The sequence below is a fragment of the Phaethon aethereus genome, assembly GCF_964289735.1.
Source record: "Phaethon aethereus genome assembly, chromosome: 1".
NCBI classification, from domain to species: domain Eukaryota; kingdom Metazoa; phylum Chordata; class Aves; order Phaethontiformes; family Phaethontidae; genus Phaethon; species Phaethon aethereus.
This window is the reverse complement of record NC_138575.1, coordinates 67917386-68205743: the sequence shown is the minus strand read 5'-3', so window position 1 is coordinate 68205743 and position 288358 is coordinate 67917386. Positions and strand designations below refer to the sequence as shown.

The window sequence follows — 288358 nt, the reverse complement described above, 5'->3', positions numbered from 1 at the left end:
CTGTCCAGCTGAGGAGGGGAGTGATAGAGTGGCTTTGGTCAGCACCTGGTGTTCAGCCAGAGTCAACCCACCACAGAAGGCAGGTGAGATTCTCCTTTCTTCTGTGAGCCCCTTTTTCGCCTGTCCTGAAATATGCATCCTTGTCGCTGCACGCCTCCTGCTTCTTTGCAACTCCAGAGTCACGTTGAATCTAACTAAAGGGTTTTCTCGAGTAGAAAAGAGCACCAAGAGCAAAATAACACAGCAATGACTAATAGGATAGGCACAGGGTAGGTTCAGATGCTGATGGTGGTTTTTGGCTGTCTGAGTGCAGGGTTCTGAGAGGCAGTAATGGTGCTGTTTTATTAACACTTGCACCTCCTGTCCTGATTGCAACTGCTTTTCAAACAAATGCCACTCACTAACACACTCCTCCTTAAAGGGAGGTTGAGGTCTGAATGCCATCTTGCTTCAAACCCTTTGCCCCTGAAATCCTTGTCAACAGCCCTCTTAATCCCTTACTATTTCCTTTACAAACACCAGGTTGATTCCTTGAAATAAGTTCAGTTTCCACAGCAGTAGAAATGTTAAAGTTGCTGGAGGACACTTGAGCATGACGGGTTTTGGTTTTTTTCCATGTATTTTTTCAGTATCAATATGGTATGTTGTCTCTTAACACATGCAACTCTATCTTGAACTGTGCATGCATAACAGTCATGTGCTTTTAGGAGCCTGTACATGTGATGGAATTTGGATTAGTTGGATTGAGGGGAGTTTAATAATCTTTTTCATAGTTATCTTGCTCAGCATTAATTCCGTAGACTGGTGTGTATTCCTTCTGTATTGTGTGCCTGCATGTGTACCACCTCAGGGGAAGGTTTTCGGCATGTTGGGATTTGGCCTGTTGAATCCTAGAGTAGGAGATCCCAGGAGAAAGTACAGGGTGCCGCAGAGAGGAGCTGTCATGGTTCAAAACACCTGAGCTGGCACTGGACAGCTTCCCCAGCTTGTGCTGGGAGCAGGCGGTCTGCCTGATAGTGTCCTTTTGTGGGTGAATGTAGTCACTCTCGGTTATATTCGGTGGGCAGTAGGGATGGATGAAGTTATAGATGTCTTCCCTCTTTCCTTTCTGGATGCGCCATTACTGTTGCAGCTAGGACACGGTAATTGCCAGTCATGCTCTGTTTTTAGGGATGCTTCCTTTCTAAGAGAGGTTCCAGCCAGCCTTAAATGAGACGTATGCAACGCTGTGGGCTGAGAGGTGCTTTGTTTTCTGTTCTTACCCCGCTGCTGTTTGTGCGCTTCAGGAGGCGTTAGTACTCTGGCACCAAGAAGCACTTTGTAATAGTCCCTGCACTTGTCTGTGTTTGGTGGGGATGTAAAGGGAGTTGTGTTACTGTTCTTCTCCTAAAGCGGGTGTGTTAGAGGGTGAATGTTAAATGTGGAAGTGGTTAAGGGTGAAAGGTAAGGAAAACTGGGGTTCCTCAATAATTCCTTTGCTGCTTTACAGCTAGTAGAAGCGTGTGAGAAGGGAGAGGAAGAGGTGATACCTGGTAGAACAGTGGGGCAGGAGAGGGAGTGAGGGAAGCGTTTGCCTCACTCAACCCGCTCACAATCGTGGAGTGTGAGGGAGGAGAATGGTTATTGGTTTCCAGGCCTGAGCTTGCATAACTCTCTGCTTAATATTTCTTCTGGGAGAGGAACATGTGCTTGGTCAGCCCCTGAGGATTGTGTCTGGAAGTCAGCAGGGTGCTGGCTAAAAGGCCATTGATACCTTCCTTTCACCTGGAGCATCAGGAGGGCTTTGTTGAGCTCTTCTAGGAGTGGTCTACTCACAGGTGAGAGGGGAAAATTGCATCATTGATTTGAGGGAGAGAGGCAAAGCAGAAATAAATGACCAATGTTTTTTTCAGCTTTGAAGGAAGTAAAAATAGTCAGACGCCCCCAGGAGCAGTGCTGGAAATAGTGTCAATCAATACAACTATGAAACATCTAGAACAAGAGGTGAACTGTGAGGTGGGAAAATTTGCTGGAGAGAGCAGTTAGGAAAGACTTAGGTCCTTCAGAGGCATCTCACACTTTAACAAAACAAGGCAATGGGACAGCCCTGTGACACATGAAATTTGCTGCAGACAGGTGCTAGGAAATGCACACTTAAAGACCAACAGAAACTACTCTGAGAACTATCAAGTGTATAAGTGATGTGGACTTACTCCACTGAGACCACTGAGACAGAGGGAGGGTGTGGGAAGGAAATCATGAACGGATTCATACTTCCTGTTGGTACAAAATACAAGCTGTTAGGCTGTATTTAAAATAAAAGGATGGGGAAATGGAGAATAATTCTGAGAGTGAGAATCTCATGAGGTTCAGTTTTGCTCATCTCCCACTCCAAAAAGAATAAAGTAGAAACAAGCTGTGTGCTCTCCTGCCATATGCATAAGGATTTTCATGCCTCCAGAAATTGGGGACCACGGCTATAAACAAACAGAAACACTTCAAGCTGCTTAGAAAAAGAAGTGTGGGTCTTTCAGAACGATATAAGGTGAATAGCCTGCTTGTACTTGCTGTTTTTTCACTAGCTACAGTGGCAGGGCTTTAGTGGAGTCCCATTTCTGTACTGAAATAGGGAATGTGCTGCACAGAGTGAAAATACTTGAAAAGACAGGTTTGGTACAGTTTGAAAATGGGAATCATGGATCACTGCTGATGTCAAATTTGTTACTAAAAGGAATTATACAGAGTGGGGAAAAAAGCATGGGAGCTCTCAAAAGCAAAGAGAGACCTTTGGTGCAATTTAAAGGCAATACTTGAGATTGATTTTTTTACAGGCACAAAATGATCCAATCACTACAAAACATTGCTGAAGTGGAGCGCTATCTCTCCTAGTGAGTTGTATAGCCATAAAAATATTATTTGCTGGTTTCATTAGAGGGGTGAAGATTCAGAACAATTTTCGGCTTGAAGCTAGGGAGATCCTGCTCGTTATGCATGAGGAAGGAAGGTCTCTTCTGAGCAGGTGACTCCATAGTTACTTGTAGCTGATGCCTGGTTCCGATGTCCCTCCTAGCCTCTGCTTGAGCCCATGTGACAGTTCCTGTGGCATGGTAGCGACTGTTTCAGTCACACCTCTGGCTGCAAGGTGTCTGCTATAAGCTTTGTGGGAAAGGAATATGTCTGTGTGGTGAACACAGAGGTACTTAACCAGTGACCGCTATCCCTTGCTGCCACAGAGTGCATTTCACTTCGGTCCTAAAGTATTTTGATGCTGATCTAGTTATGCAAAAAGTATGCAAGTTAGCGTGCTTTATTGCTCCAAATGAGGACCTAACATTGTTTAACCAATGTGGAAACCAAATCACAAAGCTGCAAAGCAACACGGACAAAGTTGTGCAACAAACTGCTGGTATAGTAGAGGACAGGATAAGCCTTGTGAGTCCTGAACTCTGCTCATTAGCATGTGTTGCCTTTCATTTTTAACAAGGCGTTTTTATTAAAAATATGCTGGCAGTTGATAACTGGCTGTGGCTTTCTTGTCAGCAGTACCTGCAGAGAGGCGGGAGGTTTGTGGCACTCTGGTGTCACAAAAAAGCTTGCAGCATTCCATCTTTCTGTGCTGTGCCTCAAACAACTGTGGGAGTGTTGCGCTGTGAGTTACAGACTAGACCCACCTTCATGTCAAAGTACATAAAGCTCTCGGTGGGACTGAGACAGGCATATCTCAACCAGCACTATTTTGCCCTGTGAAACAATTCAGTCCACCGAGATTCATATCCTTCCTTGAGGGCCTGGGCACTGGCTGTTGCCAAAAAATCTCTGGCTCTGGATTCTTCATCTTAAGAAAGGTGCTTGCCTCCTAGGATCTCTCAGCGAGTGGAGGCCAGCCGGGCACAGCTTCAGGCAATCGGTGAGAGAGTCACGCTTGCCCAGGCGAAGATTGAGAAGATAAAAGGCAGCAAGAAGGCTATTAAGGTAGTGACTTCAGTGAAGGCTGCATGGCCTCCCTTCTCTTCCTTCCACCTTCTCTCTTTACTCATGATGTAAGATCTAGAGGAGAACAGATGCTTGGCTGCCGCAGCTGCTGCCCACTCACCTCTCCATGCCTTGCTGCTGAGCAAGGTTGTGATGAGAATCCCCTTCCTGACTCGGCCAGTTGATGATTTGTAGACCCATGAGCCACACAGCTCCTGGCCTTATGATGCCTATGCAAGTTACTGAGCCAGCTTTTCCTGAGAAAGAGAAAAGACATGTGCTGAGCTAAGCCAAACACCCTCTCACATCAGGCTGATAGACTTTGGCTATTTAAATGAAAACTGCTGTTAGAGAGCCTCCCCTTAGTCTGCCTTAATCTTATTGAGCCATGTAAAACTGGTGAAAACTCTTCTTTCCCTGTTCTTCCTCCATTTAATGCAGTGTTTCAGATTCCCTTCTTGCCAGTGGAAGCTTATGTACTCCTAGTACTCACATATAGAGAGAAATTCTGGCACTTTTACTTTCTGAAGTGACAGCCCATGCATGATTGGGTCCATGCAGGTAGCCCTTAGGATCCTGTTGACTCCAACGCTGTCCATTCCCACCAGCAGCACAAATTGTGTGCTTACTCCACTCCATGTGTTTCTGTAGTGTAGGATTGCTTAGTTGTTGGGATTTTTCAATCCCTCCTTGTCTTTCCACAGGTATTTTCCAGTGCCAAGTATCCAGCCCCTGAACGACTGCAGGAGTACAGTTCTATTTTTGCTGGTGCAGAAGACCCAGCTAAACAGAAATGGCCAAGACACAAGATTCAGAGCAAACACAGAGTGCTGGATGAGAAAGCTCTGCAGGTAAGGGGGAGGAGAACAGACCTTGAGATGAACAAGCAAAGAGAAGCTGGGAGGCTGTTAGTCTCTTTGAAGAAGTAGACCAAGGCTTTAGGATATAGGCTGGAAGCAGAACATCTTTTCAGCGTGGACTGTTGGTGGGGGTGCATGAGGTCAGGCTGGGAAGCTTGCAGAGCTTGGTGTGGCGGTTGAGTGCTCTGGGTGGCTGTCAGCTGCCAACTCTCCAGAGCAGTTCCATTTCCTGAAACACCACTGTTCCCTGCAGCGGTGCTGGTGGGTGCTGCTGGCTGGCCTTAAGCCTTTGGCTATGCATAGCAAAACAGCTGGAATCAGGGTCATAATTGTTTGAAAAATAGTTTCTGAAAGCTCTAATATAAGTGATGGTGAGAAGGGAAAGGTAAAAGTGCTTGTGAGTGTGTCAGGATCAAAACAAGTCATTAGAGCATTTTTCTGTCCCAGGAAAGCATCACACTTGGGTATTGTCCCTCCCTGGTTCCCACCTAAGTTTTACATCTTGGAGGAGAAGATCATTTTGCTTCTTTAAATCTTTTGTTTGTGCTTTGCTTTTTCTCTGCCTTGTGTTCAGCTATTGTAGGTTGCAAGCCCTTCAGAGGGAGGCTGAACCTGTCAGTACCCAGCACAGTTGGGTCTTCCAGGTGTTCCCATACCACAGATGTCTGCAACTGGTGGTGCTGAAGGAGATCCTGAAGTATTGAGTTCCCTCTTAGCCTGTGGATGAAGTGGCAGAGAGGGGCTTCTTAGGGAGGTCTGAGAAGTGGTGGGTTTGGTCCGAAATGCTACCAAAGGGATCTCCAATGATTTGGGTCAACATCCCCAGGTTGGAAGGAAGGGAGGAAGAGTTGCTGTGCTTAAAGTTTAAAAGTTTCTGTGTACGCATTGTGCCAGGAGTAGCAGGTGTGCTTTCCCTGGCAGGTTAGGGATCAGCCTGAAAACTTTCCTGCTCTCCACCCCTGAATAGACATCCTTCCTCATCCTTGTGTGCCTTGGCCCAAAAATAAAGCTGCCACTGAATAATTTATCACACTAAACTTGCCTGAGTTTTAATGGAGTTGAGACCTTGCACAGTCAGGTAGTTATGACTATTTCAGCCAGGCTGGGGAAGCAGGGTTCGTGCTTCCATTGAGCCCCAGCAGTAGCGCAGGGCAGAGCTGCGTGGGACCTGCTGCTGGCCAGCCAGGGGAGGCTGATTACCATTGTGCTGTCTGGCTGGTGGCCCCATCCCATCAGAGCATGGTGGGGAGCAGAGATAGGCAGTGCGTGGGCAGGGGAGGTGCTCGCCCACCCTGAAGGCTTGTGCCCGTGTAGATGAGAAGAGCATCAGCTGGTCAAAAGCAGTGTCCTGAAAAGAGCAAATGGTGTGCCCATCCGACTGGCCCGCTGGCTCCAGTAGGTTCTGCGTGCCCTTCCCCGCTGCCCCTGCCATCTGCCTGCGATGCCACCTCTTCCCTGTCCCGGGCGGTCTCAGTACCGTTGCCATGTTCTGCCCTTCATGACCAAGGCTGCTGTCACCAAAGGGACTTCGTTGCAGGCCCCGGCGTGTGTTTGTGTTTGTTCCTCCTCTCCAGTGACCCATCTTTTCATTCTCCCTTGGGGTTGTTGGTCTTTCTCTGGCTTCGCTGACCCTTCCTCACGCAGTAGTCTTGTCACTGGTGCCAAGCTCGCGCACACACCAGCTCCTGCAGCTCTTCCGTGGGGCAGGGGGACGCTGCTGTGCTGGCGAGTGGCTGTCAGCTGATGAAGGATGGAGGGGCCTGCACCAGGAGCAGCTGGTGGGCTGAGCAGGGCTCGGTGCGGCCAAGCTCTGACCACGTTCCGGGGGACAGGCCCTTCTCGGCCGTAGCTGAGCATGGAGCAGTAATGAAATCTGACAGAGGGAAGTCTAATGTTTGCATTTATGCCCTCCTCAATTATTCAGGGCTCTCAGCAGAGGCTCGCTGCCTGTTTTCACTTCTAATGAGGGCCTCTTTGCTGGGAGCAGTTGCAGTGGCCTTTGCTAACTTCACTCACGCATGCACACACACACCCCCACCAGGAAAGCAAGTTCTGCTCGTGTCAGTTTGAGGGTAAGTGGTGGCAGCCTGTGCTCAGCGCTTAGGGTTTGTGCTCTGGGGCAAAAGCAGCTGAGTTGGAAATGTGTGTGGTTCTGCAGTTTTATTTAATGCTTCCCTCCTGGGAGATTTTCCTTTCCCCCTCCATACCCCATGCAAGTGAAAACTCATCTGTTGAGAGGACACTGTGTAGGTTGGTAAGGTAAGCCCTGATAGGTAAGAGTGCCAGAAACAAGGTCCTTGTGGTAAGCCTGGAAAGCCACTGGCTTTGCAGTCACTGTGGTAGCAGCTAGGCAGGGTTTAACAGTGAGCTGGATGCAGCCCTGTGGGGTTTCTCAGGCACTGGGCACTGCCTTTGCGGCAGAAGCTGTGTCTGGGTGCTGCAAGTGCCCCTCCTGAGGCTGGAAAATGGGGTGGGAGGCATGGTCTGCCTGGGTTTGAGAAGAGGTCCAAGCAAAAGTTACAGTCCACTGCTGGAGTAACCTTGCTAGGCTTCAAAAATGTCTGTATCTTGGCATGTCCTTGTGAATTCTGCCTCTGATGGAATCCACCATGGGTGTTGGTGGGCTAAACCAGGTTTTTGGCACTTGCTCATCTTCAAGTTTTTTCAGGCTAGCCTCAGCATTCTGTTGACATGGGAGGAATGGGATTTCTGGTGTATCACACCAATTCTCTTTGTAATAATGTGTGCTTAATGAAATTTAAGAAGCAGGGTGACTTCATGCATTTTTAACTGTAGGCTCTTAGGAAGAAAAATGCCTGGAAATGCAGCATCCCTAGGGATGTGATCCTCCCAGGTGCCAAACCCCAGGTTGGGATGTTTGAGCATTCATGTGCCCCCCATGACTTCAGTATGTCAAGGTTGCTGAACTTTTGGCTTAAGATCTTAATGTCCATATAAGAAAACTAATTTTTAAATGGCATGTTAACTTGTAGAATTCACAGATGCACGCTATTATTGATGGTATGTAGCTGTTCCAAATTTCAAAACATATCTAGGTACTTGAATAAGACTAGCACTTTGGTGGCACTTATAAGGATTATGTAGAGCCTTACATTTCAGAGTAATACTCATGCTTAGTGCTTTTATAACTGCCTTAGATGAGACTTGTAAGTAAACGTAGGTAATGGTTGGTTTCTCACTACACCCTTAAAGTGATGCAGTCTTCCAGTGCTAATTGAAATCTACAAAGAGAGAATTAAAAAAAAATATATATGACTTGAGGGCTAAGTGTGTGTGAACAGTCCTAGCAAAAACGTCAGTACTCCCTCATGCTTAAAAAATTAAACATTGGGAAATGAATATTAATGATCAAAAGAACCTTCATTTTTGAATCTGCTTCTACAGTCTCTAAATAACAATTTATATATTTTTGCCTACTTGCTTCTGTAAAAATTCAAGATGTTTATTTCAGTGTATTTTTCCCAATCAGGAATGTGTTATTTGCTGAGGGGGCAGGGAGAATAAATCAAAACCTCCCAGGTCTTTTCTTATACCATTTTAGACTCAGAGCATCATATAAACTCTTAGTGGATTAACTGAGCTGTGACTAAGCCATTTCCCAGGATTTCTGGCTACCAAATTCAAGACTGAAATTTCAATCAGCAGAAACTGCTTATGTCGCTGAGATGTGGTCTTAAAACAGAACAGTGGTCTCCATGTCCCCCATGCAAGTACAGGGAGGGAAGAAGGACTCGGAGGATGGGTTAGAGCAGGGATGCTGGAAGTAGTGAGGCAGTAGGAAGCTGTGGACAGTATTTGAAGTGGTCATCTCCTGGTGACAGAAGAAAACCACAAGAGTGTGTCCAATTATTTAACCTGACAAACTGTCCTGGTTAGTACTCTGGTTTCTTCTGGTGTGAACACTTGCCACCTCGTAGATGCCAGGCTGCTGCTTGTCCTAGTTTGTGAGGAAAGAACAAGAGCTGTGAAGGGGCTGAGGAAAGGTGTGGGGAGGGGTCTGGGGTGGAGGTTGGTCCATCCCGGGTCTCTGGGTTCAGGAACTAATGCCTTTCTTCCCTCTACAGCAAAGTGTGCTGTGGGCACTGAGCTTCATCCCCCAGAGCATGTGGTGGTAGCAGGCACTGTCATGCTAGCTGAAACACTGGTCTGATCTGGGATGGCAATTCCTGTGCTCTATAAAAGTCAAGCAGTTCAGATGTAATAAGTCTTTTTCTAAAGGGAGCTCTATATATTATGCATGAAGTTTTAGAACCAAGAGAGAGGAGATTTCAGTTCATTAGAGTTGAAAACTCCTGCAAATCCCTCAGGCTTTGCAAAACCATCTGGCACACATTCCACCCTGCGCACTCCCTTCTGCCTGATCTCTTGCCTAGTGTCGGCAGTCTGTTTTTTCCTAACCTCTTTTTTCCGTTGCCTTCCCTGCATACCCCACCAGTGGGATCACATCTCTTAAAACATCAACTGAAGGCAGCAGAGGGGAGGTAATAGAGATGTTTGGGGGACTCTACCTGCATGAAAATGTCTAGCAGTTGGAGACACTATAACAAATGCCTTTTAGACAGCGATGTGTGATCCCCACCTCTGGCTACAGAGCCCGAGTGGTTGTTTTATTTTGGTGGATCCTTGCCACGGGAACACCTGTTCAATATGACACACCCATGGCACCAAAAGCACATGCCATGAGCATGAACTACTGAGATTTGTCATGAATGTGGGGTTGGAATGTTGTTCATGTACTTCCTTGCTCAAAAGGAGGAGGTCAGGGAGCAATAGGGTTCCCACACCATGCAGTGGATCCAGCAGTGTGGGTTGTGGTGGCTGAGGAGAGCTGTTCCAGCAGCTGTGATTTTAGTGTCTTGCTACCTGTTATTTTTCTTCTTGCAGGAGAAGCTCAAGTATTTCCCTGTGTGCGTGAGCACCAAAATTCACCAGGAGGATGATGCAGAAGAAGGCCTTGGCAGCCTCCCCAGGAACATCAGTTCCCTCAGCTCCCTGCTGCTCTTCAACACCACCGAGAACCTGTGAGAGCTGGAGCAGCGCTGTGCTGCTCACCTGCTCCTGCTTGTCCTCAGAGGAGCTCTCCCTGCCCCGGGAGCAGCAGTAGCTGCTTGCTTTCCTGGGGGTCTTATATATCAGGCTTTCGACAGGACAGCGTTTGGTACCTCTCCACTGGTCCAGCTAGCAACCCTTTCTTCCTCACTCTTCCCCTTGAGCTGAAAGAGTTGTTTTGTCTGCACCTGATCCTCCACTCACCTGCTTTCAACCCAACTTTGCACTTCCCTTCCCTGACTTAGTTTTTCTTGTCATACCCCTGTAATAATTTCTCTCCAGCCTTGAGAGGTGCTGTCACTCCTGCCCTTCTCTGCCCCATGTGCCTGCCTAGGTTCTGCTCCTTCTCCTGATGGTTGCTCACAGCAATGCTTTACCGCTCCTGCTGCTTTAATGTCTCCACTGCCTCTTGCTGCAGCTCCCTTTCCCATTGGACTTTACCTCATGGTTCCTCCTTCTGCTTGTATTGAAGAGCTTCTTTAAGCCCTTCTTGAGCTTTCAGCTGCTGGACCTCCTCTTTCTTCTCCCAAGTCATGCATTATTCCCCCTCTTTGTCTTTCCTCCTGGACCTTGAGTGACAAGTCACCAGGAGAGACTGATGTCCTGCTGTAGGATGGTCTCAGGCCCAGTGGTGGGAGGGGGAGAGTTTGACAATGATGGCAGCACAGTGAGGCTTTGCTTTAGGATTCATGTGGAGGCCATGCTGGCAAGGTGAGGAGCTGATTGCCTCCTCGTTGTGGAGGGGCGAGGCAGGAAAATGGGGCTGAAAGAAGGAAACTGGAAGGCTCAACATGTTCCACCTGCATGAGTGAGTCAGGAGGTCTCCACCTTCAAGGCCTTCTTGGGTAAGCTCTTTCTTCTGGCCTTGGCTTTCAAGGTGGCATCACTGAAATACTTATCCTCTGCCCCCAGGTACAAGAAGTATGTTTTCCTGGATCCTCTGGCTGGAGCAGTGACTAAGACCCACGTGGCTCTGGAAACAGAGACGGAAGAGAAGCTCTTTGATGCTCCTCTCTCCATCACCAAAAGGGGACAGCTGGACCGGCAGGTGAGATGTAGCTGTGGAGATGCAGCAGCTTCCCCTTCAGGGGATTGTGCTCAGCTCTCTGAGAGCAGAGGGCTTCTGTAGGCTGGAGAGCAGGTAGGAGAATGGCCCCTCATGGGGCTGCAGGGTGTCTCACCAGAAGGACCTTGCCTGTTTTTGTGCTTGCAGTCCTGGTGTGAGCTTGATGCGTGAGACAGAACCCTCAAATTTGGCAGGTGCTTCTCCCTGCTCAAGCCATTGCTGGGTGGTGTGAGAAGAGTAATGTAATATCAGTTCAACTTGCTACTAGACCTCAGGGCTGTAGAGGAGCTGGAAGATCCATCACTTGATCATCCCCCTTGTGTTAACTCCTGAGCCTTGTAAGGAATGTGAAGTGCCATGGCTCGAAGGTACCTGGGAGTAGGTCTGTGCCCCATCACTCCTGCTGGGAAGAGGCTCCTGCTGGTGCAAACAAAAGAGCCAGCCAGCCTGAGCAAAGGGTTTGTGCTTGGTGTGGGCATGGGGCAGGCAGTGCACCAACCCAGCTGCCCCAGCACGTGACTGACCTTGTCTCCAACACCTTATAGTGGCCATACCTGGAGCTTTACTGGTACATGGTGGTATGTGTGCTTTGGGGCTTGGGAAAGGAGCCTGGGAGCCATTTGCTCATCATATTGGACCAGAGAAGATAGTGTGTATAGCAAACAAAACCCTTTATTCACAGTGCAACTTTGGTACTGTTTTGTCTGTATGTTAAACATAAAACCAAACCTCTGTAACTACTTGGTTAGTAGTTAGATGCTTCTCCTGCATCTTTACCTCAGAAATGCTTCAGGCACCTTTCTCTTCTGGAGGAGAAGGGACTGCCCTATGTAGGCTGCAAAAGTTGATGCATGAGACCTTCAAGGGAGTGTGGAATCCACTTGTAAGAAACTAGGGAGAGTCCTGCATGTCTTCCTCCTCCTGCAGCCTGCCTTTTCCAAGCCCCCAAGCACAGGGAGCTGCTACAGGACAAGAGCACAGAGTTGTAGGGGTAGCTGATAAGCGGCCACTGTACCCAAGGCACACAATCCCAGCTCTGACTGCCGCCCAGGCCGTTTCCTGCAGTTCCGCTGCTTGCTGCAAGGCAAAGCAAGTGCATAGACGCTGCCTTATCTTATTTGTTTTGGGTTTCCTTTAGGTAGCTGAAAATTACTTCTATGTGCCAGATCTGGGCCAGGTCCCCGAGATTGATGTGCCATCCTACCTGCCAGACCTGCCTGGCATTGCTGCAGATCTCATGTACAGTGCCGATCTGGGCCCTGGCATCGCACCATCTGCCCCTAGCAGTGCTATTCCAGAGCTGCCCACGTTCAACACCGAGTCGGTGGAGCCTTTGCAACCAGGTATTTCCAATCCCTACCCCTGGGACTCTGTGAAGGAGGAAGGCAGGGATTGCTAGAGGGTGGAGACAAGGCAGAAAGTCCCTTGGTAGAGATTTTGAGATGGATGTTGGAGGTATGACTTGTGTTTGGGCCTGAGTCAAACCTGCAACCTGCTCAAGTGCTGGCCAGACTCTGGGCCCCTCACCTCCCTCACCCTCTTCATGGCTAGGCAGGAGGGATTGGCCTTCTGGCAGCCTGGTGGGATGTCCTTGGGTGAGCTGGGCAGGCCCAGTGGGATGCAGCTGGGGAGGGCAGAGTAGGGGAATCTCAAACCCTGCCTTGGCCCTGCCTACTGTTAAGAGATGTGGCACAAGGTGGGAGTGCTCTGCTGTACGGTGCGTGCCGAGGACTCTGATCTGTTGCTGCTGAGGCATGCAAAGCTCTGAGCTGGAGCTCTCAGTGTGCTGTCCTCTGGGATTCTTCAGGTGCAACTTTTTTCATCTTTCAGACCTTCAAAATGCTGAGCTATTGCCGCCGCCGCCACCTCCCCCACCACCTCCCCCACCACCTCCTGTTACACCAACTGCTGTGCCTCCTCCGCCGCCCCTGCCCCAGCCCACAGCCCCCTCTGAGCCAGCCCGGACAGTGAGTGAGGAGAGCAGCAATGCAGTGCCTGCAGGTAAGGGCTGGGCATCACCAGCAGAATCTAACTCTGACTCCTTGGCTTCAGCCTGTGTCTTTGGTTGGTTCCCTGTGGCTTCCCAGCCTTCCAGCAGAGGAGGGAAGCTGTAGTGGGAGGAGAACTGCTCTTGCTTGCCTGGGAGCTACAAACCTTCAGTTCCCCCTTGGCAGGGCTCCTCATGGCTGGGCTCCTCATGGTTGGGCTGAGTCTAAGCCCATCACTGTGAGGTGTGTGGGCTGGGCCCACAGCCCTGAGCAGAAGCTGGTGAGGTATTGGAGCAGCCCTTTCCGTGGGAATTTGCTTGGGCCTGTAGCTGGTACGCTGACTCGTGGCTGTTGCCTGTCCTTCCTCTCCCTGCAGCTTCGGTCCAGGGAGCCCCCAAGGAGGTGGTGAACCCCTCTACTGGACGTGCCAGTCTCCTGGAGTCCATCCGTCAGGCCGGTGGCATTGGGAAGGCCAACCTCCGCAGTGTCAAGGAGAGGAAGCTGGAGAAGAAGAAGCAGAAGGAACAAGAACAAGGTGCTGAGGCTTTTTGACAGAACTGATCTTCCCTGCTCTCTGCCCCAGGCTGGGGTGGTGTAGGTCTGGGGGGAGACAGGCAAGCCAGGAGCGCAGAGAACATACAGAGCAGAAAGGTGGTGTCTCTCCTCACAAGCTGGTGTAGGTCTCAGGTGTTTCCCATTCAAAGGTCTGTGGACTTGCTAAACCCCATCTGCCCAAAGGGCATCCGTGTTCTTGATGAAAACCTGCTCAGTCTCAGGGCATGTGTAGAAGTTTCACGTGTGCTGCATGAGGGCAGACACACAAACCCTGGGCCCAAGGGCTGAGCCGGTTTGAGCACGTTGGTTTAGGTAGCTGGGGAGGGTATTGATGGAGCTAGTGTAGCAGAATGAGACTGCAAATGCCCAGCCCCTCTTGCCCCACAAGGAATTCCACTCTTGGATTTCCCCAGATGCCCTGTAGTGCCTGGTGTTTTCCTGACCTGAAACTGGACTAGAGTGGGAGAGATTAGGGCTGTAATACAAGATTAGAGGTTTGGTTTTTGTCTTTAATCTGAATGCAGTATTGCAGGAGAATGATTTTGCTGTAGCGCTAGGTTCAGACTGACACTTCTTGTCTGACTTGTTTTGCTCTTGTTTTCAGTGAGAGCTACAGGACAAGGTGGAGATTTGATGTCAGACCTCTTCAACAAACTGGTGCTGAGGCGCAAAGGTACTGTTCTGCAGGGTGGGCTACTGCTTGGCCCTAGGAAAGAGCAAGAGCTCTTTCTGGCACCTCAGTTGTGTCAGCCACAGCCCTAGAAATGGGAACAGACACCTTCCCCGGTGAGTGTGCCTTCGTGCAGCTAGGAGTGACTTTACAGAAGGTGAGCTCCTCCTCCCCAGAGGAGGTTGTGGGTCCCTGGCAGAGGACAGACTCAGAAAGCTGCTTGTGAAACAGGGCAGCTCAGCCCCGGCTCTTGGAGGCACCTAAGGTGCCCCAAGGCATTGGCAGGTACCTGCGGCATTTAGGGCTGGTGTCACTCCTCAGTGCCTGGTGCAGAGCAGAGGGCATGGACTTGCTCAGGTGGAGCTTTAGTTAAATGAGCCCTCACACAGGGCTGTGGTGGCGTTTAAGTGTAGTGGCTGTTCTGCTTGCCTGGATCACCTGGGTGGGAGCCCTGGTATGAGGTGTGTTTCCCCCTCCCCTTTGCTGACCACCTGTGTTCTCTAGGCCCCAGGTGTCACTCACTGGTGCTTTTTCCTTCCCTCACAGGTATTTCGGGGAAAGGGCCAGGAGCCTCTGGAAATCCTGATGCTCCTGGAAGTCCTGCTGGTGCCTTTGCTCGTATGTCAGACTCAATACCACCCCTCCCACCCCCACAGCAGCCCGGGGGTGAGGAGGATGAGGATGACTGGGAGTCATAGATGGGGTCAGGTAGGCATCAGTGTGAATCCCAGGACTCTTGAACTAGGCACCTTTGAGAGACACCAGCCTATGGAAGTACCTCCTGGAGGGTGGGTATGGCAGGGGACCCTGTTGTTTCTTCTTGAAGAGGAGCAGGAGCAACAGGTGCTAACTGCTGCTGAGGTTACACCTATCAATGAGTTTTTCTTCTGCTGTTCTCCAATGCTGCTGCTCATGCTGGTGCAATAAATCCTGCCTTAGGTGGCAGGTAGTGGGGCAGCCTGTGCTCAGAGGATGAGAACTAGCATTGCTCCTGATTTAAAGGGCCCTCTGTCTTTCCTAATGTGACTGGTGATGACTGCAAAAACATCTCTTGCAGGCAAACAGCCCTTGCCTCATTTGTCTCCCTGCTACTTGCTTGCTGAAGCTCGTGTTTGCTTGGTTGGTGCTAGAAAAGAGAATGAGTGTGTGTGTGCTTCCCTTCTTGGAGGTTTAATTCCTCCTGCCTCTGCACATGATGGTTTCTTTTTCTACCTAGCTTATAGCAATTCTTTGCCTGTTGCTGTCTGAAAAATTTCAATAAAGTTGAAGGAAGCAGGTCCATGCAGCCTTCCCTTGGGCAGAAGAGGGAAGTGTGCTCAATTAAGAATATCTTAAGGGAAAGCCCAGCTGTCCACTCTCAGCTCCAGCAGGGGCTAGCCTTACAACCCAGCACCACCAGCCCCAGGGCTGGGGGATACCAGCTGTGCCCCCCGCTCCCACACTGGGGTGAAGGCAGAGCTTGTACCCACTGAAGGGTACAGAACTTGAAGTACCTGCCCCAGAAGTTTCTCAAAAGCAGCTGTTTCTTTCCCTGTGGGTTCAGTTAGCATACAGGGACTGGGTACCAGCTCTGTGTCTAATTAGAAGTGCTTTCTTCATTGTGAAGAGGCCTGAGAGGTAGCATCCAGCTGCTGAAATTGGCAAGGAGGCAAAAGAAGTTCCTGGAAAGAGACTTGGTCAGGATGACAGAAAGAGCTGGGGCTGGCTGGGGGACTACATAGTTATTGCCACCCTCCAGCACTGACCCCTGAAGATGAGGAAGGTTACACTAAAAAAAAAGGTTTTTAACATTTTCCACAGAACGTTACTTTGAATTCAAGAACCTAGGCAGTAAAAACAGCAGAGCAAGCCTGTACTTAAGCATGATCAAAAGGAGAAGTGCTGTGCTGTATTATGGCTGTATCTTTATTCCTTTTGAAAGACTGAACCACTCCTTGAATCTATTGACTGCTTGAAGCAAGGTAGAAAGAAGGGGATAAAAATGCTACCCCTAGCTGCCCTGTCTTAGTCTGACTATGTAATTCCAACATGACCCAAACTAGTGGCCTGATAGTCTACAATTCTTGTGAAAAGCTCTGTTTCCATTGGTCATCAAGCCCCCTACACTTGGTGACATTGGGAAAAGGCAGATTTGTTCAGTCAAAAAATAATTATACTCCCTACACTTAAGTGGTGGGGTTGAAACTATTTAATCAATTTAAATAAAACCTTAACAGCTATAAACTAATAGGAGCCTGCCACTACTACCTTCACCTGCTTCAGACCTACAACCAGTTTCCCTCCTGGTTATGGTGCTGAAGGCTGTCTCCACAGTGTAGTGCTTAGATCCCAAACAGCAAACACCCACAAAGGCAGGGATGTACAAACTCCTTAGTATAGAAAAGCAGGAACTTGTGTTGCTTCAGGTCTTCTTCAGACATGTAGCTCACAGAGTTGAGCTACAGCCTGTTCTCTGGTCCATATCACAAAGTGTCCGACTTCCCTCGATGGAACTAGAACACACAAAACCAGATAGTTTATCCCTGGCCTTACTCTAAAGCGAAGGTTTGAGAAAAGTACAGATGAGTACAGTTTTGGTAGCAGTACATAAGATAGCAGTTCTGACCTTTCTTAACTCTGCAAACGCTGATCCAAAGGTGGGTTTCACCTGGGTTCTCTCCCTGATCCACTGCGGCAGCTTGTTAAAGATGGCAGGGCGTGCATATCTGTGGTCCAGGAGTAGGATGCTTGCAAAGTCCGTCTGATGGCGAATGGCTCTGCCTGTACAGAGTGTAAAACCACATTAAAATGGCCCGCTCAAGTGTTTGTTCTCAGGCAAGGAAGCTCATGTTCCCGTCGTCTGTACTTAGACTGATTGGTAACACATCCTTTTTCTCACCCTCTTACTTCAGTGCAGTCACATTTCATATCCCCCAGCCTGTCCAAGGAAGGATAAATTACCTATCGACTGGTTTACTGCCTTCATGCACAGGTTTTCAATCAGCACTCTGCTAGGTGCCTGGCCAGCAGCTCTGGGCTGGAAAGGAAAAATAGGTAAGACTGAACATAAGGCAGATGTAGATCAAACCAGGGAGTCTTAATGACAAAGTGAGGCAAATGCTTTTACCCCTGCAGAGTGAGTGGCTGGCCAAGCAGACCTCAAACTGGGAGTAAGGGGCGGGGACAGAAGAAAGGCTGCAGTCAGAAAACTGGCCCCCTTGAAGGGAGAGCACTCCCTCCCCAGCTGCCCAGGAACAGCGTCTCCAGGGGGCAGCGAGAAAGAACACATGAGCCAAGAGAACTGATCCTGGCAAGCTGCTTCTACCACCCTGCCACCTCTTCTCAGGTGAAGGGACCTTGCTCCCCTTGGAACTCAGTGTTCCCACAGAGCCTCAGTGGTGTTTCCCTCCACCAAGCTTCTTCCCAGTCTTTAGGGCCACTGTACACCCATGGTGTGGAGAAGGCTGTGCTCTTGGTACCACAGAGTCCAGTAAACGAGGGTAAGCTCAAAAAAAAAAAAAAAAAAAAAATCACTGAAGGCAGCCCTGGGACTCGTGTGCTGGGAAGAAAGTTAATGCTAAAAAGCCAAAGTGAAAGAGGCAGAGGTGTAAGGGTCTCTGTTACCATTGTTTTGTCAAGCCAAGTCATTTTTTCCTGGAGCTCTGGAGATTTAATGTTGGGGTAAGGCATTCCCACCATAATCACACACCTGCAAGGGAGGACTGCATTATTCGTAATGTCTCATCCTAAAGCACTTTGCCAATAGCCTGATAAATTAGAGGTCACTGCACCCGTGAAAGACAGCCAGCCCTGAAAACCAAAAGCAGCAATAAAGCACAGCAGTCTGACAAGCACGTTCTGAACAGAAAGCTGCAGAGGGATTTAGGGTGCCAGAACAAGGGATTATCTAATCTAGCACAGCAAGCCTAATTGCATTACTCACATGAAAAGTACTCTGGACAAGCGGGTTTTACACCACCCAGCAGACTTGGTCCTAGTTGGTTTAAGCATCAGCCCAAGCCACATACTCTCCAGGATTTTCTATTTATGCAAGTACTGATGTGTCTACCCTGCTTGCAGTCACTGCACCACAAGCCCAGCACTTGCCTCCCAAGGACCAGCTCCTTACCTTCCCAGGTCATCAGAGAAGTTGATCCCTTCGCTCATTTTGCCTCCAACTACAGAAAGCAGCACGGCTCCTGTCATCTGTCCTCCTGCCTGGCTGCAGCGCTGCAGGAGAGAGACCAACAACTTAAAACCAGAGTAAAGACAACTTCTGTGCTTCAGAAACACTCCCATACCTGGGCTAGAGCCCTCTTTCCTTGTTTAAAGCTGCAATTCCCTCTTTAGCGGTGCTCCCATACGCAGTTGGGATGCCACGCTCCCAGCAGCCTGCCAGCTTAGCTTACCTTTATGCACTTGGCATATTCCACCAGCACCTGCTCCACCTGGTTGGCTTTCTTAGGCTCCTGAAAGATCTGTCACAGGCACAGTGCATCAGTCACAGCAACAGGAAGCAAACAGTTTCAAGAAAGCAAATAATTTTACTCCCATGCCATTAAACAGCACATGGAACTAAGATATGGGAAGGGCAAATTGCCTGAAAAAAAAACAACTTAACCAGTACCCTTCCCCTCCACCCTGGAAAAACACTGCATGCTCACTACGGTGCTTTTCAACTGGGCTCTGAAGGGAGCAGCAGCTGCTCCTGCCCCCTCCAAAGCTCTCTTTCAGCTTTGGCAGACTTGTCTAATTCTGCAAGAAGTTACAAGTCACCTGAGAGCTGAAAGGCAGGAGAGCAATGTGCACCTCTTCCATCTGTGAACAAAGATCCACCGGGGTGAGGGGACCCTCCAGCTGCAAGATCTTGGAGGACAGTGACAGGACCAATCAACTCAAATCGCCTGTTAATTCAAAGTAATAGCTCCCCTTTCCCAGTGAATAAATCAGTTTTTTATGCAAAGCATATGTGAAGTAATATTTCTTTATGTTATTCTAGCATGCCTAATTAGTTACTGAAAGCCCCTTGCAGTTAATTAAGCTGCATTTTGATAGATGCGGCACCTTGGCCTAAATCACAAGTTGTTTTCCTAGTAAGCAGGAGATGCAACATCTGTCTTTTCTGTGACAGTAAAAAACCTACAGGATGTGTTTTCTCTTGGTTAACAAGAAGTACTATCAAATTTCACCAGAGAGAATCAGTCTTTCAGTAGAAAAATAACTGGCAATTACAAATACAAGCCAAGACTATTATATTTATTAAACAGTACCTATTTAATACTCCGATTTAAATTAATTTTCCACGTGTAATTTGTGTATAATCTCAGTGTGATCTCACCACAGCCACCTCAGGAAAGACTTTAACCTTCCTCTGCTAGGATATGATCTCGTGTGTGGGCAGCTGAAAGTCACACTTGCTGCACTTCTACCAAATTGCTTTGCTAACGCATATCCAATTTGCTAGAGACTGCAAAGGCCAAACAAGAACAAATCAGAGATGAAAGGCAGAGCAAGCTGCGTGATTGTGGCACAACGCCTTGGAGGTGCCAGGCAGACCATTGGGACTGTGACACAACGCCCCTGAGAAGCACTGTGAACGATAGCTGTACAAACATTGAGCTGCTGGAGCATGTCCAGAGAAGGGCAGCGAAGCTGGTGGGGATTCTGGAAAACAAGTCTTATGAGGAGCAGCTGAGGGGACTGGGGTTGTTCAGTCTGGAGAAGAGGAGGCGGAGGGGAGACCTTATCACTCTCTGCAACTACCTGGAAGGGGGTTGTAGTGAGGTGGGTGTTGGCCTCTTTTCCCAAGTAACTAGGGATAGAATGAGAGGAAATGGCCTGAAGTTGTGCCAGGGGAGATTGGATATTATAAAAAATTTCTTTACTGAAAGAGTGGTCAGGCATTGGAACAGGCTGCCCAGGGAGGTGGTGGAGTCACCATCGCTGGAGGTGTTCAAAAAACATGTAGACATGGCACTTTGGAACATGGTTTAGTGGGCATGGTGGTGTTGTGTTGACTATCTTAGCGGTCTTTTCCAACCTTAATGATTCTATGATACACATGGAAAAGCTGAAGCATAACGCTTCCACCATAAAAACCTACAGGCAGATCCACATGCCAGAATGCCTGCACCAAGGCTGTGAAATATCTGCAACTGTGCTCTCGTAATCCGTGCAGTTATTTGGCTTTTGGTAAACAGAAGTCGCAGCTATGGTGTATGTGATTATTCCCCACCCCCGGCCCCTGGCACACGACCCAAGACCCCTGCCTCACACCCTAAAACAGTCAGACTGCCTGTCCTTCGATACCCAATCTACAAGTACTTGTGACAGTCATTGCAAAGATTTGATATTTGCAGTGATCCCCCTATTTAATGTTTCTCATCGCTTCAACAGGATTCACCACTGCTAGTCTTTCACTTCTCATCTTTGCACTTCTACCAGAAAAAAACACCATTTGTCCTATGAATTGTAGTCTGGTCCCACTCTGCCTAGCCCTTAGCTGTTCTGGTCTGTGTTCAAGGGACACATGGCTGAGCCTGGGAAAAACAAATTCCCTGTAAGAGCTCAAGCTGAAGAGCCCCCCAGCCACACGGGAACAAACTGCTGGTTATGGAAGGTGAAGATTGTCTCCCCGCCATAGCCACTACACAGACGCTGCACTTAAAAGAATCTATAGCTGCATTTAATCTAATTTAGATCCCAGCTCAGTGATCGGCCACCCGGGAAGTATTATTTATTCATTACTGGAGGGACTAGCTAGATAAACATCCGCTCTGCTGTGCAGAGTATGAGAACAACTTGGCAAGAGAGGCCTGTAATGCATAGATAATTGTTTGATTTTTGAAACGTCCGTTTAAAGTACCAACTTTCCCTGGCTGCACAATTACCTTCTTCTTAGCTGCCAGGCGGGTGAGCAGCCCCGTCTTCTCCCAGTGTGCATACACCTGCTTCTCATATTCGTAGGAGGGGAAGAAGCACACCACCCCCCCTGGGACCATGTTGCACAGGTTGCAAAGGATTCGACCTGTCTCATCCATCTGCAAGAGAGACGAGCATATTGCAGCTGACAGGAGCTCCAGCTAACGCCACTCCAATTTTGTGCTCAATCCCAGGATCACACCTCCCCTGTGACATGCCTTAAGGGAAGAAAAATGTGGGAAATAGTCCAGGTCGAAGAGAGCTCTCTAGGGGAGCTGGGAATCACCAAAAAGCTCTTCACTGCTTGGCCTCTCCTCCTAATCCTGGGTTTCTGTTACTGCTGTGGAGCAGCGTCATTGAGGAAAGAAGGGGTTACGTCCATTGTCCCAGTGGATGGGACCTGTCACACTAGAACAGATGCGGAAAGCTAGCTAGCACATCTGGTGGAGATTCAGCAGGGGCAGAGCAGATCTAGCATCTGGCCTTGGGTGCTTACTGGCCCACCAACGGAAGAGGGAAAAACATGCAGAAACATCTGCTGCTGCCTGTATGGTTTGGGCTGCGCTCTGCCGGGCTGCCATGCTCCACTGTCACTGAGCCCTTCAAACTGTGAAGCGCACTCAGAAATTTCCTGATGTCCATCACACAAATGCAGGATCTCGGTACAGCCACACAGGAGTCGCTAGTACTCCTTATCTCCAATAGCCACCTCAAAACCCCTTTTGCTGCTCCTCTTTCCCAATTACTTGGCAACATACCTGCCCCAAATCCCATGGACTTCCCCTGCCATGGCTTTTGATCAGCCCACTTTAAAACAGAGGGCACACTGTCCTATGAAACATAAGCACATGAAGCAAAAACAAGATACCAAGGAAGGGAACAAAGGAAAGACTGACCATCTGGGGCAGGTCTCTCGTCTGGAAGGTGAACTCCAGCTGCTGGTTGGAAGGACCACTGCAGAGGATTATGGGTAAAATGTTTTCCGGAGGAATCACATGTCCTGGAGACAAAAACGAGTAGCGAGAGCCAACATCACTGCTGCGTGCACAAACCCCACTAGCTGACCCTGCGGGCGGTGAGACACACGCACGTTCACACAGCTAAGCCAAAGCCGCCCAGCGGCTCCGACTCCCATTCCCTGAGCCCCTGGGAAGACAGTATGGCACGGGGCCTGCCGATACTGGCAGAAACCACTGGGGAAGCTCAGGGTGGAAGGGTACCAGCACTCTTTTGCTGCCATGATTTCTAGGAAAGATGCTGTGTTGCTCAGAGTACTGCCAAAACAGCACCAAAGGCAAACTACAACGCTCGGGTCTCGCAGAGACAGATCACGACCCCTCCCCACTCACCACAAGAGAACTCCACGACACGCGCAGGGTCCACACCAGCACAGGACAGCAGCTGCTCTCGGAAGTCAGCCACCTACGAACCGCAAGCCAAAGAGAGGTAAAGCACCAGCGAAAGGCCACCCGCGCCAGCAACACCTTGAGCACGGGGGCCGAGGGAGAGCTGCTCAGCCCCGCCTGGTGGGTTGCTGGCACGGAGGGGACGGGCTCCCTTCCGTGACGAAGGGCACGGGAACGCGGGGCACACCAGCCGGCTGGGAGGCGCGCCGCGGGGCGGGGCGCCCAGGAGGGGGCCTGCTTTCGCCCCGCACGCTCAGCCCGGGCCCGGGGCCGCCGCCCAGCCCGGCCCGCTGACCGCGGCCGCGCCGCGCCTCCGCCGGGCGAGGAGCAGCAGCGCCCCCTGCCGGGGCGGACCTTGATTCGAGCTGGCCCAAGAGGGGCCGGCGGCCTGCGGGGAGGTGCGGGACGACGCCCCTTCCAGTGCCTGTGGTGCTGAGCCTTGCTGTGACCCCCAGGGCAGGTCTCCTGCCTGTGAGCCACACAGCCCCTCTTGGCCCAACACGCCCCAGTTTCAGACTTCCCCAGCCCCAAAAACCCGTTACAAGAACTGCCAAGCACTGCACAGAGCGCAGCTCGGACTGCAACGGCATCCTCTCTCCGAGCTGCAGTCTGAAGGGTTCGAAGTGGGAATGGTGGCCTTCCAAAAAGGAGGTCCTGCACTTCACACACGCTGTCCCTCCTTGCCCTTTGTGCTTGTCGAGACAAATTTCAGGATATTCATGTCCAGAAACAGAATAAATGTAACTAACTGGGACATCTGACACACCCCACTACATCTGTACAACACAAACACGCTGCTCTTAGGCACTAAAGCAACGGGAGGAGGGCAGTAAGCTGAAGAGGTGGATCCTGCCACCATAGCAATACCGAAGTCTTGATTTCTCTGAAAGATCCCCTGTGGGATCCCTGTCCCTTTAGTCAGATAGTTTTACAAGGTCTTCTGACCGCTATCCATGCTGGTTCCAACCTACCATGACCTCAGCCTGTACTGCTTTGAGGACAAGAAAGGCTGACAAAGGCAGTCCTGCCCTTACACCTACAACTTTTTGAATAAACAGGCAGTGTGAAGCCTCATGCAGGGAAACTGTACCAGGGGCATAAAAGAATAGGTAGGAGAGGTCTTTTCTCCGCACATGCCAGGGGAAGTGAGAAGAGCACATCCCAGTGGGGCCAAGCTGCTACCTTCCCATGCCTGCTTGCAGATAACACCAGAGACCTCCCAAGAGCTCAGCATAGCATCCTTAGTCCCTCACCGGCTGCATGGTGCCCCCAGCAATGATTACAGCACGGCATTCTTCCACCACCTTGGCAAAGTGGACAGCTGGATTCAGCAAGAGGAATTTGAGGCTGCTCTGACCAACTGTCCCTGGGAAAAGGAAAGAGACAACATCAGGAACTAGTTGTGACACACGCTCAAGGGTACAAGAAATTCTCCTTCTGGTCCTGGGCACTTTGGCAAGTCCCCACCTCTCAAAACAAGGACTTGCTATTCAACACTTCCAGGAGCAGCAGCAGGTAATGCCAGCCTGGAAGGTACGTTCTGCTTCCTAATCTTCCTGGAGCTCTGGAAGGAGGTGCAATACATCGCAAGACAAAAAAAATCGACATCCAGAGTGGGAGCCAAGCTTTGCAAACCCTGGCCCCAATACCCTTGGTTAAGAATTGCTTTGGGCTCATGGGAGTCCTCACACAGACCAAGCCTGCCAGCCTGCATCATAGACAGCACAGATACGTTTTGGTTGGGCTGCAGGCTCCCCCCAAGGCTCAGGATCTCCTCCCTCACTGCCAATGAAGCGCCCTGCTTGTGACTCACGCCACCTCTCCCCAGCTCACCCTTTCCAGTACCTTGCCTGTTGAGAATGACTCGGCCATCTGGGTTTGCATTCGTGAGGGCCGAGAGAAATCCTTCAATCTGCATCAGTGGAGAAACAGTTCGGAGCTGGTCGTTCTCAGCCTCCACAACAGGGCTCTGGGGAGTACCTGCTGGCCAGAAGAGAAGAGGCAGGCAACTTAGGCCACATTTCTGAAGACAGGGACTAAACAGAAAATATGAATGGTCCTTTTCTACAGGAACATGATATCTGGTCTACATATGCAGGCAGAGAACAAAGACTCAATAAAGGAGAGAACGCAAATTCTGTCTCTTTGCGGGGGGCGCGCAGATCTGGCCTTTGTAGCTGGCAGCACTAAAAGAGCTACCCATGGTAGGTCAGGTTCCAGAGCCAGCAGGCCAAAGCTCGAGTGCATGCAGCGTAAACACGGAATTGTATCATTCAGCTCGGAAGGGACCTCAGGAGATCTTCTAATCATATGTATAGTTGCCTAGGTCATCTAGTCATATATATTAAAAAACACCTGCACAGGACAGCTTCAAATCTGCCTCCCTTCTTTCCTCATGCAGACAGATGCAAGTTCCACATCCTCATTTTGTCCGCAGATGCACAAGTGGAAGATGTCTGAACTCACCCTCTTTATCAGCTCCCTGCTGGAGGGTCAGAAGAAAGTTCTGCAAACCAGCCAACTTCTGATTCTCCTTGCTAGTCTTCACAGCTGTGGCAGGGCCTCCGTATCGCTCCACAAACCCAAAAAGCTGCCAAGCAAAAGCCAGAAAGACTAAAAATACGAACAGCAGGAATCAGACAAGATAAAAAGAAGTTTGCTGGCCTGCCACAGCTAAAGTTCCTTGGTAAGTGTTTACAGACAAGCCCAATCAGAATCCATCAGCACACCTCAGGGCTCCCATTGCTTTCTTCCACCCACTGAAACAAAACCAAGTCTCTGATATTTGTTCCTCAGGTGCAGTGCAGCCTACAAGGTGGGCAGGTTTGAGGCCAAGCAGCACAGAATTAGCACCCACTGCAATACCATGGTACACCATGTTTTCTTTGCCATATAAGCAAAAGGTAACCTGCCCATACAGTGCTTTTTGCAGGAACCATTTTGTTTGCAGAGCAGGGTGGAGAAGTTGGGCTCCCACCCCAGTTGCTGCATCTTCCACTTCAAACTCAATGTGTGAAACAGTATTTGAACCATAAAGTCACGTGGACACTACCTTCCTACTGATGAGGCTCTTCTCACAGTAATGCTGAACCTGTTGGAGGAAGACAGAAAAGTGAACTGGCATTCGGCATCCTTTCTCCCATCCTGCTGCCCTTGATCCCTGTCCAGCAGGGATATGACTTGCTGTTCTTGCTGTGCCCTTGGGGAGGGGTGCATAGGTCTTTGTGAGCATTCCCCCAGACAACATTTTATTACAAAAAGCATCGCTTCCAGAGCGGAAACACCCTGTGATAAGGGAGGCTCGAGGGATGGGTTAGGTTACTGGAGTAGTATAGTTTCTTCACCCTCAACTCTTAGAGTTTTGCTTTGCCTATAAACAGCACCTCTACACTTGTAGATGTTTAATTGCTTGCTTCCCCCTACCCCAAGATCACCCATCCAGCTTTAATGGACTGTTATCCACACAGCAGCAGAAGAGATCTATACATCAGGGAATTGAGGAGAATCTGCCAGAAAGCAGACTCTGCAGTGTGGGCCCTGGCTTTACTTCCAGCTCTCACACATGCTTCCTGATAACCTCGAACACGTGACCACCACCTGTGCCTTAGCAGATGACAACATTTGCATTACCTTGAAGAGGTTGATATTGTCAATCTGGCTCTGAAATAGAAAGTCATTGATGGATTTTAGCACTGTCCCTGAAAGAAGAGGGGGGAAAGGAGGGGGAAAAAAAAAAAAAAATTAGCTGCTGGGCCTGCAGCCCCTTACTGCCCACACCCATGTCCCTGACTGATGGCTGCAGAACCCAAGTGTTCACTCCAGTCTTACCCGTTTGGGAAACTGCCTGACAGCTAGGATTTTGGTTCACATTACCTGTAAAACACAAAACTAATTCAGGGAAGGCTTACAACGGGTCTGTCTTAAAATTAAGCAAGAGACTAACAACTGAGCTGAAAAGGATACCACACCAGGACAAAACCCAAGAAATAACTATACATCTGCAAAATGTAGCTACATAGACAAAACACCAGCTCCTGCTCAGTTTTAATTTCCCTTGTAGGGTAGGCCTACATTCTAGGACAATTGTGCTGCTGCATCCTAAGAAACACCTACATTCCTTCTGTAGCAGGAGGCAGCAGGTAGGGTGGGTACATACAAATGCTCACACACGATGTAGTTGTCATGCTGCAAAGATGAAGGGACAGGGACTGCAGTGCATCCCTCACCCCTCCCCAGTGCAGCAGCAGGGAGCTGGGAGGCGCATAGGCTGGCAGGTGATTGGGAAGAAGAGAAAACCTGAGGATAGCTCCAGACCCCGACAGCCAGAACAGGATTAATTGCTGCCACTCACTGTGTTTTATGTCCTAGTGTTTAACACCCACCTCACATCTCAATTCTGTAGCCTCAATCACGAAGCTGTGCACAGGCTGCATTTTCTAATGAAAACACTTAACTAAGTGTGGGGAAGAGACAGGTGGCAGGAACAGAGAGGGAAGAGAAGTATACGTCTGAGAGAAGGGCAGAAAGCACCACCAGCCCCCTGCCCCAAAGAGCTGCATTTGCCCTGGGTAAGGAGATAGTTCTTTATGAACTTATGACAGGCTCTCCTCAAGGCACACTGAGGTCTCACAAACAAATCATTAGAGCAAAGGAGCCCTGCAGATGCCAGTGGATTTAAAAATCACAGCAAAGTAGTATTTTTTCACAAAGGAAAGGCACCACCCAAAAAAGATTCATTCTACAAAGGCACGCCTAACAGGTAGAGGCTGTACCACCAGGTGACCCAAGAGATTTATTCTGTGCAGCGCTCGTGCCGTCCTGATCACTGTCACACATCTGCTGTGTTCCTCACTTAGCACCATACCTCACTCCCACTCAAATCAGATCTGAAAACCACACACAGAGAGAGGGAAATTGCCTCTACCAACTTACGACGTCATCTGCTGCTCCTCAGCTAATCGAAGAGAGGGGTTCAGGCAGACCCCAGCTGACACCCCAGTGTTACAAAACAGCCTGAGAAATAAAATTACTGGCATCTGAACTTATGTATATGAGCAACACTTCTCCACAGTCTCTGCAGAAAGGGAAGGGGAACAGTGCCCTGAGGAAGCACGAACTAGCCCAGAGTCTATCAGCACCCGTGGAGATCAAATAGGTTTGCTTACCTCCCAGCATGGTCACAAACTGCTCCAGCAAATACAGGATCTGCTTAATGTACATCAAGTTCTTTGCCTTCAAACGTTTCCTATGAAAAATGAGACAGGTATTAGGCTCCAGGACATCTCCAGGGACTAAGTCACAGCAGCTGAGCTGCAGAGACAAGTACTCGAACTCCTCTTCGCTTTGGGGAGACCAGAACCAAGAACAATTTCTCCCGGGCTTTCTCTCCCTATTTGTGACAGGGCATAGACCCCTGGATATCCTGCCCAAGGTCACCCCAGAGCACCCACCTGCTCCTGCTATCGCCTTTCTCCTCACACATTAATTACAGTTTGTTTATTACAATGGCAGTGGCACCTCAAGTCCCTGTTGCAATAACCCTCCACAAATTCAAAGTTATTAGCATTGAGCACAATAATCAACCACTGCAGGGATGACAAGATTTGGCCAGAGCCAAAAACCACATATAGCTTCCTCCTCCTCAGAGCTTACAGCCTCTGCCATAATGCCAGTCAGCACATGAAAGACTAAGGTCCAGGAGAGACATGAAAGACTAAATCTTTTGAAACTGCATCACAAAGCATGAGCAATTAGAGGGAAATATTGGGAAAGGAACTGAGAGTATAAGGGAAAGCCAGAATCCTCAGGGTATCCCCCTTCTCACTGCTTAATACCAGTCCCAGGAGCCTGACTTAGACGGATTCTAGACAGAGATAATGAAGCAAGTGGCTTTTCATCTGCAGAAGTATTAATGCAAGTAACTTTCCACCAGGGAAAAGCAAGAAAGACCCTGCAGACATGAGAGAAGCCATAGCATCCACACTGCTTGCCGATGTTGTGCTATTTTCCTCCGAGATCCTCACCTGTATCGCTCCATGTACTGCGACAGCTGGGAGTGGGCACAGCACAGCTACACAAATGAAAAAATGCAGCTGTTATTACGATGGAGTCAAGAAAGGGCGGTCTGCTAGATGCAGAGCTCACTCATCATTAAGAGGCCAGGCTATGACTCACCTGAGAGCCACTGACCTCCACACTATGGATACAGGTGATGGTGTCTATGAGGTTGTGAGCCTCATCAATGATTACGACCTGGTCCTTCAGCTTGATCCCTGCAGCGCTCCTGGTAGGTTCATGTAAAAGCATCTGATAGGGCAGCACCACCAGCTACAGGAGAAGCACACACTGCTCTGATTCTAGTTCTCATCCTTACAAACTTAGGGTAACTCCCCAGCCACTCATTAAAGGCCCATATCAGAATTCAGTCAAGTTATTTACCCTTACTATAGGACAGGTAGGAGGAAAGACAGGAGCATGTGCTTGAGAGGGGTACTGGGATGTAAGCTGAAGAGAAATTATTATGCTATAACTGCCTATCAGCTCAGGTTACCTTCCAAATCTCCTTTGAAGCACTGAAAGCATGTCTTCTGATTGAGAGCCAAGCAAGGAAGAAGAACAGTGGCAAGAGCTAAGATCACACCCATGTGTCAGTATTGCCTCAGAGTTATTGAGCCTTTCAAGTATTTCAGAATGCTGAGACATACTCGCAGCCTCCCTATTAATTTCAAGTGGGTATTCTTAGTTTCCTCTGCTTTCTCAGCAAAACTACAGTGGAGAGAAATACAGCCTATTTACAAACTCCCACAATATTGAGTAAGAGTACTGGAGGAAGCAGCCAGCTGGTTTATTCTTAGAGGCCCTGGCATTAATTCCACTAAAAGTGTGTACACCTTACCTGAGCAGCAGGAATGGCATATCGACTCCCATAATATGGGCAGGCTTTGGTCTCCCTTCCCAAAGCCACCAACTGCTCAATATCCTTCACTTCCACTAGAACTTCATCACGGAGAAACTGCATTTGCTCATAGGAATAAAATGGGCACACGGTGCGACTCACACGTCTCTTCTTCCCTTCCATCTCTTCATCACTCTTCTTGTCTAACAGCAGAAATCAAAAGAAAGCTATAAGCAACACACAATAGCCTAAAACAATCACATTGCAGAACTTCTTGGATTTCAAAGCAGGCTTTGTCATGTGTGTTTTTGACCTATCATCTAATTATTCAGGAGTAACATTTCCATCTCCACAGTGGACACTATTCTTGCCAGTTAGATTTAGCCACGTGTCATTTTCCAACATTTCTAGTACTGAGTTACAAAGACAAGCATCCTTCGTTGCAGAAGTCCCGACCGACTTACGACACTCAGAAAACACACACAGATCTCACCATCCTAGCCTGGAGGTCAAGAAAAGTAAAAGTGATGAGGATCTGTATTCTGCTCCTCCAATCTGCACTTTTCAAGCTCCTACCACTCTCTTGCTAGAACTGATTGGCAGTGCGCACTGTCTCCAGACTCTCATACCAGCTTCATCAGCGATTGCTCCCCAGGCTGGAAGTGATCCTACCATGTTTGTTCTTTTGCATCTCCATGCAGCGGTCATTGATGAGCTGGAGAGCCCCCAAGCGTCGCACCTCCTCATTCACACACAGGTTCTTGGACATGGAAAGAGAGGAAGCGGTAGGGGCTCATTAGGCACCGAGTGCCCCATGTGTACCCTTTGCTGTAAAATAAAAGATTTCTTTAAAGCAATCTCAGGCCAGATTCTGAAATGGAAAAGTCTGTTGGTCAGACGCTGTGCATACTAACTCATACAAATATGCTCAAAACCCATAAAAACTTGGCATAGAGGAAAAAATGAGATAAAGTTGTACTGAGATGGCTCACTGCTACACAGCAGCTTCCAAGAAATGCTGCCAGAAGTAACACTAAGAGGAGCGCCTTCCCAGTGACTCGGGCATCTGTAATATTCCACATCTGAAAAGGTAAACCAGATTTTTGCACTTCCATCAAAGATTAAATGGCCAAAACACAGCTCACAGAAAAGCGTCCATCACACAGATCTGTGTCACGACCCATGACTGCTTTAGTTTTTCAATGGGAGATTCAGTTAATCCCCGAAGATGCCTTCTGTGGTGTCACATCCACACACCTCCTCGCAAAGTCTCTCACATTAAGTTAACAGGTGCTCTGGGTGCCTTGTGAACAATACCACATACCTGCCTGGATCCCAAGGAGACCAGACGTGTGTCTTTGCCAAAAGGACTTTTTTGCACCTCACGCACAAACTGAGATAGCTGGGAGTGAGTGCGGCTGCAGTAGTAAATCTACAATGAGGAAGAACAAAGGGAAGACAAGAACAACATGGAAGCCAATCCCCTACCTACAACCAGTCCTTCAAGGAAGCAGTCAAGCACCTCAACAAGGTTAATCTTTCTCAAGCCTTCAAAAACACAAGGGAAGGCACATGTTTGAGTGTCACCTTACAACTGTTGAGGCCAACAGCCTTATCTTTTGTTTTCTCCTATGCATTTGCCATTGTTTCCATTTAATTTTCCAAGGTCCCTATAAAAACAGGTACTCACCATTGGAGAGTTATAAAAAAAACCTCTTTCTTGCAGCGTGCTGTAGCCACAGCAAAAATTCAGCAGTGATAGCAGCGCAAGCTGCTTAGGCAGTCAGTGTAGTCCAGAAGGAGACGAGCACGGCAGAACTGGTTGCTATTATCAACAAATCTGGCAGTTCTTGGGTCCTAGTTCCTAAATCCTTCTGTACCACATGACTCTGGGAAGGGTGCAAGGAAGCCTTCATTCAGCTCACTCCTACACTGTTCTATGAGGTGTCACTATTTACTTTCCTCATCTCACCTTAGTCACATGCTCCTCTTCCAAATCATCATCATCTTCCTCCAGCCTAGGAAAAGAAAAAGCCCAAGCAGCTTCCTTTCAGCGGATCACTGAGAGTTAGAATCAAATGATGCTCTACCACAACAGAAAGGTCTCAAAAGAAATGGTATTGTCAGCTCAAGAAGAGCCTCAGATCTTAACTCAGGAGGTAAAAGAAAAATCGACTTTTTAAGAATAGTGTAAGGGTGCACAATCAAGTCAAGTCTTGCTCTTTAAAAGAAAAATGTCTATAGGGACATATCTTCAGCAACTTCAAGAAAATTTTTTTTCTTTTAAATCTGGGGCTTCTAAGCCCTGGGCATGAGCTAATCAGTGCTATACTATTCTTTGGTGAGCTTATTTATTTATTTTTGTAAAACTTTCCCTTTAGAGACAATTTACCACCCTCAAGCTATTGCATAAAGAAAAGCTTCAGGAACATATTTATCTGCCATAGAGTTCCTCAAAGGCAACAGCAGTTTAATGTTTGATAGACTCCATATAAACGGAATAGTTAAGTGTTTTGCAATTTTTAAGGCAGGAGGATCAGTCTAGCTACTAATTAGTAAATTTGTACTTTAAATGTGTTTGAATTTTCATGCTGAAGTATGGCTTCTGGCTTTCTGCATAAAGCAAATGCATGGGAGAGAAAAGCATGCACAGGGTTTTCATGGTGAAGCTCAGTCTTTAGAAATGTGAACATCTCTCCCTTTAGAGTATCAAGGGATGCCAGTGCTAATCTGCAGTACTGATAGCTTCCTCTGATGCCCTGAGTTCCACTTTACTTTTCTAATGCGAGGAACTTGAGATCAAGTCATTCACTCAGCATCCAGAGGCATTCCTTGGGAAATCAGGCATGGATGAAGGCAGGACATCACCACACATTTTAAGAAAGATGCATTTTCTCAGAAAACACTTCAGGTCACTCTGATCAACCTAACAAAAGCTTAAAAAACAAAACAAAATAAAATCCCCACAAAATCACCAAATCAACCAAACCAACCCCCAGAACAAGCACTAGTTTACACAGCTTGAATGGGGGAGAAACTCCAGATCTGTACAATCACAGCTGAAATCTCTTTAATCAAGGCAAGCCAAAAATGGTACAGAAAACATTTCCTTGGCACGGAACCCCGTCAGTCCCTGTCCTTACCCAGATACCGCTTTCTTTTCTTCATCACTCTCATATTCAGCAAGAATCAGCTCCTCCTCGTTGTGATCCAGCTGCTCTAGAACATCCACTCCACCTCCCTCTGAAAGAACCTCCTTGCTGAGCTGAAGAAGGCGCTTTGTCTCATCCTCCTCAGATCTCTGAAAGGAAGGCATGATCACAGTATTTCCCATACAGAAAGAGAGGTAGCACGTGCGTGGCTTTATGCCATGGACAGGTCTGAAGACAGCACAGTCCCTCACCCGTAACACAGGGAATGGCTTGCTGAGGAAACCTCCAGGCAGGACAAGCAAAGGCGCCAAGGGTGTCTGAAGCTGTTTTCAGCCCCACAGAATGAAGCTGTTAGCAACTACCAAAGGCTTGCCCACACAGACATATATGAAAGGGGAAACAAGAACCTCCTATGCAAAAGGCCCACTGAACTAACAGAACCTGAAATGACAACATTCATGTAATCCAGTATTAGTTGCTTAAAGTGGCCCATAAAAGACATCTGCCTGAGAAAAAAGTATGCAAATAAACCCAACCAAACAAACATATAAGGACATAATCAAACACTCTGTCCACACTTAACTCAAAGCCAGGATAAACTCAGCACCTGTTCTAGCATGCAGAGCACAAGGCTTCTCTTGCTGTTTTTCCTCCAGTTATGTGGTTTTTATTCTAACACAGGTCTACCCCTCTACAAAAATTCCATTAAACTGTTGAAGAATAGTTTTCTGATTAACTTTGTGTTCTGATAAAGACGACTTTGTTTTTTCAATCCGAAAACAGTATCTTCCAACTTCAGTGAGTGTTCTTTTGCCACAGCACTACGAAGAAGTGCAGTTAGTGAACACTACAGAAGAAATGACTCAGTTGCTTTTCCAAATCTCTTATAATATTTCTCTCGCTTTCTTGCTTTTTATCATGCTTCTCATTTCACATGCTTTTCATTCTCTTAAGAGAGACAAAAGTTCCTTGTTCCACTTCGTTTTTTATTTGCCTTCACCTCTGAACCTTTGCTATTCCTGCCATACCCTTTTGCCAGGAGTTGACCAAAACATAACACTGCCCTTGAGATGAAGCACACTAGAAACTAATAGCCCAGCAGCCTAATAAGTCTGCCTATTTGGGGACCTGAAGTGGGTATTTCTGGGAAGTTTGACTCATACCATCAAAAAGCTCTTAGAGTCAAGTGTACTGAAGCCAGTTCACCCATCTAAATGGCCATAAAATATATCTATGGACTTTTTAGGTGTAGAAAAGAGACATTTCTGAACAATACAATCATGTTTTCTACGAAAATAAACAAATACAATTTTCCCTAGTGGTGAGCAAAGTACAACCAAAGCCTGACCTGGCTTTTTTGGAGGGGCCTTCTGTTCTCACGATCTTAAATTTAATTTCAGTGCTACAGGTATTATTCCAGAGGTACAGTGTTCACACCTGCCCACAAACCAGAGTGTTTAAAAAAAAAAATTAAGCCGAGTATTAAAGCTTTTAAAACCAAAGCAGAAGGCCAGAAGGCCATCAGAACACACACCCTTTCTATCTACACACAGATGGGTTGGAAAATTCGGAGCGAAGTCACAGATATGAGCAAGTATGACCAACACTCAAGGTAACCAAAACAGAAAGTTCTAATCTCTGCGGGATAATTCACCTTTCTCTTTGCTGCGTATTTTAACTGCACATTACGGCGAATTTTCTCAAGACGATCTTCTCGCTTTTTTCTCCTGATCTTCTCTTCCTAAAATAAAGGGAGAGTGAAGGAAGGGTGAAGTGTATTTAGTCCCAAACCTTGGGTATAATTACTTTCCTATTCTCTGGTTATAGAAAAAAAAATTAACTCTGAAAAAAAAGTGTCAGCACGCAGTCCCTTTCTCCTGGAGCGCATGCTTATTATACGTTACTGTGTTCAGAGTCATATAGTTTCCTACCTTATGCAACCCGTGTGGCAATGCCTCACCCCTCATAACGGGTGTTATGCACAACAAAGTCCTGCACAAGACAAGTTTGCCTCGCGTGTTCTTCCCGTCTTCACCCAGGCTACCAGCCTCTCCCACCCTCACCCCTCGTTATTTTACCCATCCTCTACATAGGAGCATTTCTCAACCTGCAGCCTGTCCACCGCGTCCCGCTCTTCTTTCTTCCGCACGTATGCCGTAACCCAATCCGGTTCCCCAGCGGTGTCTCCGCTACCCGAAGCCAGCTCCTGCTTCCCCTCTCGTCCGCTCTCCTCGGGAGCCAGAAGTCGCGCCTCCTCCTCCTGCTTTTTCTCCTCAAAGTCCCGGAGCCAGGAGAGGGCCCCGCAGATAAGACTCAGGGATTTTCCCTGCCACGGACAAGAGACGAGGCGAGGCGGCTCCGCTGGCCGGAGCGCGGCTGTCACACGGCGCTGCCCCCGCCCCAGGCAAGGCCCAACCGGCGACGGTCCCTTCGGAGCAGGATCATGCCCGGCCCCGGCCCCCTTCCCCGGGTACCGCCCTCCCTCCCCGCCCAGAGGGGCCTCCGTCCCAACCCTCCCGGGTGGCGGCTCCCCGCCGCCGTCCCGCCCCGCTGGCTCACCGTGCCCGTGGGGCTCTCGAAGATCCCGACCCGGCCGGCCTCCAGCGCGGCGTACAGCGCCGCCATGAACCGCTCCTGGATGAGGTAGGGCGTGTAAGGGAACGGGAACCGGCCCTCCGCGGGGCCTGACGCCGCGCCGCCCGCCGCCTGCGGACACACAGACGCCGCCGCCCCGCTTTCCATCCCGCCGCTGCCCCGCTTCGAACCGAGCGCCGGAGACAGCCCGCCCCCTTCCCGTGACGCTCCGGTGACAGCCGGAAGGCCCGCCCCTGCCGCCGGCCCGGCTGGGCGGCGGGCCCGGGCCTGACGGGCCGGGCGCTGAGCAGTGCGGGCGCCGCTTGCGCGGGCCGAGCGTGCCCCCCCGGCCCCCGCCGGGCCGTGACTCCCGCCGGCGTGACAGGTGGGGAAACGCGGCTCTTCTGCCTCACGGCCCCGTCGGCCCCGCGCTGTGAGGGAAGGGCGAGCCTCGCCGCGGCGGCCGCCGTCCCTCCTCCCCGTCCCCGCCACACCGGGGTCGGCGTGGGGCTGGCCCTTCTTACGCCCCCGTCATAACGCAAGAACAGAAAACTGGATCATAGAGAGAAAGAAGGGTTTTATTTGGGATGGAACCACACAGCTTGTGATAAAACATAGCAATAGAGAGGAGGTTTATGTAATACACAGTCATTAGCGTGGCCATAAATGCAAATACAGTAATTCCTAACTGTTAACGCTGAACTTTACATGTTAATACTTTACAAACAGTAGTGAGATAAAGAAGACTATCATAAAAAGCACTACAAAATTGCAAACAGTCTCTGGACCACCCGTAGGAATGCATCATGTACCAGTTCAGATGGTATGTCTGGGGAGGGGGGAGAATATTTTTTTTTGGTTAAGTAAGGTAAGGTAAGGCCACATTTTTACCCATGTTTTGTTGATGTCCCAAGTTGGAAGGTATTTTAAACCAGCAAGGACAAATTTGGGAGAAACTGCCACAGACATGGCAGCATTCCAATGGGAAATACGTGCGCATCCATGTTTTCTGGGAACAGCCACAACAGTTTTGCGTTACTCGGCTATTGCATCACTCGGGCTTTGCATGCGAAGGGAGCAATTCTTTGTCCCACGTAAGATTTGGAAAAGAGGAAGACAAGACAAATAGATTGAAGGTCAGCTCCGAAGTCTTAGACTCAAAAGATGTGGAAGCATCTTGTCAAACGCTGGGTAAAGTTACTACACTTGTGAAAAATAAGGGAAGGTAATAAAAAGAGAGTTCCTAAGACTACTACAGTGTCTAACAAGCCAAAGTTTTGAGTCAGAACCAGCCTGGAACTTTTTATTTTGATCTTTGCTTTAGTTGTAAAGAGCATTTTAAAAGCCTGATTCTCCCTGTTATCCTACTGCATATTCACAGTCCCCGATTTACCCAGAAACTAGTGCCCGTTCCTCAGGCTCTCAGCACTCTTCCTACACCACCAGCGCTCGGCTCTGAGGACTAACTCCCTGCCTCCAGACCTCCTCATGGTTTTTGTGCTGCTGGGGTTAAGCACCCAGCCCTGACACCAGAGTTACCGTGTCTCCAGTCAGTCTCTTCCACTGTGGTTCTCATCACCCACCTTTTTCAGGTACCTCCAAACACTGCTTTTGTTTCCTGCTCCGACCATCCGCGCCAGCCCTATGGCAGAAGAGAGCGGGAAGTGAGCATTCTCCTACCCACCGTACATTTATAAGGTTTCTTTGCTGCATGGATTTTCAAATGCACTTTAAGCGTCGAGCTTTTCCGGAAGTTTTTCCCACACTCGCCACACTGGTAGGGCTTGGCTCCTGCATGGATCCTCAGGTGGGCACCAAGGGCCGAGCTGTGCCTGAACGTTTTTCCACACTCCTCGCACTTGTAGGGTCTCTCCCCGCGATGGATCCTCAGGTGCACATTGAGAGCCGAGCTCCGACGGAAGCTGTCCCCGCACTCCACACAGATGTAGGGCCGTTCCTCGGCATGTGTGGTCTGGTGCTTGGCCAGAGTGGAGCGGTCGCTGCATCTCCGGCCGCACTCAGTGCACTGGTAGGGGTTGGGCAGGAGGCCACCATGGTACGTGGGCAAAGCCTTCCCCCCGTGGATCCGGCGATGAGTGGTGAGCGCTGAGCTCTGGCTAAAGCCCTTCCCACACATGGGGCACTTGTAGGGCTTCTCACCCGTGTGCGTTCGCATGTGCGTCACTAGTGAGGAGCTCTGACGGAAGGTTTTCCCACACTCAGTGCACTCATATGGTTTCTCTCCTGTGTGGATCCTCTGATGCCGAATGATAGCCGAGCTGTCCCGGAAACGCTTCCCGCACTCCTGGCACTTGTGGGGCTTCTCTCCGGTATGGACTCTCCGGTGTATGATCAGGGAGGAGCGGTCGCTGAAGCTTTTCTCACACCGGGGGCAGTTAAAGGGTTTCTCACCCTTGTGGCTTCGCTGGTGGACGATGAGATGCGAGTTCTGGCTGAAGCTCTTCCCGCACTCGTTGCACTGGTAGTGTCTCTCTCCCGTGTGGGTCCGCTGGTGCCTGATCACATTGGACCTCTGGCTGAAGGTCTTCTCGCACTCATTGCACTGGTAGGGCTTCTCGCCGGTGTGGATTCGCTGGTGTTTGATCAGGTCCGAGTTGCGGGTGAAACTCTTCCCACATTCGGAGCAACTGAAGGGTTTCTCTGCCAGGTGGATCCTCTGGTGCTGGCTCAGGTATGAGCTCCGGCTGAAGCTCTTCCCACACTCGGGACACTCGTAGGTTTTCTCTCCCACCTGCTGAATCCAAATGGCACCGTTCCCACACATGGGTGGGTCTGGCTTGTCCCCAGCAAGGATAACCTTGCTGAGGTGGTCTCTACCACTGTCCTCATACTCCCAGACTTCCATCCCACAGGGAGTTACCATTCCTCGTCTCTTTCCAAAAGATGTCTCCACCTCACTTTCTGGCTCCAGCTCCTGCCTCCGGTCCTGTCTTTGATCGGTGTCCTGGAGGGTATCTCCGGTGAGCTTTCTGGAGGGGAACAGATGTAGTTCAGCTCTCACAGGACTATCCTGATGAAGCTTCCCCTTCTGCATGTCGCCCACGGTCCTGTCACCTGCTGGAGTGAACAGAGGAACTAGCAATGAATAATCCCCCCTGCTTCTCTGAAGGAGAAGTCCAAACAGGGAAACCGCAGTGACCTGCTGCACATCAGCCACCATTAGCTAACAGCACAGAAGCCAGCCCCTCACTATCTTCTCTGGGCAGAGTGAGGGCGTGGAGACCAAAGAGCACAGGAAGGGAGTGTGACCTGAGGATGGGCGGCCACTGTGGCACAGATTGCAAAAAGGGTCCTCTGTCATAAAGTTACAGCCCTAAAGGACAAAACCTGTCACTTGCTTGTCCTCAGAGTTGCCATGTCTAGTGAGGTTAGAGGAACATGGTCACTGCTCTCAACAATCCCCACTGTAGCTGCTTCTCTTCCTGTTGCCCATGAATCACCACTCTTCTTCCAGCATTCCGATGCTTAATCAAGGAAGGAAGCAGCCAACACCACAGGAACATCCACCCCTGCCAAGTAGACTATTTTCTTTCTTCTTTCCAGTCATAGACCTTTTCCTTAAAAAGAAAGCCCTACATATTCTGCAGCAAATTGTATCTAGATTTTGTCTACGGAATAGATAGGCAAGTGAGTGGAAAGATAAACTTTTATTAATCAAGCATGGAAATGAACATTTAGACTGAAACATTTAGAGGGTCCTGAATTTTTATTAGTTATACTGATACGGAGAACACACCTTCGGAAATGGATGCTGGAGCATGAAGTAAGCCGATTAGCTGGATGGCACTGCTGACAGAGTTAACATCATCCTCTTACATGTGGGAGGTCAGAATATGAGGTGAATGCAGCAGGATAAACCCCTCAGGTTTTGTTTCAGGTGATCTGCAGATTTTCGAAGACACCACCGCACTGCTTATACCATTCCCAAAGTTTTGTTTACAATACTCAGGGCTGAAAAAAAATTGTAGTACAAATAAAGGGATAGTACTGGCCCAAGGCATGCGCCTCAAGGCAGCGAACTGACCAATAAAACATTAAAAATATTGTCAGTGTGAAAGAAAGAAAAAGCCACGCTTTGGTTAGTTATGCTTTCTAACAGTCTGAGTTAGTAGAAGCATAGTCTTTGCTGAAAAATACACAGGGTTTGATTTCATTTTGGATAGGATCTTTTTGAAAGAGTATTAGATAACCCAGGAGTGTGTTTCATCTTTATCATACCCTGCCTATAAATCTTCCTGAAAGCAGAATTCTATATAGTACAGGCGCAAAGAGGCAGGGTAAGTGCGGAGCGTGCAGCACAGTACACACCAAATTTTCAGCATTCAGCTCTTCTCTTCCCTTCCCAGACATGCTCTATTCAATTTCTCACCTTGTGAGCAACTTCTCTACTGTCTTGGTGTTTAGCTGCTTCTGTCCACAAAGCTGTTTCTCTTCACTCCATCCAGGAGGTCAAAGCCAAGTCAAGGAATGCAGATCCTGATCAGAGGAAAGAAAACAGATGTAATAAATACCCATCATAGTAGCAGTGCTGTGGAATGAGATGACAGGAAAATAAGTATATACGAGACAAAAGCAACATAGCCTAGAGGAATATGGCATCCAGAAACATGAGTCAGGGCCACTGTCTGTTATGCCACACACACCGTGACACCGCTGTTTGGGTCCGAATACAAGGGCCAGGTCACGTAGTGAAGATGGGATCAACTACACATGCTGCGGAGGGCTGCCTGCCAGCTTGCTGCCTTCTCACAAGTATCTGGATGTTCCTCCTGCTGCACTTCCAGACCAAAAATGCCTCCTACTGAGCTTTGTATAAGAAAAACGTCGATTCCTCAAACTGTTTTCTCTCCATCACCTTTCTTCCTAGTGAACTAAATGAGGACATAACATAGTTAATGCAGTTCTGTTCTGCAGGCAGAGGAAAAATGCTGCCTTCACAACTGGGCTGCTTTCTGCATGTCTGGTGTCCCATTTATTGCCTTTACTGAAGGAGTGTTTTGCTTGGTTGCTCTCAGTGGCTCAGCCAGGCATGCACAGGTCCGGGTGAGAGAAGAGATTTTGGTCTGCTCACACATTATCAACAGGAGCAGTCCAAAAGCAGAATTTCCTGTTGGTGCTCCAGGAAAGTGGCAGTTTGGCTGCCTCGATCCAGATGGAGTTTACAAGGCTGGCAGTGAGCAGAAAAAAGCATTCACATACACCTGTTGATGCATGAACACGGAGATGATTTAGTCAGCCAACATGCAACCCCACTTCTCAAGGATCTCTTTTCAGAGCAGAAGTACGCTGTGCGGGCGTGGAGTTTGTGGGATAGAAAACCAGGTCACCCATTTGGCTTTAGCACTACGTTTGTGCAGTGGTACTTGTACAGAGGCATTTTAAGATGCTGAGGGTTCGGTGACGTCCTAGAAATGTACAGGTTACAGAAAGAAAATGCTTAAAAACTGCACATGTGAATGCCAGCTCTGCAATGGTGTTGCACCATTTTGGTCATGTGGATTCCCATCGTGCCACTAGGAAGAAGTGTAAAATTATTCATGACGGGGTGTTCATAAGAAAAAGAAATGTAAACCAGCATCTTGTCCTTTCCAAATGAAAAGCAAACTGAACTGGCTGCACAGTGGCATACCACAGGAGGGTATCATGATAAAAGTGGGTTGCCAGGCCCTCCCGAGGGCAGAGGGAAGATTTCTGCATATTGCCACCACAGTAGAAGGCGGCCCCTGATAAAATGGAGAGCTGACATTTTGTTGGCTCTGCCTTAGCCTGGAGTCACATCCTTCCTGCTCCCCGCTGCCTCTTCCACAGTGAATTCGGTGGGCATCACCCCTTGGGGAGAGGGAGTTTCCACCCCTCCTGGCAGCAGGCAACGGCTGCAGGCTCTGATCCCGGGTAAGAGGCAGGGAAGCCGAGCTCTCCCTCCCCAAACAACCCCCATCTACCTACGAGGCAGTGCCGCTCTGCAGGAAAGCCTGACCGTGGGGAACCATCCTTCTGATTTTAGGAGGAGAGAAACGTCCTTCTGGTTCAGATCCCTCCTGCTGCCGTTCAAAAACTGCTGTGAGCACACAGTCAACATGCACCCCAAAATGGTGGGTGAGCACCTACAGAAAGCAGAAAGCGGATGCAGGAGACAGCTGATGCTGTGCAGAGCCAGGCAGGTTGTGGGATACGGCAGAAAAGCACGTTGTGTGGCCTGTAGTAAAGATCTGTCCCTAAACAAGATGGGAAACCTGAAACACCAGTGAACACCAGAGAGGGACAAGCTGCCGGTCTCCAGAGCAGCCATGTTTGGACAAAGCCAAGCCCCTAAGCAGTATCCTGGCTGGTGAGGTAACCCTGTCCTTGCAAGGCCAAACGAGGAACGAGAGAGGTGACCTGTAGCACGGGGAGGCGATGGGCCGCACCGAGCTCCTGTCGCGATGGACAGGCAAGAGGCCCCAAAGGGGCTGCCCCATGTAGGACGTGGCTGGCGGGGGGTGGGCGAGCCACCACTGAGACCACAAGCCTCGGGGAGGCAGGAGAGGCATGGAGAAGAGAAAGCTGCCATGGATGTCAGCCCAGGGAAACCAAACCAAACCGAGTTTGGAGCCGGTGGCACAGCGAGGAGGGCAGACCCTGCTGCCGCAGGAGGTGGGCCGTGTTATGCCGCTGCCTCCCCCAGCACAAGCCTGGCGCTGGGCCTGGGCAGGAGGGGAGGCGGAGGGAGGCGTGGGTGTGAGGAAGCGGGGGTAGCGGAGGGAGGAACGGGGGGAACAGAGGTGTCTGTGACACCATCAGCCGCACGCCTACCCCAGCCCTCCTGGGCGAACCCGGCGGGGCAGGCAGAGGACGTAGGCAGGCGGGCAAAGCTGAGGAGGTGACCCCTCTGGCAGCGCAGGCGGTCCCAGGCCATTACAGGCACCGCTCACGGCATGATGCCAGCCACGTGGGCTTTCCTGGTTTTGTCTGGTGAGTAGGAAACATCTCTCCTTCAAGCCAGGTTGTGAGGAAGGGTGGCCGACCCAGCACCCTTGAATGCCTCAAGTGCAAAGAACCCAGGTGCTTAAAATTTTCCTAGTCTTCACCCATTGGAGCTGGTATTTTATTCATCAAGGAGGGCCAAGGAGTGACCTAGGAGCTGGGGAGGACTCAGAGCTGGACGCAGTGGGCAGAGGCTGGAGCAGAGGTGGAGACTGGAGACGTGATGATGGGGACAGCTGAGCACGTAAACCAGACATGAACACAAAGGCAGAGATCTGGATTTGACACGCAAGGCCAGAAGGCAAGAGCTGGCCCAGTGAAGTGACAGGGGAGGCAGGAGAAAGAGGTCTGAGAGAGAACCTTGGTGAAAGACAAACAGAAAGGGATATAGCTGGAAGAAATGGATGGAAAGGCCAGGCTGCTCTGGCCACATCCTAGCAGGGGACCGTGGAGGGGTCCTGTATCCCCTAGTCTCCTCGTTCCCCTGCTTTCTGCAGAACCCCCCAGTCACCTGGCAAAGCGTGGTGCTCTCGTCTCATACTACCTCACCGAGTGCTGAATAACCCCTGCTGTCCTCATGGAGGGGAAGTTACATGCTTTTTTTTGATTCTGCTGCATCTGCAGACACATAGGTGTTAATAAGATGGCATAGATATTAATACGATATAGGCCATGAGGAAGTTTTAAAGTTAGTTTTTACCAAAAGAAATTAAAAAAAAAAAAGACATCCTAGGTCAAGAGACTATTACAGAGGTTGCAAAGTCAAAATTGGAGCATGCCTGAATCACAGTAATTTGTGATTTGTTTCCCCAGTGCATGGGCATAGTAACCCAGCTCTTTAATTACCTGGCTTCACTGTTCACATGGGTTTTGGCTTCTTTAGTCTCTGGATGGACACTGCCTTTCTAATGAGCAGTTATTCAGTACATTATGTCACTCTTGCTGTTCAGTGTTTGACTCTGATTTATTTACTGAACCCATTTGAACTGTGCTATAGACAGAATGACTCATTTCCTTGTGAACTTTTTACATGCTCTATGTTTTAAAGCTCCACGGCGATTAATTGGTTTATAGTAATTTTGCAAATGGGAAAATGAAGGCAGAGAGTCAAAAACATCCACTACTTTTAGAGTCTCAGTTTGAGATATCTCAGCCCTGGCTTCTCAGAGCACATATGCTAACATAGCACGCACTTCCTTGCCATTCAAAATACACCACATGCAGACTCCAAAACTGCAAGAGAACTCAGCCTTCCTGTAAATGGCAACCCACAAGGTAAGGAAAATGCCATTAATAATACACTAAGAAACCTGGTACTTGCCTAGCATCACACAGGAGCCTCTGTGGTATAGCCAGGAATAAAACCTACTTCTTGGAAGAGTATCCACAAAGCTACCCTTGCCCTTCCAGCATCTTCCTGACTCATTCTTCCATACACCTTCCAAGCTGTGCAAAATGAGGCAGATGTCCTGAATATAGTAATGCCTAAGTATAAGTAAGAATATAAGTAAGTAAGAGGTTTCACCATGTTCTTTACTGGCAGGAATTGGCTTTAAGTTTTGCATAAGGGTTCAGTCAATGCTTAGACCATTTTAAGGGCATACACATGTCCACTGGGACATGCTCCATTAACTCAAGGGGTCTGGACCTTCTCTGGAAGAGAATTTGCAGAGGCTAAAATCTTGAAAGGAAATGGTCTCTTTGCTCCGGTCCCGACAGTCAAGCTACGTTCCCAGTTGCAGCCATGACTTCCAAGACGTTTCTCCCAGTTCAAGATATGAATCTCCAGAGCTTTGGTGAAGGCCCCTTAGCCATGTACTGTCCCCAAAATACTACACCCCTTTCAACATGGGCAGAGCAGGTTTTCCCTAGGTCTCGACCCCCCATCTTGAGCCTGCTACTGCATCTCCCATGTGCTGGACCCTGCACCCAGAGACAGCAAGAGAGATCTGAGTTCAGCCCCCCAGCTCTTCTGAGTGTGCCATGGTTAGCATCTCCTTCTCCCTCTGACTCCCTGCATTTTATTTTTCACCAGTACTCTTGGGTTGGGGCTGCACAGCTGGCCCTTGGAGCGGGAAGGCACAGCAGCCAGGAACGCCACTCTCCAACCAGGAGTACCACCAGTTCTTCAGGTCCCTCCGAGTTGCCCACCGCGCCAGCACTGCCTGCCTCCTTCGTGGGCTGTACGGCTGCCAGAACCCCCTGGTCCAGAGACTGGATGAGTACGAAAACCATGGAGTCATCCCAGAGGGTAAAGCCACCCGTGATTCCCAAGGGCAGGCAGATGGATGGGGGTCCAGCATGGCCAGCACTGGACCTGATCACTGGGAGGGGACAGAGACTCAGGAGCTGGTGGGGGAGAGGGGTGCGTAGCAGTCCTGTGGTGAGGAGAAGACACCTGCTCATGAGCATCTTCTCTCACACTTGATTGCATCCACATGTCCCTAAGACCAGCCTCCTCCCACACCTTGGGTCATGGAGATGACCAAGAAGTGGTGGAGTTTCTCACTGGGGTTCAGGGAGGCACCCAAATGGCACGAGGGTTTTCACGGAGGGATGTCATTCAACAGTGAGGTTATTATTGAGGGCTGGTGGGACCCCAGCACTGGAGTTTATCACTGAGTCTGTGTCTTTATTTGCCTCTTTCTAGGGCCCATATGCTCTGAACTGCCAGGAACCCCTCTCTTTCCCAACTTCTGCGCCTTTTCTTTTTATCGCTGTACTAGGAAAAGATATTTTATTAAGGTGAGTTATTTAGCTATTTCCTGAAGACCATGGCATGCTCTGGTCAATGATCAGGCAGAAGTGAAAGCCCTGAAAATGAGGAAGTGGGAAAACAGGAGGCTGAAAGATAGGGAAGATAGAGGAGAGCCATGGGCAGCCCACCTTCCAGGGGCACTCATACCAAGCTGACTAACTTACACAGATGGCACCTGCAGCCACTTGCCAAAAAGAAGACTTTGCAGCAGATATTCTTGAAAAAAATGAACCTTTGAGGACCACTTCAGCCCTCATCTCCAGCTCTCACTCCCAAGCAAGTTGAGACAATCTAGGTTACTGCAGGAGAAAGGGTGATTCATGCAGGCTAGAAGAGAAGGAAAGGAAAGAGAAAGACAACTGGGAGTCACAAGAACAGACTTACGGGGAGACTTGACAAAGAAAGGAGAAGAAAGTTTCTTTCCTTTCTTTGGCTTATCTTTGTCAGGAGTGGGAAAGATGGGATTGTGCAGTGAGTGCTAACTCCACAGAACAGGGAGGTGGCTAGGTGCCTGCTTCTGAAGCCCATCACCTCTACAGAGGTGTGTTTTCTCCTCCACAGAGGACTGCATGCCCAGGAGAGACCAAAGCTGAGCTGGGTAGCACACGAGCCTTCAATGACATGACCATGAGCAGTGATGCTCTGTTGTCCGGCATCTTCAGTCCCCAGTCCCTTTTTCCCACGTCTCTCACAACTGCCCAGCCAGCCCACTCCATCCCTGACATGGAAGTAGCTGTGATCCCCACCTCCTTACCTCAGTCAAGGAACATGCAACTAAATCCTTCTGACCCACGTGCCACAGAGGGGACAGGCAGTGACCAGCAGCAAGGACAGCTGCCCACCAGTGACATCCAAGATCTCTTCCTGAGGCTACAAGATACTCATGTGCAGAGTTCACTGCAGACACTTCAGCTGCTATTGACCATGGGGAAGGCAGTGGGGGAGGAAGAGCTGCAGGCTGCTGCCCTGAAGGTGCTGCTGGCCCTGAATAATGCAAGTGTGCCTCAGTGGGCAACCAGCACTGATACAGGGCACAGAAGAGAGAAATGAGCGTCACAGGAGAATCAGCCATTGTAGCTTTTCTACATGGTGTCAAGCCAGATATGCTGTCTCAGTGGGGACATATGGAAGATGGAAACAAGAAGAGGAGTCCTTCCTAGGCCTGAGGCATTGTCCAGTTCAACAGTGCTTCCCAAGGACAACAGTGTGGGAAACAAGGGGAAAAGCTGTCTATTCTAAGTGCATGGGAAAACCCAGACATGTGAAATGATATTGCTCAAGATTCAGAGAGAAAGATGTTATCCTCTCGGAAATAAATGTATTGAAGAGATACTGTCCTCTCCCACACAAACTGTTCACCCACTGTTGTTTAATCTGGGAGATGGCTATTCTTGAACAAGGCAAGACAGAAAAATAATTTTTCCTGCTTGGGGTTGTGCCATCACATCTATCTCTCTGTCCCGGGCAGAGAGATGGGGTTTGTTGTGTCAATCCATGAAAGTCATGGGAGAACGCTGGCCTTTCTTCATCAAGTATAGGTGTTTCTGCTCAGAAGCATTAAGGGAAGAATCTTCTCTGGAAGTAGGTGTCTGAATGTACATACATATATACACAGGGGGTGCTTTCTAATTGCAAGAAGGTCTCACCCTGAAAGGCAACTGCTGGTCTAGCCTTCTCCTTGTGTTGGTGTTTGCATGTGGTTGTCATCTATTTCTGAAACAGATGCTACGAAACACACAGGATAAATATTCATATTAAGAAACTCCTCTTGTGTCTCTCAGAAAATCAGTCTGATTTATCGGAACTTTTGCTGAAGTGCTGTTCCTTTTATAAACACTGGACATTCCTGTATGTAAAACTATGTGAAGCCATCTGCAGCCAGCACTTGCTGCTAAAAGCAGAGTGGGAACTCTTCAGGAACCAGGTCCACTTACAGCTACCTCAGATCTACTCTAGACTCCAGCAGTTGGTTTCAGCTTTAGAAAGATCACTGTTAAAGTGAGAATCTCCTATTCACCTTTCCTCCAACAGGCGTTCTTGTAATCTGTTCCAGTGAGGGCTCTGAGGAGAAAGGGGCCAAAGGAGAAAGGGAGTGCATCCCCCACTCTCCCCGGGGGGAGGGTCGGGGATGTCTGTTCCCTTTACACTGTGACACAAACACAGCTGAGAGAAAAACAGGCTCTGCCTCTATCTGCTGAAGGAGGTCCTTATCAGAAGAGCTCTTTAGAAGAAGATCTCAAAATTACAGGTCCTCCATTTGCCCTAGGAAGCATAATCTTTCCCAAGGCTGAAGGCAGGTCACACACGGGGAATGTGCAAGCCCTTGAACAAGAGTGCGTGCTTGCTTCATGGAGGACCGCCCAGTGCATAGTCCGTACAGGGTGGGATCCCTAACGAAACGCAGGCTGCCCCGGTCTCACCCTGGCACACCAGCTCCTGTGCTCCTCCCTAGGAGAGCCCAAAGCTGCCAGATCCCTGCCCAAGGCACCAGGGCTTCGTGCCCCCTCCAGCTGCCTGGGCAGCGACAGCTCTGCCGGCCCCGCAGCGGGGCACCGCCGGGGCCGTTCTTGCAGCAGCCTTGCTTGCCATCGCCACCCTCGGGTCCTGCGGGCTGGCACTCGCCTGGGGTTGCCGGATTTGGCCTCAGGGAGCCGAACGCCAGAGATTTCCTCCTCAGATGGCTTCGGCCAGGCCCTCCGCGATGCGCCGCGGTCCCGGGGCCGCGCTTGGGGCTGCCCTCGCACCGGGACGGTGGGGCAGCGGGGGCTGAAGGCGCGGAGAGTCGCTCGCCCCCGCAGTGGCCGCCGGCTCCTCGCCGGCCCTGCCCGCGGTCCCCCCGCCACCTGCGCGCCCCGCCGGCCCCGCCCGAGCGCCGCAGCCCCGCAGGGCACCCGGCCGCCCCGCTTCCCCGGCCCGGCTTCCCCGGGCGCCTCGACAACGGCACGTCGCTTCCCGCCGCGGCGGCCGCCGCGCTCCCGGCCCGTTACTTCACGGGGCTCCGCTCGCCCGGCCCGGCCTGGCCCGGCCCCCTCCGCCCCCGCCCCGCTTTTGTTGCGGCGAGCGCGGGGCAGCCGCAGTTCCCCCGGAGGACTTACCGGGGCCATGTGCGCGGCGGCGGGCCGAGGCCGAGGCCGGGGCGGCGGGGCCGAGGGGAGGCGGGGGGCAGCGGCGAGGCCGGGCGGCGGCGCTGCGGGGCCGCTGTGCGAGGGGCGGTGCGGCGCGCTCGGCTCCGCTCGCTGGCGTTAACCCTTGTCTACGCCGGGCGCGGCCCCACCGCCTCCGCCGGGGCTGGGGGGCGGTCCCCGGGGCGGCGGGGCGCCGGCCCGTGCAGTGCGCGCGGCCGTCCCGGGAGGGGGGCCGCCGCTCGCCGCGGTGCCAGGGGCAGCGGAGGGAGGAAGCGGAGACCCGTGGCCGGGGGGGTCTGCGGGGCCCGGCCAGGTCAGCCAGGTCACCGTCAACCTCGGCCCTCGGGGGTCCTGCCGGGAGGACCCGGCAAGGCCCGCCATGGGAGGTGTCTGGTCGCGGGTGAAAGGGGGGCCGCGGCGTGGGCACAAGGGGCTCTCTAGGGCTGGGGGCATTGTCAGCTCCCAGGTCCCGTCTCATACCTGTCCCGCCGTACCGCAGCCGAGGAGACGACGCAAGTCCCAGGGAGCCATGGGCCCCCGAGTTTTCCTTCTTGTCCATGTGTCCCAGCACTAGCAGTGTTTTACCGTGCCTGCAGGCTCTGGCAGGTAGGGTAGCACCAACACTAAAGCTAAAGCCCAGAGCTGCTTTCTGTCACAAACTCTTGGTGACAGGGCAGTACTTTGTTCCTTGGGGACACTTTCCTTCAGGTGAGTGTTTGGGGGCTTCCCCTGCTACTGTGCCTGAAGGCTTCCTGAGATGCTGGTCCGCCACAGCATCTGTTGCTATTTGGGTACAGCAGAGTACATCCCAGGGCATACAGGTGTACAGCTTATGCCACAGGAAAGGATCCATCCACCCCAGGCAAAATTTACCTGTCACTGTACAGCTGGCAAGTGCTGCTGAGGCACAGGCACTTAGCTGGGTATTTTTTCCCCAGGAATGGCTATTCCCTTTGAATGAGATACAGTAGTAAGTAAGGGGCTGAGGTATGTGGCAATGAGTTTCCAGCAATGACTGAAATGTTTTCTATGGGCTTTTGAGAGAATGGTGGGAAGGTGTTTACCAAGCCCTTCACATATGCAGATGAAGAGAAAAGTTTATTATTTTTCAGGGGACAACTGACTTCTCAGTGGCCCATGGATGTTTCATAGACTCCTGCAGAAGTCTCCTGATTTTGGGAGATAGAAAAGCACTAATCACACAAGCAGAGGAGAACAACAACATGCCTATAGGTGATTTCAAAAAAAATTAACTTTATGATTCAGGAACTTGGTAAATACTGGGCCGTTCCCTTATTTCTAATTTCCTCAGCAACACTAAAGAGGATTCTCATTTCCACCTTAAAAACAAAAGCCCAACTGCCTTCCTTTCCTAGTTGTGGATATCAACTTTTCCAAAGGCAGAGAGAGTGGGGTTATTCCTAAATACAAAGTCTGGCCTGAGCAATGAGGTTGCTGACTCTAAAGGTATTAGACAGACACGGAGCTTGAGCAAATCTAGACTTTGCAGCCTTCCCTTTGCCGAGGGAAGGACTTTGCACAGACTGCACATTCTTCCTCATGAGCCCTGCCCCAGGGGCTCCTTCCACCTTTCTTTTGAAAAAGACACTCTCCTTTGTAGAATACGCAAGTAAAATTAATACCACTGCTAGCGAAAACCAAACCAGTTGTGCAAAAAGCCCAGCTACCAGAGCGTAGGTCCAAATAGTGAGGGGTAAAGGTGGGAAGGGGAGGCATTTCTGATGGGTGGGCAGAGTGAGATCTCCTCTCCCTTTTATTGTAGAAAGCCCTGTGAAAGGCTACATGCAGCACATCTCCGATAACAAACTCAACGGGACATGAGGAAAATCTGTTTCAACAACAGTTTCTATAAAAAGAAAATTATGAAAGAGCTAAACTGTCACTTATTTTGTGCTAGTTGGTATTCCACATTAAGACCATTGGTATTATCAGAGTTTGCCATGTGATTTATGAGTGCAAGCCCAGTTATCACCTATGGCCTCTGCTGCAATCTTTCACCCTGTCTATGTTTTTGCCTTTCACTGGCATGTTGTTTTCTGCCCCCTGAGAGCATACCTCAGTGAGTATCCTGTACCTGCCTGGCTTGCGTCTTAAGTAGAACGATCAGCTGAATTTCACAAAATAGTACCAGGGCATTAGCTATATGTCCTTGAATAGTTCAAACTCCACTCAGAAAACCTCCATTTTTAAACTCAAAATAAGGACCTGATAGTCCTACTACTTACTGTTTACGTGTTACCCCAGTGTGCCCTGTAAACCTGGTTTCATACTAAATCAGTTGCACCATTTTTTGGCAGCTGTACCTTCAGCAGCCCGGCGTAGCGGGTCCCTTCCACAGACATTATCCATGCAACATGAACAACACTACAGGCATACATGAAAGCAGAAATGGTGAAAATACGAGTCATCCCACTCACTAGCCCCATGAAATCCCACCTCTTTCCCCACAGATGCTGCTGTCTACAAATGAAAGTTAAGACCCACCAAACTCACTCCATAATAAAGGAATTTCACCACCTGTTTGGGCAGAGGATGCCTCCACTTCTTTTCAACACCATTTCCGACAGCAGTCCCACCAGGGCCACATAACTAGAGGTCCCACCAGAATGCAGCCCAACAAAGCAGCTTTCAGGACTCCTTTATCAATCTTGTGCTGTTTGATCCCCTGCCCAGGTAACAGCTGGTTGCACCAGGCAGAGATTTTCTTCACTGGGGATTCAAGAGCAACTACTGTCACGCTTTCTCCACATGCCATTTATGGAACATGAAGCTTTTGTAGGAGTTTAATTATCTTGCTTTCTCTAATTCCTTCTTCTGCACTGTGAGACACCTGTGGCCAAAAAAAGTAGAATTTCTCCACCAGAAAACAGAAAATGGCTTTTCTGAGCTACATTACCTCTCATTCCCCCCACCTTTATCAGAAATCAAGTCTTACAATATTTTCTCTGAAACTGAGGGCAAGGGCTATTAATTCCAGATGAAAGTGTATCACACATCAACCTTCACTGATCTTCTGTCTGCCTGAAGATTAATAGCAACAGCAACTGTATTACACTATATAGTAATGAAAAGAAAGGAGACATTACACATTCCAATTTAAATGTAAAGAAACTGGAATCGATGAAGAATATTAACGAGCCTTACCTTGCTTCTTCGTGACTGTACAAAAATGTCTGGATCAGTTTCCTCCAATTGTATTTCACAGACTCACCATACAAGTCTTCACCCTCATTTTCTTTTTCTTTTATCATCTCAGTGGTAATAGGGCCACTATTTTCTAGCTTCCTTGATGGTTATGATGTTTGGCAGTCTCACACACCTTAAGAGCATTATTCCTTCAGTTAAGGACTCAAGTTCTTAAAAAAAATCTTTGTCAATTAAGAGGTGAAAAAGCCCAGCCCACTATATATTAGAAAGGAATTCCTTAAACAACTCTGAAAACTCAAACATGAAACCAGAATCAACAATTCCTGATTCAGTGAGTCCAATTTAATTTTCTTTTTTTGCCAATATTCTGAAACAACTGTTTTTCAAAGCAGACTAAAGTTGAGTCAATTATTCCAGCTCCCTCTGAAATGAACAGTTTTGTGGCTACAGTTGGCTGGAAATCTTAATTACTTGTTTGCCCATTAGGCACAGCCTTTCAAAGTAAACAAGATCTGACTCTGTAATTACAGGTATGCTACTTGAGATATTTTCAGAAAACCAAGCAATACATGGAAAAAGCAACAAGAAACTAGTTTCTTTGCAGGTAACTTTTAAAGAAACAAAAGCATTAAAACATTCTGAAATACAGAGTAAAAAGTCTCCTAAAGACCTTACTCTGCTCCCAGAGCAATGCTTTGAGGACTGGGAGAAAGTCAGGTTTATTTTTCTGCAGCCTTAAAATAAACAAGCTTATTTTTCCTAACTTCCATTTGTGTAGCTGAGGAGTCACACTACTTTCACGAGTAACAGAAAAGTGAATCTCTGACCTGTCTATGAGGCATTCATATTCTGACGCTCAGTGACCATAGATCCTCGATTATACTGGTGTCAGCAGCCAACCAGGCAGCAGTTCCTCCTAGCGAACACCTACATGCATGGCTCTGAAGTCATACAAGTGGGAAAGGCAACCTGTTGACACAAAAGCAGTAAACTCGAAGACCTGTGATTTATATTCATGTATAACTGTAACCTGCAAAGTTATTTTTGTCATCTTTAATTTTGATAGGGACGAAAAGGCGTGAGTCCAAGTCTCAAATGCAAAGGTCCATCTAGCCAAGCATGTTGTCTCTAGCAGTGGTCAGTAAGCTGTAGGAGGAATATGACACACACAGTTGCATGCTGCAAGTCTCCTGAGAGCATTGCAGAAGAACATTAAGTAGGAGAGGGCAGTAGGGAAGAGGGAAAAGAGATTCTTTCTTTTGGAGTATTCACGTCCGTGAGGTGCAGGTGTCCTAAAAAAGCTTACAAACAACTGACAAGCAGGCAGGGCAGAGTTCCTGAGGCCCAAATGGAGGTGCAATGGGTACCCTCAGCACTGCAACACAACCACTCCAAAGCTAAGGAAGAGAAGCCACAAGATGGAAGGGGGAGTTGAACTGGAGTTTCACATCTAACAGAGTGAAAACCCCATTTATCCCCATATTGCTCTGGTACAACGCAGTGGTCATGGAGTTCACCTCTCAGCACTATCAAACAAAGGTACTCTTTGAGCGTATTTCCCCGAAATACAGTATGGTACAAATGGACATAGTTTCTTTTCTCTGTAGAGGTTCATCCCAAGTGAAATAAGATCAGAGGTGCTGCTGAAGTCTCACCACGTTTAATACACACTTGGCATTCAATTTTCTGACAATGAGAATCCCCGTCAAAGTCCTTCTGCTCCCCTATCCATAAAGACTTATCCTTTTTCACCTGAACATCACCTCTGCATGAGCTGCTTTACTGGTACATGAAAACAGGTGCTATAAACAAAGCCACCATTCAGTCACAGCCAAAGATGAGACAGCAAAATCAGGCTAAATTTAAATGTATTCCCAGCATTACAGTAAACAGACTGTTTACTAAGACTTTTGTACCCTAACACCTTGCCACAGAATCCAAAACATTGGTCCTCTTGCCAAGGTGACACATATGCACTGTACACAACCCAACTCAGTTCCTAGCTGCTTCTTCCAGAGCTTGTCTATCCACCACGTCCACTTGCTTCAGCACCCCCAAGCAGCACCTTGTCTTCCCAGGAGAGCTGGGTTAGTCCTCTGAGCTGCGTGGGCAGAGAGGTGGAAGCCCTGGAGGTGGGAACAGCCAGGGAATGAAAGAGGAGCCAGAGGGGGTGAAACAGGTGATGGCCATGAAGGTGGGGTATGGTTGGGGGTGGCTGAAGGGTTTGCTAGTCAATCACCACCCTCTTCTGGGCAGGAGATCTATGTGGCATGGACTTTCCCTACAACAGGCAGTAGGAGCAGCAGAGGGTACCCAGAGATCCTAAACCAGTGGCTCCCAAAGGTCTGGGGAATTTGCTCATGAGCACGGTGAAACTCCAGCTGGAGAAATGTAGTTTATAGTTGGGTTACACATCCACTGGGACAGACACTTGGGAGCTGTTGTCCCCCACCTGGTAGGGCAGGAGCTCTGATGAGACAGTGCTTATACCAGCCAAAAAGCATACCACATGTTAGTGACATTAACAGAGATGGAAAAATACGGGCTTGAAAACACTTGCAAAGTTACTTTTAGCTGCTCTTTAAATCCTTGAACCACAGTGTCCTGGTTTCAGCCAGGATAGAGCTGGTTTTCTTCACAGAAGCTAGTGTGAGGCTGTGTTTTGGATTTGGGATGAGAAACTGTTGATAATGTGCTGATGTTTTGGGTTGTTGCTGAGCAGTCAAGGACAGTCCAGCTTCTTGTGCTGGCCTGCCAGCGAGCAGGCTGGGGGTGCACGGGGAGCTGGGAGGGGACACAGCCAGGACAGTTGACCCAGGCTGGCCAAAGGGATATTCCCTACCATCTGACGTCATGCCCAGTACATAAACTGGAGTTGGCCGGGGGGTGGAAATCGCTGCTCAGAGACGGGCTGTTGATCGCCGGGTGGTGAGCAATTGCTGTATTGGGCATCACTTGTTCTTGTACATTCCTTTGTTGGTATTATCGTTGTTGTTTCCTTCTCTCTTTCTGTCCTATTAAACCGTGTTTATCTCAACCCAAGAGGGTTGTTTTCTAATTCTCTCCCCATCCCACTGCAGGAGGGGGAGTGAGTGAGCGGCTGCGTGGTGCTTAGTTGCCAACTGGGGCTAAACCACGACACACAGCTTAAAAAAAACAACAAAAAAACTCAGACCCAGAGCACCCAACCACAGGTTCAAAGTGCCGTTTCAGGCAGACCTGAATTTACGTAGGATTTACGGTAGGGAAAGATAATACAAGTGTATAATAGTGTAGGCGAGTATAGGTATCAGAATGGGCCTCTTTGCCCCAGTTTCTCTCAAGTCTGATCCTCTCAGGCCAGTCCTCACTGATCCTCTTAATAATAGCATGTGTTACACCTCCCTCTTCCTTCTTTTTCCCTGCCATGGTTCTTATAAAGAATGAAAAATAAAATGGCATTAGCTGCTCTAACAACATTCTTTCAAGGAGCTCCTACTGATCTCTGCCTGATCTCAGTAGAGTCTTTTCAGATGCTACTTCCCCAGGCTTCATCTCCATATTCTTCTTGTCTCCCAAAAGCCTGTCCTTCAGGCATTTGTACTCTGAAGGAGAAAGAAGCAATCTCCTTGGCAGGCAGAGCACTGTGAGTCCATGAAGGCATGTTTTTGTGTGCAGGCTGCGTCTCCTTGCACTTTAGTATCCTTGTTCCCCATGAAATAGTATGACTTTTGCATATCTTCATCCGTATTTATAAGCAGCTAGATGAGTCCTGTACTAGTAAGCCTGGTTCTCAACCACCTCTTAAAATAAAGGGAGTCTGACTGTGTTGTAAAGGTAGTCTCTCAAGATCATCAGCAGCAGAATCTCTTTCAGATCTGGTAGCTTCTTAAAGAAAACTCAAGTACCTTAATTCCATTTTTCATTAGACCTTTCAATACAGGATATCTGGGACTAGATGTTACATGGTGGAATATCCCCAGTCAGCCCTTGAAAATGGTTGAAAATCCTGTCCTTTGAACCATGGTTCATTATTCAGCCCCCTTCTGTGATCCTCTGCCTGGCAAATACAGATATGATGGGCATTATGAGATGCTCTAATCCTGGAGTCCCTATAGCACAACCACAGGGAAATGCAAATAATGATCCAACACTGCAATGTCATCTCTGCCAGAAAAGCAAAGTATAAGTATATCTATACTTACTTCAAACCATGGCTGTAATGTGTCCTGATCTATCAGCATGAGTTCTATTCTTTTACAGGTTGATATTTTGAACAAATAGCTCATTTTTACAATTTCCTTTATCTCTGAGTTTTTTTGAAGCTGCTACATGTACATAGCTTATGCTTACAATTTACATTCTTCTATACCCATATGAGCATGCTGAATTCTCCAAAGAATATCAGATTTCAATGCACTTTGCACTGCTATTCTGTTACCTCTAAAGATCAGGCCATTCTTTACAGCAAACCTCTGTTTGAATTGGTAATGTGAGCTTGCTGTGTAATTCCCTGACTCCTTTACAGTGACAGCCCTAATGCCTTTTTATAATCTCTCATCTTTTACTGTGCCTCTGCAAATTTATTCCACATTTCTGAGAGCAAGCAATTCCCTTTTCTCATATTTATGTGCATTGTATTTCTGGGTTCCTTTATCTTACATAAGTTATGTTTTCAAACCCAATATTGGCTCTTTGTTTCCAGCAGCTATAATAAACTAAATATATAACAAAGAGTGTAAAAAAGACCAGGGCGAGTATATATATCTGTGCCTAACTTGCTTAGACCTGCTCTCACTGCTCCTCTGAAAGAGGCAATGTCATCTTCTTTACAGCCCTTTTAGGTTCTTCGTCCCCATCACCGGCAGGAAATTAAGGCCCTTCAACACTCCTTCCTCAGTCCCTCTATATACATATACATTGGATAAACCCCATAATTTTCCCTTTCCTAAAGGCTCAGGTTCTTGTGTAAAATCACAGGATTTCAGACACACAGGTCTGAAGGAAAACCTAAGGTCTCACAAGAAAAAAAAATCCCAAAAGACAGCAGCACTGCTGCTCCATCCCACACCACTTGGCTTGTAACACCATCTTTTCCTTCAGCCAGATCTCCCTGCAGCACATTACTTTATATAGGGGAAAGCTGGTCCCCTCAGAGACTTACCATAACTACTCTATGGACTGAAGAAGACCAATATGGGAACATGCAGGACAGGAGAGGAACAGAGGCTGGATCCAGCTGCGAGCCATATTGCTTTTTTTGAGACAAACAACAGCTATGAATAGAGATTTATAATTGCACATTCAAATACTCATTGCTTAATTGTTATGACACAGTAAGACATGCGGCAGGCACCTGTGGCACATTTCTATGAAACCGCAGCATCGATGCTATGGAGGTCACCAGTGTCTGAGAGAAGTTCAGTCCTTGACTTGTGCTGATGGAGAAAACTTTTCTTAAGACTGAAGTCACAGGTTTATATATCCTATATATTCTCATGTGGACCACCTACAACACCTAAGGAACCACACCAGTGTTACAGGAAGGTCTGTTTAAGAGGCCTGTAAAACAACTTTGACTTTTGGACCATTTGTGGTTCCTGCCTCTTGTATATATATTGGTATATATACTGCCTCTTCCTCCAGTATATATACTGGTCACCGTCTAACCAGCCAGGGTTCAAACTAATACTGAGCTGTACCCACCCTTTGGGGTAGGGAGTCGGTATCTCAGGCATGGCTTTTCCCAAACCTTTATCTCAAAAAAACAGTCACTACAGGCCATTGAAGGTCTGTTATATAATATACTATACCTATGCAACAGTTGACATTAATGTAATTATTTGAAAAATAGATATTATTACAGCTGGGTGCAAGATTACAATTTGTGTCGTGGCTGTTTTGAGGACTATCTTAAAAGCTCTTCCTGTTAGAAATTCTATGAATGAGATTTAAGATTGCGTACAACATTTGAAATCTGAGCTTTTATCAAGTTGGATGGTTAAAATAGCAGTTAGGCTCTTACTCTTAAAATAATTAAGTCTCATATATAGCTTGGTAAGACATTAATTATTTCACTGTCTTGGAACTAATCCATAAGTCTAAGGAGTTCACAGGTATATTTGGTAATACACCTCTATAAATTCCCAGGGACAAAGTGGAATTAATAATTTTATTTTCTCATTAACATGTTAGATATGCCTTATAAACAGCATCAAATCTGGGCTGAACAGAGAAATAGAAGTAGAAATACCCAGAACACATCATTAAATGTTTGAAGTCCACTGTATGGTTGGAAAAATGTAGTCAAAATTTGTACAGTAACGTGATTTCTCTGATACAGCCACTCATTGGGAATCTCTCTACAGGCTCCAAACTGATATATTCAGTTAAGTTCATCTATGTAATTAAAACCACTATCACAATTTCATGTTCTAGCTATGGCAAGTTACGCAGCCAGATACACATCTAGTTTTCCTTTCCCATGCCAGCATCAAGTATGAAATCCACCTTTTTTCCTTTGGTTTGGTGTTTCTGATGTAATTTCACACACAAGTCCTGCTTGCACTCCACTCCCAGAATGCATCCCCACTGCTGCCTTTCTAGGGTGAACTTTGGTATAAATCCTTCTGATTGTTGCCAGTCCTGATCCAATTTTTTCCAAGTTATAGGGCGCATCTCTAGTCTTTCACAGTGGTTTATAATCTTAAACCACAACAGAGTGACACATGGACTGAAGCAAAAAATACCATTGCAGGAGTGCAATGCTCTGATTCTTATTCATATATACCAGAGCATTCCCATTTTCTTTTCATGGTTATTCAATGGCCTGTCTTCAGTGGTTTACCACCTGTTGGGTAATGGCTCCTTTCTAATCAATTTTAGATTATTTTTCTCCTTACTTACTCATATCTTCCTTTACAGCCCTTTTAAGCCAAAATCAATTTCACTTTGCCTCAAATAGCCATCCTGGCTGTGCAGGGATAGATTCCTGAAATTCGTTCCTGGAATCCAAATTAGAGTCTGCATCATATTAATCCTGGTCTTAAACAGAGAAGCACACACACATTCAGCTCTTCTGAGATCCCATTGGCCCATTGAGGCCCATCGTAACCATCCACAATTTATTTCACAACTGCTAGGTCTGCACAGAGATTCCAAACAATTCCGGAACTCAGTTTTATGTTTCAAGCATCCTAAGTGTCCATTTGAACCCAACACGATAAGGATTAGCACTCTTCCAGCGCTAACAGCAGCTCTGTACCAGTTAGCACGTGCAGTGCCACGCAAAGCACTGTTGTATGGCAATGTCTTACGATGCTCAAAACACACTTATACCTGCCTTCCTTTTGCATTGCACCAAACAAGAGCTATATACAGCTTTCTGGTGGCTGGCACTTACTCCACAGAAAGAAAACAGTGAAAGAACAATGTCCTGCTACACATCTTCAGTTAAGCTCCTGATTCACAGTCATGTACCATCAGCTTGCTGGCTATCCTCTGCACTCTACTACAACAGTATGGCAGACTGGATCTCTCCGGGTATACAGGCGCCTTGGCCCTGTGACTGCATGGAACTGGTGGCAGGTCCCACGCTACTGCCCCTTCATACCTGAAATGACATGGTTCATCTGCAGTACAGCAAAAAAGAATGGGTCTCAGGAGGGAGGAGAGGGCATCTGGTCTGTGGGGGAGCAGAGCAAGGAGGGGTGAACGCACACATGTACTGCTGGACAGAAGAGGATCTTACACTGCAGGGCAGGAGCAATCCTGAGCCTGCCGTGCCCAGTTGCCTGATGCCCTATGGCAATGCTGTGGAGCCACATGCTTTCCCAGGACACGTCTTCTACAAAAGGTCCCAAGTCCAACATCTCTCACCGCAACACCCAACATGAAGACAAGCCGCAAAAGAGGTGAGCAAAACAAAACACAGGCCATAGGGAAGGGGTCGGCACGGAGGCATCAGCACGCCCAAAGTGCCACACATGTCTTCTGGAGGAGGTGCATGCATGTGTGTCTCTGTCTATTGCTGAAGCCCCGCGAAGGGTTCGCTGTTGGACAACAATTCCAATCTGGGCATCAACAGTCCTCATGCCTCCTCCCCTCTCTCCGTAGTGCCTGTATCCACCCAGCTGTGATTCTTCACAGTATAAGGACACTCAGGCCAGGTGGAAAGCTGTGCAGGGACAAGCTGTTTTGCAGCAGCCAATGACAGCTGGGGATGCTCTGGAGTAAAGCACTGCAGAGCACACATGGACCTTTGGAGCCCTCAGGGAGTCACTGCTCAGAGAAACCAAAAGGAGAGAGGTTATAGATAGTTTGGAAACACCTGCAGAAGTCTGAGGAACTGGAAGTGGGGTCTTCTACTTGAGCAAAGGCTACCATGACAGCTCATAGACCATAATGGTGGGGAAAAGCAGGCCAAGAGACAGTAGTAAGGAAATATACCCAGCAGAAGAGCATATGTGGTATCTTTACAGGGGCTCCGCAGTCCAGAGTTGTTATCCTTTCTTCTCTCCCGAATCTGTGAGGAAGAGAAGGGACCATAACACACCCACCTGCAGCAGTACCTCCTGCACGTGCAACCATTGCTGCGTTGCAGAGAGGCTCCTCTGTTATTCACCGCCAGGGCCCATTCCTCCTCCTGGAAGCACCGTGAGAGGAGGGGTTGTGGGTGCCCCATGCTCCCACAAAGTGGGCAGATTTTTGTGTCAACAAGAGAAGTCAAATTTATCCCTAAAAAACCAACAGAAGCATTATTAAAGACTAATTCACACCCAAGGCAGCACTTCCCAAACAACTCTTACCTTTTTATCTTTATGGCTTTCTCAGTACAAGGTAGTAGATATACGCTAATGCAGTCTCTAACATACCTATAGACTCTCAGTGGTGGGGCGTGGTGATGTATGACATTTGGGTGAGTTGCATTCCCATGTAAGAGCAATGCTTTTTTGGACGGTGCAAATCTTTGGATGAAGCAGGAGAAAAACCTAAAAACCTGGGTTGTAGGTCCTAATGATCAGGAGCTCATGGAGTCTCAGTGCTGGAGTTCCTTCCAAATGAAAGCCGCTTTCTTCTCTGCAGTAGGGAAGTTAAAAGAAATAACCAGTGGGTGAGGCAAAACAACACTGTTGTAGTGAAAGATGAAAGAGAAAGTCTAGACACCAAAGCCAATGCAGACAGAAATAAGGCAGATTTCAGATAAAGGATAGCGAAAGAGAGAGAGAGAGGGAAGAAAGCCAAATCTCCAGAGGTTTGAAAAAGTTAGTAGCAGAAATATTCTTTATGTGCATGCAGGTAAGTCCAGGTTTTTTCCTCCATCAGCAGATTAATTTACTAAATTAGGGGAAATTGCTGATAATGTTTAAAAGTGCAGATAGCTGATATTCCCAGTTCTTTTTCCTGGCTAGGCATAAAGCTGTCTGCAGCTTCAGTCAATGAAGAGGTGAACTGGTTTAAAGGTGAGAAAAGATTTAATGCTGATTTTCCATCTAAGTGCCCTACCTACCACCAGGCCAGCCTGACAGCCTGTAAAACCCGAGAGCTCCTTTTGGGACTCTGATTTTTTCCCATTTGGGTGTGGGAGCAGAAAAAGCTCAAAAGTGTCCTTGCCTGGACCTTTGTGGACCAATGTCCCTGGCCATTGAAACCAGGGACAATGTGAGAGTCCCCAGCTAGCTGAGCTGATGCCTCCCTGGGATGGTGTTTCCCAAACCTTTTAAATGCACCTCTCCACTCACCTTTTTTTGCTTTATCTGTCTTTATGTGATCTCCTTAACTGTTCACACCATGGATGGACTTTCAAGATCAGATTCCACGTAGTTTGAACATGCCCCTTAAATCAGGACTAAATCAGGATCAATTCATTTTATTACTTAAGTTTCATAGATTTTTTTATTTTTGTAATGAAAGTTTAAAAATAATCTGTGGGAAGAATGCTTTGCAGAAGAGAAAAGCATAAGGAAAAACTCTTTTAGAAGTATGATGCAGTAATAAATTTGTGTGTATAAAACCGGAGAGATCATCTCTCTAAGGGGCTGTTCTGTGCTTGTTTAGACAATATCTTTTGAGGCAGCCAGCAGGTTTTCATTAAAAAAGAAGTATGATGTGAGGAGATAAGCCCAGGTTAGTGGTGCTTAAGTGAGGGCCTGTTTGTTTAAGCATTTTTTCATGTTATAGCACCTTGGAGAGGAAGAGGGGCCATATTTAAGAATAAGAACACCTATTTGAGTGCAGTGCCCAGTATGAGAAAAAATCCTGTACAAAATCTTTAAATCTGACTTCTCTGTAGGAGTTCTTTTTTGAATGGCTGGATGTCATCTTACACCTGAGGCAGAGACAAAGAAAATAGAAAAGAACAAAAAAATGAGAAAATGAGAAGTTAGAGAGGGGAATTGTGTAGATGCAGGAGGACAGGACAAAAAAACAGAAATATTTTAAATAGGAAAAAAACAAAAAAATGGAGGCAGAAAATGGGTAAAAGAGGAGAAAAGGAAGATCAGCTTCCCAGGATGAGGAAAGAGGTGGCCAATATCTTTACGAGGCCACTCCATCACCATCAAACGTCTTGGAGATTGGAGAGGTTCCTGGTGACTGAGAAAAGGCAAATTCATCTTCAAGAAGGGCAGGAAGGACAATCCAGAGACAGACAGCTCAGTCAGCCAACTTCCATCCCTGGGAAAACTGCAAAGCAAATCCCAACACAGGGATAAAAAGGTGATTAGAAACAGGCAGCATGGACTTGCCAAAGCTTGGCCATGTCTGTGATTGCTGCATCATCGACTGTGGTTGATGGTGTTTCCTTGACTGTAGTAAAGCTTTCAACATGGTCCTCTGTAGCAGCCTTGCAGCAAAACTGGTGAGATATGGCCTTGATAAGCAGACTGTAAATTGAATGGAAAATCATCTGGGCCACTGTGCTCCACAAAGTAAGATACCTGGTCCAAAATCAAGCTGCTGATCAGTTGCTAGTAGTAGCACAGTCCCTGCAGGAGGGCAGGGCTGCTGCTCAGAGGGACCTGCATAAGCTGAAGAAATGGGCCATCAGGAACAACAAAAGCAAATGCAGGTCCTGCACCTAGGCAGCGGTAACCCAGCACAGCTTGGGGCTGACTGGCTGGGAAGCAGCTCTGCAGAAAAGGCCCTGGGGCTCCTGGTGGACAAGCTAACCATGAGCCAGCAGTGTGTCCTTGGAGCGAAGGCAGCCAACAGACTCCTGGACTGCATTAAGAAAAGCCGTGCCAGCGGGCGTGATCCTTTCCCTCTATAGGATGCTTGTGAGACCACATCTGGGATACTGTGTCCAGTTTTGGTCTCCCCATTGTAAGAAAAACATAGCCATACCTAGCAAGTCCAAGGCAGAGCTACCAAGATGGTCATGGGGCTGGAGCACTTGTGGCATGAGGAGACGCTGAGTGAGACATGTCTGTGCAGCCTGGAGAAAAGAAGGCTTGGGGGTGACTTCAGTGATGACTACAACTGTCTGGTTGGTGGATATAGAGAAATGAGAGCCAGACTCTCCTTGGAGGTGCATGGTGACAGGATGAGAGGCAATGGACAAAGTTGTGACATGGGAAATTCTGCTTAGATGTAAGGAAGAAACATACCACCATGAGTGTGGTCAGATACTGGAGCAGGTTGCCCAGAGATGTTGGAGACTCTCCATCCTTAGAGAAAATCAAAAGCCAGTTTGGTGGCCTGATCAAGTTGGACCTGTCTTTCTAGTTGGTAGGAGAAGAGAAGCATTTCAAAATGGAAATGGCAGATGACAGGAAGACAAGAGGCAGAGAAAAAGGCATGTATGAAATGAAGGAACAACAGACTATAGAAAAGGAGAAGAGAGACAGATAAAAGAAACAAACACACACAAAAAAAACTTGGTGGAAAATGACAGGAGGTAGCACAGATATCAAAAAATGGATACAGTGACATTTCAGAGCAAGGAAGCAGGAGAAAAGCTCCCTGGAAATGAATGACAGCGAGTGAAACGTCCCTGGTACTCTGCAGACCTTCATAAAAGGAAAATGAGGGCAGGAAAAGCAGCCTAAAGCAAAACCTAGATTTGCAGATGCCAGAATGTGGATCAGGACAAATAGAAAATAAATCTAAATTATTTCATCCTCTTCCTTTCTTCTGGAAACATAGCAACTTCTGTCAACTGAAACGGCATGCCAAAGGCCACTGACGCTAGCAACAAGCACCTCCGTGAGAGAACAACTAATGAAATGGGGTTTCCTATTCAGTCGTGTAATTCCCATTCCTTTCTCTTCCCGTATGTTCCTGCTAACCCCTTCATATCTCCTAATGTCCCCCACAGCACCCTTTGCTCCCTCCTCTTTCCTGCTATTCTTCTAGCCTTTCCTTCCTTCCTTGCAGGGCTAGAAACCTCATCCGCTGGGGGTGGTTTGAGCTAGGCTGTACAGCTAATGTATCAGTGTCTAATCACTATCAGCACAAGGTAAGCCTTCCTCTCAATGGTGGCACTCATTTGGATCTGTGATGTCACAGAGCGACTCAGACACCGAAACCTGCAGTGACTTCACATCCTCTGCACCACCCTCCCCCAATCAAATCTAGTTAAACTGGTAAACAAGTTGACAAATGGTGAGGGAATAGCTGGTAAGGTGACAGTGAACATGGACAGACAAAAATGCCGTGCTTGGACAAGCTTTGTTTCCTTTGGAAACCAGACTTAAATCCTCTCTGCGTTGAATGTGGTTCCTTCTCTCTGAGAAATTCTCATGGTCTGGTGGACCATGCAGGACTCCCAGTGCCTAGCTCCGTGTTTTACCCAGGACATGACACCGTTTTCCCACAAAGCCACGCAGCCCTCCAGATGTGGAGGTCACATCTGTCCCATCAACACCCCCCCTACCAGAGTCAGGTTATACAGACACCATCCAGTACCTGGCACTCTTCTTTTGCACCTTAAAGGTAACGCTCTTCAAAAGATCTCTGCTCTTGCTTTCCTAGGAAGACCTAGGTTTCCGTTCCTGTGCCTGGCAGATTTTTGGCTTCTGAGTTGCTGAGTGTTGACTCTCATGCCCCTGAGTGTATCATATGCAGCGGAGTGCTGTTCTTGCCCAGATGAGAAGAGTTCTGGGTAACTAGAGAGTAAAATACTATTGTAAAATATTTGGCCTCCACACATGGTTAATAAATTGTGTTTTATAGGGTGATTTTCACTGTATATTTGAAAAGCACCATATATTTATAATAGCAGTGGTTCTGAGAAAGGTTAAATGTGCCACTGCTAAAGAAAACATATTACAAACCTGATATTGCTGGAAGGGCAAGTGCTCTTTTCCAAGAAACCAAAACCAAACTAAGGTCTTGAAAAATGACAGGCAGGAGCAGGGCTCTCACAGCTTTGTCCCTAGATGGCAGAAATAAATTTGAAGAGAAACAATTACTGTTTCAGATGTGGATGCACAATGGTGGGCTGGGATGGCCAATTCTCAGACCATCACAGAAGCGGTAGCAGCTCTACCTAAATATGCCTAAGCTGAGCTCGTCAGCTAAATGACAAGAGGAAAGACTGCGTTACCACTACTTGGGCAGGCCCCTTTTTTGCGTGTATCAGAATTATGGTTCCATTAGGATTAAAAAAATTGTAAACAAGTCTTCAGACAAAATGCTCAAACACCATTCACCGCTTTGCTACCGGTAATGAAGTAAAAGCTGATGCTAGAAAGCAATTTAAAAGCACTTTAAAATCTAGGATTTTACAGAAGTATTTTACAACCCACAATATTTCTTGCTGCATGGATGTGTTAGCAGTGTTGATGTACCAGAGCTAACTGCAGCTCTCAGAAATGTATAGAGGAGCCTTGAGGGTGTGATACCTCGTACTCCCGGAAGGCTTGGGAAATGATTTATGGGAAGTGTTTGTTTAATTTTGTTTTTTATTAAAAAAAAAAAAAAAAGAAATTATCTGTCTTTTTAAGAAAAGAGACCATCTGAAAGGATCTAAATCCAAGGGAACCATCGAGTAAGTTTATGGATGGTTGTTCACTAATGATGTTTTCACAGTGACTGAAAGCATGAACCTGTCATAGAGAATCAATTCTCAAACAAAGGACTACAAAGGTGGGGTGATCTGTGGTTATTTTTACCCTGAAGAATTACAAAGCACTCATGCCAAACAGCATGTTTGCTGGACTGAAAGAGTTGTACCTCTAGAAACAGAAAGGGGAGAAGGCAGCAGTTACTGCTGAGTTGATTGGAAGGGCTTCCTAAATCCCACACGTGGGAATGTATTTCCCATGTCCACAACAGTTGGATGCGATGCTTTCCAGAACGAACATCTAACAGGAAGGTTTCCATCACTCTTCCCAGCAAAGTCAGCAACTGGGTGTTCCAACAAAACACCAAGTCTGCTTTTCCAGTACAGTTAGTTACACCTTTGGACCTCTTGGGAACCAAGTGTAATGGAAACACATCAGCCCTATGACTGGAAAACCATTTTTCAAAATTTCTTATATGGGCAAGAAATAGTCTCGGCTTTTGTTTAGTCCACCAGGGATTACTTCTCCAGTGTTTAACATGGCAGTCCGTAACTTCTGAGCTCATCATCTTGGGAAGAAACTAACCTGAAAGCTCTGGATAGCACTTGGGCACGTGTCATCCAATGGACACCATTGTATCAAAAAGATCCTTTATATTGATGTTTCCAAAGGATTCAAATTTTTGAAGCCATAAACAGGCACTGCAGAATATCAGTGTTTGAGGGGTTGTCTGCATTGCTGTTGTATTGTATACTTATCCAGGACAAAAAAGCCAACAAATTTGTTACCGCTACTTATGACTATCCACATTATATTCTTGTGAGTAAACATCCTACTGGCACCACTTCGCTGCAATAATTTCAGATCAGAACCAAGATATTTAATTTTTATTTTGGCAAGGTGATGATTGAACTGTGTCCCCACAAACCTCTATAGAAATTTAAAAAAACCCCTCAGACCCACAAGTATTGTGATGCTGAAAATTATGATGTTCCTAAATAATTGTGTAGCCTGGATGGGATGTTCCTCCTTAGTATATGGGATTCTCTGTTATGTATGGAGGCAGGGATATTATCCTTTGAAAAACTGCAGTTTGGGGAGAAGGAGAGGTAGAGACTACTAAGTGCTGTATTAAAATAGTCGTATAAAACACTGCCAGAGGTATCGTAGGTTACATCTTCAAAGCTGTTTTCAATAGTGGGGTGAACCTGCTAAACAGAGGATTTCAAGAAGTCTTATAAGAAATGCATCTTACCACAATACACAGAATACTTCTAAGTCTCAGGTGAAAAGCTGTGAAACATCTAGTCTTCAACAGATGAAAATCTTAGAAGAAGCTGGGAAGAAAGACAAAGAGCTCTCCTGAGGGTGGGAGAGATGGTTAAAGATGGCTTTTCTCACTGTCAGTCTAAAGAGTGTGCTAAATCTAAAGCAGATCTGTTCCAAATAACTCCCATACAGACCAGGAGAGAGAGAAAAAACGATTCATTGAGGTGCCAGTAATCAAAAAGATAGCAAAATGTAACTTTAGTCCAGTATACTTCCCATTATTTCACCAGCTGCTTTAAGAGAATGCCTTTTATTACTCATGCTTTTTATGAGGGTCTTTTTTTTTTAGCAGCCTTGTCAAAAGCATGTTTTCTTTTAAGATGCTGAAGGCTGTTTTTGAAATGGCTGCTACTAAATTGTCTAAGGCAGAACAGAATATAGCTTTCTTCTGTCAGGGGGGTGAGCAGCTTTAAGAGGGTCATATTTCTCTTAATGCAGCTGGACAGGCTTTCTTTCAGCAGGAGCAGACTTTAAAAAGTGTTTGTTGCTATATCATCTCATTTTGTACTCAGAGATTGCTTTTCAGAAAATAGAAACCAGTAGGCAATATAGAAGGAAAAGTCTAAAACTCTGGGGTGTAAAAGCATTCAACACCAGTATTTGCAAGGTTTCCTGTTAGCATCCTCAAAAGCTTCTAGAAAGAACAGGTTGTATTCCAATGAACTGTGATTCTTCTAGTCCAAAAAATGTTTTATCCAGGGTACAAGTATGATACAGATTGCAGAGATGGACACTTCTAGTAAAGGCTGTTGTGTGTTTCCACAATTTATCAATGCATTGCATAGCGAGATCTCAAGATCTGAGGAGAACAGCTAGTGGAAGAGTTCATCAGGATCTCCCACACCAGCTGGTTTAGAAGCTTTATCCTTTGGCCAAATTCTCAGACAGGAAGCAACGGGGCTGTCTGTCACTCAGCAGGCTCCATCCCTGTTGCACAGCTCCATAAATGCACCTCATCACACGTATGGAGTATGCAAACTCATTTTCTTGTCCTTGATCTGTGCACTACATGGGACAACACACAGCTTCTAAAAGAGATTTCCCCCCCGCCCACCTTCAGCTGGAGGCCAGTCCCTAGCAGCAGATCCCAGGGATTGATAGTGGGACCAATACTTTTTAACATCTTCATTAATTACCTGGACAAGGAGACAGAGTGCATCCTCAGATGATCCAAAACTGAGAGGAGTGGTTGATATGCCAGAGAGTCATGCTGCCATCCAGAGGGACCTCAACAGGCTGGAGGAATGGGCTGACAGGAACCTTGTGAAGTTCAACAAGGGGAAGTTCAAAGTCCTCCACCTGAGGAGGAATGACCCCATGCACCATTACAACCTGGAGAAGTGGGATGTTATCCATGTGTCTAAATATCTGATAGGAGGGAGTGAAGAAGACAGAGCCAGGCACTTCTCAGTGGTGCCCACTGGAAGGATGGGAAGCAATAGGCACAAACTGAAACGTAGGAAATTCCAACTAAACATAAGAAAAAACTTTTTTACCATGAGAGTTGTCAGGCTGCCCAGAGGAGTTGTAGAGTCTCCATCCTTGGAGATATTAAAAACCTGACTAGACACAGCCCTTGGCAACCTACTCGAGGTAATCTTGCTCTGAGCAGGGGTTGGACTGGAGACCTACAGAGGTGCCTTTACACCTCAGTGATTCTGCGATTCTGGGGTGCTAATGGTCGGCCTGGCCCCAGGCAGCCAGATGCACCAGGCTCACTCTCAGGGCATTTTCTGTCTAAGGCACCCATGGCCACTGGCCCTTTTAGAGCATTCCTGTGACAGATGCTAGCCCAGGGCTGAAACCAAGGTTAGCCCCAGAACAGCAAGGAAACTTCGGGTAGGTCTTTGATGCACCTATTTTTGTTCACCTTAATTCTATCTTCAAGATGAGTCCGAGCTGGAAGTTTTGCTGAATTTTAAATTAGGATGACTCTGAAGATCAAAAGAAAATTCTGAATGCTTTATGATTTTATTCTGTTGGCCGGTAGAGGGAGGAAAGAGAGAGAAAATGGGAAGAGTCATTCTTGATTCTTTGAGGCTGAATAGCAATTCTCTTTCATATTGGCACCAGGACTTCACAGCCCCAGGGCCAAACTTGCTCTGTCAGAGCTATTGTAATTGATAAAACCACATGAGATTTAGTTATCCTTTTAGATACTGTAACCACACTGAACATCCTGCTATGTGGCTACTATCAAGGACTGAATCCAGCTGTGATCTGTCCTGACAGCTGACATACCACTGTGGACAAGTGGACTCAGCACAGGTTTCCACACACTTAGAACTGTATTTGATGCATTAAAGTCTGCGTCTCATTTAAACTTTCCCCCCCTGCAGCAAGGCTGTAAAGTGATCAAATGAGACCCCTCCAGCCACTCACAAGGATGTTCTCTGACAGAAAACGAGAAGAAGGCAGTCTCAGGTGTTCACGTCCAGCAGCTACGCCTGAACTGCATCCTGGACAGAAATGGGACAGGGGAGAAGATCAGCCCCCCACCCCAACCTACCTATTGCTTTCAACGTTTCATTGCTGAGGTAAAGAGGACTATTCTTTTCCCTTCTGATACCCTATCACTAGGCAAAGTAAGGACTTGCTAAGTGTTTTGCTCATGTGTAATACTGAAACAAGTTGACCTCACAAAAGCTAAGGTTGCAGGACCTACTCCAGCTTAATGCCACAATTGCATTTATCTGCTGCTTTTTTATAGAGCAGCAGATTATAAACAATTTAATGCTGAAGGTTACTGATGGAAATGTATAGGAAAATAAGTTATAGTTTGACCTAAAATTAGATCATCCTTGTCTGTGTCCAATTTCAAATGCAGTTATTCACTTGGCTCTGGCCTGAGTAAGCCCCAAGGTGAACAGGATCCAGGTTGCACTGCTGCATCAATGCTGTTCTGTCATTAAACTGTATGAGCTGCACCAGACATCTTCATTAGTCCCTCTTCTTCTCCAGAACTCCATGTTGGCAGTTTTAATAGAGTTCTGCTCTCAAAATAGTATTTCCAGGAGTGCATAAATGGTGTCGAGTCCCAAGTGCAATTTTCAGAGCTGAATGTATGGCACGTAAAAGCCAGTCAATCAGCCCTCAGTGACACAGATTCTTCTGCATATAATTGCCTCATAAACAGCCCTTTGGAAAAAATTTGATCAGGCTTGAGCCTGGCTCTTGATTGAGATGTCTGTGAAACTCCTGTCTGAGATTTGTAACTTGCTATGCATACTCAGTTACTCAGTACATAACCTTTCCTAGAGTGTGAAAAATGCACACCCTTTGGAAGTCTTTCAACAGAAAAATGGGAAAGAAAAACATGATGGAGATTCTCTCTCCTTGTTTTATTTTAACGTGTCAAATTCTTCCCAGCTGAATTTGATGGCAAACAAAGAAGCTCGTTGTGTACAGTTAAAAAACGCAATACAATCAAGGATGGAGCATATTCTTCTCAAAGATTACCACAAACCTTAAATGAACAGAGACATGTCCACGTGGTGGCAGCAGAGGAGGAAAGTGAGAAAACGTCCACAGGAAGCCCGGAGATAAACATTACTAACCTGAGCTGGAACATTTCTTAGTTAAGTATACACTTAAGTGCATGCATCTTTAAAATTAGGACTGTGACCTAATGCGCCGAGCATCTGTGTCTACCCAAATCCAGCCAGAAGACCGAAGTCTACACACCGTTGCAATGACAAGCATGTTGTCACCTGGCACTATTTGGGGGTGAAGCTGCTCTAAAGAGGGAAAGCAGGTGTCTAAGCTTACAGCACACCATGCCACCTGCTATAAAGACATATTTTCTTTCTTCTCCCTCACAGATTCTCTCAACACCCAGCAGCACCTAAAATCGAGGAGCAGATTTCATCAGCTGGAAACAGAGCAGGAAGAGCAGGTAAAGGGCAGCAATAACTGGCAGAGTTTCCTTCTGTACCCCAGAGGTACAGGCATATTGCGGCGTACAGCCTGCCATGTACGTTAGCAATGTGGCATCCACTCGTAAGGAGTCTCTCGCTATTGCTTGTAACTCTGGGAAATAAAAATCCCAACTTTAAGGAAACCTGCAGCTCACTTGCCTTTGGTCAAGCAGGATGGAAGAGCTGAGGGGAAAAAATAAGAAATGTGGGGACCTGCTTGGTCCTGCTCCTGTGGGAGCCACAGGACAAGGGTGGTCTGTGTTGAACCCAGACTGTACAGCATCCTTCACACAACAAGCTGGCTTGACAGCTATTCCCCGTCTCCTTGCCATGTGCATGCACACACTCATCTTCTCTCTCCCAAGACGACTGTTTCAGCTGTCACAGGTCAAGAATAAGGAAAAATGAACCTAATAAAACCAGAGTCAGACAAGAAAAACTCTCAAGCAACTAAATCATGGTTTTCCGCTCTGAGAAATATCTGATATAATTGAGTCTGTTGCATCTTTTTAGAAGTCAGCCCTGCTTTGCCTCTTGCAAGCCAGATGGGTGCATCTTTCTATCCCACCACTCTGAAAGGGTCCGATAGCTGAACAAGACACTCAGCAATCCCCAGACTCCTAAATGGTACTGGGCTGTGCTGATATTTCCAGCCAGGTCACCTCTAAGTACTAAATCTCATATACAAATGCGAGTTAAATATAGTTTAGGGTTCATGCCGGAAACATTTATCTGAAAACAGTGGAAAGCACTACATCACTTGCCAGGAGCCTGCCATTACAATTTGCTGTAGTGAGCAGACATCTACCCATAACAGGCCAATTTCCATAACAAAATTCAAAGTACTTAAATCTAGCACAACTCCACCTTGCTGATCAGAGGCAGCAACAATGTCCCATCTCAACTGCCATAGCCCATACCTTCCTTGTACATCAATGGGAGTGATATAGGGTGATAGCGTTTCTACAAGATGCCTTAGACAAGGGAGAGGAAGGATGTGGAGCTTCAGACCGTGCTTTGGAACCACCTGGGAGAAGGACAACAAGGCTGAATATAGCTTAGTACAGGACAAGTCAATTAACAACCTTATCACTAAGTGCTGTCCATTTTTAAAGGCATTTTGAACAGAAGAGAAGCCAGTTCCTCCCAGCTCTGCTGAAGCCCCAGCTAATTTCCACTATATATAATCACCTTTTTCAATAGACTGGATACAAGTTAGTATTTATTAAGCCAGAGACCACTATTCTCTCAAAAATCACACACTGAAACTATTTATGTTACCCTTGATACGCATGAATTTCAGGACCTGCTAGTCAGCAGTAGATTTTTGCTGTTTTTTTAACAGAAATATGACATTTAATAGGTTCATTCAGGACTAGCAGCCAAGCAACTGTGACTTCTTCTTGAGCAGGCAAGCCCAGCTAATTCCAAAATGGATTGCTCTGCAAAGGAAGGATAGCACTTCCCAGATCACAGAAATGGTTTACTGGCCCAAGTCTCATATAAAGCAGTCTCTTGGTGAAGAGCTAAACAGTTTTAAAAGGTGTCAGAGAAACCATTAGGCGATAAAAATTCACAGAGCAATTCTTGCCAGAGAAAAAGCGTAAATAAAAAGTGCATCGTTTCTCTCCCAGACTTTCTCGCAAGTCAGCTGCATTCAAAGAGATGTGCCACAGCTAGAGTTCAGCTAAAGGCAATTAAAAAGCATTGGCTGTCTTGTGTCAAACTTTCAGCTTGCATCCACACACTTTAATCAGAAAAGCAGCAATTACATAAACAGTGCTGCTAAATGAAGGGAGAGTGGAGAGTACAGCAAGCATAGATCAAATGCTGTATGTACCTTGAGAACAAAAATAGCAACTGATCCTTATTTGTGGGGGGGTGCATTCATTCTGTATCCAAAGAAAACATACACACAAGGAACAGGCTCTTGCAAGTAGAGATGTAAAAATGTAGATGCTAAAAAGCAACTTCCAGCTAGTTCAGGCTATTTTGGTTCAAGGATATACTGATCTGCTTTTTAGTTTGTAAGTTTTAGTTACAGATTCTTCTTGGAGGTCTTTCAGCCCATGTACAAACATGACAGGCTACTTAGAGCATTAAAAGGAAGAAATCTGAGCCCCAACATCTAGGAAGAGAGTAATGAAAACTTTTTTGTGTGTTTTTTCTTTAAAAAAAAACCCCAAACAAACAACCCTACCATGAAAAAAAACCAAAATATCTCACCATTCATCTTAAACCACCACTTGCTAAAATTAAAAACAAAAAATATTGTTTGCGCAATCAGCAGCTTGTGGTTTCTTGCCAAACTACTTTTAAGCAAAGAGAAAAAAAATCCATGAAGTGAGAACAGTGAACCAAGATAACATTTCCCTTGCAATTAAACAGAACATGCCTCTTTGATAGGACAATCAGCTTCGTGCAGTAACTGCTAATAGAAGGACATTTCTAGAAGCATCAGGACGTGCTGTGTCCCCAGCTACTTGAGACATTTTAATGAGAAGCCTATTTGGGATTTCATAGTCCCATTTCTCGTGCCATAAAAAACTCACATACAGCACTCAAGCACATCCAGCTAGTGCCAGGCAGGAGCCTCCTGCTCCCTCCAGACCTTAGTACACAAACTCCAGAGCCCATGCAATGAGAAAGCCAGGTTAGCTTGAACTGCAGCTTGGGCTGATGGAGGACTTGGTGGTCAGGAGAACTTCCTCCTGACTTTGAATTCCTGTGTTGGCAATAGAGTCAAATGGCACAGAAGAGTTATAACTGGTGCGGTATACACTCGTCCTCCAAGCAGAAAAACATCAGTGCTGTGGGATTTCTTCACGAGGTATTTCTGAAGGGATGAATTGGGAATAACATCTGCAGTGTGGTAAAGCAGCTGTCCTGGAGAGCAAAGCTATTCCCACAAAAAGCAATGCTGTATAGATTAATTTATGAGCTGCTTTTGCTTCAAGCAAGTCTAGAACTAGAGGAAAGAGCTCATTAGAGTTCACACTTTTGGGAACTACTTGATATGCTCTAATTATGCAACTTCACTTTCCCCCATCATCTATGCCTCCTTCTTCAGTATCTCAGTGCCTCTTGCTTCAAAAGGTGCAAATAATTTTTCGTTCTGCCTTTCCCTTTACCCAGGTGAGTATATTTATAATATGAGAGCCAGACTTGCTCATAAAAAGGTGCAGAGGGAAAACTACTCTGTATAAAGTCCTGCACCTCATCCTGGGCCAGGGCTCTTTTCTCTTAGCACACATCTCTGCATCAAACAGATGCTCCAAAAGGAGAGTGTGCAGCAGATCTTGAGGGATGACATAAACAGCAGATACCCTACATGTTAATTTCAATTCTAGCTCTGCATTGGAATTTTTTTTTGCACAAATTATTTTATGTGGTGACACTTCCCTTACCAGGTCAGTAGTTACCCTCCTTAGTACCTGGCTGTCCATTTCTAGGTCAGTAAAGAAAAAAAAGTGCCAATGAATACTAATTGCTTCTCTGCAGCTTTACCAGAAGCTTTACAACACTCTTCTCCCAGGGAAATGTAAGGTATAAAATCCCCTGCGGCAGGCCAGGGCTTTCTGTTGTCACCACAATCATGCCCCAGAGCTGCTTTCACCCTGCAGCTCTGCCAGTCTCCCAGGGCACGGGCAGGACCATGCCTGGGATGAGGCTGTCACTTCACTGGGCAGCACGTCCTCTGTCCAGATGTAAGAAGTGGTTACTGGCATGTCAGAGGTCCTGGGAACAGTTTCCTAGCTCCCTGCCACCAAGAGCAGGTATGGTGGCCCATCCTACTGCCACATCTTCGAAGGTTTCAGTGAGTATGTTATTCACCTAATGCCGCACGCATTTACACAACAGGAAGCCTCCCTGGTCGGTGATACAGCACAAAATTACAAAACCTAAGCTGCTCTATTTGCACAGCTGAAGAGACATTGGGGAAATCACATCTCTGAGCCAAAACCCAACACATTTCCTGTCATGATGGCAGAGCAGTTTTTTAAAGTTAGTTATAACACAACAAGTCAGTCATCAACAGCAGCCTGACAAAATACTGTAATTTACATCCCCGCTAGTTCAGGGGGACTATTATTTTTGTAAAGATTGACTGATGTTTTCTGAATTGTGCTAGAATATGAGGTTTTCTTTCCAAAAGCAGCATGGGATGGGGATAGGAGAGAGAATGATTTCTTTTAAACAACACAGAGACTAGTATTTGGTAAGTCAAAAGATCACGTGCGTAACTTTTGATTTATTAAACTATTGTACCTGAATGGTCTGGTGTAAAGGCAGGCTGTACTTCTTCAGCCATTTTGGCAGCAGATGGTTGCCGAGATCACTTGGCTAGACCACAGCCATCAAGTTGTTCCATCACAAACACTCCTATGTTTGTATTTCCATGTTTAAGTGGACTGCAATATAGAGCACAGAGACGGAAAAGAGCCTGCTGTCTTCTGTTTAAAGGACAGATGCATACATGGTGCTCAATAGTGCTGAAACCAGAGACGGAGGATGCAGGCAGAGGTTTCCTGGCTTGTAATTCACTGATACATGCTGATAGGGATGAGCATTAAAACCCTTCTTCACAAATACACTTCACTTCCAAGTCTAGTTTTTAGCTACCAGCTCACAAGCTAAGTTCATAAGTCAGACACCACCTTTCCCTCCCCCCAAAAAAGTATATTTAAACCCATCTATTTCAAACAAAACCACCAAGCTTCTGCCAAATGGGATCGTGTCAGTATGGCCTTCCTAATATGAGAGAAAAGGCTAAGAGTTTGGCATAGATAAATCTCTCTGAAACCTGAAGGTATATTTACAGTGGATGAGCCATCACACCAAATTCCAGATCGCTTCCTTTTCAACAAAGTAGCACTGCAGCTGAAGCAGCCCATCTTAGGTATCCCTGCTGCTGCAGTGGCTACTTCCCTCTGGTAAATCAGGTTTTCTGAGAGGAACAAGGGTACCAACTTTATTTTGACAGACGAGTACAAGTTGTGTAAAGGACTTGACACTAGACATGCACCCAAACGCTGAAGGATAGTATTTCCTAGGCACCTTTCAGGAACTGAATTTATATCTGTGCTACAGCACCACAAGCTTTGCTGCAGTAAAAAGAGGATTTCTGAAACCAAGTGCTCAAGTCTGAACTTCCCAAGAGGAGGTGTTCGGAGGACAGTGACCTGAATCGCAAACATTTACCCAGTATACATCACAACCTTCTTACTGAGAAAAAATACACAAAAACATGAAAAGCTCCTGTGCAAGTTAATCACACCATTTAGTTTGTGACTGATGAAATCCAGTGTCTGTAGGCAGAAACCCTGGTGTAGACTGTTGGTGACTCTGTATGGCACTTGTCACTGCCCCAGCTTGCAATACCGACCAGCTTGTAATGCCCGACAAACGCATACTCAGCAGCCACCTGGAGTCTCCCTGAAAGAAGGAAAAGAGGAATTGGAAAGAAGGAGAAAGCAAGGAGTCACCTGTCAGCAGCGTCAAAAGCATTCACACCCAAGAACCTCGGAGAGGACATGGCTTCGTGTCCTGGGTGCATGCAGCGCAGCATTCCCACCCCATCGGTTACACACCCTGCAAAAACCTGCCCCTGCAGCTCTCCTGCAGACATCGGTCTCTCCAATGTTTTGTTCCCAGTAGTTTGCACAGGACTGGTGGGAGAGGAGGAGAGAGGTCTGTGCTTGTTGGAGCCTGGCAGCCAGCTCTTCCTCTGGGAAATGCAACAGTGTTAGGGAGGCTGCAGAGGTAGGAGTCAAGGCCCCGTCACTGCTCCAGGTAGCCATTCAATGCACTTTTGGGGGCATATCCCAGCCTGGGGATTACGTCCCTTTGCACGTATGTTATCCAATATTACACAAAAGAGTATTTCATATGCTTCAGGAGAAGGAGTCGTTCCCCAGACAGTTGTGTGGAGCCATCTTGGCTTTTGCAGTCAGCGTAGCCTGGCGCAGGGCCCTCTCAGGCTGGGAGCTGTGCAGCTGGCAGGGCAAACCAAGCCCATCAGCCAGGAGCACTACGCGGGTGGCAGTCACCAGTGGGAAGTGTGCATGATATATGAAGCCCTATAGTCCCCATACCCCTCCCTTGTCTTTCACAGGGATCACCAAAAGACCAGAAGGACTGGGGCAAGCCCCTAAGAGCACGCAAAGCCAGCACACCACCAGGGACGAAAGCCTCTTGCAGGGCACAGATGAGCACCCGCAAGCCTTCTGGCAGCACCCCCAAGTCAGTCATCGCCACAGCAGCTTTCCCAGATCAACTTCCAGCCAGCTAGCAGCGTGCTTCCTTGCCACCATCTGTGCTAGGCTTTGGCTAAGGGCCGGTCAGATGGGACGCAGACAAGCTCTGCGCCGGCTGCATTCAGGCAGACGTACCCCACGTCTCCTGGCAGAGGGGTCTGTGGCTATTTTAAATGAGGAGGTGGTACAGCTCTTTTCAATTTGCAGATGAGGGGGAGAAGTTTCTCCTTCCCAGCCGCTGAGCTGTCCAAGGAGACAGGCACCAGGAGGTATCCGACCACCTGCTGGGCAGCAGGGGTGACATGGGCCAGAGGCCCCAGGCATTGAAACACCATGAGAATGTGATCTCACCTCCTTCAAGTTCGTTCCCCTTCACTCAGCCTCCATCTTGGCTTTGCCTCTGCATATATGTGGCAGCTTTGACAGAAGAGGCAGCCTGGCTCCTATCTGGAAAGGATTTCTCACACCGCAGGCAACATTTGGGGGGCAGGGGAGGCTGGCACTGTCCCCAGTCTGAGCTGTCACTGCGCTCGACAGGTCACAGACGCTCCTTCACGTCAGAGTAACCCGTACTCACTGGAGCTCCCGTCTCTCCCCATCCCGCCGTGAAACACCTTGCGGCAGCGCCCGCTTCCCCCCCGCCGCCTGCTGAGCACGCCGCTGCCACAGAACCGCCCGTGTCAGCTAGCAAATTCCCGTCAACACCAGGTACAGCTTCCCTGCTCTTACTGCTGTCAGACCCCTGTTTTTCCTGCCTCTTAACTCGCTGTCTCCTTTCCCTCTCCTCCCAAATACCCCGCAATCAGCCTGCAGAACAGACGAGGCCGAGCTTTAATAATGCGTGTGTTTCCTCGCTGTACTCACTGGATGCCTGAGGGCGGTTTTAATGAGTCAAATTTGGCTTTCTCCTAATGCCACTGTCTGAGGCCATAGCACAAACTGAACACCTTTTGAAGGCCATTTCTAAGATGAGAGGAGACCCTCCAAAGAGGCACGGATCCAGGGGGTTGAGGGAAGACGCTTTCCTCAGGCCAGTTTGCCCTAGGACCTCCCACCATCAGTGCACATAGTTAGTGCAGTTCCAGTTCTTGGAAAGACTGTGGCCTTTTCTTTGTGGTTACTATTAACAGGACACGGCAAGATCCGTATGCTTATGTAGCCTCCTTATTCACATGCTCCGTTCATGTGCGCTGGCTCTATTTAGATCCCATTTTCCCCACTGCTTAACATCTGTCTTCAGTTCTTCCCCTTCCCTCCCCCCAAGTCCTGCCCCAAGTTGCACATAAACTGGAAGGAGTAACTTCTCTCAGCTCTATCCAAGCTTTGCACTTCATTGTATAAAATCTAAATTATATACTGCAGCAAAATATTCCTCTAACAAGAATATTCTGTGGTTTAGACAAAGGGTACAGGCACCTTAAAAGCTTTTTCTTTAAATTTCAGCCCCTGCTATCTCAGATGTTACTTTGCTACCAGCACAGAAGTGCGTATCATATTATTGCTGTGCATACCAATCTTTAAGGAGAAAAAAAAAAAATAAGAACAGCTCCCCCTGGGACATGCATGCTTATTTTTGGCTCATTAACTTTAATGGTCATAGTACAGCTGTGACAGGTTGGCAAGACAGGTAGAATAGGTGATCTTTGCTGTTCTCTAGATCATGTCTATCTTACACTTATACCTTAAAGTCACAGGCAAGTCTGCTTGGAGGAGCCTTATTCAAAGCCTATTGACAACAAGCAGAAGCATTCTTAACCCCCATGCTGTATTTTAACCAGATAATATGAAGCAAGCCTCCCCGAAGGCTTGCTGTTCATTTCACTTTTAGCATCCCTTAGTGTACAAGATACACAAATGCCCTCCCACCCCATTCCCCACACACATTCTAAACACTGTGCCCCATGTCAGAGTCTTATTACAACCATTAACCCCAGCACAGCTGAGTATGATGGATGGGCTCCAAGCAGTACCTGGCTCAATGGGTATCTGCAGCTCCAGGAGTACCAGGTCATTTCTGAAAGGTAACCCACCAAAGCCATGGTGTGTGTGCACGGCTTTCATAAGCATGGGGGTGTCACATTTGGCAACAAGTATTTTTTCCCCAGAACTGTTCTGTCTGAGCACGAGGCAAGGAAGAAGGAAAACAAATACATTTTTCGGTCTAAAAAAACCGCCATCATTCAGACAACAGGAAGAGTCCAAAGTTTGCTGCCAAGCAACACTCATGCTTCAAGACTTATAACCTTACATCACAGGGGTACATTTGGGAATCCCAGTTGAGGTATGAGTGCTTTTTGTGCTGTGCTGACGAAGAACTTTGACTTGTACCTCCAAAGGTTTGCTGCTGTTACAATTAACACAGGGAGTCCAGAGACGAGTCGGTCGCTCACCTTCTCAGGAGCCAGACCCCAACACGCATGGAGCTTACATCGAAGCTACAGATCTAGGCTGTATAACTAGTTTGGTGAAACATTCGAGACCTGTGCCACCATCATGGGTGTCTACATACAACAGAGATGAAGGTTCAACAGAAGTATGTGGTACCTCAGCCTATTTGAGGCCAGTAAGTACATAATAGGGAGCCAGAGACATAATACAAGTATCAGAGGTCTTGGGGAGGGGGCAGAGGACAAGCTCTCCTACAACTGTATGCATGCAGTAATTACCAGGCACACATCAAAGCCCATACTCCATCTCTACTGCCACTATTGCTAGTAGCACAGAAAGCTACACAGGAACGTTTAAGCTGCTGGAGAACAGTTCTGGATGTATGTAGACATGTGGGAACAGTAAGCCCATCTGTATTTGCCAGGACTGACAAGGTGGCTTAGAAATTGTCCTGTCTAGAGGCTAGCAAACCCTCATTGCTCTGGGATGAGAGGACATTGCCCACCTGAAGTTGCAGCGTGCAGCTTTCAGGACCCATTTTTCATCAATCTGAAAGCCTCCACAGAAGCGTTGACTCTCATACTGCAGGCTGACCAGCCAGGGCACAGCGGTTGACTAGCCACTTTCATCCATCCTGGGCTTCCCGCACGGGTCTACCAGCAATTCTGTACTTGTTGCAGGCCCCAGTAGAGGGAATGGATCCACCAGTAGAAATCTGCATTTCTGTGGAAGTATTTCCTTACTATTAGTATGGATATTTTGTTTTTGTTGGGGGTGTGATGGTGTGTGTTTGCCCTTTTTTTTGTTAAAGAAAATTGGTCACAGCTGGGTGAACTAATATGCTCCAACACCAAACAAGCACCAGACTTGTTCTGGACAGCTATGTCCACCAAAGGTTCCACAGTAGCCCGCTAGTGGGATTGAAACATCTGTATTGGAGAGAGTTGGGAATGCTTTGCTCTAATTTTCCCTTCAAAAGAACAGAAGTTGTCCGTACATACTAATAAAAAAAAAAAAAAGACCTCAACTAATACCAGTTGAGGAAGAACTTGAACCTTGATGTCCCAGATGTGTACAGACTGGCAACATTTCCTGGGTAAGCAGCTCTCCACGGATTTTTCAGGAAGCTACATTCTGCAGGTGACAAGCACTTCCTGACCTCTTTTCTTAGTCAAAACTGATATTTATGAAGTGTTTCCATTACAGTAATGGAAGTCTCTGTTTTCTAAAATTAGTTCACTAAAGTGTTCCCCACCATCTCCAGTAACAGCAAATTAAACAGTGCATAAATAACCCATTTCCCACCACCAGCAGCTTTCACTGATCACAAAGAGGTGTTAGCATGAGAAAAGAAACAAACAAAACTAGAAGTGAACAGTATTTACTTCCCTCAGAAACTGGTAATACAGAAGATGAGTCTTGGGGCCAGGGGGAATGTTTAACAGAAAATAAGCCCATTAAAAGCTTGTCATTGGTAGAGCATGTTTGGAGAAGCCTACTGAGATTTTAAAGTACTGAGGTACAGCACATCTTCTCCTTCCCCTCTTTTGGTGGCACTCTGGATCACGTCATGGGAACTAACCTTTTTAACAGGCTCCCTCTATCCCTTCTGAGTGCCCCAGGAAAAGGCACAACCCTCTAGTAAGAGCAGCCAAGCTGTCGAGCAAAAGTTAGCACAGATGGATTAAACTGTTTGGCATTCTGCTTCCTGTTTATAGTGTCAGGTTCCAGACAGTGGTTATTAATTAATCAGAGGTCACTTACATGCTGAGACTAATCGTTCCTCCCAATAAGCATCTGTTTTAAACAAAAACAAGTCAACCCAAAACCTAATTTAAATAAGCACTCATTCCTCAGGTGTGTTTCTGTATTTGGCTTGGTGACAAAGCCTGAGAACTGCACTTATGAGGACCATTCACCTAGTGGAAGTGGCTGGGGTGAGCACTGAATTAACTCACTTCAGTTTGGGATACATCATAGCACGGAAGACTATCTTGAAGTGATCTCAGACAATAGCTTTAGGGGAAGCACATTCAGCAAATAAACATTACAAATGTCCCTGCCTGTAACATTCAATACTATTTTAACAACAGGATGGCTTTATGGCATAGGCAGGGAAAGACCCAGAGCCTTACTTACCTTGGCTGCTGCCTTCCAGCTCACTTTATGTTGGTTGCTGATACAACTCTCCAAGAAAGGTTTTGAAGCCTCTGTATCCCACAGATTGATCAGGTTTGAAACGCAGGGTCAGGAAGCTACTGCTGGAGAAGATGCTCAAAGACATCTTCTGAACACTTAAGTTTCCTGGTGAGGGGGAAGAAGAAAATACTGCAGTTGTAGCCATTGCCAAGTAGTTTGAGACAGCCCCTACAATTTATTTCCAGAGGCAGACTTTTTAATCCAAGCTTTTTGATACTCAAAGGTATTAGTGGATGCCAGGATTTCTCTGAGGTCTTTCAGGAGGTACATCTCTAGTGGCCTATGCCATACTGTTCCCTACCCAGGCTGAAGAGGTGAAACCTAGTGCAATGGCCAAATCATTCTCATGCTCTATATGAGTGCATCTCTCATACTTTAGTGAGATTACTTCAATAACCAGTTCTCTAAATGCCTGCATATGTGGAAGAAAAAAGGAGGGAGACAGTGGGAGAATGAGGAAGGTATGAAGCCATTCCAGTGAACACTTCTGTACCCAAAGATCCTGATATCCATATGGTACAAGGCAGCTTTGGTACTCACAGCAGCATCTGCTCAAACTATTTCAGTCACAGAGCGAGACAAGCACCAAGATACAAAGGGTTAAGAAAAAAAAAGTTCTAAAAGAAGGATTGATAGAAGTATCCTCTCAGATACAGCCATGATGCTGGAAGTCAAGAACTGCTGAGTCCAGACCACTTCTACTGAAGAAGCCCTGGGTGACAAGGGCAGCTCTCAATGACTCTCAGGAAGTCTACTGCCACTTGGCTCTGCCTTGCAGGCACTAATCAGTGTTGCCGTCCTCCCTGCCTCCCACACCCTACAACTGAAGGAAATTTGGTCACCTTCATTCAATAAAAGGGGTCAGAAAAGGAAGATAGTAAATTACTATGCAGTTCAACCTACCCAGAAGCCTTGAAGAGAGATGTGGTCCATCATAAACACTCAAATGATTCCAAAGAACCTTGTATCCATGAGTGCCTGAATGGTTTAAATTTCCAGTCTATGCTTTCTCCTCCCGATACAGAAGACACTTGCACAGCTTCGATTCCCCAGCAATATCCTACCTAACCAAGCCAATAGCTCCTTAGTCAAGGTAGGTAAGGTACCTCTCCTGGCATAGCAGGGGAGCAGGAAAATCTTCCCTTCTCTTGGTCCCACTGCTTTGACCTGCTGCCTTTGGCACACAGCCTCAAACACACACAGTAAGTTGTCATGCTGCAAATTCAAGCAAATTCAAGAGCAACCCAGAGAGACTCACGTCATTCCAAGGCACAGCCGTGCCATGATTAGGACCTAGCATCCAATACATTTGATTGCAACAGTAGGAAGGGAAAGATACAGAGCTAGCTGAAGGAGCTCCAAGTATTATCACAAATCCCTCCTGGAGCATGGAGGTGCACTATGTAAAACTCCCTGTCTGTCTGCAAAAGAAACTTAGTTCTTCTCCTCTGTTTCTCTCACCCCAGCATTAAGGTGAGCTCTCTCTTGCTTATTAACTCTTTGGTTACTCCAAATCCTTCATACACCATCAGTTGGCCATGACAATTAGACAGATTTCTTTCAGTCTAGAAGTCCAGGACTTCAAGCCTAATAATGGATTTTAATGGGGCTACAATTCTCTAGTGGCAGTTGCAGCACAAAGCAAAGAACAAAGTCACAATGCCATCATATTTTACAATTGGCTCTTATTTCCTAGGGATAGCTATCAAAATGTGAGCAGAGGCAAAAGGGACTGTAATACCCATTAAGAAGAGAAAAGGCGGGGGGGGGGGGAAATCAAAGATGGCATACTGGTCCAAATCTATTTTGGTCATATTATTCATTACTTCTGAAGTTAAGCTTTCAAACAGTTTAGAAGTCTATGCTATTGCCACATGAATGGAAAGTTATTTCTTATCCTAACTAAGCACAATAAGGGAGGAAGAAAAGGGAACGGATGAAAGTGACAAAAGATTCTTAGTGACATGGTTTAGCATTGCCATTGTTAACTCCTCAGTCACAGCACATTCAGGCCTCTAACATGCTTTATGAGACCTTTGCCCAGAAGTGTCAGATTTATCTGCCGTTTGCTGGAAAGAAGGTACTGATACCCCCCAGCCTTCCTAACTCTCTCTGAGGAACTTGCCCAGTTTTCTAACACACACTGAAATACCTATGGATTCACTAAAAACCACATCACAGATATTTGCAGATTTTCATGTCGGAGTTACAAAAGCTGTAAGAACTTGGGTGCTCACCTGGTGGCATTTGTGTATCTCATGGGGCATGCTGGTGACTGGATCATTCCTTCCCAATCTGTAAGTATGACATCTGTGTCTCATGACAAATCTGAGCTCATCTCCTTGGGATTTTTTTGGGGCATTGCCAGGTTTTTGTCCTGGAAAGAATTAGAATGTAGAGCATTAAATTCAGCTTCAATATTAAGTTTTAAAGGGAGATTTACCAGAGACTAAGGGCAATTCCTATATGACGAGTCACCCCCACGGAAAAGCACGGATCATGGGTGAGAGACAATCTGAAGAGCAGAACCTTGAAATACTCATTTAAAAAGTTCATCTGGAAAAAGATGTCTTCAGTTAGAGGACAAACAAATTAGGAAAGCTACTACATTCCTATTCTACCAGGCCAGACCTTGTTCATGATAAACCTACAAACCTCAAACCCACTTTAGCCTTATTTCAAGCTTCAGCATTTTGCAAATCAGGCAATTTTATCCAGGCTAGAGCTTCGGAGAGCTCTGGTTTTCCATATGTTTGGAGAACATCTGTATGTAAAGTCTCCAGAAAGCCCATAAAGGCATCTTGAAAACAAGTGCATTCTTGAAGCTTCAGTCAAAGAGGTCAGTTAATCTTTAGAGAGAAGTGGTTGTACAGCTTGACTGTACCTTGGACCCTGAGCATCAAGTATTCAATGCTGAAAGCAGCAGGGCCAGTGGAGCAGAGCATCACCTTCACCACAGGTCCAGGCTTCTGGAGAACCACAGGAGACTGCACGGTACTGCATAGCGCAGCTAGAAGCAAAACCAAGCACAACACTACCACTAAAAAAACACCATTTGAGAAATGTAGGCAAAAGTCATAGAAGTTACTCTGTGGAAAGGCAGAAAAGTGAGGAACTATCCACATTTGAGAGATGTTCAATGCCCGTAACATGGCTGCCAGACGGGAGGCAGCAGCATCTCCAGTCCCTGTCCTGCAAAAAGTGCCCTACTGCTGGCCAGCAAGGATTTGTCCAGTTCATTGCACAGTACCAGCTGCCCAAAGTCTGCCTATGAGGCTAGGCATTTTGTTTGCTTTATCTATCCCGAAAAATCACTAGACTACTTGCACTTAAATCGAAAATGGGATGGGACAGGGAATTTTTGCCGTTACTCCATCTGCACTGATAGGTACTTTCAGTTGTTAAGCTTGCTAAATTGTTTCCAGATTACTTTCTGGTTCTCCGAATTTTCCAGCCTCTTTCTCCCATTATACCATCATGCTAAAGTTCTAGCTCATGCTGACATTAAAGCCCAAGTCTATATTTTAAGTTCCTCAATAAAAGTAATTTGGTTTAGAGACAGGCACCCATTGACTTCTGTTGCTCACTGGCTCTAGAGGAGGGGAAAAAAAAGAAAACAGGCTGTTCTGATATGATGGCATATAAACAGATGTAGGAATCTCACTTAATATATCCAGCCTTGAAAAACTGCCAGCCATAACAAATGCTATTACATAGCAGCGAGTCTGTGTGCCGGAGGACGCTCCAGGGAGCTATCTGTTAGACTCCTATTTGGGGAAAAGTTTGACTGATGGCCCCATTTCTGATAGTATTTTCCTCTGTCCTGCATATAAATAGTTATGATAGTTAAACCATTATTCTCAGCTGCAACAGACATACTTGTTGAAATTTTTTTGGCGCTTTTATAAATAAGTTCTTGAAGGAAGATGCTATGGAGTGCTCTAACAGCTCCTTAGCACATCCTCTGTCTTTCTCCTCTCCTGTCCTTTTCCTCCCAACTCAAGGGTTAACTGACATGCTAAACTTTAGATTTGGTGGGCGAGTTTTCTTTGTTAATGAAAAAAATATTCCTAGCATGTTCTACTACCCTAAAGGTCTTTGGAAGCATTACTACTGTATTTGGTAACAAAAGGGTGTTCCTGTTCAAGTGTCAGAAAAGAGAGCTTATAAGAGAGCTATGATGATCATGCACATAGTCCTCATCTACACCCACATAGAAGTTAAATAGGTCCTCTTCCCTAGAGCATGAACCATCACCATTGGTGTGATGTAAGAGGATGAAGGTCTACACAAAATAGCTATTATCCAAAAACCTTCTCCAGAGGCATCACTTAATTTCTAAAATATTTGGAGAACACATATGCTAGAATTCACCCACAGGACTCCGAAAAGCTGATGGATTTCTCCACCACACCTTGTCTACCAGGATGCAAGTGTGGATACCCACCCAGGAAAAACACTTCTGTATAAGTAGTTTATAACATCTGGAATCACAACAAATTAAACCTATACAGAGGCAGAATAAAGGGGAATGAGGGAAGGGAAAGAAAAACACACTGAAGGGCTGGGAGGGGATGCTGGGAGAAGGAACACCTTCACAGGTCAGAGATTCTTCAGTACATCCAATAAAACCTCTGCAAAATTAGCCTTCACGAGTTTTCTCCCACTCCTTTCCTATTACTTTACCCCTCCCCATTTACATTTTGTGCCAACAAGTTCCAGTTAATTCCTTTTGCTTTTAACTTGCTGTCCAATATTTCCCTTTGATGTCCCTACTCTTCACCTTGCAAAAAAACAGCGACTAAGCATGCCTTAGTCACCTTCCTGTACCATTCATAGCAGTCTATAAAGTCATTGCCTTTTGCCTCCATTTCCTCTTCCAGCCTGTTGAGTCTGTTTAGTCTCTCCCTGCAGAGAGCCAGGCTGACTCCTGGATACCTGTCATGCTCCTCTGTACTTCTAGATCCTTTTAAGAATGACTGTGTGCAGGAAGGGGAAGAATTAAATCACACACACCCCAGTACTAAAAAAAATTGGTTCATCAGGTTTGTACAGTACAGCATGTTTTATTCTTTACCTCTTCACACATGGACACCTTGTTTTGTATTTTTCATGGCTACACATCTGCTCCAGTGATTCTACAATGTTTCAGTGACAGTAGCTAAATTAAAGCCCATCACTTGTGTACATAAAGGCATGATGGTCCTCCCTTCTGTCCCAAGATTTCAATACAGCGAAGGTAGAGAAATATTTTCTTTATATGTAAAAATGTTTACATACTACACAGCTTGTATAGCAGACAAGAAAGTTGGTATTTGACTTGCCATTCCAAACAGATGTAGGAGTGTGCTACTGTCCATCTTATCTCTTCCGCTTTTTCACCTACTCTGTGTACAGAGCCTTTAAAATAGGCAGCAAAAAGCATTTCCTCCATGCATTTTGAAATAGCCCAACTCACTGGAATAACCTTGATGTATTCCTGTTCCCTGCCACACTGCACTTCAACTAGATTTTACTTAACTGCACAGCATGCAGTACACGAGCAAACCAAACATGTGGACATACAAGCCTCCAGAAATCTAAACTTTCCAGTAAAGATCACTAAAGCTGTTACTTTCATTTTATTTTAGCCTTCTTTTAATGCTGTGGATTTTGTTCATCTAGACTTGTGTCTCAGTGACCAGATTGCACCTCAGCAGGGTCACGGTGAGGAAGACCATAGCCCTCCACACAGGAGAGAATATATTTCCTGGTACAAAGAGCCACACTTCTGTTTCCCAGGTGCTCATGCTTCAGCATCATCCATTCCACCTCCAAGAGGCAAATAAAGCATGCCATCATTGCATCTTACTTCATTGTCTCAGAGGGTATGGAGGAAGAGGAGGGGACTTTCAATAAGACGCTGCCAATACAGGAGGACACAAGTCACTTAGAGACAAGTGTCCATAAGGGATTGTCCAAATACCACAGCTTATTTCCTAGTGTATTAAGAGGGCTGTTCTCCTACTGGGTCCATGACACAGGGATTAAAGTCTCCAGCCGAGTCTACAGCCTGGCTCTGAAGGTTAACTAAAGTTGCCACACATTGGAGCCATGCAGCTGGGACTGGAAACCCTTTCTGAAGTTGGCCCAAGTGAAAGTGAGAAATTTCTAGGACTGAGTGTCCTCAGCTGGATCATTTGTTGTTACCTAGCACTTTTCTTCCTTGCTGGCTCTCTTCATAAATCCCAAGGAACTCCTCTTGGCAGTTCATTGATGATGTTATTGACAGATGCTTTACCATAATCTTTGACATTCCCTTCAGAGGCAGTCAGAGTATCCAAGAGCACTCTGTGCTGCTCATGTATCCTGACAAGGAAGGACCAGAGATAAACCCCCAGGGCTCTTCTAACTCCACTTCTGACACATGTTCTGTGGATAAATGTGCACTTCAGTGATAAAAGCATTAAGAAAAGAGCTTTCTACAAAACCTGCCAGTTCTGCCCATGATTGAAGATAGTCTAGCAGGTCGATAAAGTTAATGGGAAATGGTTTTCCAATATTTAGGAGGGAGGGTTTAAGCCTGTTCCTCCCCTGCCCCAGTATTACCGGGCTTGCTGGAAGTCTGAATATTCTGCTATCACTGGCAAGAGCTCAGCTACTGCAGCTGCTGGAAAGGCCAAAATGAATAGATCTGATAAAAAGCTTAACCCTACATAGGGCATATATACATATAGAGAGAGATATATACACACATTTACAAGTGTGTGTGTGTATATATATGTATATATATAAAACCCCCAACCCTTCCCATCAGTTGGATCATTTCTTAGGGTCCAGCATGCAGGCTGGAGCTCTCAAAGTGTACATGGTCACAAGGCAGTCCTGTTGCCTTAGCCTCAGAGACCCAGGCAGCAGACACAAGCTAGGCAGCATAGAGCTGCCAGGCCTTAGAGGAAAGCAGACTGGCTTGCAAATTTGATCAGAGCAGTGCTTTGATGCCTGGAAATGCCTGGAAAACAGATAAACAGGAAAACAGATAAACAGGTACCAGATTGGTCAAGTACCTGGGCTAACAAACCTACCAACCTCAAATACCCATTTACTACCAAGGAAGGAATATAAGTATTTTTTTAATTGACCTTGTGGCCAGCCCTTGACAAGAGTTATGAAATACTATGCTTTTGTCTATGCTCTCTCTGGTTCTCCAGAAACACAGGAGGAGAGCAGGCTTAGCCTGTAGCTGCATGCACACACAGTGCAGTCAGATTCAACACTTGTTAAATAAGAGACCAAATCAACAGGGAAATATTTGGAAGCATGTGAGCGGTTATAACAGAGCAGGAGGAAAGAAAACAAGATCACTAATGAGAACTGTATGTCCCTTTAGTACCAAGCATAATAGGATTGTTTGCCTCCCAAGGCAGCAATTTTAAAGTCATACTCTCTGTAGAGCAGCTTAAATTCTGTTTAAGTGTGCTTCCTCCCACACCAATGTTTATGCGCTTTCTGCTCAGATTGGATGCTGACACCATGCCATGTCTCTGCGCACCTGCGCGGGATGCTGAGAGCGCAGAGCAGGGACAGCCAAGCCCTTCCGCTGGGTAGAAATCCCTCAAATCCAGAGGGAGCTGAGGAAGCTTTGCCTCCTGAGGAAGGTGCTGTGGTGTGAACAGCACTGCATGGCGACGCTTGTTAGAGGGCACGCACAGGGAAGCATGACTTGGCTTAACTCACAGTGGAAGGGAGCTCAGCCAGGCTGAGTTACGGGGAAGGTACCCTTCCTCCAGGAGAGCTGGCCTGAAAAAAACGAAACCCCTTCCACCACAGTCTAGGTTGAAAAGCAATGAGTTAATGACACAGCTTTGCACAAGGGCAAGGCAAGGGTTCCTGCACGTCCTCAGCACCGTTGGAGGACGTGGGCCGTGTTGCTTGCATCAGGGGACAGCAGGGAACAGCAGTGCCGTGTGGGTGCAGCGGTCTGGAAGGGGGTAAAGCCCAGCAGGCTGAGCCACAAGATCTTGTCTCTAGGTTCAATTTTAAAATCGTTTTTGCATTCAGGGTGATACCCCAATTCAGGCCATTACAGCACCACGCGCTTGCCATGCCTTTCAGCTCACCCAGCGGCGAGTGGCTCAGCCGAGATGAGCCTGCTCCAGCGTGGGCAAGAGCCTCGTGTGTGTTTCCAGCTCCTGCCAACCAGCCCTGGAGCTGCCATGCTAATGACGGCCCCACAGTCGCCAGCTGGGCTGCACTTCCCTGAGGAGAGAAAGCATCCCCACCTCCTGTTGCTTATCACTCTTGGGACCTATTTTTATCGCGGTGGTGTGATGTCTTGGAGCACCAGCAAGGATGCCAGTGGGAAGAGGAAAGCACACACTGCATGCCAACAGACTGGCTACAGCGCAAATCTGCAAGCAGAGCCAGTAGCATCCCCTCCTGAGCAGATTGCTTTTTAAAGTCGTGAGCAACAGCATTCCCCAATTTGTTCCCAGACCTAGTGTCACCAAGTAACTCAGGGGTACTTAAGCCTTTTCATCAGTCTCCCTCCAACACTGTCACAGTAGTGGATGTAGAGAAACATTTAAATGCTTAATAGGCAGGAGGAGGCACATCAGTAGGACAGGGCTATTTGTTGTGCTTTAAAAGCAGCAACAAGTTGACAGAGTGCCTCACCCAAGACCATGGCTCTGTTTAAACAAGGTACACACATAAGAGATTAAGTAATTCTCCCTGACCCGAGAAATTCAGTGGAAAACACAGAAGATAAAAAAACCAATATCTCATTCCAAGGATGGTAAGGGACAGATACAGCAGATTAAGCAGCGTACCCACATGCACAGGAAACCTGCAGCATCAGTGTTTGGTGGACCCCTGGCTCTTCCACACAAGCCCACTGCTTCTAGCTACAACAGTCTTCCCTCCCTTAGGTCTGCTCACCAGCATCCCTCCCTCCCCTCTGCCTGCATGTACCCACACACACACTTCCCAGGACAAAATCCAGAGCACTGCGTCCATTTGCACCCAGGTGTTAGGAGACTCAAGCTTGGGCACTACCCTGAGCTGCTCCCGAACTGAACCAGCTCCACCACCTTCTGCAAACCAAGGGCTGCAGCCTCTGGCACGCAACAGCTCCACGGAGTTCTGCAGTTCCCCCGCACCCACGCCGCCTCCGTCAGCTCTGCGGCAGCTTCGCAGGCTGCGCCGGTGCCGAGGTGTCCGGTGCCCCATCGCTTCTCTGCGGCACGCTCTGCTCAGCATGCGAGGAGAGGCACAGCACGCTTAGAGACAGTTTTGTATTAAACTCGGGAACGGTCAGCACAGCCAAGCGCTCCCCGCAACAGGAAGGCAATTGTATGGAAGTCAGGTAAAGGAGCCAACGGTCAGTATCTGGCTCAAAGAGTCCTCAGGGCTTTGCACCTTTGGTATGAAGCCATATGTAAAAGCTGTATGCAATGCTACAGCCTCAACCTCTGGGAAAGATTTACAGCTTCAGAGCTGAGCAATTCCCTGCATAAACTGCCTGACCTACAGTAAATCCATGAAAGCCATTACATCCTTCAGAGAGCCAGTGGTCAGCAGCCAGCTGTGTCGGATACAAGGGGATAGAAGATCTCCAGCCTTATCTGTAGCGATGGTCTGGCTACCATACAAGTGATGATTTGTTTTGTTAACTGGTTTTAGTTCAGAAGAAAGTTCTCCCTTAGTCAGCACCTGTACTAACATTTCTGAGGTCACTGTGGGACTATGAATGACGCCACAAGGGAGAAAGACCAGCAGCTGCAGCACAAAGCGGAGTGTCCAAGTGCTCATGTGAGCTGAGTGTGGAGCATTATCCACAATGTGCTCTTTTCTTTAATATATACTTTAATTTCCCACTCATAACTGCAGCACACTTTATCCAGGATACAGAAAAAAAATATTCCTGTGAGAAGTCCTCCATTTTACGCTGGCAACAACAGAATAAAATACAGGATAGGCAGAAACATGAAAACTCTGTCCAGAATTAGCTCTTTCCTCTTTCTCAAGAAATGCTGTGGGACAAATCACAGCTATTCCCTAAATGGAGAATTACGTACTTGGCTGTACATAAGCACATACAGGGAAGGAGGAGGGATCTGGAAGACAAATGTTTTGCATCAGCAGTTTCCCAGCGCAACTACTTTGAGCCAAAGTGAAACATTTCTCTAGAATGACAAATCAGTTTGTTTAACATGGAAAAGACTTGAAGCTATCTGGTGGCTCTTTGAAACCTCCCAAATCCCATCAGATCAAACAAGCTGAAGTAGTGGATTTCTCCATTTGCCAATGAAACTATAAAGTCAGATTCATCTTGACCTGAGGAGCCTCAGAAGGAAAGAAACTTCTGGGAAAGAAGAGAGAAGCTGGTGCAAGGGAAGCGGGACAACAACGCTGGGTTCACATGGAGCACCCCAAACAAATTTGCTCTCCTCATTTCTCTGCATGAGACACACACCAGTTTAAGGACAGGGGCCTCTTCCTTTCGTAACCCACCACTTTCATGCAATCAGTCCTTATTCACTAGTATATGCTACTCTTTCTCTAGCACTTTCTGGCAAAATTAATCCTACAGATTTCTGAATGTGGTGCTAATTATACCTGGATACACACACACAAGCTCAGATTACAGTGTTGTCCCAAATTATTCTGCCTAAAGCGTGGGGCTGGTAGGCATTTTCAGCAGCAGTCACTTTTTACTGAGAAAAGCATTTGTCCAAAGATTGTATTCAATTTGAGAGCCAGAAGTGTTAAATACAAGTCTTATGCTTCTGAAATTCCCATTCTAAGTTCCAGGAAGCTTTGTTTAGGTGGAAGGCATGAGGAAGAGGAGGAAGTGAGAACTTTCTGCAGGAAATCACCTGGACTATTTTTTTTTTTTCCTTGCTCTTAAGTTGCCTTAAAAAGTCTACCAGAAAAAAACCTCAATGCACTTGGGATATTTTATACAAAGGGGTTATATTCAGGACTTATCTCAGGCAATGAAAACTCACCTTTTATCAGCAGTCTTATCCGGCCCAGGAAAATCCTCACACTTGAACTGAGTCCTGGGTTTTTTTGGGCTGGCACAGCCAACATCCCAGCTGACAATGCCATAAAAAGTAAATAGTCCATTTTCCTTGCTGCAAACCAAGGGGCCACCAGAGCTACCCTAGGAACCAAGAGAGGACTCATCTCTTTTGGCCTCCGCACTGCTGCAGCTAAGAAGAGCTGTCACAGACCAGATTTGCTCAAGAAAAAGCCTCCGTGCAAGAACAGGGCGTGCAGCTGCTGGCTGAACTCAGCCCTAGCCTGGAATGAAGGAACTGATTTAAAAGGCTTGCTTATCAGCATGGAGTGAAGATTGAGCACAGGCTACAGAAAAAATAGGACTGAATAGTGTTCTTTAGTGCTACACATAATTTATTAGTCTGCCATAAGATTGCGGTATTGATCAGAACCCGCATTTTAACTTGACAGTGCCTCAGTCAGAATTACTTTGCCTTTTATTTACTCAGCTGTTCTTACCTGCTTGCCTCATGATTTCAGGGAGATTAGTTAGTTCTTGAACAGTGCTCTGAATACAAGGGTTTTATGAAACCAATAGAAGTCTTCATAGTTTATCTTGACAAGAGTGCTATGAAATGGTTTCCAAGCAAGCTACAATGGGAAGTGTTTCACTGGGATAAGAGATGAGACTCGGGAAGTGCAAGGGAAAAATATCCTCTCCTCCACAGGTCTCATGGAAATTACTGTCCAGAGAAAAAATTACTAAACTCTGTGGCCCCACTTCCAAGCAACACTGCACACTGCATATATTTGGGCTGGCACAGTCAACAGGCCAGCTGACAACACCGTACAGATCGACTGCATCTATTGCTCTTAAGTACTGTCCACTCCAGGGACAAGAAGTAGATGGAGCTTTTAACTGTCACTTGCTATATGCTGTTCTCCCCTCTGTCCTCCCCCAGTCCCTTCTCCCCAATGGTCTACAGACATCCATATGCAGACACCTTCGAGAGCGCTCACCTTTAGTTTTCCCTCGCCTGACAGGAATCCTGGCTTCCCACAGAAACAAAGCCAGCAGAATGCATCCTGTCTGTGATCCTTCCAGGGTGACTGAAGTAGTAATTTCTCTCACAGATTTCATTCTCAAGTACAGGCACTCGTGTTTGCTGCAATGGTCTAGCTCAGCTCCCAGCTGCTTGGGAAATAAATTTGAGGTTAGGTCTGGGCAGAAGAATGAAACACAAGGTGTGAATGTAAGTTCTGCTCACAACGGGCAAACATGCAAAAACCAAGACCCACCTTCTTCGATGATTCCCCATCCAGATGCAGTGCAGAGGCAAGAGGAGGATAATGTCTCTGTGCTGTTGGGCAGACATGCTGGCCTCACAACAGCGTTGTACTGGAGGGATGTCTAGCTGCATCAGGGCAATTTCAGAGTCATAGCTCAGCATGTCGAAGTGGGGATGCACCACAATGGTTTTCACCCGTCTCATCTGTGACCAGGTCACAGGCGTCAGGGCAGAGAAGGAACAAGCTGCCCTAAATGCATCCTGAAAGCATACTTGTAAAGGAAGAGGACAAAAATCCCACAAGCAGTGACCAAGCTGAAATAGGTCATGAAAAGAAATAAACAAGGTGCAAGGACTTTGAGGATAAATCCTCCACTTCTCTGTTTTTCAGTTGAGAAGATTGCTGGGACAGATTATGTAGACCCCCTGAGCCTAGAGTAAAGGCTGACTGCTTCACTGTGCAAATATACACCACTAAGGTTTTGCAGAAGACTATGTGCTCCTTTTCCACATGTATTTCTTCCTCCTCCCCATTAGGAAGGAAGGCTCAGCAAGCTTTTTATAGACCAATACATTGCTCAGCACCAAGAGAGTAAGATGCTGAGGACAGTCAGTCATCTCTGCTACGTTTTAAGTCTTTTTACTGCTAGTAATAAGAACCAGATATAAAACGTACTTTCACAGGCTGCAAGTTAGCTGAATGAGACCAGAGTTACTGGATCTCCTTCCTCAACCCTGAACCTCTGCTACATATCAGTCATTTTGCCTTGTTGTCAACACTGTTTTATCTGTGCATGTAAATCTGTTTTGAGAAATGTGGTAGAGAGAAATACACCACAGTTAACATTTTTAATAGTATTTCTTGGATTTTTACCTCTTCTGTTGACTCTCTCAGGGCTCTATCATGGTCTCCTACCGCCACAGTCCAGTGCAAGGGTTTATTGGATCTGTATAATGAAAGTAAACATCTTGGAGCTACTTACAGTCATCCATACAACTTCTTTATTCAGCAGTCATACATGCCTTCTGGCTCTTCTCTAATTAGTCACTTGTTCCCAGGACTGCTGAGCAAGACCTTCTCACCACGACAAATGTGCTGCATCAGTTCTGGCTTTGCTACAGTTCTGATAGCACATAGTCCAATTAACTTTAATGGATCTCCTACAAGCAAGACCAAACTGTTGCCATCTCTAAAATCAGTGATCATGGAGGAAAGGCAGAAGGAATGTTTCTTAGAGGATATTAAGGTGTGAATATAATTTATAGCTCTCCAGTTGTTTGGAGGAGCAGGAGGAGTGCACGGCATGAGGAGAGGAGCAGAGGTGGCCCAGGGACATGCTGGTCACACTCAGCTGCACACAGCGGGCAGCTGTAGCAGCCACATAGTCTATCGTGACTACCATTGCACTGGTAGTCTCCAAGGAGCTTCAGGGCGGCATGCTATGGCCAACAGAGAAGACAGGCCTCAGCCCCACTAACACACTTGAATAGCCACCGGCAAGTAACTGGGGGAAAGTCACAGATGTCTGCAAGAGAGCCAGAAAACCAGTCATACTTTCGCAAGCAAGTTTCTTGTTTTCCTAGATAACCTCACACAGTGGATACAGCTAGGTCAAAGATACAGGAGAGACCAAGTTTGGTCTGCCTGGAAGTGATGGGGGAAGGAAGAAGAGTTATGTGAAAGCTTGAATCCTAAGGAGTTTAGCACTTCAGGGAGCAGAAGAGGTTCAGGTACTGAAAGCAGGTCTCTCCCATCCTCTGCCCGTGTTCCCTCTCCCAGTAGGAAGTGCATGCAACCAGAGCGTACTGCACATGGTGAATGAGAGATGAGATGAGGCACTTGCCTATCACTTTCATCCATCCAAGAAGGGCACAAAAGGGGATCTGAGGTCAGAAAGCATCCGTCTCTCTGCATAATCCTCTTACATGTTAGAGGAAAGCTCCTCAGACCAGATCAACTGAGCAGAATTTAATTTCTTTACCTAAGGAGATATCCTTCAGAGCCAACATCAGTGCAGTTGATAATCCTGAATCTTCTCTTCCTGCCTCCTCTGCAAGAAAGGAAATAAGAGTTAGCTCTGACTTGGGTCAGTAGCTCTGGCTTGTCCCCTCAAAAAAAGTCCCCACTCTGTAAGGGGAAAGTTATTCATCCCCTCAAGCAGCAGCTGGCACACATTCATGAAAGTAGAAGACAACAATAGCAGACTAACACTCAGGGTCAAGACTCTTCTCTATAATGAGATTTTCAAGGGGAGTATCAGACAGACAGAATTAACAAGGCTTCTTGTTTCAGAAGTTACTCATCTCATTTCTCAGTGAGAAAAAATAAAACTAGCTTGATTCATCTCCCTTATTCAGGGAAGGGAGCTGCCAAAAGTAGCTATTGTGTTTTAAAGTTACCTTGACAGAATGCAGCAGGATTAGCCTAAAAAATAAGCTCAGGTGTCTAAGAATAGCTGCAGATGACACGGACATTGTTAGACACAGAAAGCATCTCTCTACTAATCTGAATGAACAAAAATGAGATGGGCTCTGAACCCTCTGAAGCCATTCTTCTCATCGCTTTCAAAATATACCAGCATGGTATTCTGGGGACTCAGCACTGGTTTGGGAGTTGAGAATCCACAGAGATTAGCTGTAGGGATGAACAAGAAGCTGTCTTTCTAAGACGAGAATTGTCATCCTGTAAGCACTTGTGGCTTTAGCTAATCTAGGTTTCTAAAAAAACCCAAAGCTCTAGAGTCTTGGTGACTTTCTGATTGAAACATGAACTTTTGCAGAAGAGGTGCCTGCAAAGCAATGTTAATCCGTGACATCAGTAAGCAACAGCAGCCAGAATTAATCTATTACAGTTATGCTACAGGTACACAAAAGTAATCTTAATTTTCTCATAGTGGGATTACAAGTAATCTTCAACAGACAGGGTGAATGCCCTTCACTGCACAAGAAACCCCACACTTGAGAATTGTATTTGCCATTGAGGGGTACAAGCAAAGTCTCTCTTGAATGGTTTACATGCACAGGTTGAGGACCTAGAAAGCAGCTGCTAGACTTTTCCTCCTATTGAGAGCACTCAGTTTGCATAGCATCTGGAAGTCCAATAATTGCAGCTGGATAGGAAGTTTGCATTTTATTCCAGAAGAGCTTTCCTGTAAGAATATGTATTTCTGATGGCAAAGCTGTGCTGGAAAGCATTGAGGGAAACATTCTGGGATGCTGAAAGCTCTCCCCTGAAAGATTCCAGATCCAAATTTGTCAGCCTTCTTCCTCCCACTTAAATACTCCTTTCCAATGGAAACCAGATTTCTTTTCAAGGGAACTGTAGTGTAAATACTTATTCAGCATTTGGTAAACACATGCAACTAAATTACCACCACAATATAGATAGGGAAAAAATAGCAGCAGTTTGCCAAAGATCACTTGTCAATGGCGAACCCAGGACAGTTCAAGCCTCTTACCCAGCTTATTGGGTGTAAAGAAAAGATGACCAGCCCCTCATCACTCTACTCTGTCTTTTGGTTCACATACAGGCCTGTAAAGAGGTAGCCAGAATTCAATTCAAGTATCTTCACTTCTAAGCACCAGATTGCTTTTCACCTTAAAGAATAGATACCAAGCTCTGCTCAATTGACTGTGGTGCCTGAAAGCTGTTTTTTCAAAAAAGGTGGGGATGGTACAATATGCTTTCATTTTGTCCAGGTAGGAGGAATATCTGAAAATGCAGAAGTTAAAAAAAAGAAAAGTTAAGAACATTTATTTCACTAAGGTTAAAGATTTTTATATTGATAAAACTGAAGTAGATTTAAAGTGACAAATTAAAAAATATTTTGTTCTGAAAATGTGGGAAAGCAATGCCTCAGGTTAGCAATTTTTCATTAATGACATTCCAACAGAATTAGTTCAATTCATAAAGAATTCATATCCGTTTCAGTGGAATTAGACATCCATCGACAACCGCTCTTTTGCCCTGCATTACTTTGAACTCTTGTCATCTTTAGTTAATACTTTGATCAAAATTGCTCTTGCTCTCTCCTTTGATAGAGATGAAGAGTGGAGGCCTGATACAGCAGAGCCTCATAGAACATGAGCCATGGTCCTATATCCATCCCTGGAACACCAGCTGGCTCTCCATGAGAAAACACAGCCTGGGAACAAGATGTAAGATCTCCTGTGCCAATGGCACACTTGGCCGCATCATGGTGGGCAAGACAGATGGGCAAACCTCAAAGAGTGCTGCAGAAGCCCTTATATTGCTCTTTCAGTGGTACCACGTACCACATTACCAGAGAGAGAGTATTTTGGTGATAAAACACACCCGTTTCCACAGGGATTTCTAATTTAAGACTGAAACAATTAGTGCTCACCCAACTGGTTTTCTTCATCACCGTAAACAGTAACTGCATCATAAATGCAGCCCGGGCTAAGTTCCACAGCAAAGTGTTCAAGTCCACCTGCAAAGAGGACAAGCAAGAGGGAATCATCAAGACTGAAACACCCTTCTTAACCATGGGCTGGACAAAAGCTAGGTTTCAGAGGAATTTGAGCATGGCATCCAAAGGTAAGTATATCACCTTTTTGCCAACAGATTGTTTTGATGCAATCTTGGCCCGATATCTCCCTTCTGTGCAGGGCTACAGACAGGTCTGCAGAGGATGAGGCTGGCCTAAGCTTTGCCTTAAGGGATTTCAACTGTCATATTTACCGGAACACTCAATGCTTTGTACTTCCCTTAAGGGTCAGTGTCCCATATGAAGTGCCCTTCCAAGAGCTTTTCCTTCAAGCATGGAGAGTGGGTGATTTTTCCTTTGTTTTTAATCCAGACTGCAAGTTCTCTTCTCACACCACCAGAGCAGCAGCAACCCAAGCAATAGGTCTGCATACCCTCAAGCATCCCTAGGTTTAACACTGTTTTTCCACCCCTTAGCCAAGGCAGCAGGGGAGAAGAGATGTTGGTGCTTCAGACAATGTAAGATGGCAACATGACTCATCGTGGGCTGGGATGAACATGGTAGGATGCTGCTGCATAGAAGCAGCAACAGGCAATAGGGAGAGTTGCTGGTAGTATGAGTGGGAACTATTGTCACACAATCCATGCACAATGAGAAACAAACACCTTGGTATGGGTCTAAAGAGTAGCTTGGGGGTCTTGACACTGCCTTGAGGAAGAGGCTGACTATATTATTTGCAATATGATCTCTGCCTTCCCTTTACTCCTAAATGTCTGTGCTAGACTTCAAGACAAAAGCTGTCTTGAGGTGAGATGGGTGCCTACAGACTTCAAGCACTTACAACAGTCACAGCCCCTTCATACCTGGGTTTGGAGGTGATGTCTAACTGACAAAATATGACCTGCAAAGAATCAGTGACCTGGAAACCTTACAATTTACAGTCCTGCGTGTCACAGATGTTTATGGAAGGATTTTATTGAATTGCTCCCCTGAACAGTTTGTAGTGCAGAGGTTTAAGTGCAATTTTTCCTTTTATTACCTTTACGACATACTCTGCTGGAGCCTCAATGAGCCACTGGCACTTTGTGTTCCTGGGATACAAGCCAGGGTAATTAGCAGTATCAATCTTCCCCTCTTCCGCTAACGTTGCGACACTCCCACAGCCTGAACCTGCAATATGCAGACAAGAAAGGAGATAATTTAACAGATGGGACTATATGGTACTGTCAATAAACTCAGATCAACAACTTGATTTTTAAGGAACTCGGGCATACTAAGGGTAGTTATTATTTTAAGGGGGTCAGAAAGGAGAGGAAAGGAGTTTCTACAGCATCAGCGAGGTCACCCGCTTCAGCATTCTTATGGATGGCTGTGAAGATGAGCTTGAAGCCATGGCCAGCATTGCTCCCATCAGAAACAAACGTAACACTGACCCAGTCTGACCCTGCCAGCATTGGGGCTGTGAAGACATCCCTGCAGGCTTTGTCTCAGGGAGACAAGGAGTTAGTGGTAAGGGTGGGCTGAGCATACATTTATTCAGGCAAATCTTGCAGTGGTTCGTTAGGCTAGATCCCATCGGGAAGGTCTCTTCTTACTTTGAGTGGAGAGACTATTTGGCTTTCATTACCTATAAAATATTTAGAGACAGTAGAGAAAAATTGAGATGGGACTTCATCCAAAACAACTATACGAACAACCAAATATTCCTAGAGGGTGAATTGCATGGACTAAGGATTAATATTATTATCAACACATCATCATTAGTACTAAGTTAGAGGGGAGAGGCAGCCAGTATTTGCAGGAAATGTTTATTCTCTATCGGTTCAGTATTAAGTGCACCTTACAGAAGGGCAACAGGCCATGTTTCTTTTAGTCTCATCTGTACAGTTACCCAGTAATCTGCATGCTTGTTGTGCCATATATCCAATTTTGAACCAAAGAAGATCCAGCCTTCTGAACTGCATCTCCAGTGCACTGACACTAGGATAACGCCTTGGGAACTCACATGGACATGCATCAGCTAAGCAAGGCTAAGCCCTTGGTTTATTCTGCTACCCAGCATCCATAGGATTAAAACAGGTGTATTAGAGGGAAGGTGGATGGGCCACAGTCATGTACAGCTGAAAGACGTTTTTGAGACACTTTAGCCTACCACACTGCACTAGATGCCAGTACAAATATGAACATGTCCTTCAGTCCCACCTGCTGCTCTGTTTGGGTGTTGTCTCTAACTCTTTAGAGTTGTAGTGCAAAATACAAAAAAGGCTTCTCAAAAACCAGCTAGATTTGCTGTTCTTCATGACAATGAACGATAAAAAATTACACCCAGTAACCCTCACCCCTTCAAGGTACCCAGACTTACTGATCAGCTCTCTTCCATTCGAATAGAGGAACACAGTCACGGTCACATCCAACTTGGTACTCTACATCTAATTTGGTGAAGTGTATCAAGATGCTTTTGTCCTCTGGCACTGTTATATGCCAGGGGCACAGGCTAGAAGCATGCAATAGTAAAGGCATGTATCTGCACGGCTGAGCTTAGCCTTTGTCAGTCCCACTGTGGGCTGGGAGTCTCCAGCGACTGCTTTACTGCAAGCATGCACCAGCAGCTGACAAATGATGTCACCAGCTCCACCTGGTAAATTTTATCATCTTCCCCCTCAGGCATGAGCCATCTGGGAAGAGTTACCAATAGCAGAGGACTGCTGTGAATTTGCTCAGCACTAGGTGGGGACTGACCCTTCCTTACAGCAGCGATAGCTTCGTGCTGTGTGACTGACAGACCGCCAGCCCAGCCCATCTCATTCCCCTGCCTCCTGCAGGAGCTGAAAGCTTCTTTGTGTGAGCTGACATCGGTATGGCCGGACCACAGGAAACAGGCTACAGCAGATATCTCACCAGCCACAGCCATTTCATGAGCACAGCTCGTAAAAAACCTGTATTGCAAATAGACTTTGTGTCTTCCCACCTTCCCTCGCAGCATTATGCTGCCCAGCAAGCATAGCTGGGGATTGCAGAGAGCACACAGCCGCTGTCATCTGGAGAGTGGTGCCTGGGCCAGCAGTGGTCAGGGCTTCTGAGCCCCGGGAAACACTAAAGTAGGTGCCCCAAAGAAAATTCAGTGTTTGGCTACTACAGCCAAACTGCAGTTACCTGTTGCCAGGGGAATTATGCTCCAAAACCTGGGGGTACTGAATGCAGCCGCTTTCTCCAAAGAGCAGGATGCCTTGGGAACCACGCTCTGCTGGCTCAGGGAGAGGGCTTAGCACAGCAGCTAGGGAGAGAAAAGGGTTGTGTGGGGTATTGTAGTACAGGCATGGGCTACAGCACTGTAGGTGTTTCAAACACAAAGTGCTTGACATGCAGCTGAGAGAAGCCTCGGATGAGAGCACACAATTTCTTTCCCAAAGTCCTACTTAAAAATCCCCAAACTTTCAGTACTTGGACCACTGACACAGTGGGCTCGCATTCATTCAGCCTGCTAAGAGCTGATGTGGCTACTCCAAGCTCATTTTTAATGAAGGACCACTTTTATGTTGGCCTTCCCTTCATCTTCCATAGGCATTTTGTCTGCGTGAATCTCGATAGCTCTGCTTTGCAAAGGGTAATGCACTCGCTTTGTAGCCACGTGGCTTCTGCTCCTCGCAGTTACTGCTCCCAATTAAGAGGCACCTTCTTAGCTGCAGACAGTCCCCACTTTGAAAGCATAATCATTAAGGATCCCTAGCAAAGCCATAATAGTTTGGGTATTAGTTGATACCAACACCTCAACTTTGATGGCTATGACAGAAATAACACCAGCTCTTTAATAATTTTTATGAGCCCTGTAATCACCTGTACAGAAAAATACAAGTGGCCAGTGGGGAGTCACTAAACCTGTGCCTTGCTATAAAAGGCACGTCTGATAAGCCACTGAAACTGCAGCACTTAATACAGTGCCTCCCTTCCCATACGCATTCAAAATTGTATTTGATGAGGAGATAACCCCCGATCAATCCTGCACACCGTTTCGGGAGCACAACAGCAGTTCGGATCTCGAGCTGGCAAGCACTCGATGCAGGCTTTTGTTAGAGCAGGGCTGGTATGCAGCACTCAAGGGACACCTCACCGGGCTGGAAGGGCTGCATTCAGCCAAAAAGAGGGCAGCTTGAGTAGCTTTCTGCTTTTTCCTTCAGGGGATGCAGGAGTCAGACCTGCTATTATAACAGGGTTTCTGAAGGGATACTCCTCTGTTTAAACCTTTGGTTTTGCCATCCCAAATTAAAAAAATAATATACCTTGCTGCTGATGCAGTGGATGGCAATTGAACAGAAGTGCTGTGGGAGGGAGCAATAGCAGGGAAGGGAGGCAGCAATAGCAGGGAAGGGAGGCAGCAATAGCAGGGCAATTTGGATCCCTATGGTGCTAAACAGGCAGGAGAGGAAAAAAACCTCCCACTACTCATACCTGCCTGGTGTCACGTGCTGGGCAATGAAGTCCATGAATGCAGCCACCCAGGAGAAGACACCAGGTGAGCCCCGGGCCATGGTGCTTCTCTTGAGGGTATCCCATCCTCTGGCACAACTGACCCCCCAGGACACCACAGCAGCCGGAGTCTAGGTGCCATCAGTCCTCAGATATGCAAGGGGGCCTCCAGAGTCACCCTGTCCAAACTTCATTGGGGAGTAAAGGTGCCGTTTATTCCTGTGCCAGCAGCTCCGACCTTTGACAGTGTTGCATGACAGGCCAGCTTTATGGCAGAAGCCAAGACAACCTTGCTTGCTTCTCCCCAGTCATGGGGGCCTGGCACTGTCCCTGCTCATTCAGCTGTTCTTGTTTAACCTAAAACATACCAATATAAGCTCTGTTGTTTCACTCCCCTGATCTGACTTGCAGTTTGGCAACCTGCCCTTCTCTGTACACAAATCCCTTTCTTCCCTAAAGAATGTGAAAATGAAAGCCATTTCACTAACATCAGCTGCAGCACTGTTTTGAAAATGTTCACACAAGGTATGACAGAGAGTAGGGAGTTTCCCGAGCTACTGCTTTGTTAAAAACAAAAAATTCATGCAAGTACACCCCAAGGAGATTAGTGACAGCCTGGTCGGCAGCCTTCCCTAGGGCAGGGCAAGACCGGCCCCCCTCACGCTGTTAGGATCAGCATGGGAGGGTTTGGCACTGAGCAAACTCCTCTGCTGCAGCCCATTGCCCAGTGGGACTGAGTGAAGGTACCAGAAGGTTTGAGTGTGTGTAAGGGAACATCAAGAGAGGTGGGAACTGCCTTCTTTCCAACCTCCTGGTAGCATTGCCCATGCCAGGCTCCCTTGCCCATTGCCTGGAGTCTCACCACTGAAGGTCCCCCCTGGTTTCAGCAGAGGTGGTGGCACCTGCAAGCAGAGCTGGAGGTCCTGCTGTTAGTAATGCCCAGGGGAGGTCTAGGCAAGGGAGCAATCATGCTTCAGCCTCCTGCCCACATCCATATTCCCACCCACAAAAGACGACTCCTGCCTTCGTTATTCTGAATCTCCTTGTAAAGCCCTTGCTCAGCAAAATGCCAGCAGCGCTCTCAGTGCTGTTGCTTCCCTTCCTCCTCAGGAGAGAAGGTTTGTGGGTAGACAGGACAAGCCCGCTGCCCAGCAGAGCCAGGGGAGACGATCTGTTACCTTGCACGGATCCCTCCTGCCATCGGGAAACGCAGCACCCAGCATAGAGCCCCACACCAGCGGCTGGTTCATGCCCCTCAGCAGCACCTTGCAGGTCTGGCTGTCAGTGAGGAGCAGCTCCACCTCTTGCAAGATAGGACCCAGCCCCCCAGCCACCGCAGGAGCAGCCGGACCACAACCAGCATCTGCCAGACAGCTGGCCTCTCCGGCCAAATGTTGGCCAACAGCCCTGTTGCCTGGGAGCTGCATCCACCCCTTCCCCAGCACCCCGGCAAGAGCGGCTGGGGAGTCCTGCACCAGTTGCCTGCTTGGGGCAGTGATGTTTCGAAGCAGTTTGGGATCACCAAGAAGACGCACCCAAGCAGGCAGGTAACGCATTGGTTCGCCCCCAGCCAGTGCCTCAAAACAGGGTTGCAACAGGTCATCCCCCTTCAGGTTGGGCAACAGACATTGCTTTCCTCTCCTGAGCACCCTACAACAGGGCTGGAAACCTTCAGGGGCCAGGACAAAGCCCGCAGCGAGCTGTCAGCGTGAGACACCAGCCCTGGCTAGCAGACGGTGTGCTCTCTCCTGGAAGGGCTGCTGGGGAGTGGAGGACAGGCAAGTCTCCTCTGTCTCCTCTGCTGTGAATGAGCCCCAAACCACTGGGGATGTAAAAATCAAAAGCAACATTCAGACATTCCCATCTCCTTTAAAATCTACCAAAACTCAAGCAAATACTACTCCTTTGAGGGAACAGTTTTCTGGTATCTAGAGGAGGGAGTATAAAAAAGCATACATTTTTACGTACAAAGGAAATACTTCCACTTCTGTAACACCTTGTAAGGATGGCTCTGCTTGTGAGAGGCTCCAGTATGCACACATAAACACGCACAGCAGCACTGCAAAGTACAACCTTCCCTCATGTGCTCCAAGGTCTCATGCTGCAGGAAAATGCTGATCTGCACGTCCCTACAGAGGCTGGTCCTCTGACAAGCAGAGACCTGATGAGCAAGGGATACTTGAATTTTCCATCTGGCAGGAGTCACCTTCTCTTCTGTTTCTATTTCTGAAAGAAAGCATCTCCTTTCCCTTATCCATTTATTCCTGCAACTGTGACCAGAAGACCTTGCCATTTGACTCATCCTCAGGCACCTGGCCCCAGGCACTAGCCACACAGTGTCCCAGCCTGGAAGTCTTCATCCCTGTGGGCAAGGCAAAAAGGCTGAACCTGATCCCCTGCAGAGGAAAAGGTGCACAAATGAGCACATGAACCCCATGATTCCAGGAGTATGTCTGATTTACAGGTACAAACACCATCTTTCAAGTCACGCTGTTCCATTTCTCCCCTTCCCAAAACAACACAGTCACATGTGGGTATTTATCAAATGAGAATACAAACTGAAATTAGTCACATATAATTAAAATTATACATGGCAAATTCAGAGGCAGAGCTCAGGAAGATTGTTAGCTACCTTTGAATGTTAACTTAAGCAGGAAGATACTTGGGAAGGGGACAAAAGAAGAGGGGGAACAGCATGGCAGAGATGAGAGGAGACTGGGCTGCCCCTGTATCAGTCTTGTATACTGTGGGCACAGGCCAATGCTTGTGAGAAACTCTTTACATCATTCTCCCCAAAGACCAGTGCTGATCAGATCAGAGTTGTTGTGCAGGACATAAAAAAAAAAAAAAAAAAAAAAAAAAAAAAAAAAATCAAAAGATTCAGCTCAGTTCAATCCAGACTCATATTGGTTAGTTTTTCCTTGATACTGGGAGCAAAATGGATCACAGTTCTCCTTGGCTGCCTCAACAGGGCCCAGCCTTCAGAAGGACTAAGCAGGGAGCCCTGTAGTTTCCTCAGGAGTTGTCCATAAGGCTCAGAGGCTGTCAAGCCCAGCTCATGCCTGAACACATACCTGTTTAGCCACAGAGTACAGGCACACAGGCAGCCCTCAAGCAGCCTTCCTCATGCTGCCTGCGAGGATGTCTGAGCCCCAAAATGAGTACTTCTTGGGTCTCATTTCTCTTATTCCTGCCATTATGGGCAAACCATAAGGCTATTGCCATCCGAGCCAGTGATTTGAGACATGACAATGATAGAAAATTATTTTATGTTGGCTGATCTGCCATCTGATGGTCACAGGCAGTCATGGCCAGTTGACTGCAACCCGTTGTAACTCTATATAACTCAGGGAATTGCTTTTGAAAAGGCTAGGAAGTTAGAGACTTGTGCTACTTCCCTAACTCAGACACCCTAAAATTACCTCCAGAGGCTTTGCCTTTGCCTGCAGAAGTAGTTGGAGTGAGCAGGTTTTAATCCAGCCTGCTTCTCAGTGGGCAGGACCCTTGCAGCCCACTGCTAGCTAATAGCCCAGAGCTATGGCCAAGAGGAAGCTGATGGCTTTCCACCAGCTAGCCAAGAGCTAGCGTTGGCACAATGGGGCTGAAGGAAACGGCGCTGGTACAGCCTGTAGAGGGGAACACAAGGGCACACAGGAATTTGGTGCGTGAAGAAAGCACGGGCATAGCCAGAGCACAGACCCTGACTAGAGGGATAAGCTTCTGGGACAATTAATGAAAGCCTAGGACAAGAATTAACCCAGTTGTGTTACTTTGATAAGAATTAAAGACATAACTGAGGGGACATTTCTCTAGCACAGAAAGCATGGGAAGGGAAGGAAAAGGAGTTTTTTTCTGGACCAGTGCATCAGATGAGGACTTTGCCCACGTAAAGCACCCTCCTGCAGCAGCTCATCCCCTTGGGCTCCCACTTACCATACCAGGCTGGGTGCTGCAGGGCCACGTCACAATCCATGTAGTGCAGCCGGTTGAACGTGGGGTGGATGATGCCATGCAAGACAGAGATGTTCTGCTCCTGCCTGTCTACCCACTGGAGATGACACTCCCCCACTGTCAACACCAGGCTCTTCAGGAGTTTGCTGGTGGGAAAAAAAAACAGTGCCAGGGCGACGAAGGAAGGGGCTGCTGCCACAAAGCAAACCCTAACACAGAGTCTGCAACCCCACAACGCACTCCTGCCCTGGGAACTGGGGCTGGCCTTCGGTGACAGGACTTCCAGCGGGGCTGATTTCACATTAGCAGCAATGCAAGGGATTGCCTGATCTCCAGCTGGAAAAGCTGGGATTACTTTTAAATGGATAAATAGATTTCTTGTTTCATCTGCTACCTGTCAAGCCAGTGTTCATACCTGTGCAGCACAGAGCTGCCAGGAGAGGTGCCAGCAGATTTCATTGCAGCTCGGTACAGTTTGTCTTTCGCTTTGGGACTCACAGAACCCCTGTGCCATCTTTGTCCTCGAAACGTCAAGCTCAGCCCTTGTTACCTGCAGTCTGGGATCCTAAAAGGCACGAAAAAAGCCTTAAAAGCAATGGGAACTGCTTGCCAAGTCATTTTGGCCCCATAAATCCTCCTTTCTAATTTTGTTATCAGTGCATTTAGGAGATGAGCAGAGGCCTACATCTGAGAGCTTTATGATGATTTTAGGCAGCTACATGTAGTTTAAATTAACACCAGACAAGTGTATGCCCATTATGGTTTTTCTGCATATTTTATAAGCAATATAATGTCACAGTTAAACTTGGAGCAATCAGCTCCAGCAGAGTCAACACACTATCCAGTATTTCTTTTAGCAATTAGGTAGATAGCTACACTATCAGAGCAGAGTTATCCAATAAATAGATGGGTAATAGATCCCATCTTTAGCAAACCAGATCTTTAGCAGAGGAGGTTAGTCTCCTCTAGGGACCCAGCAAGTGCTCTGCGGCGCAGTGTTGCACTCGGTGGGAGACATGAACCAGCTTCATTGATCCGCCTGGTACCAGGCGCTCCAAGAGGTGCCCACAGGAGCCACACAACTCCTCCGCATTTTGGCAATCAGCCTTTCCCGTTACCAACTCTCACAGCACAGGGCACAACACAGCAGCGAGCTCCTCTTGAGATCTTTGCAATCAGGGCTGATTAAAGGTCTCCCTGAACTATTACCAAAATGGGACAAGATTCAGACCTGAAGCAACTGCTTTTTCTCTCCAGACTATGTTCATATGAGAGTCCAAGAAACCCCAGTGCTCAGACAAGAGCTTTGAAGCTTATTTATCACTGATTTCTAGTTTTACAGACTTTTTTTTTAAAAAAAAAAAAACCTCTGTCCTCAATGTTTTCTCTAATCTCCATGGGACCTCACCCCTTCACTGAAGTCTGACTGCTGTGAATTACCACCATGCTATTTCACCCATGCAGCCTTTGGAGGTGGCAAGTCCAGGCAGCCTGGCTTGAGGGGGCTGGTAGGCACACACTTTATTATGGCTGCCTACCCTGAATTGTGGTCCCAACCTTTTTAAATCAAGGTATCGGGCGTTCAACCTGAGCCTTTGCTTCAATGTTCTCTATTAAGATTTTTTTTTCCCGCCCCCACCCTACTCAGGGAAACCGTTCCTCTCATCAGCCCTAAGTAAGAGACCCACTAATGGCACAGCTCAGCTTTAATGCCAGGAGGCTGTTCACTGCAACTGGAAAGTTCTCGTACTTCCCAGCAATGTCCGACACCGGGCTTACCTGGCGATGCAAACGCTGCAGTAATGGGAACACAGGAACAGCACTGGCAGCATACCAGTGGGGAGCAGCAGCACTAGCTAGTTTCACGCCGAGTAAAGGTGGTGCCTCATTATCAAGGCTAATCTTGCACATTGCCATTTTTATACTATAGCAACTTTCTCATTATTCAACATTAGTCATCAGAAATGATGCTCAAGTTGAGCAAGAAGCAGATGTGAAACTGGCTGGTCTGCAATTACATTATAATGGATGATAAAAAGGGCTGGCGAAGGGGCCACTTACATCATTGTCCCTGCCCATTGGGAGGTCTTTAGCATGGCCTGTGAAGCTGGCCTTGCATTAAAAGAACAGAAGCCAACGTGACTGCTAGGAGTAACAGGACCGTGTCCAGGGCTGCTTTTTCCAGGAAGCTGCAGTGCTCCTCCTTCTGCCCCAGAAATGTTTCTCTGGATGCCTGCATAGGTGAGCAGGGTCTTTTAAAGGCAAAGCCCTTTGAAAGTAGTGATTTAAACATTTAGAAGAACTGTGGTAGCATGGAGATTTCCACACCCTGATCTCTGTCCCAGGGCTGCCTACACCTCGCAGAGCTCCTGAACACCAAACAGGACATTTGAATTTGATCTGCAAGCTCCCTGAACAGGGGAGACCTCCCCCCAGCTTTTGAGGGGAAATACGCAGAGACCCAACAGGAGCAACCAGGGTGCTGGGAGGTGCACGAGTTGCTCGTGGACCCATGGCTCTGGAGTGACACATCCCACAGATCTGGCTGTGGCAGAGTGCTGGTCCTGCTCAGCCCCTGGGGGCCATTCCCGTGCCAAACTGGGGACACACACCTGCGCCTGGGAGCTCCCCATGTCCTAAGGGGAACATTTGCTGCAAGAGATTCAAGAGCAAGTGAGGAGGTGAGGCTGACTTAATGCTCCAGGTTGACCATGCAGTGAGCAGCGGTAATAAGTCTTCTCAGACCAGACTGCCATCACAGAAGTGGAAATGGCCCAGTTTGAGGGACACTTTCAAAGAAAGGGTCTGGTATGTTTTAAGATGAGATTACTCCTGGTTCCTCCCAAAAGGTGAAATAACGAAGATGAGCCCAGCCCAGAAATCAACTTTCTCCTCCCAGTATTAGTGTGTGGGATGCCCAGCTGCTTGGAGCCCAGGGGAGTCATTTCCAAGCCATGGCTGATGCTTGGCAGCCACCCTAAGCCCCAGTGGTGCATGGGAGGAATGAGACCCTGGAGCATCCTGAAACAGAGGGGACCAGACAGACATCTTGCTCCACTTTCTTGCTGTTAGCAAGGGGTCCAGAGGATCCACCCCCTGACCTCAGCACCCTGCCCTCACCCTACACCACCCCCTCCTGTGCCTTCCTGCACTTCATGCTACTACTTGCATACATTTTCAAGCTGCTGCGTGTTCAAGGACTGGGTTTGGGTGGGAGGGAGGTGGCAAATACTGTTTTGCCACAGGTGCCAGCATTTGCTCTGGCAACATGCAAATAAGTAGTACTCTTCTAAACAGAGCTGTGCCCTGCTCAGTTACTTGTAGGCCATCATCCCACATTGGTCAGTGCTTCTCCTTACGTGAACACAAGCCACTAGGCAAGGTAACTTTGCTCTGCAGCAAGGGACCAGGGAGGCATCCTCCCGTCCCACCTCTGCAACCTCTTTCTGTACCGTAAACCCAAGGAAATCCTCAGCTGGTTCATATCACGAAAGCTCTGCAACTGCATTAGCTCACACCAGCCAGAGATCTCATCTTAACCATTAGACCAACTCATTCACATTGACCTCATTGAACTTCAACAAGGCCAAGTGCAATATCTTGCACATGGGTCAGGGGAATCCCAAGCACAAGTACAGGCTGGGCAGAGAATGGATTGAGAGCAGCCCTGCCAAAAAGGACTCAGGGGTGGTGGTTAATGAGAATCTCAACATAACCCGTCAATGTGCACTCACAGCCCAGAAGGCCAACCATATCCCAGGGTGCATCAAAAGAAACATGGCCAGCAGGTCGAGGGAGGTGATTCTGCCCCTCTTCTCTGCTCTGGTGAGACCCCACCTGGAATACTGCATCCAGCTCTGGAGCCCCCAATGTAAGAGGGACAGAGGACATGGACCTGTTGGAGTGAGTCCTGAGGAGGGCCACAAAGATGATCAGAGGGATGGAACACCTCTCCTATGAAGGCAGGCTGAGAGAGTTGGGGTTGTTCAGCCAGGAGAAGAGAAGGCTCTGGGGAGACCTTATAGCAGCCTTCCAGTACCTAAAGAGGGACTACAGGAAAGCTGGAGAGGGGCTTTTTACAAGGGCATGTAGAGATAGGACAAGGGGTAATGGCTTTAAGCTGAAAGAGGGTAGATTTAGATTAGATATAAGGAAGAAATTCTTCACTACAAGGGTGGTGAGGCACCTGGAACAGGTTGCCCAGAGACATTGTGGATGCCCCATCCCTAGAAGTGTTCAAAGTCTGGCTGGATGGGGCTTTGAGCAACCTGGTTTTGTGGAAGATGTCCCAGCCCATGGCAGGGGGGTTGGAACTAGATGATCTTTGAGGTCCCTTCCAACCCAAACCATTCTATGAATCCCTCCCACTTTGGGAGGATGGCCAGCCTGGGAAGCTGGGCAAGAAGGACTTTTAGTCCTACTTCCACTCCTAAGCGAGCAGCATTCAGTGACTTGAGGATGCAAGAGAGATGGGTCCTGCCTCTCCTCCCTGTTCCCCAGGGGGAAGGCAGCATACTGCACCACAGTCCTGCCAGGGCTTCCATCCAGGCACCAACTGTTTCCCACTGACTATTCTAGAGAAGAATTCCAGCTGCAGAGCATCCTCCAGGCTCTTCAGGTCAATGGGACAAACTCCACACTTCAGGCCTACACGGAAGACAGAAAGAACCAACGTTTTGCAATGATACGAGGCTCCACATGCTCAAATGCATCACCTCAGACTCTTCTGGCAGGTAGGGAATTAATGGGACAAATCCCAGGTGTAATAGCTGTCCTGACTCCAGCCTGAGCTCCAAGCTGAAGGCAATTATAAGGGGATAAATGAAAACACACAGAAACTGCATTTCTTGATAAGCTGGTGTATGCAAAGCTGGTCTCCTGTGAGGTACTTTCAGGATGCATGTGCACAGTCATAAAAAAAAGCAAATTTAGACTTCATCCACTAGCCTAATTCTTAATGAAATGCAACTGGGACTTAAAAAATTAAGTAACAAGTGCAACAGGCTGTAATGATGCTACCAGACTTTATTCAAAGTTTATTATTTCAAAGCTTCCACATATTAAGTGCTCTGAGGCACTTAACCTGAGCAAGTAAAGTCATTGTGAAAGATCTTGTCTCTGAACTGAGCTGGCCCAGCATTCAGTCTTGGCTTCGGTCTGAAATGCACCACAAGGAGCCAGCTTTCTCACATTGCTTTTAGCACCAGTTGTGCCTTAGAAATGTGGACAATGAGCATGAGGAAAGTTTGACTTGGAGCAGGGTCCAGGCAGGGATGGCCAAGTCTGATTAAGTTCGAGATGCTTCATTGAACTGTGCAGTTTGAGATAGATTCATGGCAGTCCCATTTATGTTTTCTAAGCAAAACCCCACCAGTTCTCACCCAGCAGGGAGCGATGCACACGCTGACAGGCCTCCCGGACTCCATGCTGGGTGGAGAAGGGATGTACTGCACCCCTGGGTCAGCTCCAGAACATGACCATCACAGCAAAGATCACACAGGAGGAGCAATCTCAAATATTTGGGACACACAAAACAGGAACCAACTGTAACCCCTCATACCAGAGACCTGCTTCTCCAAGGCTGGGTGGTTTCAAGAAAGGGGTAGCATCAGGCTTCTGGCTCCTTTGCTGAGAAGAGGACAGCAGCTCTTCCTCTACTCCCTTCAGGTGGCCCATGTCTGCACCAGCTAAAACCACTCTGTTAATCACTCCTGTCCAATGTGTTTCTCACGCCAAAAAGGAGAGGTCCCCCGCCCCTCTCAGGCTAAGGCCGGGGTAAGAGTTCAGTTCCCAGCCATGCAAGCATAAGCAATATAATGCTCATGATTTAGGAGGTGTTTATACTGTGTTTGCCCTAGTGAGAGCCTGGAGTAACTCACTGGAGTCACCAGGAAATTGAGTCTGTATCCAAAATGTTCCAGCCACCACAGTGATACACCTCCAGCCCTCCCTTTAGCTTTGAGTCCTATGTCCTCTGTGTAGGCTTGAGGGCAATGCTACTTGCTTAACTTTCCCATCAGCTTGGCAGGCATTAGAAAGCTCACCAGTCTCCCACACCCCATTGTCTGAGTGCCAGTGAACTGAGAACCCCACATCTTTCTCCTCTAGCTGGTAGCCAACCACCCCAAGACCTCAGCAGCAACAAGTGGGAGTCAACCACAAGGTTGGGGGGATCTTTCCACGACTCCTGCAGCACTCCTAGCTGTAGAGGGGTTAAATCTCCTTGCTGCCACATTCAGCCCAGCCTCTCTCTCATTCTCTTTTTATAGCATTTTGTCATATTCCCAGGGCACTCTCTGGCCTCAAAGCATTTGACTACTGTAGAAAGCTCAGTCACAAAATCAGGCACAATTTTCTAAGCCATTGACCTGGACCAAGCTCCCCCTAGCCCTTGCTGCTGACTAGCTTTTCCAACAAGAGACTGTGGTGATTATTGCTATAGCAGCAAGTTCACTGACAAAGTAGAAAATAAATAGACTTTATCAGGGAAGTAAATGATGGAGAAAACACCATTCCCTTAGGTGGAGAGAGAAATAACATGAGCAACAGCGGAAGGATGAGCATCACATCAGAGCAGGGTGGGAGGGATGGCAGTTAGCTGGTTATCCCATCTCTTGCCCCAGCTGGGCAGATCTTTTTAGCACTAGTTTCATTACCAGGAGCAGGTCACTCTGAAGAACATTCTTCTGCCCAACTTGATCCCAGTTGCAGCCTGCCCCATGCTTATTTCTCTCTCTTACCTAAAAGCATCCCTAGAAAAGAAATCTTTACATGGATGTGGGAGCAGGCTAGACAGGGAGTTAAAAATACATTAGCCACTGCAGGAGGATGGGCAAGAAGGATTTGAGAACATGCTGCTGTTGGTTGCTCTCCTTTCTGACTTGACTGCCCCAAAGTCACCAGTTAGCAAGCTCAGGAGGACCAAGCTATTTCTCTTGCTTGCACAGCCAAGAGACCCCACCACAGTGGAGCAGCCTGCACAGGGAGCGGCTCACTTGCCACAGCAGCCAAGGAGAGAGCTGTGCTGAGCAGCACCGAGGTGGAGATCCAATCCCAGCAGAGTAACAGCAAGGGCAGCCCAAAAATGACTCACACTTGGCAAGCACACCAAGCCCTGGCACGATTTGTGAAAACTGACTGCTGACATTCACTTGTTTGGTACCTTAAAAGAGCAGGTAACACCAGTGCTCACTGCTGTAGCCCCCACACTGGGGCACATCTCCCCACAGCCCCTGCCCCATAGCCCACACACAAGACTCACCACATGGAGCGAGAAGGGACACCAGAGCTGCTCCCCCCACAGCTCTGAAGTACCCAGTGCTGGAACCCAGGCTATACTCTGCTACACACAGGAGAAAAAAGTCTCCTCCTCCTTCCACCTAGCAAGCCCATTTAATAGATGAGGGGGGCAATCAGTTTTGGCAGGTGAGGCTGCAGGGCTGCAACTCAGGTGGGTTTGGAGGCTCTCCAGCCACGTCTTGCTGGGGGTCAAACAGCTCCCTGGGCTCTCCTGTTCGTAGTTTGCTGCCCGCTCCCCACGGGGACAACGGCAGGATCTAACGTCCCCCCTCACCGCTGCCACCGCCCCTGAGCTGCCTCAGCCATTGCGGTTTCAAACACATCCCATTGCTTTTGCAGAGGAGGGTCTGCACAGGCAAAGGCGAGTCCAGCCAAGTTCCTCGCCCTGTGGCCTCCCCTCGCCCCGGCCGGCCGGAGGAGAACATTTGTAAGGCATGGTGGTGTGTTCGCCTCTTCCTTCCGGGAGGACACCACGCGAGTTGGACACCTCCAGCAGCTTTTGATCGGTGACGCAATACATGGGGTTTATGGAGAGCCTTAAGTAGCTGCCATAAGGATGACAATTATTTGGCTTTTTTTTACAGCTGCTATCCACACAATGCAAGAGCAGCGAAAGCATGGAGCTGCCTCTTCTTTTTGGGCCAGGAACTGCGGAGCCCCCGGGATGCTGCCGTGCTTCCAGGCACACGGGGCCCCGGCGTCACCCACGGCAGAGCAGACATCTCCATCCCACCTCGGGAGCTGCGCAGCCCGGAGGAGGCGAGCACTGCCCGGCCTGTCCCCACGGGCGCGGCCTGTCCCCACGGGCACGGCCTGCCCTGTTGGGGGAAGGCCCCCTCCTGTGACAATGACAATGCCAAAGGCCAGCTGCGACAGCACAATGGAGGGAGGCAGGACCACCATGCTGTCTTCCCCGTTCTGCTGACAGGGCAAAGCCTGTACACTGCTCCACGGGGTAGGCGCCAGGCTGTGACCTGGCCGTGCACCTTCTTTCTCCATCAAGTACAAGCGAGGACCTGGGCAGGGAGGTGTTGGGTAGCAAGCTCCATGAAGAAACCCTGCTCTGCTGGGATCCGGGAGAACTTCGGGGCTGACTTCCAAGGGAGCATGCAATTCCCCTACCCACTACAGAGGGTTTTGCGCACAGCAAGATGGCTGAAAACACTATGGCTTGTGTTCAGGGCTTTTGATTCTCTTTCGGATCCATTTTAAATGGAGGTGTTTATCACCATCACGATTGCCTGCGCACCTGGGAATGTCTGCCAGGAAAAAGGGAATTAGAACAAAATTCATTTCTTTTTAATTTCTGTTTTCTCTTTGCATTCTGTAGACTTGTTTGGCACGTTCCTGACAGAGTTACAAAGCCTGACATGAAGAGCTTATGTCAGTATAACATGACAAATCATCACGACCGTGTAAGCACCAGCCCTCATCCTTTCTCATGCTCAGGCTCCCAAAAAATGCCTCCTCCAATATTTTTATAGGGTCAGACTCAAATACATATGGTGCATAGTTGCTCCTACATGACCAATAACTGTGACTCCTTGGGCAGTAAAATGTAAGTCAAGTGGAGTAAGAAACTTTGGCCCTTCCACCTCCAGAAGAACTTGTTCCTGGTTGGTCCTAAGGAACAGACTGACCCCATAGCCAAAAGAACAAAACCAGACACGCCACCTACTTTTCTTACTTTTTATATAAAATAGACATTTACATACATTTTCTTTTGCAAAGACTTCGAGCATAACTCCTTTATGTGAAATCTAGCCATAAATCCCACAGTGAAAAAAGCAAAGACTTTGCAAATTCCTGTACCACTGACATACATCCAGCTGTTGCTAAGTGTGAGTTTATTTTTTAAAGATGTCTAATCCATGGGCTGTTTTCTTGTTTTTTTTTTTAAAAGATATGCACAACTGATTAAAAAAAAAAATAGATACAGAAATAAGAACCATATGAACAACAGGCAATGCAAACAACTCCCGCATGAGAAGAACACGCAGCATGACATCCACTTCAGGCAGAGATTTCTACAGTAATACAGTTGTAGAAGCCATAACTTTTACAGAGGATACCACCGGGGGTATTTTCCAGAAGAAAAAATTATCAGCAAGTCAGTACAAACATGGCAATGAACTTTTGCACAAAGTTATTGAGATTAACTGAAGCAACTTTGCCACATTGAAACACTAGTGAATGCCAAGCGCATTTTTTTTCTTTTTTTATTTTGCTGCTGGGTTTAAATGTATGTGAAAGCAAAATGGTGCATTTTGAAATTGCTGCAAGAGACTGAAGGTCAGGGAAAAAAAACCCTCTAAGGGCTAATGTTTTCCAAAGATTGTGCATAATTGCATATATGAAAGATAGAAATTGAGCACTTGGTCAACTTAACCACATACAGATTGAGGAGACTTAAGCATATATCAACTGTTTCACTGAGTTGGAGGACAAGTGGGGCAAAAGATCATACAATTACATTCTAAATAGGCTAATTATTAAAATTAGAATGACAATTATCTTCCTTTACCAAATATTGTACACTATATTTAGCCTGGTTTCTGTAATGGTTGGGGAGCTTTCATAGATTTTCGATAGTTGTAGGAGCGTCCAGCCTCCCCTCTCAGTTAGGCTCTTTATTTTGGATTTTTTTTGACTTAGACTTCTTCCATCCATGTGCATACATGCACATACACCCCCATCCTCATCGAGATCTCTGGAATGAAGGCCATTTGCACTGCTGCATTTGCTTACTGTTTGGCCAAAACAAATTGCTTGCACATTTGTAGGAAAATCTAGTCCAAGAAGTCTACATGAGAGAGAAAATGCCCCTCACTCTATCATTTATCCCCGGGGATGGAAAAGGAATGGAAGCAAAGAATGCTGTACTTTAAACAAACAATAAAATAAAACAAAATCCATCAGCTGAAAATATTATTCATGGGGAAAGGAAAAAGCAACACAATTATTATGGTTTTTATTTAGGATTAAAATGTCCAGTGAGTACACAAGAGTCCTGTCTAACCAGCTTTCCGTTAATTCTCCACCTTAATATTTGTGAGCACTGAGGTTTAGCCAATGCAACTTGCAGAGAGAGCAAACTCTCCCCTACCAGGTAGAGCTTCAGCCATTTATTAATTTGTAATCTCTGCTAACCACGCTGAGCACTAGGGTTGGCAGAAAACAACGTATTTATAACTCATTATTTTAGAAGCTGTGCAATGCTAGAGGAAGAGGACATTTCCTATGATTAATTAGGATAATATGCAGTTTATCACAAAGTCACTCCATTTATCTTCCACAATAGCATTCCCTTTTGGTGGAGGTAACCCATTTCATACCATACTCCATTCTTCCTCTTAGCCTGCAATAAACTTTTCACAAGATTAATATCCCCGAACAAACACAGCGTTTCAGCATGGATGCCAACGAGACAGGGAGTCAGCTCAAAACTTCACAAGGGTTTAACTGCTTTGGTAGCTCATGGCCTGAATCGTTCTCCAAATAAGCTGCCAGTTTGCAGACCATCATCCTGCGTAGATGGGGTATAAAGTGCTAGTTCAGTAAAGCAGGGCTCATGACTGAGTCCTCCTCTCTCTGTAACTACCATAAACCCAACTCCAAAATGTAGAGTCAGACTTCTGGCACACAGGGGTAATCTGGTTCAGCTGGGATTAAACTCCATGGATCACTTACCTGCCTAATTCAGGCAAGTGGGTGAACATGTGTCATGACTTCCAACAAAACCGCCTCCCTCACCAGGAGGATGGTCACATCTTTCTATGTTACTCTGCAAGCAAGACAGCATTGCAAAAATAGTAATCCTTCTCCAGGAGCTGGGAGAGGGGCACCCAAAGCTATGTTATACTTCTACATGTGCACTGGTTTTAGCAGATCAAGATGGCTTTGATCAGGCTTTACGACAAGAATGAGACAATCATTTCCACCAGGTCTCTCAGGAAAGACAAACTAAGCTTTAAGCCAAAGTTAAAAAAACAAAACCAAGTCATTCCTCTAACAAAGTATTCCTATAAAAAATACAACTTTCTTTATATTTGAAAAAATATGTTTCATTGGCCAGAATTTAAAGCCACACTGTGTGGGGCTTGTAGAATATATAGTATTTATTTAATATATCTTTATGAGACGAAGTTTATAGCTGATACACATTTTAAAATGAGACATCTCTCCTCCCACCCATTTCATATCATACTCCATTCTTCTCCCCCCACCCTTCAGCTAGCTGTCAGAGCACTCTCTGCAGATGGCTGCTCCGTGGGGGACTTTGCACAGCAGCACTGTTGGGGGCTGCACCAAACACCACTCTGCCAGCCCCCAAACTGATGGTACCGCAGGCAGGCAGCCAGCTTGGGCCCACGAGGCTTTGATGAAGGTGTCCTGAAGGCAGGCTCACCTTGTGGAGAGGCAGACAGCTTTTATGGTCCAGGTACCTCTCAGTACCCCGGTACTGAACCATCTACAACTCTGCAATGCACGGTGGGGAAACAGCTGCTCTCAGAGGCCATTTAAGCTTTGGTTTCGCCATCCCATGGCACTCTGCTGGTGTCAACCCGTCTCCTCCCATCTTGGAAGCACCAGGGCTGTGCAAAGCTACACCATGCATGGCATCCTGCAGAGCACCTGCACCGGGGACCTGCAGAAACGTCAGAGTTAGCAAGTCCATGGCCATAAAAGTCATGTGAAAAGACAAGAGCTGCTGACCCACTCCCAGGACCTCAAACCTGCCCTTGGCCCCAGAAAGCAAAGTAGGCTGCTTGGGCTGGGGGAAAAGGGAAAATTCACCAGCAAAAGACTTATTTTGGTCCCAGCTGCTCCCTTGGGAAGCTGATTTGAAGGGAGAGAGCCCAGAAACGTGTGTCACCACCTTCTCTCTCTGATGGTCTCTCCCTCCCACCTCTGCCCAGCTGTAGGCACTGGCCAATCTCTTTGGCCAGCGGGGACCAGTACCTCCAAGTCCAGCCTCATCTTGGTGGGTGACAGCCATGGCTCTAGTGGGTCCACAAGCCCTGGCAGGGCAGACATCTGCACCAGCCTGGACTCCCTCTAGGCTACAAATGCAGTTGGAGTCATGTTAATAATCTGTCGGTAGTTTGACCACCGGTAGTGGCTAGACACCGAGCTTTTCAAATTAAGCCAGCACAGCCACCATCACACGGCTGTCCCATCACACTGAGTGAAATTCGGAGCTTGCTGAGGTGTCATGGACAGCACCAACTAAACCCAGGTGCCACATGGGTCACTGCCACACAGGTGTTTCCCTGACAGATGTGTACCAAGGCACTGCACACCTAATCTGAACTGTCCTTTACTAATAACGCCAAACCCCGGGCTGCTCTTCTGCAGGGACTGGCCACAATCAAGCTCAAATATAACAACTTTTACGGTGGTTTCCTTCTGCAAGAGGAACAAACTGATGAGTTACCCTGTTGTCCAAACCCAAAGGCAGCAGCACCAAGCATGATCCCACTAACACTTTCTGTGAACTGGTAGAAACCTTGGTGGAAGCAGCAGAAGTGCTGTTCTTGCAGTGACAGTATGGTCCAATGTGCTCTGCAGCCATCTGCTTTAGAAACATCATTAGGGGGAGTTATTCAAGCATGCCTCGGTGTGGTGCTGCATTTTTCTAACTTCAGACTATAGAAGTCACAATGTCCAGCCATGTGGCCAGCTGTGAAGGATACTGCCCAATTTGTATAAAACAGAGAAAATATATTAATTATTTGATTATTATAAGTTAAATAAATAAAGCTCAAAAATAAAAGCCACAATTCTGAAGAGAATTTGTTTTCCCACTTCAGTATTTAAAAATATAGATTTATGACTGATCAACTATAGGTCATTTTCTGTATCTTTTGGGGGAGGGAGTGAGAACACTTTGACAAAGTGTTTTGTCAGTGTTATCACCATGATAAATGGGCTTTGTCCCTGCACACCCATAAAAGAGCCTCCTTAGTACCTTTCCAGCCTAGGAAACCTTCCCTAACCTCTCTGTGGCTTTACTTTACCTCCTATATCAATCAGTTCTGTTTTTTGGGTTTTTTACTGGGGATGGGACAGGAGGACAAATAATCCTAGAGCTTCCCATTGCCTTTGGATGCTTCCAATTTTTTCAGAGTAATAATTATTTGGCTGGGAGGGACAGGGCAAAGGGTAAAGCCGTATGATATTTGACAATACTGGCACCATGAACCTGAATTATTATTAAATTACTATCATCTTATGAGTAAAACATTCAGCTGAGGTTTTCCCTCGAAAGATCATTTGTCCTACTTGTAGAATCATCCTTCTAGGGTGATATTCAGACACTGTTTTCCCTTTCTTTAGAACAATTTTCAAGTCACATTTAGAGCTGTAAAAGTGGCCGCTATTTCCTCAGCATTAACCCTTTGAAACCTTTTTATGTGACCATTATGACCATCTTTCCTGGCTCAGAAGGACATGGCAGCACTTGCAATGAAGCCCATCAGCGGTACTTCACGTGAACGAGGTGAGTCTGTGTTGAGAAACAGGAGGTGCTACTTCACTCCTGCTGCAATGGATGAGTGCTTTGTTTCCATGGTTTCCCCAGTGATAACCAAGATACTGAAGGTACATGTCCCATCCACACTCCCGGTGTGATTAAAATGGGTTCAGCCTAAACATAAATCTTGATTAAAGGAAGGTTTTCATTCATTCTCCAGCATGTCCCACAGGAGCCAAGTGTCTCCTGTAACTTTGGTCAAACACAAGCATGCATTCAAAATTTGCCTTCCATAATTCTAAGTCCTATGAAAGTTCCTTCAGCATCACTTCAAGCAATATGGCTTCCACCATACTCTTCTCCAAGGGGCATAAGTTTCTTTCCACTGGTGACTGAATGCTATGTTTGGTCTTTCTCCTGAACTTCCTGAAACCGTTTCTCCAAGCGATCCAGTTTGGCCAGATTCTCCTTCAGCAACTTGCTGTTTGGAACCAGCTGTAAGGCTTTCTCATAGTAGCCACGGGCAGTGACGTAGCTCCCCTACAAAGAAAATGAGTGACAGATCTCATTTGCATTCCCTGACATAGGAAGTTCATTCCTTGGGAATGGTAAAGACCGTAATACAAAGGAAAATGAGTTTATAAACCTTGGTATTGTTAGGTAATGGGAATACTTCTTCATTATGAAATGGATCACTCAGTGCCATTAGCCTAAATTTGATCAAACACACATGGCAAGAAGTAGATTTACATTTTTCCATTACGTTGTACCAGAACAGTTAATTTTACTCAGCAATAGGATAGCTTGAGGATATCACACAATACGACTCCTTAAGACCCAAATTGTAATGATATGCTAAAGTATTCAAAAAGATAAGCAACCACAGGGCAGGCTATTTCCATAATTTCATGCCAGTATTCTGCATTAGACATCTTTATTAAATCAATTAGGTAGAAAGGATTCTTAAATGTCGACTAATGGTGACATTTTTCTAAGGTAGGTCACCAATTGAAGCAGGAAAACTTCAGAGATGGGCAGGTTGTTCCTTGCAGCCTGTCCTCTTACAAATATGGGATTTACATTACAGGATACATACTCCCAAGCAAGCTGGCTGGGAAATTCTAGTTGGGGTGGACAGACTTTCCTCCTTTTTCGATAGAATTCGTCAGGGACACTCACTGTTCACAAACATGTGTCTCTTGGCAGTCTGAAACCGATTTATCTTTCTGTCCTGCATAGTAGTCTCTGCAGCTGATAGCTTAAGGAAATGCAAAATTGTCATACCTTGATGTGCTCAATGCCTCCCATATTCATCCAGGCCTGCGCTTGGTCTGGGTTGAGCTCCACTGCCCGTTTATAGCTCTACATAAATATCAAAGATTTTTAGATTAAGAGCCTGACTCGTCAAACAAAACCAGTGCTGGAGGGGAAAGAGAAACAAAGGTTCCTCTCCTTCTGAATCCATTTAAAATGTAATTTCAAATTCTCCTCATATACAATGCACAAGCTGAATTTCAGTTTCTTTACAGCAGAGGCAACATAACACAGTGCTTCACCACTGAGCTCATCTCGCAGGTTTCCCCCGCCCACAGCACTGTATGAGGAGTCACACCAACCCCTGCGACCTTCTCCCTGCCACCCTGCACCACTGGGGTCTCCGGCACGTCAGGGTCATGTCCTCGGGCAGGTGCCTGCCACCCAGAAGTCATGTGTGAGCTGTGATGCTCCTTATCTGCAAGGTTTTAACTGGAGCTGGCAGCAGACTGCGGTACAGCCACCTGCACAGAGGTTTCACAAGGACCTGAGGGCAGTGCTATTCCATCCCGCTGCTTCTGTCACTGTGCATGGGAGAGGAAGCAACAAGGACCTTCTGGATTCTGTCAAACCGCACCATTTTCATGGTGTCACAACAGGAAAGGATTCAAATCAGGATTAGACATTGCTAGGGATATGGAGAATATTCAGAACTGTCCCAATAACAATAATATTCTGCACTATTATTTAACGCTAACATAATTTCTGAGCTATCAAGCCCCCTGCTCCACAGGATAAGCCGATCTCTCAGCTATTAGGTAATGAGGTGAGATACAACAACATGGTGGGCTCTCACAGGTCCCCAGGCTTGCAGCCGAGCCACCTGGAGTTGGCCATCGCCAGCAAAAGGGCCTGGGGCTGGATGGACCAAGGGTCTGGTCAATGAGAAAAGGCCCAGGCTCCTCCATAGTCCCACCACAACTCTGTACTTAACCTCTCAGAGCAGGGAGCTGTATTTCCACATAGGAATGAGGGAAAAAGTTGCGACTAAGTCTGGCAAAGTTAGCTGCCCCATAGCTTTAGCTGTACCACTGGCGAACTGCCAAGCTCCCAAGCCAACAGTATCAGATGCAATGAGCTAACTCTATCTTTTAACCTACAAAACTATTCATGGAGCTTAGAGCAGTCATACCTCAAAAGCCTTGTCAAGGAGATTCTGTTCTCTTAGCTGGTTTCCTTTAGTGAAAAAGAGCTCTGATATGACTTTTGGATCCTTTGGTTTTAGCTGAAGAGCTTTTTCTATCGCTTCAAGTGCCTGTGAAAAAGCAAGAGGACATTGTGTTGCTGTATTCTGCACCTTTCTACTTCTCATGCTCTCCTCACCGTTAGGGCCTCCCAGCATAAGAGTCATCTTTCTCCTTCCCTTGTTTGCCCCACACTGTTAACACCTGCGGAAATGAGTTTTTTAGATGCCTGTGGCTGATGGGCAGTGGGGCTGACAGCAGCAGGAGCAGTAAGCGGTAAGAAAACCACACTGCTTACCTTCAGTCCCAGTACCTAGACAAACAGAAGGTTTTAGTGAAAAAATAAATCTACTGGGTATGCGCTAAGGCAGGTGACATGTCTCTGGAAAGACGGACTGTAACATTCAATCTGAGCTCTGTTGTGTGAGCCCTCGGGACAAGAGTACCCCGCGGCCATGGTACCTTGGCATAGTGCTCCTGCTTGCTGTAGATGGCTGACAGAAGGCGGTAGCACTCCAGACACTCTGCATCCTCGTTGAGTATATGATTCGTCATCTTTTCAGCTTCCTTCGTCTGCCCCATCATTGCTAAAACCTGAGCCTACGGTGCCACATTATAAAGTGTTAAGATCTCAAAAAGCTCAGCCCTTCTTAATACCTGATGCTGCACCCAGCAGCTGGTGCTCCACTGCCGTGGCCCTGCCCTGGCCGAGCTCGCCGCACACTCACCAGCGCCAGTCGGATCTCTTTGTTTGAAGGCTGCAGTGATGCAGCTTCTCTGTAAACCTGCAATGCTTCTTCATACCGCCCCGTGTTGTAATACAGAGCCCCCAGAGGGGACAGGATTTCAGCCTTCCGGGATACCTTCAGTGCCCTGGAATTTTGGGAAAAAGAGATGCTTCCAGGTGTTGTGGGGATCAAAGCAGAAGAGCAAGGAGTGGCTTGTGCTGGGATGGAGCAGCAAAGCTCTGCACCTTGCATGGCACGTCCATCCCACCCTGGGGAGCACACATTTAAGGTCCCATGGAGGGATGAGCATGTGCACAGCAACAATCCCTCTGGCCCCCTGAGAAGGGGAAAGGGCAACCTCCAAAGTGCATGTGAGCACATAAGCAGGGGTGGGGATGGCTGATGGTGGCAGAACCCAGGGAGTGTGAGCACAAATCGGGAGGCCAAAAAGGAGGCAAAAAAACCCCAAACCAATCCATCCTGCTACATACTGGGAGTAAGAGCCTACCTACTGGCATATTGGTGGGAAGGGCTGGAGTTCCTGATGGTGCTGAGGTTTTGGTGCAGCGCTGTGCAGCAGTTATGGCTGTTACTGGCACAGCACCCAGAGACCAGCTTCGAGCAGGGTGGGAGTTGTGCTGACAACCTGCTCATGCCACCGAGAAACCTCTAACTTTATCATTAGAGCATCCCCCAGCCAAAAGCAGCAATGTGTCCATCCTGGGGGCTTGGGAACGGTCCAGAGAAGTCAACACTGCCTGAGCCCATGCTGCCTCTCCAGGCATTCCCCAAAAATAGCCAAATAAGCAAAGGTAAATCTGTTTTCAAAAAGATGGAAAAGGAATGCGGGAAAACCCAAACATGCATTGACAGATTCACTTATCAGAGGTGCTTTAGAGAGACAAGCCGTACAGGGAGAGAAGGGAAACCTCTGTCCCATCCTAAATTCTTACCGCTTGTACCATGCTTCGGCCTCTTTGTTCTGCCCCAGGGAGCGGTGAAGCCTGCCCAGGTTCACCATGGCCACGTGGTGAGTGGGGCTCAGACGGATGGCCTGCCTGTAGTGGGACACAGCTCGCTCAGGAGCCCCTGGAGAGGAGAACAACCATTAAACTGCTCCTTCAGAAAAATCCCATTGCAAATTCAGCAAGCAATAATGCTCTGGGTGTTCTTCCAGATATTGCTCTGTGCATGGGAACCATTTTGAGAAAGAAATCCTGCCTCAGCCTTTCTAGAGATTAAAAAATTGCTGTCCCAATTAAGATTTAAGCTTTGGTATCCAGAGACGATCCTGAGGAATAGATTTTCTAGGGGTGGCTTTTTGCAAGTTGAGGGTACAGCCACCAGAAGATGACTCCTGACTGAAAGCACCCTCTGATCATGCTGGGGGGGGGGCACGCACCCCCTGCACCAAGGACAGAGCCCACCCCAGGAAGTGCTGGGGTGCATGTCCCACCTCCCGGACAGCATCCTTCCACCTTGGCCCACTGGAGAGATGGGCGACGGAGACACAGAGAACAAGCCACTCGGTGTTCCCCACAGCCCCACCAGAGCTGCAGATAGTTTCAGCTCTTTTCCTCCACCTCTGTTGCGTTGGCCCTGCTCAGTCTCTGTGCATCGCTCAACAGCAATGGATGTAGCTGCTGGTGACCAGCTAATTCCCACCCTGGGGCAATAAATCCCAGACCAGAGGTCCCCAGGTGCCTATTTTGGAGCACATAGGCACCGTCTTCGTGTCACAGAGAAGCCATTGGGTGGCACTGCTTCGCTGCGTGGAAGCGTCTACTGGTGCAAGGCCCCGCAGTCCATGACATCACTGAGCACCACAGCAAAACACACCACCATGCAAAAAAGAAAAGTGCGAGACCACTAGCCCAAAAGCCTGAAGTTCTATTCCTAATAGTATAACTATATTTAGCTAAATAATGTCTTTCCTCAAGAAGGATCTTGCAGCACTTTCCTCAGGCCTGCTGACTAGGTACTAAATAAATTAGTGGGGCACAGTATAAAGTTCCAGCATTTCAGGAATGCGCATATTTTATTTTTAACACCAGTGCTCGTTTAATTGGTTTGTGCATTCTAGACCAGATAATCCCTGATGAAAACCAATACTCACGGGGCTTTATCCACCAACAAAGCTTTTGAGTATTGGCTTTTTTTAAGCCAAATCACTGCACGATGTATTTAATTCCATTTCTAGCTGGAAAGCAGAACTTGAAAACAGCCTGAATGTGCTGGAGCACTGAACATATGTGGGAATTTTATTTTCATAGTTTTTCAGATCTAGTTTTGTTTTCCTGAGACTATCTATGTAATATAAAAGTAACATTGACACTTCTTGGCGTCTCCTCTACGGGACAGAGGAGGGGCATCTGTAGGGAGATTTGGAAGCACTTAAGATTCATCCAAGGCCAAGGACATATCTTTCAGGGTAGGGCTTCTCCAAAGCATCCAGCAGCAGCCTCAATCTTCTCCCACTGCTGAGAAGAATTGTTTTTGAAAGTTATTATCTACAAAACATCCTGGGAAGCAGCTGGGCATGCACTTCAGTCCGTAAGTCAGCTGGTGCCTCCCCTGCTCAACACACAGGGCTACTGCGCATCGTTAAGTGGTCTGTGACCACTGCAGAGATGTCTAGAGTCACGGCTCCCCAGAGCTGACGCTTGCTGGAGGCTTGTTGCACAAAATCCTGCAAGTTAATTGGCGTGGTGCTTCACAGCATCTCCCGGTGCCCGCTGGCGAGGAGCGCAGCCTTGTGACAGGCTTGCTACCAGCCACTTCCTTCACGCCTTGTTATGTCTTCAGGGGTGTTATTTACACATCATGCCTGAAGTATCAAAAGTCATTGGGTTTTTTCCTGTTGTTTGTGTGTAGCCAAGTGTAGGAGTAAACCGAAAAAAGTTAGTTTTGACTTTGGCAGAACACGCAGGTGCAAAAAATAGAAAGTGCACTGCACGACGTTTGAACCACAATCTTTGGCAGGAATAGGGCAGTTTATCTGGGTTGGGAAGCAAAGATAAGTACAACATCGGAGTGAAATTACTGAGGAGTTTTTATTATTTGAAGGATTGAATTTTGCCAGGGCACAAATTCAGAACCTCAACCTCTGTTGCTACTGCCATGATGCCTTTTTTGATTACAAATACGCATTTTGGCTTTGTATTTATTTCACACTGGTACTACAGAAGAGCGATGGCTGAGCATCATCTCAGAGGTAGGATAGCCAGCTGCAGACTGACAGACACCATCGTCCTTTCTTCCCAAGCACCACCTGAGCCAGGCACAGTAAGAAAGGGGCAGAATGGGTAGCAACCACGCACTTTAAGCCTGCAATATTCCACCAGTGAGTCTCAGCTCTGTTCTGGAGAGACCAGAGCGAGACAGTAGTTTGGTTTCCACTAGTCATTTGTCAAACTTGGCCTTGCTTATAAAGCTGTCAGTAAAAGGCGGCAATTACAGCGCCTTTTTTTTGTTGATGTTGTTATGTGGATGCCAGGAAGTGCCTGAGTCCAAGGAAGTTGGACAGCAACCAGGAGCCCAGAAAATAAAGGCTTTGGATATCATTACGGAGCTCCTGAGAAATCAATTGACCCCCCAGTATCTTAGGTTTTCTTTTCACAGATGATCGTGGTTTAAAAGCCATGTTTGTTTTTATAGCGGTGGCACTCAACCTTTAGAGTCAAAGAGCTGCTTTGTCACCAAGTAGAGCTGCAAGTGCTCCAAAGACCATAACAATCCACTTGTGTGCCTGGGATTTGGTCTGATGTGGCCATGCTTTCCTGGAGAAATGGCAGTGTTGTCAGGGTGCTGCCCAGCCCAAACTGAAGAGGACAACTGCCTGTGCAAAGATGGTGAGAAACACTGAAGGAAACAGCCGGGCTGAATGCCACTGCCACACAGTGCCTTGTGACAAATTTCAGTACACTGTGCCGTCTCAGCAGCACAGGGATATTTATTTCCAAGTTACAGTCGAGGTGCATCTATTGCTTTGGAAGCTTTTGACACCCTTTTAGATGCATACTGCTGAATGGAACAAATCAAAGCAAATAAGGCAGAGAGGGAAAATCCCTTGCTCCTTCTCACTTACCGGTATCAACCAAGAAAACACCGTAGTTGTTATGCAGATCGGAGCTCTCTGGACAATTCTCTATGCCAGCCTTGTAGACCTCTTCCGCTTCCTTAAGCCGTTCCTTAAAAGAGAAGCAGGTTTCTTAGCTGTGGCAGAATGGGTGTCAGCACCATTTGCCACATACCTGCATTTTGTGACAAGTCCCTCGCTGCATGGGGAGCTTGGGGCGACAACCCACCCCGCCTTATAGCAGACCAAAATTTTAGCCCATGGCATGGATGCAATATAGCTGCCATCTGGTATCCCAGAGCAATACAGACAGCTTCCCCCATACATTTGCAACTGGAGCTACCTGTGAAACAAAAATAACAGCTGGAAATGGTGGCTCCTGTGCAACGTCAGCGAGCTCCAGCTGGGCACGCACCCAGCTGGGAAACACACAGCAAAAGGGGTCATGTCAGTTCTGCTGAGAAATAGCTGTCATCTGGGAGCAGATATATTTTAATTTATTTGTTTAATGAGCATCTCGCTGACTAACTTTTCCCCTCCAGAGCTCTGCTGTTCATTCCCTAAGCAGCAGGGAAAACACAAGGAACGAAAGCTCGGCATGTGCAATGGCTGGAGGATGGGGAGCTCATGCAGGGGGATGAGGGAAGCGGGAGGAGGATGGGGGCAATGAAAGAGTGGGGAAAATCTGACAGATTCAGATTAAAAACAGGCGTTGTCAATGTGTCAGATGTAGCTCATTGGGATTGATGGGACATGCCACTGCACTGATTCCCAGATATGCTGAGCCCTTACAATTTTGCATAGATTTCAAAGAGGTTTGCTGGTGCTTAGCATTTCTGGAAAACACAGATCTTTTCTTTGGGAACACCCTGCCTATGGAAAGTGTCCCACTGGCCGGTCTCTGTCTAGCCTGAGCTACGGGCAGCCTGGTCCCGAAACAAAACTAAGGTGTCTTGTTTGGATCAAATAGCAACTTAACAAGGTTTCCACTTCCCTCCAGCCAGACAGCATGTGCCCACTGCCTGCATGCTTGCTAGCACAGGTTATCACAGTCTTCCTCCCCATCTAACAGCTTTGCTGCTGGGTGTATTTATGGAGAAGGCCATTAACAGCAGAGGCAAGCACAGTGCAGAGGGGTGTCAGGAAAGCCTCCAGCACCAAAGATGCTTTTTTCAATTCTTCCTCTTCTGTGGAGCGGCACAGCCCTACAGTGACAAACTCCACAGCCTCCTGATGATGCTCAAAAGCAAAATCAGCCATCTGGGTCTCTGCCAAGGAAGGCCTGGACCCACCAAGGCAGACCTGCTTGGGAGCTGAATCAACATCGAAATACGAGGTCAGTTCGTTCCCAGCTATGGACTCTCTTCAAGTGCTGCAAATCCCAGAGTTTCCGGGGCTTTCTCTAGATTTAAAGGGTGTACCTGCTGGCAGCTTTTGCTCAGTAGCTGCTTAAATGTGTGGACTCCTTTCTCACCTCCTATTTCAGAACTGGAGACCTGGAATTAATTGCATTGTAAGAGTATGACTTGATGAAAGCACATGGTTTGCCATGGTTAAGTGCTTTCACATTTACATGATAAAGGTCAGCCAGCAGAAATGATAGCATGTGATAAAACACAGAAACACGTTTTTAAAAAGTGCTTAAGTTTGGACATTTTGGATATATATATTTATGTGAATTGGACATCATTATCCTGCGGTGTGAGGAAAAGTGTAGAGACCGTCAGAATTGACTAAAATGAAGAGCAACTTTTTGAGAAAGCATCTGTGTCACCAAGACATAAACAAGCATATTTTCAAAGCTTTTTGTATTAATTTCTTTTCCTCTGATTTTAATTTTCAGCCAAGGAATGTGGCTTTGCATGCACATACGTCAGTTTTCTTCATTTTATTTACTGATCATAAACCCGATCTTTAAAGCATGGAAGGGCTGTTTTAAACTGGCTTAGCAGTGTCCCAGGTCAAAACATTCACTCTCAGCAACAGTGAGCACTTTTAGCATTTTTATCATGGTTGCATTGCTTTTTTGGCACCTATCATCCTGACCCTGCATGCCTCAGAGTCTGGGATGATTTCTGCAACAAAGTGTTTGCATTAAGCGCAGTCAGAAAGTGGGAAGGCTGGGCCCTGCTTTTTGTGCCAGAGCTTTCTCCCTCGCAGCCTCTCGTCTTCTTGGGAGAAATGCTCTAAGTTCATCAAGGCTTGATTCTCATTAACACTTAATAATGCCGCTCCCAGACCTTCATGAAACATTCATCAACCTCACAAAATTCAGAAGATTGGCTTAAAAAATTTATGAGATTTTTATGATATTAAAAAAATTATGCATGTGAGAATCTTTCAGTTGAACTCCAGAGTTTTTAAGTCTGGATTTTTTTATGGCTCAGTTTTTCAGTCTGGTTATGCCTGAGTAGGCTCTCTGCAGCTAAGTGGGTTAAAAAGTTTCTTCTTCTTAGTGTAGGCTGATATTATTACAAACACACACAAAAATCACTTGAATCCAGAAACTAGGGCCTGAAAAGAGCCATCAAGTAGCACGAGATGGCTGATGAAACTGCAAGAGCTGGGAAGAAGGTGCTGTTCAAGCACATCAGAATAAATCCTGGGGAACCAGCGTTACAGGAGCGTTGTGAGAACGGCAAACAAAAATGTTTGATTTGTGGTACTAGCACCACTGCAGCGAGCATGGAAAACACGGAAAACAACAATACATTGCGATAGAGTTACGATGTCAAGCAGAAAGAACAGCAAGATGGGCAAGCATTTATAAAAGGCACAAACAAGCCAAACTGTTTTATACAATGTGGCGGTGTTTTTTTCCATGTCAGCTCTGGCTTCAGAATCAACTATCAAAGAGAGAAAAGGACAATTACATTGAGATACAGGCTAATTCCCTGGTGCATGAGGCATTCCTCTCAGAGGTATTTTTTACAGCTGTGGGAGAAAAGGACCCATAAGCCCCATTTTGGATTCAGCGACTTTAAGACAGGGGCAACGCGCTCTGTGGGACCGACGAAGGCAATCCCTGCACTATTTCACTGAGCTGCTTCCACCCGTTTCCTCCTCCTTAGCCTTAGCGCAAAGCTGGAGGAGCAGAAGTTTGTCATGGGCACGGTCTCTTCATGCAAGTTATTTTACTGTGCCACTTATGGCACTTCAGCCCCATTCTCACATACCCCAGTGAGAGGGAACCAGATCACGCTCCCTTCCCAGAAACTCCAGTGATGCTGTCCATACAACCCACTGCGTACTGCCTTGCATCACAGATACCCCAACAGCTGAGAATCACAGAATCATTAAGGTTGGAAAAGACCTTTAAGATCATCAAGTCCAGCCATCAACCCAACACCACCATGCCCAATAAAGCATGTCCTGAAGTGCCATGTCCACATGTTTTTTGAATACTTCCAGTGATGGTGACTCCACCACCTCCCTGAGCAGCCTGTTCTGATGTTTGACCACTCTCTCAAAAAAGAAATTTTTCCTGATATCCAGTCTAAACCTCCCCTGGCACAACTTGAGGCCATTTTCTCTCATCCTATTGCTAGTTACTTCGGAGAAGAGACCAAAGTTACTTGGGAGAAGAGACAACTGTGGGCTACAAGTAGACAGAAAACCAGGTCTGTAACTTTTAGCCATTTTGGACACTATTGCTTGGACAAAGAGGAATGCCCCAAACTCAAAAAAGAGGCCCCGTTTCTCCCTCCTGGAACAGACTTCATCCTTTGAGCTGAAGATGACAAAATTTCCACCCGTACCCCCTCTAGGAAGTGCACAATGTTAGGGTGTGATTCCGCAGCCTGCAGCCACGGGCAGCAGCACCTATTTGTAGGTCGGCCCCTACTGCAGTCACTAGGATGGGTGTGTGAGGCAGGAGCTGCACCGCCAGGTAGCCATATGCTGTGGCTGAGCATGAGAAGGTGTTAAAAGCTTCCAAGAAATCACTGAGGAAATTGTACTAACTATCTTTTTTCCCTACCACTTACTCAAATCACAAGAGTATGAACAATCTATACGTAGATGAATTATTGCTGGACTTACTAATGGCATTTGCTTTGGGCAGAAGGCCTCAGGACTCTATAATGGTTTTATCGCTCTGTTGACCTTACAATCGATGGTTCTAATTAATAATTTCAATTAATATTAAAACCAGGTATTACTGCGGAGGACTCATTTCCTATGCTTGCAGCAGACTCTTCATTGACAGGCTTATTCAAAACACAATTCTCATTCAGTAAGGTTCTTCTTTCAATTCATACATTGTACTTCTAGGTCCCTGCAGCTGATATTGATAATATTCAAATATTTTGAAATTACTTAAAAGGGAAAATAAAATAGCACATCTTTCAGTAACCCATATATATCACAGGTGAATTTTGCAGAGTGCCTGCCTCATTCACGGAATCACAGAATCACTAGGTTGGAAAGGACCTTCAAGATCATCAAGTCCAACCATTAATCCAGCACCACCATGTTCCCTAAACCATGTCCTGAAGTGCCACATCCACACCTTTTTTGAACACTTCCAGGGATGGTGACTCTACCACCTCCCTGGGCAGCCTGTTCGAATGCTTGACCACCCTCTCAGTGAAGAAATTTTTCCTAATATCCAATCTAAACCTCCCCTGGCGCAACTTGAGGCCATTTCCTCTCGTCCTATCGCTGGTTACTTGGGAGAAGAGACCAACACCCTCGTCGCCACAACCCCCTTTCAGGTAGCTGTAGAGAGCGATAACATCTCCCCTCAGCCTCTTCTTCTCCAGACTAAACAACCCCAGTTCCCTCAGCCACTCCTCATAAGACTTGTGCTTCAGACCCCTCACCAGCTTTGTTGCCCTTCTCTGGACACGCTCCAGCACCTCAGCATCCTTCTTGTAGTGAGAGGCCCAAAACTGAACACAGGATTCAAGCTGTGGCCTCACCAGTGCCGAGTACAGGGGCACAATCACTTCCTTACTCCTGCTGGCCACACTATTTCTGATACAGGCCAGGACGCTGTTGGCCTTCTTGGCCACCTGGGCACACTGCCGGCTCATGTTCAGCCGGCTGTCAACCAGCACCCCCAGGTCCTTTTCTGCCAGGTAGCTCTCCAGCCACTTCTCCCCAAGCCTGTAGCGTTGCATGGGGTTCTTGTGGCCGAAGTGCAGGACCCTGCACTTGGCCTTATTAAACCCATATCTGCCCATTGATCCAGCCTGCCCAGATCCCTCTGCAGAGCCCTCCTACCCTCCAGCAGACCAACACTCCCACCCAGCTTGGTGTCATCTGCAAACTTACTGGGAGCACTTGATCCCCTCATCCAGATCATCTATAAAGATATTGAACAAGACCAGCCCCAGAACCGAGCCCTGGGGAACACCGCTTGTGACCGGCCGCCAGTCGGATTTAACGCCATTCACCACAGCTCTCTGGTTGAGAACTCCAGCCAGTTCCTCACCCAGCAAAGAGTAAACCTGTCTAAGCCATGAGACACCAGTTTCTCCAGGACAATGCTGTAGGAGATGCTGTCAAAGGCTTTACTAAAGTCCAGGCAGACAACATCCACAGCCTTTCCCTCATCCACTAGGCAGGTCGCCTGGTCATAAAAGGAAATCAGGTTGGTCAAGCAGGACCTGCCTTTCATGAACCCGTGCTGGCTGGGCCTGATCCCTTGGTTGTCCTGTAGATGCCCTGTGAGCACCCTCAAGATGAACCGCTCCATGATCTTCCCTGGCACGGAGGTCAGGCTGACAGGCCTGTAGTTCCCAGCATCCTCCTTCCGGCCTTTCTTGCAGACGGGCGTCACATTGGCAAGCCTCCAGTCGTCTGGGACCTCTCCTGTTAACCAAGACTGCTGATAAATGATGGAGAGTGGCTTGGCAAGCTCCTCCGCCAGCTCTCTCAGTACTCTTGGGTGGATCCCATCAGGTCCCATAGACTTGTGGGTGTCCAGGCAGTTTAACATGTCCTTAACTGCTTCCTCCTGGATTATGGGTGGGTTATTGTGCTCTCCATTCCCATCTTCCAGCTCAGGGGGCTGAATACCCTGTGGATACCTGGACTGGCTATTAAAGACTGAGGCAAAGAAGGCATTGAGTACCTCAACCTTGTCCTCGTCCTTGGAGACAATGTTCCCCGCCATATCCAGTAGGGGATGGAGATTCTCCTTGCCTCTCTTTTTGTTGTTAATATATTTGTAGAAGCATTTTTTATTATCCTTTACAACTGTGGCCAGACTGAGCTCTAGCTGGGCTTTTGCCTTTCTAATTTTGTCCCTGCTTGACCTAACGAGATCCTTGTACCCTTCGTGAGTTGCCTGCCCCTTCTTCCAGAGGTGATAAACTCTCCTCTTTTCCCTGAGTCCCAGCAAAATCTCCCTGTTCAGCCAGGCCGGTCGCCTTCCCCGCCAGCTCTTCTTACAGCACATGGGGACCGCCTGCTCCTGCGCCTTTAAGATTTCCTTCTTGAAGGCTGTCCAGCTTTCCTGGACCCCTTTGTCCTTTAGGACTGTCTCCCAAGGGACTCCCTCAACCAGTGACCTGAACAGGCCAAAGTCTGCCCTCCGGAAGTCCATGGTAGCAGTTTTGCTGACCCCTCTCCTTACTCCGCTCACAATTGAGAATTCTATCATGTCGTGGTCGCTAAGCCCAAGACGGCCTCCGACCACCACATCTCTCACCAGTCCTTCTCTGTTTGTAAACAGCAGGTCCAGTAAGGCACTCCCCTGGTGGGCTCACTCACCAGCTGTGTCAGAAGCCTAACCCAGAACGAGACCTTTGCTTATAGTTTTGCTGAAATTTATCCACTTTTCTTACAGAAAGAAGATTTCACTAATCAGATTAATGGAAAATAGTGAAAGATTGTATTCCTTTGCTTTGTCTGTACTTGCATTTGGCAACCTTTTAAGAAAGCCTTAGCACTCTGTGTTATGGAACAGTTAGATCTGAAACTTGGGGGAGAAAAATCAGTTTTCAAAAGGCTGGAGCTGTGCAGTTATGAGGACCTTGCCACCCACGCTCATAGCCCCACACTTGGGCCACTGGTTGTGGCCGCAGCCCATGGGAGCTATGCCCAAAGCAGGCTCACAGCCTGCTGCAGGCTTGGAGAAAAGCAGGGCTTGGTGGTCTTGATGTGGGGACCCACACTTCAAGGGCTTCTTCTGAACTCAAGCATTTTGTGCCTCAATTTCCCTTTTCCTCCATGGGGACAATATTTCACTTCACAGAGACGTTGCAGAAATAACCTACCTAACTACAGAGAGTAGGGAGAGCCCCGAGTAATGAGCATGGGGAACAAGCACAAGAGGAAATTGAGTAATCCTGCCTCCAGAGCGTAGGCTGGGCCACGCGCAGTAAGGAAAGCCTGTGGGGCACATATTGAACAAGGAGGTTAAATAAAATAGTGAACAGCTGCTCATTAAGAGCAACATAAAGCTAGCGAGCCTTCCCACCCCCTGTTATGGGATCATCTACCACATTAACTATGGGCCGTATCCCAGCGCGTGCATGCAAGGGGCAGAATTTGGGCTGCAGAGGCCACCTGGTTTCTGACATTTCCTAGCTTCGGAGTGATTCAAATCTCAAGGTTCTCTACGTAGGCGTCTGTGTCTGAGGGGGAAGCGCTCGCCTGTTCTGCTGTCACAACATTCAAGGTGCGATGGATTAAGACTTTGCCACAGACGTGGGGAGCTGCAGAGCGGGTATTTACTCACAACTTCAACAGTGATTTAGTTCAGAGCCGCATCATGTGGGTGTAATTACTCACTGCAAAGGAGTTGCCTCCTATCCTGAAAAAGTCATCTCTAAAGCAGCCTGAGAGCTCTCTGCAGACAGCCGCGGACCCATGCCTGCCAGCGCACGTGTGCGAGGCGAGGGTGCTCCCAAGCACTGTGAGGCGCAGGAGGTGTTGCGGCTGCCACAGCGGTGCATCCACACGCGCAGAAGGCACAAGAGCTTGAGCGATGCCCGTTACCTGTTCGGCTAGCAGCGAGGCCAGGCTTGAGTAAGCATCTGCGAACTCCGGGCCATACTTAATGGAGTCCCGCAGTAAGATTACAGCTTCCTCCTTCTTCCCTTGGGACCTGCAGCACAGGGAAGGAGGGGAAAAAAGAAAGAAAAGTTCCTGTAAGCATGTGTTTAGGTCACCCCACTGATCTAACTACTTCAGAGAGACATGAAAGTCCCCAGCTTGACCTTTTCAACCAAGACTAAATGATTCACTCACACCTCCTCTCCATAGCGTGCATACCCAGCATCTCCTCAGCCCACCGCTGTTTCCATACGTTATTCTCAGGAGTTGGGAGAACATAGGCTTTAATGAATCTGCCATTTGGTGTGCTGTTCTGTTGACTGTCGTACTGAGCACTACACAATGATCCAGTGAAGACAAAACACTCCCAAAATAGTGCATTCCTCAGCCCTGCACACTGAAGAGCAAAAGTATTTTATTTTGGCTATCAGGCAATCAGTACCAGCCACATGCTCTACCTGTTGAGTCACAACTATTAGATTTGGTAAACTTCTCCAGTCGTACTTACATGTCCTCTCAGTACTTCTCTTTATGGCAAATACATCAAATTCTGCCTCATCCATCCTATCAGGAGTTAAAGATACATGAAGGACAAGATAGCAAAAGTGTCCCCAGGTATGAAGTACTGCACAAGAACCTCCCAGAGATGTCCTTGGGAAGTCGCGTGCCTTATGGGAAGGAACGCTGTCAGGGTAACATCAGATTTGCAGTCAGATTCTGGAGGTATGGTCCCAGTCATGTCACTGAGGCACTGACTGACCTGGGAATAGGACATTTGCTCTTACCAACCCTGCTTTCACATCAGTAGATTTGAGACACCGAAACTTCTGCATTTCCTTAAAAAAACCCCACAGAGTCTTTGCATGTTCCTAGACGAGTGCTGTTATAGATCCACTTACAACTTAGCTAAATTACTACTTTGAAATCAAAATATTGCTAAGTTAAATCTGCCTGGGATCTCTAAATGATTCCTTAGGAAGTCGATCATGAGGCTAGAGGAGTCTGTTCTTCAGATCCTAAGGATTATGAACAGAGGTACTGAGAGGTGACTATGCTGATGAGCTAGGCAATGCTCCAGCATTGCCCTGCATTTATTGCCATGGAAAACAAAAAGGTTTCCTGAACAAAAATCTAAGGACGCTTGTTTATTTGAGCTACAATTTCTCCAGTATTGCTCTGTATTTCTTTCCTTGGAAAAATGAGAAGGTTTCCTGAACAAATGTCTAAGGATGTTTAGCTGTACTGGAACAACGTTTTTCTTGTGTTGGGTGTACACAGAATATGAATAGCATGGCTTACAGAAAGAAACAAAGGGCTCTGGGACACAGAAAATATGTGAACACCTTGCTGCTTTGGCCTTATATTTCATCTGAGTGACATGGTCAAGTAACCAGATCCTGTTTATAAGGTGCAAATTTCAGCTGATAATATATGTGGCTTTGCAGATTTTTTCCCATTCTAATTGTGTAACTGGAAGAATATTTTGCCTGTGCATTAAGCTAAGTAAAACCAGTTGTGCTAGTCTTTTTCTTCTTCCAGCGGTGTTCCATATAAATTACACGAATGAAGCAAAACCAAATAAAGAACCACTTTTGTCCTACACTAATTAAAGACTAGCTAGCTTGTCAATTTATAAAACTTTTGGATCCCTTGGCTGGAGTTTCATGACACATTTTTATAAATCAGAAACAGATGACTGCTTTATAAAGGTATTGATGTTTGGCAAAAGAATGTAGGAAATGCCAGCTACAGAAATAAAAGGATTAAGTGATCCACTCAGCAGCAGTAAAAGTTCCCATTAACTACAAGCATGCACTCTGAACATGGGGCAGCCCTCTTAATTACTCTTTCTTTCAAAATGGCCTTTTCTTTTTTTCACTTGATCCAAGAACAATGTTTGTCTCCTGAAAATGGAGGTAGAGAGGGAAAGATTATGGCATCTTTTTATGTGACAGACTGAATTACATTAAAAGAAGCAGATCCAGTAGTTTCTCAGAGGGCTCAGGCCTGCAAGATACCAAGTGCTGTGGCCAAGCACTTAAACGCATACTTAACTTTTATGTATGCAAGTTGAAAATTAATTACTGGTTGAAGTGCTTTCCTGGATCAAGGCCAACGCTTTGCAGGATCAAGGCCGTCGCTTACATAAATCTCATGCAATTTGGGAGAGCACAGAGCATTGGAAGAACAGCCCAATACACTAATTTACTGTAAACTAGGGATCTGGAGCAGGAAAAGCTAGGTAATGTATACCTTCGCTATGACAGAGAGAGGAACAAATTCAACTGACATGAGGAGTCTGTGATCACTTAATCCAATTTTTCCCCAAATTACCTTGCCTTACAATGCCCTCTCCTGACTCCCTCTTCCACTCGAGCCCCCACCCCACCCTACCCTCTACAATCAGCATGTCCGAGCCAAGAGCAAGGAACAGCTCTTTCCACCAGGAGCATCTCTTCCATATTTTTGCAAGTGGCCTGCAGTTGGAGAAGCATCAGCTTAAACCACCTTGCAGAAGTCTGATGATGCACGGGGCTGTGTGTGGGCTGTTAGCACTGGAGCAAATTTCATTAGCAACAGGAAGAGTAACCTAGGAATTAGTGCTCTAGAAGACTTTCTAACTTTCAAGATCTGTTTTATTTTGTGAAGTTAGTTTGACTGCATTAAAGCCAGAAACACAGAACTCAACAAGGGCTCCACAACTGTTCTGAACATCTCATCTTTGATTCGCACCATAATCCAAGGGGAGCTTGCAGCATCTAACTCCAGCTGTCTGAAAGGAAGCCTCTAAGCCTGTTCGACTTGTTGGTTTAAAACTGATTCAGGTCATTTAGATGCACTCGTTTGCCATTCATCTATACTATGTGGATGACACTGACGCGGGGAGCGGGCAATACACTGAAAGGCAGGGCTGCTTTTAAGAGGGACCATGCCTCATAAAGTTCAACAAAAGTAAATGCAAGTCCTGCACCTGGAGTGGGATAACCCCACACACAAGCACAGGTGAGGGATGACTGGGGTCCTGGTAGACAACAAGTTGACCATGGGCCAGCAAGGTACCCTACATGGCAAAGGCAGACAACAGTGGGTCCAGGGAAGTGATCCTTCCTCTTTGTATGGTACTTGTGAGACCCCATCTGGAGCAATGGCTTGACCAAAAGATCTCCAGAGGTCCGTTCCAACCTAAGTTATATTTTAATCTACTGTAGATTTGACACTGCCAGAGGTGTTTTTTTTTAATAAACAGGCCACAATGTGTATGTGATACCAACAGATAACTAGAGCACTTCATGCAACGCACAGCATCCTAACCAGGGACCATCCAGAAAGCCAGCTGCAGTATCACTGAACATTATCACTCAGTTTGCTTCTTTGAATGGAAGGGAGGAATGTTTCACTCTCTAAAAGACCTTAAATCGCAATACATGTAATGTCTATCTGATGTTTTTCAGCATCTTCAGACAGTTACACAAGCCTGTGTCAGCATTCACATACATACATATCCAGAAGCCTGTATCAGAGAGGGCAGACCATCCTCCTTCCTCTGAATAGATGGGTTTGCTAAACTTGGACTAAATCACGGCAACAAATGCACAGGACACCTTGTGTGTTACTCTACATTCAGAAGAGAATCAGTCCTTTGAATAAACTCAGGATTTCAATGGACATTGTTTCTAGGCATTTCACTTTACCCTTGAAAATGCAGCCATAACACTCTCAAAAGCACGTAAGAGTTACAAGGCTTTTCTTCACATGAAATATTGTACTGAATATTGGAGTGCTTTAGGTATGGATAGATACAGTACTGCAAATAATAAGTTCTCTCCCATTCTTCCTGCAACAGAAAGCCGAGATAAATATTTACTTCAAATGTTCATAATATTTTATTTCTTGTCTCTTTACAGAATATCCCACAGGCTATAAATTTGTGAGTTATTCTGAATGACATTTATCTCAGTTTTTCTAGCTGTATCTCAACAAAACTGAATCTATATAGAGGAGTTCAATATTTGTATAATGGGAAACTTCAAAACAAAATACAAGAACGCAGCATCAGGCTACGCGTTGTCACTGATCATGGGCCACAAAAGCAGAGAAGGAGATTTCTCACTTTTAGGTACGCCATCTTTTGGGTCTATTTTAACTAAGAAATTGGTTGGCATTGTTTAATTATCTACTCTCCAATATTTACATTAGGCAAGAAAATGATGACATGCAACTTTATTTTAGGATATGTAAACAAAACCAGAGACTTATTCTGACATTACCCTGCAATGCTTCCTGAGAACATTCATCTTCTGGCACATAGCTGTCTTCATTATGTGCAAACAGAAAATGGAAACATCCTTTTTCATCTAGGACCTCTACAGAAAAAAGCCCTAAGAATTCCACCGTGTGGTCCTCAAAACAGATTTTTACTCAATTTGCAAGCAATGGATGCCTAAATAGACCTCTTATTTACAGGGAATAATGAGGGGCAGAGTCCCGCAAATGGGAATAGCAAACCCCTCCTTCCAAAATCCTGGAGTTCCCCTTTCTCAGCACTCCAGAGGAGGTAAAATCTAATATCCGCCATCAGATTTCCTCTCTGTGAGCAGGGGTGGGAATAGGGAACTTGCCAGAATTCAACTGGGAATTCCCCATGCCAGATGGTTTCGTTACATGTCCCAGTACAAGTATTGCTGTTATGGGACATGCTTTAAGTGTGGCACATCTGGCTCTTCCTGATGTGCACTGAAGCCTCTGCAAAGAGGACAGAAAATGGTTTTATGTCTTGACCATTTATCCTCTCTCTGCCATACATTTAAAAATCAAAACACTCTTCATAGCAATATCTGCCTGTTACATTCTGCAGATTTTCATTTATTACCTAGATTATACTAACATTTACTGTCTGCAGAATGCTGGTTGCCCAATATACATATATATGAGAGGAAAATTTTGAGACACAAGCAGAAAACATGAATGAAGTTGTAGGTGAGCGGAGCTTGAAATCTCTACCTCATTCCCATCAGGTCTTCTCACAAGTCACTTCATGCTCTAGCATGGCTGATGACCTCTGCAAAGTTGATGGATGATCCAGGAAACGTCCTGGCAAAGGGGTTTGGGTGAGTGTTTTAGGGGAGACATTCATGTAGGATCTGCCCGTGCAGCATCTGCTTTACATATGTGCTAATCCCTCCACCATGAACTCTACCTATTTTGAGCAGGTTTTTTAAAGCTGAATAGGGAGATGAGGACACCCAGTTTCCATTATAATTACTATTACTGGTGAGTCCAGATGCACTAGATTGTTTTGGAAGCCTAAAAAAAGTTTAGAAAATGGGAGCGAATGGGTGTGGGAAAAGGGCAGATGGAACCCGAGCGCTTTCTTTTAACAAGTTTAGCACAAGTACTTTAACATACCACAATATATGGCACCACAGGATGCAGAGCATGTACAAGGCCAACAGGACACACAATATCTTAATATCACATTAAGAAAAACATGACATATTGCACACAAAACAAACAGCAGTTCTAAAAGATTTTCCCACGTCTCCCTTGTGCTTTGTCAGGGCAACAAATCCAGTTTCTACTCATCTGCTGAGTCAAAAGACCCCATCAACAGGCCAGATTTAAGTGTTATTGACATGGGATGTCCTGGTGCTGCTTCTAGCTTTCGTTCTTTTGTACTAATATTTATATTATTTTTTTTAAATGACAGAGAATAATAACTAAGGCAAACATGATGGACTAAAAAGACAGTATGTATTTTTAAACACCATTGCCACCTAAGATTAATTTTAATCAACCAAATCTGATTAATAATACAAAGACCTTCCATTTGTCTTGCAATAAGACTTTCTTCACCATTTCCCTGTCTTATGAGCACTTCCAGTAAAGCACTCACCTGCCTTCTATTTAAGAGTTACTCATCTGCCATATTCTAACCCCAAACAATCAGGTTTTACTTGTCATATTATTCTGATAACTTCTCCACTACCAAACGGATCCTGCAGAACTTCTTAATACCCTGCCTATAAATCACACTCAAAGCAACATTTCAGAACCAGAAGGATCAAGTGTGTTTTGATGAGACAGTACCACTTTAAAACCAGTCCAACACTAAAGCCCAATCTGCTCTAAAAGATTTACCAGAGACGTATTACCAGCAAAGTACAGCTTATATCAGAAAAAATGCACTTTTACTGTCGTAGTTTATGCAGTTCTATCAGCAAATAACACGTTATCCTCACAAAAACAAGGTGTGTTTTTTCTGGTGCAAAATAGCAATGCAAGAATAGAGATATTTTCCTGTTTTTAAGTGCACCCCTAGCAGATCTTATCATACTGGCAAGGCTTCTTGTGTAGATCTAAGTTCAATCTTTAGATATGGTTTGTCAAATTAATTTACATGATTATGATCATCTGCTATTCTCCTTGCTAAAGGCTGACACTCTAAATAACAATAAGTGAAATTATGAGCTGATTAACTTGTTTTCTTGCTCAGCAGAGTAACCGTATAGGGATGTAAACCAGCTTTTCCCTCAAATCTAGACCCACACCTTCTGCAATGCGATGAACCTTCCGCTGCTCTGAGCATCTCAGAGTTAGGTGCTTATGCCTAAACTATGCATTGACCTTCCATACAGCTAATGAGGAGAAGTGAGAACTTGCAGAGAGGGGTTTGTTGTATCTGTGTTATTCATTAGATCTTAATCAGATGCCTGTCTTTAGAACAGCATGGCTTGCTTCACTGGAAAGGCTTACACCTCTCCACTGAGATGGGTATCTCAGATGACTAGCTGGGTTTAGGCACCTCATTTTTTGATGCCTGATTTGGAACAAGTGAGTTGGCTCCAACTGAAGCATAATTGCAAACAGCAACCTGAAGTGATGTGGCAGACAGCATAAGGACATCCAAACTTCGTGCTGGCACTCTCAGCCGGCAGCAAGAAATAATGCCATTCCTTCACCACTTGGCAGAAAAAACTACTTTGGTGACGTGGGTAGACAGAATGTGAATTTCTTTGGTGAAATTCTTTGAATTTCCTTGGTGACAGTTCTGCATTCAACTTACTTGAGAAGGTTGCCGAGATTGAAGAGAGCTCGATTGTGCTGAGGGTTCAGCTGAAGAGCCCGTCTGTAGTAGTCCTTTGCCTCCACCACATCTTTGGTCAATGTCCCTAAGTTGTTGAGAGCACTTGCGTGACGAGGGTACAGCCTAGGAAAAATGAAATATCAAGTTACAGACACTCAGTAATTGACAGAAAAAGCTGAGGTCACTAATGCTGCCACCACCTCTGTTGGGCACATGGTAAAGCGAAGGATGGCAGCTAGGAAACACTGTTTTCCCTTCATTTGCTGCAGGTCCTGATGGGATCCTAAGGAACCTTTTCAACTCCCAAAGAGATTGCAAATCAGATCTTCTCCTACAGTTCCCGTATGCCTCCAGGGCAAAAGGGAACACTGAACAGCTTTGAAAGCTATTTTACCCTCCAAGCAAAAGGCAAAGTGACTAAAGCTTGAACATTTTTATTCACAATGTTTTTCAAACAAGCAGGAACTGCTTTGTCAAAAACATGTTTCCAATGGAAATATATTTTGACATATACAGAAACCAACACAACACTGATTTAATCAGGTTTTTTCTTTTTTTAAATCAGTTTTTCACAATAAAAATGATAATGAAGTGCAAAATGAAAGTTGAAATCATCTTTTGAACAATGTTTTCAGGACCAAGCAAAATAATAAAAAAGAGCTGGAAACAGACTGCTTAACCATATGAATTTCCTAAGCTTCTAGCTGTATTTTTTTACAATTTTGTTCGGTTCTCCTTTTAACTGAACTGTTGATCTTTACATCCACCTGTTTCAGTTATAACTACCTATTGGGCCCAGTGCATCTCTGTTAAAATTCTTCATGAACTAAGCAGCACATAATGGTCCATTCAGCTGCTTAAATTCTCCAAGTTGTGCTCCTACATTAATATTTTTGTTTGTAGGTCTTTCACCAGAAAACTCCAGAGATAAAAGTGATCCAGGGCAAGGTTTAGCACCCAGGACCCTTTGTGTCATAGATGGGTGAAAACTGAGGTTCATTATGATAAAGAAATAAATCTATGACAGTAGCCCACAGAGGTCCCAGGCAAGCTGGGAGACCAGCTGTGTGAGAAGATCGGATGCTCTGGTATGAAATGGTGCACAGGTGTTTGCCCGCTGAATTCCTCCAGATGATCACTTCATTCGTGATACGGAGGAAGCGGACTAAGATGGTCAAGGCTTCGGTTTGAGAAGACCTCATCGCAAATCCTGTGGCCACAGCAGATTTTCTATTTGGGATGAGGACAAGTCAACTGATATCTGTTTGCCTTAGGTTCCTGTTCATGGGAAAGTGCTGTGGATAATGATGTTAAAAGTAGTTGGCTGTGATAGCCCAGGGTACAGCATGAGGAGGGACATTCAAAGGAAGTAGGGATTAAGACTCTATGATATAGTCTGACTCTAAAAGTTTGCAACTGTTTTTAATCTACGACTTTCCATGGTCGTATTTTTGCCTGGAGTTTTTCATTATGTCAGTTCAGCCCTGGGATTTTCTGTGCTTAAGTACCATGAATAATTTAGCATTTCTTCCATCGCTGCAACATTTGTATCAGTCACACTTTCGCTCCACCGCACGTAAGTGATTTTGGCAAGGTCTTACTTGGGGGTGAAACTATGGCACTGAGGGAACTCCAGGAGAAGTGGACATGCACCGGTAACAGATCCAGGATGCTTTCTACAATTACGTAAGAGAAGAGCTCAAAGTCCTTTTTCTACCCGACACCAAGCCTAGCAGACAAGGATTGCAAAGCCACATAGTTGAGATCGTTCAAGGATGCAGCCACATATGTTTTTTAAAACTTAGCCTATTGTAATGACAAAAAATAGATGTAGTGACCACCAGTCATAGTAACTAATGACTGCAGACTCTCTCAACATCCCTCCTGTAAAGATAAGCCTCAGAGAAGCATCCTGTCTCTCAGACGTAACCACTTCTCCTGCTGCAAGCCCTCCAGTGCATTGCCCAGTGTCTCCGATGACCCATGCTACCTGCATTTGCTGCTCAAGTGATTTTTGAAGAGTTCCCTAACTGATCTTCTTGCAGCGGAGCAAAGAGTAGGAAATTCATGGTGAGATTGCAGTTGGCATAGAAATAGTATCACTTTCCATCACAGAAGCTACCCAGTGAGCCTGAGGCATTTAGGGATGTGAGAGTCTGTCTGCGCTTGGAGAAGCATCAGCGAAGGACAAGACGGTGATGAGGGTATAATGTTGAGTCTTGACCTTGGTCCTAAAATCCACTGGTCATCAAGGCTAAGACTCCCAGCTGAAGCAGGCTGGGAGAAATGCTCTCCACAGCAACAGCAGGGGAGCAGTGAAAAGGACCAAGCTTGCTTGCTCTTCAGCACTTGGGATGCACTTGGGATGCAGCTCTCTGTGTGATACCTTCACTAGTATCTTGATCAAAGAATGTTGTATCTACCTCAGGGAAAATGACTGAGGGCTCAGCCTTGTTTCCCATTTCTTCCATGGGATTTTGACATTTTTTTGAACCAGAAGAGGTTTGGAACTTATGTTTTTTGAGGCTTTTTTTCCAGTTGGCTATAATAAAAAGCTGTGCACTACTTCTGTCAGTACTCACACATAGAAACAGCTCTAATATCTGACATGAAGTCGCTTGAGTTATGAGTGGGCAAAAGTATTTCAAACAATTCTTGGGAAAGTCAGAAATAGATTAACATTTTACAGCCCTAAACCTGATGGTTTTGCTCCCAAACTTTCAGAAATTAATTCTGTTCTTGGCCTCTAGTGCTCCCATGACATTTTAGGGCCAGGAGATTTGCTTGCACCAATTTAGAGAGGAATGAAAACTCAAGATTTAAAAAGAGAACGGATTTCACCTTTAAATTGCACAGTTCTGACCAGCAGCTCCATAAATACACTCTGAGCTCAGCACTAAAACCTCTCGACAGCAAATCACAGGATGCAAGCATGTCTCCCATGTATCCTGGACTCTATTTCTTGTGTTTTACATTTATTCATTAGATCTTATTGCCCTTTCCAAGAAACCTAAGTGAAAAACCAGAACCTCAGCGAGCACAAATTGTCAGCTTAAACCCACTTAGCATCTGGCCTGAAGAACTTCCAACATTTGCAATTTTACATACCTGAACAATCATTAAGAGTAAAATCTGAGCACAGTGAGATAAGGCAGTGGTGTTGAGCTTTGCCATTAGGGTTCAGTTCTTTATAGTTTTATTTGGAATATTACTTTACTACAGCAGTAGAGCAAGATACCACTCAACTGTGTTCAGCAAAGAGCATAACCAAGCCCTAAGAGGACGTCACTTCTAGCAAAGTAAGAGAGCCTGAACCCATGACCATCCACAGTGTTATACTGTGATCCCTATACATGATCCCTAATAGTTTCGCACCACCCTTAGATAGTTCCCAGGAGTGGTCCAGGGCTGACCCCAGACCAGGGTCTAGTCCCAAAAGCCAGCCTGGGGTCGGCTACTGTCTCTCAGAGGGTACAAAAACTTACCCAATACTTGCAGGTGAATTTATGCCAGTTGGCCTCAGGGCTAGAGAAAGGGGACCAGACCCCTTTTTATTCATTAATATGGACGTTGACTAAAGGACTAATGGCCTTATTCAGACTACCCTCTGCTCATGCACACCCACTGCTGCTAATAACAGCTTCCTGGGGATAAAAATGGAATAGAACAAAGTCTTGTGGCTGGATTTACAGAACAGCATAAAACTTGACCACAGGTGACTCATTAAAGCAACATTCACTCAAGAACTCCAAAATGTTTCTGCAAAACTTGCAGATACACCATTTGCAAACTCATTTGCTTTTTGCTGTATGTGATCTATTGCTTTAATGAATGGAGGCACATGTGCATTTTTCGCCCTCATTTTTATGTTATCGGGAAGTTTGTGCTGTTTTTCAAGACTTTTGTAACTGGTCCCAATGTCTACCTTGCTTATTTTGATTGTAAGCTCTGTGATGCAAAGATTGTCTCTTCCCTACATGTATTTATTTCTTGGAAGGGTCAGAAATGCATTACCAGGACAAGGAGGTCTCCAGTTAACCTGAAGTCTCTTCATGCTACAATAACGATAATACTAAGAACCCAGACCTTGTTTTACAACTAGTCGGGACACTCTGAGATGCAAGGAATCAATTGTTGGAACATATATACCTTGTTTTGCAACTTCTCTTAAGAAACAAAGCTTTCTATCTGGACACACATGGAGCTGTATTTTCCTTGCCACCACCATTGATAATGGTAACAGTCTGCAGGCAATATCCTTCTTGCTATGCATCTGATTAGGTCAAAATTCCTCTAGGCTTCACCTAATCAAATGCAAGTGCTGCATTATTTATGAAAGCAAGCTGAATTTCATTAAACTTACTCTACAAGAAGCAGTTCATGTAAAAAAATCAGCTTCTCCTTTCTTTTAGAAATCAGAATAATGTTCTTTAAAAAAACGACATTCACAGGTAATTATAATAGAAGTCTTGAAATGGCAAAATTACTTTAAAAAAAGAAACCAACCCATAAAAGTATATTTTAAATCATACTGGGATTTCATTTCTAAAGAGAAGACAAGTGGGATGTTTCCTTGTTCCAGAATGAATAATTCAAATGATTCCTCCAGTGCTGTATCTGCAATTGTCAGAATAAATTTAAGCAGCTTTCCCTTTAACTATTACAGGTATACACTGCACAAGAACTGTTAGTAACTATGCCCACTTCTTTTAGGCTAGCAGATTCCCTCTAAAACCACTGAACAAAAGCCTTATTGACTTGCAGAGTCAAGAGATTTCCAGTTTCACGAGAAGATACCAGGCAGAAAACATATATAGTCATCAAAACACTGATGACCATTTCTTTTGCTTTTTAATTTAATGCTATTACTACCCAAAACATTAGTTTAGAAAAAAAATTGAAGGGCAACATATGTTTGGCAACATATCTGAACTACAAGACAATTCCATAAAAAAAGAAAGGGAGGGAACTTGTTGTCATGGCTACAACCTATAATCCACCAAGAATTTTAATTATTTTAATTCAGATCGAGAGAGACCACTTAAACAACTGGCAAGCTCTGCTCGAAGTCCTGCTTTTAAACGGCCCTTGGTCTGGTGCCAGAGGTATTCAGGGGGCAAAAGGCATTAGCGTGACAACTCCCCACTTGCTCTGAAGAGCGTTACGTGGGTTTTGCACAGCCATCGCTGCGCAGGGGCAGGGAGCAAAAGGGGACGGGGCCAGGCTAACGCGCAATTAGCCCGGGGAACTGCCACAAACAGCACGGAAAGGGCTGCAACGCCGGCTCTCAGGGGCCTGGGCAGCCCCCCACAGCCACCACATGATAAAAGGGGTTACTGAAAGCAGTCCAGAGCCACCTCTCTGAGCTGGGACAGCCATGAGATGTCACGCACCAGGTTGACCCTCCCTGACACCCCAAGCCCAGTGCCCAGCACCTCACCACCCTCCAAGCTTCGATGATAAGCCTGTTAAAAGAGCATTCCCAGCGACTTGAGACATGACTCCTTAAAGCCATTGCAAAAGCTGTAAGCAACACTGGCCATCATTAACCTAACGGCCATGCCACGGCAGCAACAGCAGCAGCAGAAAGGAAAAAACTGCCTGTATCATCTTGCACGATATTTGAAGGGGCTCCAAGTATATTCATGTCTGCTAGAGAGAAAAATCAGCAACTGATTCGGCTAGGGAGATCTAGTGTGCTTGTTTTTTGTTAATAACTCTTTTGATTAAAGAATGCGTTTAAACATAGCACTCGCAGGGAACGCTCCACCTTTGAAGCAGCTGTGATTAATTACCACCGCTGCGCCGCCATGAGAAAACAGGTTGTGTTGCCTCTCTCGTGGTAAAAGGAGAATGGGGGCTGATGAGCCCTGGGATAGACCTCCTCTCACCGGTCCTCCATACCGCAGGATGCCTCCCTGTTACCCGGTCTCAGCTCTCCCGGTGCTTGCATGACCCTACCGCAACGCTCAGCATCCACCAGGCTCTCATCAGTCAGATTAAGTGTGTGGAGTCAGGTTTTAATTACCCAAGCCCAATTACTTGCTGGCAGCATGGCAACTTGTATTTAAGGCATGCTTTGCCCCATTCCAACACATACCGTAATATTTTATTGGCATCATTTTGCCAACAAAAGTAAGAATGTTACATGAATAATGTTTCATCTGTGCCAAATTTTTATACTGCCCATTTTATATTTACTCTGGTATACTATTTCAAGCCAACTTTCCAACTTTAATATTATACCACACTCATTTTCATGTATTTATGTAAGTTCTCAATAAAGCTCTATGTCAGGTTGAATTAAAACTTGACTTGATGTAATTGAGAGACCAGTCATCCTACGGGGAACAACCCTGCACTGGCAACAACTCAGGCCGTGGCTTCACAATAACATGGTACCTTGTTCCCAGAGTTGCTCTACGTGATGTGGAGACGTTTAGATCATGGAGCCAGATCTTATGTCTTTCTCAAAAAGACCTTCAATTTGCAGCATTTTAATTCCTTTTATAGAAGGAGAGGTGATCTTGCAATATTAAGCAGCAGCTGGTTTCTCTTGAAGAGTTTTAGTAGTTGCATCAATATTTCCTCAAAGGCAACACCCTTCAGCTAGGCAGAAGGTTTATGGCAGGCTCGGACTTTTTACATTTAAAAAAAAAAAAAGGGAAATCCCTTTGAAAGTCGGGCAAGTGAGAGAAAGTGAGAGATCTAATGCTTTTGGGTTCCTTTGAAAGCCTCAGGCATAATCTTCTTCAGTGAAAGCATGACAAAGCAGCCAGACTCCCGGCCGTACACAGCCCAGTCCGGTGTTGGGTATTACATCATGCCCATTTCCATGTGCTCAGCTATGAGGTGGTCCATCTCAGGGCCTAACACAATGTTAGGAATAAGACAGTGACCGACCCCACCCCAGCATGGTGCTGAGGGCTCTCAGAGCATCTCTGAAGAGCTCTGCAGGTCCCATTAGGGTCCTCACTGGCATTACATGGACTGGCTCAGGTCTTGATGCAGGTCCTGCTCAAGAAGTCAGCAGGGGGTGGTGCCTGATCACCAGTGCCTATAACTATTTCATACACCCACCCAGCATCTTGGGTCCTCCCCCTGCTGCTGCTGAAGGGCGGGGGTGTCCCCTGCAGATGCCTTGGGTACCCCAGCCCATCTCAAATGTCTTCTACCTTGTAGAGGGCAGAAGTCACCCACATTTTAGCACTGAGCATATACAAGATGGACGTTGAGAGACAGCTCTCATCTCTGCCACAGTTTCCGATGTGGCCTGGGTCAATTCTGTCTCTCAGGGTCTGCATGGCCCATCACTCAAGTGACAATAAAACTTTCTGCCTGTCTGCTCACAGCACAAGCCCTCTGCAGTGATGACAATCTCCAGCTACGGTCAGTGGCCGGCACAGTAGGATCTTGATCTTAGCTGGGACCTCCATTTATTCAGTATAAATAGTAAGTGCTGAATTGCAGCCAGGGATCGGTGGTGGGGAGGTCCTTGGCTGTACAGCTTCTCCCCCCGCCCGGCAGCCCAGCCGGCAGCAAGAGCAGCCTGCGGGCATCCTGCCACTGGCAAAGCCTTTCGCCGGAGTGAGCCTCCAAGGCTGATGGGCAGAGCACAGGGGAGAGGAGCCATGCTGTACCCCCAATATTGAGGGGAACCTCTTCAGGACAGAAATGTGAAAAAAAGAGAAGCTGAACAGATTTAATCTGTAAAATGATAAAGGCCCCATGAATTCTTTGAGCTTGGCCAAAAAAAAAAAAAAACCAAAAACAACCAGCATATCCAGAAGCATGCCATTTAAAAAACAAACCTGTAGCATATTGAACAATACGACAATTTATGAATTTTCATTAAATTTTCAAACTTGGGCAGGGGTAGAAGCTTAAGAGTTACGAGTTGAGGAGAAAAAAGGGAATTTAAGTCAAACAATGTCACAGCTAAATATAAATAAATAAAACCTTTCCTGATAAATTCACATGTTCCCTGCAATGCCTAGGCAACATGAGGTTATCAAACTGGGCTGCCTGCTCTCACACAAAGAATTTATGCAGGATCCATGTAAGTCCTGAAAATCCCACAAACCACTCAAGCCCAACAAAGGACTAATAATTCACAACACGCTTGACTTACAGACAGCATGAACAGTGCAGGCGCCTCCATAGAGCCCATGGAAACTACAGGGACACCACAGCAAACAGGAGACCATCGGATGAGTTCTTCAACCAAACTGTTACATGAGGGGATGAAATAACAACACACACCTCGCCTAAGCAGATGGGGTGAAATCACACCTGTCATCTCCCACGGTTCACAAGTGCCAGAGGAAGCTCTACAGCCCCATACAGCCGTGATCACGGCTGTTTCCAACATGTTTGGGGGTTACCCCAGTCTTCACTGTAATTCAGAATAACCCTATACCAGCACCACCCAAATTGCTCAAAGGGGCCACTCAAAAGCCTGGGGACAAGCAGAGTGCTTCAACTACTCCTGCCAAGCCTTCACAGAAAGTCTCAAGTTTATCCTTGACAGTTGTGCACTGGGATCCAATTTTTCTGCTGACCCTTAGTAAGGACCAGCGAAGGCAAGTCTCTGATGATTTAGCACAACAATAATCAGTGCTATCTGGTCATTCTTTGAGCAAAGTTTTCATAAAGACAAGGACAGCAGGCTAGGGAAAAAGAAATTGCTGTGGGAACAAGTAATTAACCCTTGGATTCGAGGTTCTCATTAGCCAAAAGTGAAAAGCAGACTTGAACACCTGTAAAATATAGCCAGAAGTTTCTCTCTCCATAGCCCACATAAAAATCAAAATAGATGTCTTGTCCCAATAAGACAACAGCTTTGCAGCTTCGTTAGGGAAGCATTTTCCATTCTCCAAATTTTTAACATCAGTCCCCCATATGTAAGTAGTCAGAGCAAGGATGCAGTGTCTGAGCAAGGTTATAGAGCATTCTCATAGCTGATGGGGGCTCTTCTCCAAGAAGATGTGTTTGAGAAGCCAGCAAGTCCCTGAAAGACAGTGTAGAAAGACCTACACCCATAACAGAAGCCACGGTCTAGGAAGGGAGCTTGCCTGTAAATACCAGTGTCCAGGGGTGAGTTATACGTGTGTCTGTCTATGCCAGCAGGGACATCCAGCTTCCATCGCTGTCAATGCAGTTACACTGCACACGTACTGCTTCTGCATCAGGGCTCATGGTTGCACTAACACCAATTTGGATTTTGAGTAAATAAAACCCGGTATCTTGATTGATTGATTGATATTTGATCACTAAAAAGCAGAAAAACTGAGCAGAGGTGGAGTAAACCTAAAACAGGTGGGGATTAGTGCTTTATAGAGAACAGGTTCAAAAATAAACTACACTGGCTGAAGTAATTTGGCCATCATCCCATGCACCGTGTTGTAAAGGCCATTAAGTCTCTGATTCAAATTCTCAGGCAGCCCTTTCAGCCATCAACTACTATTAAATCACTTAACAATTTTGTCTAGCTTCAGGACAGCCACCATATACAGTACACAAAAGCACCAATTACCCCAAAAGCCCATTGTCGAAGTGCGATTCAGAAGAACACCACGCAAAGTTGTTTCCGACTGCTTGGACATGATCTGCGTCAACATCCACTAACGCAGGGTATTATGTGAAGTCTCTATGAAGATGTTTCGTCAAATGCCTAATCAGAGGGCTTGCTCCAAGGGCCCGACCTAAGTAACATTATGTGTCGGAAGGGCACTCATGGTTTTGGGAGCAAATGCAGCCCTGGCAGTCACAGCAAAGCAGCGTTGCACATTTTTTGACTTACTGTAAAAATAGGCTAACAAATGGTGCTGGTATTTTAATTCTTCCCAGAAATAAATCACAGATGGTATCCAAGGCCACCTGCAGTCCATGCTGAGAGGCATTTTCAAGGCACACACCCAGACACACACACATAAAGGGCTATATGAACACAATCTTTTTACTGCATGGAGAGTGCAATTTAACTGAATTTAAAGAACCCCAGATACTGTTGATTTAAGACATATAAAAACCCAGTGGGTAGGTGTGTGGGAAAGCTTAGCAAGAAACCTGAGTCTCCCTTATAGCATTAGGGCTTTATTTCTAAAGTGGAATGAGGAGAAAGAAGCCTCGATTGCTCCTTTTCTAGTTATTCCAGTGATGTTATGCACCAATTTTATTTCCTCAGTGAGGGATATGGATATGGTACCCACACTGCTTCCTCCTCCTCCCGCCTCCCTCATCTAGCCTGCATTCGAGTACCAAGTATACATAAGCGAGATCTCATGACACTTCTTGATATGACAAACCAGTATTCCCAGTTTCCATGCCGCGAGCAATGCCCTAAGCCGTATTATTTGCAAACTCTGCAAGAGCCAGACCACAAGTGTCACAGCACGAAGCGTTTTCATACAGGTTCATCTGCCTCCTGGCCCACACTCTCTTCTCTCTCAAGCCTGAGCATCAGGGCAGCTCCCTGAGCAGCAAAGCAAGCCAGCCGGAGGGTTGCTGCCTGCTGCCTGGAGGCTCCCTCCTCTGGAGGATGCCAGAATGGAGAATGCAGGTTTCTGCATGGATCTGCTAATGGCAGGCTGGTCCCCTTCTTGCTCTGTTCGGTCAGCAGCATTTGGCAGGGAAAGTCCAAGGGGAACTTGTGGCTATGAACCTGTTGATGGACGTGCACCCATACACAGACAGACTGCAAATGTGTGTGCACTCTCCTGTACATGCATTGGTGCATTTATGTGCACAGTATTACATATACAGAGGATATCTCCTGCAGGACTCTACTATCATATCCCACTGACGGTAAGAGTCAGTTCACTCACTCGCCCATGCCTCCCTCAGGAAAGAGCAGCAACCCAGAGAGCAGCTCTGGGTTGCCCCAGGGTGTCTGACGCTTGCAGGGACAGCCTGAGCCTGTCTGTCTCTCTCTCTCATGGCCTTACTGTTTGTATTTCTTTCTTTCCAACACTTTTCCTTTTTTAGTCCCCCAATCCCAGTTTTCTGTGACTTGCATCCAAATACTCTACTGACATTTTTTAACTAAGGGAAATCTATATGTTTTTACGTCCAAAAGTGCAAACATGAGATTTTTGATGTTGACCTTTTGCTGGACGCAGAACTGTAGCTTGAATAGCACAGAATTATTATTAGCACATTTATTCACCCAACTCCAGCAAGAAACCCAGCAACTTCCTTCAGCCCCACCTGCCATTGCTCGCATCGATCTGCCATCCATGGGAAGCACGGCCCTGGCAATGAACACGGAGATACAGAGGGCAAGACAGAGCTGTGCTCAGAATTAAAATTTTGAATGAGTGCAATCGTAGCAGGGAAGGGGATTTTTTTTTTTCACCTCCTTGTTAAGAGGGTTATTAAAGACAAAATGAATGTTCATCAAAGGGGTTTTAAGGCTCCACTGTTTTTCTGTCTCTGCATGTCAGCTCATGTGTGTTCCTGAGGAGCGATAAAACTGTCTCAACAGCAACGTCAAGAAAACAAGGGTGGGGAGACACAGGACAAAACCTTGGTAACTATCAACGACATCAAAAAATGTCTTCATTAGCACATCAGAGTTGTTCTTCATATTTGTGTGAGGTTGCATGACCTCATATTCTCACTCACAAACATGAGAGTGGAGAGACAAGTTTTATTTCAGATAAGCCCAGCAACTGTTTGATCTCCAGCATCAGAGGGTCTCCGAAATTCCTAGCAACAGCCGCAAATCTGCAGTCAAAGAATGTAAAGGCCAGCTCCAGCTTTCACAGCAGCCACAGTCAACTCACATCTCAGACGGAGTATTTCTGTCCTTTTTGCAGGGGGAAAAAAAAAAAAAAATCAAAGAAATATCTCCTGGGGTCACTGCCATATGTCAGGCCAACCAGCGAAGCAGCCTAATCCAGCAGTGTGTTTTTCTTGTTTTACTGAAGGTAAGCTGAAAGGCTTACAACCCACTGCTACAATTGCAGAACACCAGCTGTTCATCCAGTCTGCTTTATGGGTAACTCATCTTGCAGCTCCAACGGGCTCTGCTTCCATTCCCCTTTCAGGAACCCAACATACAGGAGAAGCTTTTCCTATGTACACAGAAATGCTTTCTTTTCATTCTCCCCTCTCCAATTCACATGTTGTTCTCCATTTTTGCATTTCATTTCAGTTTTCATTTCCCCCGTTCTTGGACAGCATAATTAGATTGCACTAATTACCCAGGCCTGGCTAAGTCTGGGTGTTGTGTCACTGGCCCCTGGGCTGGGGTGAGGAATTAATTTTTTGATGGGCCACCTGCAATGGCATCAACAGCTGGTTGCCAGGACCAACTGCCAAGGGAATCCTGCCCTGCAGTTTCGCTGTCAAGAGAAAACACATTTTTCTCCTCCACCACTTACCTGCCCTGGAGTTAACAGAGACACACCAACATGTGCTAGCAGAGGATCCCACCTGCCTTTGAAAGCAGGAATGGGAGCAAGTGATTAAAGCACTGGAGATCAACTTTCCCAGGATTTAGTCTCAATTGCTATTATTTCACTACGTAACCTGTGTGTACTTCAACATCCTTTCCCATAGCTACAGCTACAACATCCCCTGCCTACTTCACAGGAGCAGCGAGCGCTTTGCTAAATAGCTACATGGCAACCGACGCTTCTGGCAGGGCAGCAGCGCGCGGAAACGCATCCTTACGTTGGTGGAATGGCAGCTGTGAGCGGTTCAAGCAGCCGAGTGCTGACTGACAGGATCACTTTTGTTTAGCAAACAGTTAAACTCACTCACCAGAGATCAAGCAGACCTACACTGTAATTTCGCACAAGCTTTGGAAGCGAGCTGGGATGACGGATGAGCCATCACCCACATGCCTCAGAGGCAGCCGGTACGGGGCGATGCTACTCTCCCTCTCCTACCTCCTAGGAGCTCCCGGGCGGCATCGTTGTTGGCAGCCCGTGTCCTTATTGACTCCATTTCCTTATTAATTCCCTTATTGATGTGCTCACTGCGCGCTAGGCAGATACGCTGTTTTGATGTCCCATGCTTGTGCCGGCGCTGCCACTGATTTGCGAAGCCTCTTGAGTAGCTTCTCCTTTCTGTAATCTGGGGAGTGTGGATCCATCCGGACCCACACGGAGAGCAGACACCCAGTGAGGGGTAGCTGGGGGAAAGTCAGGGAAGCCTGTTGTGTTAGCACCTGAGCTGCTGGTCTGCCTGCTCCCTGACGAGGAAATTCATGGAGTGAGTGGTGCTTTGGCTTCCCAGCTGTTCTTCCATTTTCAGGTCAGGACCCTGAACCATCAAAATCTAGTCAGGATATTACAGGTACTACTTCCTTCTCTCAAATCGTAGAGTAACTGGCCTATAAATCAGAGCAGCAATTGCAAAGCTGGAGCCTATGAGGACGTATAAATAGCTTGGATGTGAAATCTGTTCTTATCTGTGATATCCGTCTAGGGTATTGCACTATATCCACCATCATGTTGCCTGTCCCACATCCATCACCTTCTCCACCACTTCAACACAGCCATCATGCGTAGGCACCTAGCGGAGGCTGCAAGGCCTACACACAACCCCCAGGCATTTCAGAAGGGGCAGGTCTGAGGGGAAAACACAGAATGTAATTCGCAACAGGAGAACACACTACGCTATTTACTTACGCCGTTTTATTGCTTATTACACAGGCCCCAAAGAATTTCCCTGTGACAGAGGTGGGGAGAAGGAGTAAAAATAAGGAAAGCGTAAGCGCAGAGACACAAGATGGTGGGATCAAGTAATGTGGCTTCCCAGTGATGGAGGCAGCAGGAGACTCCTGACTCCTGGTCTGCACTGCTGGGTCAGATAGTGAATGTGCAAGGTGGGAACAGGGGCTCGCTTTTCAAAAGTGCCAACTAATCCTGAAATTACTGAAGTCACTGAGGTACTAGCACCGGTGCCACTGAGACACTGAGCACCTAGAGAAGAGCTCAGTTGGTCTGCGTGGCTCCAAGCCCTCTCGAGGCTTTGGATGCTCTATAAACAATAATACCATCAGCACAAACTGTGCTATCTAATAAAGTTGAGGAAATGTTTGCAATCAGATCTCAAAACAAGCTCTTTCATAATTGAAATACCGCAGAGCAGAAGACAACATTATAATTATAATAAATGGGAGCTGCCGAGTTAGAGAGGTGATGTCAGTAGGAGCAGTTATGTTACTCTGTGTACTAGCATGTTCACTGCAGGGCTTGGATAACATTTGTTAGTCTCTCTTCTTTTTAACTTACAATGGCCTTTTCTGGTAAATTGGAGAAAGTTCGGAGACTAGCTACAGGAATGACTGGAGGACTGCAAAAATTTGCATACCACTGAAAACACTAGCAGCTACATCGGTGGGTTGTATCAAGCAGCAGGTTAAGGGAGGAGTTGATCACTCTATGGAAAATAAGACTTCTGGCAATGGGCTCTTCAGTGTGGCATTTAAAGGTGTAAACAAATCCAATGACTGGAAGCTGATATTAAACAAATCAGACTAAAAATAAAGGAGGACATTTTCAGCAACCAGGGTAATTAACCTCCAGTACGACTTATTGATGGTTGTGCTGGATTTTCCATTCCTGGAAACATTAAAAAAAATAGGATGGAGGTTTTTCTAAATGACTTCCTAAATGCCCAGTGTAATGAAACAGAACAGGATGCTGCTCAAAAAAGCTAAAAATCACCTTCACCCAGGTTCAGGCCCTCCTCGGTGACAGTGAACTCCTGTCCTCACAGCTTAACCTGGGTGGCTTAGGAGCCCTTGGAGGGCCTTTTGTATAACCCTGTCAGCTGGCCAGAAAACAAAACACAGATGTAATTTCTGGAGTTTCCAGATGTACCACGTCAAGACTGCACCTCTCAACATGCCCTATAGAACCAGCTCTGCCCTTACTGTCCATCGGAGCCAATCCTCACCTCATTTGTCCTTGCCACATATGCCCATTTTCCCCAAGGACATTGCACCCTCCATCCTTGCCAACCCCATTTTTTCCCAGCACTCATTCACCTGAGGGGCTTGTCCCTTCTCCCAAGCCCCCAGGACCCAGGTAAAGGAATCGGGAACTGAGGGGACCTGCTTGCGGCACCAACTCGGGCAGTGAGGAGCAGCTGAGGCCCCGGCTGAGCTGCACTAACTGCACCCATGGGAGCAGAGAGCAGAGGGATGCTGCTCACAGGGAGTGACCCCATCCATGCCCGGTCAGGAAGGCACTTTTGAGATACTACAGGACATACCACATATTACGGCCCAGCCCTTGGCCCAGATTTACCATGTATCTACGGGCAAGGCAACTCGCCCTCCTGCCTCAGCTTCCCCCTGTACAGAACCACAGTAATGATATTTACCCCGTTACTGCACAGGAGCATTTTCAGGATCAATTAGTTTAGTGTTCATGCAAAGCTCAGTGGACAGAGGCCTCAATACAAGTAGTAAGTACTATTATTATTACTGCACTTCAGATTGCTACAGCACTGGCATTTTCCAGGCATGCGCCATTAACAATTTACTAAGATAAATGGCCCAGGAACCTGAAAATGCACTTATGACAACTACCTCCTGCTTACCACTGTACATTCAGCTGAATAAATGACACCTCATTGCTCAACGTGTAGCTATGGTAACATTTCTATCCAATATATTGAAGTGTGCACACAAACACACACACACGTACACACACACACGTGGAGCTGGAGGGAAGCCAGGCTACCTCATTTAACAACATACAAACACAAAGCCAGAGAACCTTCCCACCCTCCAAAAGCCGAGCTGCCCCGCGGGAGCCAGGGGTGAGGAGCAGGCAACCCGTCCCGTGCCCGGCGGGGAAGGGCTGGGCTAACGGCCGGCTGCACCGCACAGCCACAGCCCCACCAGGCCCTCAAGGGACTTACTTGAGAGCAGTTTTGTAGTGGTGGATCGCCTCAACGTTACGGCCCTGGTCTTTCAGAAAATTAGCATAGTTGTAGTGCACCTTGGCATTGTGGGGTAGGGTCTTCACTCCTGAGCTGTGAAAAGGAACAGAAGCATGACAGTGTTAGTGACCAGGTTACCCCACCTTCCCCGAGGTCCACCTTCTTCTCCTGGTCCCTTTTTCTGAAAAGTTTGCTTGGATTTTGAGCGCCTTGTTGCCTCCTGCGCACTCGTGCCAACACAACTCAACGTTGCAACCCCAAGCTTGCCCCACACACTGCCACGCCACGTGCCGTGGGCAGACATAAATATGTGGCAGCAATTCGACTCGTCCTGGCCACTGTCACCGCAGCCAACTCCCTGTGGCCAGATGCTGTCATATTTCAAAATCTGAACTATTAAATTGAAAGACCCTAAAAAGGCCGATATTTAGAGGGGAAAGTATGTAGTACTTTCTGTTATATAGCCATAACAGGCTCCCTACTTAAACTTGAGTGTCACGAAGTGCCTTATGAAAATCGTGATTTAAATCTGTGAGCTGCGGGTAGCAGAAAGAAGGTATCTTTTCCATACACATCAGCCACTAGAGGGGATGCATGGCATACTCTGAGTAGCAAGCCGGCACCTCTTAGCGCTGTGCGGAGCATGGCCAGGAGGCGAGAGCTAATGGGACTCTTGCCCTCAGCTGGCAAGTCGTACACTCTGGCGTTACAACACATGACTGAGGACATGTGGCTGCACAGCCACCCCATCCCTCCCCTTCATCTCCCCTGCCATGTGTAGATTGGACTCAACATTTGGAATTAATAATGAGGGCACAAAGACAAAAGGAGAAGAGAAAGCATATGCTTATTTACTTAATTGAGAGCACAGAAAGCAAGGCACACCTTGCACAGTTAGAGGAAATGCTGTTTCAAGGTTAAAGAGAGAAAGAAATCACAGGAGCACGTACGCCGTGGAAACATTTCCCCTGCAAGAATCCAGACAAGTCGGTACTCTGTTTAACGGGGGAATCCTTTCCAGCACATAAATAGGCGCTCTCTAAGGTAATGGGAAATAAGGATGGATGAATCTGCTCATATAAAAGCAGACAAAGCACCGTTCCTTGCTCACAAGTAGACCCCTGCCAGCTGCTGTCTTTTCTCCCCGCATCATCTCTGACCCTCCTACCTCAGGTAGGAAAAGCAGGGCTTGAGAAATTCCCAAGTCTTGTTGCGTTGCCTTGTCTGTCTCTCCTGTCTAACTTTGGTGGGCAAGGAAGTTGATCATGACGAGACGGGGTCACACACAGCCCCTGCAACGGGGTGCACACCCTCTCCCATGGGGAGAACGCACCCACAGCTGCAGAAACCTTTTGTCGGGGATTTAGTTGTAAAACGGTGTTGGAGAATCGTAGTGGCAAATACAGTACCTTTTTGGTTATCTGCAGCCAGCGGTATCAAGCATCACTAATGCCTACTTGTGAGAGCTTTCAAAGCTTCGCCCACAGCTGCCTTACAGAGTTTAGCACAACACAGCCATGGTTTGCCTACAGAAATTAAAAATACAGCTTGCACTTGGCTTCCTAATCATCAGGTATTTCCAAATTACTTACTGGGAGCACTACAGGAATAAGACGTTTTGTGACTAATCGCTGAATTAAATCAGTTAATTGATGCTATTCTTAAGAGAATGATTTTCTATATTAGTTTTCACAAAGATATACTGCACCAGCAGCAAGTAATGTGTGACTGCTACGGCTGTGTTAATTTCCATTGGCCTTGGGAGCTATTAACTACACACTTACAACCTCTGGGCATTACTGGAATATTAATTCTTATACAGAGAGGGTTTCATTACATCAGTGCCAGCGTTACAGTCAGAGACACGGACAGGCACTCAAAACTGCTGCTATCTCAGTGCTTTGTGCAGTGAGTTGCTGGCTCTGCTACAGCCCCTGCCGAAACAGGGCAAACTGAGTTCGTGGCGAGGAGTGCATTACATGTGCACAAGTACTTCAGTTCTAATGAGATACAGTTTTAACAGTAAGATGCATATGTTTAAATATTTTAATTCTAGACTTGTTTCCCTTTAAGTAGAATTTATTATTAATCCCGCTGCTCCCATTTATTAAACCGTCACTAATAAAGCTTCTTTCCTCTGTGTGCTGGGCTGAGGGTGACATAAGAAAGGCAGATACCGGTTTGGGTCCAGGCTCTTAGGATGCTCTCTTCTGCATCACACCGCTCACGCTCCCTGACCTATTTATTCTCCTTGCACGGGCGGGGAGGGGGGTGTTTCATTTTGCAAATGCACATAGCAATGACTGAGGCTGCTTGGCGTCTCTGCGCAGTGGGAGGTAGGAGCAACCACAGCGCTGGACGCGGAGGGGATTTTTTTAGGAGAGTTTAGGCAAACACTCCTGCTAATTGATTTCTGACCAAATATGCTGTTCGCTCGTTGACAGAGGAAACAATAATACCCACAACGAAAGCCAAGCAGGAAAGGGTGGAGTATAAATAACAAAGCAGAACACAATGTTTTTCCATTTCTGCTTCCTGCAAGCCCCCAGTCTCTCACAATTTCAATCTAATTTTCCAACGTGCTTTTCCAAACTCTCCTATTTCCCTCTTCCCCCACCCAGCACACACGTGCCCTTCTGAAAACCTGTGGCACCCACTGGCCCCATCTGAGATCGGACATCACTTCTCCAGAGGATTTCCTTCCCTTTTGACTTCTACAACAGCAGTAAGGGACACAAATGGAAAATAAACAATAGGCAAACCCTTTTACATAACATTTCCTCTCCATGGAAAGGCAAAAGCTTACTAGCTGTAAATCAGAGAAATAAAATACCACTGGTATTTTCCAACCTCAAAAATACCAGCATTATTACCCAAATCCCACTTCAGCTGGGAAAAGTCTCCTGTGATCCTCTCTGTTGTTTCCCTAAGTGCATGTTCTGCTCTGCAAAGTGACTGGGTGCAGGGCAGAGGCTTCATTGATTTTCTGTGATTTCCATATGAAATGTGCTCAGTTTACAAGGAAATGAGGCCACTCCTGCCTCAGCAGGAGCCCTGGGAGACTGATGGGGTCCCCTCTGCTTTGGGAATTATTATCATCAATAAAGGTTTTCTACAGCAAATTATTCTCTGGATGACACAAACAACTGCTTTTCTTGGCCTCCTACCCTTGTATTGATTTTCACAGATACTGATGTTGGGATGTATTAAGCTATTCTGTAGAAGGTGCACAAAATGCAATAGGACTTGCTCTCTTCATCTGAGCTAGGTTTGAGAATTAATAAAAGCACGCAGCAGTAAACGCCACCTTTGGGGCTGGGTTGTTTTTTGCAAATTACTAAAGTCAGCAGACCTGGCTCGGGGGGCAAAACTGCTGACTAAGAGAGTGTCACTTTTGTACAGTTCCTTTGCTGGTTACAACTGTGTTTCCAGGCACTGTCACAAATATGGGCAGTACATGCAGATGCTTTCCAGGACCGATAGGAAACGTGGCAGCTTCACAAACCTTGAAAAGGTGGGTGCAGCGGATGCAGAGGTTAGCCCACAGCCCTCACCTCCCTCTCCCTGGCTTCAGACATTAACACTGACGGCGGTTGGAGCCTGACCTCCTGGCCTGCGCATTCGCTCTACAGGGTAGTTCCTTAAATATTCAATAAGCAAGCCCTCCTTGCCCACCTGCCAATACAGTAAGACAAACTGCTCGGGGCTTCTACAGATCTGTTGGTATAATATGCCTCAAATATCTAGATCTCTATGTATTTGGCCACTTCTTATACTTATACTATACTTATATTTGCTTTCCATTTAGTCCTTGCGCACCTATGTGGAGATGCAGCATTTCCTCAGACGCAGCATCCTCCCCCACACTGCTCCTTCTGGTCAGGACCCAGTGGCATTTTTGCATCCCAAAAACTTGGCCCCTGGGCTGGAGACCTGTCAGGACAGCCCTTTAGCAGAGATGGCAACAGTGCTGACACTGGCAGCACAATGTCAAAGAGAGGTAAGCCTTGAGAATGGGACAAAATGATGTGCAAGCACAAAACTGATAACATGCTGAGTACAAAAACATCCCCTGGACCAGCACAGAGAAAGCGTGTATAACAGAACAGGTCTCAGCCAAAGCCCAGGGAATTGAGACAGACCAACCCTGAAGAAACACATCCAAGCAAATGGAGGAATGGAAAGTAGAAGCGAAGGGAAAAAGATAAGAGGGAAAAAGCAGTAATTAATTAAAGCAGCAAAAGAAAGAAGAATGAAGAACTAGGAATGGCAGTAAAGACTCCCTCAGCACATACTAGTTAAAAAAAGAATAAAACTCAACAGACAGAGAGACTACCAAGTAGGTTGATTTATGTCTCCTTTCCCACATTTATATATTTGCTCTGTTTCCTTATTATTTTCCCTCATACTTCTTTACTGTTCCTTATCTCCTCCTCTGTCCTTTCTAATTTATTGCTGTTGCACATGCCTCCATCCACTTCTCCCTCCTCTCCTCATCAGCCTACATATAGCTTCCTCCTTCTGCCCCAAAGAGGAGATCTCCCACTCCTGGGATGACATTATCTTCTTGCTGTACTATCCTTCTTTTGCATTTCCTACCCAGCAACAAGAAGAGTCCTACCGTATTACAGACTCATGATAGATGTATAACACCTATCAAAGATGATCTTAAAAGGACAACAAAACGGCCAATATGGTTAAGCAGCATAGTAAAGAAGGCTATAAGAAATTAAAAACACTCTTTAAAAAGTGAACATCACAGCTGCAGAAGGAAAAGGAGTATAAACTTCGGCAAGTTAAACATAGACCATAATTAGGCAGACCAAAAGAGATTTAAGGAAAAACTTGCTAAAGCCATCAGAGCTAATAATATATTAGGAAATCCACCAAAGATGCCCTAAGGCAAATAGATGATGGAGGTCTAAAAGTAGTCCTTGAAGAAAAGGCCATGGCAGAAAAGCTAAATAGATTATCTGCACCAGTGCTCACTACAGGGAAACCGAAGGAGGTTGCCACACTAGAGCCTTTCCTGACAGGGGCAAGTCCGAAGCACTGTCTCAAACTGAAGCAGCAGTAAAAAAGGCTTTAAAACCAAATTAACACCAAGAACACTTATAAATCCATTGGGCCTGGAAGTATGCATCCAAAGCAAATCAAACGTGAAACTGCTATTAGCTGTGGTATGTAACCTATCATTTAAATGAGGCTGACAGTAGAGAAATGGGAGGTGATGAACGTGACGTCCTTTGGCTCAAGGGGAGGGATGTGGAGGGCAACAGCAAGTTGTGTCCAAACAGCAAGTCTGGTTTCCACTCCAGGTAATTTGGGAAAAAACATAATAAAGACTAGTTCTATCAAAATTCTGGGTAACTACAATCCAACAGAAAACAATTAACTTCATGTTTTGCAGAAAGAAATTAGGTGGACAGATCTGTTGTTCTTTGATGGACTCAATAGGTATGTGGTGCTGAAACTATCAAAAGCTTTTATGAAAATCCAAACATAGCCCAGTCAGTCAGAATCATATACATCAATGTTGTGCACCTGAATGTTCAAAAAGGTTTTTGATAAAAATCCCTCACTAAAGAATTCCAATTTCTTAAAGGCATCATGGAATAAGAGGGAAGGTCCTCCTGTGAATCAATACCTAGTTGAAAGACAGCAAGCAAAGAGCACAAGTATAGGAACAGTTTTTACAATTGAAGAAGACTGCAAGCTGGGTTCCCAAGAGACATGCACTGGCATCTGAGCTGCTTCACATTTTCACAAAGGATCTGGAAAGGGAAGTGAACAGGGAGATGACACGTTTGCTGATAACACCAACGTGAATCACACAGCAGGAATTAAAGCTAACTACAAATTGTTGCAGAAAGATCTCATAGTATTGAAGGCTGAGCAAGAAGATGGCAGATGAAATGCAATTCTAGTACAGGCACAAGTATCAGAGAGTGTGTACACACACGCTATATCTGCATAAATCTGCACAAAGATTGATGTCTGTAAATCGGATATTCCCACTCCCAATAGGTATCTTTGAGCTTGTGTGGACAGTGCTGTGAAAATATCATCCAGCGCTTAGGAATGGTTACAAGAGGCAAGTGGAAGACCAGGGATTAGTACGAGAGAACAAAAAAACAGAAGACAGTCCTACATTACTGCGCTGCACACGTGTCTTGAAAGGTGATCCTGGTCTCCTGCACAAAAGGATGCATTAGAGTTTGAAAGCATCCAGCAAAGATCGACAAACAGGATCAGAAATACAGAACAGCTTCCACATGAAGGAAGTTCAAAACCAGCAGACTCCAGCATGAAAAAGAGACAGCCTTGGGTGAGGGCATGGGGAAGGCACAGAAGGCAGAGGACAAGTGACAAGCTGACGGTTACTCATGACTCATTGAACACACCAGAACTAGGGGACACCAAACAAGACGATCAGGCAGAAGGCTCACAGCATACAAAAGGGAAGTGCGCACACTGTGTAAGTTAATGACAGAGCCCGGTGCACAGGATGCTGTAGAAGCCAAAACTATAAATAGATTCGAAAAAGCAGTCAGAGACATTAATGGAAGAAAAGTCCATCATTGGCTGTTAAAAGCAAAAATAAAAATCAAGTAACTCCCGACTCAGGAAGTCTTTAAACTGCAGATTACTGCAAGCTGGGAAAGGACTGGAGAGAAGCATCACTGCTGCTGGCCCTGTTCTTGCATCGCTTTTCTAGGCATCTGCTGCTGATTGCTCTCAGGGGCAGGCCACGATACGAGGTGACCCAGCAGGAGCGCACCTACATTCTTGCCTTCTCCTCAAAAGCCCAGGGCAGATCTCCTTCCTGGAATTGTCCCAAAAAGACCTGAGCTGAAGAGTGAGCCAGCTCAGCCCAAGCCACCGAGCCCTGCATACTACCTTGGGCAACACCAAATCCCTACCTTGAGGCAAGGTGTATTGCTCTAGCTCAGTGCTGCATTGAAGCAGTGGCACCATTTCTGAATTTGAGCTGGTTTGTAGATGGCCACCCTGCTTTGAACAGAGGTTCCAGGATGGACAGAAGTCCATTTGCATCCAATGAAGCAGACATAATCTTATCGTCCTCTTCTGCGACAGACCCCCTGGCACCCCATTATCATCCCAAGAGTGCTCCGCAGTAGGAGGAGATGTCCTCCTATCATTCACTCCAGCTCAGCTTCATCGTTCTTAAACACAGGTGATTACAACTGTACGCAATGCAATACCAGATGATGCCTGCAACTCAGCATATGGAATTGCCATCTTCCCACTCCCCTTTCAACAAGAGAGTTGTCCAACTTGGAAACGCATCTGGTTTTCCTCTGAGCAGCCACCGTTGGCCAGAAGGGTTTGGACTGGAGGTGTGCTTTATGGGGATCGCTGCGCGAGCCCAGACTGGTCACCATGGCTGCTGTTGTTTGAACAGCAAACAGTGTTTCAAGGAGATGGGCAATGAATTATGTCAGAGTGAAGAAATCCCTATTCCAGATTTTTTGGGGAAAAAAATCCCACTAAAGGAGCTCCAACCACTTCAATAGTGTTTCCTGAAGACCGAAGGGTACACATAAAAAGTAATTTCATACTCTTTAGTGCTGTGTAAATTAAACTTTGCTCTGGCCAATAAGTTAGAAAATAAAGCTAAGCAACCCATGAGCAGATCACCTGCGTTTCTGCAATTACTTCACAATTAGACAACTGCTGAAAGCAGCTGGAGGCAAATGCAATACATTTGCTAGCAAAACACAAAATGAAAGAGTCTGTTTCAGTGCAAAAATATATCAAAATGAGGTTGTAAAGAGACCTGTTTGGCAAAGAGTAATCAAATAAAATGTTACATTAAGTTTGGCACTTCATGGCATTTCATTTTTGTCATTAAGAACATCGCTAAAGAAAATTCAATATATTCAGTAGCGTTACTATGGTGTTCTGGAGGGTTGCAACTTAACTTTGCTATGTCTTTAAAAAGGAAAGTGTTACATTATTGGTAAATCTACAGAACTGAAGTCATTTAAAAACAGCATGTCTTAAAAATGTGATTGCCAGAACCAAAGTTTGCGCATAAGCATATAAAGTGCTGACACCAGTTTTTGCACAGTTGCCAGAAAACAGAAAGTAGGTGTTATTTTATAATAATCAAAATGTTAATCACCGCAATGCTTCAGTAGCAGGACTTGTGCTAAGAACACAATTCCACGTAACAAACTTATTTTAAATTATACAAAAATGCAAGTATTCTCCCGTGGTCACCCATACCTGAAAAGGGATTCTCGTGACAGCCAAATTTCGTTCTGTTTCACGGTCTTCCAAGAGAAGAGCAGCAGCAGTAAAGCAAAGAGGGTCAGAACAGTAATTCTCCACTTACTTAACCATGTAGACAGCTTTTTTAGACCATGGACAAAAAGGATGCAGTACCCCATACTAGGGAAAAAAAAAAAAAAAAAAGGAAAAGGTACCAAAAGTTATATTCCAGTATTCCAGTACTCTGGTTTATATGCAAGACCATTCAGTATTGCATTTATTACACAATTACAGGTTTTTTTTGACTAATTATATTTTCCAGGCTAACAAACTCCAATTCAACAGCAGTTTTCCTCAAGTCACTATACAATTTTCAAATCAATCTAAATGATAGACCCAGATGCCAGAAGTACAGTAGTGTATATAATACCATCCAACATAATGGTAGCTTACACCAGCCCGCGGAAAGCAGCTGCTCTTCTAGACAGCAAGCTAAGAAAGCATCGTGTAATAACAGTAATACTGAGCACTAGTGGAGCAGCGTGGAAGTGAAAAGCATTTTAACATAGGGAAGTCTCTAAACAACCCCAGTGGTGGCCACTGTTAATTCTAGTTTACAAATTGCGAAGCTGAGGCGGGTGAGCGAGCGCTGTAGCCAACGCCGCAGCAAGAGCGGGTGGCAGAGGCCACATCAAAAGGCAGGAGTGCCTGCCCGGGTCTTGCACGTCTACGTCAGGGCCAGCCCGTCCCTTCTCGTGCCCGGTCCAGAACAGCTGAGATGTGCCAGCAGAGCTTCCTCGCTGCCCTTCCATGAAACCACACACCATCTTCTCCAGCGCCCAGGCTCCCGGCACTTTCATGGCTCTCCATGCATAACCACTGAGGCATTTTCTGTGAAGCGAACCGCATTGTGAACTGAAGTCTTATTCCTGTATAATTTTAAATCAATTCAGTAACTACTAACCTTAATTCAGGTGCTATGTTAATTCTTCCAATGATGCCCCTCTGAGCTGGAAATGGAGCGCTTTCGGTTGCTGTACTTAGTACCCCACTAATTCTACTTGGCATTTTTAAAAAGGAATTTCAATTACAGGTATTAGCTTATCTGCAATTCTTCAATGCTGTTACTTAGCTCCTGATTTAGTTTTAGACTTAAAAGCTATCTTAGCCAAGGCAGCTCCCCCTGAAGAAAAAAGGGAGCAGAAGGATCTGGAATAACACTTGGGGACCACCAATATCTGGACACTAAAGAGCAGCCCTCCCCAGGACTGGCCCACCTTGAGCCCCAGCCGAGCCCCACACTTGCACACAGGCAGGCTGGAGGCAGACAGCTCACGGCACCTGCCTGCGCTCTGGCCGGAGACCTACAGGCTTTCCTTGCTCTGCACCGAGACGTTGGAGCAACTGTCCGGTGAGATTGCTACGAGGTAAGAAAAGCTGAGAAAACAATTCCCCTGTCAGAGGCGACCTCGCAAGCGAGCACAAGATATGGCAACAGTCAATCTGGAAATCAGAAAAAGAAAAATAGCCCATCTTGGAGAAGCAGTGAGCGTGCTTCTCGCCACAGCTTCTCTGCCCTCTTTGGAGGGCTGGGCACGTTGCTATTGCCTGGATTTCCTAAGGATGGAGAGGTACAATAGTTCTTGCCTTTACTGAGGAAAAAAGTGCCTCTGTTGTACATACTGATCAGCACCAGGCAGTGGTGCTGTCTCTGGCACAGTACAGGTGCTGTGTAGGACACAGAGAGGTACAGGCACAGGGGGGAAAATCTGACAATCATTCAGTACTTCATTGTTGGGTTAGAGTTCTCCTGTTTTTCAGAAGTGGGTATAATTTTTTTGTTTCACTTAACTATGCTTGCATTTTGCTGCAACACATTTCTTAAGGCACTTGCACTGTTTTTTTCCATGAATTCTTTTGCGCACACATGTTTATTGCACCTACATTAACTGCAAGCAGACATTTAGAGCTACAAACCGAGATGCTGGTGCCAAACAATCCAGCCTTTATAGCTATTGAACTCTACTTTAAAAGCTCTGAAAAGCTAATCTTGGTAATAAGCCTTCCCCTTCCAATAAGAAATGCCTTAAAAACCTGCAGACAGTTTTCACACTGTTATTTTGCCTTTCAGCAATTTCATCCTTCCCTTGGAATTAATTATCTGACATAAACATTATTTAATTGCTTTAGCACAAGGCCATTTTCAAAGGAAGTTCCCTACACCTTCACATTTTCAAGAATAGGCCTTTTCTAATAGAATCGTGAATGCGTCCAGAAAACAAAAAATGCAAACGTCAATGTCTTGGTATTTATGTCAAGCCCTGCCCCAGCCCTTGGGAATTTCTGCCTTAGCAGCAGCACTCAGTCTGCTTGTCCAGGGCACAGCCAGCACTGCGTTACAGCTTACACAGCCACTGGAAGGGTGCTGCTTCCAGGGGTTTATTCTTGAACATCTGCAGTGCATTGCCACAACAGTTTCAGAGAGATGCTGGGTGCCACAGAGGAGTAAGGGTTCATCTCGGACCACAGCTCCGGCAGTGACACAGTGCAGGTACACAGCAGTGCCCAGCTCCGCATGGCACCTCCCTCGGGGGCTCCCACAGCACTTTGCACGGGACATCTGCTGCAATCTTCCTCTTACAGAGCAGGAACCTGAAACGTGGCAATAAAGTGATTTCCTCTGCTGACAGGGGACTGGGAAACAAAATACCGAAGTTGCAGTCCAGGGCTCTACCCACAACACAGGGGGGTAGGCAAGGGAAACCAAGGTATCTTGCTGAGAAGCCCCCAGGACTCCCTGAAAGATAAACAGGTAAGTAACCCAAAGGCAGGCTCTACATCCACACTCAGCAAGGCAGCAAGACTACATACAGGATTCAGCAGTAAGGACGAATACAGAGGGAAATGGGTTCCCAAATGGCTGCTGGAAGGGGATCACAGAGCTAACATACCAGAACCCCAAATCACAAAGCTGGGTGAGGTTAAAGGAGTGATGCTAAAGAGGGCAAGGTTGAAGCATGATTTACACTTTAATAAGAAAGAGATAACCATGACAACATTAGGACTGAGTGGTAGTTGTGCCACAACTATAGCCTTAAGTAGCCTACAGTCAATGTACCTGCACTATGAAGTGCACGGGAAACCAAAAGAAAGGAAAAGAAGAAAAAGGATCAGAAAGCATGAAGTAGATGAGTATTTTTATTTTTAGAACCTGGCAAGTTTAGCTTAAAACTTCAGACGATTTCCTGCCATAGGTCATCAAGGAAAGGGTGGGGAAGACGCACCCGCATTGTCGGGGACCTTTCAGTGTCAGGTGGAGCCGCAACTTTTTCATGGCTTTATTTATGACATGGTCATTTCAAGCCCATCCCCTGGCTGAGGGAGGATCCTACATTCCTGGCTGCAGGTCTTTTGCAGGCCAAGGACTCCCAAAGCACAGAAAGCACTCGCGTGTCCTTTGTTGCCAGGAAAGCATGTGTGTTTGTGATTTCATGCTGCAAATTGTTTGCAAAACAGCTCCCTGCAACATCCCCAAAGCTATTGTCCTTAGTAGTTTTTGCGTATCTCTTTACGTTTCTACTTTAGGGCCAAACGATTATGATGAAATCAGGGCAAATCCAGACCCCTCCTCCAGAAACCACGGTCTGCTCTAAACAAAAGAAAAAAGTGTCCACACCAATGTATTAAGCATCTGCCAAAAAAACATAATTATATTACTATTGTTTCCTAGTCCCAAAAATGCATAATCCCTGGTATCCTACAACACACTAGACACTTTCACACTAGACTCAACAGTCCTGATACAGAAATTAGCTTGAGTACAGAGATCATGAAGTTTTGAACCAGTAAAGCACCAAGCTTGCTAAGATGGAGTTGCTGCAGCGGCATCATGCCCCGACGGTTGCTGGACCCAGAGAGCCCCCCACAGTGCTTCACCCATGGGATGCAAGTTCATCCCATTTCCCCTTCTTCCCAACCTCATGCGGCTTCAGATAAGCCATCTGAAGCTGTGCTGAGTTTCAGTGAGTCAGCAGCAGCCCAGGCAGTGGTGCTGTGGTGGGAAGAGCCCATACAGGTGAGACTGCACTTATCTCAGTAAAGTAATTTGCCTGGCGACTCTAAGACACTTCCTTTGTGGTGAATTCTGATGTGACCCTGCCATCACCTACAAACACAAAAAAAATTTCCGATACATTTTCTTCTCAGAGTGACGGGGGACTCAACTCCGTATCAAAAGTTAGTGCTGGCTTGCCAGGAAATCAAATTTTACTCACATTTACAGAAAAAAATGAAAATATCTCAAAAGGACCTTTCATCACAGACCTATGTGCCACTTGAAAAACTTACTCTTAGGTTTAGTCTTACTTATCTTACTCCAGATATCTCCATAGTTATCTGCCTATGTATCAAGGCTGGAAGGTTGTGGGTTTGAGATTTGTTTGGGGTTTTTTTGTTAACTCTAGCATTTCCTAGGGAGGGGAAGAGAGGGGACCATTTTTCCTGAGAGGGCTTTTCTCTTGGCATTGTCATCCCCTGTCATGCAAGCACTTTTCTGAAATACTTTGTAGCAAAAACAAAACAATGGGAAACAAGCAAAATCCCCAACCCACTATTATTTTTTTAAGTCCATTTTCCACTGGATTACTGTAAAACTGTTAAGCTTTTTTTTTTTTTTCCCCCTGTAGGATAAGCAACAGCCTGCTACAGCAACTGTTCCCCACTCTGAAAAGTCCATGCCAGCTTGGTCCCCCGGGTCAGATGCAAAGCAGGACCTGAGGAACAGCCTTACATGTTAACATGGCAATAGTTTTTCTGTGGGCTCAAAATGAGAACACTTATTACAGGAGAACCTGTGGCTTCAGAAATTCAATGATGCTGCAGGGGAGCTTGGCACAAGGACCAACAGGCCAATGGTTTCACGATTCCTCGCGTTTCAGACTCCTGCGGTACTAAAGCGGTACCTTAGGCGTGTCCTGAACTGCAGCAAGGGCAGGGCTGCACCCGGCAGGCAAACCCTCAGCATCACTGCCGGGTGTTTCTGACAGATCACACGCAGGGAGCTGTGCAGTGACAGATTTTCATTTATAATTTCCGTGATTTGTTAATATCGCTCCACCTGCAAGGAAGCGAAGTGAGAGGAGGCACCAGCAGATGGGAACGAGGTGGCACACAGACCCCGTTTCCCACGACGCGCTACCCCTATCGTCCAATTAAAACAAGAGCCAAAACAGCAGATACTTAATATTTGCAAACACTTCTTCCGTAATTAGATCACAAATTCAACCTTTCCTTTGGCCGTTATGGCTCCTTGCCCAAGGCGAGGCTGTTACTGACAACGCTTACAGGAGACTCCCCTCTCCCTCCATGGATCAGGTTTATCCCTTTTCAATGAAAGCCAGAAATGGCTTCGCTGCATTTTGTTCTTGGCAAAGGCATCTAATCAAAGACAGGTGTGGTTAGTGCCGCAGCCCAAGATTATTGGGATGTCCTGCTACAGCTACCTGCCTACATCAGAAACCATCTGACCTCCTCCAGAAACTGCCTGGAGACCTACTGCTGCAGAAAGCCCCTAAAAACTGAGGCATGTTCTACCCACGCATCTTACTGTATTTTCTGAGCTGCGACTTTGCACAGCGCAGGTTTCCGCTCCCCTCAGAGTGGGCTGAGCGCCGCAGTTTGTAGGCACCGTGCAAGAGGGAACCAGCCTGGACACCAGCATTGCAGCCCCAGCCTTTCCTAACCCAGGCAGGGCTGTAAACTCCAGAGTTAAAAAGGGGGGCGGGGGGGAGAAACCATGCAGAAAAGATGCCTCCTTCACACTTTTTAATGGTTATTTTGGGGAGGTCAAATCTTGTGAAGTAATTGGGTGTTTTGGTGTTTTTTTTTTTTAAACTGATTTAATCTCAACTACATGCATGTAAACTTGGGAGTAAATCCACTGATTTCATCAAAGCAGTTACTCCAGATTTCAGAGCTCAGCCTAGGTAAGAATCCAGATGCATACATACGTATCAGTTAGGAAAAGAGTTGCCTATAAGCAGTCTATCAAAGCGTGGAAGAAATATTGCCCTGTTTGGGGGCTGCTAATGCAATGAAAGGGATTATCTCAAAACTATACTGAGACCAGAAAACGCACCTGGCTTTGACATTTCACCCCGGAGGCTCTTTCTGGGCTGCAAACCTCCTTCTTGATTTCCAGCACTTATTTAAGATGATTCCCTTTCCCTCCATAAAAACTAACCCTCACTTTCAAGCTGCTCTGAAGCAAGCTTAACCCTTGAGTGCATAACAAATTAAGTGCGCACGCTGCTGCTGCCCTTCGAGAGAGTGGGGAGTGCAGCCTTGCGAAAGACGGTGTCTGCTGCCAGGTCCAAAAGCTGAATGCAAATATTTGATTCTCTCGGTTTTAAAGTTCCCCACAAACTTCCTCACCGGAGTCCCACACATGTTACCTGGCACAACACACTTTTCGTGTTCCCGGTCCAAGCCGCTCCAGCTCTGCAGCCTGAGCTGAGGAAATGCACCGAGAGGAAGGGCCAAAGTCAGCTGAAATGCAGCTTGCAGGCAGGGCTGTTGCTGCAGGGGAAAGAGGCAGTTCATCCAGGTTAAACTCAATGGCTCTGCTCACACTTCTCTAATGAAGAGCAATTGATGGCAAAAAGTGCGCTTGGCATGCCATGCAGGCTGCTCCTGCCTCACTATGCAGCAGTCACGATGCGGAAGGGAGCGCTGGCGAAAACAAGCATGGTCGAGGTGGCTCTTTCTGCCCCAAAAAGCACTCTCAGGCATGGAGCTCCAGCAACACGCAGTGCTGGCAGGGTAGCAAAGATGCTGTTTTATAACAAATGTCAAGATTTCCAAGGCTGGAGCTGTTTTGGGCCAGGATAAAAGCTGGACTTTTAAAAAATGTTTTTGCCTGGAGTAACACTGTATTTGTATGTGCACCCTAGGTTGCACTCAGGTCATCCAGAAAAGCCCAAAACTCAGAAGTTAAGGCACTCACTGCAACCTGGATCACCCAGATTCAAACCGCTGTGCCAGGTCAGGCTGAGAGCTGGGGATGCAGTGAGAGCACTTGTAGGGCTCCAAGCTTGGGGTCCCCAAAATTCACCAGCTGTCAAAGCCCAAGTGCCAATCTGGAATAACCATGGTCTGCTGGTCTAAATGTATTCCAAAAATTTTGAGAAAGTTAACTTTGTGCTGCCAAGCTTACTGCGGGATCAAGAATTTCTCTCTGAGCTGGTACAAGGCTAGCCTAAATTCAGTGAGTTACAGGCTCCTTTGACAGAAATGCAAGCATGGGCCTGAATCAGGTCTGGATCACACTGCCACCCCACTGGGGGATCCAGCAGTGTGTAGATCCAGTGCCAATGATCCTGAAAAAAGCTGGGATGTGGCAGATGGACCGTGACTTCCCAACTCTCAGATGAGCGTCTCTACCAAGGAGGCAATTCTGGGCCACATCTATCCAACTGTCCATTTCTGTCATCCATGTCCTTTTGACCACAAACTCCATCTTGGGTCAGAGAAGTCTTTTGTTTCCAGCATTCTTACCTAAAATTTCACTGTAGTCAGTGCATCTTGGCAAAAAGTTTTGGGTTAACTAAAATGTCACATTTTCCATAGGAAAATCTTGTATCAAAACTTCCTCAACCAGTTGGGACGACAAGTGAAAAACTTGTGGGAACAGTCACGTCTTTAGACTAGATGTCCAAAGGCAAGGAGGATGCGGGATGTGCCTCCATCACACACAGCCAGCCAGCAGCATTCACTATGTAGCTGTTACTGGTACTGAGTTTTGGGGACAAAGAGAAAAGCGTCGTTTAAATTGCCAATCACCCAGTAATGATGACATAGAATTAATTTTCTTTTCCTTGGTTACCAGAGGTTTTAAAAGACATCAGAACCACCATCAAGATATAATATTTAGCATACAAACTAGATCCCACTGGAAAAAAAACCAAGCCTTACAGCTCAGAAACATGACTGTGACAACCAAGTAACTGGCAGTATACTTAAGTTACTACTGAATCTGCTGAATAAAATGTCAAATTTTCACCAGAATTAAGAGGCCTTTTCCTGGAATAAGGTCTGCAAGTCATAATACAAAGACATAGAGAACCATAAACACTGGCAGAATGCATCCAGTTTGGAGATACCTTATATGAGTTAGTGTTAGACTTTGTCCTTGGCTCTAAATTAAAAGCTATGCAGGCCTGTATTAAAGACACTTAGACATGATCAGCTAAGTCATCAAAATGATTTACCTCCACTAGCAATGCGGTCCTCTAGTCAGAACATGCTGTAATTAGAGAAAATGCAGGAACTCTTATTTTCCTTATTAGACAGAAAATATGGACTAGGCATGAATGATTTCACTAACCTTTGAATGGCTATTTAACATTTGGACACATTTCCCTTCCCTTCCTTCCAATAACTCACGTGATAAACAAACCCGCTTCATTAGAGTGTTTGAGTCCAAGATATCCTTCCAACAGATTCCTATCTGAAATATTTCCAGGTAATACAGAAACTTTTCAGGCTTTTGATTACTACACGCATTACAGAAGGAAAACAGTTTATAACTGAAAAATCTGATATAATTCCATGGGGATTCCACAGAAATTTCCCTAATTATGTAATTTACTGGGTAAGGGTCTATATGGTTCAGTTTTAATTAAAGTACTGTAATAACTTCTGGAATTCTACAGTAAGGATATAATTTTCCATTCAATTCCATCACAAGTCTCCAAAAACTTCATGTAAGAAACTATTTTCTATTAAATTTCACATGGCATCTTCTTAAGGGCAGCATATTCCCTTGTAAATAAGAATTTCTCTTTTAATCAGCACAACCAAGTAGATTATTTCCACAAGTTGACATTAACTTAATTTATTACTATTTTTTAAAGCAATATCCTTACATATATGTATTTTTTTCAAGAGCAGAAGTAATGCGTTTGAAGGTGTTCCTTTAACCTAATATATCAACATTAAACCAAAAAAACTTTCCAGTATAGCCATCAATGCTCATACTTAACACAAATTTATCTTTTTACTGAATCAACTGTACATGGCCAAAATGCAACATGCTTCTCAAAAGCATGTTTTAAATTTAGTTGAAATAACACAAGACTGCAGTCTAGACCAAACGCACCATGCGCTAATCTTTTTCAGCTTTGCAGAATCATTTTGGCTTTTATTCCTATGTCTTTACTGCTTTTTGCCAAAATATCTGGCATTGGTGTCTCAGCATTATTTGCCTGCATTAAGAGAGGATGGCTGCTTTGATTTCTCCTTGAAGTGTTTAATAGGGGCGGGCAAGCCTTCAAAAGCTGGGAGCTTAGGTTTGGATACGCATCTGAAAGGTAGATGCTTGCGGCATTTAGCCTTTCTACAAGCAGTTAATTCTCATTAATTAATGGGAAATCTCTCTGCCCGCTTCTGAAGGGCAGAGTGGAGTCATTATCGCTGGGATGGGGAAGCAGAACTGGAGTCGCGCACCTCAGCCAAGGTCCCAACCTCCTCTCCTCCAGCCACAAGCCATTTTGCAGACTGCTGCTCAAATTGACACCCTGAAGCAGGGATGGGCACCCCTCAAGGTAAAAAGAGACCAGGCTGGGGCTGGGGTCTGGCCCACCGCCATCACGTAACGCCCTCCCAGTCCCCTCAGGTCCCTCGCTGAATTACAGGGAGCATAATCCAGTTTGCCCCTTCTAACTTTGGTGGCTCCGCGGCCCTTGCAAGAACAGCAGCAATAGAGTAAGGGATTAAAATCATGGGGTTTTTTTAAGTAAATGGAACAGGTGTGACTTGTATTAGCTATCCAAATCCCAAATGAATTGTGGATTTAACTTGAAAGCAGGCAAAAAGCTTAATTATGCTGCTGAATTGAGATCAGGGAGCAGATAAACTGGCTCCACAGAGCCAATGGGACTTTCACTGCTGACTTGCTGGTGTTGGGGTTTGACTCCAATTGAAAAGCGAAGCTGCTTCTGTAGATCAGATGATCCCTTACCAGATCTGATCTAATACTGAAGGAATGCTGAATAAGTAAACAGGAATTCAGTTCCTGGTAAACTTGGAACTTCAAATAACCTTAAAGAAAGGCGTGGCAAAGGAAACTGAAAAGACAACACCATCCCATTACACAACTGGTCTTTAAGAAAATTAAGATAATGTGGAAAGCATAACATGCTCCTCGAAAAGAGAAGCACCAGTAAGTCCCATCCTCAAGTGGCTGCCTTGTAAGTAAAAGGGACTTCTGCTCAGGGATATTCAGGTTCATAGAAATTACAGATGATTCCACTACCTACCAGGTTCCTTTTCAATTGCAAAAGTTAGTAATGTACAGAATTACACTAATTGGAATGAATGCATTAGCACAAAGAATCAAAAACATGCTCTATGCAAAGGCAAAACTTCCATATGTTCCTTGCTTTGCTATGGCACGAGGAAAGCTTTAACATGATGTGTTAAGTTCCTGAAAAATACACGTGCGCTTTTTTCCGGATGCTGGCTTGCAGATTTTTAGATAGACACTGAAGCAAATGCCATCCTGTATATTCACCTTCTAGTATTGACAATTAAGGTTGCAACACCAACTTTTGATATAGTGAGGAGCTGGTGAAAAAAATGACAGCAACTCGTAATTGCCTGTGCTGGGAAAGAGTAACTGTGCACTCTGCAACCCACTCACTGCAATATCCACCACGAATGAGTTGCCACGAAAACGGTGCAGGTACCGCTGGGTTGCCTATTGCTTTCAGCAAATTGGAAATAAGCCATGTAGCAATGTTTTGGTTGATTTGTTGGTTCATAGTGAAAACAGTTTAAGCTGTCCAGGTGTAATACAGCAGCCCAGACAGGAGCCACGGCTATCAGGGTAGCAGTGAAAGGTGAGGAAAACATAGGAATTGCTCTGGTAGGAAAGGTCCGATCCCATGAGGTGAGAGCAACCCCAGCTCTGCTGGCATGTCAGCAGGGCGGGCAGCACCTGGGTGGCACAAGAGTTTGCATTGCCCCTCCAGTTTCTCTGTGTGAAGGGCAACACAGAGCAAGAGCTAGTGCTCCTGTTCAAGTTCAGAGAAATTGCTCATGCCTCAGCGTAACTGGATGCACAACACTGTTCTTGATTTTCAAACAATTAGGCTGTCTGTGGTGTTCTGAGCAGCATTAGCAGACACGCAGTAAGCATAAGTACGTTGACATTTTGAAGAGGGGAAAAACCCACAGTGGTTTAAGTCTTTCACTGATCCAGCTGTTTATTCTGATGCCTTTTTGGAAAACTGTGGCCTACAGACTTGCACCCTATCCACCACTCCGTATTTCACACCCCTAGCCCTCCTGAAAACAAGTTTTCCCCTCTTAAGGATAAGAAAACAACAAAATTAAAATTAAAAGTTGAAAGACAATAAATTGTTTTCCTATTAAATTTTTCAGGCTAAAGTATTATTAAAAATTCCCAATTGAAACAATACGTGCTTGTAACCCTCCAATGGAAATTAAATACAAGAAATATTTTCTCAAAAAAAATCTGTTTTGCTAAAGCCAGTTAAAGAAAACGTTCAACCATTTTGACTTAGCTCATATCACTCTCCCCCAAGGCACGGCTGCTGTGTTCCAAATACCCATCAATCCCCAGAAAGGAAGGCCCAACCATATAATTAGACATCGAGCAAAAGGCTTATTCCTTCTTGTTTCCTATTTACAGCATCTTTTACATAAATCCTTGGGTCCTTACTTAACTTTTATTGAAAAGAAAATGCTTGAAATTTTGCCCAGGTAACTATTGAGCAACAGTGAATTAGGACTTCAGGCTGTGACACACATACGCAGCTGTCACATCCATAAATATTGATAAAAGGCTATTACATCAAACAGAGATAGAAAAGCACCTTCCAGCATAAGCCCAGAACCATAGATCACTGGGTTCTCTCTATGTGATTCAGTATTTTTGCCTAAATAAAGCCAAACGACAATCTCTGACTTGCTGAGTTTTAGAGAAGGAATAGCAAAGGACAGGAAAAGCCCTTTTCAAGATGTGACATAAGAAAACTGATAAAGGCTGTTCTGAATAAAGAACGCGAGCCACTCCTAAACCCATCGTTATTAAACTGCCGTGCTCCCAAGGGAAAAACACAACCCCATATGTTTTTTTTCTGCCATAGTCATGAATGTTTGCAGAAGTCCCCCTCACCACTCATGTCATTTTGCACCCAGAGCATGTAGGAGAGCTCATTTCTTCATAACTCAAGAGCCAAGAGCGCGGGTGTCTCCAGATCCTTTGGCTGGAAACTGCCCATCTCTGCTGCAAACTGCCAGGGTTTGCCTTCCCTTTTCATGCCAGCTGCCTGCCAGTCTGGGGTAAGAGCAAAACCCAAATATCGCAAAGCAGGACATGAGCGATCTGAGCAAAGTATGAGATCCAGGGACTCCGACACAGACCTACTCTGGAGAAATCATTTAATCCTTCTGCCTCAGTTTTCCTGCCTGAAAAAAAGCAGCAACTATCAATTACCTACTTTGTAGGTCATATATTTGCAAAGCCCTCAGGGAGATGAAAAGCATTATACAAACTATATGCACACGTTAACGCTGATTAATTTTCTCTGCGCAAACATATCCTTTTTTGTTCTTCATTGCCCCTCCTCTCATTATATCAGCAGTCTCATCTGGAGGAGGACGAGGAACTGCTGACAGCTGAAGTATTTTCTGCAGTTGTTCTTTTGAGATTCAGAAATGTAACCACTCCACACAGCCCTGTGTTCAGCTGACTGTTTCCTTAATAGCTTTGCGCTTTCATGTGTTTCCTCATTTTCTGTTACATGAATTTAAAGCAATCTGATTTCCAAGTTAATTTGAAATGATGCAAGATCCATTAGTTGAGGGTATCGTTTACAAAATAACTCTGAGGGACAACTTTCACTCACTATACTTTCAGGTATACTCTAAGCAAAGAAGAGCAGGGCTCATGATGTGAATAAAGTCAGCAGGATTTGACCCAAAAAGCAAGTCAGTATACAGCAGAGCACAGAGATACAGCCTAATTGCGTAAGAAGCTTGTAATAAATGCAACAGCTCCTACGCAGACTGAGTTTTACTCCAATGGGCAGCCCTTTTGTGATACTGCTTATACAAATGACTATCAGAATACGCATACAGCTTTGCAAAAGACCACCTATAAGCTTTTTTCTTAGGATTTTTGGATCCACATTTTCTGAGGAATACAATTTAAGTATTTTGTGGAACAGAACTATTGTTTCAGTTATTCACAAAGTAATCCTGAGTGAGACTGCTTTCTCAACAGCTCCACAATGGCAGTTTCCGTTAGAGATAACAGATGCTGACCCTCTGCACTCAAGGGTAGAATTGGGCTTTCTGACTGGCAGCATCCAAGAACGACCATTTATGCTCATGGCTGGAACAAACTGCACTGGCACAGGTTGCTCAGACAGGTTGTGAAGTCTCCCTCCTTGGAGATACTCAAAAGTTGTCTGTATATGGTCACAAGCAACTGGCTGTAGGTAGTCCTGCTTGAGCAGGGGGTTTGGACCAGATGACCTCCAGAGGATCTTTCCAACCTCAACAATCCTGTGATTCTGTGAAATGGGCAATGGTCTCGTGCATCTTGGATGAAGATGCAGATGTCAGAAGTAACACCTCGGAGTTGTCCTTGAGTAAATGCAATCAGAAGCACCCAGACTGCTGAAGTGACAATTGTTAGAGGCTAGAAGCTGAGGGCAATCGCAGACCAGAGGTTGAGGGATGGAGAAGTGGCTGCACTTCCCTCATCCTCTTCAACAGCTGCAAATCGTCCACTCTTAGATGTGTATGCAGTGAATAGCTTACAGGCAAGAGGTCATGCGCATATTCCACAAGTGAAGCCAGCTGCCTTTTAAGACAGCAATAGTCACCTTTGTTTTTACTGACCACCTAATGTAGTGGAAAAGCTGAGCAATACCACAATAAAAATATGACAGGTTAACTTTTCAGCTGCTGTCCTTAAGGTAAAGACATTGGACAATTTAAGCTGATAATGCTACCAAGCAGAAGAGTCTTGGAAGACAATCCTCAAGAAACAACACCTCATCTCTGTATTGAGCTGTTTCAAGCACACCAAAAAATCTGGTTTAAAAAAAAAAAAAAAAGAAGAAGAAGAAAGGATTTTGGGTAGCTTTGTTCCTGCTAAGCAATCTGCTCTCAACCAACCATAAAATCTCTCAAGCTATCATGCCAAAACTCAAAGGCAGAGAACACACTGACTAGCAATATAATATTTAATATTTAAAATATTGTAAAAGGGAAGAAGCAATCATGCCTGCTTTTAGAAAAATGGGATGGTGGTCTCATTAGGAAGGAATTCAATTACAATAGTTACCTCGGCATGTAAAGGACTCGCTCTGCCACCACAAATCCCACCCTGAAGAAGAGGTTGCTGGCTGGGATGAATGGGAAAACCAGGAACAACAAGCCAACCAAAACTTCTTTGTGTTCCAGTTTCTGAAATAACACAAAATTAAACAAATATCAACTAAAAAAATCCAACTTATTTCACCACTAACTTTCCCCTTTCAAGATTCTTATTCATTAAAAAAGCAACTTAGATTAATGTTTGACACGTTTTGCATTTAAAAGAAATTATTCCAAGACACTGTTCTTCCATATTTACATACTGTTTGTGCTTCTGATACACCCAGAAAGTGCACAAACACTCACCACAGTGTGCATTATTGCCCTTGGTACCTTTTCCAAGGTCAGCTCTATTGTATGCAACTCTCTTAAGATGGCACAGGTAGTACTTAAGATAAACCCCATATTGGTAATACGTAAGTATAGAATAGTGCGAATGTATATATTAGCATGTCTACCACAGTGTGGCTGTATGTAAATACACAAATGCATATCACATACACACACACTGCTGTGTTCAGTCCTAAATGTTTATAACTGAGAAAAAGCTCTTCAATCAGTCACATTTTGTGTAAAGAAAACTAGCCCCAAGTGGCACATTAATGCAGTCATTTTATCCCTTTTGAGACAATATCTAAACTTGAAATGATACTTTCGCACACGAGGTCTCCATACTCGTACAGAGTTGGAAATTTGAGACACACTGTATGTTAAAATTATGTCTTTCACTTGAGCTCAGTTAGTATTAGCCCTTCACTCGAGCTCACTTTAATGTTGGCTCGCTCTTTGAGGAGAAATCAAATTGCCACGCGCAGTTCAAAACAACTGTGATCTGCACGGCCGACACAAGCGTCTCGGGATGCCGCGATCAACAGCGGCCGCCGTTCCTGCCATGGAGGGACCCAAGCCTCCTCGGGCAAGTTGAGTTTCAGATTCAGCTCCATCCCAAGAGGGTGAATCAGCTCATGCTTTCTGTTGATGATCTCAAAGAGTGACATCAGGCTAACGCAAGTGTAGCGTTAGGTCTGTTAAATCACCCAGACATCTGTGCTTTCCTGCCCTGCAATACTGCTGCCTCTGCAGTGGCCTTCTGCAGCCACTGGGAGAAGCTTTGTCACGCTTCAAAACAGATGCGACCAGAATCACTTAATGGTTACAGCACCTTCTAATTGTTGTGGGCAATTTCTCAGGTGTGGAGAGCGAATTGACTTCTCTTTACTGGAGGGATCTAAATTTAGAAATGTTGAACAAGACTTTTGAGTAGAGGAACAGAGCCCGATCAATGGCGCAGGGCCAAGCTGTACAACCTGCCTTGCTTTTGCACGGCTAAAGACTGCGACACCAACTACCACTTGGCCCAGTTAGTGGCTGAAATTCAGAAGTTTCAATATTAAAATATATTCACCCTATCCTGTGGGAAAGACAAGGAACATTTTCTGTGGGTACCAAATGCAAGGGGTGCATGTCAGGAGGCTCTGATGTCGCGTCAGAGGACCCAAACCACAGGATCACAAAAAAGCGCACTGGCTTCCACTGGCTCAGAGGAAACACGAGGCAGAGAGGGGAGAAGAATTCATGTCTCCAGACTTCTTTATCAATACCTGCTTTAAACAGCATCACAGTTACCTGCTTCTATTATCCACTTTTTCAGTGTCTCAGAATCACAGTTACTAGTGCCTTCTTCCGGTCACAACAGCACCTAAAATACATTATTCCCAGAACTGAAGCTGACACCAAGCCATAAAGCTAATGAGCAGAAGTACCCGGTAATGGTCATTTTGGCTTGTAATTACAATAGAAAATTGAATATTAAAAAAATATTAAAAATTATTTCTCAACTCTGAATGCAAATTATCAGTCCTAGCTCAACTCCAACTTTCCTCCCACCCAGCTCTGGACACATACTCCATTTCTCTCCTGCCATTTGACACTCCCTTCCCACCTTCTCTGGCCTAATTTTGGCACCCATTTGCTGCCACCACTCCACCCCAGGGGTTTAACAACAAAGATCTGGAGGCACAAGAAGGTATGTTGGGCCAAAGGGAGTGCACTGCTAACGCATAAAATGTTCTCTGTCCCCAAGATACGCTCTTGCTTTCAAATGAACTAGTTATCAAATATTTCTCTGGTTGTTGTTCATTAAATCAATAATTGGGAAAGCAAACTCTAGTTAGCATCTCTAGGAAGGACACTGCGTTATCCAAGGCAGCAAGCACTGCAGATAAGCAACAGAAACTGAATGCTGGCGAAAGACAAATAAAACCTGTATATCAAATGGAAAAGAGGAAATTGTAGGAATTAGCTTGGCTGAAGGAGAAAATGGTATTGCATGTTCCTTCTCCCTCCGCAAGTCACAGCTCTAGACTAATGCCATTGAGGGCTGCCAGCTCAGCCCCTTGGGGAGGGCTCAGAGATGGGAGCCCAGCACTCACAAACCAGCCTCACAGAGCAGCAGAGCCCTCTGTGGTGCTACTTATTTCTGAAACAAGCTGGCAGCACCCTTTTTACAGCAATCGGTTCAGACAGAGGCTTTTGTGAATAGCTGGTCCTTGAAGGGCAGGCTTCAGCCAGTCTTGTGCTACGCGTGGTCCTGCCTGCGAGCTGGCAGGTCAAACTGCTGAGCTCGTGCTGCGGTCACTCCAGAGCTTAGTTTGGGTTCCTCTCCTCTACCCAGCCATTAATTTTTGTTAAAATTTGTATGGGCACTCTGTGTATTTGACACCTTGACCCTGAGGCTGGGTCCTGCATGGGAGCAGAGGCTGGGAAGAGCCCTTGGGCTGGAAAAGCAAGTGGGGTTGCTGGTCATCTGAAACTCATCTGTGGCCATTAATGAGACAGTCTGGACGCAGCCTCTGGTGCAAGCAATTCCTAAATCACTGGCTGCTGGTAGCTGGGAATTTATAGTGGAGAAAAAGTTACCCTATTTACAGACAGATCTTATTTCTCACTTCCCTAAATAGTTTCTACTGACCGATTAGATACTGAGCAAAACCAGCCTTTGCCCTGACCCGAGAGCTGCACACTCTTCTATCCCAGCCTTGCGAGGTCTGGAGGCACAGCAGAGGTGTCTGTCCCTGCCTTGCCAGCAAGGGCTGACATCTGCTCCCCTAGGCAGCCCAGAGAAAACAGGAAAAAAAAAAAGGACAGAAATGCAATTATTATGTGTTGAGAGGATTGTGTGTACCACAGGTGATAACATTAGACATCTAGAAGTGATCAACACAAGTCTCATAGGGCACCATGTTCTGCTTTATTTTTGTCCCTATCAAAATTTACTTAGCAGATTCACCTTTTATTCCCCCTTCCCCTGGAGGGGCAGATATATTTATAAATGAGTAGACAAGCAGGACAGAATAGTGCAAGAAGGTCAGGGACTGGTAGTGTAGGGCTGCAGGAGCAGACGGGCAGCAGGTTCTTCCATCCAACATGAGCCACAGGAGATGCTCTCCACATGTTTTTTAAATTAAAAAAAAAACAATTGGAGGAGAGGAGGAGGGGAGAGAAATATTGGGACCATTTATTTTATTTATTTGGTTTCACTACCCTGGTCATATGAGCCCACCTAAGAGAGAGCTGAGCTAAAGGTGGCAGAAATAGCATCTTCCAGGTGCCTGGAGCAGTAGTAAAAGCTTTTAAAGAGTAGTAGGCAATTTTGTTTGTCTTCCATTTTCCTTAAAATAAAAAAAGCTAGGACTAGAAATTATAGATCACTTCACTCCTTTTACGGAGACACATCTCCTTCCCTTTTAAAGGTAGTGTTTTCTTTTAGAAAACATCTGCCTATCTGCCAGAGGTCTCGGGGCTGGGGTGGAGGGAAGCACGTTTGAATTAACCTTAGAATGATTCCTTTCGTTAAAGACAAGTCAACTTCAAATCAAAATAGTTTTCCTTATAGCAGATAGTTTGGTGGGGGTTTTCAAATGCACATCTACCTCCAATTACAATTAGGCCTTCTTTATATTGTAACAAAAAAAACCCCAACAAACACACCAAAAACCAAAAAATACCAACAAATGAAACCAAAAACCAAAGAACAATTTTTTTTAACCTGCTACTTTTCACAGACTTACCAGAGAACTGATGAACACCACTACTTCTCCCAAAGGCAAGGTAAAAAATTGTCACACTATCTCAAACAAAATAGCAAAGAACACTGCAAGGCCAAAACCCATCCGCACAGCAGTAAATCTCAAAAATTGCTTCCTTGGCAATTTGGGGGAAAGGAAGAAAGTCTTGTGTTTACAACTGAAAGTGATCTTCCTGTATTACATATAAGACATATTCCTGAGCCACAAATAAATATTTGCTGACTACTGTTAAATCACAAGTCTTCTACAAGCCAGAGGCCACAAAGTATGAGCGCAGGAGGTATGCGGATTACTTCAACATATCTGTCATAAGCTATGGACTTGCATTATCTGCTGTAAATTGCCTCTTTTTCCCATTGAGAAAACATCGACTGAGGGGCCAGATCCCTTAAGTCTCACACTGTCATGGCAGGACTTATGTTCACAACCCCTGGCACCTCCAAGGGCTGAGGTGTTGGAAAGTGGAGCCGTGAGGGCAACCTTCCTCCCGGCTGGACAAAGTTGCACCTCGGGGAAGACAGCAGCCGGGCAAACAAGTCCAAGCAAATTCCATTCTGTTCTACCTTGGAATGTTTCCAAAAGTGTTTATACATGCTTACCTGTTTGATGGGAAGGTGGCAATCAAATGGGTTTAATTTCTTCCTCTAACAGTTTGTTTTGAGAATGAGGTACCATTTAGAACCAAAAGCTCCATGGTTCATTCCTTCCTACCAAAAGCATAAACCACCCTCTGCCAGTGAGCTCTGGATGGTCCATTGTAGCCAGCGAGATGTTATGCTTGGAACATCTGGCTGCAAGTGCAGAAAAGCTGGTATCCAGGGAAGTTGGTAGTGCATGGCTGTATAAAAGCAATGCATGCTATTATACATTTTCAAATGCTTGCAGGCTTAGGAGGTAAGTGCATTCTCCATCAAAAGAGACACAGGGATTCAAAGAAGCTGCATTATTGTCTGTGGACCACAGAGCGGATTACACTTCTTCAGTTTATTCCTAACACCCACTTGTGCACACCCCTAGAGCAGACTACTCACAAACTTAATTCATCTATTCCTTCAGCTGTTGTACCAGCACCTCGTGAAGCCGCAAGCAGCTCGGCATCACAACTCCTCACCAGCCTGCACCAAACCACCGGCAGCATCTCACTGGCAAGAGGTCAGGATCTGCAAACATCTACTTTTGCACTTTCCACATATATGGTATTAAAGACAAAAGGGACAGTGGAGAAGCATGTCAAATTCACTCTGCATTCATGCGTAAGGGGATAAAAAGCTAATCAGGAATCAACCCTAGGGATTCACTACTCCGCAGGAAAAAAAACCTGCTAATATAAAGCTCACAGAAGCAAGCACTGGGTGCTTCCAAGTCCCACCTCACTGGTACAGACACAGACGGGTCATGGCAGAGCCGTACTGTGCTCCATGTACCACCAGCGGGGACTCCTTTAGGTCACCAGCAGAAAACAGGACAGGACACATATATCTTTATCTTCTCTGGCCAAACAGGATGGCACTGTGGAGCTGTGCCTGTCTCGCTCTGCTGCCTGTGCCACCACTTCCGAGTGAACATCGCCAAAAGTCAGGTGTCAACAGATGGTATGAAAAACTCGAGCATTTGGTAAGGAAAAGGTAACTGCCCAGCCTCACATCTGGCCCAGACACTAGGCCTTACCAGCTTGCTCCTACTAAAAGGGCCACAAATTCTGTAATCACTACAATTTACCAGTTTTATTCTTTCACCTCATTAAAACAAAAACAAACAAACAAAAAAAAAAAAAAAAAATCAGCATCTTCAGTAATGCCAGCTGCTTGAATGCCAGGCTTAGCAACTCACTGTCATCTTAAAATAGCTCAGTTTTCCTTGGTGATCATCTAGTTCTGATAAAATCACCCACAGTTACTACTCACTAGAATTAAGCAAATTTTATACTTCACAGATAGTCCAAAGTCATGGATATTGATACTATTTTGACAATCACTGATCATTGCTTATTAACTGACACATTGATCCTATTTCCAGCATTCGATAACAACAAAAACTACTTTCCAGTTCACCAGCAGCAGGACCTATTCAGGAACTGGTGTATAGGCAAACATGCACCAGTCAAACTGAATCAAAACCCCTGAAAGTATCATTGGCTTCCTAACCTGGGATTATCTGAAGGTAAATCCTTGGCACATATCTCCGACAGCCCCAACCAGATCGCGCACTTTCCAATTCCAGAAGAAAGCAAACCCTGGTCTGTACCACTAGGTAAAACAGCCTATTCTTCCGAATGCTGAAGGTGACTAAAAACTCTGTTTACATCAACGGGAACCATGGAGGCTCAAACACTCCGAGATCAGGCTCTCAATTATAGAATAAAAGCAGCAAGTAGTCCTTTCCCAATCCCATAACCCACAGCAGAGCACAGAATTGTATTCTACTGACATTTCACTTTTTATTTTAGTATCTTGAAGTAAAACTTTGGTGTCTACTATTTTCTTTTTCCCTGTAGACCTCAGCTACCCATCCATTCAGCTGTGTGTTTACAGTCTTTCTTATCCAGGTTTCTAAAATTCCCTGAAGATATAAGCTCATTTTCCCAATCCTTAATCTTTGCAGCCTCTAATTCCACTTGACAAGCTGATTTGAGGAGGATGCAAGAGCACATGCATTTTTGAAAGAGAAGTGGAACATTCCAAAAGGAAATAGGAAAGTCAACAAATTAGAATTCCAGGAATTAGAAAAATGCTTTTGACCTTGAGGTTGTTTTTCCCTCTTCCCTCTCATTCTGTGATTGCAGGCTGCTTTACTACATGGGAAAAAAAACACACAAAAGAAAAAAAAAAGGTAAAATTATAACACAAGTGCACTACTTGCGGTACATACCACTGTGATCTTTGTAAGAGCAACTCTGTTCATTGTGAGGTGAGTCTGCTCTTAAGAGGTAAGACTGAACAAGAGAATCCTTATAAAAATTACATAGTAGTTTGGCACCCTAATGTTTAACTCAGACCAGCTAAGAACAATGAGCATCATCATCTCCCTCAGCTCTAAATTTCTTGGTCCTCATTCCACCTACCCTCTCCTTCTCACCCTACTATTGTGCCACCTTTCAGTTCTGAGTGGATCTGGAAATATTAATTCAAATCAGAAGAAGAAAATGGTAGCAAACAGAAAGAGTATCTTTGAAAAGATAGTAATTCACTGTTAATATGCTGGAAATGGCAGAACTACCTACCCCTATGAAAATTACCTGCCTAGCATGACAAACTCCTGCAGGAGTTAAGAGTCTGTTTGGCGAGATGCTGAGTATCTTCATGGTGAGTCAAATCAGAACTCCTTCAGCTATGGTTGTATTTACTCAGAGTACCAAACTCCAAACCTGTTATTTCAAACATCTATCAAGAAAAAAAAAATCTGATGCAAAAGGTATTTTGATAGTTCTTGTGTTTGGTTTCTTAATTCAGAACGGCAATCACGTACAGACAGACTGAGGAAGGTTTCTTCTTTTGCTTGTTTGCTGACTGGCACAGCAAGCACCTTGGGAAGGCTTTTGTGCTTTATCCCAGCCCCACCAGGGACCCACAGCTGATCCGCTTGCAGCACTCGACAGCGCAGAAACGCAGCCGGCGAGGCACGCAGGACGCCCGCAAGGGTCTCTCCTGCCTTCCTCCAGCTTTCACTAAACAGAGTCTTTCTGCCTTATTACTCTCTCCCTGCAGCAAACATTAACAACAGAAGCAGCATAGAAAAAGCTCACTGCTAAGGATTAAGAACATCAGTCCCGACCTTCTCTCTATGTGGAAGGAATTCAAGTGGGCCCTCAGGAAAATGAAAGCAGGATTTATTTTAAATGGACCTTTTATGAAAATGACTGTGGTTTCCAGCTCGTCAGATTAGAGTCTATCGATAAATAGCCTTATTCACCTTCCCGTGCCTTTGAAGCAGGTATTGTTCTGTAAGTGTTGTGGCATATGACTTTTGCTAGGCATATTTTCTAACTGTGCTGATACGACTGTAGAATATTATAAAAGGAAATTGTTCCCCAGAAAGGTTCATAACCTCTGATTTATTAATGAAATGCCAAACTTGGGGAACGAGGCAAAGGTCTCAGTAGCACAGAGTAAAGTAAATAGCATGACAAAATACACATAATGAGCACTAGCAAGAACAACAGAAACATACACACAAAGAGAAGACACAAATGCATTCCTCTCCTTGATGGTATTAAACTTTGTCATCTAAGAAATACAGTCTGCGAGTGACTGAGGAATATGCTTAGATGATATTCATACATATAAACCACTGGATAAATGGCAATATGATGCCAATTACATCACAAATTAAAGTCATAATAATTTGGTACAAAATGCCTTGTCTTGGGTATGCAGTATGCAGAGAAACGTAGAGGCAGCAGTACCTTCAAATTAGACCTGAAGTAAAAAACAACTAACTGTAGCATACAAAAGAAGAGGATAATAATATGTATCTCAGTTGCATGTAATGAATACAACCTGAAAAATCACCACAATTTCCTGTATTATATGAAGCCATGTCACACACAGCAGCAAAGTGTGTTCTTTAAAAAGATATATCCTAGAGGACACTAGAGATTTTTGTTTTAAATTGACGTGAAACATAGGCACTCCCTCCTCAGACACGAGCAAACTGTTGGACATCATTACATGTTCCTGCTGAACAAGTAGAAGGTGCTGTGAACCACCATAAGGTTCCTCCATAGTCATGTGTATAAATGCAAGACAAGGGCCAAGCAGCATGAGGTGCAATAAATTCCCCCAGGCGGGTCAGGTACAAAAGCTGCTGTTTCAAATTAGTTTTCCAGATCACCTTGCTCTGAATTACCCCATCACACACATGTGAGTTTTCCCACTGTTGGCCCTCTAGATATCAGGTACCACACAGAAAGTGGAATCTGATCCATCACATGCTCTATACATACGTTCACAGCTACAACCACAGGACAAGCCGCATTTTAATCACACTGCTAATTAAGCAGCGACCCAAAAATGCCATGCAGAGTGGTGCTTCAAACATCTGAAGGGTTATCCTTTCACGCTCATTGAATTATTATGACATGTCAAAGAAATAACTGTCGTCCTGACGATATGCCAAGAATTGTTGTCCTCTCTCTGGTTCACCAGGTGCTCACCATTTCTTCCAGCACAGAAAGGCAGTGCTATGGACCCTTGGGTACGCTAGTGGCCATCTGAAGCCTCAGACAGATTATTACTCTGGCCTTGTAACTGGCATGCTTGGCAACCAAAACGAGAGTGCTTCATCCATTTCACCGGTACCTCTGTAATCTACCTAGCCCCAAAGCTGAAAGACAGACCACATCCATTCCTTGCAGCTGAGGCTGTCTTTGCAAATGAACACTAAACAAACCTCATTCTCTTTTCCCAACTATTATTATTCCTCTGGGATGCAGGCGTTTCCAATAGCATCCCCGGCCTTTGTCACATCCCTGGCACGCTACTCAAAACCCAACCAGACTGGGTGAGTAAGTTCACCACGAAGAGCTGAGCAGAACCGGAGGATTTCAAGACCCGCCTGTGACTCCTGGTGCCTTGGCTAAAACAGCTCAAGACAGGCCAACCTGCAGAGCCTGCTGGGCACCTGCGTGGTGAAAACTCAAGTCTCCAAAGGTTTCAAAGAGCTGCTTAACAATGGACTCCAACTTTGCCACACTAGTCACTGTGAAAAAATCTTGGCCAGAGATGACAGCAAAGTTCTTTACTCCCACAGTGGGAGGTGTGCCAAGGAGCAGGCCCTTTCTTTACTCCCATCAGGCCTCCTGAAGACAGACATTAATGGTCATGTGTGATAGGGATGGCTGCACCAAGAGATGAGCACGGCTGAGCACCTAAACACTGCGCAGTCCTTCTCGCAGAGCTGCTCATGGGGACCTCTTTGGCTGATGAGTAAGAGGGATTAGCACCACGCACACAAAACGATGAGCAAAGGAAAGTTGTATACAACGAATTAACAAAGCAATTTTTCAAGCAGCTTCCTCATTATGTAAGGAGGAGAACAATGAAACCACACGAGGAGGATGAGGAGGGAGGCTTCTCTCTCCAAACAATAACAAACCAGAGAGCTGCCTTCTCTGTTTCTGCAGTTTTCAGCATAAAAACCCCCATCTAGTAACAGACATGTTCCAAGCAAAGCACTGTTTCTTCTCCTTTATTATACCTCCTCCTGAGGTACAACATCACTCACAAAATTAAATGGAACAAGAAATCTTCATGCCTTAGATGTCCTTTATCAGCACTACACATACATGCCAACAGGCTTATTACCCTAATCACAAACATCAACAACAAATTACCTCTGTTTAAAATTCAATGGCAACAAAGGCAGAAATCCAATACATGCATTCTCTAATCACAGCCCATGTAACACAGCCTGCATGTCTCCTGCGAGCTTGTTTCGTGGATGCACATGCACCACCTCTTGCCACTGAAAATCAGTTCCGTGTTCACTGCACAAATGTCTTTGCTTCTGCCAAAATCATTTCTAGCATTTCCATTCTCCATGCCACAGGAAGGGAGGTGTTATTGCCAATGAGAATGAATATGCGGTTTTGTCCTCTCTTACCCCTGCACACCTACACACTCAAACGAAAGGCACACAAACTGTATGCCTGTTCAGTCTAAAACCACTCCTTAGAAAATCGCAAACTATTGCTTCCAGGTTAGACTTTGAAATGAAAAAGGAGAGAAAAACGGCTGCTAAGACAGTTTTGTGTGTCTGCTTCAAGAAGAAAGCAGAACATCTTACGCTTTATGAAATGTGAAAAAAAAATCAACTGATGCGTCTCATGCTGCCTACAAATTGCAAAATACAAGAAATAGCCTGTCTGGGGCTTGACTGAAGGATGGTCCTTCTTGGGGAGAGAAATGTCGTATGAAAGGTCCCTGCTGTGGTATTTGGAAAGAAGCTTTCTTAAGAGCCTAATATAATGAATTGTGCCTTCAGCTCATGTGTCCTGAACTGGACTCTCCTCACTGTAGAAGTCATTCCTGAGAGTGCCTGAAGCCAAAGGGCATAATTTATTTCCAGGAAACGTGCCTCTTCCTACTGTTTGCTTTCCTCAGTAACTCATATTACTCAGCACAACACAATCATCTTCATACCACTTAATGGCAGTATCACAAATGGGTTGTTATGAGAGTCATTAAAATAGAAAATAGCTTCAGAAATTCAGAATTTCCTGAAGAGCAGAATATTTCAGCTCCCTCTAATTATACCTAGGGCTGGGGGAAGCATGCCCAAGTTGACCCCCAGGAACCATTACCGGTTCCATGGTCACAGTGGGTTTGCTGGGAGGCTGCAAGAGAAGACTGATTTCTAATCAATCTATCTAATCAGCACTTTGTCAATAATTCATGGTTATGGTTTTACTTGGGTTAGACACAAAAGCAGATTGCTTCAGATCTAATTTATTCTGTGTTTGGAGTTTTCAAGGATAAACACAAAGGAATCTACAAGATGAATTTCAAAGCATCCAGTAAGTAAATGCCTACAGAGCAAAATTCGTGTTGCTTAACGCAACATTAACAGTGGTTAAGAGCAAAGCAGTGAAATTATTCTCACAAAAAATTAGAAGCTGCAGTTTCAAATCAAACAGTGGTATTCATAAATCCAGACTGAATTGTTTTGCCTTTAAGAAAAAAAAGCAGAAGGAATAAAAATATGATAAAATCCAGACCTTTAATGCACAAACTGTTTTGAAATATTTTGTTTTGCAGTTTGACAGAAGACAAACAATTCAGTTACCCAAAGGAATCCTTCTGGATTATCATTTTACCCAAAATAAAATAACACAAAATGTCTTTTGGATAATCCTGAAAGATTTTTTTTCCCAGCAAACCAACAACATTAATCTTACACATAGTACCAATTCCGACAACAGAAGAAATAAAAAGCAGCTGAAACTTCAAAGAACATGGGATAAGATTTTTCACAAGTATTCAGTACTGGGCTAATGAGAATTTTATCATTAACTTCCCTGGGAACAGGATTAGGTCTAATACAAACACTTCTGAACATCTCTATCAGCGAGTAATGAAAGCAGAAGGAATAGAAGACGATGTACAACCTGCAGGTAGAACTAGTGAATACCTAATAGGGTATTTTCCCATATTTCCCATACGGCATCTGTCAATGTATAATCTAAATTAATAACTCTGCAGTCTCAAACTGGTTCATTTTCTGTCTCTTATCAGGAGCACAGAGAAGACTGCCAGGATAGACTGAAGCATGTACATGACCTGCACGTTTTAGCATCACATAGGTATTACAAACCTGTCACTCCCCTACTATGCTTTTCAGCAATACGTATGTTTAAGGAAGAGAAACTTTTGTACTATTTCAAAAATGACTACCAACACCTTTCCTAAAGAAGCTTCCACAGCTTCACAACTGAAGGAGGTATAGCTTGTAACTCCCTATGATCCACAAAAAAAATCCTTCCATGTCACTGCACATCTGATCTCTGACTAGTCTAGTACAGCCTCACTTTCATTTCTGCAGTATGATTAATGGCTTAGCAACTATATTGTTTATGCTAAACAACAGTTTCCAGATCATTTCAGGTTTCCCACATTCTGTTACTCTGCTGATGGGAAATCTTCCCATCAAGATGTTTAGGTTTTAGAAGCATAGCAGAGGTACAGATACAGTAATTGATTTCATTTTCAAATGGCTCTGCAGATGACAGTTCCCAGTCTGGTTTGAAGCAAGTCACAAACAGCCTAATGACTATGGGAGAGGCAGAGATGCCCAACAACTTCAGTGGGGTTTGGATCATTAGCAGTAATTGAAGGCAGGACTCCAGGCCAAGTTTTGCCCTCAAATCAGACCAATTAGAGACTTTCAACTAGAGGAACATTTTCGTCTGTTAAGCTTGCCTGCGTTAGTTCTGTAGCGGTATGGTTTTTTTACCACAATCCAATGCATCTGTGAGGAAAACTTGCACTTACTGACCATTTCATCTGAAGATCAGGAAACAAAAGATTTTAAACAAAACATTGTATTGTGTGTCTTTCAGTGTTACCTTGAACGCAGCTATGCAGTGTAGGCTGAGTAATGTCATCACCAGCACCAGGAACACTGTGGCTAAGTTCCTCACATCCCAGATGGACTCGACCAAAGGGATGCTGCCGACCTGCCAGTCGTAGCACAGGGTGATCGGTGCCAGCAGAAGCCACGCATTGAAGGCCAGAAGGTAGGAATAAGTTAAAAACCTGCAAAAGAAAACAGGTAATGTAAGACATGGATTGACTGCCAACACATGAAACATTTCCCTTTGGCAATTACCACTTACTATATGGGAGGAGGGGAAAAAAAAATTAAAAAATTAGCTCTGCACATACAGGCAATACAATACCTCTCTGTCAATAAAGAGATGCTAACATAGGTGAGGGGCACTTCAACAGGTCATTTAAAGAAATAACGTAAGATCGATAATATTTGTGTGGTTTCTATGCACCAGCCTTTGGAAAACTAAAAAATGTTCATTTTCCATTCAAATGCTAGACTTTTAAAATGACTCTCTATCAGCTTCAACAATAAATGAATCATAACTAAGCAGGTACATACATATATTGAACTGTTTCGCAGTTCACTGCATCACTCCTGCAATACAAAATATCCCTCTAGCTGAGTTTATCTTACAATTTAGGATTTCTCCTACATGCACAATATTGACCAATTAAAGTCAGATCTCTCTGTCTTCTCCCTTTGCATCCAGGCACAGAGAGAAAACACAGAAGAAAGGAGACACAGGGCGATTCTTGGCTGATCCCATCACAGCTTATTAGGGCTGGGGACAGCTTGCATGAGATGTGCCACAGAAGTGATGGAGAAGTAGAAAGCCTTTCAAATTGTTGTAATCTTCATTAATTGGTATTCTCAATAGAGAGGAAATTAATGGGGAATGGAAATGGGGAACATGCTGCCCTCCAGGAAGTATGCAGGGCTTTCAGAAGACTGAACAAGAACAGCATGTGTGCAACTGGGCTAAAGAAAACAAGAGAAAAATAAAAACAAACCAACATCCCCTCTCTCCCCCAGCCTTTTGCTGCTTGGCACCTATTTGCCCAAAAGTGCATCCCCCTCAAACCACATTTACAAAAGTTCAAATACTTTTGTATGCAAGAGGCTGGACATTATTCCAGCAATCACAAAGTCAACCAAGCAGAACTGCGACAGCCTTAGAACAGACAGACAAACCCTTCCTTGGTTCGCAAGTGGAAAAATCCACATAGTACACAGCAGCAAAGATGGCAAATACTCAAAAAGAAATTAAATTATATTCTATCCTGCATAGGATTTCTTCCATCTGAGCCTGCTTTGGCTGTTGTTAATCACACCCAGTTGCCGTGGTACCTTAGCAGGTACATTAAAATGATAACAAAGGACCCCCAAGAGATGTAGAGCCATGTAGACAGGGGATTGTTTCACTCGCCACTTGGAAACGTGCCTCTTTGGGGTCAGAATTCAGCCCCTTACAACAGTACCTACGACATTATATTTGTGGCAGAAGGGGTAAGACACTGAAGCTAAACGTGACTCCAGGCAGGTCAGATGGATGTTCCCAGACAGATGTTGGGCCAAGACACAAGGATAAAACAGGCCTAAATTTTTGCGAAAACGTTTTTAAATAACCACAAACAGTTAGGGTATCAATTTCTTTCTCATCTGAAAAACAAACGTCTCCAGCAGCACAGTGACCAAAAAGCAGGGAGGCTTACATATCTGGAATAATGTTTCATTGAGAACAGTAGAAAAGGCACATTCCTGTTTCCCCACAAATCTTTCTAAGCTCCCAGTTTTGATGGGAAATGGAATATACCCACATTTTTAAGGCTTTCAGGCATTTGGTACATTTCTTTCCATCTCCCCATTTCCCTCCCCTTCCCCACCCTGAGGTAGTAAACAAGGGGAAAAGTGAGAGAAAATCTATTTTCGCTCTTAACAGAGGCTGTGATTAAAAAGCCAGTTTCTATTTAAGAAAGCATCTCTCAGAAACATAATCTAATTTTATTCAAGCTCTTCTCACAATTTGGATTGTTCCCTATTTCTAAAGAAACAAATATGTCTTTTCTAGTCACCAAGCCAATCTTTTCTAGCGCGTATCACAGAGAAACTCAGCAACGCAAAATCTGGTGCAGCTTAATCACACCAAGGCGCTCACTCATGAGGTTATGTGTGGCCTGGCCCCACCTCTGCTGAGCCACAACACAAAACAGACTTCTGTATCAGCCTCAATACAACATCAGCTCAGAACATGTTGCCAGCATTTATTTACAGCTACTTACTTAAAAGCCAAACTGAGATCCATTTCTAGATTTACTTTTAAAAGAAAAAGCATGTCTACTTATGTCAATCTGAATAATGTCATGGCATACGATATTGTTACAAGTGTGTATATTAGACAGGATTTTCAGAAGCGCTGAGATAGTTTTTCACTTGATGCCTTAGGAGACCCCAGTTTTTAGAGGGAGGGTCCTTTTATGCCATGACATATTAACATTTTCAGTAAGCATACTTCATGGAACTTTGTATGCAAAACAAACCACACACCAGAAACCCTCCCCTACTTACTCAGACTGGGCTGCTGGGTAGGAAGGAACGAGATGACATCTGGGATCTTTGCAAACTGCAGCACTGCAGTTAAAGACAGACTAGTTGCTTTTCTGCATCTTCACTGATAAGGCAGGAGCTGATAAATCGTTACGCAACACAGAATAAACAAGCACAGTTTGCTGCCATAACAAATTGAGTCAGTTTAATAAATTTTAAGAGGAACCGGGGGTAGCCAGATTAATGTGCATTAATGTATTTCTGCTGGAAGGTTAGGACAAACTGCTGTTGAAGATGAGAAGGCATGCTCCAAGTCACACACTGATCAGGAAGGGTTTGTAAACAAGCCTCTCTTTCCATGTGATTGTGTCGTTTCTGTCTTCCTTGGGAGCCACGTGCATAACTCACTGCCAGATGCAGGTCCCAGAGGAGATAGACAATTGCTCCATTCCATTACAGCAATAATTAGTGTCTTAAATATGCTCTGCCAACAGCAGTGAACTATTTTAAAACCTGTGATAGTCATTGGCATCTACGTACAGTCAACTGGTTCACCTCTCCAGACACCCTGCTGGAGAACCCTTGGCCACGTCTCTCATTATCAAGCCTGAACACCTTCACTGAATGTGCACGTGCCATCAGCAGGCACAAAAGCAAGATCCAGAAGGGTGCTGCCTCATTTTAAATGGCATTTGCAAGAAAGCCTTGTGTGAGCTCTGATCCAAGAAAAAGTTTGGATATGCTTTCAGCATTGGTAACCTGTCCTTGAATGCAATGGCTGACTGTATAAAATAAAGCACTACAAACTACTGGTATTCTACATACTAGGAACAGAACAGTAACAGGATGCTAATAATAGTTACTGATAATTCAGTGCTGCTTTCTACTTACGGCTTTCAAAAGCACGTGATACTCCCTTACATCTGTGTGGCGCTCGTATCGCAAGGTTAACCAGGAAGAAAACTAAATGCAGGAGAAACTTTGGAAGAACCCTCTCACCAATGCTGACACCTCAAGGAAATAATCTGCAAATTTTGAAAAGACTCAAAGATTCATGGAATCATTCCAGAAGCTAATTACATTTCAGCACCCTACCTGCAAATGGCAACAAAAGTATTTTCTTTTAATTAGTTGACTAAGTGAACTATGTTTTAAATTAATGGTCTTCTCTATATTGCTGTTTCTGCCTGCTGGAATTCCAAGGGAGAAAAATCCCTGCCTGTAACATCTCCCTCACTATCAGTTAATCCCAGGCAAGACAGAATATTACTGGTAAGGTGACTGAAAAAATCTGCCTCTTAATTTGCAACCAGTTTTCCCCCAGGCTGGTTAACAGCATTTGCATTACAGCAGCTTCTTTTTTTTTTTTTTTAAATTTGTAAATGGAACATGGAAATCCAAGTTTCAGTGGGTATCAAGTGGTTTTTTTCACTTCTCAGCATCTCTGGCATGTTCAGAAAAACACAGCTCCTCCGGTAGGTAGTGGGTGTTGTCATGGCAATCCAGTTTGTTTAGTTTTAAATTTTTTAGTTTAAGTGTACTGTTGTGTGCTTTGTTTGAGATAAATACAGGATGACTCAGATCTGGAACCTGTTGCAGAGAACAACTATCTGAACTGATTGCTTCTGCTGCAAAATGAGAGTAAAGGGTGCTACTTAAAGCCATAAACAATACGACAGAAAAATACTTGAGGGATTGTCTGTTTCCTTTTGCGGTAAGAGAGACTAACAAGCTTGGAAAAGCCCTAGTCTCAACTCTGCCAAACCCGGGCAATCAGAGCACATCAGGATTATGAGACTAGCTAAAAACATACAAGATTTATACAAATTTATGAGAAGTTTCATTTGCTTTCTGATTTTGGAGCATTTTAAGCTTTTTTCCCCAGCTCCCAAGGACCACGATTATAGATTTCTTTCTCAAACTGTGCTACATGAGTGATTACAAGACACAGACCATGCACCACCAAAGGTGCACAGACAAGCAGGGGCCAGTGACCCTATTCTTCCTAGGTGCATACAGGGGTGCAAGCTACCACCTACCCAGTTCTGGGACAACCCATCCCATTCCTGCCAAACAACCTTACTCCCAAAGACCCAGCAGGGCATCCACCTGCAAGTGGAAGGTATTCTCCTGCATTGGGAGTTTTAGCAAGGCAAAGGCAAAATATTCTCCCGGTTGGGGAAAAAAAAAAATAGACCTATCTAGAAAACAAGCTGTTACAGTGCACTTAACTGGTATTTGGGAAAAGAAGGGGGGGGGGAATCTGAAACAAAGTGGTTGCCCTTTCAGAAGTCACAGACCTTGTTAATGCTCTTCTGAGAGGACAACCTCAGCAGTGCAAGGAACTGAAGAGGGGTTTTCATTCACTGTAAGGGTGAGAAGAGCTCCATTATTAGGGAAAGCTTCTCACTTGCATCAACAGCTGAACTGATTTCAGCTCAAGGCTCTCTTCATCCTCTACAAAGCCCTGAAACCAGGTGTGTTTGGTAAGTCGCTTCACAATGATGTCCTCTTAGGACACATGTGGCTGCAATTATAACCAGGTGGTGGTATTTGAGGATATTGTCTTAGAAGTGTATGTATTTGTGCTTCCCCTGGGGAACTGCCAATCCTGTCACACCTTCCCATGAGTTTATTTTCCTGTTCTGTGTATTGTCAGCCTAAACATTTTCTTTTCATAGCCTTAGAAGAAAAAAAATCACACTGTCTGTCCAGTCCATTTGATGATGGTACAGTAAGACCACACAAACAAGCAACAGACAGACTAATTCCAATTTACCATCCAAATGCAAGCATCAGACAGACAGAAAATACTTGTAACTGGAAGAAGTGCCTGTGTATTCCCTTTCATCAAAACTTTTGCGTCTAGGGGGAAAGAGTGCCAGTCAGTAGAGGACAGGAGTCGGAAAGACAAAGATATGGATAAAGAGGCAGCTGCAGCTTGATGAATAGCAAGGTAACTCTTCTGGAAGGTGGGTTTGTGTGCGCACAGGGGCACAGGAGGAAAGGCAGACGATGTTGTCCTCCATAGCCACACAGCCTGAAGAGCTTTGATCTGAAGGGCTCTCTCAGTTGTTTCAACTCTGTGGCTAAGAATCTGAAAAATATCAAATACTTGAAGAGTAAAGACTTTCAAAGAGCCTGTGAATTTCCAGTGAAACTCAAGCCTGCTGTCAAGAGCCTCAATGCTGGAAAACCTGGGATTGATCTCGTACCATTTTCCCCCCGCAAACTCCTGTGTGCTGTGGATATGAGTGCCTTGTGATCAGACATGATCCTCAGCTCACCACCAAGAGCAGCACGCTCCAGAAGTCATGCAGCCAAAACCCCCCAGCCACTGGCGGGTGATTGCTTCAGAAGAGGCCTACTGAGGCAGCAGGGGATGGAGGGTCCTCTGGACAGCTGCTGAGATACCAGTGGCTGATCCTCAGGAAATTAAAACCAGAGCTCATAAACCCACTGAGATAATGTTTCTGAAAATGGTCCATTGTACCCCAGACTGCTACCTACCCCGTGCCAGCGGGAGCCAAAGGGCTGTCCTGCACACACTGCTTTGCCTCAGAGACTGGCCATGGTCTAGACCTCCTGCATGGAAGTTTTTTGAAAAACAAACTCTATTGCCTATAGGAGTTAATGGCTTCTGCTTTGGCTGCACCCCCTCCACTCCATATGCTGGATTTTGACAGGGAAGGCTTGTTGTGTAACCAGAGCTTGCACTAAACGCCATGACCCATTAAAAATGCCTATTAAGCAGATTTCTAGAGCAGCACTACATACCTGGGTTTGCTCATTAAACCAAGAAAACTTAGCTGAGAGAGATGCTGAAATCTTTCACGTGGCTCTGGGAAAGCAGATTCCTCTGGGAACCTGCTACCATAGGATGGCGTTTGCTTTGTAGCACCATCTTCCAGATAGGCTTCCCCCTGACCCCGAGCCCCTTTGCAGTAACAAAAATACATTTTACATTTAATGTATGGACTGTCTGGCCCCTGGGTGACAGCAATTCTTACCGACACTGTTGTCTGGAAGCGAGCCCTCAATGCTGTGTGCCTGCAGATATTACATGTAGGGCTAAAGTTAAGCACCTTTGGGCACACAATAGAAGGCACTGACAAAACAGGCAGAACTTTTCCACTCAGGAAGCATGTGCAAGCCTGGCTAATTAAGAACTGATATGTCACAGGGGTCCATTTTAATGCCATTTCCTATCCTAAGGTCAGTGCAAATCCCATGCCAGAGTAGTTGCTGCACTTGACTTCTATTGCTTTGGCAAAAGTGGTTGGCACAGGGACCTACTTCTCCAGCACAGGTCTGCTGTGTGTCTCTCGGTAGTTCATTATTCCCTTTGACGTTACAACTGGGATGATTAAATGCATTGCTCAGAAAATGGTCACAAATCTCTATGAAAAGGAGGATGTGCCAGCTTTTATGTATAAGCATTTCTTCAGCCTTCTGCAGCTCTGAATTCTCATTTACCTGACTGAAACAGCAAAGAAATGCAGAAAGCCAGCTTACAGAGAACAGTTCAACCACAGGACAATGTTATCTCAAGGCAGTCTTAGTAGAAATGCGTTAACTGTTCAATGCAACAACACAAATAAGCTTCCTTCATGCCCAGAGTGATCAGCCAAGGAATGTCACAAGGCAAATGCCAGCACAAATTAATATAATTTGACTCCTGAAGATAAGAGTTTAAAAAAAACATTTTCTTAGTTTGAAATTACTGGTAGGATTTAATCTGTTTCACACACCTTGAGTCATGCTGTACAATGGACTTTTCCCTTGCCTTACCATGGTATTAGTAATACAATCTATTTATTCAGAGGCCTCCTACTTCTTTCCCCTCGCGAATGGCAGAATAAAGAAACATTGTGCAAAACGTCTGAAGCATGACAGCCCACTGCTCAACGCCCTGCTAGCACTCAAGCTGCACTTCAGTACAGTTTACCTAAAGCTGGGTAGCTCTGGAAGCCTTTCTAATTGCATTCTTCCTCAACTTTCATCTCATACAAGAAAGAATGTTGTTATAGAGTTTTGGGATTGGTTTTTGGTGTTGCAACAGCTTACCCACTGCAGATTTCAGGATGTCAAGCCACAGTGACTGGAAATTTGTGTTCCTTAAGGGAGGTCACTGGTGAAGGCACCTCCTTTCTGCAGCAGCGTACAACAGCCTGCGTGGACAGGCTCTAATGGCAGCGCTCACAGATAGCAGGATTCCCAACACTTTCATTTCTGCCTCCACTGAGAAAGGGAGTGATGGACAGATTTCATCTTCTCAGATCACCCCTGCCAAGTGATACGCTGAAGGACACGGAAACGTGGCTTTCCTTTATCTCACTGGAATTTTTAAGGTATTTGCAAATATTAGAAAAATCTAGTACCTTGCAGGGACTGAAGCATTCATATTCTGACTTACAAAGCATTCATTTGCACCCCCATTCACTTGTAATTTTAAGGACAGTAATTTAGTGAACATACTGAACAGATACTTTTTTTTTTTCCTCTTTAAAAGACTGAAAAACTGTCACCATTTCAGCATATTTCTTCTTCTAATGGTTAAATAAATCACTCCTCTGTCTACTTTCATGTATATGTTTGTGTTGTCCAAGATTGAAGATAGTTACACAGAAGACATAGTCATGTTCTAAACCCAAACTGGGCCACACCAAAGGTCTGTCCAGATCAGGATCCTCTCTCCAGCAGTGACTGAAAATTAATGCCAAGCAAATCATGTAAGAGGATAAGAACACAGTATGTTTTTACAGTTTCTAGCTAGCATGATGTCCCTGAGTTAGATGTGGTCTCTGCATATTTAGTAGCCTGGATTTTTTTTTTCCTAACTTGGCAAATCTCTCTACAAGCCTGCATTAACCTTCAGCACACCCACAGCATCCTGCAGGAAGGAGCTCCCCAGCTCAATTACCTGTTGCAAGACACCTCCTTGGCTTGTTTTGAACCTGCCTCCTCTTAGATTTGTTTACACCTTAATTTCTGTATACTCCCCTCTTCCATGCAGTCATGGGTGCCCCTCAGTCATCTAATTTACACTACAAGCATTGTAAGAGCTGACAAAATCTGACCTCATTACTTAATACTTCTTCAAACCTATAATTTAGACCTAATCTTAGCCACACAACAACAACCCTCACCAGCCTCAGGACAAACTGTGCTTGCAAGAGTTAACAATACTCCTCTGGGTTCATCCTATGTCAGCCAAGACCCCAAATCCAGAACTAACTTTATGCATTTCACACTATTGTTTTTCTGTTTTATTCCACTTGTTGTCATCAGCCTTCCTCCTAGCCCTGCAGCATTGGCCAAGTCTTAGGATAAATTTCAACTCTGTTGAAAACCGTAACATTTACCCTGGCAAGGCACGTGCAATAACCACACTTCCAGCTCAGTGCAAATAAAGATGACTGCTTGAAAACAGAAACTCCCATTTGGGCCCTGTGTGATCTTCAGAGAGTTATAAAACAACTTGCTCACTGCCTGAGCACTAACCCTTGCTTCAGCCATAGTGAAGGTGTTAGTAACCACCTCAAGACCACCACCCAACACTGGCCTTTACTTTTAGTTTCATGGAGCTTCTCCATTCTGGTCTTGACACCAAACTCAGCTCTTTCACTCCCATCTTCCCAACTCTACCCAAATTGCAAATAACATCTTGGCATTAAATTCAGTTCTGTGACCTAATCACTGCCTTAAAAACCTCATTAAAAGCTTATCACACCAACCCTTCACATCCTGCTGCTGTAGGTGTCCACAGCTGAGGAATATACACTGCTTAGCAGCTTCTCTGAGGCTCAGCCTTAACCACAAACTCTCCGATGTGACAGGGCATCCACCAGCTGGGAAAGTACCAGGGCCAGAAAGTTCTATCACCTCCAAATCCACCCTCAAGCAATTTACTCAGTTAACAACACTTCTTATTTCCACCCTGTGGAAGTATCAGGCTTTAAAAACAATCTCTTCCTCTTCCTTGCACCTAAGCTGAACGCCAGCCCTGCACTTCAGCCTACCCTTCCCACTGGCCAGACACACAGATCCTCCCAGAAACCAGGCCAACACCACTCAACCATCTGACATCCCAGACCTGCACTCATGATGACTGGCACAATGTCAGTTCTGCAGCGATACCTTTTGCTCTGACCATGGTAAGATAAAGTCTTAGGTGGGAGTTATAGTTTATGTCTGAAAGAAGGTGAGGAAGGAAAAGGTTTGTTGCTGAAATAAGGGCTGTGGCCAGTGGGTGCATCATGGGCTGTTAGCTCAGAGACAGTCACTGGATCTCTGCCTACCTTGCAGGACTGACCATTCACCTATTCGGAAAAAATTTGCCACCCCAGCTGTCCAGAAACTTACCCTAAGGTATCATCCACATTGACTAATTAGTCTTCCCACAGCTCCGCAAGACTGGCAAGATACAACAATTAAAAAAAACAGCGCTCATCTCCAATTTCTTGTTTGTAGGTAGACTCCACAGGTCTAACATGAAGACTACTGCCAGCAGCACCGCTGGGCCTAGAGCTAGCTCTGAGGCAGTTAGCAGGTCACTGACCATTTTGAAGTAATGGGTTAGGGTCTGGGTTCAGGAAAGAAGGTGTGGCTGAGTAAGCCTAACGTGCTGGCAGGTGGATCCTGCATGCTTAAGGTGGTGCATGGGATCAGGATAGCTGGGTTTTGGCCTATTCCAGGTTGTTTGGCTGCAAGTTCAAGGTAGTAGTCTGCTTAAGGTTTGAGTTTGGAGAAACAAGAACTGGAGAGAAGAATTTATAGGCAGATTCTGCAGGTACCTCACATCTAAGATGAGGGCTCATGCCAGGAGACTAGAGTTGAGGTCAACAGAAGCTCAGGACCCAGCTTCTTTCTATATCCTACAATACTCAAAAGGTGAGGACAGGGACTATCACAGGAGGTCAGCAACAAGATCCATGTTAGGGCAAGCGGCATGTACTGAACTCACCTGGCCCCACATCTAATGCCCATTGCTCTAGGAGCCCCATTTCAGCTCAGCCCTGTCTCCTGGATGGACCTGTGCTGTAGGTAGTCTGTGTCCTGGATGGACGCCCTCAGACACATGGTCTCATTTGTCTCTACTCCTGCCTCTTGCCCTTTCTCCTGTTGCAGCCTTGCCTCTAGTCCCGTCTCCTCACTAGACCCTGACCAGGATTCAGCAACAAACGTACTTTTCAGCTTCTGTTGTCAGGATCTGTGTCTGAGCATCAGCCATGGGAGGTTGGTGCTAGATCAGCAGAGAAGGAACTGACCAGTTAAATTTAACTCTGCATATTAGAAAGCCACATAATGGCTGGCATCTGGGCTTGCTGAAGGGATGGGTTTTCTGGATGGAAGATACAGGCTTCTGGGTAAATTGACTAAAGTGAGGATTAAGATCAAGTTCAGCAGAAGTGGAAGAGCTGAGGTAACTACAGAGTTTTAGAATCCCCTAGAACAATAATGCTGGATTTTACTGGCAAAGGTTTCCTTAATTAGGTTTGGAGCAGGTAGGTGTTGCTGGACTGCAGGTTAAGCCAGGGCTGCTGTTGGGGCCAGGGGGGACCTCAGCCAGCAGCTCTCTCACTTGTCTTTCGTAAGGCTGTTAGTAAAATCTGGTGCCAATGGTAAAAAGAGTCACTGTTTCATACCCCAAGAGTGACTTTGCTTTTGGGTTTAAAAAACCTTCCCCTGTCATTACAAGATGTAAAGAGACAAACACATGAAAGACATTTGCAGCACAGAATACGTAACTGGAATCAAGCCAGGATCATTTATGACTTGATGACCCCCACCTCAGCATAAACATATCAAAAAGCAACAGCAGCAAATCCTTCATGCTGTGCTGCACAGAGTCTGGTATTAATGACTCTGCCAGAAATGTTGTGAACAGATCAGAGCTTTTTAAATTGGACAACGTGCTTCCTGGAAGCACTTTTAGCCTTGATGGTAATAGGAGCTGTTGTCACATTATCATAAAGGTCTCCCAAATGAGATCCAGTCCGATTCTGCAGCAGATGTTGAACAAGGATTGCTTGATCTTAACCTGTGTCTCAGCTGCAACTCTGCTGCTGGAATGAGAAGCCAGCAAGGCCAGAAAGTGACACAGAGGAGGACTCTTCCTATTTCATTTGAGACATTAGGGAATTCTTCCAGAAGCCTCCAAAGTCTTTCCCCAGTTCGGTAGCTAACCAGAGCAAACAGTTATGCACATGGCCCTCTCTTAAGAGGAAATCAACTTCCTACCACCATTTCAGAGCACTGGTCTGGTTAGGTCTGGAGGGAAGAGCTAAGCTGCAGCTGCCTTTCCTTGCTGGTCTGGCCCAGCAGAGCCAGAAGGATGTTGTATCAGCCCACCTAACCACTCACTTGGTCCCAGGCAAGGAAAAAAAAATTTTTTTTTTCAAAATTTAAGCATTTCTGTATCTTAAAAAAAAAAGAAAATAACAAAAATCAGTTAACATAAATTTCAGGTTTGTTGTTTTTAATTAATCCATGGCAGTTCACCCTATGCTCAGCCAGAGCTGTGCAGTAGTAGGTCAGTACTCTGTGCCACCAGAGTCCTGCCTTCCACCTTCACTGATCAGCCACCAATATTCCACGAACAGGCACGGTCATCCCCTTTTTATACATACAAACTTCAGTTAAAGCTGAAACTGAACGCTTGCACCCCATGCCTCAGGATTAGGCTTTGGTCACTGGGCTTTCCAGTGCTGTGCTCAGGCAATTAAACTATATTCTTTGGGCTTTGCATAAAAATAAGCCCCCATTTTTCAGTAAGAAATCACCTGTAATGTAACTCTACAGGACCTGGGGTGTGCTCTGGGGTTCAAATAATGCTGGTTGCTTTCTATTCTAGACAGAGCAATAAAGAGAAGTAATTAAGTTAAGACAACAAAATAAGTCTTTCTCATTTGCCAGCTGTAAAACATTTTAGTGCAGGGAGAAAAATAAACTGAAAACTGAAATTTTGAAAACTTTTGTTTCATTAGTGGCATTGTACCTCGTCAGTAAATACGGCGAGAATGAAGCTGGATTGTCCTGCTCCGAAAACATCGGCATGGATCCTCCCATTATCCAGAAGCGGAAATACAACACAAGAATCACCTTCAAAGAAGAACATCTCAGTTAGCCATGCACTACTAAGAAGAAATAAGGCCTCCAGCAAGTATTTTGTTGTGACAGCTCTCTGTGCTCTGCTCTGGGCTAGAAGTGTTCCCCCCCTTTCACATGTGCATTACTGACAGCAACTGGCATATCGCAGCTACCCATGACAAAGGCAGCGTTTTGAAGTACAAATCCGTCACCCTGCTACGGCTCAGACTGCAAAGTTTTGCTACTGACCTCTGCCTAAATACAGAGGGAAAGACAGGGCTGATGTCTTAAAAGCGGTTACCATTCACCCCTGCTGCCACAGGTCTAAGGACAAGCTTCACCGGTGTATCTCACGCTGTGTAATCCTAATCCCTGGAAGGACTTCTGCAGGCTGGCACTCCTCCACCTTTCTGGGCACCACTGGTCACCGCAGGACAAGCGAAGGGATCCGGCTCCTAGAGCAGCACAGGGAGTTGCACAACCAGCATGCCCCCGCGGAGGTGCCTGTTTTCTCCCCAGCCGCATGTCAAGTCCTGTTTTGCAGCACGCCAAGCAGCAGGTATTTTCAGGCAGAGCTTTTCTTGTGACTCTTACCGAGCCCTGCACTGAAACTAACGGCATGCCACTGAAAAGTCAGCCCAGCACCAGAGAGTCCCCGGGTACGAGGGCAGGAAATACTTGCAGATGATTACATGGTTGTAAGGGCAACCACTATAAATTAAAAGAAAATTTGAACTGAAAACACAGCAATATTCCTGTCTCTTCCCAGCTGAAGTTTTCTGGACTGTTTTCCAAAACTAACTTTGTGTTAAGATCTACCATCTAAGCTTTCTGAGTCTTTTGGGATATTACCATGCAACGTTCTTTCTCGTCACATACACAGAAATACAGAGTCAAGTCCATTCGTACTCACGTAGCTTATCACCAAAGCAGCTCTCTTCAAAAAAGGCCTTGCAGTATACAAGAAATTCTGGTTGTTATTTGCAGTTAGGTAGCTGAAATATAAGGAAACAAAGACTTGTTCAAGTATTTTGAAACAATAACTCATTTTTCAAAGTGGAAAAAAAGCTGTACATTGTTTAATCACCCTAAACTAACATGCAGTAATGATGACATCACTCTTCCTCTTCAAAGCCCTTTCCACGTGACTGAAGTAAAATATTGAGAGCACCTCAAATAATATACACCATAATACATTGCAGTTTCCCCATCAAAATCTGGTTTGGTTTTGTTTTTATATCATCAATTAACTCCTTAATCCTCAGAAAACCCCAACGTGTGTCTCACTAAGATTACTGTCTTCAGACTCCCAGAAGACTACACCAAGACACATTTTTAAAAGGTCACCCAAACAGAGCAATTCCATTTTAGGCTGTGATTAAAATGCAAAAACTCCTTGTTCCCAACTCTGCTCAGTCTCTAGAGATGCAAATAGCCATCTAGCAGAACTGAATTTATTTTAAGGTTTTTTTTTTTAAAGTCTATTCTGCACACAAGTTTCATCAGAAGTCTGCTGACAAGGTGTTATGATAATTAACTGCACAGAGACAAACAGACAGGCAGCTTTATTGTTGCAAGAATGTTCATAAAAACCTTCCTGTTTCTCAATAAGTAAAATTAAACCATATCTGGAGCCAAAACTACACATTTATTTTAATATAGGGTAGAAGCACTTGCCAGTTCTAAGGAGTTTTCTTAACATAACAAACGGTGCCATACCTATGGCATTAATTCAGTGATAATTCCATTTCTATTGAACCTTACAGAGGCTTCATCATTGTAATAAAGCAATGAGAAACAAAAAGAAATACAGAAGAGACAACAGGAATATTTTAAGCATAGAGGAGCTAGAAAACTACTGGAAAAATGACAAATAATTTTAAGAATTTATAAATATTAAGTAAACAAAATAAATTCAGAATGAAAACATTTGCAGGTTCCTCTGTGTAACATACAATCAGTATTGGGATACTCTATTTAAATGATTTACAAAAACTGCAGCATGAATCGCAACACCTGCACCCAACTTAGCTTTCCCAGCATGAAAGCATCATACGATTCTCCCATGACCATCCAGCACATAAAATGCCTCTTACTTCCTCTCCAAAGTCCTCAAGACAGACTATCATCTGATGGCTTCCACCCTTCAAGTCTTCAAAAAAACATGATTGCAGCACTTCCTAATACTGCCAAGAGCCTTTAATGTCTGGCTTTTTGTTCAAATTTTCTATAGTAGGAAGTTTGCAAGCCTGGTCACCATGGCAAGATGGAGAAACGATTACACTGCAGACAAAAGCACCAGGGGCAAAGCCAGCAAGAAACAGAGGCAGCATTTAACAAGAAGAAAGAATTACGTCTGGGTGCTCTCTACGAAGTAACTGCTCTTCAGAAAACTTTCCCTAAGTGTCATGCCTAAAACTTAGGAACCAAACCATACATTGTAAAGAAAGCCAGATGACTTTCAGTCTTTGGTGTCTACTTATTTACAAATGTTGACATTTAAGCACCGAATCTGACTTAAATGTCAGACTAGTCTTCAAGGGCTGAACTCCGCAAAGCGCTAAGTTTTTTGAGCTCCCACTGATTTTAATCAGGCTCCAGCAAGTACAAGTGAGATGAAACTAAGCCTTCAGCTTTCTCTCTCCATGAAAGGTCAGGCTGGCCTTCAAGCATTCATCATGGCCCTGCTCCAAAGCCCACCAGAGCCAAAGGGAAAGGCTCTCGGTGACTTTAATAGCATTTGGATCAAACCCTGGTCTTTTGTTCCCTACTGGAACCTTTTATGAAATTCAACCCCCTCACAATTTGCAGCAGGAACAGAAGTATTGGGTTGCGTTTTGTTTATATTTTTATGGGTGGAGGGAGAAGAGCCCTCTATTAATCATGCTGCCTGACTCTTTTCAAGAACCTGTTTTCACTCACTTGTAGTTTTAACTAACTGCAACACTTTAGGCAGAAGTACTCCATTACAAATATTTGCTTTAGGTGGAATTATTCTGGGAAAAAAATCAGCCAGAACAGTTCAGCTTTTTCTCCAAGACTTCAATTAAGAGACAGAGGAGCACTTTTGGCAGTGTCAATAAGTCTGCCAACTTCATCCTTGAGAAACAGCATCACCTCACACCAACGACCTAAAACTCATGAGGTGGCCATCACCTCCGGGCCATGGGTTTGCAACCCTCCAGAAAGCCACCCACAGTTGGGCAAGCTATAAGCTCAGGGGGCAGCACCTGTGGGGAGGTGGGGAGATACAACCCCCCTGCTTTCTCACGCTCAGCGGGGATCTGGCTTTCAACAGATCAAGTCTGTATCGAAGATATTCCAGCTGGAACAACTGCTAGGGACAACATGCTTTTTGTGAAGGCAACCCTTCAGAGACAAGGGTAAGCTCCACTTTAGGTTGCTGAGGCTCAGGATGCACATCTGTACTTCAGAGCCTTGCAAACACCAAGCTAGGTCTGGAGACCACCATACAGGAACCCTCCTCACTACTGTCTCTCTGCTCCCTCTCAAGCCTGGCCCGAGGAGAAAACTAAGGCCAGAAAATGAATGTAAATGGAAGGCAGTAGCTGCTCTTTCATCCTTGGCAGTACAGTGTGGGAACGCTTACTCTTTAAACGTCTGGATTTTGACTTTTTTTGTCTGCCTATGAGTAACTAAAATGCTGCCCACATCTCACACCTTCCCTGTGGCAAGCATAACAGTACGCAAGCTACTAAACACAGTTTCAAGGTATGACTTTACCTGCAAGTCAAACTGAATTTGATGCGCTCCACCGAATTGCAGGGTGGCTCTGGCTACTGCAGAGCAGGCCTTTTTGATGATTGGACTTGATGATCTTCAAGGTCTTTCCAACCTTAATGATATTATGATTAAAATCCTGAAAGGCCCCTTTATGGAGCAGTTAATGTCTCCAGGAAAAAAAAGAAACCCCTGCACTGACACCAATTGCAAATCACCACTCTGTGCTGAAGAGCAGGTGGGCAGCAAGCAAGAAGGAACCAGAATGAAAGCAATGGGTAACTGGGAGTGGGTGATGCAAGAGAGTTCAGAGCGCCCTGAACTTTCTGATCCTTCCTCCAAATGCTTTTTGCTACTTTGCAGCTTCAGTTAAGAAATGTTTCTTTCTGCAATAGTTCAATTAGGAAGCAAAGCTTTTCCGTTTTGAGAAAGCTGCTGTCCTGAAATCTGTCTGGAAACCACAAAAGACAACATGGTTCACTGCTTGGTAATCCAGCTGTCCGCCCATCAGATCAACCTGTAGGACCGGCATAAATGTACAGGTTATGCCCAGTGCATCAAAATTTTACAAGAACCATGTGGTTTTCCAGAGTACCTTATTGAGGCTACTACTTGTTTCAGGAAAGGTAACTAGTAAAACATCTTATGTCTGGTGCAGGTAAAGAACAATACACAGTTTATGTGTTAAAATCAAATGAACTGCAAACAGGACCTGAATGGGGAATTTTGCTAGATGTCAGTGACACACAGAATGTAAAATGCAGTAGCATTTACATTTTACATGTAAAATTGCAGCTTGCAAAAACATCTGACAACCTCACAATCAGCCAAAGCTCGCTATTTTGTCTTTAGCTAGGACTATCAAAGAAATTATTATTACAACAGTTAAACTGTTTTTTACCTGTTTTAAACAGCTGCCTTGTATAAAGTCATTCACAGGTCAGATTTCCATGCATTTGCCAACCACACCAGGCTGCCAAACATCCCACTGTTCCTGGGAACCACTCCCTACCACCGGCTCCACACTGACCAGCGTTAGGTGGCTCCCGGTGCCAAAACACGTACACGCATTCACCCCCACATGAGAGCGGGCGTGGGACAGATATAGGAAAACTGTATTGACAGTAGTTCCGCGCAGCAGAACACCATCTCCAGAGCAGGTGAACGTTTCAAGGTGAGGGTCTCCCAGATTTTCACAATGAAATTATAAAATTAAGAGGAGGAAATCCAGATCGCCAGGTTTGCTAAACGAGCGCAAAAAGAGCCCATCCGAGCGGAGGTTCCACCTCTGCTTCATGCCAGCTTTCCCACAAAGCAAACCAGCATGTAATTGCCTACTTGCTATCTTTTAAAAGCCTTTCAGAAATACTCCCTGCAGCAACCAGAATCACAACAAACAATAAATCCAAGAAACGCTTAATAATGCAGGGACTTCTCTCGCACAGTTCAAGCGGAGGCCAAGACAGATATTTGGCAGCTCCAGCTTCCTGAAAAGCACGGCTCATCCTGAAATCAGTTACATCATCAGGGCACTCGGAGGTTTTATAATTGAAGACAGCAGGGTAGGTGGCCTAGTAAAACTCAATACCATGCAGTTCACAGGAATGTAAACTTCGCTGGTACCGGATGGACTCTGTGTTAATCAAAACAAACTTCTCGAAGAAGCAGGCAGCCTTTTTAATTTGCCTGTGCCATTGGAGGCATCTAGAGTTCACAGAAAGGAGCGGGGCAGCTCCTCAGCTGCCATTCACTGCCAGGGCTGTTTGAGCTATCGAAAACTGGTATCGGCAACACATTTATCCCATGCTGTAGCTGACTCAGCTTTGGTATAAAACATGAACTTGTTCTTGTGTTCTCTTTGAAGGCTTTCTCAAGGGAAGCGAACAACCGATTAAGATGTATGATGGATGGTCCCCATCAAGGACATCTAAAAGACCAACATAAGTACGCAGTAGAATAAGCTCTGGTAATTCAAGAGCTTGTTTTGGCCAGGTCCCTCCGCTGTGAGATCATTGCTCCAATTTATATTCTCAGGAAACAGATCCAACTCCCAGCAACCGCCAGTGTTTTGAACTAACACTTTCAAAACTCTCGTACTAAAGGAAGGCATTAGAAGGGTAAGTATAAAAGCAAGGATGTTAACTTAATTATTGATAACAGTAAGACACCTCTATTCAAGATATTTTTAAACTTAAAGGGGCTATTTTAAGTGAATGTCAAAGTTTTAGGTCATGGGTAGATGCACATCTAGCTCCAAACCAGTTTGACAGACTCCCCTGCTGAGAATGCAGATTTTTTACAGGAGCCATATTTTGTCTCTAGAGACCATCCTTACCTTTTGTACTTAAGGATGACTTCCTTATAATCTGTCCAGCAAGTTACATTTTGGAGAAGTATCATTTCAACCTAGCTTGGCCTGTATTCCTCCTTAAGGACAACCATCAAGGGCTAAGTGTACATGACGTCCCAGGAAGAAGAGAGGAGTGACAAATCCATTGTGGAGTAAAAAAATGGAATGAAAAAAGAAAAACCAATACATTCCAGACATGTCTGGATTTTTAAGTTGCTTAAAATACCTGTCAATGCAGGGAAATAAAATATAAGTCATAGCTACAGGTTTTGCAAGGGAAAAAGACAGACAGGCCCTTCTTCTTCCCTCTTTATGACTAGTCTTGACATTCCCCACAGCATGTGTGTGGCATCCTTGCTCCTTATCTCCCCAGAGAGCCCTAAACCCCAGCCACCACTACCCACACAGACCCAGATGCATAAACACACACAAACAGAAGGAGTTTTACAGACTCTTTAGGGGGCCATAGACAGATTTTATGAAAGTCACAGCTGTTTTAACCCATTCGCACTCATAATGGCACGTATTCTTCTTCTTTGTGTATATTTTCAGATGTGACCACTAATTTGGGCTTCTTGCTGTTCATTGGATTTTTGGAAAAAGCGAAGCAGGGCGTAACAGCATTGGTATATACAGCGGAGAAGGCAATCCCACTTGTGCCTTTTACTTACTCTTTTAGGCAATACATACCTCATTCTGTGTGGGATGAAAGTGGAGGAAGAAAACTGGGAAGAACAGGGAAAAGAAGAGAGAGAGGCACAGTAAGGGATCAGGAATAGAAAGAGAAAAAAGTAAAGTAGCAAAATGCACTTAACGGATCAAAGATGTGACCAAGAAGGTGAAAAAAGGCTTCCCTTCATACCAGACATTCCACCGATGTGATGAGGAGACAAGGTTGAGCAGGGCTAACAGGAAAAATAAGACCTCATCAAAACACAGTCACCTTCCACCAGATCTCAGGAAACCAAAGCATCGTGCCTGCAATTTAAAGCTTCTATCGATTTCAGCCATTTTATTTCCTCTGCATCACACACATCTGAGGCACTGAAATCCACCCTTAGGCTCGTTATTCCCTGCCTTAGCCCAGTTAAAGGCTGGTATAGAGGTATTTCAAGTAACTGCAGTATAAGCAGCACCGATAGCAGCTTTGGCTGCTCTATGCATTCAACTCCAAACCCCTATTTTCAGTTGTGTATTCTTTTGACAAGCTTTATTCATTCAGGCTGAAAGTTTCCCTTCCAGGAGCTTGTGTCAAGCTGAAATTGTTTTCTTCCTTGAAAGTATCAGGTAAAAAAGTTAGGCTGTTCCTGAAAAAGCAGTTAGAGAGATTTAACTGTATCAACAAAGTCGTGCAATAACGTTATTGGGAAAACTTCACTGGTTCCATATTTTGGAGCAGGGATTTGAAATTTAGTAGAGGGACTACAGAGATACTCCTGTTGTTGCTTTCAGCAACAATTCACTCCACTTCTGGGCATGTGACAAGCCACTGGGGAAAAAATCTCCATTTGCAACGCTCACTAGAGATTTGTATCAATTCCCCAGGGTCTCTAGCCCTGCCAAACACCATCTAGCAGGAGCCTGCAAGAACAGCATCAGACTCTCCTTGCATTGCTCGGCAAAGCCATTGAGATAGAAACCCTCTCTCCTACAATACCTGTGTCCAGCCTGGAGGATTCCATTTGCTTGGACTGCAGAGGGCCAAAAATCTGTGTCTGAAGAAGAGGCTATGGGAGCATGTGTTAGAAGGAAGAGAAGGGATAAAGGAGAAAAAGATAGGCACAAAGAAGAAAGAGAAAAGAACAAAGAGGAGCCAGGAAGGAGAGAAAGGCAGTGAAAGATGGAGATACTGAGGGATGGAATGCCATCCAGAGGGACCCGGACAAGCTCGAGGAATGGGCCCCCGTGAACCTCATGAGGCTCAACAAGGCCAAGCGCAGGGTCCTGCACCTGGGTCGAGGCAACCCGCGTGATCAGTACAGGCTGGGGGATGAAGGGATTGAGAGAAGCCCTGCTGAGAAGGACTTGGGGGGTACTGGTGGATGAAAAGCTGGACATGAGCCAACAATGTGCGCTCACAGCCCTGAAGGCCAACTGTATCCTGGGCTGCATCCAAAGCAGCATGGCCAGCAGGTCGAGGGAAGTGGTTCTGCCCCTCTACTCTGCTCCAGTGAGACCCCACCTGGAGTCCTGCGTCCAGCTCTGGAGCCCTCAGCACAGGAAAGACATGGTCTTGTTGGAGAGGGGCCAGAGGAGGGTCACAACAATGATCAGAGGGATGGAACACCTCTCCTGTGAGGACAGGCCGAGAGAGTTGGGTTTGTTGAGCCTGGAGAAGAGAAGGCTCCAAGGAGACTTTATTGCAGCCTTCCAGTCCTTAAAGGGGGCCTATAAGAAAGATGGGGACAGGCTTTTTAGCAGGGCCTGTGGTAATAGGACAAGGGCTAATGGTTTTAAACTAAAAGAGGGCAGATTTCGAGTAGATCTAAGGAAGAAATTTTTCACAATGAGTGTGGTGAAACACTGGTGGTGAAACACTCTCAGATTGCCTAGAGAGGTGGTAGATGCCCCATCCCTGGAAATATTCAAGGTCAGGCTGGACAGGGCTCTGAGCAACCTGGTCTAATTGAAGATGTCCCTGCTCACTGCAGGGGGGCTGGACTAGATGACCTTTAAAGGTCCCTTCCAACCCAAACTATTCTGTTGATTCCGTGATACCTGGAGATGTTCAGACCTCTGCTGCTGTCAGAGATCCAGCAGCAGTATCCAAGAAATCTGCTGCCACTGGAGCGCCATTCAGTTGCATCCCCAGTGGGCACTCAGGAGCTGGACTGCGGCACTGGAGGCAGGAAAAAGCCCGCCTGCCCCAGAGCCGCTCCGCTTTCAAGGAGCCGATCTAGCACAAGCAGATGGACCCGAAAATTCCCAATCTATCCTCTACAGAGCTGCCTTTGTGTCTTTGCACAGAAAATTGCTGGCAGCTCCCAAATACAGCCTTCCCCCAAAACACAGCACAGCATCCATGGGCCACGCTCGCTCTGCAGGGCCAGGCTTAGTAAAGGGACTGCCTGCAGACCCACCGCACACAGGCAGGGAGTGTGTGGTCTGCGAGGTATCTAAAACACTCTCCCTAATCACAAGAAACAAGCTTACTCACCAGCTTTTACGTGAAGAGGGGAGGAGGTTATCCTCCACTCATGCACAAGGCTTCATTACTGTGAGTGGAAATTATTGAAGTGTCCCTGGGAATCAATTGTCCTAGCAAAAATTCACAAACAAACCATAAAAGATGCAGAGGCTTGCTGCGTTGCTTTGATGCCCTCTGTAAAGTGTTTCATGTCAGTAAGCACACACTGGTCCAACTGGTCTGCTAAATTACAGAAGGAACCATGGTTTAAAATATAATTTAAAATAATGTAGGTGCAATTAGGGAATTAAGGCTCTAACTCTTTGCTCTTGTCTTTGCCCAGGACCCTAGTAAGCAAACTTTAAAAAAAGAAGAGAAATTTAAAAGTTACAACAGGATGGAAGAGGAGGAATAAATCCATTCTATCAGTAAAATATGGCAGAGAAAAAGCATAGAAATCAGTGTGAGACTGTCAGTCTCTTTCTGGTGAGCCTCCTGCACTCTGCACAGCAGAAGCGCACCTCAAAGCAGGAAATAATACATACCACTCCTAGCAACAGCAAACCATCCCGGCTTCAAATCCCATGCCAAAAAAAGATCAAATAAGGATTAGGAAGGGAAAAAAACCCACAATAACAAAAAACAAAGAGAACAGGACAAAGCAGAAACCACCATATTCAGGCAGTCTGCCTACTCCTCCTGGACAAACACACGGCACCACACAGGCAACCAGCCCCCAGCAAACGCAGTGAGGACTCAGCCAGGAAGCATAGCCCAGTGGTAAAAATGCCCGGCAATGGCAGGAGCCCAAGCACCCAGCCCCAAGGTGGGGATGGATGCGGTTGCCCTTACCACAACCATGAGGACATGCTGGGAACAGAAAAGAGCTCCCCTAGAGAAAAGGCCCATCACCTCCTCCCTCCTCCATGCATCAGCCCTAAAAAAAGTGATAGGCACTGACAAGCAGCACAGGGACAGGTAAGGCTCAGCTGCTTCAAATCCCAGCTCCTGAAACAACTCTTTTAGGATTTTAAATAACTTCCTGGTACAGTGTTTGACTTGAGGAAGAAAGGGAAGAAAACAAACTTTTACAGCTGAGCCTGCTTTCAGTCAGGGCAAATGTTCAGTTTGAGGTTTTTTCTTACATGTTTGCTGAACTGAATTCTACTTTTCAAGTCATCATTTGGGGTCAGCCCAAAAAGAAACTTTTTGCAGTGCTTGGAGAGGCACATAATGTTTTAGTTGTGAGCATTTCTGGTAAAAAAAGTGGAAGTGGTAAGTGAAAGTCTGGTTTCAGAAAAAGACGTGGGCACAATTTGCCAAGAAATGCAGGGAGAAAATAAGCACCTGAAATCCCCTGTAAATGTAGCCTGAAGAGTATTGCTTTATTTCAAAACCTATTTGTTTTGAATTTTTTTTTAATTCTTCTGTAATTTACTTGTAAACTGAAACTGCTTATCAAATTCAATTTAAATTCACATTTTTCACTTAATTGGAGAGGGAAAAAAATCATGTATCTGCAGTTTGAATCCTTGACTTTGAGATAAGAGGATGGAAAAAGGAGCAGTTATCACGCTGCTATGATGGGCAGGGGCACTGTGGACCTTCAGGACAGTAAAACAGTGTGTATGGGGACTTCACCAGCGCTAACATCCAAGATCCAATTTATGGACATCTAGAAACAAACAGCAAGTGGTAATGAGAAAATAAGTGAAAACAAGAGATAGGTAAAATTCAGGGGGATGACGACATTCATGCATTTGATAATCTTCCCTCTGCCTTAGGCTGCCTCTGCCTTAGGACAGCGAGGTCTAAGATCTAGAGCTGGGTTAAAGGACCATGTTAGCGCAGTTTGGGGAGCAGGAGGAAGCAAGCAGTGTGAAAGAGCTCGTGTACCAGGCACTATTGCAATAGCAACAGTTCGCTTATTGAGCTGTTAATGAAGATGGCAAAGCTTGCGTGGATTCTCCTGAAAAAGTTCGCTAGCTTAAAAGAGGTTATATTCACTTACACTGACAATCTTCCCAAATTCACACAATGGAAAGGGATGGTTCTTGTTTGGATCCTTCTGCAAAAAGCCACCAGTGGCAGAGACACTAAATTCAGCTGTATCATCCTCAGACTGAAGCTTGGCCTGTTTTCCACAAACTTTTCCTTCAAAATGAAACCCTACTTAAAAAACAGTTTATTGGATGTCAGTGCTAAATACTTCAGGAAGAAGGTACTTCCTTTCCGGAAAATTCTTAATCTGACATTTGATCTACCATGTCCCTTTGCTTCTGTCAGATTAAATAAAGCAATCTGTAAATCTGTCACAGCCATCTCTAAATACCAATTAAATGGTTAAAAAACCCCTACAACCTTCCTCACTCTCTTCTTGTTAGGAAACTGTCATTTTTAACATCCTCAGAAATAGCTTGTTCTTTTTAAATATGAATGACACGAGTCTGTTAGCAATATAGTGAAGAAGCAAAATAACAGTCTTCAGAGCTGTATCCTTTCAGAGAAACTTTTTGATGTTTGCAATCAAATGCAACTCAATGCCAAAGTTATACTGCAACACAGAAAGAATCTGAAAGAAAACAATTCAAAAATTGGCAGCAAATTACTTCTTTTGTCAGCAGCCCTGTAAGTAAATTGTGCCTGTGCTATGACTGTTGGCATGAAATACCAAACACTATACTTCCAATAACTTTTATCTCTGTCACTTTTCCACACAATCATCTACACACGAATCCTTAAATTCTTCAAATTAAAAATGGACTGTTTTTTTCATCACAGGCACTCATGGTTCAGTTATGATAGGATTCATCTGTGAAAAATAAAAATTAAAATCTGCAATAGCCAGCAAAGATTAGTGGCTTACTTTAAATGGATTTCCTCTGCAAAGCTATTCTTTATATCTCATCTAAACAGATAATAAATGGTAAAAGCCAAAAGCACATCAATAAAAGAATAATTCTGAAATTTGGCAAAATTAGAAAAAATAATTGCATTTTATCCTATTTTGACCACAATTCAGTCTCATCTATTTCCAGAAAAAGAAGACCGCAAATGTGCAAATGTTCCAGTCTTCTTTAAGTCACTGAGATATTTGCTTTGAACTGCATTGGCAACTTCCAAAAATAAGCAGTAGCAAGAAAACAACATCATTTTGTAGTCTCCATCTCCACAGAATCTGGTATTTAAAAGCCTGGCAAGCATGAAAGAGCCTGCACAGTCGCTCACTGGAAAGCTTACAGGATGTTGCACTTAGCTAAAAATATGAGTAGCTTCTGTCTTGGGGATTCTGCAGCAGCCGGTAATGCACCCCTCAAGCTCATCAAACTTTTACAGGATGGAGCTGGAGCTGCCAGCGAGTAACCAAACCTTCCCACCTAACTGATAGCCTTTCTCCCCCAGACATGCCGCGCCAGAAGGCACACCACCCGCGTGACCTGAAGAAAATCCGTGAAAATGCATCGTGAAATTTGGTCAAGGCTTTGTCACCCTCCGGTGTAGCTGTGGTCTGGGTCGTTCCGGTAGACCACAACCAAGATCATTTTAACAAGGTCATCTAGTAACGAACGTCCCTTCCACAGCCCCACCGCGCAACGCGGCTCCACGCTGCCGAAGGGACGCCTGCGCTGGCACCGCGTGGGGCATCGTCCGGCATCATACCTGTCCCACAAGCCAGCCAAAAGGAGGGTGAGAAGGTGTGGGCAGACAGGCCCTGGTGGGCAAGAAGGAGCCACACATCACGGGAAAGGCTGCAGGTCCCTCAGAGGATACTCCCGTGGTCTGTGCTCGTCTGGACTCCCAAAGAGTGATAGGATCCGGTCCAAAATGATGCAGATGTCCAGACAAGTGGCAGAGGTGATGGAGGAGAGGAGAGAAGCGGTATCTGAACTACCACAAACACATCTGCTTATTCTTAAGGGACGGTGGTGGCTCTTGCAGGACCATTGCTGCAGAGGTGCATGGACACAGCTAGGACCTCGGCCTCGACAGCCACCAGAAGAGTCACTACGGAAGAATGGCGGCACAGCCGCTGCACCACAGCACAGCGGCAGTTCCGCTGCAGCTAAAGCAGGAGAACCAATTCTCCCAAATTCACTTGTAAAGAAGCCCCAGGACAAGCAACGCTGCAACAAAACTGATCTAAAGGTTCTTGCATAGATTTGCTCACAGGAAACTGATATTTTCATTAAACTAAGAGATTCTTTTTCTTTTCTTGTTCCCCATTAATATTTGCACTTGCATATGTTTGATCCTATTATTAAACACAATATATAGCCCTTTGTTGAATAATTAAGAAAAGAGTACCAGCCAGCATGGGTAATATTGCCAGCCAAGACTGAAGACAGAAAGCTGCCGTTATTTCTGTATTTGAGTTATTGATTAAATGTAACATCCGTAAAGCAGCAATCAGAATTGCTATTCCACAAACATTCCCAGAGAAATAACGGCTTGTTCCAAGTGCCAATCACATATACTCCTGCGGTCAAAATGCAATTAAACAAGTAAAGCATCCAATATACCCACAAGCCAAACAAAAACAAATCACAGAAACCTGAACTGTGCAGCAAAAACAAAGGCAAGATTTTAAAAACATAATTCAAAAATAAGAAGTGTCAATACAAACTGTTGTTTGTAAGCCACTGTAAAAACTTTCACGTTACATGTACATGTATTATTTATACACAGGCAAAAGGCTCTTTTTCAAAAATATGTCTCAATAGGAAAAGTATTGTGAAACAGTAATGTTTTACTTATTCCAGAAAACTGTCTTTCTTTTTTATCCTTCCTGGTTTGCTTATGAAGTTTTTTTAAGTGGTGAAATGGATGGGAAGAAAAACATTCTTGAATTAACTATGTAAAACTCTTGCCCTCAGACCCTGAAGAAGGAAAGTTATTCTGAAAAAAATAAGAGAGTAAGAACAATACCAAACAAATGTACTGATTCAGCAGTCTCAATTTGATCACCAGAAACTCATGCAGAGAGCAACATCCTCACCAAAGGCCACCAGGCTCGCCAAGAGCGAAGAGCCAGAGGCAGAAGCCATGCTGGGGGACACCGGGGACCGCTCTGGCGAGACCCCGCAGCCCAAGCAAGCGAGTGACAAGCCCTGCATGCTGCCGTCTCCCACGGAGGGGAGAGGCCAGGCGGACCAGAGGACGGCCACACATCTTCACTGAGAGCGTAAGCTTTCAAATCACACTTAGCTTGTGGATCCCGCATGGGTAAGAAAGGAGCAATCTCTAAACCAGCAGCAGTTCCTATTAAATTTGGCCATCGCACACCCCTCCCACGGTGCTTAGCATAGGAGGCACCTGCACGATGGACACCAGCCCTGGTTCAGAACTTCTCCTCTCGGTGAAGTCCTGCTCAGGGCAGGGAGTTACTGCAGTGTTTTGCAAAGAGCAGGGAAGTGGTGGAGTTTACCTAAGTGGCTGCTGCCTGCCAAAGCTTCCTCCAGAAAGCATAAGCTCGACAAAGTGCACTGTACTTGAGCAAAGCTATTGCGTCTGCTTCAGTTTTCTTTCCTTGAATTGATAGCTCAGGGCTGTGATGAAGAAGGCAGAAAAGGGCACTTTTCACAAGGGCCAAAAAGAAACAGATTTTACAAGATGGATGGAGCAAACGAAGGCAAAGTGTTGATGAACATACTGTGCTTTGGGCAACTTACTAAAACTCACATTACAAAAATCACTACAAATCACCTGCATCAGTTTACAGTCTTAACCAAAACATTTCTTTTTACCTGAGCTGCTCACCTCAGGTAAAAAGAAAAAGTCTGCCCAATTCATCGGTACCTATTACAAAGCAATAACCCACTGCTCCCTTTTTTTGTTTGTTGGGTTTTTTAACCTCTTATGAGCTTGCTGTAGTGCCCTGAGCAGATCCAGGAGTCTCTCCCTTTGCAAACAGGCACCTAACAGCATGCCAGAGCGGCTGTCTCCAGAATTAGGACAGAGACGTCAAAACGCACAGAGGCAAATTGATCTGATCGATCTCTTAGAGAGTTGAGAAGCACACGGTCCTCGGAGACCTTTGTTTTTTCAATCTGCAATGAAAGGGCCTGGCAGTAAACTGGAGAGAGCCAGTTTTATAAGCTGGGTTGGGAAATGATTATAGAACTGTAGCAGTTCAAGGATCTTCCAGCTGCTTTAAATGATTTGGCTTCCTTATGAACATACTGAAGGGGGGGGGGGGGTGGGAAGAGAGAAAACTACTGAAGGTCAGCCATGAGTCCTCAATTTATTCTCAAACATTTAATGGAGAGATGGCAACGGGGAGGAAGGAGGAATACGGAGGGGGAATGGAAGTTACTGCATCGGTACATAAATACGGATTAAGGAAGCAGATTGGTTCCTGCAATATTTTACACAAATGAGTGATATCAAGAGAGTGACAAGAGATCTGCAGCATTTACCCCGAGCTCCTCTGACCACAGCAGGCACACACTCAGGTGAGGTGTAAATTCAGATTCCCTGGAAAGCGCTGAACTGACCCCACTCTGCCACAGCTCAAAAGGCAGCTTTTTACCTCTGGGTGAAATACCACTTCCCAAAAGGAACCGCAGCCCATTCTCTGCCTGCTTCGTTGGGTTTTCTCTTTTTATTACACAGGCTGGGCTATTACATGTGCCATACTAATAAGTGTTGCTGGGAAACAGTAAAATTTCCAAAATGCTTGGAGAGGAGGGGCAGTTTGTGTCGGTTGAAAGTTTTTGTTATTTCAACTCCAGTTTGCACCTTCGCCAGCCCCACACTGCACTTTTGCAAGCTCCACAAGAAAAACAAGTGGCGTTCTATTGACCATCCTTCAGCAATTCAGGGTGGTGAGGACAAGGAGCAGCATCTTAACACCTTCTCTTTCTATCCCACGCCTGGGAAAAGTGTGACTGTTATTGAACCTAACTCTTGCTACATTTCTTATTTAGAAAACATCCAAAATAGAAACAAAACATGCTGTTCACTGAAAAAAAATATTTTTTTTCCTTTTTGTTTTGTTTCAGGCTTTTTTTTTTTTTTGCAGATGGTTAGGGTTAATAATAAAAAACAGTTTGGCTTAAGCAAAGCTTTTTAGGGTGTCCAGTTTTTGGGTTTGTTGTTTTTTGGGTTGGTTTTTTTTTTTCATTAGGATGAATCTAATAAATTAATTTTCATCCTGTTGGGAGTCAACAGGAGCTCGTGTATGTTCCCTTCTTCCTCCACGGTCAGCAGGCTGCACTCTGCTTTCGTTCCTTGCTGGCACAGGCTGCACGCTGGTTTTGGCAGCTCCTGTGCTGCCTGCTTGTCTGCTTGGGCAGGGGTGAGCAGGCTGGTGGCAGCAGCCGTCTCCGGCAGGCAATGCGGCACCGCCAGTTGCACGGAGGCTCTCCCTGCCCTTCACCCAGCTCCTGGGCACAGAGCAAGGCTTACAGCCGGCTCCGTGGTTTTGACCTGACGCAAACATAGGTGTGGATGGAAGTATTTCAAGCATGTAATTGGGATCTTGTGTATGCCTCTCCAGTAACATTTCCAGAATGAATACTGTATTATACCAGATCTCACCCCTTGCCTCAGCCAGCCATCCCCCAATTGCACATAAACTCACTTTAAAACTCAAACATGCCAGATATTTCATTTATTTCAATTCCTTTTCTCTCTTACTGACTTTGCAAGGCCACATCTGATATAAATAATAACAGCATCCCCCAGGTTACAGACGAAGCAGCTGAAACCCTATGGACTCCATCCCCCTTTCACTCCTGTCAACGGCCGCCTCGTGCTGATTTCACAGCAGGAATCATGACTTCTTTATTATTATTTTTTAAAACAACTTTTGGTAGAGGGCCAGCACTTGATGAAGAACGAGACAATCCCACCGGGTGCCATTCATCCGCATCCTGCCAGCATTCCTGGCGCTAACCGACCCGCCGCTCGGGATTTATGACACTTGTGCGAGCACATCACCGCGCTCTCCTGCACCCTTTGCTCTGCCCCTGCAACCATGACCGGACAGCATGCACCAGGAGGCTGCTCTCCTGAAACAAAGCACTGCGAGCCATGTACTAAAATCCTGGGGAAAGCTGTTGGAAACGCCTGCAAGAAGAGTAGCGGCAGCAAAGGGGGTATTCAGAAAGGTAAAACTTTTGCCAAAGGAAACGAGCCTGCCCATGCACCCTTTCGATCAGCCGTGAAAGGGGAGGAGAGTGGAGGGCTGCTGCAGAGCCATCCTTCCCTCGAGTCACCTTCTGAGGACCCTCTCTCTCCATCAGCTACAGAGGGAGCTCACCTCCCTCGGACTCGGACCCTCAAAACCCACACTGTCCAGACACAGCTCAGGCTCTGATACAAATAATTGCAACTACTGATGGAGAAAAACCACCTTTTGAGACTGGTATTTACTGAGAAAAAGAGCTCAGGATACTTCCACCCTCTAGGCAACCCTGCCTTTGATTTCCCAGCAACTGATGCCAGCTTTGATGGAAAAATACGTTGCTGAGCCTCAAAAAGCATGGGGCTAGCTTTTCCTTTGCTGCTCTGTGGGTCAAGAGACAGATTCATAAATGGAAAAGCTTCTGTCATCTCACAATAGCAGTACACGGACAGACTGCCTCTTGACAGGAGAAAAATAAGAGACAACTACAAATAATGTTGATATGGTAACACATGTTTAAAACCAGTAATGAGAAGGCCAGAGAAGAGCTTATCCAGAGACCCAGGTGCCAGCCAGTCTCACAGCACTTTGGCAGAGGCAACTCTGGAAAAAGAAGGCAGAATATTTGCTTTATGGCTTGCAGACTGTCTGTGTCAATGCAGCCGTACCTCAGCCATCCACTTCAGCTGAGACCCAGAGACCAAACAGTTCCCGAAATGCTGAACTTGGACAGGCTCTTTGGGACCGTGCACCTCAGGCCTGAGGGGAGCGCCTGGCTGCCCCACAGCCTCCGCGTGTCGCCAGGGAGTCCATCTCTCAACAACCACTGCTGAACCGAGCACGAGCTGTGCTGCGGGACCACTCCTCAGGGACGGATTTTGGTAACTATTACCCGTGTCTCTTTGTATGTAAGCACACCTACAGTCTACTGCAGTACCTATCAGGTTGCTGTCCAGAAATGTATAACCCATGGTCATACTTCCTGTCAGGAGTTTCAAGGACTTCACCTCCAGAGCGCCAGAGTGACTGAGACCAAACAATCCATAGCAGTGCCTAGCACGGAAAAAACCTGCAACATCACCACCACTGGAAACGAAGTGGGAGGACATAGGACGGGTAATTCCTTGCGCGCTCAAAAAAAAGGAGCTAGTGAGTGTGCTTGGTACAATGCATCTTCCCCCGCAAGTAAGTATTTTTGCCAAACTAACGTGCAGCTTTCCATCCCAAATGACTTCCCTGCTTTCTGCAGAAGTACCAGTTATCTAGCCTTCCAGATGTCCTCAAGCTGCTTCATGGCCACTTTTTGGAGCAAGCACGTGGAAAATGCAGAACCGCTCCCAAAATGAAGCTAACTGTTTTAGAGGAACTGCAGATGTAACTCCCAACATGCTTAACACAAACATTGGTTTCCTTGAGTGTATTTTCTAAGTCACTTCATTCAAGTCAACCATGCAAAAAAATCCCCAAACACCCAATGATAGCTTTAATTAAAAAAAAAAAAAAGCCCCCCCAAAAAACCCTATCACCACCTGCCCAACCAGTGTTTCTTCAGAACTTCTGTGCCCATGCTGTTGCAGGGAATTTGCAAGACTATTTCACAGCTCTGCAACAATCTGCCACACACATGCCCACCCCACAGCAGCTGCATGGGGCTCTGCGGGAGCCAGGGCTGCAGGAGACTCTGGGACACCACAACAGCCTCCCCGTACAGCGTTACAAACTCCATTCTTACATTTGGGTTTAACACTGAAGAAGTGGGTGTCCACCAGTTTTGTCCCGCTGATGACTTTACAACTCAGCACTGCAGTAACAGCCTGACACAGAGACCTGTTTCAAAGCATTGATACTGGAGACTGAGAAAGAGGGCTGGTACAGACAGACAGACAGCCCTGGCATAGTTTATATGGGATACATTCAGGATCTTTACCCCACTGTGGGCTGACAGCAATCCAGAGGGTTTTGTGGTTTCCGTTCCTTTGCTTAAAAAAGGACACGCTCCATCTTTTTTAAAAGAACAGCTGACACGTTTCAAAGTTTCTTTCTCATTTCTATCATGAGAAGAGAGAAGAGAAGGGTAAGGCTGCGTTAAGGAAATGCTGTTTTGGAGGTAAACCAGTGCAAAATGAGCATTGTTCCTAAGCTTTCAACAGGGATGACTCCCACCTCCAGGAGGAAAGACACCCCATTTACTAAAAAATATGCTGCTATGAGACTAGAGCTTCATGTTACAGGAGTTAAAGAAAAGCAATTTTTTCAACCCAACTAACTATTTTTTTACCTGTCTATTTTAACCCTAAAAACCTGTTAGATTATTTTTTTTTCCTAGACCCTAAGGCATACACTTTTCTCCATGAGACTGAACCACTGCCAAGAGCACACTGCTATCCGAGGATCTTAACAGACTTTGCAAAAGCATTAATTAAAACTCACACAGCAAGAAGAAGGGAGTAAGGCTGGATCTTCTGTTTCACAGCAAGGAAAACACTACCACCACAAAAAAAAAAAGGGGGGGACAAAAAGATTTGACAACATACCAACCATCTCAAAGAAAACAGGCTGCAAATGACGGCAGCGAGGTGATGCTGGTTGGGCAGAGGGAGGATGAGTAAAACCCAGCATTTTATGTCTCAGCAGTGCTTTTACTAGACAATGATTCTACTATGCAATATTGGGTTGGTTGAAATCGAAAACAGAGATTTAAGAGCCAGTTTTCTTAATCCTGGCCCTCCTCTGCTTTCTCACCACACCTACACAATTGCCACATCCAAATACACCATCCACAGCATCCAAAACAAAGCAGTTACTAATTATTGCATCTCATTATAAAGACGCCTCATCTGTACTTCTTTCAACATTTATCACAGAGTCATTATTTCTCTCTGCAGCATGATTTCCAACTCAAGTGTGGAAAAATGAAGGCAATAGCTATTTAAACACAATTTGCAACATGGTCTGTATGTATTCATTTCTTACTGTCTTCTGGGAAGATTTTCCTACACTGGGTACCTAATCCATAAAGATACATCCATTTGCTTAACAAATTTGTGGACAAAGGAAAAGTAGAACTAAAGCAACAATTTACTTTCTACTGAATAGCACACATTTATTACTTTATAATACATAAACACCATTCCATCAAAGTGAATTGAAGTTAGGAAAGCCATTAATATATCCTTACCAACATGGCAGGCCTAGAAAGTAAAATAAAGGGGACTTGTTCACATCAGACATCATTTGCTGGTTTTGTAATTGTTATTTCCCTTAAAAATAACAACACAAAGCGGTCTCTCAGTGAACAGCGACCGATCAGTAGTTTTGCAGACAGAAGAACAACCCGAAAAGCACGAAGTTCAGCAGCGAAGCAGCGATGCTTTCCCGAAGGCAGCAGGTCAGGGGACATCGCAATTCACTACACTCTGCAGCAGGTCTGCATCCGAAAGGTCGGCACGCATCCTCCGCAGCGATCCCCTCCACTTTGAGCCACTCAAAGCTAGGACAGCATGGGGGCAGGAGGAAATCAGAGGAAACAGAGGAGCAGAGCTGTTCAGGCTCTGTTTCTTAAATAAAGAGCTCCATGTAAAAGATTTTACTGAACTAGAAAAACAGAACACTAAGAAGGAAATCTGAAACCCCTCATACTCATACATTTTCAGTTCTTTGCAGCTGCTACTCAGAGGAGATACCATGGCATCTATGCATGGAGCCATCTACTGCCTGACACCAAAGGCACCTCCTCACAACAGAAACGTTCAGTTTTCGCATCAGGTCTGGAGACTGTACCACACAGTCTATTTTTGTTATGATAGAAAAAAACATTTTGAGATCAAATTTGTTTCCAAAACAAAAGAATTCACCTCCCAAAGCCTGCCAGGGAGAGGGGAGGGCAACATTCCTTTCTCTACTCTCAGGAAATTAAAGTTACCCAACTGCTGGGAGGTGTTAAGAAGCCTGAGTCTCCTCCTGATGCCAATATTGAAAGGTGTCAAATGCCTTCACCTCACATTGCCATCAGATGATGGTGAGGGAGCAGAGCACCACGCAACCAAGCTCATGCAGAGCTTGTCTGCTCTGAACCAGAAACTCTTCAGACCACTAATATATGCAGCTCCAAGTTATTTCCTCTTTAGCTTTTTTTCCTTTAGCTAAAAAGGAGCTGGTGCCATCGCTGAGTGATGGGTGCTGCTTAGTGCAGAGCTGGAGAGCCACTCCTCTGAAGCTACTGCTCCACAGCTGACAGACAGTACAACCCAGCCCGTAGAGGACTTCACTCACTCAACAGCAACCTGAACTACAACCCATTGAACAGCAGCTACAGTATTGTCTCACATGTCCACAGAGGCCAGCTGTAGCCAAGAAAAGCCCCCAACTTCACCCAGTGGCTGAAGAAATGTCAGGCAGCTCTGGGGTTGTGCCAGGCGTGGGGATGACCATGCCTACACACCTTCCAAGGGAGACAGATGTTATAGAATTGCACACCCTTCCCCTAGAGACCCAGCAGCCCTTTTAGACTGTCTAGCCAAAAAGGAGCAAGTCACTCTGTCTCAGTAAAAGGTACTCTTTCTACGGGACTTTGTGGACGAAATGCACGGCAAAGAGAGCAAAAAAGACTGACATCCCTCTGGGAAGTACAATACCAGGAAAGGAAAGACAATCATCCTTTTCTTAAACTATGATTTATATTATCTTTGCTTACAGGCTACATCATTTTCACATAATCATTCAGACTCTGACACAATGGGCAAGAAGCACCCCGTCAGCATGGCAAAGGAAGCCAATCACGCTCATGAAAAGGGAACTGAGGTCTCCAAAAGGCCTGATATAATGAGAACTAACAACTCTGGGAGTCCAGAAGAAAGCAAGATGCAGCAAGTTTCTTGACTAACGTGACAGGAAAGTGTTGAAATTTAAGTTTTAGGCCCAGTTTAAGTTTCAGTTCTCACCTCACAATTTATTTTGCACTAGTGTACAACAGGGCATAAGCAGGAGCAACTATCCAATGTAACTCAACTTCATTTTTCCTGTTCACCAGTTACCGAGATAAGGCAGGAGGTTCTCTACTGCTTCATTCTCCCATAAAAGGACCTTAAACATATTTGGTGGGGATACTGGTGGCATGTTTTTTATCTCATGCATTTACAGTTGCTGATGGTTTTTGTTCTGTACTTTCTCAAAATGGCTGCAAGTCAGAATGAAAAGCATAAGTTTCTGAAGCTGCTGAGATTTTCATGGCACTTGACCAAAGAAAATAAATAAAAATAAAAACAAGCACTCCAAACATTCCTTTCTCCTTGGCAAAAGCAAAGGCAGCTTCTCTGGAGAGTCTCAGCCATTGTCACTACACAAAGCTTGCCTAGACAATGCCATTAAGAAGGTTATTACATTATTTAGTAACAATCTATGACAATCCTCAGTGCAACCTCCCCAGGAACACTTATGAAATAAAGAGCTGCTTCCGGATTCTCACCCTTTAACACCAGTTCTGTACCTCACTTGAGAGTCCCTTCAGTTTTGTGTGCCCACACATTAACATGCAGGTACACAAGGAAAAGATGACAAAAGAGATGCACAAACACAACGGTTAAGTGGGCATAAATTGGCCATGGAGGCATTAAGACTGGGAAAAGAAAGGTTTCCAGGCAAACTTGTCAAACTGTGGAGCAGCCTTCCAAGGGGAGCCATGGAGACGATCCAACTGGACACAAGGCAGCGATGAGCCAGTCTATGAAAAGGATTAGATAACTGGCTGCGCATGATAACAGAGGACTATGTCTGATGAGTCCAGTAGTCCCTTACCATCTGATGTTCCTTTGACAGAAGGAAAGAGATTACTTTAAGAAGTGACCAGATAGACTGCAGACTATCTTCTGGATTGTGTGGGTTTGTTTAGTTTTGAGGTTTTTTCTTTTACTGAATATAATGAAAGTATACCTCCCTTCTTGCTAAACCCACAGCAACTTCCATCAGAGAAGCTATTTAAGAAAATAAGCATTAACAGATTGGAAAAGGTTTTTAAAAATTAATGGTCTAAAATTCACCAAGCCTAGTTTAAGAAGGTGAGAAGAACCCCAAAGGCAGGCTTAGCAAACCAGTCAGATCTGCACTGTTAGTCATCCCATTCGCTAAGCTTGCAGGGGCCTGAGTCTTGTCATGATACTGGAGCTGTGGAAACCTCAGCTGTACCGAACGCAAACAGAGCTGCAGCGATCGACACCAGCTGTTTGGTTGCCATGACCCAGTAATCATCATGATTATGTGTCCCAGTTACTGGGGGACTCTGCTAGAGGGATTAGCAGGTCATGATCATCACACTAAGCTCTACTCAAAAAAAGCATTAAACGTGAGGACTAAACGTTCAAAATAATTTCCTGCTCAAGTACCTCAACGTTTGTAAGCCCGAGAGAAGACAAGCCCTAACTGGCAGAGAGCATTACCACTTCAAGTGATTGCGCTGGGAATCCCGTGTCTCAAAAGCAGACCCTGGGAGCATCATCTGGACTTGCTCAAGAGCCCTGCAACTTCATCTAGTTGAAAACTGAAGTCCTCTTCAAATGTAACCTGGGGAATGACCACACCATAATGAATTCCCAGGACTACTGCCTCCCCAGAAGCCTCCTCTGTGTCCTGGCAGGATTACCAGGGGACCAGTAACACACTGAACCACCACACTAAATCAAAGTCAGTAAGCTGAAACTGTGGGCCATGGCAGGGAGGCATCTTTCATGATGATGCAAAACATCTCCCTTGACTTGATATGGAAACAGCTCCCTTTAAGTTCTCACATATGTGTTTTCTTCCTTAATAGTTTTTTAAAGGAGATAGCGGACATAAGATCTGCCACCTATTAAAATATAAGCTTTGAAAACAGGTAGGAAGGTAGAAAACACTTCTAGAAATTATCTTGGGAATCTTGCTGAACTTTATCATATTTGGAGTCATCATTCTTTCCATACAAGTGTGCACTTCATTACTTGATAATGGAACAATAATTGCTCTTCAGTTATACAAGATGTACCTCTAATTTGTAAGGTGTTTCTGAAGAAGTAATGACAGATGCTTAAAAAAATGAATGTGAGAATACGCAGCTTGTTATGTAAAAGATAATGGTACCCACAGAATAGTCCGCCAGCTGGGTCACAGTCTCAGCTAGTATAAAGAAACAACACGGATGTTCTTAGGTATTCTTAAACACTGAATCTGGAGGCAAATTAATCATATTACTTTACTCTGACTAAATCTCACAAATGAAGTATCATCGACGTAGGTCAACACCTGACATCCCTGCTTTCCTGAGAGCTTCCTACACGCTCTATGTAAGGCTGCCAGCAATTCAGCAGAAGGGATTTTTCCCCCTCTGAAATTATACTTCCTGATTATAAAACATACTGAGTATGAAATAAAGATATCAACATATATCTTTCCTTGTTTCTAAAACTAGATTGAATATAAAACCTTCTAGGAACTATAGTGTGAGGGACAATCTTTTTTTAAAAAGGATGTTCTATCCAAATTTTCTCTATCCCCTCTTCTCCAACTTTACTACTGTGAACAGGGGCTGAAGTGCAGCATTTGAAAGACCACGTGTTCACTCACAGCCCTTCCACACAAAATGTCAACTCCAGACTCTCAGCACTTGCATTCGTTAATGCCTGGCAATGCTTGCAAGATCAAGAGCAGCGCACCATTCAAATGTCATCTGTGTGTGCAGATGCGGTATCGAGTGCATCTCCTCATATGACTAATTTTCCAATTAAGATTGAAACTCTGTTGTGCTAGAAACACAACAAACACATGGGAAGATCTTGTTCTCGCCTCACAGGGATTTATTATCAAAGATAAGCTAATTTGACTCTAATCTACTTATTTTTACTCAGCAAAGTACTGACTTCTACAACATGTAAATTTTGAGCTGCAAAAATTAACTGTATTTTACTGTTTTAAAACAGTTAGCATGACAACCACAGGAAAAAATTCAGAAAAAAAAAAAAAGGTTGGCAAACACTTAGAAAGCTTGCTTCACCTACTTTGATGCCATTACACATATATTATTAGCAGGACCCAAGCTACCTAATCATGCACTCAGATCTGAACGAGTCTCAAAACTGCATCACGATGACGACTGCTGGGTAGATGTGCCCTGAAGAAGCCCAGCCTTTCTGTCTGTCTGGAAAAACGATAAAACAACTATCACAGACTGCAAAACTTTCAGCTAGGAGAGCCCTGTTTAATCTAGTGGAAAAAGACATAATGAGATGCAGTGCTTGGAAGCTGAAATTAGATAAATCAGACTAGAAATAGGCACACATTTTTAACAGCGAGCACAGCATATCGCTGCAACTATCCACCTAGGGATACTTCAAATACTCCATCACATCAAGTCTTTAAAGTCAGGGCTGCTGACAGATGTGCAACACAGCTCAAAGAGAAATGCAGGTTTTATGCAGTAATTCTTAGACTAAGCTCTGTCTCTTGCACCATGCTCCAGCTCAGATTAGATGATCATAAATGGTCCCTTTTGACCTTAAAAATCTACAATAACACTCCTAGTAATGGTAAAAATGTCTTCAGGGAGTTGTAGCTCTGCACGACCCCGAGAGATCACAAACCGCGTGACAGTTTTGCACCAATAGCCCATGTCATTTCCATCTTGTACAAACTGTCTGAGGGCCAGGGACAGAGCCCGGCTGGAGAGCTGGCATTGGGCACCAAATTTAGTCACTTGCTCCTTGGGTTTGCAACAGCTGAAAGACTGTAAAAAACCTTCATGTACTTTGATGAAGCCACTTCCACCCAAAACATCATCTGCCTGACAGTGTGAAGGACTTCGAGAAAAAAAAGAAAGAAAAATGGATCTAATTCACATTTCCCAGCAGAGAGTTACCGCAGTGTGGTCTTTATAAAAATGGCACAGCAGGAACAACAAAAGATTCTCTCCTCCCCAAATAACTGAGCAATTTTAAAATAGCTAATCCTGGAAGCACTCTCAAAAGATTAGCTGTGGCTCAACAAACTTTAAAGATGATCATTTTTAATTTAATTTAAAGTTGAACAGCCTTGTGTAATAATGGGAAAGACGAAGGACTATTAGGGAATAATCTTGTTTACGGATCAGTGAACTCAGAAAATTGCCAAGGCACTGTGAAACGTATTCCTTATTCACACCTCATAATTAACTGAGTGCTCTGCAGAGACAGGATGCTGCAATATTAAAGTCATCTTCGTTATTAGAAAGCTGCTCATTTGGGCTGGGATGACACTGAGGAGGTCTCATTCACTTCTGGCATTTCCAAACTCCTGGGAGAAAGCACCTTCAGTCCATCAGAAAGGCAGACTCCCAAAAGTGTAATGGAGAGCAGAGCAAGCCTTTGGTCTACAACAAAAGCATAGCTTGTGCAGAGAGAAAAAACACCTCCCTCCTTCCCCAATGCCATTTGGGACCATTTCTCTTTTAAAGGCAACTGAAAGAAGAATATACAGTTTTCTTAATTAATTCACATTGAAAGGCGCTTTTGATGGAGTCAGGAGACCAAATCAGATCAAAGTAAATAATGCAACAAATAGTGACATGACAGCCCGGGGATAGCAGCTATCATGGCTTGCACTGCCTAGATCTTCATACTTAAAAAACAACAAATGCTGAAGCTTTTAGCTTGTAGGAAAGGGGAAGAGGATAGGGGGCTCTATCTTTTCAGCAAATTTTAAGACCAAAATTGTCAATTTATTGGCAAGAATAGGAAGATTTTTGCTGAGGTAGATCTGCTTAAGATTTGGGAAATCCTGGATTAAGTCTCTGCTTTACACCAGATTTTGTTTGTGAATGCGGGCAAAGGCTCCGACTTTCTGCCCTTTGGTTGCAAAAGGTAACGCTTCTCCCTGGCTGACGGAGCACAGGGACTCGGGCAGAGAGGACACGCACACCCCGGGTCCTGGGCAGCTGAGATAGCGGCTGCAGCCCCTTTGCACTGTAACTACACTGCAGAGGAGAAAACTGCTGAGACTGAGAAAAATCAATGAGAAAGACTCGGTCTCATGAGTGGGTATCTGAGGAAGCCCACAAGCTTTGCCCAAGCCAGGTTACTTTCAGTCATTACTCATCCCCAAACAGCAGTTAAGAAAGGGAAGATATATTGTAAACCCATATCTAGGTAACTAAGACCCAGATACAGCAGCTACAGAGTTTGATGGTGTCATTTCTGGCCCCAAAAATCAGCCAGGCCCATCTTAGCTTAGTTCAGCATCTTGCTCCAGCCTTTCCCCTGTAATGGGGAACAGGCTAGGCAGTCGCAGGATGCTCTTCGGTCAAAGCCAGTGCACGGAATTCAAAACACGATAATAAAAGATATTCAGATTCTCCATTCAGGTTTTTACTGTATATCTCAATTACCTACACAGACTGCAGTCAGAATGAAAGAATAAATAATAAAGGAAAAAACTGTGGTGCCATAAATCAGCACTGAGAATGCAGCTTATGAATGGCTTAAGCATCCAGCACATTTAGAAGGAAACGAACAGAAACAAGCAGTAATACACTGAATAAAAATCCAAGGTGCCCCTGCATCTGGAGTAGGGCATGCTATTCCAAGATCTCGCCTTCTTCTGTGCAATTGTCAAAGGATCTAATAGAGATCAAAGAAGTACAGGAAAGGGTAATAAGGCTCATCAGACACACAGAATGGCTTTTGCATGAGGAGATACTCAACAGAACAGGGCTGTCCACCTGCAAAGGGAGTACATATAAAGATACTATAAAATTATGAAGGGCTTGGGGAAGTGAACCAGAGAAATTACTTTCTGCTTCTTATCACACAGAGTCAAAGGGCTCCCAATGAAATTAGCAGTTTTCAAGCAAAGAGAAAGGTTTCTTCGTACGGTGTGTAATTAAATTACAGAACTCATTGCGACGAGATGTCCTCAAAGTCAGAGGAGAGAAGGGTTCTAAAAAGGGAATTAGGCAACCCCACAGAGGACAGGTCCATGGAGAGTCTTAAACACAGTGTTCCAGATAAAGCATCCAGATCCATAGACTCTAAATCACTGACTGGCACGCATTCAGCATGCACAGTGCGGAAAGATAACCCTGTACTGTCCCTGTTCCCCTTCTTTTCTTCTCTGTGAGCATCTAGTAATGACCACAGTCAGAAAACAGATATTAGAGCTAGATGGACTGCTGGTTTGATATAGTGTTCCCACAATGTTCTTCTATTATGTTGAATAGACTGAGTTCCATAGACAAATCCTAATATAAAGTAAAAGGAGTTCTTTTTTTCCCCTCAAGAAATATCATACAAAAAATCCTATATTCATATTCATGCATAGCACTAGACCAAATGCATGAACAAGTATCTTCTGGGTGGAAAGATATCCATCATCTCCAAAAGTTTACATGGGCAATGAATGAAGGAATTTGGTTTTCCATATTGAGTAATTCCATGATGGAGATACCATTCAGGATCATAAGCAGGGTCACGATAGTGAATTCACAGTACGTCAGCCAAGATCAGCAAAGGAATGCTGAGCTGTAATGGATAGATTAGAAGGACGGGCTTTAGCAGCAATTTAGATCACAGACCAGGTGACAGCTTTCTAAAGATGAAAATTCCTGATGCTTGTACCAAAAACATTTGTACTCTAAGCTATTCATCTCCTGAAATAAAGACATGAAATAATTATCACTGGAGAAAATGGGGGGGAAGAGGGAGAAGAACAACAAATTATTTGAGCTTACTACCAAAGCACAAAAGAAACATGTCTGCTTCAAACATTTACAGATAACTGACAGGCGCAGCAGCAATACAAGCTGCCGACATGAGATTAGGCAACGATCACAGTAAATGCAATTAAATCAAGAAACATCAAAATATTGCAAGAGAACCCAAGGACATCATTTTACAGCAGCTTTGTCTCTGCAAAAATTCCTAAAATGGTCTTGCAAGAATGATACATGTAACGGTGTTGTATGATCAGATAAAACTGCATTTTATGGGAGGGAAATAAAGGCAATGTTCCCTCTCCCTTCTACCCCTGACTGGTAATTACTCTTACCCTGAATTTTATTTTGAACAATCTAGAAAGTCCTTGTCTCCAGGGAAAACAGAGAAGATTCTTCTAAAATGAACACCCAGCAGGATTGTTGGCATTTTTCACAGATTAAAAGAAACTCTATTTTATTCCATAGTTTTTGTATTAGTACAACCAAAGTACAACCATAGTTAGTTTCAAAGTACAAATCGTTGGCTTAATAATTCCTTACTCCACGGCTGTTTTCCAAAAACAGGGGATTCATAGGTCACAAAAGGAGAGATCTGAGCACACTTTCAGTCCCCAGCCTGAACAGAGGACCTATGGCAAACACACTGCCAAGCAAAGATTTAAAGAGAGGGAACAACTGCATCATCCACATGGCAAAAGAGTGATACTTTAAGACAACCAAATCTAATTTTAAGAAAAGAGGTTAAAAAAAAAAAACCAAACACAAAGACCACAACATATTTCAGTGGAAGATTTTCATTTAAGCCGCTCTGTGATCAGTTGTGGCAGGTAATAAGAATTCATAAGGCAAAACAGAGCATCGCCAGGTGCTGCGAGACCTGTCAGACCTGGAAAGCAAACACTCGATAGCAGCATTCTAACAGCCCAAGTGCAAATGTCGTCTTTCAAGGCTCACTTCGGCCAGTATCCGAATTTCAGCACAGATGTTTGGGAATGTGGAATGCATTTACATGAGTCTCTTCTGTGCTGTAGCTTCTTGGACATTCATATTCTGGAAATTGCTTAAAAGAATAGCAACAAAAAATCTGCATTTCAAAGAGAAACATGCGTTCCAGCATTTCCAAGCCAAGTAGAGGATTAAGGTTTTCAATGCACTAGTTGGAAAATAATATTGGGAAAACTGAATTAGAAATGTGAAAGTGGATTTACTACTCGTCTTCTGTAGGTTAAGTTGAAGATTAAGTTTCTAGTCAGGGAAGGATCTATTCATCTTGGAAAGCATACAGGCAGATTAGGAGAAGCATTAGACATGCTAACAGATTTTGTCTTTTTAAACCAAATATTAAATCTCAACAGCTACTTCACATGAAAAAAACCAAATTAACACTCACCACACAACTGGAACCATCCCCCTCAAGTCATATTTGACGAGACTGGTAGGACACCATGGTTTTGAGCAGAGGATTGCTTGTATAAGCCTGTGAAAACCTAAAGCCACATAACTTAGTCCTGAGAGTCTGCTGTCCTTCACTCAATACACGCTGCAATTACCAGGTTCACACAGCAGACATGGACCAGCTCAGAAAGCATCAGTCCTTAATGAGGTAGGTAGTTACAGCAGAATCCTTCACTCCTGAGAACCAGCCTAAAAGTTTCCACTAGATGTCCAAAAATGTGCCTGGAAGTCAAAAATGTAAGAGAGAAGCTGTTTAATTATACTAGCTCCGGGGAAATACCTGCAATAATCTGGGTATCATCTATCTTCAGGTGTTGTGGTTTGGTTTTGTATTTCCTGGGTGACTGAAATACCATTCTGTGTCAAACTAACCCAGATTTACTGCACGGAAAATGACCAGGCAAGCCATTAAGGTTTTTCTGTTTCTCAGCCACTGTTAATTCCTTGACACTGGTTTACAGGGTTTTCAGAGAAAGCCAACAAACACAGGCATGCTGCAATTTCAAATGCTGGTTTAATGAGACTGCCGTGAACTCTGAATAGAAAGGCAGTCCTATGAAGTAAAGGGAATGAACAGAGTCTCCTGTGAGTCAGCTCTGGGACACACAGACTGCACCTACAAATTGGGGATTTCCAATTAGTAATACAGGGAACAGAAGAGGCCGACATCCACTGAAGTGACTACAACTGCAGGGCTTAAACACAACTCCCATTAATCAGAGAAAAAAACCACCACTTCTTCTGCACATGAATAAGTGATTAGCATCTTTCAGAAGATGGGAAAAAAAACCCAGGCATTAACTTTTCCTCCTGATTCTGTTTTGCGCAGTGTGGTTCTTTGTCGCAGGCACAGTTTCCACTTATGAATTCAGAAAAATGGGTTTTCATGGACTAAATGAAAGTCTAAAGGATCTTTAAAGGACTAAAAAATCTTCCCTAAAAAAAAAATAACTAAAACATGTTAAGTCATCATCAGCTAAGAAAAATAACATCAGACTCAGTCTTGTTCCTTTTTTCCGACATTTAATGTACATGAAGCTAAACTACTTAAGTTTATTTGCTGCTTACTGAAATAAACAGGGCTTCTTGATACTGTCACATATTAATAGTCCAGGGGATATTATTCACTTTCTGCTTCCTTGGAAGGATTTAAAAAGAGGGAGAGGTGCGTTTCTGTACTGCAAGACAAAAAACACTATCCAGAATAGCAGCTAAAACAATCCAGTAAAGGAAGTCAAATTTAAAACCAAGCCTCTTCTATTCAAACAAGTGTGTGCACGAGTGCCTGCTTTTCCATACACGAATAAGCCAAGAGTGCAAGCAACTGTGGCTCTGCACCACACCAAGCACCAGAGCCGAGCAGGCTCCCGGCTTTTGCCTGGCTCTCCAATGCTCCCTCCTCCTCAAACCCAGGCGGCGAGCACAGGGAAAAACTCCTGAGTTAGGTACAGGGTGAAGGAGTGCCAAACCCCTAAAGCTGGAGAAAAGAAGTCAAAAAGAAACTGGGCTTTGCAGCCCATGGAGCAGAAACCCATGCAGAGGAAGAGATAAGAAAAGAGACAGTGAGTGCCGATAGCTGGAAAACCTTGGAGGGACCATGCCCCTTGGCTGGGCAAAGCTCCCACAGCAGGAGACTGAACCTGGAAGACAGGAGGAGTGGGGAGCACATGGGGGATGCAGTACAAGGACATAGGTGGGGGCCCTTGAACTCGCTGGGCAAGGAGGACTTTAGGGCTAGGAGTATAAGGAGGGGCTCTGGGAGAGGAGGTTTGGAGGTTTATCACAGCAGCTTTTGAGGAAAGCAACAGGATCCAAAAGGCAAAGCCCGAGGGGCAAAGGTTGGAAGCAATTAAACGACTTAGGAGAAGCAAGAAAGGGAAGAGAAGGCAGGCTGGAGTAGACAACGCAGGACAACAAACTGGGGAAAGAGGAAGGAAGGGGCTGCCAGAAGAAGCTGCACATGCCGGGGTTTATTCCTCTCTGAGTCTGGAAAGGAACATAATGTCACTGTGCCCGCTCTGTCAGCAAATGTCTAAGGGGAAAAAGTCCCCTGCCTCTTAATACTGACTCCTACAGCGCACAATCTATTGCTGCCACCAGACAGTCTGCTTGCTCAAGCGGCAGATCTCAATGAGGTTGGATCCAAAGGTTTCAATCCAACTGTTCGCACCCATGTGGCTCCCTACTGCAAAGTTTCTGGCTATTCACTTGTCTTGCAACGCAAGGAAATTACACATCCAGAAACTATGCCAAAAGTACTTTAAAAGATTACAAACTGAAGCAACAAACTGCACGGAAATACCAGAACTTGGTAGTTTGTACAGAGAAATTATCAAGAAGTTGTTGGTCTGTCTCAGAGCAGGACTGTAACATGAAGTAAATAGGGCATGGGGCCATACTCTGGAGAAGGAAGAAAAAATATTGAATAGTTGCTCATTAAATGAGCATCATCCATTCTGGGCAATAAATAGAGCAGGGATCGTGCAGAAAAAATGGTATGTGATAGTGCAATTAAAAACTGTCATAATATAAACACACAAGAGGGCCAAAATTAAATCAAGTCTTTCTTACCTGGTGAGTGCATATTTTTGCAGCCTAATGATGTCTAAACATGTCTTTTTTTGTGTGCATGCAACATTAGTCATCAGCACACCAAAACACTGCTGGTTTTAAATAAACTTTGCTAGCAAGCAATGAGTTCAGTTACTTGTATTGAAAAAGCACTTGCAGATTTCGGATTAAGACATGTGATGCCACCAGCATGCATAAGAGAGACAGTCCTTGGCTTTTTTGGGGGGAGTCATAAAACAACCACCCCATCGCACAAATGGAGGCGGAAAGGAAGCATACATTACTGTGCCTCATCTTCCAGCACACGCCATGGGAACAGGGGGATGTAATTATTTTCCCAAGATTACACAAGGGTTTTCTGGAAGACAGCCACAGGCCAGAGCGCGTAAATCCTTGGCTGAATCCAAGGCTTTAAGCATAGGGGCACCCATCTCACATGTTTCTAGACTCTAGCAGCGTCTTCTGGTGGCCTCAGGTACCATCTGAGCATGACAATAAATATCAACACTGCAGGGGAAGGAGAAGATTCATTTATTATTGCTAGCGAACATTTCCTAAAAAGACAGGACACAAACACAGCAGTAGCTAGAGCTATTGCTCAGACTCACAATGGAAAAATGGTCTAAAGAACTGAGTTCAGAGAAGAGTAAACCACAGGCCAAATCCACCTCTGCAATACACCTCCCTGAAGGGCGCCAAACTTCATTCATAACTTACTAAATAGCAAGAATGGGAAGAATTCGTAGCTTACTAAATAGCAAAAATGGCACAGCCTTAGCAAACCTGCTACAATTAAAAAAAACTTGCAACACCATAGAAGAAGCATCCCACAGTTACCAGGATAAGAATGACACTTATCTAATCTGCCATCTTTCAGCACACACTGGGACTTCCTAGGCCTTGGGACCTGGGGTCCTACTTGTCTTTAGGAGTGAAATTTTGTTGTCGTATTCTCAGTTCAATTTCAAACATCAACTCCCTCCCCCCAAAAAATAAATCAGTCTACAGCCAGCAACAATTCAGCATTTCCTTTTCTCTCCTTTCACACGGAGGCAATCCAGCACCAACCTTTGCTCAGAGCATTGCAGACTAGGAGCTTGCTCCTTTATTTTCAAAACCTCACAACCCCCAGGAGATCATCAGTGAGAGAAGAAGGAAGGGAAAGCCCTAAGCCAGCTCCATTGCTTAATGCTCCAGGTTGCTCATTTTGCTTTCCTAGAGAAGAAAATCATTTTGACTGTTAGACTCCCAGACCTTTTTCTCCACAGGCTAAATCCCAAACCAGGTCACTGTCCTGGAAATTTTCCACTAACTATTACTGTGGTGTTTGCAAAGCCCTATATCCCTTCCTCGCTATTTTGCCGTTGGACGGCAAGGACCTTTTAGGCCAGCAACAAGTATCCGGGTTTTGCTTTTGTTGTATGCTTGCCTCTGACCAAAATAACACATTAATAATAGCTACCTTAGTGTTTTCACAGCAGCATGCAGTGTTTCTTACTGCTGTGCTTTGTGTATGAATGCAACCACCACTGACCTTCAGGGTGTGTGAGTGCAACTGAGAGCAACTCACTCAAGCTTAAGAAAGTTGTACCAAATCTAACAGAAAGTGTCTTCCTTGGACTTCAGGACATGGTTTAGGGGACATGGTGGTTCTGGATTAATGGTTGGACTTGATGATCTTAAAGGTCCTTTCCAACCTAGTGATTCTGTGATTCTGTGATTCTATAACCCAGGCAGTATCATATTCTGAGCTGCAGTTTCATACTCTGAGCTACATTTCCTATAAAACTCCCTCTAACAAATTCAAGAAAAGGTAAAGTTTGCACACATGAAATCTGGGAAACCAGCCACACTATTCTGCCTATATCGGTTATGAATCTAGGAAGCAGCATTACCCTGTGTGGCAAGGGGAAGCATTAGAAGTGCAGCTGAGACTTCTGCTTTTGGAACAGGAGTTTCACGTTACAGTAGAAATGTGCTATATTGTCAAATTAGTTAAAAAAAAAAAAAAAATCATTGCTACACAAGAATTAGAAATAGAAGCACCCAGGTGAGGAAAAGCCAAATCAACACCAAGCAATCGCTACGTAGTCACAAGTTATGAGTGCTGATGCTTTTTCTCCCCTTCTCCCTCTGCTCTTGGAGGACATGTTGGAGTTGGACATGTCCTTCTCACGTTGGAGAACAGCATCTGTTTCAGCTCAAACACTGATGGCGCATGCTGCGGAGAGACTCAGGGAAGATATGTTATGACCCCAACATACTTTTCCTCATAGTACATCAATCTTAGGGCCAGAGCAACCATCCCTGGAATGCACCACGTTCTGCAGAGCGTTTCCATTTTCTTTCCCCTGCTACTGCAAAAGGAAACAACATTGCTGCTGGTTTAGTCATCAGATCACATTTATCCCTCCTATAGCCTTAAGGTTTTCATTGAATTTTGGATCAATGAGGTTTTGTGCGTGGATCCCACAGTGCTAACGAGTAGCAAGCTCCCTCACTCCCTTTTGCACATACACAGAAATTTAAAGTGATGCTGTTGGGCACAACTCCAAGTACACCTGCTTCTTCTCTCATTCTGTCACTTAGCAAAAAATTAACAAAAAAAGGGAAAAAGCCCACAAACCACCAAACACAGAACACTAATGCAACAGTTCATGTACATGGAAAATGGCAGTATTAAACACCCATCTATTGTCCATTCTAAGCAAAGAGTCCCACCAGCTAAATCACTTACAGCAGATGCAATAAAATCAGGTTGTAGGTCACTAAAGAGAAACAGAGATTTCAGTTTCAAAAGTATGCAAGCTGTTGAGGAGTCTTGTTTTTCAAGAAGCTTGAAAAGACTGTGGGCCACCACAGGCTCATTTACAAAGCTCAAAACCATCAGGGTGATTAGGTGGTATGAGAGTGTCCATGGGCTGGACAGCATTTAGCAATGCTGAGTGTGAGGCACATATGACATGGCATGACTACAACTACATGCAGCCTTGGAATTAAAAAAAAAAGTCCAAAAATTAAATCTGTTTTCAGTGAGTTCAACAAATCAAGAAAAAAGAGAATGAGTGACAATAACTATGAACAGAACTTGCACCAGGGACTGTGATAACTTGTTTTACATATATGATCCTTGTTAAACATACTCATAGATCTAACAGAGTATTGCTGCGGTGAGCAATGAGGTGTTGGCATGGATATTGCTTTTTAATAGGACACGTATATGCATACTGCACCATCACAGTGAAAGCACTGAAGCTCTGGCCTTATCCCAAATAGAAGTACAAGCCTGAAGTGAAAGTTCCTGTCTGCCCTTCTCCATTTGTGTCATATGGGAGGGCACATACGGTCACAAGCCTCTTTCAGGTCTTAAAACTCAGGGACCTGGATCAAGCACATAAGAGATCCTAGTTACCTCATTTCAGTAGTATATGCCAGCATCCCCCAAAACTGCAATAAATCATGGTGATAAAATCTACAATTTCATACAGACTAACTCATTCCTTACTCCTGAAGGCACCCAGGACTGCAACCCACACATTCACCGGATAGCTGAAAATAAAAGCAAGTGACAATAAAGAACAGAAATCTCTCTGCACCAAGAACTTAAATAACTAGGTTCAGTTAGTGCTAATTAGACTGATTCCCTTAACTCCTTCATTACATTTTCCTGCATTTTTCAGTTAGCTCTAGCAGCAAGATACATAATAAATTATTATTAAATAGAAACTTAAGTGATTATGTTATAAATACTTAAAGTATAGGTTAAGCAGTGTACAACTAGCAACGTGGTGCACTAGATAAGGTACCTGAAGCTAACTCACTGTGCCAAATTTGCTCTCCACTCTGGAGTTTTTGCAATATTTAAAATCTTTGCCCCTCTATTTTGCCATGGAAGAGACCTACACAAGTCAGAGAAGCATCTATTACAGAGGAGAAATTGAGTATTTAATTTTGTATATTTGAAAGCAACTTCAATTTTTTTTCCTTCTATCTTTTTTCAGTTATAGCAAGGATTTGCTTTTTTTTTTTTTAAAGATGGATTGTATTTTAACAGAGCAGTTGCCTTGAGTGCTTCCTACTTCATATCATATAATATGCCAATAGCACTAGAGGAAGACTGTGTACAGAAAGTATTTCAACTATTTTAATCTGTCCTGTGAGAGAAGGCAGCACATGAAAGTAAGAAGACGACTGCAGTCATACAATCAGGTAGTGGTCCACAGACCTCCATGTGACGTGACATCATTTTGAGAGTCACTGAGCCGCAATACATTTAATCTTGCAGTTCCACACTACTGCAAGCACACTCCACGTGGTTGAGAATTGAGAAGATCTCTTGAAACTACAAATGCTGTAGCAGCACATTTATTTTTTACAGTGACTAGCAAACATTCATATTAGACAAGCAGACACTGGTCAAATTGCCCAGGCTCTACGAGGCTGTCATTCCATGCAAGAAAAAGTTACCAGGCTTTATCCAGCCTTCATCAGAAACTGGAATTAAGAGCAAGGGGCAAAAAAACTCTTAAAGAAGGCTGCCAACAGTGTTTTAGAGAAGTTTCTTTCAAAGCAGCACCCATTAACCCTCCCAGGCTTTCTCCCAAGGCTCTCAGGCACGACTCCCACAGCGGTGCAGCAGCAGGCTTCCCTCCCCGCCACGGGGACCACGCCAGCTCTACTTGGGGCATCCCACAGTGAGCCGTCACACAACAGGTTGTTGCAAGTGCGTTGCATGCAGCCAGCCACTTAAAGAGAAGCTGAGCAGCTTACACCATGAGAGCCCCTTTTAAAAAAGAAAGCAGCTATGTACATGCAGAGCTTGACTTGCCATGTGCAGAAATGCTTTACAACGCTTGGAGGCAGATGCCGAAAAGCTAATGCCAGTTGGCAGCGTGGATGAGCTACCTCTGAAGCCATCCCACACGCACGGTCTCTCCAACACAACTTCTGCAGCCTCTCCTCAAGGCTGAAAAACTAGAGGCTTTTCCCTTGGTGTAAGAAAGGGACGTTCCAAAAAGCAGGGGCAGAGGGAGGGGTCTGGAATAAGTACAAAGCAAAGGAGAGGGGAAAGGAGCACGAGGAGGAAAGAAAGAAATAGGGGTAAGACAAGCAAGGAACAAGAAGATAGAGCAAGACAGCAGGCATTTTTTATATTGACACCCTCCACCACAATATCCACCAGGGAAAATGCAAACAAATACAAGTATCAAAGAGAAGAAAAGTGTTGAAAGAAACATGGAGAGAGCAAAGGCCAGTAACAGCAGCCGCACCAGTGTCATGCTCAGGTGCTCACCAGGACCTGAACTTTAGAGGCAAGATGTTAAACGAGGCTTTTGGACAGCCTGTTCTGGCCTGGCATATCAGAAGGAACTGGGTTCACTCACACTTTCTAATTGTTCTACTCATTTGAGAACACAAAAGAGGAAATAAACTCAAACAAACTATTTTAGAAGCTGTTCCAAACTGCCAGAAGAGTCTCCATGCCAGAGCAGCTGGCATTTACTGCCTCTAAAAAGCCTTGACCCCTACCATTTTTGGGTCATGGGTTCCCACACAGAGGCAACACGACCAAATCCACTCCCTTCCTTGTCAAAAACAAAACCAAAAACTCAACCATCCCCAAGTCGGGCCAATCAGACAAAACACCTGCAGGGCAGAAGCTCTCAAGTGGGTTGAACCATTTAATATACAGGTTTAGTAGGAAACAGACTCTGATCCGAGAAGCTACAGATCTCATTTGACACCTATATGCCATCAATACTGATGCAGCAAGAAGATTATTAAAAAAAAAAAAAAAACAAAACCAAAAACAGAACAGCAAACAAACAGCTGCTACTAAACTGATTAAATGTGGGAATAAAACACTCCCTTTCCCAGGTTCCCGGACTGCTGCATGGGGTCCATTCAGGTGCACACCATTAAATGATCAGAGAACTGCAGCAGGTAATTCCTGTTCTATTTAAGGAACAAAACACTTTCTCCAAGGAATAGGTAGCACAGAGCAATTCATCATTACAGGTCTCCAAACTAAATCACACTGTGAGTGTTTTGTAGTTAAAACCGAGAGTCAGCAACAAAGGGCAGGCTGGGCAAGGGCTACCAAGGAGACTGTACAAAGGTCAAGGTTGAAAGAAAAAAAACCCACACTCTGGCACAGACCTGTGGGGCAGCTGCTGAGTCACACCCCCTTAAACACTCTTACTAACTCAATGCTGTCCCACAGGAATAAGGGCACCAAGAGCTGGTCCCGTGCCGGAGGAGCGTGGTCCTGAGTTATGGGAGAGCCCTTCCTCCCCCAGTGAGGTGCACAATGAACACGCTGAGAACTGCTGGACCCAACCGGTGAAAATCCTTCTGTTACTGCCTGAGCCTGGCTCCCACTGTTAGATGCACGTTCTTAGGCATAAAGCAGAAGTGGGCATCACCTCTACTTTCATAGAGATTAAAAAAATTTGCATACACACACGTCTACATGTATGTATATCCATGTGCAGAAGTTACACCTATGAACATGTGTATATATAGGTATATAGCAATATCACATAATACGTGCTCACACCGCACTCGCCTCATTTCAGGCGTTATTGTAGGCATGCACATATTCCCCCTCTTCACATTCAAACTAGTATTACAGTTTTGGCTTTCTCCATGGAGAAGCTGGGAAGGAGAGCATTGCCTACCAATATCATATTAGAATAGAAAGTCTCAGGACATGGACAGTCCTCAGCTATTCTCCTCTTCCCAAAGCAGAAGAAATGCACTTTTTGATTCCCTCCTCTTTCTTCCCTTAACCCTCCTTCCACCTTCTCCTCTCTTCCCTCTCCAGCAGCATAAGAAAAATTACAGCACATTTCAGGATAAAAATTGCTAAAACAAGGCGAATGACTTGACATTTTACGGTAGGATCAGCTACAAATTAAACCACAACGGAGCGACAGGTAGCCAGCAGTACCTCTGGATGGCCCACATGGCTTTGCTTGGCACAGAAAGGCCAGCGCTCCGTGGCTCCACGGGTGATGCCGGGCGGCAGGAGCCCCAAGTGCCCCGGTGAGCAAAGCGATGCTTCCCGTTCTCCCGGCCAGCCGGAGCGACCTGCAGTGTGGCAGAGGGAGAAGCCACGGGCTGCCGGGCAGATCTCTGGTGGATCACCCCATTTCTCCTGATTAGGCATGCAGAGAAAAGGGAAAAAAGAGGGGAAAGGGGAAAGAAAAGGATTTAAGCATTTTTATTTTTCACTTTTACTTATCAAAAGGCTGAACATTATGAAAACAGCACAAAATGGTATCTAACTACAACCGACAACATTTTATTTAATCCAAAATACAAAGTCTTTGCATGCTGGGAAGACCAGATTTATTAGTTCCTAACTAGATCTAGAGACCCAACAACAACAGAAGATGAGCACTCCTGTATCAAGCTGTTCTCTGGACCTCTGGTAAGATGGGAAGCACTGTGAGGAAGAATATGGTGCCATTCCTAATTTTTTTCTGCAGAAAATAATTGGTGCTCTGCCTCATTTAAACAGAAAACAAACCTGTACAGGTTGGAGGAAGGAGCGGGAGGAGATGAGTTTCAGCAGCCTGTAGAAGGCTGCTGGTTTTCTGCTGCCCCCTAAAAAGTCAAATACAGTCATAAAATCCTGAGCACTACGAACAGACAGAAAAGTGCACAATGCATGCAACCAGAGCAAATATGAAAACGCAGCACATCTGGACTACAGAGTTTCATCCCTGCAAGCTAAAGAACTGCCACATCTGGGCAACTGGATGCCACTGAAGCAAAGAAATAACCCGAAGAGACCACTGGAATGTGAACCTACGGGAAGGGGGAGGTTGAGGGGAGGGGGAAGGAGAGCACAGATTTCCCCCAATTAATTAACATTTCTGTCACCTTTAGCCAGGCAGCTCTTGGAACCCGCCTGGCAGACTGTACATACAAGTGTTAACAAGCGTGCCAGCTGTCAGCCCCCAGGAAACACCTCGCCGCCTACTTGCCCACCAGTTACACCGCTATGAATTACTTGATCAGGTCAAAATAGGAGAAATCCTCTGCCAATCCATCGTACCTGCCCTCTGATTGCTATTGCTGCCAGAGGGGCTGGAGGGAGGGAAGGTAGGCTTGAAACGTGGGCCATCCCGCATTAGGACCTAGAGGAAGGGCTGAAACGGGAGGGAAGCCAGGATGTTCCTGAAAGAGGAAAAAGAGAAAGCTTCTCCTCCCTGCATTTGCTGCTCTCGCATTGTGCCAGCTCTGGCACTCCCCAAACTCTTCTGGGAGCTGATTTAATTCACTACTGCAGAACCAGGAATTCAGTGTCCTTTTTTATAACCTAGATACACTAGCTCATGCAGGGCTGGGAACATGAGGAGCAACGGCAGGAGCGAGACCTCCCATTCTCAGTAGCAGTAAGCTCTTGCGTTCACTCGTCAATACATCTGCAGCAAGTATGGTTTGGGAAAGAAGTGGATAAAAAACAGCCTCTATCAAACAGAAGACTTCTGACTTTCAATGGAGATACAGAATAGCACAGTTATTTGTGACACTAAATGGGTGAGGGATACAAACTTCAAAGTATTTGATTTTTCTCCAGTGTCTGCTGAGAGCTGCTAATTATTTCAATCATTCCAGAATTAGCTGGGTGTTTTCCCTCTTTTTCCATTCTGTCAGGACAGAAAAGATCAAACCTGATTTTACTACTAAACATCACATGGTATTTCTACAATCATGACGTTGTGACTGAATAATCAAGTAGATGTTGCGAATGGAAAGAGTTAAGCCAGAGAAATTTTAAGACGTTGATGCTTCAGTCAGAGCTCCCACTCCCATGTTAGTCTTGACAGAGTCAAGTGAGCATTTTAGAGAACAGTTCTTCACATCTGGTCTATCTACCCAGCAAGAGTTATCAGGCAGCAATAGAGTAACAACAGGAAAAAAAAAAACAGAATGAAACCTTGGTGTTCTCCAAATTTGTCAAATGTGACCCATCTAATTCAGCAGGGCAAGTCCATCTCCCACGGTGCTGTATATAATAATAAGTATTTTGCACACACAGGTGGGAACATTTGAAAAGCACAGCAAGCATAGCAAGTTACTTACAGTTTGAGTCCATTGCAGGAGAGGGAAAAGAAGTCATAAACCAAGCACACACCAAACACAGTGACTCCAGTTTCTTTCACCAGCATTGCACATGTCCCAAGGAATAAACTAAGCAGCAAAAAGAATGGGGAGGCAGTGGGAGGGAAATGTTCCCCAACATAAAGCTGATCCACACTCCTGAAAAATAGATTTGACATAAAATATTTTAACTTCTCTGTTATTTTCATGTTTACTACTATTTCACAGAAATACTCAGACACTTTTCCTTAATTTCTTAAGATGCTGGTAATAAGTGACATGAACAGTCTACACTGTTCGTTGACAAATGAGGAAAGTTTTAGACACAGGGCAGGAAGGGAAAACACAAATATCGAGAGGTGCACCAAGGATTTGAGCAGAGAAGGGGAAAAAAGGCAAGCAGAAAGATAAAGTGGACTTGAAACAGTCAGAGGAAGGCAGAGTAAGTACAAAGACAGAAAGGGCAGAAAAACACCTGCTTTCCGTCATCTAGAACACACATACTTAATTCTCCTTATGTGACAAAATGCACTATGCGAGCAAAAATTCCTCCATCCCACCCACACACTCCTCAAAGATGTGTCCTAATCATTAACAGACTGGGCAGCAAGCCTGCATGAAAGGGAAGAAGGTAAGAAAGAATCAAAATTAAACAAGACGATTCCTGCGGGGACACTACCAGTTTTACACCTTTGAAACCTTCCGATGAAAACAGCATTGCAGATTTGTAACAGACAGCCCAAGAGGGATATAAGCAGTTTTTCTACACGGCCATGACACCACAGTGCTATTCCTAAATAAAATAACAATGCAAAAGGGGCAGAAACACCATCTGAGTAAAGCTATTTATTTACCTATACTTGTTCAGTCACAGTTTTAGGACACAGACCAGCAAACGGTGCCAAGTTTTTATCTGAAAAGGATGACTAAACGGCCTAGACGCAATCCTTAACTCTCCCAGACCAGGTATTTCAGAGTCCCACAGTCACAGCATGTATTTCAAAGGCAGGCATGTGTCTGCTTTTTTGACTAGATATTAGGAAAAATTTCTTTACTGAGAGAGTGGTCAAACATCGGAACAGGCTGCCCAGGGAGGTGGTGGAGTCACCATCACTGGAAGTGTTCAAAAAACATGTGGACGTGGCACTTCAGGACATGGTTTAGAGGGCATGGTGGTGTTGGGTTGACGGTTGGACTTGATGATCTTAAAGGTCTTTTCCAACCTTAGTGATTCTATGATTCGGTTTGTTCTTCACTCTACGTACAATTTGTCTTCAGCTAAAAACGTTTCTTTATTATTTGTAGCTCTGCAAGCCCTCCTCTAGTGTATGGTCTGCTGTAATGTCAATGGAGGAAGGGACCTTAAATGTTGACTTCTCTTTTTACGTTTATTTGTTCTCATAAGCATCACTTATTTGGCACCACAGCTGAGAGCAGGGACCAGGGCACTTCCATGCAGCAGCGCTGGGGGAAGTACCTCTGCCAACAACAACCGAAAACTGACAGGTTTCCCCTTTCTCTCCTCCTCAGACTAGAGTATCTCATGATATTATCACAACCGATAGCAAGGATCCATACCTATTATAGGAGAGAAAAGCCAACAGAAAGAGTAAGCAGGCTAGTACATCCGCTCTGCCTACTATACCTGTTACCTAAAAGGGAAAGAGACACACAGGTGTAAAAGCACATATATAAAAAGGCATGCGCATTCAGTGACTGATCCATGCTAACTGCTACTATTTTAAGCTTTTTATCTTTCAGTGTTATCCTCCCTCAATATAGTAAATGTTACTTGGCTAGAGTAGGATATGCGCAGTTTTGCCTCCTGCATTTCTCGCTTGGCAAAACAAATGAGTAAGCCAACAGTTAAGTCATTCTTTACTTTCTTATTAAAATATTAATAAAGTTGCATAAAGAAATGCCAGTTTTAGGGATCTGTTTTAATTTTGTATAAGGCTCAAATAAGAAACACATCCAACTCCCAGAACTGAGATTTATTAAAGAAAAAGACTAATGAAAGAACAACTCCTTGGAGAAGACTTACTACATGGGAAAGAGTTAATAATTAATATTTGAATGAACTGTATCACCAAAAAGTGATAGTGGTATGTAATTTATTCTCTTTCTGAATAGTCTGATTTTATAAGAGTTTTTTACTACATATTAATTAACCAAATCTTTTTATAAGAAGGGGAATACTGAAAAAGAATGTATAAACACTCTTTTTACAAACTATTTCAATATTTTATTTCATAAAGATCTAAAAATTGCCCATAAAGCAAATAAAAGGCCCTTTGAAATTTCATCTCTTTTGAGATTACATAATTAAGCTATATTCAGCGCTCTGGCATTTATTTTAACCTTTTTAAGTTCTGACCCAGACAAAAATAAATTCAAAGAGTGCCTCTTCTAGAACCTCCCTTGTAATATAAAGCTGTATTATCAAAAGGAGCCTAGCTGATTAGTTCACACGAGACAGCACAGGGAGTAACTGTAAAGCTCGTGGCTTTTTGTTATTAAGGTAATCTCTCTTCAAAAGTTCTCAGCCATGGCAGCCTTGCTCATTTACAAAGGCTCCTAACGAGAGCGTGTGATGTCAGTGGTTTCTCAGCTTATGAGTGCATTTCTTTTTTTAAGTACAGATAGCTAGGCATTGCATTTCCTTCTCAAAGACAGCAAGACTCATTTTATCTACAGAATTACCTCCCCACGCTAACAGACTGCAATTGTAGCATGAGTATGTCTTTAAACGTTTCCTTATAACAAACAGAAGAATGTCCAATACGAGCTGTTGCTCTGTAAACTTACCATGACATTTATTAAACTAACAAGTTTTTTTCTGAAGATGATACTCCTACCTTTTAACTGAAATCAATATAAATTAATCCATGGGTCACATCACCTCTATCTGAGAGATCTGATCCAGAATACACACTAATGCTCCCTTCACTTTTCCTCCCTTAAATTGATGACTACAGGAGATGACTGAAGGCATGCAACAATGTCCCAGCAGGAGAGCATGGCCTTTGGTTTCAGAAGACTTGACATTTTCACCAGCTGAATGACTGCCCATTTATACCTGGCATCACTGATTAGGACCGTCAATTAGAATTTAGTGCCAGAGCACAAAGATGGCAAGTATGAATACACTTTTTTCTTAATGACGCCTGCAAATTACTTTAATCATGTTATATTTTCACCTTTGCTCCTCCACTGCAAGAATCACACCATATTCTTAATGAGTCAGAGGTTTCTTTAAAAAAAAAAAATTTAAAGTATGCATTTATTTTTAGCCTCTGTGTCACCGTTTTTTTTGTGTGTGTCACATACTTACAGCCTCAGTGTGAATGGGATGCACAGCAAAGAACAGCGCCGTGACAAAAGCAAGTCGACAGTCCTTGAACACAGCTTTGTCACAAGTGTACATCAGCACAAGAGTCACTAGGCAGTGTAAAATTACATTCACTGCGTGGAAATAGAAGGGGTTCATACCAGCCAGCAATATGTTTAACCTGTAGGGAAACAAAATGGAACCATTACTAGGCTAGAGAGGTGTTGTAATAGCAGGACATCTTTCAAATACTCTTAAGTTATGCTTTTTGCCTGATTTGCAGTCTTCTAATTTAAATGCTATTAAACTAATTAGTGAAAATCGCTCTGAACTTCTGGTTTATCTGATTAAAGACAAACCACTTCCCCAATTTTGAAAACATGTGGTTGCATTTGGCAACCCTCTTGACAATGAGACGGGAGAGGCTTGTGCCCTCCCAGTACAGTTTAGTGCAGTGAGACAATGTCTGTCCTTCCTTCGCAGCAAAGGACACCGGCCAACATCAGAAGCATGACACTTGGCCTGTCTCCCTGTTGGCACCTTCTCTGGTTGTCTCAGCCACGTGGCAGCTTTACAATACAGGCAGTTGTTTTCTACTACAGGATAGACGCTTTTGCTTGGGAACAGCCAAGACGAGGAGTCGGTAAGGCGCTGGAGCATCTGCTTGGTGTTACAGGTACATTTATTCCATTTAACTTTCAAACTGCTTTCACATACCAAAGGTTAAACATTTATTTAAATGCTTTACTGGTAACAGGACTACACTAAGAAGCTGGTCTAATAGTTGGCATCATTTTTAGACAGACATTGACGGTAAAGATAAGTCAGTTAACATCACCCTAGACTCAGTGAGACAATGAGGGTTCATTACTTGTGTCAATCATAACAAAAAATAAAATATAACAAGCTGCTATGACATTTGTTTGACAGCATGTATTAACACATTTTTCTGGTCACTGTTTTTTACAGCCAGCTTGCTTAACAGCTGCTGACAGGCTTTGCCTTACATGCAGTTGAAAATAACTCAATTCTTTTTAGAATTAACTGCATCTGTACATTTGGTCAAACATATATATACACACACATACACATGGTGTCTCTATCTAGGGAAGACTCCATATACGAACAAGGAATTTGGAAGCACTAACGTTAAAGGACATTTAAAAAAAAAATGACAAGACACCCAGTGAAAAGAAGACTCAATCTAAGTATTTTGCATGTAGCTGTAAACATGCTAAAGGGTCAATAACCCTTCCTGTTGTCACTGACAGACTCCAGGTCTCCCATGACATAGAAGACGCAACAGCAAAGCCACCAAGTTGTTGCTACTATGCAAACACCTTTGGTTTTTTGTAAGATGGAGGAGGTGTTGTGTGTCTGTGAGGGACAGACAGCATATGCTTTTTATAAATACTCTCTACATTCCTTACTCATAAGCAACAGAATGCTGTCTGTCCTGGGCTGCATTTTGCAGGCCAATCTAACTTTACCAGACCAGGAGTCCTTCTTGTGCATTCTTACTCTGCTGCCACCGGAGTGTTCATGGACACAATAGCTAAAACCCAGAGTTTGGGAAAAGCGAGCTTTTTAGCATGATTTGACCTTTCCCTTTGAAGTATGGGTCAATGCACCTACATTTTGACAAGATAGCAGTCTGCGTGATTCAAGAACACATGAAGAGTTGGGGCTTTTTCTTTTTTCCCCCCGTTTCTCCTGCAAGCCACTTCAGGGCAGCAATATACATCACTTCCCCTCATTTCCCCCAGCACAGAATGACAAACCACAGCAAATGGCAGTAACAGACACCCAGCCAGAGTTTCAGCTGTAAACACAGGGCAGCAGCAGGAAACCCCGGGCCTAAATCTTGTTTTCAGCACGCTGCGGGGAACAAAGGGCAGCACAGGGCCACCCTGCCCCAAAGGAGCCAAAGTTGCCGCTCGGAGGCACCTGCAGATGTGTGCGATGGCAGGGACCACCTGCAAGACCTGTTCTTTATACAAATGAATCACTTCTGGCTGTGAATCAGCCAGAGAGAGCACAGTCCTCGTCATCGTCCCACCCCAAATGTCAAAGTGTGCTCCGGCAACCTGATTTCCGCAGAAAGCAGATGCGGGCAGGTGAGGACGAGTGCTCAGGCTATCAGGTGACACAAACCCATGCACCAAAGTGTGAGAGATTCTCATTTATTTCTTTGGCCAAGTTGTAAGGACAAGTCACTAAAAACATGACATCTGACAACATTCTTAAAAAAAAAAAAAAAGAAATCTTTCATTAGTCTCCACAGGTCACGTCTGATTACTTCCCATCCTGCAAAACAGGTCTACTGGCAGGAGGGGCAGAACCTTGTAGGGGATGGATCTTCCTGCCCCCCATCAGGTCCCCTATCCCAAAGGCAAGGTGTGCTCTTCACACCCCTTCTTAAGGCAAACATCAAGTCAAAAAGGCTTGTAAACAGTGAATTACCTGATGTAAGTTACTGAAAACAGTTATGTAAAAGCATCAGCCTCACAGCTTGGCTATTCCCCTGTGTATTCTTTAAATAAAATAAAATAAAAAAAAAGCAGAACAAAACACAAACATAACAGCACCATGGTATTCAGATAAGCCTTCCATTAAACAGCAAAATCTGACTGCAAGCATGCCTCAGTGTGTGTTTTAAATACCATCTTTGGTGGTCCATGAACACTAAATGTGAATGTGTGCAGGTGCTATATTCACGCTAGTGTTTTTTGCTGCTAAAGCTCTTTGTCATAAGAGATTAGCCAACATGGCAATGAAGGAATTATTCTTTTGTCCTGAAACAATCTCAGCAGAATGATTGTGAAACGTTAGCAGTGGTTAAGTTTATTGTACATCAAAAAAGTGAGCAAATCTGGGGCTCCAAACCGCTCTAAACCAAATCACAAGAACTTTGCAAAACTCCGCAGCACGCTTATCCACCCATGGGGGGAAAAAGGCAGCCTACTATGGAAAGCCAAATTTGTTCCACTGCAGAGCAACTATTGAGCAAATTCTGGCCAAGGGAGCTGGAAGGGATGGGTACATCAACAAAAATAATTTCTCCCTTCTTAAACTTTAACACTCTTACAGAGATTCAGTCTTGTCTTTGTCTACTGGCAGCAGCATTATCACGGAGTCACATAGTGACACAGTATACAGCTCAGCAAACATAGCAAGCAAAACAGAGATAGGACTCTCAAAATTAAGTAAGTGGTATTTCTCCAACATGATGGTCATGAACAGAAGCTCTGGGGCAGTAACTGTACTCTGTTATGGGGGCAAGATTTGTCCTTATATTTCCATGTGTAAAGTGGCTCACAAATGAGGAAAATCTTTCCGTTTTTAAGTTGCATGCCCAAAAGACACCAATACTACCATCATTTCTAATTTGCAGCATTGTGTGCGCTGGAAGACCCTAGTCATGCATGAAAGTCATAACATCTGTCTGAGCTAAAGCACATCTTGGAAGATAAATGTTACCAGCCTTGGTAGAGCACTCAACTAGGGAGAGCAGATACTTCTGGCTCACCAAGCTTTTTGAAATGACTGCTTGTCAAACCAGAAAGATGTTGGCAGATTCAGGGCTGAATAAAGCAAGTGACCACGTTCCTAGGAATGGAGACACTTGAAAGAGGAGACGCCACCATCTCAGACAAGGAGGTCTTACATCAAGGGAGCCACCCGCAAAACACTCGGACGAGTTCTGCATTGCTTAAACATCCCTGCTGGAAGAGACCTTGGAGACAAAGAGTGTGCTAAGCCTCCTGAGAAGTGGTGAATGGCAGTTCAAATGCAAAAGCCCCCAAAAGGCCTAGGGGAAAAGAGGGGAAGGAGCAGTCTCTTGACATTGCCACTTCTTTTCTAACAGAGCTTATCAGCATCACCCAAGCCACCACCAAAATAAAAATTCATTACAGAGATCCCAGCACTGATCACATGCCCAAGCAGGGCAGAGAAGGCTGCACTGTAACATGAATTCAAGAAAAGACTCTTGTCTCGACACTGGTCTTTGTGTCCAAGTGTTGCAGCTTGTGTAGTTTCGAGTGTCACACCCAAGGCAGAGCACTGCCAAAACTGCATGCCCAAGCAGGAGGTATACCAAAATAAGAGGCATATGCCCTAACATAGAAATCCCTTGATTTTGTTAAGGTTAACGGATGTTTTCCACAAACAGCGATGTAGTTTGCCTTGCCACCTACAGCAGCAGCTTTTCCATTCTTCCACCGTCCGCTCTAGGAAAAGGACTTCCATAGCTCTGCTCTCAGAAAGAGACATTCACAGGCATCAGCTGTTGAAGGTCCACTAAGTAGTACTTGAAAAAGAGCTCTCCAGAAGAAAGCAAATCACTCTTGCTCTTCAACAAATAAGCAACATCTATCAGCACCCCCAGTTAACCACTTGCCCTCCCTGCTCCTGCCACAGTCGCCTCATTTGAGGAATGGCATTCGTAGAGCAGGGACCATTGCACCATGCTACCCTCCAGCCGCGGGCACTTACTCCTCCTCTAGATAAGTCTCCAGGCAGGGACATACCCCCCGGGTAAGCGATTCCCCGGGCAGAAGGCGTGGAAATCAAGCGGGATTCAGTGACTTCATCCTCGCAGACCCAGAACCAGAGGTGTCTATTTCACAAGAGTATGAACTAGCAGACAAAACCCATAGATATCCAGTTACGGTATATACTCAGCAGCACCCCCAGGCTCTAATATAGTGCTTTTTATTCACTTGTACACACAAAGACTCATTCAACCTTTTTTAAGGCCTCTTATGATTTAATAATATTACAAACCATAATTGGAGAGTTTCTCTTTTTATAGACTTTGTTATTATACCTGGGCAGCTCTTGTTTAGTTTAATCTGTTTTATTATTTTCAAAAGACTAACAAAAAACACAACATGTTATGAAACAGAAATGCACAGGATAATAATGGTAATTTGTTATAGCAAGTAACACTTAATGGAAAGTCTCAGAGCATCCCACACCTCATAAAACCTCCCCAGTTTTTATAGAGGAAGGCTCACTGGCAGATTTATATAAATTAATCTAACATACAAGGGTGGATTAAGTTTCCTGTGATCTTTCCTTCCTTTGGGAACTGTGTGATATAAATGACAAACTTTGTGCAAACTCATGCCCAATTTCAGTGCACGGTGGAATCTTCTTATAAACTCCACAGATGCATCTACTGCGTGCCAGGAGAATGAACATTTGCACTCCAGAAATGGTGCAGCTGCATCAGTGGCGATAATGGTTGAAGCAATATGTGGAAACAGCTCAAAGATTAATTAAAAGCTCTAGCTGTAAAAAGAAAATAAGCCCCCTTCGCAGCAGCATTCGTGCAATGGCCAGCACAAGCAGAGCAGAGTTTCCACTGCAGTGCACCAGCACTTTGTGCTGATAATCTTTTTATAGTACACTACAATGCCTCAGAACTAAATGGACAATAAGGCTTAAATAGTTTGTTACCTGATTTGCTATAACAGAGATGGGTGAGAAGACAGAGGCCATATCAATCCCCAAGCTATAGCAATTCCCTTAGAGTACAACAGTCATCACTTACAAGAGCACTAGTAAAGTGTTGCCACACAAAGCAGGTTACTGCTTTCCAGCACAGTTAGGAAAAGAAAACAGAAATCACAGTTAGACTGGGAAGCAGCAGCACCTTGGAAGCTGCAAATATGCCAGGGCAGAAATTTCTAGCAAAACCCTAGAAAGCGTGGTTCCATGATCATTCCTGTGTTAAGAACACCGAAAGCATCATCCACACGGCTTTAGATTTGTCTCAGCAAACGGCCATGGAAAATTAAAAAAAAATAAAGCCAGACGATAGCAATTTACAATTGACAAACCAGGTGTCATTTTACCCAGATTTTGAACAAAAGAGAGTTTGTCTTCAAAATTATTCTTGAATAGCATCTCAGCAAGAGCAATGCACTGAAGGAAACAAACATCTCGCAAAACTCTTCAGCAGCCATAATCAGTCCTCTTCCAAGTGCAGAGAGAAAAAAAGATGAGACGTGATCAAGAACCAAGCTAGGACAGTCACTCATCAAGAAGAGAAAACAACGCTAACAGAAAACTAGTCTAGAGTTATTAATGCCTAATGAAGAAAATACTTCAAACTGGTTACAAGAGTTTTACACCAAATTTGAAGTAAGTTTGGTAATGTTTCAGCTCAAGCTGCAGACCATGAAGGAAGTACCATTTTAATTTATACAGAAGCACAGAAAAAACAAAGAAGCGTAGTGAGTGAAAAAGAGAACAGCCTTTTTTTTTTCCTTCCCTTATTTTAAATCTGAGAGACAATAAATGAGAAAGCCCAGGAAAGCAGTCAGAAACACAGCGAGTAAATGCAGATAAATGCCTTTAGCTAACCAGCAGCAGCCAGAGCACTTTATTTTCATGGACTCTAAAGAGTATTGACAGGGATGCTCCTGTGGGGAAGGTGGCTGGTCCAAAGCTGAGCCTTTTAGGTAAAAGGCAACAAAAGAAAATTAAGGGTGACATTGGTGCAAGAGGAGAGAAAATCCACAGGAACTGGTAGGTGTTAAATAGAGACAAAACACCACTGAAGCAAGCAGCAAACATAGCCATGACTGAATTCACATCATCCAAATCCTTCAGGAGAATACGTCTGGACCTTTTAGGGAACTCTTCCCCTCAAAATAAAAGGCTTTCAAATTCAAGGGACAAGACAAATTTTCTTCAGTATTAAGGACTGAGAAAACGTTGCAGCTAGGCAGAAGTCCAGCGTGTTTTGCACACACCTCTCCTGGGCAGAGCCTCACCTCCAGGCTCGGCCGCAAGCAGCAGGGACCCCCAGCAGGGTCTGTGCCTTCCCTCCTGGGGCAGGGAGCTTCCCCCGACCTCCCTAGGAGTCCCGGTCTCCTTCCAGGGAGTCCAAGCAATCCTGTTGGTCCCCTTCCAGAGAAACATAGCCCAAACCTACAACCAGAAAACATGAGACACCTGCTACGAAAATTACATTCAAGGGGGAGGGTGACTTCCGTGCACCTGGAATTGGGGGGGAAAAAAACAAGCTTTGAGGCACACACACCCTCTCCCAGACCCGAAATGGCAGCAAGGCACTCTGCTCTGGGTCAGAAGAAAAGCTTATACGCCCAGAAATGTGTCCTTATATTCCAGATATAACATAACCAGTCTAATAAAAGCAACTGCCTCGCCACAAACTCCACCTTGCCCGGTGTGACTACACTGGCACTGCATCAATTTCGTGGCAGGTATCACAGTACCAGTATGGAGAGTGATTGCTATAGCTAGGGTAGAAATATTCAGCTAAGCTGTACAGGAGAAATACTGACACAATCTTAAACATTGTGATATTGCCCTAATACAGATGTACAGAGTGAAGAAAATACTTGTGCACTGTGTATTTAACCTGACACATTATAGCTCCACTATATTACCCTGTGATGTCAGACTGTAATAAAGCATTAAATCAAGAACAAATAAAATCTAAGGTCTTTTTTCTTCCCTGGGTTGTTTTGGTTTTCTTAAGCACCCTGTCCTTGAAAGTCATGCCACTGATACAGCTGAAAAAACAGAAGGATCAGCTGTAAGCAACTAGATAGATCAGAAGGTCAGCAGTGAATTACTGAATTAATTCTGTCTTTGGCTATGTATTTACATCTAACTCAAGCTCACAGTCACTTAAGGCTTTGATCCGAAGCCACTGGTAGTCTTAGATTAGGCTCTCGGTGCCCACGCAGAATACTGAACCGTTGCCAATGGGTCCCATTTGCTTCCTAGGCATGTATGTGCCCAAGGCACCACCGGCTAGCAGCCTCGGTGGGCAGACCGGGAGGGTCACCCGTTCTGCAGTCAGCAGCTTAGCGCAGCCTGGACTTTTAAATTTATCTTTTTCCCCATTTTTTCCAGCCACGGTATTAGTAGGATGGGTCTGTGCACAAATTGTGTGTCTATGTCTTTTCTGGTGGGAAGAGTTGTGCTCCCCTTTACAGCTTGTCTCTCCCAGCTCCTCTCCCCCTGGGCCACCAGAGCCACCTGCAGCAGCCGGAGCGGGCACTCTTACACCCGCCCCATGAAGTCCACATCCCCAGTGCGCAGTCATTTCCACCTCCTTCGCGGAGGGCCAGATACCTCCTGTGCTTCTTTGCCCAGCATCATCCTCCCGAGTCTGCCACAGCTACAGGGCCTAGACCTGCCATGGCTACGCGGCCTAGACCTGCCACGGCTCCAGGGCCTAGACCTGCCACGGCTCCAGGGCCTAGACCTGCCGCTCCCTTTTCCTTTTCGCCTCGTCTTTCGTCCCTGGCGAGCTGTTACCCGAGGGACCTCCCTCACCAGCATCCGCCTTGGCAGTGCCCTCTGCCCAGCTACCAAAGAGGCCTTCGGTCCTCCGGGGCCTTTGTCCCACCAACCGCAAAACCAGGAGGCTGATCTCCGATTCAGAGAGTCTTTAAACCTTGGCACTGGGGTTTTTCAAAAGGCTTCATTCTCACAGTCGCCTACCACCGCACACCTTCAGCGAAGTCCACTGTGCTGCCAGCTACATTAAGCCTCCATCACCTGTTTGTTTCTGGGCTGAAAAATCTATCTAAATGGGGATTTGGCAGACAAGAAGAGAAGGAGGGAGGGAGACAGCACTGAGGATTGCACCTTCTGCTTCAACAGTTGAGAAACATTTTTGCAAAACTACTAGAACCAAGGAATAACTTCAGCACTACTGAGGGAATAAATGATTCACTGAACTTCTGTTAGTGAAGACAAGGTCTAAGACAGAAAGCACTCAGTTTCAATATAATTTCCTGAGTAAATTACAGAACTGGCAGTTGCTTTTGTTTTTTTCCTTTTCCACCCTTCATCTTAACATTTTATAAGGAAGACACTAAGAAATAGTATATCCTATCCGGAAAGTCACCTTCTGTAGAAAGAAGTGTATTGAATCACTTCTTGCAGGAGAAAATAGCTGCAGGTAAACATATTTGAGTGACAGCACTGGAGAAGAAAGCATGAAGTAAGTTTTTCCTAAGGACTAAGCAAAACCGTTGCCTATCATCCCAGCTCCTGTGCAGACGAGGAGTTGTGCTAGACCTGTCACCTAACAGTTACACCCGTACAATAGGAATGCTTCTCAACCAACCAGTTTTAACACTCCTTTCCTTTGCTGAAGTCAGGAGAAGGGGTGCGAGAAGTTCAAAAAGACACAAAGCAAATATTATTTAAAGCAACAGTTCATGTGCAGGCTTCCCCCCCCCCATTATGATGTTAACCCACACAAAACAACACAGCAGTTCTGTGAATATTTTAAGTTTTGCTTAACAATTCCAGTAACACAGACCACTCTTACTTCCCTTTGATCATTCATACTGACAGGTCCAGTCTGAATAATGTCAAATACTTAAGCTCTTTTCACTGTTTGGCTCCAGAGCATTAGTCTATTGGAACGAGGACTGTCATTTCAGATTTCCAATTTGTGAGGGACACTGTACTACCAAATTTCAGCAATGTCTGCTTAAGATTTTTAAGATAGATGGGTGATAAATTTTTTTAAATTAGATCATTTCAGGCATACAGAGCATATATGTAGGATATGTTCAGCCTAATGAAAAGTCCACAGGGCATCATGAGTCCTTCCTCTTACTTTCACAGCCATGAAGGACAGAAAAGAGATCGAGACAAAGTTTCTGTAGATTGATGGATCCGTAGATATAAATTTCAGCCCACCCTTCACATCTGTTCTGTACATACAGTTTGTGCAGTTTGGAGATCTCCCAGATTTTTAATCTTAGTACAGCAAGACTCAAAACAAGCCTTTCCAGATTAAAGTTTCATTCAAACAGAAGCAGAGCCACTAGGCAGGTATAAAGAATTATGCTACTATTAAAATGGTTTGGATTTGACCAAATTAGGGCAACAATAGAAGAAATAAAATAAAACAAGGAAATAAAAAAGAAAAAGAGACCAGAATACTTTGGTCCCCCCTTCCCTTCCTCAGCACGATCCTGCAAAGCACACATCACAGAGTTTTCTCAAGTATCCTAAATGAATGCACTAAATTCTAACAAAAGTATTAACAAACAACATTAATTTCCATTCTGTTAAAAGTCCGTTCTGTTGAGCATTTTACAGCTAGCAGGGTAAATCTTTCTGCTGGAGGACAGAGCGCAACCAACAACCTCATGCTGGGCAAGGCAGGAGTGGGTGGCTCTGGCAAGCAGAGCCCAGCTCAACCACAGGCTCAGCGTCACTTGGCGAGAGCTCCCTGCAGCCTCTTTGGAAGCACTGAGTTGGGAGGATCCACTCCACCCAGATCTTAACGTCTTCCTCTGACACCTGACTGGCAGAAATTAAATGGGAAGAATGGGGAAACTGGAGGGCTGGAAGAGTATTGGGACCCGGTGGAAATAATCTTCCTCTGCAGCTGGGGAAGATGAACGATTCCTTCCCTGTTCCAAACGCAATGCCAAGCAGCGAACAAATTACTCTGCCTTTCACCCTGTGTCTTAGTTGTATGGTTATTATAAGTACTTGAGGATGAAATCTTGCTCACAAAATTAGTCTCACTAATTTCCAAAAAGGACTAGATGGGGACAGCACTTCATCTTTTTTTTTTCCTCAGCCCCCGCTGCTTTAAATAGCAAAGGCAAAACCAGTTCAGAGTCAAGACACATAAATGTGAACTAAAACATTTAGTTTCCATTCCGGTATTAAAGTTTAAGATTCTTTTGCTAATTAGCATAATGTAACCTCAATTCTGCAACCTGACCTAGGAGGCCAAGTCCAGCACCAATACTGCATGCAACACAGTCAGTGGTGATACATGCAGGTTCACTCGCCTCTCAAATTACCCCCAAACGTATTGCTGGAGGAATGGATTCCTCAGACGACTCCCCGGACTGTGACAGTTTGGCTGGACATGCGATGGAGAAGACAAAGCCAGCTCTGCCCGTGGCTGCCTACATGCCCTTTGCTCTCTGCAGAAACCTGCCGAGAGCACGTTGGAGGAGAAGGTACAAAACCTGTCCTAAACAATCCAGTTCCCAAGGGTCTGTGCTGTTCACACTTTTGGTTTATCGGGGATACCCTGCGCCATGCCCGTCCAGCCCTGCTTCCCCAGACAGCCCACACCCAATTGCTCTCGGCTCCAAGCCCACCCTCACCACCAAAGGGATGCTGCATTCCCCGAAACTGCTCTTGCCTCACAGAAACATGCAAATTTCACATAATGCATGAAATGTTTTTTATAAATCAGGTATTTTGATGAATAGTTACCCAATTAACAGTCAATCAGGTTCCAGTAACACCTCCTCCTGGCATGCTTACATTGTCTATATAGTTTGTTCCTTATGCCTCCCATAGGTTTGTAACGAGCATCTTCCGATCACCTACAGAGAGGACCTTGATGCTAAACACATCACCCAGCTACACTAGTTCTTCAGCACAGTTCCCTGCAAACACCCCCATCATTTTTAAATACTAAAACCCGGTAAACGTTCACCATCATTCATGTTTCATCAGAATAAATTAAAAAAAAAGAGAACAAGCTAATGGAAAGTATGACAAACTGTGCGAGTTGTAACTAAGCTGCTCTGCTACAAGATACTCTCCTCGGAGAGAAAAGAGGCGTCTGGGTTTTCCTTCTAGGATTAGCGACGGTAACTTTGCGGCTGCCCAACTTCTCTTCATTGCTGTAAAAAGCGAAACTTCCTTCTCGACAGCTCTGCTCGGTGCGGAGGGAAGACCTGAGGCAGGGGAGGCTGCCGGGCTGGCTGCGGGAAGCGGCGCGGTCCCCTCGGGGCAGACCCCTTCGCTCCCCGCGGGGCAGAAAGCCAGGGATGACTACGAGTCTGCTTCAAAACAGCGCCGGGGAAGTTTCTGGCACGATCATTCAATTGCAGAGAAAAGTACTGGAGATGAAGCAGAGAAGGAACTCACGGGGAGCTCCGTTTCAACACCCCTCTCTCAGCCTGCAGAGCTTTCCGACAAAACCTCGGTTTTCCCTTTTAAGCCACGGCAGCCTGGGAAAGAGGCGCCACCTGTTCCCAACCCGCCGGGGAGAAGGGGGGCACTTGCCGGGAGAGCGGCGGGCTCCCCCGGAGCCGCTCCTCCTCGCCTCTCTTCTCCAGCGAACTTCCACCGGGCCAAGCCCGGCGGCGGCAGGCGGCCCGAGCCCCCGCCCGCCCCCGGGGCGCGCCCCGTCCCACACAGCTCCGGGCAGAAATGCTGAATCACGAAGCCGCGGGACTGGAGGCGGCGGTGCCGGGGGGGTTCACCTGACCCCCACCCAGGGCTGGCCGCTCCCCTCCGCCCGGCTCTCCCGAGCACGGCTCCGGGAGACGGGGCGGGGAGCCGCGCCCCGCGGCGGCGGGCACTTACTTGAAGGTGAGAACGCAGAGGGGCCGGTAGGACTTGTGGCTGGTGTTCTCGGCCATCCGCTTGCCCCAGAAGTCGTTGGCGAAGGCGGCGGCCACGGGGGTGGCCGCCCGCACGTCGGGATTGTTCACGATGGCCCAGACGTCGTCGTGCACGAACTCGCCCCGCAGGGAGTTGCCGTAGCAGAGGGCGCACAGCCCCGCCAGCACCGCCGCCGCCGCCGCCCCGCCGCGCCGCCCGTCCGCCACCGGCGGCGGCGGGGCCGGGCAGGGGGGCGGCGCGGCGCGGTCCCGGCTGCGGGAGGCCAGCGCCGAGCCCGTCACCATGGCGCGGGGCGCCGCGCCGGCTGCCCCGGCCCCGCTGCCGCCGCGGCGCGGGGAAGCAGCGGCGGCCGCATGGTGCGGGGCGGGCAGCGGGACCGCCGCCGGCCGCTCGCGCTCTGCCGGGGCGCAGCCTGCCCGGCTGCAAATAAACAGCGGCCGCCTCCCCGCGCCATCCCTCCTCCTCCTCCTCCTCCTCTGCCTCCTCCTTCTCCTCCGCCCCCCCGCACGCATGCTCCTTGCCGCGCTGTCACCCCACCGCCACCTCAGCCCGGGGTGGTCCCCGCACACCGGGGACGGGCACCCATTCCCGCCGCGGCGCGGCGTGGCAGCACCCACGCGAGGCCGCGCCGCCGGCGAGCAAGGCGCGCTGCGGGGCTGGGAGCGGAGCCCCGGTGCGGCGGGTCACCCGCGGGAGGCAGGCGCAAGGTTGCCCCGGTGCCAGGGCCTCTCCCGTCCACCTGCGGGCATCCCCCCCACGGCCGGTCGCGCCAGGACCAACCTCCCTGTGGGCCGTGCTCACCTGGAGAGTGGGAACGTCCCACGCTGCTCCACAGCATCAGTGCTGCTCCACAGCATCCACGCTGCAGCACCCTCCGTGCCAAACACTCCCGCGCCGTGTCCTGCTGGCAGGGAAGGCACTTTCGTGCCGCGGAACTTGTTTTCTCCACTCTGGCCCATCAGCTGTCCCTCTTCCACAGTCCCCTGCGGGCTGCCTTCCCCAAGCGGTGTTCTGGTGACTGCAGCCTGCCCGTCCCCTCCCACGGGCGACCCTTCTTGTGTTAGTGACAGCTGCCAATAACCGTCACTTAAGGAAAGGCCATGTCCAGATCACCTCTTCAGCCACATATAAAAGCTATGTGGCCATGGCTTTTTCAGAAAACGGAAAGACAAAGACTCTATTAAATGCTTTTTACCATTTGAATAAAACCTCCTGCCTATAAGCAAACAAAGAAATAACACCGCTTGGCAAAGAGGCTTACATTCAATTAGGTGAATGAACATACTGGACATACTTTGCATTTTTTTCTGGGAAATAGATACAGGGTTCATGAGCAGGTTCACCACCAGCCTATGCAGTTCCAAGCTGCTCTGTGTGTGCGTGCGTGGGGGAAAACGAGGGGAGCAGAAGCTGTGAAGAGTTCATGCAGACCGTCCGGGGCAAGCCCTCTCCAGGAATGCTTTTCCCCCCAGCATATTTGGCACTTTGAGTGATCTGGTATTTTCCAGAACAGGCTTTTCAGATGCACTTTTGTCATAGCTAAAAATAACAGTTAACTCCGACGAGGACAGCATGTTTATATCCGGGAGAGAAGGAAACTCCACCAGAAGCAGGGCCATCACTCAAACTTTCCCTTTAAGTTGCTGATGACATTTTGGCAGTCGGCTCCCCAGAGATTTCCCCAGAGCTTTCCCCAGCATGGGAGACTGGTCGCTGTGGTGTGTTGGTATTCATTTCCACCACATTTTTGAAGCTTTGGGCACGTAAAGGCAGACTGCAACATCCGTGCCTGGGCGCAGGAAGAGAAACAGCCTGCTATCTAGAGGCTCTGGAGTACTGAAGCCCACGAGTGCCCCAGCAGCTCTGGAAACAAAGTCACTATTGCAGACATGCCTAAAAGGGGGAATTGGGACTTTTTGTTGACATAAATTTAAATGGTGACAGTTACTGGGAGGGGGGACAAAGGGGAAGGACAGAGTGCAAGGTTGATGAAAGCAAAACCAGTATGTGGTAAGATTTAAAGGTTGAAATCGCCTTATGGTAGACTCCAGGTAATATTTGAAATCCTAAATTAGTCTACCAAACAAAATCTGCAATGGCCTGTAGTTCTGAAATGGGCAGCGGAGAGTCTGACAATTCTCCGAGGCAGCTGTGCCACACGTGGGTGAGCTAGGCAGCCTAAAGGGGTTCAGCAGCACTGCTGATGTGACCCCAACAAACTCGACTCACCTGGCAGCCCAGCTGGGCCTCGGCAGGCTGTCCCTCCCAACACCCCCGTACCTCTGGTCCACCCTCCATGGACCAGGGGCCACACAGCCGTTCTCACTGATGTCTTTCAGCCTTCTGACCTTCTCCTTCATCACAGGTTGGGGCAGCCCACCGGTAGCCCCCTCCTGCCGTGAAACAGGGCCCAGGGCTGCCATCAGGAAACCTGATGTTGGGGCAGGGGACAGGTTGTCTCCATGCGTTATCCAGGACTGTAATACACATCCCTGCTGTGTCCCAAGTCCCGCCGTCCACCATTTGAGCTTAACTAGTTCCACCCATAAAGCTCACAAAAAATGCCAACTTCTAAAATGGTAAATTACAAAGAGATGATAAAATACCATTTTCTAATCAAGGGATTTACTGTCAATATCTTAGGACAGGAACATACACAGCTATATAACATCACATAGTACAACAGATGTACTCTATGGAATAAATAACATTGCATCTGTGATTTCTCATTCACTTTCATAACCCGCCATGCTTGACAACACCAAAAAGTGTGGGAAGAGATGGCCGTCCTGAGCCATTCAAGACTCCTTCTGCCCTCACTCCCCTTAGGAGACCACGAGTGACCATTGGCAAAGAGGCTTAGGTTCCGACCATTGTCTTTCATCTGGCACAGAAACCCAGAGTTTGCAGTAGAGAAAAACCCTAATTACTTTCTCATCCATTTTCTTATGCACTTATGGAAATGATATGCACAAAGTGTAGTTAACGCTGATTTATCAATTTTCTTTTGTGAGAAGAAAATCCATTCTCACGTCTCCAAGCTGGATCTGATCTTTCTTTTCTTCCCTCAAGCAAATGCCTGAAAGAGACAAAGCAATACTCCGGTCACCATGGAAGACGACCTCTTGTTCTTCACACCAAGACCTGCTGAAATACAGGCACATAGTCTCTCCTTTCAGTCCACAAAGGGAAACGTTACCTTGTCATGAAGCAGTCACTGTCATAGACTGAATTCAAGATGTGGTCTGTTGCTAGACGTCCTGGCCACCTATAAGGAAACTCACAGCAAAAAAGTCATAAATCGGAGACGAGGGGAACAGATATTCAACACTGTTGTATGTTGGGTCTTAAGTCCGTACACACATAAGCAGGCATATACATAGAGGGAGAGGAAAGACAGAGGAAGAAGGGAATCCAGTGATGGGATGGCTTGCTCCAAAGCTGCTTTGCCACTTCCAAAAATATCTGGTTTAATAAGAAGTATTTCCTCCTCCTGCAAGCCTTGATCCTTTCTCCACCTAAAGTAGCCATATCATCGCTTCTGAAACATAAAGCCAAATTGCTTCTTAGAAAAGCCTAGCTGAGTTCTGGAATCATGCGTGTAGTTGAAGGACTCCAGCTATTTGACTGCCTACTTGTATTTGAATCTCAAGTTTTATGCCAGCTATATAAAAAGATTGTTAACAAATGGCTATTAAAACTAGAGACCTTGAAACTAATTACATGTGATGCTCAAAAAAAACCTTGCTCTGCTAATTGAGCAGAGCTCATTACTTCTGAGTAGGAAAGTTTAGCCTCCACTCGGAGTAAAACATATGGTAGGGTATACAAGGCAGTAGACACATTTGAACTGTTGCACTTCAAAGGGTTGAGCACTGATTGATCTGTCATTATCTGACGATGGCAACTGCTCAAAGGCAGAGAGAAACTGCAAAAGTTCTGAGTTTCAAGCTTAAACATGGAGTTCTGAAGAGTTTAGCTTTGCATTGACTGATTAAAGTATAAGAATGCGGTAAATACAATTTAAAAGTTAAATTACCATATGGTCATAGCTAGAGGTAAATTTCAAAAGTAGCCATGTAAATACTTTCTTGCTGTCTGAACAAATAATTTTACATTTAAACTAAGTCGTTTGGTAACTGCTACAATTGATTTCTGCTTGTAGTCAGTTACTGAATGGTTTTGCAATTCATTTCAGTAGCCCCAGGATGAAACTCTGTATCTGTCGTGCATATAATCGTTGGTTGATACAGATTACGTTCATATGGTTAAAAGAAAAAAAAAAAAAAGAAAAAAAAAAAAAGAATGAGCCAGCTACCAGGTTCTGCCAGCTATTAAAGGAAATTGCCATCTTAAATGAAGGAGTGTTGCAAAACCTGGAACTGAGTTTGGCATATTTAATCCAGCGTGCCGTCTGTGTTGGAAGGCTATGGAGAGGCAAGGAGCAACCCATGCTGTCTAGAGCGCTGCCACGGCGCGCAGCGCAGGCACCGTGCTGGTTAGCCAGGTAGGATTTGTACTTTGGAGTTACCAAGAGCACTGCAGCAGTGCCGTGAAACACTGTGCTGTACTGGGCTGGAGAAATCTTGTTTATGATTCTCTTTGCTTGTTACCAAATTGCTTCTAGGTCTATTCAGGATACAGAAAGTTTCTCTTTGGTGAATTCTTCCTAAAGTCTAGTGAAAGTTCCGATGTTTTTGCTTTGACTTTCAACTGTGGCCAAGAGCCAGAAGTACTACAAGCAGGAGAGGAAAACTTCTTGCCCTTAGTACCCTGGTCCTGCAATCCTTAGGAGAAAAAGAAATCCAATACCCTCAGGAGGACCTGCCCTTTTCAATAGGGACGTAGTATCTCAAGTTCATCCCACAACCCCCTAATAAGCCTTCTCCCTGTGGCAGTCATGGAGTGTCCTAGTATTAGCCCTGCGAATTCAAACCCCTCAGTTTTTACAAAGCAGTGTCAACAAGAAGATATCACATGATAAGCGTTGCTTGGTGGATCCCAGTGGATGCACATTTCCCATCCCTGACACTGACGGCAAGTAACAGAATTCTCCATGACCCATTTTCAGATCCATTTGTCACCTGTTTCATATGCTTGTGTAAAATGAGAGATTTCAAGCTGAGAAAAAGCTTGCCATAGTTGTTACTGGATTAGAGGGAATCTCTTTTTCAGCTCATACAACAAATGCATTTTCCGCCTTTGAAGACACCCAGGTTAAGCCTTAGTCTATGGGCAGGATTGTACGGAGCCTTTGAAACCCCGCAGTGGATGGAACATCCACAATTTGACAGGGGAGAGGCATCCAGCAAATGCTAGAGAGCGACCGGGGTTTGGAAGTCGCAGTTGAAAGGTCGGGGACAATGCAAAGGTGGGACAAGTCCCAGAAAAGAGAATAACGGCACTTTTCACCTACAGAGCGGAGGCAGACTATGGCATAGGCTGCTGAAGTTGCCCAGTCCAGCAGATTCACTCATCAGCTGGGGAGATTAGTACTTTCTGGTTTTTTATGTGCATGATTTGGGTGCGCAGAACCCCATGATGGAATGGGGAGTGGAGGAGAGAAAACATTTTTCTTTCCTTATTGAGCATGGATCTGCACTTCTCCTCCTCTAGAAGCACTGCAGAAATTTCCCAAAGCCAAAGGGAGTTCTCAGTCTTGCCCTGCCTGAAAGATCTTTTTTATTGCAGCAGAGCAAGGGAAAAGTGCAGCCTATAGGGCCTGAGTCATACGAGTTATCACTTGTAACATTCATCTATTTAATGCTGATTAAGTACAAGACAGTTTAAGTTGAATTTTTATGTACTTCACGGAAATCAGCTAATGGCTCAGAACGACAAAATTAAAAAGGAAAAACCCAACTCAAGATAGGCCCATTTCTGGGTGAGCGAATGAGGGACTCTTAGATGACCCAACATTTTTTTTTCACTCACAGTGCATAGCCCTGAACTACATTTTTACTCTACCTGGAACGTTGTTTCCGAGTCCAAACAGGTCAGAATGGGTGTGAGGCTATTTAAAGCAGGGATCTTGCTAGAGAGAAGTTGTTTTAAAAGGATAGCTTTCCTGAAAAGTGAACATTAGTAACTCAGACACCATACACTTCCTAGGACGCTGTACAAGGGCACGTGTAAATTGTCACGTGGCTGTGAAGTTGGATGCTGAACTGCTGAGGGCACCGGAGTCAAACGCAGCATAAGAAGCAGGTTTGGGCCCAGCACTGATCAATATTTAGTGGCTGGGATTCATATTGCTCCTGCAGGGAGGCACGGGATTCAGAAGAAGATTCTGATTTTGGTGAGACATTTTCAGCTTGGACTGATCTGAATCAGTTTAATTTGACCCTCTACTCAGCCTTCAGAGTTGGCTGTATGTTCCTCAACGTAATTTTCTCATGGAAGTTTATATGTCAGCAAAAGACCAGAGATGAAAGACCCCAAGACTGTTCCCCATTCAGATTCAGTTGGTTTTGTCTTCTGGGCATTTCTGAGCTGGAATTCAGTAGCAGTTCTCTCCTAAGGGTAACCGATTTATATGTAAGATCTTCTGGCATCCCTAGTTTCGATTGAATTGCAGTCACTGCAAATGGTCTGATAAAATCAGACAGTCGGATAAAATCAGGAAATCTCTACATTTACTCTCTCATTACCGAGCAAGCTCAATTTCATCATGGTGAAGCAGAAGCCAGTGGTTACAATTACCTTTCTTTCCTTTCATCTATTTTTTAATATTTGGGTTTAAGATGGAAAAATTACAAATGAATAAATCTGCACCAAGTCCAGTCCAGACTCTGTATAATAATATTATTCATATCTCTATGATTAACAACAGCTGGAATAAATTTTAGCAAAAATATTAAAATCTATATTGTAGAATAAGCCACATGGAGTCACTGTAATTTGAGGAGGGTGAAAGTTTCCATAAAAGCTACTGAGAAAGGAATACAACTTTTTTTTTTTCAGGTGACTTTATTTTTGCAAGCAGCTACAATTTTATTTTACAGTGCTTAACCTTCTAGTGTTTATGTTGAACAAACACTCCAGATAAAACAACGCATCCATCAGCCACTCTCGGCACTGCTGCTTCTCACTAGTCCTCTCACACCAAGGTGTACTGAGGAGCTCTGGCTGTGTTAAAGCAAAGATAAGTTCTCAAGGACAATTACAACAGCCTCAGCCAACACCAGTGCCATGCTAGCTGGAAAGCTGTCGTGCAGGTCTGCTTTTCACCTCCTAACATCACCATGTGCTGGTTGCTGTTTTCCCAAAGCGTTTGAGAAATTCGCAGACAGATAATAGATCAGTTAAAAATCAAAGCACTAAAGCCCTGTACAGCTTCTCAAAGGAAACAATTTGAAAGCCCCATTGAGAAGGGCAGTGCCAGGAGGAAGCAGGATGGAGAAGGAGGCAGCTGGGCAGAGCTTCTCAGTGCTCCTTTTTCCCTCTCCATTGTTTCCATAGACCACGCATCTAAGTGACCCTCAAACTGGTGGCAAGATAAATTGGATTCTCCCCAGTGATCCTTGCTCTTCAGCACTCATCTGCACTCCAGTGAGTCTGTTGTGGACAGGTAAAAGGTGTTGCAACACTCGAGGAATTCATAATAAAAATATTAAGCCTATTCTGAATTAAAGGAATTATCTAGGTGTGGAAACACCAGAAGGACCAGCAGAAGTGCTGTGAGAACGGTGGGTGCAGATGGCACCTAGGTCATCAAGATGCCAGCACATCTGGGTGCAGCTTACCAGGACCTCCCTAAACTGAAGACAGACTACACACAGAGTGAAACAGAGGACAGACTATAACCCACAGCCTTGTAGAAGTGATGCAAGGAAGAAAAGAACAGGCTTGGAGCCATCAAACACCCGGATAAGAAGGGAAAAATAAATCCTGATCCAGGGATGGAACAGGATGAAGAACACATGAGGGTGCGTTTTGTTTTGGGTAAAATCACCCTTCTCTCCTATATTGTCTCACATTGAGCTGTGTTCCATTGTTACTGCAGCGTTGCAAAATCGGTTCTGGGGCTACAGACACGGCAATGTTAGAGTTACGCGCCGTATGCGCTAACAATACTTACACACCTTTTATCCACGTGAATGCAAACTCTCGGTTTGCCTGAAATGCTCTGGGGACAGATATGTGTGATTTCTCTCGGTTTTCCCCAAGAGGAGCTCACACATATGAGCCCAGGGTTTTCCTCTCGTCCTGCTAATGGGGACCACAGGACTCCCTCCTTTCAGAATCTGGGAACACAGTCTCTCTCCAAGGAGATGAGTCTCTCCCTTTCTTATGCCCACCCACACTCTCTTCATGTGTTTCAGCTGACTTCTCCTGCCTGATTCCACTACAGCTTTCTTCTTAGTCAGTAGGAATGTGTAACCTTTGAATTTCTACTGTTAAACAACTTAAAAAACAGATTACTGAGCTTTGCCCAGTTTGGAGCTTACAAAATTTCCCATGGCTTCAACCCAAAGACAAAAGTCATCTGCAATTCAGCTGAAACACTCCCAGGGTCCCTGCAATAGGAGTCTGGAGGCTTACTGGGCAGCATGTGGAGCCTGGAAGATGTAGAAATCAAAAGTAGCCACAGTTTGAGAGCAAATCTAGTGTCCTCACTGTTACTAAACCTGCTGAGCAAAACCTCTCTGTAGGGTTTTCTGTCACCTCTAGTAGACCAGTCCCAGCACATTACACCTGCCCGTTTCTTGCCATCCCTGGGACACCACATCAAATTCAGGGGCCTGGCTCAAGGTTCGTCTGACCTCACTGCCACATCCTAGATCCTTCTTAGTTTTTCCTGCAGGCTGTCTAGAGGCTTTCAGAGATGCTCCAGGGCCCAGCATATCTTAACTATTATCGAGTTTATTCCACAGCTCTGTTCCTCAGGCACAAGGCAACCTTTTCCTTTGTAGATTAGAGGTCACATATGCTGAGACAAAGCTTCCCTGGAAGCTGCTTCAGGAATAATGAGTGATTCTCCACAAGACCCAAGGATTTTCATGATCCTCATCATCATCTTCTCAGAGCAAAAGGCCAACACTCTCCAGTATAAACAAAAAGGATAATAATAACAAACACACTGCTATCAAACCACAATACGCCTCCGTACTCTTAACCCCATTTTGGGAAAAAGATGGAAAGAAAAAAATTAGCTACCTGAGAGTCAACATAATTTATATCATTACTGCTTAAACAGACCTGTTGACAAAAAGGGTAGAAACACACCTAGCTCGCTCTGAATAGTTTTATAAGGGAAAGGACTGGAGAGGAGCCTGTAGGTAAACCCAGGCACAGCCCAACTTCAAAAAAGTGCTGCAGAGATCCACACTTTGTAATTTGGGTCTATTTCTAGTTATCTCTGTATTTACATAGATTGACAATTGTGAAGAAGAAAAAAATCATAAAGACATGGTTAGTCTTTTTTTGGCATGAGGCTGGCGCCTGCCATGGGAAATTAATCTGTGCTAAGCTGCAGTAAGCTGAGCTGCTGAGTTTGTATTTGTGTCACTGAGACCGCTTATACTCACTGCTGGTCTATAAACTCTTATTAGTCAGACTTGACAGTGGGTGACATCTTGATGAAAAGAATAGCCTATGGATCACCATCCATTCAATAATGGTTTATAAAAATGGTATTACATGAGCCATTTTTCCTAAGACCACATACCAAAATATTTTTGGGAGATTAATAAAGTGATACTGGGGGATTTTTTTTTTTTTTTTTTTTTTGAGAAGGGGATTAGAAGGTCCCAGGGTGCTTTGTCACTGAAATAACCACATCTGTCAGCTAAATTGGCAGAGCTATTATATTTAGTTTCTAGAAAGAGTTCCTCAGATGCTGAGGTCTTGGATACCTCCCAAAAGATTTGCTCTCTGGACAGTTGAAGAACAATAAAATTAGGGGAGGAAAGTAGTTCACAGCCACAGCTAGCATTTTGATATTATCTGAATATCACATGGTCCAAAATGTTGATGAGAAAAGATGGGGTCATGAGGGGTGACTTGACAGGAATCACATATTAATTTCCTTCACAAAATTTTGCAAGCTTTTCTCTCTCTCCAGTAGCCACCTTGCTCTTGTTGCCTTTTGGGGGCCCATATGATCCTCCCTATGAGGAAAAGGTATCCCAAGGCATTTCCTTTTTCCTTTCGCAAGATGTAGCCAGAGGATCCCATTAAATTTTCTAATTTGTTTAACTGGCTTCTAACTTTGCAGACTCCTGTCATGCCCTAAAACTGAGTGACGAATGGCAGGGCCTTGCTAGGTTTGGCTAAGGTGTAATGTGAGCTCCCAGGGATGGAAACAATAAAACACAATTTTCTGAGAAATGGGGTTTTGCAAGGGACGTGCTAGGCCTGACTCCACCTCACCCTTTCATTTTGTTAGCTCCAGTTCAGCAAGTTATGGCTGGATTTTGTTACGTTTTCTATCATTATGAGCCCTTTGTTCTCAAAGATAGGAGACGATCTCCCAGGTAGCTCAAGGTCATTTAGGAAGAGAGTTGATGAGTGCCCTGCTGGGGACTTGCTCTGCATGTACGGGAGCCATGGTGGAATGGTGGAAGAACTCAAGGCTTGGCTTCGTTATTGAAGCAGCAGAGCTATAGGAAGGCCGGGAGATGTGCCCAAAGCTAGAAAGGAACTCGGGCAGAAAGCACAGGCGGGAGGTGAAAACACATCTCCTGCTCGCGAGGCCATCTTCTGCCCCTGAGGGCACAGGAGGGTTGGGAAGAGAAAGACCTGCTTGCAGCAAAGGCTTTACGGTTTTCACTGGCTCTTCTGTTCTCGTTCGCACTGGGAGGAAGAGGCGGGAGCGAGCAAAGGGGGCATCAGCGTGCCAGTGCTTCTCGTCAGAGCTTCAGTAGTAGCTGTTTTTACAGGTCTCAGCAGAGCCAGCTATTTCCCTGCCCTGGCCAAGCACCGCTACAGCGCGCAGGAGAGGTTGGAACAAGGCTTTCCCCAACCTCTCTGAAGCTTTCGTATAGACTTTTTCAGTCTTTGCACTCCAGGGTTTTGAGATAGGAGACAGGACTTGCTTGGGAGGCAAAATCCCGTGCCCTCCCACTGCTGACCTCGGGACACAATTATCTCTAAAGCAACCCTAGAGCAAAATCCCTAACGGGGAATATGATAGTGTGTCGCATCGCTCTAGCATCTTGCAGCAGCCTGTGCTTGTATCGAGAGTCGGAGAAGCAGGAATGCGTAAGCCCTCACCGTGACAGGATAGGAGATTTTGTTTTGGTTTTGAATAAAAGATTGATAGAGTAAAGGCAACTGGGGGGAACAGGTCAAACACAGCTAATGAAGAAAGTAGACCCAGTCGTCATCCTGTTACATCGCTTGCTAATAGGGTAGTGTTTAGCAATAGCTTGTGCGCTGTAAGGCTTAAGGTTATCAGCAGAGTGACTGCAGAGAGCTAGTTAGAATTCATCCTGCGTCTCTGACTGTAATCCGGCAATTTAGACGAAAACATGTACTCTGCATAGGTGCATGACATAGACTATTACTATCATTAATATAGTAATAGTCATAATAAATCACATATTGAATGTGTTTGTTATTCCGGGGAAAACTTAATTATAATTTCCAAGCTGGCAGTGTTTGATTTACTTTTTGCTATCTCTGAGACTGTATAATTAGTTCCCAAGTTACAACTCCTGCAAAATCTCTGCCTTGTTGGGGGTAGGAGATGTGGCGTTACAGCTGCAGCCATCGCTCTGGCAAAGATAGCTTTCCCTTGAGAAGATTAATTTTTAACATCAAAATGAAAAACGAGTAAAATTCCCCTAAAAAAAAAGAAAGGGGGGGGGAATGCTTGGAAGGCGCTTCTCGGGGAGCCTCCCCGCTCATTGCTCAGCTGTCCTTGGTAAAAGGAGCTCTCTAGTGCCCGGCTGTAATACTGCAGTTCAGGAAGACGATGCTGTGAGCACGCAACCTCACCGACTCGATGTGCGAAAGGAAGGCCTAGGTCTCTTCTTTTAGGTAGCCGGTGCTAACGGGCGACGTGCCAAGCGCTACTTCAACATCACTATCAGCCAAACCGACTCTGTACTCAAAAGTTTGAAGGCACAGCGCGAGGGTCTCGTTCGTTCCCACCGATTTTTCTCCGTCTGTTTCTTAAAGGAACTTCTGGCGCACCGATGAAGTGGCTCCTGCTTGGTCTGTGGGGCAAGGCGGGGTGTGCGTGTCAACATCCAGGCCATGAAAAAAAAGGTTTAAAATTTTACTGCACTCCTCTCCAGAGACGGCAAAGTGCCTGCCATTTGGGGACCTAAGGTCATGTGCGCGTACTGCTTTGAGGTAGTGTATTTGATACAAGCGAATGCCTAATTGCAACTGCTGGCTTTTAATGCATGCACCTGATTAAGTGAAATGGTCTCGTGCCAGACAAAACCAGCCCGGGGTCACTAACCCTAGAAAGAAAATCACAAAAAAAGATGTGTGTACAAAGGCAGATAGCCCCTCTGTTTTCCTAAAGTGCAAACCTTAACATCCTAATTGGCAGTTATGCAAGTTTGAGTGCAGGTTAGAATAACAATATATTGCCTTTACACTGCTTTTAATGCGTGCATTTTGTTTTTTCAACATGTTAGTGATGAGCTCACTAATGTTGATAAAAATGAGTTAAAAAATCTTTTTGCTTATCACTGGATATCACAGATGGAGTATAATGACTTGACAAATTGGCAAACTGAGATTATCTGCAAATATTATGAGAGACGCTGGAAGCTCTTATAAAATACACCATCATTTTTAATAGCATTTCACTATTATGGTACCTCCCTTGTGGATACTGTGGTTTAATACTTGCAAGTATGAAAAATGATGCCAGAATTGAAGCTTTGCCACTGAAAAAGCACCATCTTGTGTTTCCTACGCTCTGCTTCCCACAGCAAGCCTTATTCTAGAGCAGAAAATAAATTAAGATATAGTAATTAACTAACTGTGTTTCAAAGGCAAGAAATCCCACACAGGGCTAAGTTGCTCACCTTTAATCACTGCAAACAAAATGACGGTGGATTTCGTGCAAGTTACTGCAAGACAGAGGTTTAAACCTTTTGCCTTTAGAGGGGTTTGCAGCCGTTTTTTCTTCTCCCATTATTGACCTTCATTTTCTGAGCTCAGCTTACAGAGAAGCCAGTAGCTGAAAAACAATTTCTGGTAGCTGAAAAACAATTTCAAAAGTATAAGCCACAAACAACAAAGAATCCTGCCAGATTCAGGTCAGCCGTGACAATAATAGTTTTTTTCCATTTAGCATTTCAGCTCAGTATTAAGGTGATCCCTCTTGATGAATGCAAAACCTATCAGTACGTTAGTATGTCTAAGCACCCTGTGGAATCTCTAAGATACAGCAGCCCATTTTCCCTTTGTTTTTGCTAACCTGCAGGCATGGTGGCAGTGGCTTTACCATTCTCACGGCTTTTTTTCAAAATAAAACAAACTGTTGATATTTTCAGACCAGAAAACTAAAGCAAAATGTTTCTTGCCTCCTCAGAAAACTCTTTGTAAAAAAAAAAGTCCTCTGATGCTTCATCTCAAAAATGCGCGTCCCTTTTTCATTGAGATTTACGTTAGAAGGGTCTGTTAAGATCTTGTTCTAATTCCTGCATAATGCAGGGTGCAGAATTTCAGCAAAGGCCATGGCTAATTTCAGTTTTAGTTGCAGTGTTGGGTCCTTGCAACACGTAGAGCCCTCGCTCCGCCCTGCTGAGGGGGTTGCTGTCGAATTCAAGCGAACTGGAGCAGAGCCTTAGAGAAGACAGAAGTTCCTGGAGTCCCACCACCATTTCTCAGGTAGAACCTGGTATTTTACACTGTATCATCTTTGAAAATTATAAACCAGAAGATGTGTAAACTGTGTTTTAACAAGAAGAATAAAACCCTTAATTCAGGACAGCACACAAAGCACCTCGTTTCATGCTTCATTTCCATTTTTAAACATAGAAGAGGCTCAGAGAAGCATCTGCTGAGCTTCTGAATGGGTTTGGATCAGCTGCAAGTGCCCGTTTGCCAAAAGCAAGTCCAACTCAGCCATGAAATCAGGCAAATCTCAGTGATGCTGGGTCAGTTTCACATCTACATCTCAAACTGAGAGCAAGTCTGGATTGGTGGCAAATGTATCTGACAAAAAAAAAAAAAAGCAGAAGCTTTGCATGTGCTTCACAACATGAGATTCCTAAATACCAGACAGTTGCAAAAAAAAAAAAGTATCTATCCATTTGGGGGTTCTTTTCTGTTTTTCTTTCTCTGCGTTTCTGGATGCAGATTTATGGAAATCTCCCTTAGATGGAGATTTGCAAGTGGAGGAAAATATTGTTGTTCCATGAATAGTTTCAATCCAGTAAGGTAGTAATGTAATGTAGCTAATGTAAAACTCAAGATTCTGGGATACCCACAGTATGTACCTGAGATCACTGAGTTACAGCCTGAGGGCCACCACAAATTCAATGGGAACTCCAGAGAGCAAATCAGACTTTTTGGAGTGCCACTGACTGTATAGAAGAAATGTCTTAATTTGGTTGGTGTGAAGGGACGCCTGAAAAAAAAATAAATTAGTTTTAGTACAGAAATAAGAAAAAGTGTCCATCTTGCTCTCAGCTCAGCTGTGAGATTTTACTTGCCTTAGTTGGGTGCAATATTTCCTTCTGTGGTGGCTGTCTGATGAAGGAACAGACGTGGTAAGTTCACTTCTGATCTGCCACAGCCAGCAGGGATCAGCCAGACCTGGCAAAAGCCACGTTATCTGCCATCCCCCAGAGACCAATAAGTAGACACCCACCTGCAGCACCGGCCACCACCCACACAGACACCACCAGAGTCTAGGCAGGGTCACAGCTCTCAAATCTGAAGGGAACCCCTGCAGGTATCAGCCCAAGGCACACCGACTAGAGGGTCAGCAGGAAACAGCCATTGCTGCTGTTCCTTCCTGCCAGCATTACCACCATGAGAAACAACACATTCGTGGACGTGGGGTGACACTGCTAAATGCAGCACCACAAGTACCTTTTTCAGAAATGCACAAGTCATACAGGGTGCACCTGTGCTGTAAGAGGCGCTGCGATGACGCAACACCTCCAAGGAGGCCGGCACAGCCGAAGTAGCGGCTCTGGAAAGTCTGAACTCACCATCCCATCTCACCAAGGCTACTCAGTGGAGGCACGTAGTGCGTGGGTGCAACCACAGCTTCAGAGCTGGTTTGGCTTCGGCTGTCAGCCCTGCTGCTGAGACAGTGTTGTCTTGTGGAGCCTTGCAAGGTGTCTCTGCCCAACACTTCCCACGGCTTCTCTTCCTGGGGTGGCAAATGTTTGCACATCCGGAACACCTGCCGTTGCCCTAAGTGACGGCTATACATTTGAAACTGGCTTTCAGCTCCTTTGAGACTCTTATCCCAATACACAGTTACACTAAGTGTGCCCCCCTCCCTGCACATAACACGTAAACTAGAAAATCCTAAAACAAGTGCAGATGCTTTATAATTTATACTAACTAGGAAGCCACTTCATAGAGCGAGAAAAATGTGCATTGGTCTGCTCAGGCCAGAACTTTGGAAAAGAAGTGCACAGGTTAAAAAAACTTAATTACTGGTTAAAAACTAAATACTAATAAAAAAAGATAATCCAACTAGCTGGTTGAAAAGTTCTGAGAAGAATTGTGGAGGCTTTCCCTTGCCAGTGAGCTAGACACAACAGCACACCCAGAAGCTTTAAAGCTTCTGCCCACCACCTCGCAAGCTTGCTTAGGCTTTCCTGTGCTCTCGTTTGAGTTGCTAGAATTAGTGTGGGCAACACGTCTGAATCCTTGTGGTCCTCGGCAGACCTCCCCCAGCCAGCAGCACTGCGGTGGCAGGGTAGGTTTGCCAAAAGGCCAAAAGGCAAAGGATCTGGCCTTGTTGCCAGTGTTGGTGCTGACAGTGAGTCACCCAGCTGCCTCTGCTGAAAATTAGTCTCTCTCTCTCCAGCCCTGATGAATATTCATGAACTTCACAGCATCAAAAGAAGCAAAGGCAGGACAGCTGTTTGAGGGGACAAACGCTTCAGTTCTAGATCGGGGGAAAAAAAAGACAGACAGGGGAGTGGTTGTGATAATCCAAGACAGCGTTCTTCCTCGTTTGTCAAAATGTGATTTACAGACACGCTTCCATTCACCCTGTGGCTGCCAGTTTCCACAGCCTATGTCCACAAATCTCTCTTGCTAATTGGATAGGCAATATGTGGGCTGCCTCCTCTATAAAAAGCTTCTCTGAACTGGGACGCTTCCCAGCTCATTTTAATAAATCATGACTGTAATTAAATTCTTTTGCTGCATATTTCTGCAATAAAATCTGTATCATTCACTTATTAACCTTCTTTACTGTCCGGCTATCATTTTGTCTTGCTTCTGAAGCTGCCTTTCCTGCCTGGTCATTTGAAGAATGCCATTCACTTTGAATCCCGAATCTAATTCAGCCGCTTTTTGCTTATCTTCAGAGTCTCTCCTCGTTCTGTCCATCCCAATAGCCCCACTCATGCCTCCAGTCACTGTCCCTGCTGTCAGTGACCACTTCAACTCGCTGTTGATAGTTCTGCTCAATAAGGCTGTCCAACTGCCTCAAAAGCCCCTTCCACCAGCATGCCAACAAGTGCATCTGAGGTACCCCTTCCCAGTGGCCAGCTGGCAAAAGCACTTATTTACATTACAAAACCCCTTTGTCGATGGAATTTCTTCCTCTTTTCTTCTTTTGGGAAAATGTCTGTTCTCCCTTGTGGACCCCCACAGGGTTTAACGAACTACAAGGGTTACTTACTGCAACGCAAACAGAGTAACCGTCTCCAGCCAAGACGAAGACTGTCCCAGAGACTACAAGAAAGTGCAACCTGGAACTGCACTGCCTTCAGGGCTGTCAGACCCTGGAGACCTCCAAGTCTTGTAGTGAGGGGACACAGAGCCCCTGAAACACTTGTGCTGGTTGCTGTGAGGCAGAAGCCAGGAGGTTAGGTTTGCCAAAGTTCCTCATAGCTGAAACGTCCCTTTTACTCAGGCAGAACATGGGGAGGAAGCCCTGAGCTGGATGCTCACACTCCTTTTGGGTTCGGGGAAGGGACAAGGCTTGGAAGAGCCTCACCAGCGAGGCTGGCAGCTGGGGTACCAGCTAGCTAGCTGCAGGCTAGAGCCAGCTCAGAGCAAGTGCAACCGTCTCAGTAAAGGGCCAGTAACGTCAGTCATGATGGACAGGTACTGCTCTGGCTAAGCCACAATTTTCATTATCCGTTTTGCTGACTTATCTGTTCAGAAGCAAATAATCCACACATTTGGAAATTCTTCCAAATTTCTTCATGGGAGCTGCAGTTCCGAAGCCTGGGATGGCCAAGGCTTCCCGCTGGATTACATCTGCCAGGACTCACCACACCAGCTGCACCCCACGCCAGCTAAGCGAGGCGCAGGACACCAGAGAATGAGGAGAGGTTTGTTCAGGCCCAGACTCTCTCCTGTACTGGAGACTGTGGCACGAGGCACCAAAGTCACAGCTCTTGGAGACATCATGGTGGTGGTCCTCAGCCAGAGCTCTCAGCCTGATACAGCTTTTAGCTACAAATTTGAGGGTCTGGATGGAAATTCATTTTCTTTTGTTTTTTTTTTAACCACCAAACTGAGAATATCCCATGGCGAGAAAAATATTTTCTAACTGATTCTGGCAGCAAAGTCCTTGAAGCATCTGGGCAAACCAAAGTGTAGACGTTTTAAGCCCACTGACCGTGGTGAAGACTGTGGGTGCAGTTGGGAGAAGAACTCAGGATCCCCAGCCCCCAGCTTTAAATCTCACTCAGTCATCGAAAAACTTCTCTTGGTTTTCATTTTCCTAAAGGTCCTGTCAATCCTAGTGCCCGGAGGTAACAGGACTGTTCTTAGGAGCCATGTTTTGGAAAAAATATATAAAAAAATAAAAATTACAAAAAAGAAATAAATGAACTGAGAAGCTGGGTGGGATGTGAGTCAGATAAAGCAGTGTAAAGATCCAGTCTTTTCCTTGCTTTGAAACAACCGGTGTTTCAAAGACATGGATGCATGAAGCAGCATCTTGTTTTGCACTTCGTCAGAAAACTTACCAACCTTTTTTCTTTAAACAGGGTCATTTTTAAAAGGCAGAGTCCTTTGTCTGTCACCACCTCAAAAGCGCAATGTAAAAAGTTTTAATGTGTAAAGTTATAATGTAGGTTGGTTTTATACTGACACTTGGTTTCAGATTCAAAACAGATTGAGATATGTCTCTTTTTTGTATAACTCCAAGCTCGGCTTCAAGCACATAAGTGGGAAAATTAACAGTAAAATGAATCCTTAAACCGCAATTACTTGGAAGATGCAGAGCATGAAGCATTCAAATGGCTCGCACTCAGTGACCCAGTTAAAATATACAGATCAGTACTGCAATTCGGTTGCAAGCATTTCAGAGGCTCGAGGATGGGGAGGCTCTACCCTGCTCCCAGCTTAACTCTGCTCCTTGTACTCTAATGCAGTCCAAAGAAGCCAACAGATGTCCAAAACACTTTTCCCTCAAATGTATTTCCATTAGGTTACAATCTTCCTCAGGCCTTACGAGGGAACAGGAAAATACTTGAGATTGCAGGCGAGCTTTACAGAGACGTGTCAAGGTATGGTATGATCATTGGCAATACGATGTGGGTACCATTTACGCTGGCGTTGAAAATGCAACCGCTGTGCCACGTTATTGCGAAGTAAAAATGTATTATATCAGAGAGAAATAAAATTGTGGTGTTTTCCATTACATAAAAATGGCTTTGTTGAAAGAGGCGTCGGTGAAAGTATCATCTAAATTCTAAGAAGAGAGAAAATGAATTCCTTTTTTTCCTGTATATTAGAAAAGGCGTATTCTGAATACACCAAGCAATGGAGTGAGCTAATACAAAGCGTCGCAGTGCTGTGTTGGTAGGAAAGCAGAGTGTCCTTGCCCTGCAAAAGGGCAGCAGAGCACACGATCAGTGTGAAGGACCCGTGAAACTTTGCCCTCAAGATCCCCAAGTTGCTTGACTTTCTCCAAGCAAATTGACAGGCCATTACCAAGGAAGCAAAAGTGACAAAGCTGTCATCTGTTCCCCTCTCTTTTTTGTCTCCTTGTGGCCAGCCTTGCTATCTTTAAGGGAAAGTGCAGGAATGAGGAAAGCTTACAGCCACTGTAACGCCCCGGCAGGGGAACACGGGCGAGGAGGGACTCCAGGAACTCCAGCCTCAGACCTGCCAAAGGAATGACCTCATCAGCTGACAGCAACAGCAAAGGCTTGTTTTCCCTGTGGATTGTCTGCTAGGGGAAAAGGAGCGGGATGTATTTGGCAAAAGCACACGTTCTCAATGCAATAACAGTCACGGCTGCATTCCCCTTCTTTTCATCACTGGCTTCTGGTTTAATTTCTTTTTTTTCTTCCATATTCATTCTCAGCTGCCAGGCAGGGTCTGAAAGAAGCCTAGTGCAGGGGTCAGGAGCGTGCCCCTTCCCGTATCACAGCAAGAATGAGCTGCGGCTGAGATAAGCAGCCTGATGTTCTCCACGCATCTCCGCTGCGGCTCTCCCGCTGACATCGTCAGGGGACCCACGCCAGCACCTCCCGACAGCTCCTGGTCACATCCATCTCAAAGAGCCCGCGCTCTCCTGCCTCTGCTCAGCAAAGCAGGCTCTTGCAGTGCACTTCTTAATTGCCTTTGTAAATGACAGATTGGCCGACACAGACGAGAGCTGTGAAACTGTCACCTGCCTACTGATGCCCACGGGGGAACGGCTTCATCAGCTTCTCCTTTTGTGGGAGTTTGAAGGTATTCCCACCTCTCCTCCAGCCATCTACACCTGGCTGTCACCACAGGGCTTCGCCCTTTCAGTTGGATCAGGGCCACACAAACGGTTAATCTGACATTTGGCATGGGTGAGGTGATGGGAGGGCTCTTCCAGGGAGCAGGGGTGCAAGCTGGGGCATGGTGGCTCACTGGGAACCTGTCAGAGCCGTTCCACAGCCCCACTCCTTTTCAGCTACTTCTGACATTCTCAGTAGACATGTACCGCAGTCCTGTCTACTACTCCACAGACTGGAAGACAAGAGTGGGAACCATTAGTGAGGGAACAGGAATGGTTACAGGGGTATTTTTTTCCCAAAATCAGTTTTGGGAATCAAATGGCAATTATGGTTACAAGGCAACGTGAACACACCTCATAGGAAATGTATATTTAAGGAGCAGCCATACAATGTTGTAAGGCAAAGGGTCACATCTGAAAGATCTCATTTCTGTAAAGAGTTAAATTTTTATTCTGTAAGAAAGCCCCAAAGACATCAATAAAAACTAAATATTAAGGGCAATAGACCCAACCTCTCCAAAGCCACTGAATACTGAACTATTGCATTCAGTGAGGGCAGGACTAGACATAACAATGCGTAGTGCCAAGACATACCTAGGTGTTCACAGGCTTAGGTCTACATCTGTGTTTCAAGAGTTGTAGGCCGCACGTGTTTCCTTTGTACGATGCCACGAACAGTTAGAACTTCAATATCTACCAGTCTGATAGAGAAATTTGATGAGCTGGGAAAAGACTAAATACAGGGCCACTAAATGAAAGTGAAGCAGAGAATAATAGAGAGAAGATTTAGTCCAACCATTCCATTCAAAGCAGGGCTACCTTCAAAATTTGCTCAGGTTGCTCAGGGCCTAGAAAAGTCAAGTTTTGATAATATTCAGGGCCTCCAGCCTCTCTGGGCAGCTCTTCAGCTCTGTATCTCTCTCTGGGGGAAAAACTTTTTCTTAGGCACAGTAGGAATTTCCCCTGGTACAAGTTGTGCCTGGTGCCTCTTGTCATTTCTCTCTGAGCACCTCTCAGCAGCTCAGTTGTCTCTGTAACCCCCATCAGGTAGGTTAGGACCAGCAATAAGTTACCACTTGAGCCTTCTCTTCTTAAGGCTGAACAAACCCAGCTCCCTCAGCCTTTCCTTGAATATTACGAACTCCTACCCCCTGACCACGTTAGTGGCCATCCACTAACATTACTCCACTTTATCAATGTCTTTCTCATACTTTCTGGGAGGCAGAACCAGATGCATTACACCAGATGTGGCCTCAGAAATGCTGAACGACGGAGAACAATCACTTCCCCTCAACCAGACAGTACTCTTCCAGCTGTACCGGTATTAATGTGCCCCGTGTCTAGTGTGGTTGACTCTCATTGTTAAACGGCACATTCTTGACTCATGTTTGGTTTGATGTCCATCAAGACCTCCAGGTCCTCTTAGGTTAAGCTGATTTCTAGCCAGCCAGTACCCAGCTTGTTCAGTTGCATAGGGTTATTATTTCCCAGGTGCAGGACTTTGCATTCACCTTCTTGAATTTCATGCTGCTTCTGTCATCCAGTTTCTCCATCTTGTTCATGCCCCACTGAATGACAGCAGCCTTGTCCTCCAGCATATCAACTACTCCCAATATACAAAATAACTGGAAGCAACACCATGAAAGAGATGATAGTCAGCTTAATGGTACTTTTAAACTCATAATGGAGCAGGACTGACAGTTATGCCATATTCATTCTTCTGCTGGAAAACACCCTGTGCTGCTGTCCTTCACGGGGTAGTTGATGCCCTTACTTTTGAAGATGAAACCAAAGGATGATGCGGTTTTCAGAGGGAGCTTACAGAATTCCTCTGAGAAGATTTAGCAATGACTAGTAGAAATTAAGGTGCCTTTTTATCTCTACCTCCAGTCCCAGAAATCAAAATTATTAGCATCAGTCCAAAGCAAGAAGCACATCATCTAATCTGTGAAAAAAGATGCACTTTCTTGTAACCTTAAATCAATCATACAGGTCAGGCAGCAAAAATGAGATGCTTAAAATAGCATCTAAGCTGAGCTTCACTGCTCCTCTATATAGGCATTTGTCGACAGGAAAATAAAAAAAGAACAAACCACCAGACCACCAGCCAGCCAGACAGCTGTATTTCCTCTTCAGAGCTGCTTATTCGTTCAAATAAAAAGACAACAGCTAAGTAGGAACGAGCAAGAGTTAATGCAGCATTCTTAGTCATGCAAAACCTAAATACCTATGGCTTAGAGTGAAGGGGAAAATGGTTTCTCCCCATGAACTGTGCTGGCAGCACTATCAGCACCTTCCCCTTCCTGTTTTCACTCTTGCCCACACAACAGTGGCTTTTACTTGTCCCGTTTGGATTGTCTATCACAGCACATTGAAACACCATGCACTAAATCGATGCGAATCAATTCTTAAATCCATTAAAAAAATTCAAGTGTATGCTTAGAAAAATCCAGAGAAAACTAGGAGAAACTTACCAGCTCAAAGGGGAACATGCTACCAATATTAAGACCTGGATGGCAGGAAGAGCAACTGTGAGGACCCTTTACCCATCTGAAGGAACATGTTGACAACCTGTCCTAGGGATGGAGACTCCTGCTGTCGCTGTCCATTCAACAGATGGTCTTCTCTTGAGAAGGGCTCAACTCTGCGCTGAGCTTCTCTCAGCCAGGACACTCAACACCATTTCTTTCAGTTTCAGCAATTTTCTGGATCAAGATCCAACACAGATGTGCCTGAATTGTCCACAACAAAGAGCTGTTGGAACAAACACTAGATGAGTAAGGCTAAACATAGTTCCTACTTACCTACAAACTCTCCAAAAGAGGTGCTAAAAATTGAATTTGGGGAAAATAAATAAACAAGAAAATAAGAACTCAGAGAAAGGGTCCTTGAAGCTCCTTCAGCTCACACAAACCTAAAGGGCTCAGAAACTTGTAGTGGGCTTACAGCCCAGAACACCAACCCTTTCCCGACCAGCTCTGAAGGCCTCGCTGCTGGGATAGGGTGGCGGGATTTTATGGCTTTCTTGTGGGGGCTTCTTGGTCTATGGAAACATGTTTTTCAGTTCACTGGCAGTGCTGGGTAAGGAACAGATAGGAAGGGGAGAAAGCCAAGGATGGTAACTATGTGGTTAGGAGAGAGAGAAAGAGGAGGTAAGGCACGGAAGGAAGATACTTGCTAGTTTGAAGAACAACCATTTCATAAAGCAAAGGGCACGGGGAAATATCGTACTGGCTAGCAATCGGAGCGGTATGTGGAAGGAGCTCTGTTTCTTAGCCTGGTAAATGTATGCCCAGGCAGTCTTTGAAGTGGGACATGTGCACCATTACTCCACACTGTGTGGAGTAATGGTGCACATGTCTTTTTTTTCCCCTCTCTCTTTCTCTCCCAGAGGATGCAGAGCTGAGGGAGACACTCCCCGCCTGGGGATGGCTGCAGGACCTCAGTGATTGCTCTTGGTCAAAGCCTGCAGGCTCTGGAAGCGGAGTAGTGGCTCAGGAATCACTGCCTCCCGCTGCTGCGGCGCGTTGCTGAGGCAGCCGGACATCACCTTGAGGGGCAGAAGCTCTGCATCACCTTCCTCTCTTCCTCCTCCTCAACCTTCTCTCTCCCATGGCTGTTGAGCTGAATAGGGCAGGGAAAACCTGCCACTTTCAGAGCAAGATTACAGTTTTTCCTGAGCTCAAAACAGAGTAGGCGCTTTGGATCTGCAGTCTTGCTGCTGTGAGAGAACTGGCCGAACTGCAGCAGCTCCGCCGGGCAG

General features: G+C 45.5%; 4 protein-coding genes across 4 annotated transcripts in view; 1 reads left to right on the top strand and 3 right to left on the bottom strand.

Annotated features, from left to right (window-relative positions):
* Window positions 1-14858, top strand: part of WASHC1 (WASH complex subunit 1) — a gene marked incomplete at both ends in the record, with an annotated part of 32358 nt that extends 17500 nt beyond the window's left edge. The window contains 9 exons of the mRNA XM_082010177.1: window positions 3840-3951; window positions 4656-4802; window positions 9717-9853; window positions 10794-10929; window positions 12086-12290; window positions 12778-12948; window positions 13312-13470; window positions 14095-14163; window positions 14707-14858. Of these exons, the coding sequence (XP_081866303.1) occupies window positions 3840-3951; window positions 4656-4802; window positions 9717-9853; window positions 10794-10929; window positions 12086-12290; window positions 12778-12948; window positions 13312-13470; window positions 14095-14163; window positions 14707-14858 (1288 nt within the window). The remainder of the gene's footprint in view (window positions 1-3839; window positions 3952-4655; window positions 4803-9716; window positions 9854-10793; window positions 10930-12085; window positions 12291-12777; window positions 12949-13311; window positions 13471-14094; window positions 14164-14706) is intronic.
* A 1764-nt stretch (window positions 14859-16622) lies between these two features.
* On the bottom strand, window positions 16623-35204 carry DDX11 (DEAD/H-box helicase 11; the record flags this gene model as incomplete). Its single annotated transcript, XM_081997172.1, has 26 exons — window positions 35073-35204; window positions 34621-34839; window positions 34168-34254; window positions 32505-32662; window positions 31334-31379; window positions 30686-30793; window positions 30034-30121; window positions 29362-29564; window positions 28641-28793; window positions 28490-28536; window positions 27632-27711; window positions 26295-26339; window positions 26097-26164; window positions 25519-25557; window positions 24933-25056; window positions 24312-24449; window positions 23720-23832; window positions 22410-22482; window positions 21957-22060; window positions 21030-21179; window positions 18549-18617; window positions 18269-18369; window positions 17764-17848; window positions 17101-17176; window positions 16766-16920; window positions 16623-16652 (listed from the first exon to the last, which is right to left on the bottom strand). Exons 1-26 carry the CDS (start codon window positions 35136-35138, stop codon window positions 16623-16625), a joined length of 2625 nt encoding a protein of 874 aa, XP_081853298.1. The 5' UTR covers window positions 35139-35204.
* Window positions 35205-75634: 40430 nt separating this feature from the next.
* OVCH1 (ovochymase 1) lies at window positions 75635-103634 on the bottom strand (the record flags this gene model as incomplete). The annotated part of the gene is given in 24 exon segments (XM_081997578.1): window positions 75635-75789; window positions 78581-78624; window positions 79504-79613; window positions 80957-81014; window positions 81182-81302; window positions 82101-82108; window positions 82659-82762; window positions 82766-82816; window positions 84146-84207; window positions 87387-87495; window positions 93221-93364; window positions 93368-93378; window positions 93483-93586; window positions 93588-93676; window positions 94347-94419; window positions 95455-95523; window positions 96011-96135; window positions 97837-97923; window positions 98960-99090; window positions 99266-99406; window positions 100329-100414; window positions 100479-100595; window positions 102367-102515; window positions 103563-103634. Coding segments are annotated over 24 exon segments (2220 nt in total).
* Window positions 103635-120508: 16874 nt separating this feature from the next.
* On the bottom strand, window positions 120509-265039 carry TMTC1 (transmembrane O-mannosyltransferase targeting cadherins 1; the record flags this gene model as incomplete). Its single annotated transcript, XM_082012675.1, has 20 exons — window positions 120509-120649; window positions 121394-121471; window positions 122556-122678; window positions 123070-123207; window positions 123336-123480; window positions 124289-124424; window positions 127423-127525; window positions 135364-135472; window positions 142484-142627; window positions 158390-158503; window positions 166664-166828; window positions 181029-181150; window positions 194210-194399; window positions 206741-206844; window positions 207746-207827; window positions 246864-247070; window positions 249008-249184; window positions 250604-250677; window positions 252360-252537; window positions 264717-265039. The coding sequence occupies 20 exons, from the start codon at window positions 265037-265039 to the stop codon at window positions 120509-120511; spliced, it is 2853 nt and encodes a 950-aa protein (XP_081868801.1).
* Window positions 265040-288358: the final 23319 nt, after the last annotated feature.